Consider the following 278,740-nt stretch of genomic DNA (forward strand, 5'->3'; position numbering starts at 1 on the left):
TTATTTTAAATCAAAAACTTACACAACAACCCACAACCCCTTTCCCAAATTGCACAGACTTGGCCATTTCTCTGATTCAAATGCAAATTACCTAGAGCTCTCAAGCTTTAAAGTTCTGCACTTGCTGAAGCACCACAATGAAACTGAATGATAACAATTTGGTTTGCATGGCAAAGTCGTTTGCCAGTCACCTCTTCGCTGCTCGTTTCGACGTCTTGTGCAGCACGCTCGCTTTTGGTAATCTTTTTACCGCATTTTTGTGGCCCACATGGCTGCAGGCTGCAGCCGCAAACCGACATGCCAATTGTGGCCAAGACGGCGGGACTTTTGAACGGGCCAAAAAGATGATAAAAAGCGCAGCACCCGAATGCTCCTCAAACAAAAGGTAGGAAAACGGAGTGTTAACCCATTTGGCTGGCAGTTGTTGTTCTGCGGCTTGTTACATATTTTAGCAGTCCGTGCTTTACGCCGTTTTTACGAGTGTTTCTTCGTTTCACTTGATTGCCCCAATCATTTTCCTTCAACATGACTCTTTAAGCCTTTTCAGTTGGTGAAATGAAGTTAATAGACAAACAAAGAGTTTTTTTTTACTTAAAATAAGTCTTTAATGAACATATTTAATCTGAAAAAGTATTCTTTGGAACAAATTGTGTTTGTTTCTTTTAATACTGTAACACTTTATAATTAAATAAAATAGTACATATAGTTTTAATGCACTTAAAAAGTGCCGACTATACTGCTTACTCAAATTATTTGGTTTTTCCTTGATAAAAATATACATTAATTAATTTTTTCGTTCTGGAGAAGTTAAATAGTTCTTTGTGAAACCTTTGGGCTCTGTAATTTTAATTTGACTCCCTAAATCTTGACAGTGTATCGCTTTTATTTCGTTGCTCTTATTTAATTAGACTCCCACTTTAAGCAAATTCATAAACTTTCATGTAACTTCACGCTGCCAAGAACAATGGCAAACCCTTTGATCTCACCTGGCGACGACAGCCAGTAAAGAACGAAATTATCGTTTCTTTTTATGGTTAGGGTTATGAAATGTTTTCAGATGGAGGTATTCATAAATATTCGCACATATTCAAATTCAGGCTCACAGCCTGGCCAAGGCACCCTTCCTGGGTGTGTGTGTGTGTATGGGCTGGCATATAATGGTTTTATGCCTTTATGCCAGAAACCAATTTATTTGCCCATCCTCTTCCTGTTCCTGCTCCGCATCCTGATCCCCTGGCGTCTTTCGGTCGAGTGGCCCAGCCTTTAAAGTCAAACCATAAACAAGAGAATAATAGAATTTTAGGTAAAGGCAGCTAAAATTTGTCGACCAACGTGAGTCTAATGATGGGAAGGTTCTATTTTATTATTACCAAGATAAGCAAAGAACATATACAGATTTTATTGCTCAGAATGGAATTGAAAAACTTAAAAGTTTCCCAATTCATGGCTAGTTAAAAGCGTAGTTTTTGAGAATTTAGTTAAGATAAGAAGTTCTCTTTAGATTTAAATAGAAAACTAAAGATACTGCTCTAATTTGCTGCAACTGTAAATACACAGAATCAAAATAAACAAGAAAGGAAAGCTAACTTCGGGCGGAGCCGAAGTTGATATACCCTTGCAGAATACTCTATAATTATATTTTCCAAAATTATTCCTATGATGCATTCTTAATACTCATAAAAAATCCAAACTTCCTAACTTTAAAAACACCAAAGTTATGGCATTTCGAATCGTTCAGTTATATGGCAGCTATAGGATATAGTCGGCCGATCCTTATGAAATTTGGTAGGTCGGATTGATTGGCCAAATATAAAACCCATAGAAAATCCCAACTTTCTAACCTTACAAACACCAAAGTTATGGCATTTCCGATCAATCAGTTATATGGCAGCTATAGGATATAGTCGGCCGATCCTTATGAAATTTGGTAGGTTGGATTGATTGGCCAAATATAAAACCCATAGAAAATCCCAACTTTCTAACCTTACAAACACCAAAGTTATGGCATTTCCGATCAATCAGTTATATGGCAGCTATAGGATATAGTCGGCCGATCCTTATGAAATTTGGTAGGTTGGATTGATTGGCCAAATATAAAGCCCATAGAAAATCCCAACTTCCTAACTTTATAAACACGAAAGTTATGGCATTTCCGATCAATCAGTTATATGGCAGCTATAGGATATAGTCGGCCGATCCCGGCCGTTCCGACTTATATACTGCGTGCAAAGGAAAGAAGGCTGTGTGCAAAGTTTCAACTCGATAGCTTTAAAACTGAGAGACTAGTTTGCGTAGAAACAGACAGACGGACAGACGGACAGACGGACAGACGGACAGACGGACATGGCTATATCAACTCAGGAGGTGATCCTGATCAAGAATATATATACTTTATAGGGTCGGAGATGTCTCCTTCACTGCGTTGCACACTTTTGACCAAAATTATAATACCCTCTGCAAGGGTATAAAAAGTTTGTGCAATTTCCTATCCAAAGCAAGGTAAAATTAAGTTAAAAAGTTCTACTGTTTTCATTGTGACAATCTTTTAGTCTTAATACATTTTCGCCAAGATAGCTTAGAGGAAAAATATGGAAAATTGGATTGAATGAGAGTAAACTAAAGCGACTGCTGCAATTGGTTGCAACCGTAAATGCGTTTCTCCTTCGGTAATCGGAATGGAAATCAGATCCAGGTTAACCAGTCTGGAGTGGGCGACTAACGAACAAGTTTCGGATTTGGCTTGTGGACGGGACAGGGCCCAGTCCCATTAATCAAACACCTCAATCAGGAGTCTACCTGGCCGCAGTTTGGCAGTACTCAAAATTCAATTTCGCAACCACGACGGTGATGTAGATGCGGATGCGGACAGGATTTTGTGGCCGGAGGGGACGTTGATGACCTCATTAGCTTCGAGTTGCGATGACTTGGTGCGACCCTGACTTGGCCATTTTCCACTCACTTTCAGTTGCAGTCCTGCACTGCAAGCCACACACTTTAGCCTACTTAACGACTTTGTTAGCCATAAATTCCGCTGGCCAACAATAAGGATATTGGATGTCAACGTCGTCTTGTCTTGCTTGGTACATTTCCCACTGTAATTTCCAGCAAAATGAAACGGAATTTCCTCTCCATCTTCATCTCGTCTTCCCGCTTTTCGCTTTTCGCTCTGCATTCCTGCATTCTCCAATTTTCATATTTTCCTCTTATTCCATTTGAATTGTGTGCACGTATTTTATTCACTTCTGCTTGTTGTTTCGCTTTTTATGCAAAGGCCAAAGGAAAGCTGGTCAAAATGAGCAAAATTGTTGCTCAAATTAAGGATATAAAAATCCAATTGAAACGCAAGGACTACTGGGAAATAAAGTTTCGTATAATATATACAATACATCGACTTAAATCATTGCCATTTATTTATTTTTGCATTAATCTAACATAAACTTTGCCGCCCCTTCGTCACATATCGATTAAAGAAACAAAGGCCCAAATAAGGGCGGTCAAAGGAACCTCAATATCCAATATAAATCAAAACGTTTACAGCTTCCTGTAGGTCCTGTAGGTCCTGTGTCCCCAATCCCATCTGCCTTCACGCACATGTAAATAAACCCAAAAACAGGGGAACATTTTCAATGTTTGTTTATTTTTTTATGCCCTTGCATGCGCAGCGAAGGATTTGCAGCAAGTTCGGGTCAGGTCGTAGCTCAATATAAATGTATGTATGTAGTTTATCGCCAGGACGGAAGGAAGCAAGACCCACAGCGGGAAATAAATTCGGGCAGTAGCAGGAAATTATTTATTTTATATTTTTTATGTGCATTACTGCTTTTTTTCTGTATCATTTTATTTGATACATTTCTGTTGTTTTTATTTGTTGTTTGCTTGCCAAATATTTAATATGCATTTTAATCAAAATAAAAGAAGTGGCGGCAGAAGCTGGCCTCGTACAAAGAGGTGGCAATATTAAAATATATATACACAGAGGCCGAGTGAGAACCCAAATATAAATTATAATTTCCGCTGGAGGCCACAGGACACAACATATCCTTCTGGCAGCCACCACGGGCAGTGACATAAAAAAGAATCCCGACAACATCTGCGTGAAGTGCGTTCAATTATTCGACTTTTTTCCGTTGGTCGGTTGTATCCTTGTTGCTCCTTTTGGCCGCCAGCTCACAATCTCCATGGAAAAGATAAACTTTCATCAAGTCAGCGAAAGAAACAAGACAAACAACAACAAAGCAATTTGTTGAATTCTTTTTTTGTCCCAATTTTAAGGGAAATGTTATTGCCACTAAAGAAAAGTCGCCTGGACTTCGGACATCGTACTGCACTCCATTCCATATCCTTAAGCGATGTACAATTGTTACAAATGTTTTGCAGCCAGCAGGAAAAGCTTTCAATTTCCATGGAGTCTGAGTAAAGTTTTAAGTTTTCATTGCTTCCTTTGAGGTGTAATTTATTTGCATAGAAATCGGGTTTTATTTGTTTTTCAGCTTGAGTGGTTTTTCAGTGTTGATTCAATTAATTGTAAAATTTATTTGTTTTTAAAATATATTACTACAAAATATGTATAAATTTTGATAAATTAAAATTACTTTGTAAAGTTTTTAAAATCTTATAATCTTTCTTTATTTATAGGAATCAAATTAAAGCCTAATTAAATCAATTTGGGTTAATATGCTTGAACACATATGGTATTTCTTTAATTTGGCTCGCCCTTTTTTCTTAAGTCCCAAGCCAGAAATTACCCAACATTGTGTACCCCATTTGATGATTACTGTCCAACAGTCTGTAAGGGATACTTGAGCAAATATTGCTTACCGCACAACCTACATAAAAACATAATTTCAGCTTGGTCCTTTCCAAATACCGACTCTGACCTAAGCGAGCGGAAAACGGAAAATCAGGAAAAACGGAAAAGCGGAAGGGAACAGAAGCAGGGGAGCAAAGTGGAAAGTGCGCTTCAAATCAGCAAATGGAAATGTATCGAAAGGGAAAAATGGAATGGGCAAAATGGAAAGGGAAAAATATTCATGATAATGCCAAGGACACAGCTCCACGTCGGGAAATGCCATGGAAAACCCAGCGAAAAATTTAAGAAAATTCTTCACGACAGCCTTTTTGTGTCGTATATTGTGCGTTGTGTGTGTGTGCGTGGCCCAGAAGAAAAAGGATTAAATCAATGTTGTGGAACAAATTGTGTTTTGTGAGCGGCATGAAGGTAATGCAGCCGAGCCGTATTTGATATCCTCGTTTCTTCCACCGATTTTGCGCTACCGCCAACAAGGCAAACGCATAACGAGGGTATAGCATTTCCGATTCGAGCCCCCCCAAGTGGGTGTGGCCCCGCCCCCGACATGACCACACACGATGTCCCATTTGATTTTGATGGCGTGAAGCTCACACGAGCGTTAATAATCTGAACACACACGAAACTGGCACAGAAGGATCGCAAAGGAACGGGCGAGGACGACTCCTTCAAGGAAATTAACTTGTTAGACTTATGAAATCCTTAGGCGGTTTCTTTACGGATTTATTTAAAACAGATGATATAAATTAGAGTCTTTCTTAGATATATATTCAAAAGTTCAATGAGTTAATGAAACTAATATAAAATGATTTAAACCAAAAATTTAATGTTTTGCGATAAATACTTATTCAGAAAATGTATTCCTGTGAAATCCAAACATTCTTTTTTGTTTTGTCTCATTTATGGTTTATCAGAAATGTTTATTAATACAAATTAATATATCTAACAATTAAACTTATTTCTTTAAGCAGGTTTAAGTTTCTACATTTTTTTCTTAAATTCCCTTTAAAATCTTTATGTAAACAATAATAAAGAAAGCTTTTCTTACAAAACATTTTTGGCACATGTGACTGCAATAATACCTCCACGAAAATAAAATAAAAATTTTTAGCAGCTGGCAATACAATTTCCGCATTTTAGCTCAAATGGCGATAAACTTTAAATTTTAAAAGCATCAAGTGATAAGTACATATTTGGAAATAATTGTAAATAAACTTTTGAGGAAATTTAAAAATCGAAACACTTTCTAATCAATGTAAAAGCCTTTTCCAATTAAACACTGCTGTTGCGACACACAATCCACTCAGTCTATATTGCACTCAGGTAAAAGTAAATGTAGTCCCATCGCCCGCATCTAAGTGAGCAGCTCGTCCACCTGGAGAAGGGGGCGTGGCAGCTGTCCGACAACCCGGGCCAAATCCGCCACGGAACAGGCATACAGATAGCCCTTCTTCAGGTTACCCTTTGCGTTGCTTTTGTGCAGCCAGCTCAGCCATTGCACCAGCTCCTCGACGGGATCGCAAATGATATAGGACTCATGGATCTGGGCCAATGTGGCATGTGGATTGTTGACGCCCAGCAAAGCGATTCCGCGCGTTGGGTTCCCATCGTCGACGAGGACGCGATAGAAGAGCTGGGGAACGGTCACCAGCCCATTGTCATTGGCATCGGTGGTTAGGTAAAGGCTTTTGCTGCCAGCCACCTTCATCTCCCCATACGTGCCCGTATATACACTGGCCGAGATGCCAGAACTGGCCACATAGCGCCGGGTGGAGTCCTCCAGGACGGCCCACTGACCCCCATTGAAGCTCTGCCACTGGGGTGCCACATTCACGTAGTTAAAGCTGCTCCTCTGCTGGCTGGCATAGATCAGATCCGCCTTGGCCGCCAGATGTCCACGGGCCAGGAACAGGCCACTCTTCACGTCTATAAGGCCGGCGGGGGCCATCAGTTTCTCCTGGCTCTTGTGCGAATAAATCCTGGCCATGTCAAAGCCCGTAAAGTGGCCGGCGGCGCTGAACTTCAGGCGTTTCACGTTCCTCTGGAAGTGCACATTGGCCGGCGAGAGGTGATGGCGGGCGTAGTGGGTGCGCAGGTGACTTGGGTCGTGGCACAGCTCCATGGTGGCCACAAATCTGCCATCTCCGGTATCATAGCCCACGCGATACAAGAACGAGGTGACGTCCCCGTCCACGCAATGCCTGTCCAATCGCTCCACGGTGTAGGGAATGGAGCGACTGCAAACAAAGTCGCGGAATTTGATTTTCGACCCTGTCCACTCGAACGTTGTGTCCTGCACACACTTCACACGAATCGAACGGAGTTCGGGCTCCAAGGACTCTCCATTGGCGGGGGCAAAGGGATGGCTGCAGTGCATCTCGATGCTGGCGCCGCGAGGAATCTCCAGCTGTCCATCAGCATTGGGCAGCCAGTACAGGTCCGTGCCGGGGCGGAGGTAAAGGGGCTGCACTTGGTCCGGACGGGGAAGATCCTTTTGCATGTCCACTCGACAGGGAGCTCCTGAAAGTGGAAGTCAGTAATTAGGTGTGGCTGGGTTTCATTGGCACAGTTCTTGCCGTCATTATAAAACCATTTATTCTAACATACTTCTTCCGGAACTTGATTATCATTGAATATTGCTAACTTGACAACAAAAAATATTTCTAATTAGTTGTTATAAAGCAACTAGAATTGTTTTGAAAAATATAGATTCATAAAATAATAGTTAGAAAGAATATAAGAAACAATATTTAAATTGTAAGTTTATATGCTGAGTATACAAAATCTAACCACAACCTTAAAGCTTCAAATAGTTTGAAGGGCAGGAAAAAAAGTGTTAATCAAATGAAAATAAAAAATTTATATACATGTATGTATATAAAATGTTACTTTAAATAGGGGCTATAACATAAAAAAATATTTTTAAAAACCTTTTGTATTGAGTTTTATAGCAGATATATCTAACTTAACTTAAGAGTAAATTCCATAATGTTAACCAAATCTTATACTCAACACATATAAACAGGCAAAGTTATTGTTTTAGTGTTTTCTCTATCTAAAAATAGTTTGAAGTTTTGCTTTATTAAAACAGATGGTCTTTTTTTTAGATACTACATTTTACATTAAATGTATAAAACTCCCAACGTTTATAAGTTATCCAGCTTAGGGAAAGTGAAATCAGCTCTCGAGTCTCTTTGGAATAATGATTGTTATTACCTTGCATATCCACTTACCTCTCTGAAATGTAGCCCCATCGATTTGCAGCCCATCGAGATCTTTGATGATTTGACCCACATCTGGAATGGAGGCGATCGCTTCACGTGCCCGAATCTCTCTCAGAATCACGATCGCCAAAACCAGTCCGATAAACTTAATCATTGTGGGATCTCGACCGCCGAGGTTGATATCTAACCAAAAACTGAATAATTTGTTTGGCGAACAGGTGTTTTTATATTCTCAATTCGTTCTCTTGATTTACACTTCTCTCTCTTTCTCTTGGCAGCGTCAAGCTGTCTGCCTTCTCTTTCCATTCGGCAGACTGTTTGTTGACTTTTGATTTAACCTCTTACCGAGAATAATGCGCTGATAATATTATTGTCGCTGTTGTATAATTATATATTTATTTTATTTGTGTATAAGTGCTTCCGAATTCTTTGCGGAAAAATCCGTTCATGAATTCAGGTCTAGGTTGCTTTAAGTTCTTTGTTTTTCACCTTTCTTTGCGAGGTGTAAATACAAAGTAATTTGTTTTGAGGCTAAGATCACAATCAATAATTGTCATTGACATTTTGCTTACTCAATAATCACAGAATTGATCTTTTGTTGCATTAGCTATTCCGAACAAAAAAATCATCGCAGCAACAATTGAAAAATACCCCTTAGCCAGCACTTCACATTTCATTAAGCTAATTATATTAAAATACTTAAAACAATAGTTTTACTGGCTGGCCAGTTTATTTCAATTTCGGAATAAAACAAGAAAGGAAAGCTAACTTCGGGCGGAGCCGAAGTTGAAATACCCTTGCAGAATAATTTGGAAAATTTATTCTCCAAAATTATTCATATGATGCATTCTTAACACTCGTAAAAATCCCAACTTCCTAACTTTAAAAACACCAAAGTTAGGGCAATTTCAATTGTTCAGTTATATGACAGCTATAGAATATAGTCGGCTGATCCTTCTGAAATTTGGTATGTTAATTGGCCAAATATAAAACCCATAAAAAAACCCAAGTTTCTAACTTAACATACACCAAAGTTATGTTATTTCCGATCAATCAGTTATATGGCAGCTATAGGATATAGTCGGCCGATCCCGGCCGTTCCGACGTATATACTGCGTGCAAAGGAAAGAAGGGTGTGTGCAAAGTTTCAATTCGATATCTTTAAAACTGAGAGACTAGTTTGCGTAGAAACAGACAGACGGACGGACAGACGGACATGGCTATATCAACTCAGGAGGTGATCCTGATCAAGAATATATATACCTTATAGGGTCGGAGATGTCTCCTTCACTGCGCTGCACACTTTTGACCAACATTATAATACCCTCTGCAAGGGTATAAAAAGCCAAGTCATAAATACATGCAAATTATAAATAAAAGTAATGAATGGCTGTGTAAGGGATTCCTGTAATGAGGAAAACAACCTTCACGTTTGAGTTCTGTATTAAACTGACTTTATTTTTCTAAGTCTTCGCTTACGTAACTAACATGAAATTCTTATAATATACTTATCTATGGTCTACGCAGAGACCACATCTGTTTGCCTGAACGGGAGCCTTATCAACGGCTTTCTGCAAGGCGACCTTTTGTGCAGTGTAAGAACTATAATTATGGTCAGGCTCAAGTGGCTTGTACTTAAGATTACAATTGTTTCGGCACTGCACCCTTGAAGGTTTAAAGTTACAGATCGTTATAAACGGCTCTACATAGATATACATTTTGACAGAACCAGAGCTTATATTTATGAGAACTAGTATTCTTTTTGAACAGGCTGTCAACATAATATCTGAATAACTGTTCGCACAATTAAATTTGGTAAATGCCAATTGGTTTGTTTATTCAATTAAATGTACTCGCCCTATTTATCTACTATTTACACAAACACTGAAGTGTGTTCAACCACCACATTAGCCAATTGCATTTGAATGCCAGACGAATTTGGCCCTTAAATTGCAATTTGCAAGTGCTATAAAACAATCGCGGCCAGAACCTCTGCAAATTAGTTGAAAGGGAATTAACAAACGGTTCGGATCGGTTCCATTTTGGTTGGTCAGCGATGCACTCCCTCTTTTGGCTGTTGTCCTTGTGGACCTTGTGCCTGTTTTGGCCAAGGTTACAGGGCAAACTGATTCGCATACCCATACAGTTTCAGGCCTCTTTTGTGGCCAGTCGTCGTCAATATCGTGCCAGTAGATCGTCTCTCCTGGTCAAGTACAATGTGGCAGGTGGACAGGATATTACGTCAAGGACTAGTGGAGCCACAGAGACGCTGGACAATCGGTTAAATTTGGAGTACGCAGGACCCATTAGTATTGGAACCCCAGGTCAGCCCTTCAATATGCTCTTTGATACTGGATCGGCCAATCTGTGGGTGCCAAGTGCCGAGTGTTCTGCTAAGAATTTGGCCTGTCAGCACCATCATCGCTATAACTCCAGTGCCTCAAGCACTTATGTTCCGGATGGTCGACGATTTGCCATAGCCTACGGTACTGGAAGTTTGTCGGGGAGACTGGCCCAGGATACGGTTTCCATTGCCCAATTGGTGGTGCGAAATCAAACATTTGGCATTGCCACACATGAGCCGGGTTCCACCTTTGTGGATACCAATTTCGCCGGGATCGTTGGATTGGGCTTTCGAGCGATAGCTGAGCAGAGGATAAAGCCATTGTTCGAGAACATGTGTGAACAGCATTTGGTGGATGAATGTATGTTCTCGTTCTATCTGAAGCGGAATGGCAGTGAAAGAATGGGTGGTGAGCTACTATTTGGTGGTGTGGATAAAACCAAGTTCTCGGGATCCCTAACCTACGTACCCCTAACCTATGCGCGTTACTGGCAGTTCCAATTAGATGGCATAGAACTGGGCGGTACCATAATTAACAAGAATCGTCAGGCCATTGCCGATACAGGTACAGCTCTGTTGGCAGCTCCTCCCAGGGAATATCTGATAATTAACAGTCTGCTTGGCGGATTACCCACTTCAGATAAAGAACATCTGCTGAACTGTTCTGAGATCGATAAGCTGCCCGAAATAGTGTTCATCATTGGAGGTCAGCGGTTTGGATTGCAGCCCAGGGATTACGTAAGGACGGTCACCAATGACGATGGTTCGACAATTTGTCTGTCCGGTTTTACCTTGATAGAGGCAGAGTTTTGGATTCTGGGAGACGTATTCATCGGCCGATATTACACCGCCTTTGATGTGGGCCATACGCGGATTGGATTCGCCCCAGCAGCCTAAACAACATGTTTTGCTTAGTTACATGTCGAATAGCTAGAAAAACATTTGTTCTATTTAATGACAAACTTGAACATAAAACGTGGCCGGAGAGAAATCACGAGAGTTGGCAACAGAGAGAGATGGAAACCAGTTTTATGGAACTCACGAACTCACGTCCAGGTTCGACGAGCCCATCGAATTTATTATATCTATATTAACTAAGCTATTCCTTGGCACCTTTCTTGCCATGTGTCATTGTCAATCCAAATAAAATTGAGAAATCATCTGGGCGATGATCTTAAATTTATAACTTGCAAGCTTATATATTTTCATTTTTTTTTGGATAATTGGGTTTTTAAGTTTTTTTTATTCAATTTGCTTAGTTTTAACAAAGTATAATCTTTTAATTACTGGGTTCTCTGAAAGTATTGAAGTAAGAGTATTCTCCCCACTATCATTTAAATCTTCTATTATTTTCTATTATTTTAAATTTTCACACAAATAGGTTATGTGCCGATATTTGCCCCGCCGTCTACCAACCGACAGGTGGAATTTACAAGGGTGAGCGTCGAAGTTTTGGAAATAAATGTGAAAAACAGGCTCACTCTTGTATAGCAGGCGAGAGTAAGTATTATTCTAATTTAATTAACTGAATTTTAATTATCTCTAAATTATATTGCACAGCTTTTTTGTAAAACCACTCAAGCCAAGGAAATGAAATTAAAGCAAATGAAATTAAAATAAAACAAGAAAGAAAAGCTAATTTTGGGCGGAGCCGAAGTTGGTATACCCTTGCAGAATACTCTGTAAATTATATTTTCCAGAATTATTCATGTGATGCATTCTTAATACTCATAAAAAATCCCAACTTCGTAACTTTAAAAACACCAAAGTTATGGCATTTCCAATCGTTCAGTTATATGGCATCTATAGGATATAGTCGGCCGATCCTTATGAAATTTGGTATTATAAGTGGTTATAAGTGGTATCGGCCCCATTTGCTCCGTAATATTGATTGGGATTAACTCTGTTCCCGGAACTCGCTACAAAACCCATCGGGAGGATTACTAAAGGTTCCACAATAACGCTAGTCCCACCCATACCACCTCCCATGGGAATTCCCGGACCGGTACAGAATTAATATTTTTAAAACCGTATTTTAGCCAGCTAATGTGAGGTAAATTAAATAGTTATTGGCCGATGAGGGATTGGCTGATCTAGCTAGAGGATATCCATATTGACCGTATGCAAACCCTGGCCACCAAAGTACCTTCCTACATAAAAACATGCAGATATTGTAGTGATCGGGTCGACAAAGCAGAAATGTTTTAGCATATTAAAAAATGTCAAATAAGCGAGGAAAGAAAATAAAGATTTAGGTGTAAAATATGCAAAAAAGTGAAATAACATTTATTGATATATTAAGCGGAAAAAAAGTCAATTTAAGAATTTTTATTTTCTTTGTATATGTGTAATATTAAATTGCGAATATGTTTTTAATAAAACAATTTCTTGAAACTGTAGTACACTGTGTTGTGTTTCGTAATGTGTTCACTTTCCAATCAAAGCATCTAGGAGAAATTCCGATTTCGGTTACGGTTACGGTTTTGGTTTGAGTTGGGTTACAAGTCTATATGGCCATTACTTTTGTAATGTCTAGCCAGATCCTCTCCCTTGCTTTCGAAATTACATGTCCATTTATTGGCTTCTCTTCTACACTGATACTTAAATGAACGGGCAAGAGCATTTCCCGTTAGTTGACATTTCTCTTCACTTGGCACGAAATTATTGTTGAGTTGATTTTTTTCATGTATCAAATACACTGTGTAATAACTTGGATCGAGTGGGGCATTTGGATTGCGAACCCTAAAACGTCTGACTTGACCACAGACGCTCATGGCAATAACTTCCCTTTCCATTTGTGCCGTTTGCGAATCAGAGGCGATATTATTATCGTTAAAATAAGCAACGTGTTTCTGAACAAAAGAGTCATGCGGACAGTCTCCGATTTGTCCATACTGTTTTATCCTTCTTGGAGTTCCTTGATAGTTATTTTGTTTACAATCGTATTGAATAGTAAGTTGTAAGTTTCCTCTCGGGTTTAAATTCAAATAATTATATTGTTCTTCCACAAGTTTAAATCTGCATGTTTTTTCAAAATCACACGCCATCTTTGGCGCATACCACGCTTTTTCGTTCGTCATGCCGTTATTATAATATAAAATACCCTTTCTAACCACGATATGATACCCATCTCGACACTGTAATGTTGTCTCTGATGGGTAATTTTTTTTTGACGGGAAGTTAAGATTTACTAAGTTGATCGCATATGTCTATAAGTAAAAAAAATATGAAAAATTATAACAATAAAATATGAGAAAAAAATATGAAAAAGGGAGCTTTGCACTTGAACAGCTTATAAACTGTACATCACAAAGTTACTAAATAAAATTTACAATGATAAACTTAATTATTCGCACAGCAAGTATGTTGAACTTTAACTTTATTTTTCTTGGTCTTAAATGCTGATATTTAAATGAAAGAAAATATTTTTTGACAGAATTATTAATTTTTTTTAAGGTCATGTGACTTTATTAATTTATCTTTTATAAATAATTTATTAAAAATATAAAACCAAACAGTGTACCGAATTTCCTTGTTTTAATTAACTATTTTGTTAAAACTTTATCGATTTGGCCACTTTTTTTTATTTATCCCATTTGCCTCTATATTAAATATGGTACACTGATTTTTATAGCATTTTAGTTTTTTATCTTTAATACATTATTTATAAAAGATAAATTAATGCAGTCACTTGAATTTAAGAGAAAATGTATAATTCTATCTAAAAATAATTAGTTTCATTTAAATATCAGCATATTAGAAAAAGAAAAATAACCTTCATATTCAACAAACAACTTTTTACTGTATAAAAAAATAGGGACGTAATTTCAACTTACTACATTTATCAATGATGACAACACAAGGATTGTGCACAAAACTATTAAAGTAATTCCCTTCATCTTAGCTGTAGCGACGAAGAATAATAACTAATTTATGTTTGCTCTCAACAAGGCTTTTTATATGAAATTCATCGTCGAAATATGAAGCATGGCAGCGATAATGTTATCAAGCTGTACAAAATTGGAAATTTTGGATGATCTAATTAACATTTGATTTGTGTGATCTCATTAGTTGGAATCTCATGATAATAATTTCTAAGAATTTGAGCTGGACGCAGTACTACATCTGTATTCGAAGCTATGTTACTAGCCGGACTTGGATTTTTGACCTGTGGTGATGGAATTTGACTTTGATGTTTTAAAAGACAACTAATTGTGTGCCTTATCAAGTTGCCTGAAAAGTTGTATTTTAATACACTGATGACTCAGTTTAATTTATTTACTGGCAAAGTCTTACGATTTTTTAATCTGACATCTTATCAAATAAGACTCAATGTTACTTCGAAAAATGTCTTTTCCCTCTATTTTACAAAAAATTCGTAGAGCTATGTTAAATAAATTGAACACCGCATTTTCGAGCTGTATATAATATAAAATCAAGCAGATGCGATTTTCTTTGTTTTTGAATGGGGTTTCCAAAAATATTTGTTTTTAGTAAGACAAAATTGGAGAGAAACCACATTTGGAATGTAGGGGGCTTCGATTGACGAAAGATTGTGCTTATTTCGTAAGTACCTATTGTGACAGATTGTACTTATTTTGCCAAATTATCTAATTTCCTCAAACTTTACATAAAATGTATAGAACTCCGAACCATCCTAAGTTCTCCAGCTTAGTGAAAGTGAAATCAACTCTCAAATCTCTTCGAAATAATGATTGTAATTACCTATCTCATTGCTTCCACTCACCTCGCTCAAATGTAACACCATCGATTTGCAGTTTGACCCACATCTGGAAACGATAACCGTCACGTGCCCGAATCTCCCTCAGAATCACTATCGCCCGTTTGTTGATTTTTGATTTAAACTCTTAGCAAGAATTATCCGGTGATAATATTATTGTAGCTGTTGTATAATTATATATTTATTTTATTAGTGCATAAGTGCTTCCGAATTCTTTGTAGAGAACTCAGTAGATGATTTCAGGTCAAGGTTGCTTTAAGTTCTTTGTTTGTCACCTTTCTTTGCGAGGTGTAAATACAAAGTAATTTGTTTTGAGGCTAAGATCATAATCTACAATTGTCAATTATCACAGAATTGATCTTTTGTTGCATTAGCTATTCCGAACAAAAAATACATCACAAAAACAAATGAAAAAATACCCCTTTGCTATCACTTCACGTTTCATTAAGCTAATTTTATTAAACTAATTAAAACGATAGTTTTAGTGGCCATTTTATTTCAATTTCGGAATATAAAAATGCTTTTCCCATTTGACTTGTAATCGTTGTAGTTGTTTTTGTTGCCCGTATTATTATTGTAATTATTGTAGTTGTTATAATCGTAGTTGGGTCGCGCAGTGGTGTACGTATTGTATGGGTAATAGTTGTTATAAGTGGTATCAGCCCCATTTGCTCCTTAATATTGATTGGGATTAAATCCATTCCTGGATCCAGCTACAAAACCCATCGGGAGGATTACTAAAGGTTTCACAATAACGCTAGTCCCACCCATACCACCTCCCATGGGAATGGGCTGCAAACCCTGGCCACATAAAAACATGCAGATATTGTAGGGATCAGGTCGACAAAGCAGAAATTGTAACGAACCGCTACACTTATTAATACAAATCAGGCTAGATGTTGTCTCGGGATACCAGCGCACGCGAAAAAATATATCCGGCTCTGGCTCTTCGGCTATGGGTGTGATGGTCTTGCTGATACCTCGGAATGCCTTCCCTAATAATAACTAGATACTCGTGTGCATCACCAAACGGAAACCGGGTTAGAGAAACACACACATTAAATCATCACTTTATATTCCCTACTTTTCCATTTCGGCTGACTTCTCCTTTTCGCCTCCCTGGATGTTGTGGAGGTCCTGGTCTTGCCCACCCTACCAATGGTCGCTCATATCCTCAGCGCTTAACAGCCTGAGCGACCCCTTCAACAAGTGCTACTCTACATTACAAGACAACGCTAGCTGCGGCCACTTTTCAACTTAGCAAAACATTATAAAATTTTATTAACAGCTAGATATATAAACCATTTCTTAAATTAAACCGTAAAAAGACATGCATAAAATAAATAAATAAATATAAACAATAAATATATATATATATATATATGTTGATATAGGACAAATAATGGGTGTGTAAGGCAATTTAAAAAAAACTTGTTGGTTGATGCCAACATGGTTAACTGAAGCATGGGGATTATATCATTCGAGAAAAAAATCTTCATATTTTATTTAATTTGTTTCTAAATCAATTTTGACTTTAACTTTATTTTCACCATTGGAACGGAAGGATGCATCACGATATTCATAACCAACTTTTAGTTCAATCTGAATTCAATCTTATTTACTTTACTTTTTGTTTTGAGTGTAGCAATTTTTTTCTTAGCATTATAGATTTTAAGTTTTTTCTTTTGACTTTTCTTATGAGATTCTGTATACAGATTTTCTTTTTAAAAACTCACCACACACTCCACCGACGAAAGCGCTTTCCTCGTTGACGATGGCTAAATAAGGTTGAATAAAGGAAATACACTCACAGAGACATATATTGTTTTTTTTTTTAAATCAGAAATTAAAAACGCTGAATGTACAGCCCGTGAACACCTTCTGATGGCTTTAGCACTACCTTGGGATATGAACAGGAATTAATCCCCAAACCACACGTTCACCGAACAAAATAAAATCAAAAATTTTTCTCTCCTTTTGACGAACGAACACTTATTACATAACTTAAACCGAATTTTAAACCTAAACTACCCGCTTCTCCGTGACGAGTACTCCGATAAACCTTCAGACCGGGATTTGACCGAAACGGCGGTGATTTTCTTGGCCTAAATATGGTCTTTCTAACTCCCCGAGAATTACTTTTAAAAGCGCAGATCGTAGCCGCGACGTCGCATGCGCACCCCGAGCAAAGAGAAACTGATAATTTCGGTTCGATCGAACCTGAGTTTGGTTCGCCTCGATTAACTATCTCACTTTTCTGGCTCATGAAATTTGGTGCTGACACACCGGATAACGAGGATGATTAAAGATGGAAATATAAATAAACACTTAGTAGCGCCCTTCCTTGTGCGCTGTTGTTCCGAGTTTAATATCTGGCGTGGAGGTTGCTCGCTCGTTATGTGGACTGCGCGGGCGCCCGTTCGTCTCGATCGAACTCGCCTTTATTTTACTTTGCGGCCTTCGAACATCATCCAACGGTGGCCTATAAAACCCCCAAAAATAATCATACATCTGCCTATAAACTCACTTGTTTTTCTTCTCACCCTTTTTATTCGGCTCAAAGCCAAATTGTTTTATTCCTTCCCTTCGGCACTAAAGTGAGATCACTCACGTGTACTTTCGAATTTTAATTTAGTCACTGCGAATTCTCGACTTCACTCTGCTGCTGCCAAACGGAAAAGAACGAACACGCCGCCGGAAAAGTGGCGGTAACCCCAGGTCGAATTCAGGGTGAAAGCGGAGACAGTTGACACTTGCCACTGTTGCTCTCTCGCGGCTATCCTACCGATATCTACTAGTCTTATCAACTCTAGTGGCAACGCAATACCTTCTCTCCAACATCCAACAGATGGCGCTAGAAAAGTATCTTTTTTCCGAGCAAGCGCTACAAAATGTCTTAGCATCTTAAAACATGTCAAATAAACGAGGAAAGAAAAGAAAGATTTAGGTGTAAAATATGCAAAATAAGTGAATGTTAAACATTTATTGGTATATTAAGCGGAAAAAATGTCAATTTAAGAATTTTTATTTTCTTTGTATATGTGTAATATTGAATTGCGAATATATTTTAATAAGACAATTTCTTGAAACTGTAGTTCACTGTGTTGTGTTTCGTAATGTGTTCACTTTCCAATCAAAGCATCTAGGAGAAATTCCGGTTTTGGTTACGGTTACGGTTTTGGCTTAATAAATGGCCATTATTTTTGATATGTCTAGCCACATCCATTCCCTTGCCTTTGAAATCACATGTCCATTTATTGGCGCCTCTTGAACACTGATACTTAAATGAACGGGCAAGAGCATTTCCCGTTAGTTTACAGTCATTATTTCCACTTGGCTCGAAATTTTTGGTGAGTTGGTGTTTATCATGTATCAAAAACACTGTGGATTCATTTGGATCGATTGGGGTATTTGGATTAGCTTCCCTAAAACGTCTGACTTGAGCACAGACGCTCATGGCAATCACTTCCCTTTCCTTTTTTGCCGTTTCCGAATTAGAGACAATATCATCATTCCAAATATAACCAACGTGTTTCTGAACAAAAGAGTCGTGCGGACACTTTCCGATTTGTCCATACTGTGATATCCTTCTTGGATTTCCTTTAAAGTTTTTGGGTTTACAATCGTATTGAATTTGAAGTTCTAAGTTTTCTCCCTCCTTTAATTCCAAATATTTATATTGTTCTTCTACAAGCTCAAACGTGCATGTTTCTTCAAAATCACACGCCATCTTTGGCGGATACCACGCTTTTTCGTTCTTCTTGCCGTTATTATAAAATAAAATACCCTTTCTAACCACGATATAATTCCCGCTATCACACCGTAATGTTGTTTTTGATGGGAATCCTGCCCTTTCCGGAAAGTTAAGACTCACTTTCATGCTATATCCGAATGTCTATACAGGAAAAAAGATACAAAAATTTTTACAATAAAATATAAAAACATATGAAAACTAGAGAGCTTTGCACTTGAACAGCTTATAAACTGTACATCACAAAAATACTAGATAAATTTTACAATGATAAACTTAATTATTCGCACAGCAAACATGTTGAACTTTAACTTTATTTTTCTTGTTCTTATATGCTGATATTTAAAAGAAACAAAATATTTTTGATAGAAATATTGTGGAGTGCACCGAGTTTCCCTGTCAAAAATTATTGCACACTTCGGTTTTTATCCCATTATATAGAGGCATATTATATATGGTATATTGATTTTTATAGCTTTTTAGTTTTTCATTTTTAATAAATTATTTATAAAAGATAAATTAAGGCAGTCACTTGCATTTAAGAGAAAACGTATAATTCTATCTAAAAATAATTAGTTTCATTTGAATATCAGCATATTAGAAAAAGAAAAATAACCTTAAAGTTCAACAAAAAACTTTTTGCGGTATAAAAAAATAGGGACGTAATTTCAACTTACTACATTTATCAATGATGACAACACAAGGATTGAGCACAAAACTATTAAAGTAATTCCCTTCATCTTAGCTGTAGCGACGAAGAATAATAACTAATTTATGTTTGCTCTTAACAAGGCTTTTTATATGAAATTCATCGTCGAAATATGAAGCATGGCAGCGATAATGTTATCAAGCTGTACAAAATTGGAAATTTTGGATGATCTAATTAACATTTGATTTGTGTGATCTCATTAGTTGGAATCTCTTGATAATAATTTCTAAGAATTTGAGCTGGACGCAGTACTACATCTGTATTCGAAGCTATGTTACTAGCCGGATTTGGATTTTTGACCTATAGTGATGGAATTTGACTTTGATGTTTTAAAAGACAACTAATTGTGTGCCTTATCAAGTTGCCTGAAAAGTTGTATTTGAATACACTGATGACTCAGTTTAATTAATTTACTGGCAAAGTCTTACGACTTTTTAATCTGACATCTTATCAAATGAGACTCAATGTTACTTCGAAAAACATCGTTTCCCTCTATTTTACAAAAAAATAGAATCACCACAAGCGATCCAAAAAAATATTTAAAACAAGAAAGGAAAGCTAACTTCGGGCGGAGCCGAAGTTGATATACCCTTGCAGAATATTATGTACATTATATTCTCCAAAATTATTCACAAGATGCATTCTTAATACTCATAAAAAATCCCAACTTCCTAACTTTAAAAACACCAAAGTTATGGCATTTCCAATCGTTCAGTTATATGGCAGCTATAGGATATAGTCGGCCGATCCTTATGAAATTTAATAGGTCGGATTGATTGGCCAAAAATAAAACTCATAGAAAATCCCAGCTTCCTAACTTTACAAACACCAAAGTTATGGCATTTCCGATCAATCAGTTATAGGGCAGCTATAGGATATAGTCGGCCGATCCTTATGAAATTTGGTAGGTCGAATTGATTGGCCAAATATAACACCCATATAAAATCCCAACTTCCTAACTTTACAAACACCAAAGTTATGGCATTTCCGATCAATCAGTTATATGGCAGCTATAGGATATAGTCGGCCGATCCCGGCCGTTCCGACTTATATACTGCGTGCAAAGGAAAGAAGGGTGTGTGCAAAGTTTCAATTCGATAGCTTTAAAACTGAGAGACTAGTTTACGTAGAAACAGACAGACGGACAGACAGACGGACAGACGGACAGACAGACGGACAGACGGACAGACAGACGGACAGACGGACAGACGGACATGGCTATATCAACTCAGGAGGTGATGCTGATCAAGAATATATATACTTTATAGGGTCGGAGATGTCTCCTTCACTGCGTTGCACACTTTTGACCAAAATTATAATACCCTCTGCAAGGGTATAAAAACGGTTTTTGCAGTGTAAATCACTGAAATAAAATTCTTGTGATTATGTTTATTTGGAGTTCAGTGTGTGTGTGTGTAAGAGCTCTGTGTTTTTTGTTGTCGTAGAGCTATGATAAATAAATTGAGCACCGCATTTTCGAGCTGTATATAAAATCAAGCCGATGCGATTTGCTTCGTTTTTGAATGGGGTTTCCAAAAAAATATGTTTTTAGTAAGACAAAATTTGAGAGAAACCACATTTGGAATGTAGGGGGCTTCGATTGACGAAAGATTGCGCTTATTTTGTAAGTACCTATTGTGACAAATTGTACTTCTTCTGCCAAATTATCTATTTTCCTCAAACTTTACATAAAATGTATAGAACTCCGAACGCTCCTAAGTTCTCCAGCTTAGTGAAAGTGAAATCAACTCTCAAATCTCTTCGAAATAATGATTGTTATTACCTAGCTCTTTGCTTCCACTCACCTCGCTCAAATGTAACCCCATCGATTGGCAGTTTGACCCACATCTGGAAGCGATAACCGTCACGTGCCCGAATCTCCCTCAGAATCACTATCGCCTGTTTGTTGATTTTTGATTTAAACTCTTAGCAAGAATAATACGGTGATAATTCGTAATTGCGTCTTCACAGTGAACGGTCGTGTTTTTGTTTTGCGCTCCGAATTTTCATTTTTACACCCTTGCAGAGGGTATTATAATTTTGGTCAAAAGTGTGCAACGCAGTGAAGGAGACATCTCCGACCCTATAAAGTATATATATTCTTGATCAGGATCACCTCCTGAGTTGATATAGCCATGTCCGTCTGTCCGTCCGTCTGTCTGTTTCTACGCAAACTAGTCTCTCAGTTTTAAAGCTATCGAATTGAAACTTTGCACACACCCTTCTTTCCTTTGCACGCAGTATATAAGTCGGAACGGGCGGGATCGGCCGACTATATCCTATAGCTGCCATATAACTGATTGATCGGAAATGCCATAACTTTGATGTTTGTAAAGTTAGGAAGCTGGGATTTTCTATGGGTTTTATATTTGGCCAATCAATCTGACTAATTTGGAGAACATTGTGTACATAATATTCTGCAAGAGTATATAAACTTCGGCTTCGTCCGAAGTTAGCTTTCCTTTCTTGTTTTACTTTATTTATAAACAATCTCCCTCTAGTCTTGACAAAGTCGCGTGTCCTTATGTACGCAGATGACGTTAAGTTATGCCTGCAATATAACGAATTGCTAGCAATTCAGTCTTACAATCTGACCTAAATGCTTTTCAAACATGGTGTTGTGAAAATCTTTTGGATTTAAATAGCGCTAAGTGCAAAGTAATGACATTTTTTCGGGTGAACCCACAATATGCAACGTATACGCTGGGTTGTTGCGCGTTGTCTAGAATTACGCATGTTGATGACCTTGGCGTCCTTCTTGACCCAAAACTTAAGTTTTGTGAGCATATTACTTCTATGGTTAATAAAGCCAGGGGAGTACTTGGATTTATTAAAAGGTGGTCAAAGAAATTCGATGATCCTTATGTTACAAAGACTCTGTTCATTTCACTAGTCCGTCCAATCCTGGTGTACTGTTCAGCAGCTTGGAGTCCTCAGTATGGTGTACATATAGACCGGATAGAGTCTGTGCAAAAGAACGTTTTATTATTTGCTCTACGGGGCCTTAACTGGAATGCAAGCCTTATTTCATCATCCTCCTAATTAATCTACCATCCTTACTAAACCGTAGAACGATGATTGGCACAATTTTTATCTATAAACTTATTCACGGCGATGTGGAGAGTCCCGAGTTACTGGGTCGCATAAGCTTCTCCGTGAACTATGTTCCTCTTTTTTTAAATATTTGTAGATCTAACTTTGATATGCATGAACCGTTTAGAGTACTGTGTAACGACTATAATAGACTATACCATATTATTTCTACTACCGACTCTTTGCCAAGCCTAAAAGCATTAATTTTATCTTACTTAGCACAAAATTAGTATTAGTATTAGTCTCGTACGTATTTCTAATCCTTGTCCTTTTTAACTTCTCGCGATCTCGTTTTTTCGAGTGCATCAACGTCCGAATAAAAAATATTACTGTGGCTGCTGTATAAATATATTATTCTGTTATTTGTGTACAAGTGCTTCCGAATTCTTTGTGGAGAAATTAGTACATAATTTCATGTCAAGGTTGTTCTTTGTTTTTTTTTCTTTCTTTGCGAGCTATAAATACAAAGTAATTTGTTTTGAGGCTAAGATCATAATCAACAATTGTTAATAATCACAGAATAGATATTTTGTTGCATTAGCTGTCCCGAACAAACAAATTATCGCAAAACAATTGAAAAATACCCCTTAGCCAGCACTTCACGTTTCATTAAGCTAATTATATTAAAATACTTAAAACAATAGTTTTACTGGCCAGTTTATTTTAATTTCGGAATATAAAAATGGTTTAACCTTTTGAGTTGTAATCGTTGTAGTTGTTATTGTTGCCAGTATTATTGTAATTATTGTTGTTGTTATAATCTTAGTTACGTATACGTATTGTATGGGTTATAGTTGTTATAAATGGTATAAGCCCCATTTGCCCCTTTATATTGATTGGGATTAACTCCATTCCCGGATCTCGCTACAAAACCCATCGGGAGGATTACTAAAGGTTCCACAATAACGCTAGTCCCACCCATACCACCTCCTCCCATGGGAATTCCCGGACCGGTACAGAATTAATATTTTTAAAACCGTATTTTAGCCAGCTAATGTGAGGTAAATTAAATAGGGTCGATAAGGGATTGGCTGATCTAGCTAGAGGATATCCATATTGACCGTATGGGCTGCAAACCCTGGCCACCAAAGTACCTTCCTACATAAAAACATGCAGATATTGTAGGGATCGGGTCGACAAAGCAGAAATGTCTTAGCATCTTAAAACATGTCAAATAAGCAAGGAAAGAAAATAAAGATTTAGGTGTAAAATATGCAAAAAAGTGATTGCAAAACATTTATTGATATATTAAGCGGAAAAAAAGTCAATTTAATTTTTATTTTCTTTGTATATGTGTACTATTGAATTGCGAATGTGTTTTAAAAAAAAAAATTCCTTGAAACTGTAGTGCACTGTGTTGTGTGTTCACTTTCCAATCAAGGCATCTGGAAATTCCGGTTTCAGTTACGGTTACGGTTTTGGTTGGAGCCTTGGTTACTAGCCGAAATGGCTATTATCTTTGTCATGTTTTGCCACATCCTTTCCCTTGCCATTCAAAGTACATGTCCATTTATAGGCGTCTCTCGCGCAATCATATCTATATGAACGGGCAAGAGCATTTCCCGTTAGTTGACATTTGTTGTTTTCACGTGGACTCAGCTCGAAATTCCTGTTGAGTGGATTTTTTTCATGTATCAAAAACACTGTGCCAAGATATGGATCGATTGGTGCTCTTGGATTGCGTTCCCTAAAACGTCTGACTTGAGCACAGACGCTCATGGCAATCAATTCTCTTTCCGTTTTTGCCGTTTGCGAGTTAGAGACGAGATTATTATCGTTAAAATAAGCAACGTGTTTCTGAACAAAAGAGTCGTGCGGACACTCTCCGGTTCTTCCATAGTTTGTTATCCTTCTTGGATCTCCTTGAAAGTCATCTTGTTTACAATCGTATTGAATAGTAAGTTGTAAGTTTCCTGCCGGGACTGGATTCAAATAATTATATTGTTCTCGTACAAGATTAAAGTTGCATGTTTGTTCCAAATCACACGCCATCTTTGGCGGATACGATGCTTTTTCGATCTTCTTGCCATTATCATAAAACAAAATACCCTTTCTAACCACAATATGATACCCAGGTCTACACTTCAATGTTCCCTGTGATGGGTAATCGCGCATTGCCGGAAAGTAAACATTCACATTGTCGGCGATCGCATATGTCTATACAAAAAAAAAATGAAAAATTAGTAAAATAAAATATAAAAAAAATATGAAAACTAGAGAGTTTTGCACTTGAACAGCTTATAAACTGTACATCACAAAAAAACTAGAAACAAGAAAGGAAAGCAAACTTTGGGCGGAGCCGAAGTTGATATACCCTTGCAGAATACTCTGTAAATTATATTCTCCAAAATTATTCATATGATGCATTCTTAATACTCATAAAAAATCCCAACTTCCTAACTTTAAAAACACCAAAGTTATAGCATTTCCAATCGTTCAGTTATATGGCAGCTACAAGATATAGTCGGCCGATCCTTATGAACTTTGGTAGGTCGGATTGATTGGCCAAAAATAAAACCCATAGAAAATCCCAACTTCCTAACTTAACAAACACCAAAGTTATGGCATTTCAGATTAATCAGTTATATGAAATTTGTAGGTCGGATTGATTGACCAAATATAAAACCGATAGAAAATTCCAACTTCCTAACTTTACAAACACCAAAGTTATGGCATTTCCGATCAATCAGTTATATGGCAGCTATAGGATATAGTCGGCCGATCCCGGCCGTTCCGACATATATACTGCGTGCAAAGTTTCAACTCGATAGCTTTAAAACTGAGAGACTAGTTTGCGTAGAAACAGACAGACGGACAGACAGATCATGACAGATATGAATAATTTTGGAGAATATAATTTACAGAGTATTCTGCAAGGGTATATCAACTTTGGCTCCGCCCGAAGTTAGCTTTCCTTTCTTGTTCATTTTCTAATATGCTGATATTTAAACAAAACAAAATATTTTTAGATATTATCATTAATTATTCTGTTATATACAAGTGACTTCATAAATGTATCTTTTGTAAATAATTTATTTAAAACAATGGACCAAATTTCCCTGAACAAAATTATTGGCACAGTTCAATTTTAATTAACTATTTTGTTAAAACTTTAGCAATTTGTCCACTTTGTTTTCATATAAATATTAGAATATTAGAAAAAGAAAAATAACCTTAACATTCAACAAACAACTTTTTGCTGTATAAAAAAATTCAACTTACTACATTTATCAACACAAGGATTGAGCACAAAACTATTAAAGTATTTCCTTTCATCTTAGCTGTGGCGGCGAAGAATAAAAACTAATTTATGCTTGCTCAAAGCAAGTCTTTTTATATGAAATTCATCGTCAAAATATGCAGCATGGCAGCGATAATGTTATCAAGGTGTACAATTGAGGCCGCAAATGGGAAATTTTGGATGATCTTATAACATTGATAATAATGATTGATAATTTCTACGTGTATGCATTGTATTGGAAGCTTTGTTGCTAGCCGGATTTGGATTTTGAAGCTGTTGTGATGGAATTTGTAAATGGGCATTTCCACGATTTCTCGTTTGAAAAATATTACTCGAACGGTTCTTGCAAGTATTTTTTCACATTTTTGTTTATTGCTTAAAAACATCCGCTAAAATTGGTGATAATGAACATGCGCTAAAATCGGCTTTTTGTTGTTAAATACTCAAAAACAACATGCACTGAGATCAGTTTTCTTCTTATCACTCAATGCTCAATTAACCTAAAACAACATCCGCTAAATTTAATAGTCGTATGGTTTTCCCGTCAATAAATAATATTTTTTCGTCAGTGTAAATACAACGTTTAGGACAGCTGATTATTTCCTTTATCAATTTGCTGAACGAGAAAACGAAAAAAATAAAAATAAAACCATAATATATGAATGTTTCTTTATAAATGTTTGCTTTACATTGAGTATCCAAATTACAACCAACAATTGACTCAGCCTGAAGCATGTTATAAATAACACCAATGCCTTTTCCTTATAATTTAAAAAAATTAGAATCTCCACAAACAATGAAAAAAATGTAGATAAACGGTTTTTCCAGTGTAAATCACTGAAATTAAATTCTTTACACTTCATCTTTTTATCATTTTTGTTTGGAGTTTAGTGTGTATGTGTGTAAGAGCTCTGTGTATTTTGTTGTCGTAGAGCTATGATCTTTAAATACATAAATTGAACTAAAAAAGTCAAGCAGATACGATTTGCATTGTTTTTGAATGGGGTTTTCAAAATTCAAAACTTACTCATCATTTACAAAAAAGTTGGAGAGAAACGACATTGGAAATGTAGGAGGCTTCGATTGACGAAAGATTGCGCTTATTTTGTAAGTACCTATTGTGACAGATTGTACTTATTTTGCCAAATTATCTAATTTCCTCAAACTTTACATAAAATGTATAGAACTCCGAACCATCCTAAGTTCTCCAGCTTAGTGAAAGTGAAATCAACTCTCAAATCTTTTCGAAATAATGATTGTTATTACCTAGCTCTTTGCTTCCACTCACCTCGCTCAAATGTAACCCCATCGATTTGCAGTTTGACCCACATCTGGAGTGGCGATCACTTCAGGGGCTCGAATCTCTCTCAAAATCACTATTGCCCGTTTGTTGATTTTGATTTAAACTCTTAGCAAGAATTATCCGGTGATAATATTATTGTAGATGTTGTATAATTATATATTTATTTTATTAGTGCATAAGTGCTTCCGAATTCTTTGTGGAGAAATCAGTAGATGATTTCAGGTCAAGGTTGCTTTAAGTTCTTTGTTTGTCACCTTTCTTTGCGAGGTATAAATACAAAGTAATTTGTTTTGAGGCTAAGATTTACAATTGTCAATTATCACAGAATTGATCTTTTGTTGCATTAGCTATTCCAAATAAAAAATACATCGCAAAAACAAATGAAAAAATACCCCTTTGCTAGCACTTCACGTTTCATTAAGCTAATTATATTAAACTAATTAAAACGATAGTTTTAGTGGCCATTTTATTTCAATTTCGGAATATAAAAATGCTTTAACCGTTTGAGTTGTAATCGTTGTAATTGTTATTGTTGCCAGTATTATTATTGTAATTATTGTTGTTGTTATAATCGTAGTTGGGTCGCGCAGTGGTGTACGTATTGTATGGGTTATAGTTGTTATAAGTAGGATAAGCCCCATTTGCCCCGTAATATTGATTGGGATTAACTCCATTCCCGGATCCCGCTCCAAAACCCATCGGGAGGATTACTAAAGGTTCCACAATAACGCTAGTCCCACCCATACCACCTCCTCCCATGGGCATTCCCGGACCAGTCTGGGTCATCATTGGCATCATGGGCATGGGACCTTGGACAGGTCTTCCCATCGGCATTTGTTGCCCCATATACGGTGGATAAGAAGGGAGTCCAGGATATTGTGCATTCATGGGAACAGAAGCCGGAATGGGCATTGGTCCTGGCATTGGCATCGGTCCGGGCATTGGAGGCATGGGAATCTGTCGCACCGAACGATTGTGATATTGTGGAAGTGTTGTCTCAGAATCCTTTTCGAAATCTGGATTCATTTGTCTCAGAAAAACTGGGAAATTAACGAAACAAAAATCAGATAACATTTATTTTGGTTAATTTAATATTAATATATTATTTCGGAAAAGTGTTCATTGCATTGTAATAACAGATAAATTCTCAAGAGGATCCTCCCGAAAAGGGTAAATCAATATTGTAGTAATAAAAATTATAGCTGGGCAGATAGGGACTGTATAATGATGTGGGAGGGGGATTCCCAGTAGAACGATCATTATAGTTCATATAAGATGGATATGACATCCCTACTGAGAAGTAGAGTTGAGGATTGGTTTGCTTGGGTTGTCCTTGCATGGCATATTGTGGGTTGGCTTGATATTGGATTGCGTATTGTGGATTTGGCTGGGGCTGAATCACATATTGTGGGGCAGCTTGACGCGGCTGTTGCATTGGAATCGGACGTGGAAACGGTGTTGGTGGGTACCCAGGTGGCCTTTGACCTGGCATTCCCAAAGGCTGATAAGGCAGTTGTGGCGTTCGCCGAAAGCGGTACAGAGCTGGTGATCAAAAAGACAAACAATTTCCCAAAAAATTAAAAATGTCGAACATATTCGGATCAGTAAAAAACATTTACTTTGAAATTAATTGTCAATTGTTTTCTATAAATTTAAATGCATATATTTGTAGGAGACTAAAATCTTATAAAGTGAAGTAAGAGTAAACTTAGGAGATACTAAATTTAGTACAGAATTAATATTTTTTAATTTATATTTTAGCCAGCTAATGTGAGGTAAATTAAATAGTTATTGGTCGATGAGGGAGTGGCTGATCTAGCTAGAGGATATCCATATTGACCGTATGGACTTGAACGCACCCTGGGAATGCAATTGTAGTAGCAAGGTGGAGTGGGAGGAACTAATTGTGGCACATTGGCCGATCGTGCCTGCGGATAGGAAGGTAATCCCGGTGCAGAATTTTGAGTATAACCCGGATAATTGCAGGAATACGGATAAAGGGGACTGATGGCACAGGGTGAACTTTGACCCCGACTTGGCCAAGAATTCGGCTGTTGTGCCGGTTGTTGAGATCCATCCTGAACTATAACCAATACATTGGCCTGCCGTTGCCCTGCATGCGTCCCGAATTTATCTGGATTGCTGAAGTCGGTCAGCAGCTCAAAGTCAGTGTCCCTATGGGTCCGATTGCGATTCGTGCTGGTGCTTGGTATAATGATGTTACTACGGGTGTTGGCGATGGTCGGTGTGGTGTCGATGGAGAAATCGCTGGCCAGCTGATCTGAAACGGATCAGTTAAAAGAGCCAGATTTCGGTGTGAATGAACGGTGAAATCAGGTGGAAATATAATCTGTCACGAACCTGTTTGACATTCCGGATAAGTTCCACATTGTTCACCCTCACGTTGATCTAGATTGTCGCAGGGAAGTCTGGATATTATGCACTTTTGTCCCGATTGACAAGCTATATTCTCACAATTTAGGCCAAATTCTATAGAGGTAGTGATTTTGTTAAGAAAATATCCTTCAATTTGACACACTAACTTACTCCTATATCCCTGAGCAACGACTGATGTGGCTAGTATTAGATATATCCCGAAAATTCGCTCCATTTTTCAGCACGTTTATTGAATATTGTGAAATCAACTAAAGTTTAAACGAAAAAAACTCCCAAATTTATACCATTCCTAAAGTCATGCTTGAAAAGCTTTTATAATTGTTATTTGCCAAATAAAATCACCAAAATATAAACATTAATATGCTAGCTCTTTCTCACTTTAATAAAATACCATTAAATATGGCTAATTAAAAGTTATGGCTTATTTGTCACAGTTATTTAGAATACAATAAATTAATGAAATTAAATTTTACATTATTTGGAACAAATACTGGCTAACAGAGTAAAACTACGCCATTAAACGGTCTTTGAACTAAACGAAGTTCAAGTCATAAATAAACGAGTATTTATTTCTAGCCTTGATAGTTGATATTACTGATTATTTTAAGCTAAGGCAGATAGTCATCAACCCATTTTTAATCTGCAAGAATCGACGGTTCTCAAGCGATTACTCAACAAATATAAATCAAGAAATGCGTGTTGAGTTCTATCTCTTTATTTTTGTGCCTTTTGTTTACTCCCTGAAAAGTCCATTATAATCATTAACCATGCAGGCGTACACTTCATACGATTGCGGTGCGATAAGATAAACAAAAGAAACCACACAAGTAATACAATGTGACGGATAAGTAATGTGAAAGTCACTGCCATGGGGACTTCGATTCGCGCCAAGGGACTGCGATTTGGGCCACTGAAAACGGCATGGGAAAATCCACCGACTGTGGAAAACGTGCGGCACGTGAGCAAATAGCCCAATGGCAGGGTGAATAAATAGCTGTGTGCCGGCCATAAACGATAAGGCCAAGCATCTGATAACCGGACTTTTATCAATATGTCCAACATGCAATAAAACCCAAAAAGAACAAAAACGAAACGTGATTTCTTAGCTTTATGGCCAATAACAACTAAATTTAAACGTGCTTAAAGGCCATTTTTTTCGACCTTTCCTGACAGAAAAATAACTCTCCGATTAGGTAATATAATATTTTTTTATTGGTTTTAAATTAAGAAATTCGTTTGGTTTTACCTACAAAATCTAGTCTTGAATGCCTAGTACACCTTCAACTTGAAGGTCCTCCAATGGCAGGTCCTTAACCACAGAAATAAAGTCATCCACAGTGCAGGCATAGGAGTAGCCCTTCTTCAGATCCTCCTTAGTCCAACTGACCCAACTCAATTGGTCGCCAATATCCTTGCAGATGATGTACTCCCGTTCAATTTGCTCCAGATCGACATGTGGATTATTGACTCCAATCAGAACGATACCCTTTTTGCTTTCGCGATCAATAACCACGCGGAAGTACAATTTGGGCACTGGGATCAAACCATTATTGTTTTCATCAAAGTCCAGATAGAGCTCCTTTTCGATGCCATCCACATCGGGAAGGGTGGATACACCCCAGGTGCCCGTATAGCAATCCACTGTGATGTTTTCATCAGCCACGAACTTCCTCACACTATCCTCAACCCGTTCCCAATTGCCTCCGTTGAAGGTCTGCCACTGGGGACCCACATTCACAAAGAAGAACGAGGCCCGTTGAGGTGACCCAAAGACAAAGTCGGTTTTAGCGGAGAGATGTCCTCGAGCCAGGTACACATTTCCACTGATATTAAAGTAGGGCGAGGCATCCATGCCCAGGATCTTCGATACCGTGATATTCTGCTGGACCTGCGTATACAGCGTATTCACATCCTTGCCGCCGTAAAAGTCTCCGGGAATAAAGGTCGGTCGTGAAACAGATCGCTGATATTGGGCACTTCCCGGATGCAAAACATGATGCACATAGCGGGTGACCTCGGTCAGTTCATTGTGGCACACATCGTAGGTCTGCAGGAAGTCATCGGAGGAGGAGGAGGATGAGAGCTGGAATCCCACTTCCAGGAGATCGGTACCCCCGTTGCAAGGACGAGAGGTCCTACGAGCTGTGTAAGTTGGCCAGGACGTGCAAACAAAGTCCTGCAGCTGATACAAACTGCCCAGGGTCAGGAAACTCTGCTGTTGCCAGCAAGTGGAATTCAGGAAAGTGTAACCGGAGAATAATCCAGTGAAGGATTTGGTGCAATGGAACTCCAAGGACTCCCCATGTTTCAACTGCACATATCCTTCGTGATCCGGTTCCAAATATCTCGCTTGCCCTAGCTCACTTCTTATCACAAATAATGGAGCTGGATCCTTGAGATCTCCGTTTACTTGAAAGGTGCACAGCTCATTTTCCAAGACCTGACCACTCAAACCAAGTATTCCAGTAGTCTGTAGTTGATCCGTGGGCAGGTCCTTCACCACCTGCGTAAAACTTTCCACAGAGCAGGCATAGGAGTAACCCTTTTGCAGGTTTGTTTTGTCCCAGTCAATCCAATCCAACTGCGCACCCACATCCTCACAGATCACATAGTCCTGCAAAGTCTCCGCCAGAGTTATATGCGGATTGTTGACCACTATTAAAACAATACCCTTGCGACTTTCCACATCGATAGCTATGCGATAAAATAACTTGGGAACAGGCAGCTGTTTGGTTTCGGCATTCAGGTAGAGAGGTGTCTGAACACCTTGGGAGTTGGGTAGAGTTGAAATGTCATAGCTGCCAGCATGGACACTCACATTGAGGGCCTCATCTGCCACAAATTGCCGCAAACTGGTCTCCACGGCCAGCCAATTACCAATATTGCTGCTCCTCCACTGAGGAACTGCATTCACATAGAAGTGGGTTGCTCTCTGGGCGGAACTGTGGACAAAATCAAGACGAGCTGCCAACTGTCCTCGGGTTAAGTAGAGATCCTTTGTGCTGTCGAAATATTGACTGGCATCCAAGCCGAGAGCAGTATTAAATGCCTGCAGCTGATGCGATTGACCATACAGAACGTTGACATCTTCACCAGTGTAGAAGTCACCTCGGAGATAACCAGGTTGAGCAACTCCCCGCTGATAGGCCACATTAGCAGGCGTCAGTTCATAGCGAGCATATCTGGAGATCTGCTCCTGCTGATCATAGCAAAGTTCCACATGGGTAAGATAACCGGCGGCCACATCGAATCCAATCTGCACCTGATCCGTGCCACCCGGGCAGGTTAATCCCGTTCGCAAGGCCACATAGGTGGGCCAACTCTGGCAGACGAATTCTCGAATCTTGACCTGCTGTCCTTCAGCCTCGTACAACTGATCACCCACACAACGAGCCGTCAGTGCGGTATATTTATTGAAAGGCGATACCAGAGCTCCAGTACAATGCAGATCGATGGAGGATCCTTCTTCGACTGTGTAATTACCACTTTCATCGGGCACAAGCCAGCTGAGAGCTCCTTGTGGTGTCAGTAGTGGAGCAGGGTCCTTGAGATCACCATTTATACTAAACTTGCAGGGGCTTACGATGGGAGTGGGAGTGGTGACGGGGGGACTTGATGTCGTAGGGGACACTGAAGAAGATGAAGAGGGTTCTACAGTGGATGAGCTGGGTTCCACAGTGGTTGAACTAGGTGCCACAGTGGATGAGGTAGTAGTTGAACTTGGTTCCAAAGTGGTAGAAGAACTTGGTTCTACAGTGGATGTAACAGTAGAAGAACTTGGCTCTACAGTGGATGTAACAGTAGAGGAACTAGGCTCTACAGTGGATGTAACAGTAGAAGAACTTGGCTCTACAGTGGATGTAACAGTAGAAGAACTTGGTTCAACAGTGGGTGTGACAGTGGAAGAGCTCGGTTCTGGTGTGGTAGAGACTGTGGATGAAGGTGGTTCCGTGGTGGGTGAAGCAGTAGATGAGCTCGGTTCTTCCGTAGTAGAAGAAACTGTAGTCGAAGTCGGCTCCACAGTAGTTGTAGTCGATGTATCCGTTGTACTAGAAGGCTCAACAGTAGTCACATCATCTAGTCCAAGAACTCCACTTGTGTATAGATCTTCCAAAGGCAAGTCCTTGACCACTTCGATAAAGTCCTCCACGGTGCAAGCATACGAGTAACCTTCGTGGAGATCTTCCTTTTTCCAAGTCAGCCAGCTCAGCTGATGACCAATATCCTTGCACAGGATGTAGTCCTTCAGTATTTGCTCCAGAGTTAAATAAGGACTGTTAATGCCAATAATTACTATGCCTTCGCGACTCAGCCGATCGATGATCACGCGATAATACATCTTGGGGACGGGGATCAAACCATTGTTGTTCTCATCAAAGTCGAGGTAAAGCTCCCTTTCGACTCCATCCACATCGGGTAGTGTTGAAACACCCCAGGTTCCGGTATAACAATCAGTAGTAATATTGCGATCGGCCACAAACTTCCGAACACTTGTCTCCACTTTCTCCCAGTTGCCTCCATTGAAGGTCTGCCACTGAGGAGCCACATTGATGAACAGGAATGTGGAATGCTGGGCCGCACCAAAGATCTGATCGGTTTTGGCAATCATATGTCCTCGAGCCAGGATGCGATCATCACTATAGTTGAAATAGGGCGAGGCATCCAATCCAAGAATATTGCTGATGGTGATATTCTGCTGAACCTGGGTGTACTTGGTGTTCACATCTCTTCCTCCATAAAAGTCAAGTTCTATAAAGCTGGGTCTCGCCACTCCGTGCTGATAATCGTAGCTGGATGGGTAGAGCACATGATGAACATATCGCGTTGCTTCCGCCTCGGCGTCGTGACAAAGTTCGTAGGACTGCAGGAAACCGCCATCCTCCACTTCGAATCCCACCTGGACGAGATCTGTGCCTCCGTTACAATCCTTTCCCGTTCGAAGGGCAGTGAAGGTGGGCCAGCTGGTGCAAGAGAAGTTGGCAAACGGATAGATGAGATCATCGACCAGAAAGTATTTATTCTGCAGACACGTAGCCGTCACCTGCGACCGATTTGCAAATGGGGCCGCAAATCCCACTCCAGGGCAGAACATATCCAAAAGTTCGCCATTAACCAGACGCACTGTATCGGTGGGATCTGGTACAATAATTTCGTAGGAATTGTGTCGCGAAAACAGAGGAGCGGGGTCGTTGAGGTCACCGTTCACCTTAAATTCACAATCTCCGCGCACTATCACACCTTCATCGCCTTGGGCAAAGGATTCCGGCAGGATTCTCGGCAATCTACCGGATACTTTTCGCGCAGTGCTGGCGACCAGCAGCGCCAGGATCAAAATCGAGCAGCGATTGCTCCACATCGCGTAGTTTCAGTGCACGTAATGCCAAATTTCGGATAGGCGTAGTTCCTTCTTATATGGACAACTTATCGCTAAGATTACGTATTTTTTAAAAGCCGATTATAAATGAGGCCATAAATATCACAAAGTTAAGAACCGAACACAAGCACAATCAATGCCAAATTTACGATAAAGGCAACCACTTCTGAAAGCCACTTCAACTTCCAACCAGATCCCATCCAATATAATCTCTTTTCGTTAATTCAGACACGTAATTACGATTGTGAAAGACATGTATTTGATGAAGATACAAACAAAAGTTTTCTATTTCTATATTTAAAAATAATAGCTTATATTTTTGCCCATTGACAATTGCAGCGTAATGTTTACTCAGGAACTTTGCCATAAAATTGTTTGGCTATCATGCTATTAAAGTTGTTAATTCGGGGAAAAATAGTAAATTCTAAGCAATCTACATCCTTATCATTCGCCATTCATTAGACTATAAACCGTACGAATTACTCAGGCATAATAAGCCATAATCTATTTACCATAAAGTTAATTGCAAACAGTTTTCAATTGGATGTTGTATTTATATTATTATTGGCTCATAATTAATTTATTGAATTGGAATTAAATACCAAATCTCATAAAGGCGTTAAAAGTGATGGGACATTGAGTTTTAAGTGGGAAAACATTAAAAAGATACAAAAACTTAAAGTTTATTTGGGCACATTTTCAATTTTTCTTAGCTTAGTTTTTTAATTGATTGATAGGTAGCCCGGGTCACATATATTTCGAGTTAATTAACTTATTTAGCTAAAGCAACATTTGTTATTGAAAGTCAATATTTGTCGAAAGAGTCAGAGGCGAATGGAATAAAATGCACTCAATCAACATCAACGACAGGCCAAGACTGGCAACATTCATATTGACCAAATCAAATAAATGTTGGGTCACCGGATGGCCACTGCCGAGTGGTTAGACATACTATATCCATATATATACATGCTGACTATGGCCACTGACTAATTTGCAGCACTGTTCGTGCGTGTGAATTTCGGCAATTGAATGATGCTTCCTCTCGTCGCCGTTCCTTTGGATTTAGGATGTCTGTGCTGTGGAAACGAACAAAAAGCTGCATGTAAAACAAATCATTAGGTAATTGAATTTGGTTAGGAAAAATACAATTTATTCGCATTCGCAGCTGACAGCTGCTACGCACAGAAGGCCTGTCAATGAAATGCAATATATGTGTAGGCAAATGTCATGCGAATTGAATGGAAATGTTGCCATCAAATTATGTACAAGAGGAAAAATAAGCAAAGCAAATATGATATTAAATATTAGGCAGAGAAAAACATTGAGGGGCATTTTAGATTTTAGATTGAGTCCAAAGAGTTTAAAATTTATAATATCTGGAACACTACATTTTTTTGAAATTTGTTAAACTAATAATCTCTCCACAATTACTATATTTCTGAATTTGAGGGTTAATAAATTGTATGTAAATTTCTTACTTTCCTCAGCAGACTTTCTCTGAATATTTTATAATCCAAAAACCTTTAAAGCTGCGCACAAAATTATTGATGTTATTTATCAGACTTCATTCGGCATATGCACAACGACAATATCGTGTAATTGTCATAATTTCAAATATGCAAATTTGCAGGCCCTTTTTTCTGGTACGGACATGCCGACAAGAGACTCGCATTAATCAATTACAATGCTGGGCTAGGTGCTAGTTTGGCGCATGAACGTGACAATTCGGGCATAAATCCTGATTTTCAATAATTTATGGCAGCTAATGGAAAACACATGGCGTATGCGCAATGTTAGATGTGCTCACCTTGCAGCCAGCAAAATTGCAATTAAAGAGATGGCCGGCTGGTGGGTTGTGGGTGGTTGCGAGATACAAGCATCTGGCAATGTTAATTATAATTTTCCATTTACACTTCTTTTCAATTTCCCCTCGCTTAGGGTGCTCAGCTCAATTAAAAGTGCATTAAGCAACGCTCAGCCAGACACAAGGTTAAGGCAACCAGCCAAGCCAACAGATTGCTCTCCAAAGGATTTTTATTCGCCTGATTGCAGTTACTTAATGAAAGTGCATGATTCGACAGGGTCGCTGCAGTCAAGGCTGATTCCATTTAGAAGAAAGGTTTACTGCAAAGAGAGAAATTATTGATTTTAAAGAATATGCAGTATCAATAAAACAACCATGTATTTTTAAGTATGGACGAAAAATGATTATAGAACAGAGAAATACCTGCATCGGTAAGCACATTCTTTTTTGATGCATAGGACGAAACGGAGAAATGTTAAACATTTGGATTGGCTTGTCCAAAGAATAATCTTTTTTCGTTACAAAATTTGATATCCAATATTGTGAATGTTTTTTACCTCGCTGTTGGTGTTATTGTTTGATATGCATTAAAATCATTTTAATGATTTTTAATTCGTTTTAATCATTTATACTACATATTTTGGATTAGTACCTAAGTACTTAGTAAATGGACATAATATAATATTCAATCTAGCTAAAATACGGAACTAGGCACCAATTTCTCCTTCACAGTTTTAATCCACAAAAAACCGGCTCAACTCTTTAAAAGCAAGCTGTTGGTAAACTTGCAAACATACTTGTTATGTGCCACCTCAGTGTTTCTTTTTTCTCTTTATTTTCCTTTTCGAAACGAAAAAGTTTCTTGTATGGAATTTCGCAGAGCACGCATTCGCCGTGTGGCCCAAAGCCGATGCGGCATTGAATAAATGAAGACGAGTGCAGGCGACGGCAATGAAGCTGGTCAAAACGAACCTGCCACTGGCAATGGCGGATAGCGGATGGCGGATGGCGGATAGTGGATGGTGGATAGAGGATAGTGGATAGTGGACGTGGGATGGCACCACCAACAACAACAGAAACACAAACAACCAGGCGGCTCTCAAGTGCAGAACGCCAAACAAGCAACGCCAACTGCAAAAGACAGCGGCCAGCGAAAAAAGCGCAACCAAGGCATTTTTTAAGCATTTTTCAGTTTTTTTTTTTCCTCTCCCCTGTTTTTTTTGTTGTTGTGCTGGGCCATATTTAAATGGATATGGCTGCTGAGATTTTTTGTTCACTGCGGTTTTACTCTCCGCTGAACGCAAGGAAAGTTTCGCAGTTTTCCAGCCGTCCTTTAACCGAAACATTTTAATTTAAATGTTGAAACGTGACAATGGCGCCGAGCCTGAGACTGAGGATATGAGGTTGTCTCATATGTCGCGCTGTCAGTCAAATTTGAACATATACCCTATGAAAAGCAAGGAAGTAAAGTCCACAGGCTTTAAGTATCTGGGCGGCAAGATAGTTGTTGGCCTAAAAGTTATTTTATGCAAAATATGAGAGTTTTGCAGTAGCGAGTTTTTGCTTTCATATGCAAATTATTGAAGCTCTTGCCATAAATTATGTTTTACCAGAAGTATTTTGAATGCAATGCAAAATTGTCTGTATATATAAATTTAATAAATATCTACTTATTATGGCGCAGTAGTTAAATTTAGTTTTATTTTTTAATTTCAATAGAACATTTTAAGATTTAAGACTATTAAATTACAATTCTTTATTTGAAACTAATAATAAAACATATTTGAAAGAAACAAGAATATTGTATATAAACTAAAAATAAATTACTGGCAACTTAATTAATATGAAATTCCTAGGAAAAATTATGTAAAATAAATTTTCAACCTTTCTTTTAAGAAAACATTACAGGAAGTCCTTTAGCCAACCAGTTCACGCATTATTCGAGGCCCAAACTGATTTAATTAAACCGGCAGGCTGCAGGGTATTCAGATCACCAGGGCCCTTTGGACCATGTTTTCGACCCCCGTGGTCAGAACCCGCTGTTGTTGCTGTTGTGCCAGTGGATTACCAGGAATATCCAAAGGGGTCCTTGCCAGCGTTCAGTTGACAAACGCGAAGGGGGAAAAAAAAAACAGAAACGCTGTTAAATTATGCCTGCTCAAAAAGAGTTGAGTGACGAGGGGAATACGGCATGCAAAGGGGGGAACGGATCCATCCATATGGAGAGGGATGGGAAGGGCCTGTGGTTACCACAGCTCAAGTGCCAATTAATAAGTTTGCCTTTGGTATGAATGAATGGCAACCCTTCCGGGCGGCCCTCGTCAACTCGTCTGATTGCCGCTGAAGAGTTTCGGATTCGGATTCGGGTTCGGAACAAAAAGGGGTGGTGGTCAGTCCTGTGTGCATGAATTATTCAAAGAAAAGGATATTAAAAGCACACAGATCCGCGCAACTACATGCATGTACACATGCATTCGCGCCATATCCTTTTTATGGGCCCAACCCACTTGATGCTGAAGAGGATGGGCATGCCAGGATGCGCCTGAGTAATTGGAAGTTTTTACTGCTGCCTCGTTTGCTTCAATTTCGCGTTCTGACTCTGACTCGGCTTTTTTGTTCGCCGGGCATTCCTCGCCGTTGATGAAGCAAATTTTAATGAATAATGTGCGGACACACGCGTTGAGATAAAATATTTACGGCCGCTTCATCGGCACTTTAGACCGGGGACCCTCTAAAGGGAATATTTTTGGTGACTCAGTAGAGAAAACAACACAGGAGGAATTGCGAGAGTTAAATTTCATTTGTATTTAAATACAAATTCAGGGACGAATACCTCTTTACTGTAAATAGAAGTAAAAATTCAATTTGTTTAATACTTAATGATATTCCCCTATCATTATAACTCCCTTGTGAACAAAAACAAAAATAAAACACCAATGAATTCCAATTACAATCTATTTATTCTAGTGTAACATTAACTTCATTTTTATTTATATTAAATATATTTCACTTAAACCCCAGTTAATTTGTTTAAATATAATTTAAAGCTTTCCTAATACGTTAAGTTAAACGGTAAACAAATATTTAAGCATTAAGTATATTTAAGTTAATAAGTATAATTATTTTAAATTGCTATGTTATAAATAACCAAATTAAATCTATTCTATTTCCTTAAACATTTTCATGAACTGCTATTTCTAAAATACAAAACCTTTTTGAAGAACAACCATTTCATAAAACCTAAAATGAACTGTTTTGTGATAACAATAAAATATTCCATAAATATTTGAAATCGTGTTCCATTTAGTTTTTCAACAAACAATGCAGCCCTCATTACAACTTCAAATATTAACCATTGTATTTTTCTCGCTTATGCATTTAATTAAGAGTCCTTTCTTTATAATTCAATTTATTGAAAACCAGAGCTCGTTTCCATTCAGTTTTCTGCAGCACAGCCTCCTTTGTTTCCCTACGTTCGATAAGGATTCTTGAGAATTTTCTTTCCTCGTTTTCACATTTCAATTAGCATATCGGTGGGGAAGTGCACGTAGATATATAATGCCCCAAAAATAATAATAAATAAAAAGCCGAGGTCTCGCTGAGCGAAATGAGAACAAAGTACCATTAATATCAGAATTTTCTCGAGCGCATTGTTGCCATTGTTTTGTTGACTGTTGTCTGTTTTTCTTTCACTTCAGCTGAGCTTGTTTCACTTTCCGGCTCCGCCTGTGGGTCTCCTCTACAGGATTCAGTATTCAGCATTCTGGTTGCTGGTTACTGGTTACTCGGCTCTAGGTTCTGTTTCTGGACCAGATTCCCGCACTTCTGGCCGGGGCAACATTGTCTGTGTGTTGATTTTCAGTTGGCCATGTTCCACTGCACTTGCACTTGTTGTTCGCCGGCAAATTGTTGTTTCTGCTGCAGTTGCTATCTGCTTTTCCAGCTTCGCCCTCCAGCGTTTAATTCAATGTAAACGTGCTAAAGACCGTTCTGGCCTGGGAAACAACAAATGTTTAAATTGTACCAAACAAGAAGCCATAGTGTTGCAGCCTTTTGTTCGCTGAGTGGGAGTGAAAACCATGCAACAGTTACAGGCATCATCAGCTGCAATGTCATTATCATCATGTGTTTTCGCATGTATATTGCATGCATCACGGCTCGTCAAGATATCCGGTTTTCCCATCGATTCGAATAGTGGATGCTCTTTGAAACCGTTTGGCATAAAAATATTATTACAAAATTTAATTGAATGTCTTATAATGTCATATAAGAACATTATTTTAACATTTTCTTAACTATTAATTGTAGTGTTCAATGCATCTCCTTCAACATATTTTGCGAAGTCATACATTTTGCAGATTTCTATAACGGGAATCCTTTATTTAATAAATGAGTATTTAAAAATGAATTTTTTATAAAGGTAAGCTTAAACATGTTTTAACTCTTAAGTTTTTATATTTTATGCCTCATCAAAATATATAAGGTATTGTCCCATATTCTTCAGTTCTGCATACCCTTACAATTTTATCCGAAACCAATTTGTTCTTATTTATTTGTCTAACATTGTATCTAAATAATGTTAACTAAAATTTGTTTTCCCACTTATCCTGGACTTACCTTTTCAAGAGTTTCTTTTTGACTACTCCTCACAATTAGCTAAAATACAGCCTGGATTACCCTTGAACTTGTATCGCGTTAGTTATTCTTACCCATTAATTATTTATGAGTTTTTGTGGCTAACACATATGCCAAGGGCAACGATAAGAATTTTTCCCATAAATTATGTTGCTGCCAAAACACGAAAGGTCATTCAATGATAGGGGCCAAACTTTTGGTTAAATATCATGGTCGGATGGCTAAAAGTTTTAGGGTTGAGCGGCTCTTAGTTCAGTTCAGCCCAAAGGTACTTATAAATTTCTGATTAAATTGGGGATGCAGCTAATATGGAAGATACAAATTCAAACTTACTGATTTGTTGAACTAAACTTTAGTTTTAAAATTAATACAATATTATCCTTCTACTGTTATTGAACCAGTGAATATTTACGCTGATGGTTTTGCTATTTACTCCATGTCTAGTCTAAAGAATAATATATGCCAAGCCAGCAAACTCAAAGAGAACATTCTGTTGCGTTGAAAAAGTTTTGGCCAAGAACAACATCATTAAATCAATATTAAATGAGCAAAGTTTTAAATTTAAATTTCATCAACCTTGAAGTTAACTAAATGATCACAGCTCATATGCGGCGGGAAAGCGTAGGAGGGGACCTTTTTACAACTTGGCCAAAGTTCGGTGGCTGCCGGCTTTCCAACTAAATTAAGTTACCATGGCCCAAGTGTGTACTTGACAAAAAAGTTTGCCACTGCACTACATGCTTGTCCTGCGTAATTCAAGATATTAATTAAGGGTCAAGTCGTATGCAACAGAAAAACTTAAGGACAGAAAGTTTTTGGAATAAGCCTTCTAATGGGAGGGTCTTATAAAAAACTGTTAATCTGAAATTATGGTTTTAATAATGGCCACCAGATTTAATATAAGCAAATGTACAAATTACTGCCTCTAAAGGCGCCGAACTCTGTTTTGTTAATTTTGGTATTTATAATTAACAAAAAAAAATGTTGAAAACAAAATTAAAAAATGATTAACCTACTTATAATATTTCTTATAACATTTTTAGTACCAAATTTATTATTAAAAACATTTTGTGAAAAAATAGCTGAAGTAATCACAATTAAGAAATAATAATTCCGCAATCACAAGATACTCCTTCCATATTTTAAATGTTACATTTATTCTTGTATCAGCTTTAATAAATACAAGTGTTACACAAGAAAACCATGTTCATTCACAATGAACCCAGCTGGCACGCCGGATGACATTATTTTCACAACAGACTATCAATTACTTTAAGAAAATAATTAAAGGTCCGTGACATTTTTCCGATTTTCGCCAGCCTTACACATCTTGGGCGGGTTCAATAACAAGCCGGCGGCTCAATTACAGCCCAAACCAAAAGGCCAAAAAAAGGGCGTCCAGGCCAGGCCGTTGACGTTGGCTGAAAACAAGTAAGGCGGCAGCGGCAGTGGCAACTGATCAATTATTCAAACAGCATCGAACTGGGTCATGTCGAACAGCTTGAAGCTGGAGCAGCCACCCCAGAAAAGTGCCGAGGGACATGTCGGGGTCTCAAGGAATGAAATTCTGCTGATTGAATTGAATTTGGCCAAGGTCGGAATGATTTCGGGATTTCGTATTCCACTGTAATTAAATTTTCTCCTCCAAATCCTTGCCTGCAAATATTCGCACGGTCTTGGCCAAACAATTAAGAAGCCGAATTCAGTTCTGTCTGGGAGACTGAAACTGACTGGACAGGCGAATAAATGGAGCGGACTGCCTCGATGGCAAATTAAATAACGCGCCCAAAGTTTGTACAATTGATACGATTTTACGCAACACAGCGCCCGAGGGGACGAACCCCTCAAAAATAAAGCGTAAAGAAGGCAAATAGAAAATTCTCTAAAAAGAAGGAAAAAACTTTATGCCACGACACGATAACATTGAATGAAAATTGAAAGCGAGACCGGCAATGCCCACAAAAATATAAAGAAAAGCGAAATTGAACGCAGGAAAAAAGGCAAAAGCCGTGTACGAAAATATTCGGTAAACGTTGAAATTAAATGAACCGAAACTGCAAAAGAAAATAATCCGAAATAGACAAACCTGGGAAAAATCAGAGCTGAAATGAAATATACATGAATAGTCGTTGATGACCAGAGAAAATTGGTTAAATCGATTTTTGTCAAAGATACTGAATTAAATGCATGAAAAGTATTTATACTTCAATTAAATTTAACACTTAAAATTAACTTAAATACTAAAATTGATAGAAAAGCAAGAAAAAATTGTTTTTACAGCTAAACAATTTTATACTAAATATAAATTGCGGGAAAAATCGCAGCATTCTTTGGGTCGCAGTCAAAAAACGAAAGCCTACTACGGACAATAATGGCAAGCAAATAAAAAGACGGTGGACAAAAGGTGCCGGGAGGTGGGTACGCTGATGCGTTAAATTTAAACAAATAAACAGTCTGCTGCTGCCAAATAAAAATCGTTTGCAGGCATTGCCCAAATTGACAAACACCAAAACCTGGTCCGCACCAAATGTGTGTGCCCATGGAAGGTATGGCATACACACAAGTGAGTGTACATATCTTTATATATATATATAGAGCAGAACATAAAACGCGAAATGTGTGCTTCTGGGTCAAAGACACGGGCGGCTAAGCAAACAAACCAACTCACAGACAGATGTAATGGAACAGCCTAGACAAGGACTTGCATAATTTAAATGTGAATGTGCGGTTTTGTTAGCGCCTGGAGATGTGCCACACCCGCACCAATGCACTGAGAAAAAATATATAAATAAAATCTCTATAACTCTCTAATGTTGGTAACTAAATTATTATAATAGGTTTTGTAGCAATAGAACAAGTTAATTGCAATATTAGCCTCTTATAATTTTGTATTTTTATTACTATAAATCTTTTTGTAAATTATTTAATAGTTTTGGTTTCCTATGGGAAGTTTAAAAGATTATTTAAGAGTATATAAAATAATTATTACTATGAAAAAAAATAGCATTTGTTACTCTAGAATTAACCAATTAATGAAATTACTCCTTTTAACTTTTATAATTTTGTATTTTTATTACTATTAATCTTTTTTAAATTATTTAATAATTTTGGTTACTTATGGGAAGTTTTAAAGGTTATTTAAGAGTAAATAAAATAATTATTACTATGAAAAAAAATAATATTTGTTACTCTATAACTAACGAATTAAAGATTGTAACTTTATACTGATGAAATTGCTCCTTTTAACCGTATTAAAATTATAATTCTCTAGTTACATCTTTAAAATAAGTTTTTTCCACGCTTACAATTATATAATTTAATAATTTTTTTTAACTCTCTAGAAATTTCTCATCGCTTTCTTGATTTTTTTTCCCAATGTGGGCATCAACACTAGTTGGCGAAAGGAAACAGCCACTCAAACTGTTGTTGTGGGTACCAGCTGCTACGTAGATCCTTGTGCTTAGAGCTTAGCCGAATCTCTCTCTCTTTTTATCTTTCTCTGGCTGCGTGTTGATAATGAGCCATTCCGCTAGTGTGTGTGTGAGTGTGTGGGTAAGTGGGCGGATACTTATCACATATGTGTTCTGTGTGGGCCGTAAGAATTTATAGCCTACTTTATGGCTTACTAATGAACTTTCAACTCCACGCTTAGGACAACAGCTTTCCCGGGTATATAAGCATATTGGGGTAACCCACTAATGGATTTCATATACTCCTCCAGCGGACGACCTTGAATACTTTAAAGTATAGGGGTGAATCGATTGGGAAAACAATTTGTAGGCAGGCAGGAAAGACGTTTATCTATCGCAGCAAGCAGAGCACAATTCCAGGATGTTTTTTCTCCATTTTCCGTAACTTTTTCAGTTGTCCAGCCTCCATAAATCGCTCAAACATGGCAAGCAAAGTAAAACAAATTGAAAGGGGTGCGGGGCAGGGGGACACAAAAAAAAACCAGCAAACAAACAAAAAACGAGAGAAATGGAAATGAAAAGCTCACAAAATGGAGTCGTAAAGCAAATGGAGCGAGCACACACACACCGACGCCTGCTTCCGCTAGCCTTTGCATGCATATGCACGCATATTTATGATGCACCCGCCACGCCCACTAAAGGGCGGACACCCCATGGGAACCAGCAGATTTCATCGCACAAGTGAGTCGAACTAACTTGAATTTTATTTTTGTCAGCTCGACTTGTGCAATTTAGCTGTTCAAATCTTTAAGAAATACTTAATCATCATAATCGTAAATTCGAATTTAAATTATTGTCATATTTAGCTTAGAGTTTAGAATTTACTAATTAACCATAAATTCAAAGCCATAAATTAATTGGCTTTGGTCTACGATTTATACGTTTCAAGTTGGTCGGAATTCATAGAAGTTTTAGAGCTTTAGTGGCTTAAATTAACTTGATAAACGTTTAGAATTTAATGAAATTTTGGTTTGAATTCCCTAAGCAGTAGACAACTGGAATGATTGGTGGAATTTATGATATTTAATGGTGTAATTCATAATCAAAGCATCTATGGCAAAATATCACTCATACGACATGTTCACCAAATCATGAGGTACCTTAAGGTTATTCCCTATATATATGGAAAAAATATATTAAACGAAAGCCACAAATTATATTTTAATCATATGTATATACAAATTTATCAACCTTCCATTATATTCACATTAAAGTTGACAAGCAAAAGCTTAGGCTCGTGCACTGTCTAAAAGAAAATAATTACATTTAATTAACAAATATTAAAAAAGAAAACAGCAATGCAGCCGAGTCAAGAAATAAATTAATTGAAGCTTGTCAAAGTTGAAGAGCCCGGCGCAGATGAAATTGTCGACTCATTAAAAGGCAATTTCTCTCCATTAGACGGGGAACAAGGACGCACAGGACTAAATGGGCGGAGAAAGGAGGACTGAAAACATCAAGAATCGAGAATCGAAACGAAACGCAAGGCAAATAAGCCAAAGACAAACACTCATGGGTCCTGTTTCGCTTTGGTCTGCTACTGCTTTCTGCTCTTGGAGCAACAAAAATCAATAGAGGGCAAATTTTTATTTATAGTCCCTGAAACACCCCGTCTCCATTTTTAGTTTTTTTTTTTTTAGGTTTTGGCCCAAAGGCAAGTTCTGGCCAAGGGGCAAGCATTTGCCATTTCTGTTTGGGCTTGAGCTTGCCTCCGGTCGAGTTTTTCATTTGACTTGGCTTGCAGTTCAAAGGCTCGCCGATTGCTGCTCCTGATTCCGTTTCGAGGTCACCGAAACGCCACCGCCTTGTCCTGTCAAGTGCCACTTAGACTGGACATGTGTGTGCGAGTGTGCGAGTGTGTGTGTGTGTGTGTGTGTGCCTGTCAAAAGGTCCTTTCAATGGGGTATTTTCTCTATTTTTTTTAGCACGAGTGAGGCAAGAAAAATCGAGCATTAAGTCGATAACTGGGCGATTAGTTAAGTTTTTATGTCGGTAGGCTGAAAGTTTTGATGGCAGCAGTACCACCTCCTGTCAATATTCATTTATTACTTGTCGAAGTAAAGACACACAAAACAAAACTGGGGGCAGCAAAAAAAGCCAAGACAAACTTTGTTAACGAACTGTTGGTCAAAAGGAAAAATCTAAGTGGTTGGGGAATTCCGAAACAATGGGGGAATTTTCTTTCAAAAAATGAAAGAATTTCACAGCCTAAAAGATTTAAATAGGCCAAGGAAAAAGTGTTGGGAAATCAATCACTAAAACATCACAAGGGTTCACATTTCTCAACCAGCCTCAAATAAATGTAACAAAAACATAAAAGCTTAACTCCCTTGGCACTGAGCCGAATTTATACGCTTTACAAATCAAGCCAGCATGCGGCAATGAAAAATAAATAAATTTTCCTCCCTGGGCGGTCCCAAAAAGGCTGCGCACTATTCCACTCGGGATTGTCCATATTTGGTTTGGCCAACATGTAATACACTCAATTAGGCCAATTCCGTGCACCATATTTATGACCTCAAATATTTTTATGCCAGAAAAAATCGAGGGAAAGCTGACCGCCATAAACTAAAGGGAGACATTCTTGCAGCATTCGGAGGGCCATAAAAATCGAAGCTATATAAATGAGCCCGCAGAAGGGAAGTGGCATAAGAAAATACATATAACCATAGTCTCACAAATTCTGACTCCCGCTGCACTCGAGTGTCGTCCACTTGGACAAACTGATTAATTGCCTCTTGACGAGATGGAAGAAGAAGACCAGGACAATGAGGGGGAGGGGGCGGGGGGTGGATGCCCCCGAGTCCTGAGTCCCCTAATCTCGCTATTCCCACGGTCCAGTTGTTGTCGACCTTCCCTTTGGCCGCAGTTTCCTCCTTTCTTTTTTCCTATGCAAATTACAATTTTGTCGGCGGTCGCTTTCTGCTGGCAGCGACAAAAGTTGAAATAAATTTAATTATTTGTTGGACCCGCAATGCGGTAGCTTTCGCCCAGCACCATAGATTGGCATTCATTTTGTTGTCCCTTTTTTTCGGCTGATTCTCGGTGGCTGTTGAGACTTGGATAAGCTGAGCTTGAGCAGAAAATAATAATAAATTAAAAAAGAGACATTTATATAAGAGCATAATCTTCGTGTTTTTTTTAGGGATAAGTAGGTTGATATTCTAGGGTTCCATGTCAGTGGAGCAACAGAATCTCTTGAGCTAGAATACGAGGTTTTAAATAAAGCTTTTGCAAATTATTTAAATTAACACAAATACTTAAAGTGTGACAAATTTCTCATATTCATAGCAATATAGTTTTATTTAACTTGGATGTGATTTCTTTAAAATCTAATTTGTCGACCTAGTCCTCAAATCTCATAAAATTGTTTAATATTCTTAGCTTTGGAACTTACCTTTTATTTCAACTGTTATTTTTAGCAATTTAACTATTTTTACTCAATCTCTTAAAAAAGTGGTAGAATGCCTATAAATAGTATTAATTAATTGAAAATTTACTTTGTTGATTATCAGTGTTTCTAAATCGTAGTCCCCAAACTTGTGGGTAATCAAATTACGGAAACCCCTTAAACACCACAGTAAATTGGGTAATGGGAAATTTGATTTTTATTCAGCTCGTCCTTCGTCCTTGGAAAGCATTGTCATTGTGCGACGGCGGGCTTAATGTGATCTGCATAATGAGCAACTTGAACTGCATTTTCGCCGCAAAACTCATCGCTTTGAATGGCCAACTCATTTATATGGCTTAGGCAAATGCGAATGGCCGTCGTGACAAATGACATGCAATTTTCAGGCACAACAAAAATGCAATTAAAACGAGCAGTTAGCCAGAGGCCAAAGGATTCCCCAAAAAAAAAAAAGGGAGGAGCTTCAAAAGGACTTAAACAGTTTCGGGGTCTGAGCAAAAAGGTGGCCACAAAGCCATGTTCGAAACATGGTCAAAAAGGCGGGGGAACGGGAAACTGCGACAGCACCAACATGTGGCTGCAGTTTTTCTTCTATTCCTTATTTTTTTTTTCATTCGGCTTGGACAATGGCGTCGCCTGGATTTTCATGTCAGTCCAAAGCTGAGCCGCAAACAAAGCGCCGGTCTGGCAGGCGGACCAAGTGCGATAAATCCTCCAGAAACACAACACTCAAATACAGGGGAAGTGAAGTGGGCGAATGGATCCTGCCAGTATATATGTACATATTCTTAAAAACATTTATATATAAAGAGAATTCGCCTCTCCCATTTCGTGCAGTTTTTTGCCTGTGGTTAAATTGTTTAAAAAATCAATTTGCAGTGCCTATGATGGGAATTCGATTTTCTCTGACCGAAAATGCCTCAGGATCAATTGGATTTTCAGGGGAAAAAGTATTAAAGCGTTACCACACATGGCAAAGAACTTGTTAAAAATTCATTGGGAAATGTGCCAAATATATATATGAGCTTTCCCTTACATGGACATATTTTATTTACATTACAAATTTACTTGTTAACAGATTACTTGGAATCCAAACAAAAACAAATGTTTATGTATAATGGTTGTCTTTAATCGATTTTAGCTGTAGTTTAAATAATTAATTATAATCTACGAAAATATTTATACATGACCTAGTTCACACATTTTCACTGTAATTATTTCATTATAATTACAAAGATTGACATGAGCTGTCAAGGCGACAGTTAAAGATAATTAAACAAAATAAAAAATATATATATTCCATGTTCCATGTTCGCATTAGAAACATTTTCAAATTGAAATTAAAATTGGGGAAAAACATTTTTAAAAAATGTGTAAATCAGAACTGCTCAGGAATAGTAGTTTAAAATTACCATTAAAATAATTATAATAATGGCACGTGGAGCGAGCTTGTTATGTGTGCAGTGATTTAAATTAATTACACAACATATTATCAAATGCATATAAATGAAATCTGTTGCAGTCACATTAAGCAAATATATATGTAAATGCATATATAGTTATATTTCCCCGTTGATGGAAATTGATAGCCATAGACCACCGATAAAACCGCAAACAGAACCGCAAACAGGCCAAAAGACGAAAGGCCTGCAGCACCTAGAGGACTCATATCCAGGACCTCCTCCACCTCCCCTATTTCCCATCCCATCCCGACCAGCATTGTGGCCATTTGTCGGCGGATTGGCCTGCGCCCATGAACAATGCAAATTGAATTCCAATGACGAGCTATCAATGATGCGTGGCTGAAATTTGCAATTCGTGTTTTGTCGCTCGGCCGGAAACAATCACAGAGCCAAATACCAATCAAAACAGAAGAAGCATAAACTTTTGACGGACAACGACGATTACAACAGATATTTAAAACAGAAAAAATTGTTCCTTATGAAAAAGTTTCGAAACGGCAAGATACTGTTTTATTGATAAGAGTTTACCATTTTGTTGCTTTATTTTGCTTAAGCGTTACTTAATATTATTTTAATTAAACTTTTAATTGCCGAAATAGGATCCACTTTAATTAAAAAGTTTCCAAAATAAAAATATGAATTGAGTCTTTGAATTTATAATTTTTTTCTTGCAAACTCTAGACAGGAAAAATACACCTAAAACCTTTTTCTATTTAAACATTTCTTAAAGCAAAATATGCAAATAAACTTCAGGAGCTAGATTAACTTGAGACTCTCTTATTTCATTTTATAAAATTATCAAAAAATATTTTTAAATTCCTGTATGTTTTCATATTTTAAAAGAATAGGTAGCCCAAACTAAAGAATGCTTGAAAATCAATACATGTAGACCGATCCGAAAATTCTCATTTGCATAGGTAAATATTATATATTCTGCACGCCCAAAAAGGTCACAAATACTTGATGGTATATATAAATAGAAAGCAGAACTCATTAGCAAATATTTGGCCTACTCACAGCCTACTCACCCACCTGAAAAATGGAAAAAAAACACTTAACACTCGGCCGCAGGTGGATGGAGATGAGGCCTAAAGGACAGAAGACAGCAGCCGTAAAGCCGCAAAAACCTGAAAAGGTCGAAACGAAGTTTGGCAAATCGTTTATAAATCGCTTAGTTGGCAATGCCATTGGCAATGGCCAGGTGGCTGGCAAGTTGGCAAGTTGGCAAGAGGGCAAGTGGTGCGGTTGCCCGCAAAGCGAGGCACTGAAAGGGAATAAATGAAAGCGATTCCCAATCCATGGATAGCTCCGTTTCCGGTTGAAACTGCGGCAAAGGGTGAATAATTTCCCATATCCGCTGCATGCTGATCCCGTTTCCGGTTCTGCGCCGCTCACATCCTTCGAGCGTTGGGACAATGAGACAAAGTTGCTGCCCCTATTGGATTCAAACGCAGTAAACTTTCCACTCACGCATGTGTGTTTGTTTTGCATGGCACCGAATGGCCCGTAACCCTTAACCCCTGAACCCCTTTACCCCTTAACCCCCGGAAACCTACTTTTACCCACAAAGCATTTGCCAAAAAATTCAAACGGAACGGCGTGCCTGTAATTGCGGCCCATTGTCTATTCCAAATGACTGACTTTGAGGTAGGTCCAATGCAAACACGCCCCTGGACTTTCTCTTTGTCCTCGGTGAAATTTACGAAATTTCTTTAGCGCCCATCATTCAAATTGAAACTCGGAATCGGGATTGAATGGGAACAGTTTCAAGTAAGGCTTTCAATTTCCTTTCTCCATACTTGTTTGAGTTTGACGTGAGAGAGTTGCAACTTGTTCGAGTTGCAGGGGAGCTTTTTCTGTTAACAAAGTTGCCTTGGCGGTGGCACACATGTTTGATAAGGAGGTAAAACCGGTATTGTCCTTACAGGTTAGATGGTAAATTTCCCAATTTCGATCCAATTCTATTAGAAGCTCTCTTCAAATTTTATTTATTCAAAATTAATGTAGGCGGTTCAAGCGATCATTATACATATTATACATACATATAATAGTTGAGTTAAGCAGACTAATTTTTTTATTAAGTGGAAATTTAAAAAGATTCCGCCAGCAAGCAGTTTTAATTGCCCGATTCACCAATCAATTTTTCAATCCGTCTTAACTGAAATAGCACTCTTTATCGAACAGAACAATGTTGTAGACAAAACTAAACTTAAAGGCAAATTAAGCTTTTAATTAAATTTAAAAAAATTAAAATTCCAAACAAAATATAAATATTCCTTAATCTTACAATTTATTAGTTTTCAAATGAATAAATGTAAAATATTATTATTCCAACAAGACCAAACCAATTAGATTATAAGAGTTACAATTGTATTTAGAAAATAAACTCTTTTTCCTTTGTGTTTCAACACATTTCCTTAAAGTGTCAATGTAGTTTAAATTAATAAAAAATGTCCAATTTTTTTATTTCTTTAAAATATACCTTCAAGACCTTAGAGTTTGTGTTCGTGTTGCATTACCTTCGCATCGATCTGGTTTCCTTAACAAACAATTCTCCTTGATTAAATTTTAATAATAAATGTGGCCACCTCTTTAAAACAACATTACAGCCAATGACCCACATTTCGATGTTGCAATGGGGAAAATACTCGCCTGGCTTAAATCTAACAGATTCCGGCTAACAGCTGAAAGTTTTTAGCCGCTTTAAGAAGGGATGAATGATGGCAACACAACTTTTGTTGTCCGAGGACAATGTCTGGGGGGTTTTGGCAACAAAATAATGTAAACATTGCGTTGCTTTTGGGCGGGCCAACGCACAAAAGTAGGCTTCACTCTAACGCTTAACATGCTCGTTAAATGTCAAGCGGAAAGTTGCTGGAAAGTCAATGACCAGCCGAGGATTTCCCACACCCCCTTTATTTGCAAAAAAAAAAAAACAAAAAACAAAAATGTGAAAAAATGTAATAACAATAGCAAAAGTTTGTTTTTCGGAGTTGAATGAGCGCACTTAGTTAGCGCACGAAGGGTTTTCCATGGTGTTGAATACGAATTCCATTGCACTCTTCGCCAGTGAAAAGCCCTCCTCAGGATTTTTCCAACACGGACCCCCCGTCGTTTCGTGACATGTCCCAGGCCGTGGAAAAAAAAAAAAAGAAATGTGATAAATTTTCGCGTCCGCTGGGGAAAATGTGGAACACCAAACACAATCATTTTTGTGCGGCTTGTTATTCGCGGTGGGGAAATGCAATTACAATGCCTGATTTTATATTATTTACGATTCCCATGCGGACATTCATTATTTATTTGCTGTCAATCTGTCCATCAACACATTAACTAAACACACACACACGCATTCCCACCTGCGAAAATTCAAACAAAGGATAACAAAGTCATAGCCAAAAATACAATGGCCCACGGAATTGTGAGGGAAAAATTAAATTACATATTTAACCATTGCAATGCAAATTTTCCGACTAAATAATAGAAAGGGAAAGCGCGCAATATCCAGGTAGCATACCACCCATATTCCTGGCGCATCGTAAAATTGCCGAGATCCAAACCGCACTCAAAGAAATTATGCGAAAACAAAACTGCCGGGTTAGGGAAAAATCGCACAAGTGGGGAAAACAAAACAGAGCCCCACGAAAGGGAAAATGCGGGAAAAAAAGAGCAAAAGGGCACACACACACACCCACACACACACACCCACACACACACAATGTGGGGGAAATCATAAAAGAAAGGCGCGATGCCAGCGACGCGAATGAGCAAACAGCCTTAATAAAAATTTCATTTCCTTAATCAAATGCATTATCAAATTACAAAAACAAAAGCAACGTCCTCAGAGATACTGGGCGTGGCGGTATAAAAGAAAATTTCGCTCTGCGGTTGGGCTGAAGAAAGGATGAAAGTTCCACCTGCCCGATGACAACCGACAACGCATATCCTCGATTGGCCTCGCCATGTGGAAGCCTCAGCCCATTTAAGTCGAGCAGATAGCTCCAAAATGTGGAAGAGATATAGCCTGTGTGGCTCAGTAGACTCAGCAGAAATCTTAAAGGAAAATGCAAAGAGTGAAGTAAAATTACAGGGAAAACTTTAAAGCGATGCCCATTTCACCAGCGTTGAATTTTGGTTGTGCAAAAACAGTCCATTTTAACACTTGTAAGTTTTCCTGCTTCGCGAACACATCAATCTGAAATGTTTAAAAAGGTGAAAAAACTAAATTTATAATTTTAGAGAATCCCGATTGAAGTAATAATTTTCAGATCAGTATTTAAAATAAATACGGTTAAAGGACTGTTTTATTTTTGCCATAAATTCAGTTGAAATTTTAGATACTTTAAGTTAAAGTAAAGCCAGCTCAACAAAAATTCGTTTTAATTTACTAAGCTCTAAGTTTTTTTGCCTTGTCAAGACATAGACTTTAAATTTGTAATATTTATTTAATTTTGTTATTGCTCACACTAACTTAATGGGTTTTTTGTTTAAGGCATATATTCTATGAACTGTGCACTTCAGCTACCTTAGGCTTAATTTTGCGTGTTGCTCTTGGGTGCGTCTGATTCTAGTCCACCAGTCTTTTGCCACCCACTTAGTTGCCCAACCAAGGCTTTGAATTTATAAGTGCACTCCCCATAGTTCCGGCAATGTTCTCCTATTTTCCGCAATTTTTCATGAAGGTGGAAGGGGGAGGTTTCGTCTGGTGCTCGCTCGTTCAGCCAACCAATAAACACGACGCTTATTTCGTTATAAGCTAAAAAGTCAATGATTGCATTTGTATTCTGTTAGATTTCTGCATCGAAATTATGCCAACGTCTGGCCCTGTCCCTTCTGCAATTACCTCCCCATTTCCCTCTATTTGTGTACACTGAAAAATGTATATTCTCAAATAGTTTTTCTGTTGTGACATACTTAAGGATTGGACTTATAAAGTTTAAAGATAGATTTTCTTTAAATACTACATATAAGAGATTATATTTGAAACTTCCGCACATTTTCTTTCATGGTCTCAAAATTATTTAATATTTTTAGGCTTTATTAAATTGTTCCAATAAACATATGCAAAAATACATAATTTATATTAAAAACAATTTAAGTGCTAGCCCATTTTACTCAAAGCTAGCTTTTCGTTTTTGTCCGAAGTCACGCTTGTTTTTAAATACTTAATAGTTGTTAAATTAAATATTTTTTTATTAGAAAAAAATGTTTAAAATTATATGTAAAAAATTTGTTTCTGATCCTGCGGAAAACCTTTAATGATAATACTGCTAAATTATCACTTACTAATTTTAGTCCAAGTGTTTAGGAGGTCTGTTTAGCCTGTTGTTGCCGAATGGACGGCGGGTGTTGAGGGGTGGGTGGTGGGTGGATGTCCTGGGAGTAACTGTGGGAGTTGGGTGGTTGCAGTTCAGCCCGGCAGCTTGGCAACCTCGGCAAGTGCAAAGGCCTTTTGCGTGGCAAGGAAATTAGAAATGGAAATTATTATCGTAATTCGTAATGTTGCTGCTGCCATAGTTGTTGTTGTTGTCTGTTGCTGTTGCTGTTGCACTGTTGTTGTTGTCTGTTGCTGTTGCTGTTGCTGTTGCACTGTTGTTGTTGTCTGTTGCTGTTGCTGTCATGTAATTACACAGCACCCAACCCGAAGAGTCGAGGCGAGAACGTTGATTGTTGTTATTAGAAGTAGTTTGCTGCTGCTCTTCTGCTTGGCTCCACTCTTGTTTTTGTTGCCCCAACGAACCGTGGAGACTCCGTCCTTGTGCCGCCGGATCCAAGTCCCCCTTCCCTTGGCCTCCACTCGAAGGGAATTTATGTGGCGGAAGCCCCCCAAATGCTGAATGTGGTGCAAAATTCGACTTTAGTCAGGACTTTCAAGGGGGACTAAGTTGTCGTTAAAAGTCGGCAAACAGTTGTCTTTAACGGAAAGTTCTCAAGGGTAAACTAAGATCGTAATCACTGCAGTTTATTTACAATTTACTTTAAAGGTTGTAAGAATACTAATTAAACTATAACAAAGTAAATGTATTTGATTTAAAGTAATCACTTTGCAATCATGTTGCTTTAAATATTCAGTAGAAAAAGAGAAATTATAGATTTAATAATAGAAAGTTAGATACACATAATTTCTTATATTTTGAATTGCAGGATTTGCTGTTAACCTTTTAACCTTTTTAAGAATCACAAAATTTTAATATGTACGTTTTTTTTTAATACTAAGCTGTATTATTTTAAGTACTTTAATTAGTTGTTAGGCATATCTTAAAAAATGGACTCTCCAATATTAATGAGTTATTTTCAATCATAACTTTTGCCCTGCAATTTGGTTCATTGGCCTGGCACATAGGAAATACCATATTATTGAGGGTAACTCCCCTTTTTGTTATTGCTGCACAAAAGGTTAATAGTCGCCCGGGGACAATGACATTGCGTTGGAGGAGGAGCCAAAAAGCCACCAGAACGAGGCCTAAAAAGTTAGGCAAAGTGCGAACTGCCAGGCAATCGATAAAAGTACCTTCATATGCAATCGGGCGGGCCCAAAAACAGGGCCAAGTACTTCCGCTATCTACGCAAAGGAAAGGTTCTGGGTTTGCTGTTGCAGCTGAGTTTTCCTATCGCTTCCGCTTTGGTTTTCCCCTGCAACGCAAGTGTTGTCTGCCTTTTCCACCATTTGCTTAAGCCCCTTAAAAACGGAAACTAGAGGGAGAAATACAATAAATTTAATTGCCTACTTTGTTGTTGGACTTGATTCCGGGTTGTCCTCTCGTCTTAACCTGTTTTCCCTGCCAGTTTTCCGCTTGCGAAATGGAAAATGCCACCCATTGATTTTACAAACGGGCAACTGCCAAAAAGAACGAGGCGAAAGAATAAATAAATTTGCATTTGGCCGAAGCCAATCGCCCCGATTTCCCAAGCTTTATCTCTGGCTTTCATTTCCAGGCGGATTCCGTCTAATTGATTCAATTTGTATTCATTTTGGGCTCTCGGCAAATGCAGAATGTTCCCCAGGCGCTGAGTTTGTAATTAAAGAAAAACCAAATATTAATATTAAACAATTTACATTTATATAGCTACATTTTCAAAAGCCTGTTTAAAGCAAAAGCCTGGGTAAAGCAAAAAAAAAAACCACTTGATAAAAGGAAATTATTTTTAAACTGATTCCATGAACTATTTTGAGTCAATACCCGTTCGGTTTGACAACTTCTAATCTGGTTCTTGATAAGATAATTCGTTTGCTTTACCCTTTTAAACGGTTATTATAGTTTTAGGCAAAGGTTTGCAAAGTAGTCATTTCTGATAAGGAAAAGAAATACATTTCTAACCTCCATAAACAGGAAATGTTTTAATACTTATTTTAGAGTATATACAATTCGTCATCTCGAAGTTAGTCTTATTTCTTTTTAGTTAATCAATAAATAAACTCAAATATACAATTTAGTCTGCGTTCGTCCGCCAACTACTACGGCCATTGAATTTCCTGACATTATGAATACAAGCAGTAATTCAGATGACGAAACCACCTTTGAAGAGGTAACATAATCGTTAATATAAATGTAATATTTAATTCAATTAATTTTTGTACTCTTTTTAGGCCAATCATTGCGATTGTAATCAGCTCGGCAATAAAGTTGACACCCGAATTCTTGAACTTGAAAATAAATTGCGAAGGTCGGAAATCGATTTGATAATTGCTAACGAAAAGATCTTTATATTCGACGATAAAATAAAGGACAAAAATGACATAATAGAAGTTCTAAAAATGTCCAACTTGGAATACAAAGAAAAGATTGATACCCAAGCTAGAACAATTAAAAAGCTTGAAGAGGAATTGTCCCAAATAAAACAAGAAAAATTAGAACATGGTCAGGAAATTAAGAAACTTAAAAAACTTCTCAATGAATTCACTACTAATAAATCTACTTCTGCAAAGTTAAGATCAAAAATATTTTTTTTAAAAGAAAATGAAAAGAAGAATATGGAAGTTATTGTTTCTCTCAAGGCCGAGATAAAGGAAAATATGGAAAAGATACATTCTCTAACTGTTGACCTTATACAAAAAAACGAAGAAGAAAAAAGGAATAAGGATCAATTAGATTCCCTTAGGGCTCAAATAATCAATAAAGATGAAATAGAAGCCGAGAATAAAAACCTTATATCAACACTTAAAACTCAAGTAAAGGAGAAAGATGATCACACAGCACTTTTGGAGTTGGGATTGAACTTGGAAACTATTAAAAATAAGGAGAAGGATGATATATTAAATGACCAGGCAGCTACAATTTTGAAACTGAAATCCTATCAGGAAAAACCAGAAGAAAACTAACAACTTATAGCGTGCCTTAATGCAAGTACATATGTAAAGAGCATTGCATTTATAATTAAAAAAACTATTTGTGCATAGAATTAAAAAAATAATAATAAAAACTATATGTGATTAAATGACAATAAAAATATATAATATTAAGGGCATTCGGAATTTTTATTCTCCAAAAAGGTTTTTTTTAAGACCGTAAACAACTTATAAAAACGGGCAGATAACAAGTTCGGCAAAATAAATATTTTTTGCCTGCGTTTCTGTTAGTCAGTCCAAACTTTCGCTTTGATAGGTCGTGACAGTCGTGACAGAAAAAATGAACAAAGATTTCGGTTTCAGTGGAACCAAAAAGATAAATAACTTGAACTTTTATTGTTTAAATGAAATATTTCGTCAGATCGAAATTAACTGCGCTGCCAGTGATAGCAAGGATTATTTGTTAAAGTACATTGATCTTATCCACTTTACAACCAGCTGCGAGAGATTCACCAAAGTGTTCAAAGAATGGAGCCCCGATCTTTACCAGAAACTATGCATTCAAAATATCTTTTTAAATAGTTCTCCTAGGATAGAGATCGATTTCTCCAACCTACATGCCCATATGCAAAAACTTTCGGTTAAAGAAAAGAAAATATTCTGGACTGATTATCTCAATAACATCAAGGAGAATGAACAACTGGAATCCTTAAAACTTATTTATGAACCAACGCGTTACTACCGTGAACATTTAGACCTATTCGAAGACCTCATAAAAAGCCTCAAAAATAAGACAAAATTACGGGAGCTTATTGTTAAAGTAAAAGGTGAGCTAATATAAAAAGTGTTTTGGAGCTGTTGTATTTCTAATATGGTATGTAACCAGGATATAGATTTGAAAGTGTTCCGGAGATCAGGCATCTGGAAGTCCTCCAACTAGATGTCCCAATGGATGCCAATATCCTGCGCCAGTTCTGCGAATCAAATCCAAATTTACGCAAACTCAAGCTGGGCAGCAACCATTTATATGGCAGATTATCGGATATAGTGCCGTATTGCAACCAACTAGAGTACCTGAGTTTTCCGATGAAGCTGGGTGTAGATGCCGCTGAGTATGCGGCACTTGCCCAACTTCCAATACTCCAAGAACTAATACTTTTTGGCGAGCATCAGGAGGGATCGCTAGTGAAGCTTTTTCAAGGACTAGCAGAGAAGCAGATCGGAGCCATGGGCATCTACCAAAAAGGTATGCAGGAGATATCACTATTGAAGCAGGTCCGAAGGATATGCATCCCAGAAACGTATGTCAGCACCGATGAGGCCTTTGCCCTGGTCTCAAACCCCCTGTTGGTCTCACTCAAGTGCTGCTTGAGGGATGTGTCCATTTATCCGGACTTACCTTTAAACGGAAACCTCACTGATATCTGCCTTATAAAGGATCCAAGGATATATGATTACGAAATGGATCGCCTTAGAGTTACTTTGCGAGGAAATCGCATTTCAAACGAGGAGGCAGATGCATTCTATCAATCGTGGAAGTCCAAAGATTCAGAGCTAGAGTTGAAAGCTTTAAACCAAGATTATGGACATGTTCATCGTCTTCGCATCGAGGGTAAATATGAAACCACCACTTTGTCTTCTGTAATATCATCTCTATCCTTTCTGTACTTCATCGAGAAGATAGTTCTCTATAAGAACGATCCGATTTCCGAGGAAGAAATTGCCACGATGGCTGCCATACCGACGCTTACCACCATCCGCTGTTCCTTTCGGCAGATACAGAATATGATCGTCGTCAAATTGCGACAGCTCGAAAGTATAACTGAGGCAGCGAGACGAGTGGATCGCATCAGAACCGAATTTTTCGAGATTCGTTTGATCCATGGACACGAGTCAGTGACTCTAAGTCTGGACTTTTTCGAAAAGGCTTATGGATTTAATGCGAGAATCTTTGCACCACTAGCAAATGTGCGAAACATACAACGGCTTGTGATCAAGGGGATCTCCATAAACGGCTCATTAGTAGCGCTAATCAAAAGTTTTACCTCCTTGGAAATGCACATTCTGCAAGAATTGGAAGCTGAATTCCTCGATCCAGAAGAGCTGGCCGAGATGGTACAAATCCGTAGCCTAAGGATCCTAAAGTGCGGTTTCTTTTGTTCCAGGAATATTGATAAGCTGGCCGCGTTGAGTCAACTCGAGACGTTAATCCTCACCGTCCACCCACAAGGATCTCTGAGAAAGTTTTTTAAGATTCTTGCCTCCAAAGAGGTTCCAATGCTTAAAAGCCTCATTATTCAGAGGACAAAACTGGTTTCCAAAGAAATTGTCGAGCTTGCTGGCCTAAGATCCTTGGAGAGATTGCAGCTGGGCCTGCCAAAAGTACAAAATTGGTCGCAGTCCGTATCTGGAAAAACTGAAAATGACGGCATTAACTATTGTCAAAAGTGCCGTTTGCCCCCGAGTTCATCTAGTTATGTAGATCATCAAATCCATTTTCATACTCTGACTTCTGGGCAGTTTGTTTTTTTAACGGAATTGTATGATAGCTTAACCCCGGTCAACTTGGAACTATTGGGAAATCTGCCAAACCTACAAGAACTTAGTATTTACTTTGATTACAAAGCCCAAGCTGTGGAAAATCTGTTGAGGACTTTTGCATTGAAGTCCCCTCAAAAGCTGCAAAAACTTTCATTTTCATCGCAAGACTTTAGGTTGATTGGGATTTTAGAGGACTTGCAGTCGCTCGAGTGTGTTTTCTACCACATGAAAGACATTGAATGCATAGCACTTCTCGGAAATCTTACAGAGTTACAGATAAATAACCCCTTGGATATTTCTTTGTGGGAGCTCATCAAGGAACTCAAGATTTTACCGAATCTTCAGTGTTTGCTTTTTAATGATACAGATCTGGTATTTTTTGATCTTGTGGAACTAACGAACTTAAAAAGACTCAAGCGCTTAAGACTTGGCCTCGCCGTTAAAACGTTTGTCTTTATGCTGATCCAATTGAAAAATCTCGAAGTTTTGGAAATCACATCGACTCATTACGCGACGATAGATGAAAGCAACTTTATTTATTCATTTCTCGTGTCATGCCCAAATCTTAGATCGATATCTCTGTATCGATACTATGGCTTCATAACACAAGCGTATGTGAATGGCATAATAAACCATTGTAAGATTTTTAGAAATCCGAACAAGGACCCGTTATTCAAATTGCGTGGGATATGGAGTGATTTTACAAGTTTAAGTCAGGTGAGCTCTTTTTTCGGGGAACTCCCGAATTTTGTAATACCTAATCTATTCCTCATTTCAGTTGTGCAAATACAATGAAGAGTTTATGGAATTAGTGCGGGTTGATAACACTTATCAACATGGTGAAGAGTCCGATGAAGACTGTGATATTGCCACTTAAATAATGATTAAATAAAAACGAATAAATGACTAAGTAAACCAAAATATTTACTTTAACTTAAATGACAATATTCGTGAGTTTTGTTTGATGTTTTACATCAAAATTTTTATGGCAATGTATATCTAGCCGCGATGAAAGGTGTGCATACCGTCTGAAATCAAGTGTAGTGCTGGAATAGAACCAAACTTTCGAGGATTTTCTCCGACCTCGCCATCGTTTACTTATAATTTCCATTATACTTAATGTATTATATTGTTTAGTTACGATATATGATAAGGACTAAAGTACATTTACTATAATTTTACAATAAAATTAAAGCGGAAATTTAACAACGACTGTAATATCGTACCAATAAGCTTTTGTCAGTAAGTGACGTCATCATGCGAGATTTTTGAAAACAATGTAGAGCTGTTTTTCTTAAATATCTCGCAGAACATTTTATTCAAAAAATTGGCGCCATCTTTTGAATTTTTTAAAACCATACACGTTGCTATAATATTTCGTGTTTTATACAAGATTGGGAAATTTGTATGTAAAAGAATGTTAGTGAGAATTTTAAAAAAGATTGTCCCTTCTTGTTATTTTTCCATAATTTTACAAACAGGGAAAAATATTTTTTTAAAACCTGAAAAATTAATTATTGTACAGCCACAGGGAAATTTTAAATGACAAAACAATTTTTTATTAATTATAGTTAAGTCGGATGCCTTTAATTTGCCAGTTATTTGGTCCACATTGTGTGTAGTTTTAAGCTAAACGCTCTAACTGCCCCGTGGAAAAATCAATTTTATTAACGGTAATTGTCTATAGTTTTACGGTCTTATTCACACATTTTTAGAAAATTAAAAGGAACTTGAGTACAGTAAAATTCAAACGGAAATTTCACAAGGACACTCATATCGTACCAATGAGCTTTTGTCAGTAAAAAACGCCATCAGGGGAAATATAGTTACTTTTTAAAATATACGATAGGGTCTTCGCAGGTATATTTACTATATTCTTTGGGATTTATTTATGTTTATTTTTATTTACATTAAAATGTTACAGTAAAATTAAAGCGGACACGAATATCGTACGACTTAGCTTTTGTCAGTAAACAACGCCATCCCACGAGATTTAAAAAACATCGCAGACATGTTCTTAAAAATCTCGCAAGATGGCGCCAACTCCAAGAAAAAATATCATTCTTTAAGCAAACACTGAGGTCGGAAAACTGAGAAATCGGGGAAAAACCGCGGAAGCTCAGTTTGCCGGTCTGGTAATAGTAACAACAACAGCAATATAGGATTATCCTACGTGGGACAAATTTCACAAGCCAATCTTTTTGATTTAAGGTAAGATTTTCCTATTAATAAAACAAATACATTTTTTTAATGTATGTATATATTTTTATATTACCATTTATTAATGTTTGCATCAAATTTTTTTCCTATCGATACACATATTTCAATACCATTCTCCTTACAAATTTAGCCAAAGAAATAAATATAAAAGCAACAAAATAAGTTAAGGCCAGCCTTTGCACTTGATGGCTTACAATGCTTACAACACTTATGGTACCGGACATTCAGAAAACTCACATTCTTCTAGTTTATGCTACGATAACTTAACAAAACACTGTAATCTAAATTATTTGTTTACTTTTCCCATTGTTAATCTGCCTTTGAGTATAATATGCTTTTCAAGTTAACATTAGTTGCCTGCATCTGCAGTTATCCATTTCTCACTCTTACAAAAATAACCAGGCCTTTTTTCCAATCACCATTTCACACTTAATACATATTTACTTTAGGTCAACAGGTTTGCAATTTGAAATCCATAGCACTTGTTTGGAGTATATTCGGAGATTAATATGTAGGTACTCTAGAATATTTGAAATCAAACTGAAAGCACATATACCCTAGACACTCTATAGTAATAGATATATAGTATATAGTACATATAGGAGTAGTATTGCCTATAGTAAGAAGTTTTGCGCTTGCTAAAAACTGGAATCTTGGTTCACATTTTATATATTTTATCTTGAGCTTTAAGTATATATTTGGAAAATTTTACATTTTACCTTTCCTATAGCCATTACAGAAGCTCTACAAAATTGAATAAAAAAGGTATTTCAATGATCAAATTTGTTTGCTTTTCAATTGCTTCTTTTATAAAAAGTTGTCAAAAATTGAGGTATCTTAAAATTATTTTAAAGAATATTGCTACTGCTGCACTATTAATACAAATTCAATAGCGGGAATAAATCAGTTATGGTTTTTCGCTTTCTTTGATATTGATTTGAAATTGCTTAAAAAATAATAATTATACCTAAAATTTGAATAGCAATCTATACAATCAGTTTACACCGAGGCTTGAAACAAACTTAGAAAGAATGATTTTAATATAGATATGGCTGTGTAGAAATTTGAGTTGTCGTTTTTTTTTCCAAATCTTTTTAAAGGATAAAATCTTCCTTAGATATTATCGAGCAGTGCATCTGGCGTCTGAGGATCTGTGGTCATCTCGTCGCTGATATCGCCCACCGAACTGGTGACGGTGGACAGGATCGAGGAAATGGTGGCATTGATGACCTCGGCACTGCCGGCGGCCACCGTGCTGTAGAGCGCCAGAGCCGTGGTGGTGATCACGGTGGCCAGGGCCGGACTGGCGGTGCTGGTGGTGGAACTGGTGGAGGGCAATCCAAGGCTGGCCAGCGTGGTGTTGAGCAGGAGTGGGGCCAGCGTGGTGGCTCCCGTGGTTGGCGGACTCATCGTACTGGTGCTAGTCAGCGGCAGCGGATGCGGCAGGTGGCCATGTCCATGGCCGTGCCCGTGGAACTGCTCCAGCATCGAGGCGGGCACATAGGGATATGTGGGACAGGGATTCACCAGCTGCGGCCCCAGCATGCTCTCGAAAACGTATCCAATCAGGGAGCCCACCGTCAGGCCCACATTGTATGACAAGGTCATTATATTGCCAGTGACCTCCTTGAGCGTTCCCGGCACCTTTGCGGGGGCCAGCATCATGGGCAGGCTGCCCGCCAACCCATTGGTGATGCCCAGTGCGATGGTGAAGACAAAGGGTGCCGTCTCGCCGGAGATCACGGGTCGCTGGCGGGGCGCACAGCAGAGGAGCAGCAGCGGGACGAGGACGATCCGGAGGCCGGACAGCAGGATCAGCTGGCGACGCGACCAGGGATACGGACTGGCGGCCAGGATCTTGCCCACCACGTCCGACGTGTTGAAGCAGAACATCAGCAGCACCGGCATCCAGGAGCGGAGGGCGCATGACTGCACCTCCACCTCGATGCCCGGATACAGGGAGAGGGTCACGCAGTAGGCGAGGGCGATGCACACCATGTGCGGATAGATCACCTGGGCCACCCGCCACCGGGTCACGAATCCCTCGCGGATGTCGCCCAGCTTGCTCGGCCGGCAGCGTCGAGGGGTTATCACGTGCTCCACCTTAAAGAAAGGTTGTTTTGTGTTTTTGAGCAAAATAATATTTATTGTGTGCTGAGAAACACACACATAAGTATACATCACCTCAAAAATATAAATATAAAATAAAACATAATTAAAATAAAACTACGTATCCCACTATATACTTTTTGTTAGCTATTATCAATCAGTGCCGCAATATTAAATAATTCATAATTTGTTTGTCTCTTTGCCACTAAAGAAAAATAACCCATAAATAAATGCATTAACGCCAGTTAAGTATAACTAGGACTTAGATAATTAATGATAATGATAATGATTTGAAAACAGTATTGTAATTAGTAAACGAGTTTGTGTGAAACCCACCTTGAAAGCTACCGTCGTGGGCGTTGTGGGCTCCTGGGCGGGGGGCGTGGCAGGGAGCTCAGGCAGTTGGCCCAAGGACTCGATGCTGCTTTCGCCGGCTGTCGGATTGGACAGCTCGTAGACGGGATTGCTGAAACTCAGGGTATTTCCGGTGCCTGGAGGACCCACCGATGTGGTCGTGGTATGCGTGCCATCCATCGAGAGCACACCGTATCGAGTACTACTTGCAACTCCATCAATCTCCTGCTATATTCGAAAAAAGGCGGGAAAAATGCAATTCAATTTTTAATTTTTAAAATGCTTGGCCTGTTGTTTTTATACCCTTGCAGAGGGTATTATAATTTCAGTCAAAAGTTTGCAACGGGCATCGAGTGAAGGAGACATTTTCGACCCTATAAAGTTTTAAAGCTATCTGCTTGAAACTTTCCCAAAAGTTGTCTTTCTATTGCAGGTAGTATAAAAGTCGGAACGAGCCGAATCGGGTGACTATATCATTTAGTTCCCACAGAAATAATCGGAAAAAAAATTCAAAAAGTATAACATTGTTGTTTTTAATTTGTTTCATTTCTCTTTGGGATATTTTAATACTAATTACGGTTTTAATTAAATTAAAATCGGACTGTTATATCATATAGCTCCCATAGAAGATTTCGAAAAATAACTACACGGGTATATCAGGTCCGGCTTGCCGAAGTTTACTTCTTGTCTTGTTATACCCTTGCAAAGGGTATTATAATTTTGGTCAGAAGTTTGTAACGCAGTGAAGGACGCGTTTCCGACCCTATAAAGTATATATATTCTTGATCAGGATCAATAAGGGAGTCGATATAGCCAGGTCCGGCTGTACCGTTTGCGAGCTAAGTTTAAAAGCTAGCGATCTGAAACTTTGACAATCGTCCTAAAACATGTCTACGCAGATCAAGTTTGAAAATCGACCCGATCGGACGTCTTTATCCTACAGCTCCCCCCTTTCACCCTCCCCTTGAAACCTTACTACCCACTCGGGCGGAAAGTATGACGCCGTCCCTTATTTGTTCGCTGTATGGAATAGGCAATACAATGCTTTTTCGAACTTTTTCCACAACAATGGGGACAATGCAATTTTAAAAGAAACAAGAAAGCTTATAAAGAAACAAGAAAGATATTACAAATCGACTACATTTCGATTTCTATGCCTATAATACTAAAAACAATGAAGCTACATATGTCGATTTTGCGCTGCATTTTGCCATCGTTTCTATGACAGCTATATTATATTGTTGGCCGATTTTTATTTAATTAAAACCATAATTCCATTATATTTACATATTACCAAATCTCAAAAAACAAAACAAAACAACAGAGTTATAATTTTTTTGAATTGTTTTTTTCCGATTGTTCCTATGGGAGCTACTGTATATGTATATGTATATATATATGGACTGTATATTACATATCGGCTAATGTGAGCTCGGTAGCCGGATACGTTTACAGAGAGCAGAAAACGAAACAAACAAACTCATAACCAAATTATATAACTTCCATAGGAAAGATCGCAAAGTCCATCGGAAAAACAAGTTTTAGTTTTTATAGAAATTGAACATATGTATATGTAAGTAGTTAGTTGCTATAGTAACAATCGGAAAGTCGGCTTAACTTTTTATACCCTTGCAGAGGGTATTATAGTTTTAGTCAAAAGTGTGCAACGCAGCGAAGGAGACATCTCCGACCCTATAAAGTATATATATTCTTGATCAGGATCACCTCCTGAATTGATATACAGTATGTCAAGAAACACTTTACACACTGAAGATTGTCTTTATATTTTGACTTTGCATGCAAAAATAACCAAAGTGTGGCGCGAGGCACTTAGAGCACAAGAGAACCGCAACATTATTCCGACAGTTAAATTCGGAAAATTGTTGGTCATGATTTGGGGATGCATCAGCAGCAAAGGGGTCGGAGAAAATACTACGAATGCTGAGCAGTATCTTCGAATTTTAAAGACCCATTAAGGCCCAGTGCTGAAAAATTTGGCTTTATTTCCGACAATAAGCCTAACTTTAAGTTCTACCAGGATCACGATCCCAAGTATAAGGAGCTGAATGTGCGGAATTGGCTCCATTACAACTGCGGTAAGGCGATCCATACACCACCCCAGAGCCCCGACCTTAACCCTATTGAAAATTTGTGGGCTTTCCTGAAGAAAAAAGTGGCAAAAAGGCAGCCCAAAAATCGTCAAACGTTCAAAACGGCGGTAATAGAGGAGTGGCAAAAAATACCATTGGAATATGATATGCCAAAGTTAATCAATTCAATGAAAAAACGGATCCAGCTTGTTGCTAATGCTAAGGGGGGTCATACAAAATACTTACTCTTACTCTCTCTCTTTCTCTTAATATTTAGATTTAAATTACGATAATTAGTTTTGACAGTTTCTTGACAGTATGAAAAATGTGTATTCTCATGTTTAAGTTAATTATTATGTTCCTATGAATTGCTATGTTTTTGATTTTACACTCATTAATTAAATGGTCAAGACACGCCCACTTTCTTATGATAGTTTCTGTAAGTCTATAGTAACATAATCCAAAAAACTGCAGTGAAAAATCTCTTTTCGTTTACTCGTAATATTAAATGCCAGATAAAGTGGCCATTTACCCCATAGTGCATTGCCTGCTCCGATCAAAATAAAGATATTAAATAAAAATATACTTTCTTGTTCTTTTCGCTACTTTTTCAATTTTAGCAATTTCGGCAAAGACTGCAAGGGTATTAAAACTTCGACTTGCCGAGGTTAGCTTCCGTCCTCGTTTTAAATCATTTTTACACAGACAATTAGGAGACATTCATCTGCCAATGAGTTGAATGAATTCGGCTGCGAATTGCAATGAATGTGAATGAATGTGTGCGCCGCCGCTGTACTCAACTCATCGAACTCACACAAAGAGAGAGCGAATTGAATGCCGAAAGAACCGGGTAAAAATAGTGAGTGCGATGAATGACGCATTGTTTTCTTTTACGTGAGCTGTATTTACTATTGCGAAATTAAATAGGATAAGATAATACAATGTTTATTTTCATTTCATGTATGTATATTTCGCTTAAAAACTAATTATTAAATTTTCCTTATTAAATATTATTTATATTAGAATGTAGAAACATCATTTTATTTATGCTTTCTGGATTTTTCTGGTATCAGAAAAAGCTCTCTCTCTCTCGTAATAAGCGGCGCACAAATTGTATTCTGAGTATTCAGTCAATTCTTCTTTGCTGCATTCATTCATTTATTCCGTTTTGCACACACATTCATTTAATGCCATTTCAAAATTGCGCTCAAATGAGAATACAGTGCGATGCGAACTCGATCAGCTGAATGCGTTTAGTACTGAGAGAGTGCAGCCGTGCAGCTCTCTAATGTGTAAGTACTGATAGAAAAAAGTCATTTAGTAACGCTTTAGAAACTGTTTCGATTGGTCGTGGCTTGCGCTTGAAAATTACCATTATGGACAGAACAACCATATTTTCACTAAACTATTATTGTTTGTTCTTGATATTTGAAAATATAAAAACTAACTGCGAGACTGAAAGAAACTTAAAAAGAGAAAATATCATTGATATGTATCGGGATCTTATCAATTTCGTAATCAGCTGTGTTGAGTTCCAAATAGCTTTTCGAAATTGGAACAAGAAACTTTTTGACGATCTTATCGGTTATTATGTTGAGCTAAAAATAGCTTTTCGAAATGCGAACAAGAAACTTTTTGACGATCTTATCGATTATTTTCAATTAAGAGTCGCCGATGATGTATCAGTCCATTTTTCGGCAATATATAACTCATTGCAAAACGTTTCAAAAAAGGACAAGGATCACTTTTGGAATTACTTCACAACCGCGATTAAGGAAAACGTAAACATGCAATCACTCGAATTGTATTATAAATCGACAGAATACCATCCCGAACATTTGGATAGGTTACAGGCAATCATGCATTCCCTTAAAAATAAGACTTTGCACAAACTCGATGTAGATTTTGGTGAGTTGTTCTATAAAAAGGTTATGATTTATGTTAATCTAAGCACTTGGAGTTTTCAGGCTCTGATTATAGCTTCGAAAATTTTGGTACATTCGGTCACTTGAGAAGTCTCAAAGTTAATGCGCGCATGTGTGCCTATGATTTGGTACAGTTGTGTCGATCAAATCCGAATTTATGTGATATCACTTTCTACAGTACCGAATTATATGGAAGGTTTTCGGATATCGTGCCATACTGCAGTCAGCTAAAATGCCTGGAGTTATTGATGAAACCCGACGTCGATGCTACAGAGTATGCCACGTTGGCAAATTTACCCCAACTTGAAGAATTGTGGCTTGGTGGGATACATCAAGAAGGCACGCTGACTGAGTTGTTTAATGGCCTCAAACTAAAGGGCGTAAAAAAACTATGTATACCTAAAAGTATGCTCAGTAAACAAGAAACTCAGGCTCTAGCACAGATAAGGTCGATAATCGCCATTTGGAGCGCATTTAGTGATGACAACATTATTTGGAATTTAGCTCATATTCCAAATCTCGAATCCATTACAGTTTTTACTAGACCTGAGCAATACAACATAATGGTTCAATTTAAAAATGTGCTAAAGAAAGTAGTAGTTATCTTAATTACTCCATTCATGACATTGTATTTGATATCCCCTGGCCCTAAGCCAGGGAATCTTTTCCTGAATCTTGAAATCCGTCGATTTTTCTATGGTGAAGAACATAATGACGAAATTTCTAGTGACATCCTCAATTTTATAACTCCTCTTTCTCAACGAATAGAAGTCAATGAATTGCATACAATGGGTTTTAGTGGCTTTCTGCAAGCTCTGCTTCAGAGTTTAGCGAACCAGAAACTAAGAAATGTATACATACGTGAAAAAATAAGCATGGAAGAAGCTGATTCACTCGTTTCCATTCCGTCTTTAAATAATATAATTTGTTACCATAATTTGGAGGAGATAATTCTAATGAAATGTAAACAACTAGATGGAATTAAGAACACAGAAACCCGAGTGTATCGATTTAGAAATCCAGAGTGGTGGGCTCGTATAATCCATGGCAATTTTTTAACACTTATTGTGGACTTTTCAGAGTGCTCTTTCCGTTTTTTCTGTCCTCTAGCAAATTTTAAAAACTTAAAAAAACTAGTTATAAAGGGTTATTATATGTGTGATTCCTTAACACTACTATTCAAAAGATTTGAAGAAAATCGAAACCTAGAGGACTTGGAAATGGATATAATTGATACCACAGCTCTTCATGGGTTGGCACAAATCAGCAGCATAAAAGTGCTTAAGTGTGGTTTTTTTTGTTCCCGTGCTTATCGAACTCTGGCTAATTTAAATCAACTAGAGTCGCTAACTATATCTTTACAACCAAATGGATCTCTAAAAAGACTTTTTAACCTTCTTGCTGACGAAGAACAATATCGAAATTTACAGGCAGATATTTCCATTGATGAAGCTACCGCAAACAATTTGAAAACCTTGCAAACGATATCTAGATACTGGTATAGGCCAAGTCATCAATGTGAAGATATTTTACAAAATCTCACCGATTTGCGTCTTCATGGAATCTCCATGTGGGGTCTTCTCAAGGAACTAAAAGTTTTATCCAGTCTTCAAAGCTTGTTTTTGGATAACTCACATTTGGATTTTTTAGATATTGTTGAGTTGACTAAAATAAGTTGGCTGAAACATTTAAGACTCGGCCTTACCGATAAAAAATGCATCTTAATGCTGATCCAATTAAAAAATCTGGAAGTCTTGGAAATCACATCGACTCATCACGCAGCGGAAGATGAAAGCAACTTTATTCTTCCATTTCTCGAATCTTGCCAAAATCTTAGATCTATAACTCTTCATCGATACTATGACTTCTTAAGTAAGGATTATCTTAACGGAATCTTAACAGTTATAAAGCTCCTTAAAGACCCTGAGACTAATCCGCCATTTGAATTAGTTGGAATGTGGTGTGATTTCGAAAATCTAAATCAGGTAATTTAATGTGTAGAACTCAAGAAAAATGTCGTTAATTTAAAATTTTAGCTACACGGATATGATGACGCTTTCCTACTGCTGAGACGCATTAAACAAGAAGAATTTGAGTCTGATGAAGATGACATCGTGTTAAATGACGACTTTTGGGAAAAGTTCGAAATGGACCTAATCAATTACAATGACAATAGTTCGTACTCCGATGAAGAAAACAATTAAATTAATCTGACAAATTTTAATTTAAACGCTTTGATTAATTATTATGGACTCGGTCACTTTTTTTTATGTCCAAACATTTCGAAAGTTAGTAATCAACACTGCTAAAAGTGCCCCATCATTACAAACAGAAATATATATATGTAATTGTATATATAATATTTGCTTGCCCAAATCTTTGTTCCCCTTTCCGAATATAAAGCTTTTGCCTGCGTTGCTCGCTATCTTTATTTATAAGCTTTTAATTTGCTGCTTTTGTTCGCAGCAATCTTAGTATGTTGTATTCCGGTCGGCAAAAAAGAACTGCAACGCGGCTTTGACTAAACTTATAGATTCATCTGTAGAACGCCCCAAACATGGGTGATAAGAAAGCTTATAACGAAATTATTCATAAATAGGTAGATAACTGTGGATTTAAGTTAAAATTGAATCTAATACATTCCTTTGAAAAATTTTGTTTGTAATATTTAAATATTATGGAATTACGATTTTAATTAAATTAAAATCGGACACCAATAGCTTCATTGCTTTCAGTAATATAGGCATTGAAATCGAAATGTTGTCCATTTGTAATAACCGCAAGGGTATAAAAACTTCGGCTTGCCGAAGTTTGCCTTCTTTCTTGTTCATTATAATATAAAGGAAAATATTGTTTATATATTTAATGTGCATACTTAAGCAGAAATAACTGTCATATATTAACTGCACTGACGTCTAATAAAGAATTATATTATTATTTATTTTATATTATTTTATATTGTCAGTTACATCAAGAATGAGTTTTGTTCAAAGCGCCGCACAATTTCAAATATGAGTTCCATGCCAAAAATCTTTAAACTAAACACTTTTTGTTTGTTTGAGATATTCGAACGGATTAAAACGAACTGCGAAGCGTCCAAATGCTTACAAAACAGGTTTAGCCTTGTGAAATATTTGGATCTGATCAATTTTGTCATTTGCCACGAGAGTTTAACGGAAGCCTTTAAAGACTGGAATGCCGATCTATATGAACTTCTTGAGATCGATATTGCCTTTTTAAATAGATCCCCTTGGATAAAGATTGATTTCTCAAAAAGATATGACTCATTACAAAACGTTTCCAGAGCGGACAAAGAAATATTTTGGAAAAGCTTCGTGAATGCGATCGAAGAGAATGAAACGTTGAAATCGGTCAAATTTATTTATAAACCATTCCGATTTTACCCTGAACATTTGGATAGATTTGAGGCAGTCGTAAATTGCCTCAAAAATAAAACCACTTTACACGAGCTCATTGTTGATTTTGCAGGTGAGTTTTTTCCGGAAAATAATATTTATTTATGGAGTTACAAGGATGTGAGTTTACAGGCTATAGCTTTGAGTATGTGCCTCATCTAGTCCACCTGACAAGACTCGAACTGAATGTGCGAATGGATGCCGATGACTTGATCCAGTTGTGCCGTTCAAACCCGAACTTACGGCGGCTGAATTTTCACAAAACGGAGCTACGTGGCCGTTTATCTGATATTGTTCCATACTGCAACCAATTGAGCGATTTGTCTTTCACAATGAAGACCGAAATAGATGGTTCGGAATATTCCGCATTTGCCAACTTACCTCTACTCAGGAAACTGCGAATTAAAGGAAGCCATCAGGAGGGCACTCTGCTAAAGTTGTTAAATAATTTGAAACACAAGCGACTGCGAGAGATACACATTCCAAACATTTCGCTCAGTGAAGGGGAGTCAAAAGCTATATCCGAGATAAGCACATTAACCGTGATTATGACCTCTTTCAGTAATATTTCGAGCATTGCGGATTTGGCAAATCTCACAAAACTCCAGCATTTATCAGTGAAAACTCATCCTGAGCAATGCAATGCAATGGAGTATTTACTAAGGTTGATACCAAAAACTCGCATAGCTTTTATTACGCATAGCAGTAAATTGCTAATCACATTCTTGGAGAAAGGTGGCATACTAAGATTAAACTTTAGGAATGAAAATGATGAATATGCTGATGATATCAATGCAAATCTTATGTCTGCACTGTGCCGGTTACCTAATATCCTTCAATTGATCGTACTCGGAAATATTGGCACAAGGGCGTGGCAAGTCCTACTTCAGGGCTTAGCCTCTAAAAAACCTCAAACTCTTGGCAATATATTGTTTAGAAAAAATACCCCGATTACTTGTGAGGAAGCTGCTTCACTGGCATCCATTCGGTCCTTAATGTCCATAAATTGTGATTTTCACCATTTGGATCAGATAATCGATGTGAAAATTCAGCATCTAAATGGATTAATAGAGGCGGAAAATCGAGTGGATAGGATCAAAACTGATTTGTGCGATGTTCGTATGATCCACGGAAATAATGCTGTGACACTGATCCTCGACTTTATAGCGAAAGATATTAATGCCGACAATTTTTCCGCCCCTGGTCAATGTGAATAACTTGAAGAAAATTGTGGTTATTGGAAATCTTACAAACGGTTCCTTAACTACGCTCTTTGAAAGACTTGTCCCGGACAAAATGCGGAATCTAGAGGAATTGGATATCGCTATAGTTGAACCCGAAGAACTTCGAGTACTGACAAAAATCAGCAGCTTAAAATTTCTCACATGCGGCTTTTTCTGTTCACAAAATTGGGAACTTCTCGCGGAGTTAAAACAGCTTGAGTCACTTAATATTACTGTCCATCCAAAGGGATCTCTGACGAATCTCTTTAATATACTTGCTGACCAAAATATACTTCGAAGTCTCATTATCCAGAGAACAGAGCTTACCTCCGAAGAAGTTGTTGCGGTTTCAGGCACAAAATCTTTAAAGATTTTGCAACTAGGACGACCCTATGACAAAAATAAGTACGAGGTTTTAGGAGAAGTGTTAAGTTATCGCATTTGCCAAAAGTGTCGTTCACCTATTGGGTCACCTATTGAAATGGATCATATGAGGAAAGTCATTTTAAAAATTTGTTGTGTTACGAATGAGGCTGACATGGTTTCTTCAAGCTACTTCGACGTTGATCTATCTTCTCAACCGGACAATTTGGAACTCTTAGCCCATTTGCCACAGTTAACGGAATTGGGCATTCATTTTTTGTTTAAAGCCCGTTGCATAGAAGGCCTAATAAACGCCTTAGCTTTGCGATCTTATCAAACGTTGTGCAAGTTCTCATTGACTCTGAGTGCAATGTTCGTCGAAGACCAATTTGTGAAGAGTATTGCAAAGATTGCTCTACTCCAAAATCTGTCTGAATTACATATTGAAAACAACGAAGGATTCTCCTTGACGGAACTTTTCGATTTACTCAAAACTTCAGCGCAACTTCGTAGCTTAATTTTGGAAAAAACACATATAAACTTCGAGGAAACCTTGGCCATTGGCAACATTAAACGGCTACAAAAACTAGTAGTGGGATTTTCAAATGATGCTAGTTTTGAAGTTTTAGGCCAAATATCTGATCTGGAATATTTGGAAATTATTTCCGTTCACAATAAAATCGAACATAAAATGAGGCCAATTATTAAGTCATGCAAAAAGCTAAGATCGATTCTTCTTAATCATTTGTTGACCAATGAATTTACTAACTCAATTTTGGACATTACAAAATCGGAAAGAGATCCCAACATTCAACCTCCGCTGAAGCTATGTTGTCCAGGTGACAATTCACTTATTCCTGAACGGGTAAATATTTAATCACAAATATTAAAATATGGGGGATAAGAAGAATATGATTATTTTTAGTTGAATGGATGTGATGCAACCTTCTTGGATATTGAGCAGCCCCCTGAAGAAAGTTGGCGAAAAAGTGACGAATTGGAATTGCATGCCGTTCAAACACCATTGTCAGCATCTTGGTGGTAGATTTTTTTGTACAGTTATTCAGTCTTTTCTCTTTAAATTTATTTTATTTAGTAAAGCACTAACTATATATTTTCCAACAATTGATGAAAGACTGTCCCGAGATAAATTCCGCATTTCATTGGTTTCTAACACATCTTAGCAAGAATGGATAATTTTGTTGGTATGGGACTTGGTATCCCTTGGTATGGGACTCACCTCATCAGGCCGCAGGACAATCTTGGAGCAGGCCTCCACATGGAACCGCACAAACGGCGAGTTGATCGTGGCCACGTGCAGCAGGTAGCTGAAGAGTATGTAGAGCGTGGAGGTGAGAAAGAAGATGACCGTGGACACGCGATCGTTGTTGATCAGCAGTTTGGTAACCACACGATTGGAAGACACCAGGAATCCGGCAATGCTCTCGCCGGCCATCACCGCCTGGGTGTACTGCTTGGGCAGCATGGAGGCGAATCCGTAGAAACTGGACTGCTGAACAGTGCATCCGATGGCGGTCAATGCCACCGCCGACATATTCACCAGGTAGGCGGTATTCGAGGCAAACATGTGCCAGGCCACCTCGCAGACGGCGACAAAGATTAGTGTGGTGAAGGATATCATGTAGCCGAAGAGCACACGGGACTGGAACGGCGCCACCGACAGCACTATGTTGTTCATCAGGACGGTGCCGAAGGCCACGAAAATGTAAGTCATCGACATGTCCAGGGCCACCGGACGACCCGGAAAACGTGCCTGCCAATAGTCCGCCGCAATAATGAAACTGAAAAATATATATATTAATTATATTATATATTATTGTATATATTTAATTATTAATATTGCAGAATTTGCTAGTATATTTATATTAATTATTAATATAATGTGTTTTATAGGTTTATAATTATATTGTAGAATTTGCTACTATATTTTACAGTTACTTAATTAAATCTAAATCTAGTTAAATCTAAAAAGTCGCAAAATAGCTCATAAATGTCGTATTAAAATATAATGATAATGCATATTTTAACAGAGTGAATTAATTATTATTTAATACAAACAGATTTCTGGGTTTCACAATGTTCACCATTTTATTTGATTTTCTGTAGATCAAGCGGCTTTTGTAAAATTAAAAAACTAAAATGATTGTATAACAAATTTGAAACCAAAAAATATTCAATATATATCATAAAACATTTTGATACCCTTGTTTTTTTCCTATTTTGGTCCGCAAGTCAAGGAATACCTTCTCCGCTTCTTCTACTCACCTATTGTAGGGCAGAACAAAACCTATGCCCGCTGCCAGGAGAGCCAGGTAGACGGAGTGCCTCTGATCCTTGGGAGCGCGTGTATCGAACTCGGGACTATCCATGCTGCCGGGATGCCTCAGTCCGGAGCCAGCCGTGGAATTATTACTCCTCGAACGTCCTGAGCCTCGTCCATCCAAGGGCTCATAGGTGCTTTCCTGTCCACCCACATCCATGGTCTTCTACTGCTGTTTTCGTTGCGAATTCCGGTGGCAAATCCCTTTTTAATTGCTGCGATGGCTTTTGGACCTTGGCATTATTTTTCAGATTGTCCACCAAGTGGGCGTGAGGGCTCTGTTGTTTTGTCAGCGGGTCTTACATACAGGGTGCAGATTTCAGGGCAAGAGTTATACACAAATCGATAAAAAACAGACACAAGTGGCTGTCCTGGCAATTAGCCACTTGGGGGCATTTTTATAGCCACAAAACTCAGCTGAGTTGTCTGTGCTGTACAAATTTATTTCAGCTTTAGTATTATTCACTATCCACTGGAATTATTTAAACAGCTCTTCGAGAGACATCTGCTTGCCATCGTCTGCTTGTCTGAGTCGTGGCATTTTTCTCACCACGACCGCCACTGCGCATGTGGCGTATGATTGATTTTAGGAAACTGACCGAAATCAGCCTGTTGTTGTTTTGTCGGCTTAAAATGAAAGTCTTCTTCTTTTCTTGGAGCGTGACCGAATGTGAGGGTGTTATAAATCCAAACCATTGTTCTGAATGTTGCCATTTCTGGCTGATTTTTTTTTGTCTATATTCTGATTGTCTACATATTATTTATAATGGCTTATTTTCATAGAATCTTAAAGATAAATATCATTTGTAATGATGACTCAGAGCTAAAGATAAAAATTAAACAATAAACAGTTGATTATTAGATGTGACTCTTTATTAAACCTTTAAACCGATTTTATTTTTAGCGGTTAACATGCTGTAGAGTAACTGCCGTATAATAAACTTCTAAACATAATTTATATGAAACAAATCTAAAAGCTTTTTTAAATGGCGAATTGGTGATTTATAATTTAATGGTTGCGCTCCGTAACAAAAATTTTGTAGTAAAAAAAAACGTCCTTTTTCACAACAAGATCTTCTTGAGTCACTTATTATTTTCTTTTATCACCAATTCTTTTGCATTCAAAGCAAATCAACCTAGTCTAGACTTCAACGTTTTTTAACAAATTTTATTTACATTTTAATATTCTTGATACAAATTGATAAACAGATAAAGTACCCAAATATATTCTGATTTTTAACCAACATGAGTAAACCAATTGAAAAGGATCCTTTTGTCCCCATGTCCATTGAGGATATTATCAAAAAATGTCAAAGTTTTGATGTTTTGACTACGTTAGACATTACGGAAACGGATGTTGAGGGTCCATTGGCCAATATTGAGCCTTATTGTAAGTCACTTTCGGAGCTGAGAATCGAGATAAGACCGAATCATGATGTCACCGAGTACGAACCATTGGGCGGACTGCCCGAACTAATGCACTTCAATATGATTGGCCAACATGAGCCGGGTAGTTTGGCGCCATTTCTTAAGCAGTCAGCTAAAACAAATACCCTCTCGATTGTGGAGTTTGATAATGCTGAGCTTAATAAGGAGGAAGTGGTTGAATTGACCTCGATCAAATCGGTGCAGATAGTGAAATGCGGCTTCACTGATCAGCAGTCTATTGGCCTCCTGACCACAATGGCTAATCTTCACACCTTGATAATAACCACTGAGCTAAATATTGATATTATGATCCAAGTGGTTGCAATCTTCAAGAATGCCAAAAAAAGAATGCGCATCCAGTTGAAACAAGAGGATTCTGAGTTCCTACTGCAATGGCAGTCCCAACAATTAGTTATTTATGTCTTGGATGACGATCCCATCGATATGGCCATGCTGGCTCCAATATCAGATCTTCAGGATATAAAATACCTTACCATACGAGGACCCCATCTGAATGGCTCGCTGGCTGATCTTTTTTGGGGCTTCAACGCCTGTGAATCGACCAAATTGCAGGACTTGGTCATTAGCAATGGCACTTCCTTAACCAGCGCTGAATTCTCTGCCGTGGCCTCCATTAAATCCTTGAAAGTGCTGGAATGCGGATTGGCGGACTCACCTAATACCGAGCAGCTTTCAAATCTTACCGAACTACGAGAACTTTGCATTGATGCCAGGTCCGAGGAGGACTCTTTAGAGGGTCTTTTTAGAGCCTTGGCCTCCAAGAAGGAACCAACTCTGCAGTACTTTATTTTAACCGAGGGCATGCTGAATTACATGGAAGCCGAAGAGCTGGCTAAAATAAAATCTCTTAAATATCTGGCTTGCAAATTTGCAGATATTGAGAGCCTCAGGCAATTAGAACAGCTGAATAATTTGGAATTTGCCTACATTAATGTGAGGCAAAGGTACTTTCAAGCTTCCGAACAAGCGGAACATCTACTAAACTTCCTTGGATGCTGTCAAAAGGAGGTCCAGTTTGGCACTCGAGGGTGTTTTGTAACTTATAATGAACCCCAAGGTCTTCTCAATGTGGCCTTTAAAAAGAAGGAATGTGACGCCGCTTTGTGCTCTCAGTTGGGAATGTTGAGAAATATCAAAAGACTTCGGATAAGCGGTCGCCATACTATAGGTAATATAGATACCCTGCTCGAGGGCATACTCCTCCACAACGAATTGGATACGTTGGAGCTCAATAAGCTCGAAGGGAACGAGATACCCATAGTGGCCCAGATGAGTACTCTTTTGAAAATTACTTCTGGCATTCCCAATGCATTGAATATAAATCTCCTGGCACATTTGCCCCATCTGAAAGTGCTTACCGTCACAGTACATCACCCGGGATCGTTGGAAAACCTGTTCCATGACCTGGCTGTTCGGGAACTGCCCTCACAACTGGAGACTCTGGCGATCCTGGGGGTTTATCTGATGCCCGAAGAGGTTGCGGAACTGGCAAAAATAAGTTCCTTGCGACGCTTGAGGTGTGGCCTAGTAGACACCTTCGATGAATGGTCCTTAGCCGAGCTGAGCAATCACTCTTTGCTGGAGGAGTTAAACATTAGATCGTATCTAAGTGGTTCCCTGGTGGAGTTATTCAAGGCCCTTCAGCCAATGAACCATTTCCATCGCCTAGTGGTTCGGGGTTGCCGTTTGAGCAACAAGGAAATGAAAGCCATCAAAAGAATACGTTCACTAAGGTCACTTCACTGCGGTTTGTCGAATGCCAGGGATATAGGAATGCTGGCACGTTTGCCACTTCTAGAGGAGTTAGTAATCGAAGCGATCACCGAAATCTATCACAATGCATTGGCTTTGTTGGCCCAAAAGGAACCACAAACTCTCAAAAAGCTTAGCATCAAGAATAAATACTTGGGAGGAGACGATTTTAATAGCATGGTTTCGATGACCTGTCTGGAATCCCTCGACTGTATAGTATACAATGCTTTTGAAATCAAATGTTTGGCCCTCCTTAATCTAACCGAATTGATCCTGCACTGTCCACAAGACATTTCCATAAGACCACTGCTTACCGCGTTGGCTGCCAAAGATCCGCAGGTGTTCCACTCCTTTGAATTAAATAAAAAGTTTTTAAGAGAAAGTTCCACTAGACTGCTTGTCCAAATAAAATCTCTACGGATTCTGAATATGGGCTTCAGCGATTCGGCAAGCTTTGATCTGCTGAACCAACTTACTGAGCTGACAATTTTGAAAATCAAAAGTAAAACATACCATGTCAAGCAAATTTTGAAGTTATTTAAAAACTGCCTTAAACTGGAGGAGATCCATTTCCTAGAACGTAATGAAGAAGTAAACAGTTGGTTTATAAGCCAGTGCATGGATGTTCTAAAGACTGTTCGAAATCCCCAGGAACAGAAACCTTTAAAGATGTATTGTCACAGTCTAAGTTTTCTTTCCTTAGATCAGGTAATTACAAATACCATTTGCTATTTATTTAGTTATAATGATGAATCTTTTCAGGAACACAGCGTTGATTCATCATTTTTGATCATTGATATACAAAAACATACTCCTCTTGATTATTTCCATGACGAAATTTTCAAGGAACCTTCAGATGACAGTACTGATAGCGATGAGCCAAAAAATGATTTCCCCGGGTTCCTTGAAGGAAATAGCTCGGAGGTGCCTGAAGACACTGAACCCGACAGCACAGTAATGGATGTTTGTGAAGATTGATTACTTACTTACTTACTTATATAATACACATGTATTTATATATATAATAAAGGATAAAATATGTTTGTGGATCTCATGTAACAATCATTTGAGTTATGTAATATACTTCTATAAATAAAGACAATTTATCGAGCCAAACATAGGATAGTAAGCAACGTCAAATTTTGTGACGAGAACGTGAATATCTGAACAAAGAATTCGATTAACATTAATCCCGAATTATTAAGCACTTAAGAAAACAAAAATAGTTAACTTTCAGCTATAACATATTTTGTGTTTGAATAACCTCAACGGAATGAGTTGTAATTACTTTGTTAAATTGTTTTTTTTTCGATAGGGGAAAATGCTGCAGTCGTCATTAATGGTTTTTTTTCGATGCATCATCATAGCTGGGTGGCAAGTTCTAAAGATAATAAAATACACTGAGTAAGACATTTTTAAGATGAATTTCTTATACTTACATTGTAAGAAGGTGGTAAGTCACTGTTTCCTGATCCACTGGGTCTGCCTTGATTATAGGGTGTGTTGTAAGCACTTGCTGCAGCTTCTGCTTCTTTGGAATCTGTTGGAAAAGGAAAACCAACCAATTACAATTTCATTCAGCAATATTTCTTTTCAAATTATATTTATGCTATAATATGTTGACACCATTACGTTTCATCTCTTACAATTTGTGTTTATGGTATAATAGCAGGAACCAGGACAACACACATAGGTCTTTGGATTGGATAGAAATAATGGTGAGTGCTGCCAAATCTTGCTACTAAAGGTTCGCATATTGTGGGTGGTAAAGAAAAAGTTAAAGAAGAAACCATTAAACAAGTCACTAAACCAAACGCGGTAAACTAAACTACATTAAGACTCGGCTTTTGTTAGTATTTGCTTTCGGGCATAGGTAAAATCGAAACAATAAATCTTACTTGTCGGGATGGCTTTTTGAAGGACAGTAGTTTGCTATTTATTACACTGTAAAATAGGTCAAAAGAAAAATGTTTTCTTTTAGGACTTAAAATGAGTTTGTTTTGTTTTAGTAATTAATTAAATCGATTATGAGGTATTAGGTGGAAAATCTGATTAAAGGATTTAAATTAGGGAAGTAATAAAAGCATAAACTGATCAAAATTAAATAGTTAAATTGATTTTAAAATTTAAATTTTAGCAGTATGACTCACAATTTATTGCAATTTTTTCACACTAAATATAATATTAAAATTTAAAACAAATATTAAATACAGAGCGAACCGAAGATGTCTTGATTAAAGTGCTTTTCTTGAAACTGCTTGATTCGATTTGAAATCAAGTTCATAATTTATGGATTCTTCTTGATTAGTTCTTACATCGTTATGCTATTTCTTTAATGCCTCTTGATGAAATTTTCATGCTAACTTTCTTAAAACCTTTCATTAGTTTTCAGATCTTCATCGTAAACATATCAAGAAGATTTTGATTAATTTAGAGATGTTCATGCTGTTAATTTCATGGATTTTCATCTCCTTAAGCATTTGTTATTTTTTCTTCTGTAAAAGTTGAATCAATTTAATAAAGTGCATTATAGGAGGGGAATGTTAAATAAATGAATTGATTTACAACTACATGATAAATACTTTAAACTCACTTCCTGGCGGCAAGCTGAAACCCATAAAGCTGGCTCCGGATGCAGCGGCTCCTCCGGCTGCTCCTGCCGCCTGCTGTCCTGCAGGCGGTGGTCCACCTGGGTAGCCATTTGGATAGCCACTTGGTTGCTGAAGTCCCGGAGTGTTAAATCCACCGGGTACATTTCCGTATCCGCCATAGGGCTGCGGTCCATTGTACGTCTGGGCCGGGGCGGCATATGGTGGTCCAGGAGGACAATTTGGAGCACAGGAGGCGTACGGTGGCGGCTGGACATATCCACCGGCCCATCCTTGCGGACCGTAACCCGGCTGTTGTTGCTGCTGCTGCGGCGGCGGTGCTGAAAAACCATACCAATTGGGTTCAGTCGGCGGCGGGCCTTGCGGCTGTTGTGGTGCTGGCTGGTGCGCCGGTGGTGCTAAGATGAAAAAGAGAGGAGTGCCCCAGTGGGTTAAACGAAGCATGTGCGGAGCGTGAATTTCGTGGCTAAGCCAGGTTGCCAATTCGCAATGCAGTGCCAGAACAAAAGCCGAGTGTTGGTTGGGTGAAATGATCGCCTGATTAACTTACCAATCCCCGGATATGGCGGCGGATTGTCGCTCATAAAGACCGTATTCGGAGCCGGCCCGCTGAAGGCATCGTGCTGCGGCAGCCAGCCGTAGTAACCGGGTGGCGGCTGATACGCTGGCGGAGGTGCCTCATTCCAGGCTCCAGCTGGCTGGTAAGGCGGCGGATCATCGCCAGCCATTCCACCGCGATGGTAGTTGTTCATCGCCGTCTTTGCGGAGCGCAGTAGAGCCTGGCCATATCTATAAAACGTAATAAAAACAAAGAGTTTTGTAAGGTAAATTAAGAAAAGAAACGCTTCAAAAGGCAAAGCTAAGAATACTCATGAAAATCTATTATTTCTCTGTTCTCTACAGAATTCAGTTAAGCTCATTTAATCTTGTCATAACGAAACGTTAGGCACTTGCTGTTATTGACTAGCTTTAGATTATAGATTATACAAGTGACGATTATGTATTATACAATTGACGAAATGTGTCTGATAATGTAAAGGAATGAAAATTCACTTGAGTTATCCCAAATTTGTCTTACTCGATGGCACCGCCAGCCTTGAAATGAAGCTTAAACTTGACTTCTCCCACGTAGTTTCCGTTTGGCTGGGCACGAACCTTTCCCTTAATATAGTTGGCCCCGAAAACAGGCTGTTCGATCTCTACATCCGAAAGGGCCACAAAGGGAGCACTGAAGGACTGCATCGAATCCGCGGCCTTCTTGCTATTAAAGATCATCCGGTGGGAGGTGAGGTAAATCCTGCCCGCTTTCGAGCCCTTAAAAATGGGATTGTCCTGGCCGGAAAACTCCATGGACACGCTGTCGCTGTGAAGCAGTATGCTGTGGAAAGTGGGGAATAGGACATTAACTCTTCTTTTTATCTTATTCCTGGTCAATAGGCCGAAAACTCCCAATAAATCAGCAGCCACACGTCAGTGTTTACATTCATGACGTCAGGCGGCTCTTAAATTTGCAGTGGTAATTTGCGTACTTTTGCAGGATACTTACTACTCTCCAGCATGGATAAGCACGCCATTGTTGGCGTGGGCCGTATTAACCGACATGTCGTGTTTGTTTTCAAACTATATCCACAGAATTTAGCTCGATTTCACCAAACTACGTTTTGTTTTTCTCTAAAAAACTGACGACAGCTGATGATTCATAGAGAATAGTGTGGCAACGCTGCAAAGAGAACCACCTGCAATCGATATTTATCGAAGGGTGACCAGTTCGGCCAATTGCTCATCTCTAAAACGAATTATTTTTTTACCTACCTGTCGTACAATTACTGGGGCGATAAAATGCGTAAGTGATAAGATAGTGAGTTAAAAAAGCCTTTAAAATGTGTATCAAAACAAAAGGAAGTTAGAAAAAGTCGCGGGGAAGTTAGGACTTGGTGTATTCTTGAAATATTTGACTTTTATCAGCAAGGTACTTACGCCATTTTGGAGCCCTGCCACCCACCCCAGGAAAAAAAGGTGGGGGCTATCAAAAATTGGGGTCCTCAGCTGATTGGCTGTTTTGTTTTGGTACCGGCTTGGGGGTATTTCTGGTTGATTTAGGTTATAACAAATATACATATTTATTTTGCAGTACCGCTCTTTGGGACCATGCCGAATGGCGCCAGTTTGCCAAATCACCCGAATTTCCTCAACCAATTGGCGGCTGCAATTTCCACCGCGGCCTCGACGACATCGGTCGTGGGAAATCCCTCCTCGCCTCCCAAACAAAACTTAAATAAGATGACAAAAGCTCAGCAGCCACCGCAGGGAAGTGCTCCTATGGATCTAGAAAATGAGAACGAACACTCCACGGACGTGAGCTCCACGACGGCCCACAAGGAACCCAAATTGCAGGCCACATCCACATCGATTTCTCTGCAGGATTCAGCGCAACTATACCTGAACGGTTTGATGCACACGCCACCGGGTTATCTATATTTTCCTGCTGCCCAGGCGGGTGGTGCGCCTGGCCCTGGAAATACGCCTACGGCAGGAGGCACATCCGCACCAGTAGCTTCAGGAGCCAACTCCGCCAATGCCCAGATGTTAATGGATCCTACGACCATGATGGCAGCGGCCATGCAGCAGATGCAACAGATGCAGTACGCCGCGGCAGCAGCAGCGGGAATGACCGCAGAACCTGGAACGGGTCTAGAAGCAGCCCTCAGTGTGGGTAAGAAACCCAAAAACCAGATAACCCACTTAGATTTTTACTCTATCAATCTATTTCACTTACAAAGATGGCGTTGCACCGGCTGGCCTTAAAGAGGTGATCAAGACCAAAAACTGTATCCTGTTCCCGCCCAATCCGAATGCCCCACCACCAACCATACGAGAGCGACCGCCTGGGTGTCGTACTGTTTTCGTGGGCGGACTGCCGGAGAACATAACCGAGGAGGTGATTCGGGAGATCTTCGAGTCGTGCGGTGAAATCACCACCTTACGCATGTCCAAGAAAAACTTCTGTCACATACGCTACCGTCAGGAGGGAGCCATAGATAGAGCCATCTACTTATCCGGTTACAGGTTGCGTATATCGGCATTAAATGAACCTCCCAACTTTGGCCGGCTGCATGTGGACTATGCGCAGGCACGAGATGATCAATATGATTACGAATGCAGGCAGAGGCAGCATCAAAGGGAACAGCGTCATCGAGAGCGCATGTCGATGGACAGGATGCGATCGCAGTCCCCTCCACCGATACCACATTATACGGATCACGAAGCGACGGCCGTAGCGGAGCACCTGCGAACCAACGAGACCTTTGTAAAGGCCATCCAGACGATAACTGCCTGGCTGGAGCGGGGAGATTGCACCAAGAGGAATGCCAATGTCTTTTACTCCATGATCCAGAGTACTCATGCCCATGTGCGAAGACTACATGCTGACAAACTGCAACTGGAGGAAGATCTTAAGAAGGCCAGGGACAGCTACCGCAACCAAATGGGCACCATGTCCACGCAATGTAAGTCTTCCGGCCTTTTAAGCGGCAAATCAGCTTTATTAGCTCTAGTCTAGACGGGAATTTAGGTGCCGCTCCCACTTTAAACCCTATTTTTCTGTTTTCGTTGCGCCCGGGTTAGCCTTTTAGCGTCTGTATATCTAAACGATCTACCAGCGTATTACACACCCACACAAAACTACACTCAAACACACCATACACCCACCCAACACACTCTTTAGCAAACCTAGTCATCGAATTATTAAATGCCGAAACTCCACATAAGAACTTACCGTCTAAAATTTGCTCGCCAAAGGTCAAAGGAGCAAGCCCAAAGAATACAAGCAGGATCAGGTAAAGACCAGCCGAAAAGGACAAAGTAAAAGCCCGCCGCACAGCAAAAATCATTGGATGAGGCGATTCTATTGAGAAGGCATATATTTTTGTTATTCACTGAGATTCAAACTTTAACAAATACAATCGCCTTCGAATCAATAAATAAGTTTTAATAATTATTTGAACTAAAGGAAACTAATTTGCAACATACCTACCCCGATTACAATAATAACAACATTTTTGACTTATTTAAAGTTATAACCAATACAGTTGCATTCCCTGAATAATTTTTTACATTTTCAAACCGTCATTTTTTTTTTGTAAAATATAATCCTTAGCTTAGTTAATTACCGATTTCGTATGCACCACGTTGATCGCCCCATTCACTGATTCGTTCCACTGTGCGGCTGATTCTCACTCACTTTCACTGTGTCTCGACACCACCAAAAAAGTCTTAAGTCTTATTTGGCCAAAAGGTTTGTAAGCCGCAAGGCAGACAGCAAATTCAAGCAATCCATTGGTAAAGTAAAGGAAACTACTTCCGTTGTAGACCAAAAACTCTCAGACTCGGACAAACATAAAGATAGGTAATCACGCTGTTGTATTCTCTCTAGATTGTACCTAATATATCAACCTTAAATAACCGTAACTATTTTACATAAATAATTGCTATGCGAGGGTCTTTTCTGTAGTTTAATTATAATTTTCATTTCTCACTCATTTTATTCGCAAAAGAACAAGTCTAGTTTGACAAAGGTGAAGAGCAAAACTGAAATCCAATCCAAAAAAACAAAAAAAAATACCCTCTGTCCTCCCTTAATATTATTATATATTATTGCATTATTGTTCAGTCACTCAGATTGAAAAAGTGTTCAATGCCGCTAGTCACAAGAAGGTTTGGGACCATTTCACCAAAGCCCAAAGAAAAAACATCGATCAATGGAAGAAGTTAGCCACGGTACGTACTAAAATGTTCAAATAATCAAATACGAACAACTTCAAAGATGTGTATAAAAAACCAATTGTCATCTATTGTCCAATAATCTCGATTCACTATTGTATCCCCTTTTTCATGTTGTTGTTTCCGTTCTTGTTGTTGTAGCTCTTGTTATTATTGTTGTGGTGTTGCTGTAGTTATTTAACAATTTTACTAACAGGATTTTTTGTTATCAGTATCAGTCTGCATGTCGCCCATTTACCGGTCCTATATAATCATAATATACGATTCCATTGCTGACGCTTAAAGCTGCTAATTGCTCTTTATTAATTGTTAATTTTCCGTATTTGTCCCGTGCATTAATACTTAATTTAGTTGTTTGTATGTATCATTATCGAAATTCCCATATCAGTTGTGATGTCACTTAACAAAAAATTATAATATAGATATAATTTGCAAGCTTAAATAAAAATGTATTATTTAATGGACTATCATTATAGTGTTGTAGAACTATAAATACAATTAAGGTTATCAGAACGGAAACTGTTTAGATGTCAAGAAATTTTAAATTAAATTATTAAAAATATATTTTATAAATAATTTAATCTTCAGTTTAAACAGTTTCCTCTTCATAATCCCTCATAAGTCTATTTCTATCAGGTCTTCCACATTTATAGCTTTCGCTTTTGATCTATATTGCTTTTGTCTATCTTTTCTTGGCTTTGGTATTTCTTTTTCGTTCCTAAAATTTCTCTATCTTCAACTAAGCATTTGCATAACATTTCCGATAAGCTTTAAATACTTTGAACTAAACGTAAACTTTAACCGAGTGTCCACAAATTTCCAAGCTTCTATTGGAACTTTAAGATAATAACCAATTTTGGAGGTTTGATGGGCACTTAGTGAAATCGATTGGTTGTGGTATATAGCAAAAGAAAAAACTAAAAAACATTGCTGCTGAGAATCATAATTTGTGCAACAAAAGCAAATTAATTATTAATAGCAAAAGAAAATTAAACAAAACAAATTCTAAAACTTTTTGAAAATGTGGCGAGGTAAGTAAGCGGACCATAATAGTGTCATAAGACAGGAAACAAATTTGATGCATACTTTAAATACACAAATTTTATAGCTAGGTTATAATTATAATCTTGTAAGCAATGGAACTGAAACCAAAAGAAACCCTTCCAAGTGGTAGAAATGGAAAATTAATTAAAGTTCTTTTCGCATGCCATGCAGGAACTGCGAACTGTTCAGATCACCGACGATGATGAAATGGAAATCTCGGACGATGAGCGTGACTACGAAAGACGCGGACCCGGCGCCAAGCGAATTCGCTACGACAGTGAGGGATTAAAGGTAAGAAAATTATTGAAATAAGATTTTAAATCTTATAAATTTATAGTACAATGTTAAACCAAGTCATATTTTTCCAAATTTAACAGGACGAAAACGATTCACTGCGTTGCCAACTGGAGGCCATTCGTCATGAGATGACTCTGGAGCGCAGTGATTATGTCCAGCGTGAAAAGCAAATCAAGGTGCTCCAAGAAACCATACGCAACATGCAAACTCAGCTGCTGCAGACAAAGTTGCGCGAACAAAAGGACAGCAAGACCATTGAGCAGCTGGAGCGGAATCTGAAAGATGCCGGGGTTAAGCAGCTTCTACTGAAGACCAAGATCAAGGAAACAGTGGACAAGTTAAAGGACAAAGAGGCCAACAGTACTGGTGCCTCGAATGCTTCCAATACCTCTAATTTAGACTACAGCAGCGGAGATTCATGCAGCCAGGAGACCCCAGAGATTATCCGGCACCAACAACAACCGGAACTGGAAATAATTGATATCGATAAGGTGGACGATGATGTGCGCATCATAGAGCACCAAAGCGGTGTGGTGGAGATACACGAGATCGAAGACGATGAAAAGCAGGAGCCTGCAAAGGATTCTGCGGAAAGCAAAGCAAATGAGTCAATTATAGAAGACAGTTCAAAGTCAAATGATGAGGAGACTATAAATAAATCTACCACTGAGCCCACTCCGACATCGCCTGAGAAAGAGGTCAGTAAAAACTTAATTTTTATAAATTCCTAAGGCAAATATACTCTTTTAACAATCAAAAGTATTCCAAGTTCCATACTTAGAAATTTAAAATTCAATCTTATAGAGTATATATAGCAACCTTCTTTCATAAAGTGTTCAACCTTTTTCTTAAATATTGTTTAGGCTCCCTTCAACTCTTTAGCTCTTTCGGAGGCCAAGATAATTGCACTAGCCTCGGCCTATTTAGTGCTGCATCCCCACGGCGTGGACATCGCCAACATAGCCAGTTACTTAAGTGGAATACTGTGTAACTACGCCACTCCCAGTAACCATGATGATCTTGCCAATATACTCGAAAAGTACACAAATCTCTTTAAGCCAGATCAGGCCAAGTGGAAGTTCTGTGGCTTTAGCAAACCTACGGAATCTCATCCGGAGTCGCAGTGAGGTGGACAAAGCAGAATGTAGACTCGAATATGATGACAATTGAATGCTTTAATTATGTTACAACTATATCATAATGTGTAGCGAATAAGCGAGGAGAAAAGTGACATGTTAACCAAAGGAAAGACGCAAGTTTTTCGATGCAATCACAACTTAATGAGACCAGTTCCAGTTTTAAGGGCAAGTACTCGTAGTTAACTCTATCGGAAGAAAGACACCACAAACTAACTACCGTTTCAATTATTTAAACAACTCAACCTAAAAAATAGTTATACACGTAAGCTAAATGAATTCAATATATACAAAATATATATACATCAATATTTTAAATAAGCTAAGAGCCCGAGAGTCGCGCTATTAAACCGCAAATGTTGCTTATGTTGAACAAGAAGCAAAAGAAAGGAACCAAATAAATTTTATGCTAAACAATAATCGACAATCTTTGATTCGGAAAATGGGTGCGTTTAAATTTTAAAACTTAAATAATTAAAGGATTCTTTAAAGTAAAAAAACTTTTTTTAAATGATTTCCCATATTTATATTTCCTATTTTGAAATCATTCTTTAAGAATTTATTAAAATCTGTTATTATCTTGCCCCTTTTAAAAAATATGATGAAATCAGTTATTATCCTTGAGCTAACGCCGAAATATTACGTGAAAAGCTTACGTTGCTTGCGTAAGCCGCTATAAAGTGCGCAAAAAGAAGCTGCGCGTCCTTAGCCAAGGACATTGCCCAACAGCATCCTTTCTTCCCCTTTCCCTTAACGTCATCTCCCTCCCCGCCCACACCTTTGAACAAGTGTGACGTGATGAAATTCCACACTCCAGTTTTGAATTTCCCCAATTTTTGTGACGTTATCACATCGGATATTGTATATAAAGCGCCTTTGGAAATTAAGCATAAGCCGTAACCGCAACGTTAAAAGCACGCAGATATAAAACAGCGGCTACAACAACTGTGGAGGGGAATGAAAGAGAGAAAAGCACATGAGCGTAAATTTCCCAATGCAAAAGCAATGTACTATACTACACCGAAGAAAATCCAGATCAATTCTAAACCAATATGCTGGTCAAATTGATATTGATATTTTTAGGATTAGGTTTTTCGTAAATTCTGTTGAGCAGAGAAGCCGTTGTTAATAAATAATACTTCAAAAATGGGATGCTTTACCGATAACGGAGAAGATAACGGAAAATATAATTTTAATCTTTCTCCAATAATTAAACCCCACAGCTGTTCAATCCATTTAAAATTTTATGCCTTTGAAGTTATGTTATTTTGACAAAAAATTTAAATGCTTAAAAACTTTTTTAAATATTTCTACATTTTAAATTGAAATGCTAGATTCTAATCATAAGTTATACAATTTACAATTTTATAAGGAAATATTTCTCTGTGTGTAGCGATGTGTTCGACTGCTGCGACGTCGACGTCGACGAGGGAGGCCCGTCTATATCACCGCTATCAGTCGTTTTTGCGAATTCGAGGCGCGCGGTTCTGTTCCAAAAAGCCGCAGGAGGATTCCAACAGAATAAACCACTGATTTTTTCGTACATGTCCAAGTAACGGTGTTCATCCATCGTGTGTTTTTGTGCGTGCATGTGAACTGTAATTTTGTCCGCCGCTGTATATTTTAATATAATTACGTGCACTTTCTTTGTGCAAAATAAGTAACAGGAAAAAAGAGAGCCCTTTCCATTCCCGCTCTCTCAAAGGACAAATCAAGTTCACGAATTTTAGTGGGAAGCTGCGAAGGAAACAACAAAGCACGTGTATTTGTTTTTCGGCGGGTAAGTTTGAGTTTCACCCGGTCTTTTGGACGTAGTTTGAAAGCCACTGACATTTTAAAATAGCAAAATTAAACATAGGCAAAGTAATAAATTATGGGTTAGAGGGAAAAAAATATTTGAAAATAAATAAAGAAACACGAAACCTATTTGAGAACATTTTGTTTTCAACGACAATGTACATATGTATATATTAATGTGAAAACCGTGTGAGGAACGCCAATTTGTTGTGTTCAAAAGTTTCCACTTATTTGAAAATATTGAAATAAAATTCTTTAAAATCATTCGGAGCTTTACCTGAATTTTAGTTAATACTCTATTTTGTATTCCATTTTATTTAACATTTGGTTAACAAACTTAAAATCTTTGAAATTTGATAAAAAAAACAAATGGTTTAAATGTTGTTTAAATATATTTAAATCTAATAAATAATAAGAATAGAAACCAAATAATAGAAAACATCTAGATTAATTTTGTATAATATACAAAATACTGTACTTCCATTTCCGAATTTATTTATAAAGAATAAAGAGACGTTTGGCGCCATAAAAATCTTTTTACTTAAAACTAATATACGGCAAACTTGTCACGGGATATTGAAATCCATAGAATAAATAACACAGATAAGCCAGAGTACAAAAAATAATTCAGGAAACTTGTTGAACATTTGGGAATGTACATATGTATATTTTGACGTCAAAGTTTAAACCAAAAATGTTCTATTCAGCGTCATCCAGAAACATATATTTTGTTTGCACATAAATAACTGTATATTATGAATGAATAATTTTTGAATAACTAAAATAGACATTCATGCAAGTATTAGAGATGACATAAATTTACGAAAGCAAAAAGGGAGAGGTGGAAAATTTCTAAGCCGCTTTTCATGTCTGCTCTGTGTCAATGGGTTAGAATAAAATGGGTCCACTCAGTCAATCAGCGCCTACCCCTCTTTTAAAAAATGGGGAGCACTTAGAAGTCAGGGGTTAGAGTCCCCTACTCTTAACACTACCTTGTTGAATGTTGTGACAGTCAACAATGATTAATTAGGGACTGCACCATACGTTTCCGAACTGAACTATAGAGCCGACTGGAGAACATGTTATTGCATTTTTGATGGGGGAAGAGCTTTGTGCTGAGTTAAGCGTAAATTTAATGAGACACTGGAACGTGCCAAATGTCAGCATGGGCTATAAACAAATTCGATTCATAAAATACACGATCTACACACTTATTTATGACATGCCAAATTTGTTGGAGCTGGTTTCCCGAACATAAGTTTCCCAACCGCAAAGCACTTCCAGGTATCTTCCCAGCAATCTGAAAAAACCCCCGCCAAACCTTTCTGCTTTAGTTAAATCTAAAATTCGATTTTACATTCAAACGGGAAGCGGCATTCAAAATGGAAAAACTGTCACGTACTTTGTTGATTCGTGTGAAATGCACACAATTTTTTCTGCCCGAAAAATAAAACATTCTAATTTTATTTGACTTGAATTGTTCTAGATCAATTGATAAGCTGAAACAACGATAGAAGTTAGTGATTGCCTAGGTAAAAACTTCATTGCTGATAAGTTCATGCGTTTGATGGCATGGGCTTTACTCGCACTTTAAGTTGTAGACCCTGATCCAAAAAAAGTAGTTACTTCTTGATAGCATGGCTATTTATGAAAAGAATTGATATATGATACATTTTTTTAAAACTCGTAAGTTTTCAGACGTTTGTATATGCATATATTTGGAAGTAAATCAAGTTCAAATGTTCTTGGCAGTTTAGTTCAAAAACGTTTTGAATAATGAGGGGAAAGAAGAAAATATATGGAAATTATTAGTCAGACTTTGTTTACGCTACCCACTCTTTCCCCCGCTTTTCACTTATTCGGGACAAGACTCAGGTGGTTCATTGAAGTCAATTTATTTGCATTTTTTTACGAGCAACTTACTCATCCACTAAAAAACACTTTTTGCAAGTGCACAAAGCAAAACCAAATCCAATTAACTCGACCTGTTTCAAGGGCATATTAACTATTTATTACAAAACTAAACGGGGATTTCTTTTTGGTGAAATTGAGATACTATCCCAAAATGACAGGCTCAATTTGCATGTTGAAAACTGGCGGGAGATTTGAGATTTTCCCAGCCACAATCAACACAAGTCAGTAACGGGAAAAATTAACATCACGTGTCGCGACAGGTAATTGACAAGGGGGCGGAATGGGCGGTGGGTGGGCGGTTGTAATTCAATCGAAGCATTGTGACGTCAGGGAACTGGGGCGTTTCACCTGCGAAATGTAAACAAACTGCAGTGACCCACACATAGATACGAATGCGAGATACAGATACATTCCGGTGGCCTTGGCCATGTTGACTCATTTGTGTGATTGGCTTTTAATCAATGAAAGGTGTCGACAAATATTTGCATAACGAAAGTGAAATAAAAATGTTCTCTGTCAAGTTCAATACTGCTAATTTCGCATTTCTCCACATATATTCTTATCTCTTTAAATTTATATTTTTTCGGATTTAAATCAACGCACTAAAAGAAATTGGCTAAAAATAAAGCGTAAGAATCTTTTCGTGACGTCAAGTTGGGAAATCAAAGGCGCATAAAAAGTTGGCGACACCCACACATTGACTAGGAAAATTAGAAATATTTTTCTGCACCCAAACAAGAAGTCAAGTTCTCAGCAGAGAAGGAATGTTGGAGAATTTATTGCCATAAATATTTTTAGACTTCTAGCTGGTATATGTATTGATATATATGTGTATAATGTTTAATTCATAAAATAGGTATCTTTTACATATTTAAAACCAAGCCCCTTTATTATTAGAAATAAATTATGAATTTGTTATCTTAGCAAAGTTGAAAAGAGTTCAGCACTTTTTGTGAGTTTATAATTTTACAGCTTTGACACGTTTTTATCCGGGTTCGCGCAATGATCTCTGTTGTATGTGCATTACCGAAATTCCGTTCACGTATCAAAAATTAAAAACAAATTTTAATAAGAATGAAAAAGCCATATGCATTTATTGCAAACATTTGGGTAGAGTATTTTTAAGTTTATTGTATCAATGAACTCCTACTGTTTTAAGGAATTTCTGGTTTGTTTATGTTTTTAACAATTTTGGCGCTAATAACAGGTTAATAAAATTTCATGAAACATCACGTGTCAACACTCAAGTTCTTTATTTGGAATTTAATTTTTATTTTTTGTGGGCTTTATGCATTTGTTTAACTTTTGTAAAAATCTAGTTCCTATTTTTTCTATTGTTCCATCTAAGGAAGCTTAGGACTTTCCGCAAATTCTATGGGAATACTAATCAGATCTCAGCCAGACTCGGCTCGTCAACAAATAATTTTCACACCCCTCCACCTGAAACTTCTCCCCATAAAAAAACAATCAGTCAATCAGCTGCACTGACGTTGATGACTGCCTTTTAATTTACTATTTTGTATGAGTCTACTGAGTTACGCACCGACATATATCATATTACCTATAGTATTTGGCTCACAATTAAGCAAAACGGAAATGGATCATTAAATGCCAGATTAGCGGGTGCAAAAAATAAGTGCGAATGTGAAATGTTAATTTCCCGTTATAAATGTCATTTGAACTTTGAGTTAAATAAGGTGGTGTTACCTAACCTATTAAGAAGTTAACCCTAATTGGTATTGTGATATAAATGTGTACTGATGCAGTTCAATAAGTGTGAATTAAAGATAAAAAGTAACGAAACACTCGAAATTTCGAAACAACCTTAAATTGTATGAATCTACAATTTAAAGATATTTAGTAAGGAGACATTCATTTTTTCGATCATCCAAGATGTTATAAATTAGCATCGACTCGTTTATTTTTACTTCCTTCTGTTCTTATTCATTATTGACAATTGGCTTTTTTTTAAACAAACTTAAATAAATTCAATTCTCCCTTCACCGTATTTAACGGGTAAAGAAACGAAATTACATTCATTCCGAATTTATTTATAAATGTACATCTGTTTTCTTGGAGGCTTCATAACGGTTGGCTCATTATCGCTGCAGCAAAACTTGTTTTTTGCGTCGGTTAATATCAAAAGATTCTTTGTTCTTTTTCCTTCGGATTCTAATTAATTGAAGACAGGAAATGCGGAAATCGCTGATAAGTGATATTTATATAAGAAGTCTGTTATTTGGAGGAACGATTTAATTCGGCTTTAAAATTATCAGCTAGAGGTAAATATACTTCAAAACACAACTATTAGTTCTAACCTTGGCCTGAGGTTCAATGTGATTAGAGATTTTAAAAGGCGGAGGCTTGAAAATTTGTTTTGTGGAATAATTTGGCGAGCCTTCTGTGTGGTCTCAAATTCTTATCAACGTTTCTAAGTGCCATTTGTTTTAACATTTTGTTTGTCGTTCGATTCAAAAGTCTGTTATATGTCTCGTTGCTTATTTCTGTTATCAGGCAAGAAAACACATGACAAAATGTCAAAGTAAATTCTATCCACACGCGCGAAAGAAAAGATAGTAAATCACAGAAAACGTCTATAATTTTCAAGACATTTTCAGTGATTTTTCACTTTAGCCTAATTCAAAATGAGTAATGTGAAATTGCTGTCTAAAGAATGTAATAACATGGAATTAAGTGGGTGAGTGAAGGGCTGTCAAGTGGGGCAAATATTTTCCAGGCATAATCGAAAACATTTACTATGAAGGCTATCTTGTTTATCCATCGTTACAGTTGATAGTAGCTTGTGGATTGTACAATTATACAATTAATCAAGTAAACAAAAGATATTTCAACGGTACTTGCAATATCCTTCTCCGATAACTTGAACAGCAATATAATAAGAGTGATAAGAGTTCGTTGAATTGGCTTTGAATTTGGAAATTCAATACGATAATGACACAAATTAGGACACTCTATTCGAGTGCGTTGTAAATGACAAAGCTCAAGTGCAAACAGGTATGATAAGGGATCGTGAGTAAAGTGTGCTAATAATACATGGAAATCTAATAAAATACTTGTGCGACACATTAAATCTAATGAGGATCTGGGGACGCCTTATCATCTTTTCGAGTTAAGTATTAATCAAATGCAGCTACCGTAGAACCCCTTATCAACAGTGGCACTTGGAATTACAGAGACCTTGGGCTGGGAATTGCAATCGGTAGAGCTTTTAACATTTTCCAGCCACTAGGATCCCAGCAAAATGTGCTAACCCATCAGAAATAATGTGTACAATTATAAATTAATAATGTATATTTATTGAAATCGCCTGGGACCAGACACATCGTTCCACTTGAGCTGATAAACCCACTGAACCCCCGGCGAATGCACTCGCTTTCGCCTCAAATTCACGCCCCTTGCGTCGACAAATGATTGACCTTCCCGGCCTTTTTTGGGGCTCGTCCCCAAGATACAGCCTGCGTCAATGCGAGCCCACAATTCCCCCCTATAAATAACAATCAAATCAGCAACTGGACACCCGGATTATGTCAACAGCAGCTGAATAATAGGTATTCTGAGGAGATTATCGCACTTTTTTCCGTGCCTCATTACGCAAATCAATCGCAAAGACTTTGAACTTGTACCGGCCAAGAACATAGCTCATTGACCAGGCTGCGCAACTTCACGGTTGATCAACGCCCATCGACTTGGCATAGCCCTAGTTTAACAATACATAAGTCCATGGGGCCAATCCAATTCTTAAGCCACAAAGTAGCCTCACAGTTTTTGCCATTAAGTTGTGCTCTATAGATAGGCAATCGCTGTTCACAATTTGCCGAATGGAGGGAGGACGAAGTATTGTTGTTTTCAATAAAGTTCAAAGATTGATCGCGGGGGAATTTTGAAGTGGTAATCACAAAAATTGATAACGACGATCTTGAAGAATTTAATACAGTGAAAGTTGATAAGCTGTAACTTTTTAAAAAAAAGGTACTTGAGTTCATAAGCAATATGTGTGAACTTCTGTAGAAAATGTACTTTAAACTAAGATCTTTAAATACTTAAGATCAGTGATGTTAAACTTATCTACAATAAAGTTTTGGCATGTGCAAGTGATTTAATAAATTGTACTAAACTAAAGATCGTTCTATTCGAAAGTTCCCTTATTAAATGTGATCGGATCTTGAAATTTAAACATCAATTATAAAAATATTTTAAGAGTTCAAGTGTTCCCTACTGCTCTCTTAAGATATTTCTATAATAGGATATATTTCCTATTACTCACCTTAAAAGTTACGGAATCCATTTAACTGTCAAATCTGATCGTGCTAAGCTATATCTTTTGGTATGACTTTTCTTGCAATGTTTTTATTTCTTTATCTGAGCGCAAGCAGATCATAAAGATTTCTTTTAATCAAAGTAAAGTGCGCTCAATTGGCACTAATAAATTCCCAGCTAGGTAGACCGGCGATGCCCAGATATTTAAAATATTTTCGCTTTTTACTGAATTTAATAAGGAAATCTCTTGTTAAGGCTGCGCTGCGTGTGGTAATTGTGACGATGATAATAATGTGGGGGTGTGTTCGGCGCCAGTTCCCCATTCGAATTGGAAAATATTATGGGATCTCTGGTCTTCTGACATATTTATAGCTAAATATAGCTCTACAAGCTGTCAATCAAATATTTTTGTGACCGTATACTTATAGTGACCGATCAATAATGCACTCGGTCTGCGATTTGTGGCTGCACATAAATACTTCAAAACTTAACGTGAACCATATCTTTAATGGTGTGATATGGAAATCTATTGGTTCGATGGGGGTCGTAAAACGATTTGGCAGTCAAAATACATCAGCGGTGACATAAGTGCGATAAGGTCGGATGATAAGCCCAATTCCCGATATCGAAATACCCCCTATGGGAAGTGGATACAATATCGCCACGATGCAGCTTCATGTGTGTACGAATTTTCATGGTGATAAGGATAAGAGATAAAAGCACCCCCCACATGTCCACCTTCACGTTTCTTTTTGCTGTCTTCCTGATTGTCTGACTCACATAAACAATTTGATCGATGGTTATAGCCATTCAATACTTTTTTGGCAGTAAATTAGGAATGTTATTTGGGTGACTGATAAGGCTTTATACATTATTCAGATAAAATACACATTGACTCTTATATGGGTTAAGGCATTTGTAAGCTAACTAGAAAATCTAATAAATCAATTTAAAAATACCTACTGACTTGTAGGTCATTTTAAATTAAAAGAAATGTATTTTTAAGCATTATTATAAAAAAAATACTACAACAAAGGTGGGCTTTTCCTGAAGTGCAATGATGATCTTTTATAATATTCTTCTTCTGAACTTTATCAATTTTGTGAATCACTCAAACAACAAAATGAAAACTGAAAATGAAACAAGTGTTTCAACAATACTCTTTTCGATAAAGTATAAATATTTGTATTTTTATTTGCTAACGTTTTCTTCCATTGTTTGACACTCATTTTGCTACAGTTTTGTTTAACACATTTCAAATCCACAGTTTGAGAGTTATTGTTACAACTCGAAATGTAGGAACAAAGCTTTTTGTTAAGGAAAGCTTTTAATTAATACAAGTTTTGGTCCGTTAGGATATATTTTTAAAACTGAACATTCTTAAATAAAGTAATATACTTACTTAAGTATTGAGAATTTTAATTTCAATTTAAATTTAAAAACTATTCTTTAATAGTATATTTTGTTTTGCCAACACTTGAAAAATTACCGTTTTTATTAAAGAATTCGCAATTTTTGTTCGCAATCTGTGATTGTTAATTGTGAGAAAACAAAGAAAATAAATGAAACAATAAAATAAACAAGACTTTTTGAAATTGTACTATGTAAGCAAGGCATTGACCTAAAATTAAGATTTAAATTTACTGCAGCGAATCTTTTATTTTTTTTAAAACCCATAAAGTATAAATCATTTAAAAAAATGTCAACAGTTTCCTAGGAAATTGCATGCCCCAGTACACATTTATTTGACCGTGGATATGGCACCCACATTTGTGGCCCAAAATGTATCTAGATACTTTCACCTTGAGGTCGTCGTCGAGGACGAATTATTGATTTTGGGCCCTGCTTGTGGGTGCTCAAAAAGAATTTATCAAATTCGGAGCTATTTACATCATGTTGGCCCTGTCACAAGTTCAAATGTAGGTCGTGGATAAAAAAAACAATGCAATGGTTTGACTTGCGGGTGATTATGGTGGGTCAGCAGAAATATTTGGTGGCTGCACTTGAACCAACAACCAAATCGCGTGATTTTCGTGGGCCAACAGCAAGCAAAGCAACTGCAGAGAAAAATAAAATATTTACATTTATGCGCAGACAAACAGACATGAATGTTACATACGTACTTATTTATTTAGTTTTTTTGCATGCGAGAGGCTCGTTCTGCGCTATTGCTGATTGGTCGAGATTTGTGGGGCTTGGCTGCTCTGACGTCACACAGCGCACGCCCATTTAAAAAGCAACGTATCTATCAGATACATGATTGCGTGACGTAGTAGCTGCTGACGTAGTAGAACGTAGAACTCATATACCCAACTCAAATTCCAGGGCCTATGTCAACTTGGCCCAATGCTAATGAGCTTTCTCTTACATAATGCCGGTATTTTATCATTTTGTCGACTAATTTTACCCTTTTGGCCTTTCCCCATGTAATTAGTGTGTACACTTTATACACCGAGTATTGCGTGTTCTAGGTGTAGATACAGATACTTTCTGTAGTTGCAGTTCCTTTTCTGTATCTATATCTATGCAAACGCTTTCGCAGCAGGTGAGCCTGCTTTTGGGCGCTCTGCGAGCCTGTTCCAGACGTGGAGCGTGCCAAATGTTTGGTTGTATTTCAAGTCCCGCTAGTGCTGCGTTAACGACCCCCTCTGGCCGGTGGGGGGTTAATGGGAGCAGGGACAAGGCTAAGGGTGTTTGAAAAGCGTGTACACACAACGATAACAGGATTTCTTTAGAACAAGGTCATAGAAGAAACTTTTAAAGTACATACAGTGAAAACATAAATGCTGTAATCAAGCATTTTTATTTTTAAATACTTCCAAATAAGTAGTCTTTACATTTAAAATGAATTAACTATTTATTATGCTTTTAAACCTGTTCAACGGAAAAAATAAATATGTTACTTTAAATATTTCATGCAATTGTTTTTTAATACATATTTGTTATTTTAAAATATTTTTATCCCTGTATAAAAAGCTTTTTTTACGTCTGGATATTTCTTCAAATTACCCACGTGTATGAATAAATTATAAAATATGGCCTGTGAGGTATCAATATAAATACCTTTCACTTAAAAGTAATTTCACGTTCTTATTTATAAAGCATTTGTATGCACAAAATTTCCATACAAAATTCCCTCAGGCTCTTTCTCGTGTTGATATTAAATGCGTATACTCATTATCTGACCCATTTTTAGCTCGGAGCTGTGTCATGTTTGTAATTGAAAAGTCCCAATGCATGGAAATGCTCATTTCAATAAGCTATGAGCCACCGTAAGAGGCAATCCATTATGCTCAGTGGCAGTCGCATTTTTTAGCCGCACAACAAACGTGATCCATTGAACGTACTCGCAGCTAGGCAAATAGTGTTCCTCGCCTGGGCAAATGGAATTGAAAATGATAATGGAAATTCTACAAATCGAACAAGCAGCACAAAAATATCTATGAATATCTGTAGACACAAGAATACCCGATTCTGATGGTGCGTTTGTTCGGCTGCCTTATTTCTTTATAATCTTTCTGTGCATACGGAAGTGCAGTAAACAGAATGTGGCACGTGGGGAACTACATAGTATATTTTAATTTCCTTTGCAGTTCTACGATCTAATAAACAAATACATTGTATTGTTTAACCATTACACATTCGGTTTTAATAGGATACATTTATTAAGAACATTAAGTCGATTTACTAAAATGCCTGGTGCATTTTAAAATAATTTGTATTAAATTACTTTAAAATTAAATTTTAAAATAAATGAAATTATATTGCTTTTAGCTTTTCAAATCATGCAAAAAGGAAAACGTTTATATTTAACTATGAAAATATTCCAGTGATATGAACTTCGTTTATGTCAATTACTTTTTAGCATGATTTATTTTATTAACAAATGACTAACAAATTAATTTAATCTTCACGAGTAATTTATAAAAATAAATGTAGGTGCTTAAAGATTTTATTATCAATGTTGAATGCTTACTTAAATTATTCAACAATAAACAATTAAATAGTAAATAATATTTATAAATTGTATAATTATTTTAATATATATATTGAGAAATATACCACTTGAGCTATGGCTGGAAGTAGCTTCATATAAATAATCTTTACCAAAGTTCTCAATCGAAAAAAAATGATGAAATTGACATTAAAATATCCTTGAAGAGCTAAAATCTTCCATTGCGAAGGGCATTCAGTAAATTTGCAGATCAATTGCAGATGCATAAATTTGCGTTGCCTTGAATTAATGGAAAGGCAGAAGCAACAAGCCGAAACCCAGGAGATGGCCTCCATGTGCTGTGCAACGAAAGTTGCATCCCCATCCACATCCACGCCGGGTTGAATGCAATTTCAAGCAGAACGCAAGAAAACCCGACGATCCGAAATAAAAATCTGAGGAACGAAGTCGCCTGCAATTCCAGTTTGGATTTTGCCGCCAAGAGTCAATAGCCTCATATGGATATAGTCTTCACCCCGGGACCCATTCAATGCCCATAGTCGCTGGAGATGGAGAGCGGGACCAGTTTTCCGAGGCCCAACAGAGAGAGAGAGAGAGAATTCAAAAGAGAATTCGGGGAACTGGGAGAGCGGCGAATCCACATCCACATAGAGCCCGGCGGAGGCCTTTTTTATTGTTTGGCCCGCCATTTACTAGCCAACCTTCGTTGCGTGCGGTTTAAGATACAAAGATACTCCCCGCTAAGAAAGATACACGCGAGTGCCACCAAAAGTTGTGTGTGGAATCGAGCATATCATCACCGATACATATCCAAATAAAAATATATATCTTTTGAAAAATTCATACCATATCACTTAGTTGGTTGGCTAATTAGGAGTGCAAAGAAAAACCAAAAAGAAATTTTTTGGCCAGCAACATGTTTGAGTGTTGATGCGCATGCGCCTTAAAGAATATCTATGCTACGTGGGTGGCCGACGTGTTAAAGGACAAAATCGCAAGTTAAAGGACATTCGCCAGAAGTTGGCGTATTATTCAACAACTTTTTATCGCCAGCTAAAGTGTGCAAAGTGCAAAGTGAAAAAAGCAGTAGAAAGTAAACAGGAAATTATCGAAGAATATAGAAAACATATCCCCATCGTAACACTATAACCCTACCGAAGTTTACATAATCCCCTCGATATGTCCACCGCATCTTCAAGCAACTCCAGTGGCGAGGAGGCCACCAAAAAGCCCGGCTCCAACAATGAAGAGAGCTCCCACCTGCTGGAATCCGCCGAAAATGGTGCCAAATACGGCTCCAGACAAGCGGTCAAAATCGTCAAAGGCAGCGACAATGGACGGACCAGCTCCACCCCACATGTATGCAAAAAATACACAAATTTTCATAGATATGAACACTGAGAAAAAATTCCCAAATTGCTCCTATATTATTATTTAAGGTTAATATATTATAAAAATATTTTAAATCAAATCAAAGGAAATTATTTTTGTTGGATATTGAAATTTGTAATATATTTGCATATTTGTAATATTATTTATTGATTTGCATTTGCATCTAAAGATTCTCCCAATTTCTCTTTTTATATCAATTAAAATCCAATGTTATAATGATATATTTTGAAATTAGATTTAAAAAATCCGAAATTAACGACCAATTTATTTGTTATTTTTTCCTGTGCTTACTTAAGTTAATTTACGTTGGCCAGCTGGCTAGCCAAGTTAATGCAGCTTTTGATAATGACCTTGGTAAAAGCCATGGCGAAAGTCCAATTAACGCAGTGCGAAATAAGGAAAAACGAAACAGGAAATCAAATTCCAAAAAACTCGAAGTAAAGATACTCTATCTATAAAACGAATAAAATTATAGGGCTTCTTCAAAGTTAGAGCATTCAAAAACTGGGCAGTATTTCCAATTGGAAGCCAAAAACAAGCAAACAATCTCAACTGTTGGTAAAGTAAATGTGTAGCTGAAAGGCGAAAGATGTTGCCGCTAAAAAGATATGAGATATAAATAGTTTACCAGGCAATTATCAGACTGAAATGTGTATTTTTCACTCCAAAAGCTATCTCTATTAACCGAACACAAAAAGCAAAATGAGAGTAACAATTTAACATTTGTTTTTCTCTCTGCACGAGTTCAAATACCTTGTATACATCATTTCCGCTTAACATATTTTTAACGATAAGCAATTATAACACAATTATGCTTTGTGTTTTTAGTGGCCTTTATCTTGAATACAGTAGCTTATCCGAAAATATTTCCTACACTCATGAAGCTTAGTTCTCGTTGATGGATCGCAGAACTTATCAACCTCATAAATAACAAACCGATGTGGAAGCTTTCTATTTTTATTTGGTTTTTATGTTGGACAAGGTCACAAACGCCGAAACAAGACTATGAAATACAAATCATTATCTATTGGAAACTGATTTAACGAAACAAAAAAAAGATAAGTGAGCACTTAAAAAATAGGGGCGTACCTCAAATTCCCAGGAGAGAGAAATTATAATAACAATAAGCATGATACGGATTTTTTTTTTGAAAATTCCACATATAAATGATAATTTACCAGACAAATTCAATTGAAACTCATTTTACCGACTACACAAAATGAGTCAACAATTTTGTGGATGTTTATTTTAGTAAAAATAACGTTCGCATTAACTGTGGCACCCCTTCGAAATCATTAAAAATGCTGTACCTCTACGAACACTGAAATACTCCCAACAACAAATTTGTATGACCAACATTTAAAAACATTTTAAAATGCGACCCACAAAATTATGAAAAGTCGAACAGTTCGATAACATAGTATGGCACATTTTTCGAATATCAATGAGATACCTAAACGATTTGCCATAAAGTTTTTTTTATATGTCTGAAGCTATTAAGCTGTTTTCACTTTCGTTATGTATTATTTAAACCACCGAATTAAGACATCATTGAAAATTTAAATAATGCCTATTCAATGCTTTGAGTATGTTAGGAATTATTTAAAAGAGTCTTTTAAGCTCCAAGTTATCGAAAGGTGATCTCAATTTTCAGAAAGGGTGTAACAAATCACTCTAAATTTCCATTGTTCTCTAACTTCCAAAACTATAGTTCATTTTAAATACATATAATAATAACAATATACGTCTATATTTCATGCCATTTAAAGATAGTTTAATCTATTAGTATTCTAAGTTTCCATTATGATAATGAGATATTGTAAATTTTATAAATAACCACTCAGGAAAATACGTATACAAATTTTCCCATAATATAGAGTTATTCTTTAGAAAATGTAACAGGAATTTTTCGAATTGCCCCTATGCAAATGTTATTGCTAATAGCCCGGGATTATTGTACATAAATTAGCAAAGACAGCTCAATAGTTATGAAAAATTTGATTGGAATTGGCTTATGCTTTGCTTATAGTGAACCAGTTTAGTGGAATGCCACGGGACGTATGAAATTACCATGCTACTCATGTCGCGCACTGTTGCGCCTGGCACTGACATTGAAACGAACTTGGACCTAGCTCACGCAGTTTACATCTTTGCTGTGGCGGGGTTTTAGCACCCGAAAGTGGGGGACTCGGATTCCTAGAGCTGCCTTTAACTGGCAGTATTGCTAAATTTAGACACCGAACGACAGGCAGCCAATGGATTGACCACATCAGCCGCAGACGGAACTAAAACGAACCAAGGCACACAGAATCGAGTCAGATATCGATTTCAGACGTTTCAGACGCGATTTGACGCTTCGTTTACTCTCGACTGGCAATCTGGAGGTGTGTCCCATCGGCCCCAGTAAAATGACAGTTAATATGTGGGCGTACGCCCTGTTCCACATGGCCTTCTCCTCCTCCTTTTTCCAGCTGCAACTCTGGACTTGCATTTTCACGGAAGTGATTTGTTCTCTACTCCTTTGGTTGGCGTGGGTCGAGATTGGCAATGGCACTTTGAGTGGGCTTATCAAGTGGGCGGACGACACATGGGATAAAACAAGTAATAGGCGAAGAGAAAATGGCCATAAATTACCAATATGTCCCATGCGAAATGTCTTTTACGACGGTCTTTGCAGTTATAAAAGAAGTAATTACACATTCAATTACTATGGACATACTTATATTTAATATCTTACAAATACATACATATAAAATTATAAGTTAGATAGAAGGAAAGCTAATACCAGGACTGGCCCCCTTTTCGACATTAAAGCATAAATTGCAGAAAGATTTATTAGTAAATGCCAATGGGAATTTAAGAATTATTTTAAAGGCAAAATAATGAAAATAGATAAAATTGTAAAATGTTTTTCTTACAGAAATACCAGCCCTTTATACAGCAAAAGCAATAAGCACAAGCCTTCTTTTTTAATCGGCGAAAAAAGCTCAAATCTCGTACAAAACGTGCGATAAGCAAAGTAATTTTAGCTTGGTAATAATTAAACCTTGCGAAAATATTATTAAATTTAAAATATCTAATTATCAGTAAGAAGTTGCAAAACATAAGTATGTATACAACTACAACTAAGGACCACACAATTGTTCTAGCCTATCATAGGACTTCTTGTCAAAGGTCAAGTTAAATCAATATAGATACAAGCTCGCCATTCAAACAAAATCGGCACACCCCTTTTATTCGCAGGCAATAAAGCACCAATCGCATATCCTCATTTCTGTTTATAAACATGAAAATATCTTTGAAAAAGCTTTTGATACGTAAAGCTGCGATATAGCCGGCTGATTCTCTTACAGGTGGAATTTCGGCAATTTACTGATTAGGCATGCGATAACCATTGCTATTTACACCTAACGATTATATAGTAATTTATGGGCTTTTGAACGGAAGTCAATGAGTATGGCTAAGAGGGTGGTCGAATATAGTTAATTGGTGCTGCATGAGTGATTTTTGACGCCTTGAAGAGGAACGAAAATAGAAGGGGAATGGAATTTTGCTGAGAAATATCTAAAAGTGTAAAACCAAAGTGACTGGCCGAAATTCATGGCTTATTTTGATTTAATCAAGTTATATTTCATATTATCTTCTTGTAGTCTTAAATGATCTTATATTCTAATATATAGTGGTATTATACAGCCCTATCCTACTTGATGGAATCTCAAAAAAAAATATTTATGCTTAATTAGGTAATTTCCAATCACTTAATCTATACCTTATCTCAGACTCTTTCAGATTAAGTCCAAGAAGTTTCATTGATCAAGTGTTGGTCCTAAAAAGTTTCAAGTGGAAACACATGAACATAATAATAGTATTTTAAGGCTTTATATTATCAATTTACGCTTATAAGACTCTCCTCACTGTCTTAAGTTTAGTGCTCACGCGGCATCATAAACATCAAATATTTTCACCAATTCTACAGGGGTTTTTAGGGATTTGCCTGTCCCAAGCATAATGATCCGGACCACTAGGCGTATGAATGATATCGGGTAGCGAGTGTGCGTGAACTTGATTCGATTTGGGGCGACTTCTGTTTATGTGAACGGCATAATGAAATAATGAAGCACTTAAGCACAATCGGAAAGAGGAAAGCATACCCGGGGTCTATTTTTTTGGGGCCGGGAGACTGCAATAAATATGGGTGCACGGCCATTTAACGGAATACCCACTATCGGCCTGCCAATAAATGTCCTAATCACTGGGCGGGGGGTTCGGACCTTATCACAACCCCTGGCTTGATAATACTTGTAGGTAGCTAATAGCTGGCCCTCAGTCCAAGTCAGTTGGCCAGAGCAGAACGATCTAATTAACAGCGATCTCCGTAGAGTTGGGAAAGGTAAATTTCTCAAAGAAAGTCTAGAAATATTTATCGAAATTAGTTTAAATTTTAACAGAATAATAATTTCTATATGAGTTCTGTTTTAACTTCTTAAATATTATTTTCTTATTTCTAAAAAAATGAATTAAAAGGTTATTAAAAAGTACAGTGGACTTGAAAGACTTTAAAACAAACAGATTAAATAGCAATATAATTCAACAATTTTAATTTTTAAATATGAAAATGTAATAATTAGTGAGAAACTTACTTACCAAATCTAATTCACCTTTGCAGGAACACGAGAATCTACTCGGCAACATGGTGCACACGTCGACGTCGAACAATTCGCGGAAATTGCCGCAATATGTGGCCGCATTGGCAGCAGCTGGAGGCGCCTTCGCCTGCGGTACCCTCTTGGGTTGGACATCTCCGGCCCAAACGGAGATCGTGGATCGTGGCCAGGGATACGATTTCAGCGTCGATAAAAGCCAGTTCTCATGGGTGGGATCGGCGATGACGTTGGGTGCCGCCTGTGTGTGCATTCCCATTGGTTTCCTTATCAATCTGATTGGCCGCAAGTGGACCATGCTGTTCCTGGTTCTGCCCTTCATCCTTGGTTGGGCCATGCTCATCTGGGCGGCCAATGTTGGTATGCTGTATGCCTCTCGTTTTATCCTGGGTATCGCCGGTGGTGCTTTCTGTGTGACTGCTCCCATGTACACGGGTGAGATTGCCCAGAAGGAAATTCGCGGAACACTCGGCAGCTTCTTCCAGCTGATGATAACCATTGGTATCCTGTTCGTTTACGCCATCGGAGCCGGTCTGGATATTTTCTGGGTGAGCTGCATCTGCGGCATTCTACCCCTCGTTTTTGGCGCCATATTTTTCTTCATGCCGGAATCGCCTACCTATTTGGTAAGATTGCAAATTATTTAATTTAAAATAAAAATGCTTAAAAATATTCACTAAGTAAAGTTTATCAAGTTAGGTTTATAATATTTATCCATTTTTTTAAATTATAATCAATCCAAGCTAAGTTAAATTTCAAATAATACTATAAATACATACATATTTTAAGAAATTACCGCAATTCTTAAGAATGTTTAAAAAAAAATGTTGTTGTCTAGTATTAAAATGTTCATAATGCCTTAAAAAGTAGCATTAGTAGAAATAATCTGCCAGTCAATCAATAATTTATCTTGGGCAACCCCAAAATGGTATATCTAAAAGATATGAAAAGCACCACGAGTTTCCCATCAAAAGCAAACATTTCTTTTCAAGCGTCTAATTTGTAAATCCCTATCGACAGGTTGCCAAAGATCGGTCGGAGAACGCCATTAAGTCCATTCAATGGCTGCGTGGCAAGGAGTACGATTATGAGCCAGAACTTGCGGAACTGCGTGAAACCGATCGGGAAACCAAGGCAAACAAGGTCAATGTGTGGGCTGCTCTGAACCGACCCGTCACCCGCAAGGCTTTGGCCATCAGCATGGGTCTTATGTTTTTCCAGCAGGTGTGTGGCATCAACGCGGTTATTTTCTACTCGTCGAGGATCTTTGAGGTGAGTTTGGAATGGGTCTGTACTGAAAATGGATGGCTCCTCTATGAGTATATTCATTAACGAGATTTGAAAAAATGCAATATCGTAATATTTTAAATTAAATCAAAATAATTTTGAGAACGATTAAAAAAATCCAGACCAAAATAGTTATTTTAATTTAAAGAAAATTTATATATTAAAGGGATTTTAAATTGTGTTGCTTTTGCCATATGTACTTCCTCTATGTAATTAAGAATAAATTAATAATTCACCAATTTCGTCCATTTCAGGAAGCCAATACTGGCATTGGAGCCGAGTGGGCAACAATCATAATCGGAATCATGCAGGTGGTGGCCACTCTTGTTTCCACCATGGTGGTGGACAAGCTGGGTCGCCGCATTCTGCTACTGGCCTCTGGAACTTCCATGGCCCTGGCCACCACCGCTATCGGAGTGTACTTCTATCTTCAGGGTGTGGACAAGACAAAAGTGGTGAGTCTGGGCTGGCTCCCAGTGGCCAGTTTGTGCATCTTTATTGTCATGTTCTCGATGGGCTACGGACCGGTTCCATGGCTGATGATGGGCGAGCTGTTCGCCACCGACATTAAGGGATTCGCTGGATCGCTGGCCGGAACATCCAACTGGCTGCTCGCCTTTGTGGTGACCAAGACATTCGAGGACTTGAACCAAGCCATGGGAATCGGTGGAACCTTCTGGCTATTTGCCGGCCTCACGGTTGTGGGAGTTTTCTTCGTTTTCTTTGCCGTCCCGGAAACCAAGGGCAAGAGTCTCAACGAGATCCAGCTGGAACTGGCTGGCAATCGGTCGAATCCTTCAGCCGCTTCCGACAACAAAGCCGAGAAGTAATTGGGCCATTTTGTCCTGAGGAGCCCAAATCGGAAACCGGAAGCCCAAAAATGCACCGGAAATCACTGTTAACTTGCTGTTAATTTATGTTTGATTTAGGTTCGCATCCTGTTGCGTTTTCGATGTATGAATTTGTTTATAGAATTTAATATTCGCATAGATTTTCGGTTAGGCATAGCGAGAGATTCAGATTGTAAAGATAAAAAGAGGAAAATTGCAGCAAACTATAACTAAGAGCGAAGACTGAAGGTCAACTGCAGAAAAGCCGCAAGAAATGTAAAGCCACTGTTAACACAATGTTAACCGGCCTGCTTTTGCAGCCATAGAAAAGACAACAGCAATGTAAGAAAAAACATATATACCTATATATATATCCATATAATGTATGTATGCTTATTTAGTGTAATTCATTCAACCAACGAATTCTGTTTTACAAAATTTTAAGGCATATTTGCATTTGTTCGATATTTTAATGTGTTTGCAAGCATTTGTTCGATAATTCTTAATCTATTTGTACTATATGAATGTCTATGTATATGAACTATATATATATGTGTAGCTGTTTGGGTCTAAACTTCAAGAAGCATTCAGTCGATTCACTTAGCATCGTCCGTTTATGTTGTAAGCCACGCCTTTTTGCCAATTTATTTATTTACGCCAAGTTAGCGACAGGGGTTCATATTTTATTTAATAAAAATGAAATAAACATACACACTATTTTTAATAATTTTACATCCGATATTTGAATTATATTTTATAATCGCTGAAAGCTATAAAGAAAACCCCGTCTATCATTGTTAAACTTGCATATAGTATTTACGGAAAATAATATTACCGATAAAAGTAAAAAATATATCAATATATTTAATATGTTGTAAAAAAGCATTTTTAATTGTTTGGGATTTTAGCTGGCTTTTTGAGGATGATTATATGAATAATTTAAATGCCTTTTATTGGCAATTAACTTCTACTACCCATAAAACAAAATATATTTTAATATTACAAATTGAAATCTTTATTTGCAAAGCAAGTATTTTTCGTTATAAACTACGATAACTCCATATAAAATATATAATATATATATTTTTACAACAGCTAAATATAAATTATAATTCTCCTATGACGAGTCCTAAAACTAATCAGCTTATGGGTAAAACAATAAGTTATAATCTCAGATGTTGCTTGTTCAGAAGACTTTCAGATGCCAGAGTGAAGTCTCCGAGATATTCTTTAAAAGAATTTATCTCGATCAAAATTAAGTATTCGCAGCAGGCCATGTTCTGCGCCCATGGCCACCCAAGTGTGGGCGGGCGAATTCCAATTGCAACGAACGCAATTGAATCTGGTCAGCGCCAAAGTGTGTACATTTTGCGGTCGACGCTTTGCGTCCAGGTATGAGGACTTCTTTTTATGAGGCGCCGGGACCAGGGGATTAATTTGCACCCCATAGTCGCGGAGAAACTCATCCGCACTGATTGGATCCTTAGTCTTTGGAGTAGTGGCTCCTAGATGATGCAACTCAGTTGTGGATACGACCCTTCTGTTCACTAATGATTTCAGCAGAGCGGGCCCACAGTTGAGATCTCGCACATCCAGGAAAACCAGATCGCCGTTGTCCGTCACGAACACCATGTGATTCTGTTGGCAATTCGTGTGCATTTCTCGTGTCGTCGTCAGAGTTCCATCAAGGGTCCTATGCTCGAACTGTATTCCCGATGGACTAACTGCTATTGTGCGAGTAAAATCTGAAAAATAATATCTTTTTAGACTTTAATTCCTTCAAATAATAAAGAAAGGCTTACGTGAACTGCTTACGACGAGTGTTTCACAAATTGGAGACCAAGTCATATTAGCCATATATAGTGTGCAGATGGAGTCTTGTGTAAGTATAGCGGGTTTCGACCAATTGGCAATATCATAGACTATAAATTGACGTATGGAAGTGCCAACAGCAAGCCAACGTGGTCCGTTATTGTCATAATGTATATCCATAACTATAAAGAAAAAACAAATAAATATGAAATGCTTTTTAGGATAAGCCTTATTAGTTAAACTTACATTGGACATTTCGCTCGCCTATGTAAAAGTAATTCAGAGGCGCAAAATAGGTTTCATCATTCCGATTAAAACAATTAATGCTATCCGTATCACCAATGTCCCAAAATGCAATGTTACCACTGGCATAGCCAGTCGCTAGGAAATTGTGGTTCAAAGCCTGTAAATAAAAGGTTAATTTTTATTATTATTATTTATTTATAGTTTCCCAGTGCTACAAGCATATGCTATTTATGATTTTAAATGTAAAACTTACCTGAGACCAACAAATTTTAGTGCACTGATCCTGAACGGGTTTGTTAACATCCAAGCTAAGGGTTATCATAGATTGCAATTGAATGAGAACATTGTCGTCTGCAGTCCTATCCTCCGTCAGCTCCAAAGGCAAAGCATAAATGTGGACATCACTCAAAGAATTTCCCACAGCCAAAAGGCCCAAACGATTGGATGACTTATCGTAGCCACCGCTCGGTAAAAAGCAGAAACTGTGAACTGGTCCATTGGGTACACGAATTCCGTAATGAAGCTCAGGGCGTAGGCCCCACGATTTATCAGCAGGTTTGTCCGATACCACCGTACATTTCAGCAACAATAAAAGGGCTTCTTCATCCTTTAATTTTGTATGCCTTGCATAAGTTTTCATCTTTGGACGCAGGTAGCATAGTAAATATTGATCCGCAATTTTCGGGGGCAGGGGGACCCAGGCGAGTTGTTTAATAGGCCTGCCAAGGAAGCTCACATATTCTCCTGCCAAAGAAAGTACCATTGGTTAAATCTGAATTTAAGTATTTTCAGTTGTACATACCTTTTTTGCTAAAACCCTCAAATGGTCCCAACTGTTTCCAATCGTCTTCTTTGCTTACATTACCATAAGCATAGCGCATGGATGTCGTCTCCTTAGAGGGCAGCAAACCATTAGACTCCTCTGTGGAAACCTTCGAATATCTGGGCAACAGTCGACTGAACAAAGGATCAGCTTTATAATTGCTTTGCACGCTTTAAGAAATGTTGAATGTTAATATTGCTGGATTATTTGTGTTTCTTTGGTTCACTTACAATTCGTTCCATTTGTGGGTCGCCCTAGCCTCCAAGTGGTGATATCGTGAAAGTACTATAGTATACAAAAATGTATTAGTTTTGAATAAAACTGATATTTAGAGTTTTACTCACAAGGTTTCTGTTGACTCTCTCCCGTATTCACTGGCCGATTTATTTTCCTTTTCCTGTTTATATGTCCCCGTTCGTTTGTCTTTGTTCGTTTAGTTGTGGACAAATTATCAGCAAGGCTTCCCTCATCTTCGGTGCTTAAGGAGTCCTCATTGGAATCGACTCCTTCCGAATTATATTCCTCAGACGACTCATTGTCTTTTGCCATATCATAGTCAGAAGAATCGCCATCGAAGTCGTTTTTGGCGGTAGTCTCCTCTCCCGTCTTTTGTGAAGTCAGTTCCTGTCCTATTTTCTTTAATTTTGTTTCAGCCCTGGAAAAAAATGTTGTTTGTTAAATATGGAAACATTCTAATATGAAATTAAGTTTCCTGGTTTAAATTTGAACATAAGTCTTATTCAAAATTAATGACTTTTGGTATGCCTGTGAAATTCTCACGAACTTACTTGATTGTGGACTTCCTTTTGGCACGGCCAGCATTGCTGTATACCGTCTCAACAACATCTCCATCCGCAGGCTCTTGATCATCCTCATTCTGGAATACGTGGCGCTTTGGGCAGGTTCGTATGTGTCCCGGTAGTGAAAGTTTAGTATATAGTTTATTGCAGAAATCACAAGGAATTCGCTGTTTATTGCCACAACCCTCCAGGTGAAGCAACATGCCCAAGGGGGTTCCCAATTGGTGATTACAGAGGCGACATATTAGCTTTTCGCTGCTATTTTGGAGATGGTTCTTCATCATTGTCATCACCCAGGCACGCGTGATTTTCTGTGAATAGGATTCAAATTAGAGACTTATTTTATTGCATTTATATGTAAACCTACCTTGGGGGTGTCTCCAATAGGCCAACCCACTCCATAGTGCTCTCCCAGATGAGTTTGCCAATTTTTCTTATCGCTGCGTTTCATACACAAGCCACATTGCAGTGGACCCTCACCCTTGCCATTCTCTGTTAAATCCTCTTCGGAGTCCAACTGTTCCCGCTTTCGAATGAGCAGCAGGCGAAGATTGAATTCAACTATGCTTACTGTCTCCGAACCCTCATCAGTCTTTAGTTTTTTCGCCGACTCAATTTCCGTATCAACAGGAGCAGCTCGCTTTCTTCCCCTTTTCGCAGGCACTTTAGGCTCTTCATGTTTTGGTGAAATCATTTCACTGAAATTTGAGGTCCTCAACTTACGTGATTTTGGATCTGCTGGTACACTATTAGCATTACTTCCTCCGCCTTTTGTAGGCGCAGACTCAGAATCTTCTTTATCTTTGGGGGTATTAACTGAAGTGATAGGCGTGTCCGGTGTGACTGAACCAAAAGTCTTTCGTGTGACCCGAGTCTCCTCCACTGGCTGAGGTTCTTCTGATGGTGTCGAAGAAGGAGCTGTTACATTGGATTTAACAGAAATTCGAGATTGTCGTTTTCCTCTTTGCCTTTTAGGTATTATTGGTTCATTCATTTCCGCAAGATCTTCTTCAGGGTTTGGAGCCGGTTCGGGTTGAGTAACTGCTGAAATTGTTACTTTCGCTGTACTACTTCTAGATTGTCGTGTTTTCTTAGTTTTTACAGAAGTGGTTGATAGGTTTGCTTCCTCGGATGCTTTAACCTCTTCCAGTTTCTCTTGAAGATCTGTGTTCGAATTGCTTGAGTCAAGTATTTCTTGAGCTTTAACAACTGGTGGAACCAATAACATTGGTGTGGTACTCCGGGATTTTCGTTTTCGTTTGGGATTGACCGCTTGAGTTGCATCCACCGAAGCATTAAGTGTGTCTCTATCTTCTGTTGAGTCTTTATTTACAGCTGTTATGAGACGATCGGATGTTTTTTCAGGGCCAGAAACCGCGGGAGTTGCTGAAACGGATTTGATACTACTGTATCGGGACTGCCTTTTTTCTTTTGGCTTCATACAACTTTTATCATCATTGGATTCCCCTGGAACATTAAATAATTCATTTTCTGTATGTACAAAAGGTTTCTCTGAAGCTGTGAAAGGTTCCTCTTCATCCTTGGATCCATCAATGCCAGAAGTTTGGTCCGGTTTTGTTCCCACTTCATGTTGAATATCAGGTAATACTTTAATTTTTGGTGTAGTGCATCGCGACTTACGATTTCTTTTTGATTTTAAGGATGTATCTGGCTCCTCAACGGACTTCGACTCTTCCTGTTTTACATTTTCTTCTTCAGGAGGTTTAACCCTTTCCAAGTTTTCTTCCTCCTGATTTTTAGAAACTTTACTCTCCGATTTTAGTTGGGTATTTGCAACTACATCCGGTTGAGTTGCGGGGGTGACTTTAATTATTGGCGCCAAACTCCGAGATTTTCGTTTTCCTTTTGACTTCGCAGATGTTTTTTGATCTCCTTGCTGATCTTCTATTAAAATCGTATTTTCTCCTGTCGTTAATAGAATATTTTTATTCTCAGGATCTTTTACATCTTCTAGGATTTCTTTAGCCGCATTCTCTACGTTCTTAGACACTGTATTTTCTGACTCAACTGATTTGCGCTGAGTTGTTTTTGGTTTTCCTTTTTCATTTTCCACAGTTTTCTTTAAATCTGAATTTTCTGTACAATCCAGATGATGCAAATTTTCTGTTAACGCTGAAGGTACATTTGGTTTCTGGACCGCATCACCATCCTCCAGGACTCCCTTTAGTTCTCTATCATCCAAAGATCCTGACGTTATTGAACGACCTCTCGTCTGCCGTTTCGTCCTTATATTCGTTAAACAATCTTTACTTGTGGAAGGTTCATTTGTAGTATCCACTTCAAAGGGGGCATTTGATTTGGTTGACTTTCTTGTGCTTTTTCTTAATTTACTGTCACTAATTGTGGAATCCTGTTTGCCTATCACAGATTTTTTCTGATTTTCCTCCATAAAAGTCTGAGATTTTTGATCGTTATGCTTATCTGAAGCATTCGAAAGTGCCTCTACTAGATGCGTGTTACTAATACCGCCATCGATTTTGGGAGGATCCTCAGTTTTTGTTAAACGATCTACTTTAGATTTAACTGCTGTTTCTGTAGGATAATCCTGTTTCTCGTTTGTGCCTATGTCCTTTTTATCTTCAACTTGTTCACTTGCATTTACAAGTTTTTCCCAGTTAGTTGATTCCCTTACCGGATAAACTTCACACGCTCTGTCTTCATCGATGGATACGTTATCCCCAAAATCCATTGGACTGGTAGGGCCACGACTGCTGCTATCTGAATCGTCCGAAAAAGCTCCCACAACCTTAGGTTTGTTGGTAGTAAACTGGGTATCAATCTCACAATTCTTCTCTTGTGGCTGTCTTTCTGTACTTTGCTGCTCTTCCTCTGTCTCATCATAATCGGGAGTTGCGTCATCACTTATGTCCGTTTCGTTGAGCTTCATTTGTCTGACTCGCTTGCTTCTCACTGGAGTTTTAGAACTCTTCTCCTCTTTGTTATCGAAGCCCAGAAATATGGAACCATCATCATCACTAGTGCTGGATGTGGGAATGCGACCTCCCACATTTGCACTAACTGGATGGAGAAATTCAAAATGGTTAGACTTTTCTTTCTGAACTTTCTGACTAACTTTTGAGGATCTCTTGCTGAGGATCGGTCTTGTTTTTACAAGTTTCTTGCGGGTCATCGGTTTCGATGTTTCCTCTGATTTTGGCGTTGGCGATAACTTTTTGAATTGTGGGGTCACATTTTCGGCAGTCAAGTGCCCAATCAAATTCTGTACTCCTGTGATATCGGACGTCCTATTAACATTGGAATTTAATTCTATAGACTCCTTGCGAAATGGTATCTGGGCTTCTCCCTGAGCCGGTGGTACATCCTGAGAAAGGATATCTATGAGGGAGACATTACTACATGAAGGTGTGGGTTGTGAATCCTCCAAGGTCTCCTGCGCACTGTTCTTCTTACTGGGTTTATTTTTGGGCATTTTTGGTGGATGATATAGCTGGGTTAAATCACGTTCTGTGGTTGATTTCGTTGAAATCTGAAGTACTTCCTGGGGATTTATGCAAGTTTCCTCGACTCGAACTTCTTTACTGGACTTACTGACTTCTTCGCATTGCTTCTCATCTGTTGGCACCTTTGGATTGTTTTTAACACTAGATAAATTAAGATTTACTTTGTCTGAGGTTAGGCTATCAGAATTGTGTATTACCTCTATTCCTGTGACTCCGTATCGGTCCTCCAGCAAGCTGTGATCGATAGCCATCGCCTCATCATCGCCTTCCTCAAATTCTAGCCTAGTTTTCTTTGCCTCAAAAGTCTTTGGGATACTCGGCCTTTTAGAGCGTTGCACTAAGTTGATTTTTGCCCTCTTAGATCTGGTAGTTGTTCTTTTTGCGGGGGGATTAACCTCGTGTACAGGCTCTGTATCTGACACTGGCTTAATTTCTTCCAAAGGCACTTCAAATTCTTTTTGCGTACTAGGATTTTCAGCCAAAATTGTTGTGGTTACCTCTGGACTTCGAGCATCCCCTTTGGGTTCTTCGCTTGTACTTTCAAATGCCAAAGATTTCACTACACTTGGTTTGGTTGCAGCCTGAGCAGGTTGCTCCGGTAAGTTAACCTGTACTTTATTCTCCTCCAGAACCGAATCAGCCACCTCATCAATATCAGCCAATGACATATCCAATTTAGCCACGCTGCTTTGCAGTCTCACCGCACTTGGACTAATGCGAAGTACATTTGTACTATCGCTGTGTACATCCAAAGTGGCGTGCAGTATATTCATATTGTCCATTTGAACAATCTTCCCAATGGACAAATCCTCTTGGGGTTGTTGAGGCTCATCGACTGGCGACACACCCATATAACAACATTCGCCGCCTCCGAAAAGAGCGTTTAATCTTTGCTCTTCCGGCGAGAGATCCAAGAAGGCACTTTCATCTAGGGGATTTTCAGCCGCTAGTTGGGCTATGAAATCAACCGCAGTTTCAACTTTTTGTACTGCTGGAGATGCCAAATAACTTGATTCCGTGTTAGGCTTTACAGAAAATGCATTCAATTTTGAAGTTGTCGGAGCACCATGGGTCAAGACAGGTTGTATTGGCTCTGCAGATTCTTTTTTAGCAAACTCCTTGGTTTCGCAAGTTGAAGGAATACAGACTGGCAAGTCAAGAAAGCTTGTTTCTGTTGGTACTTCCTCATGGAACTCTTCCGGCTTAGACAAGTCAGCAGCATTGGATGCTGTTGTTACCTTTTCAGGCAAACTTATTTTCTCTGGAGTCAAAGGAATATATGCAGGTCTGCTGTTTTCTGCATCCTTTTCTTCAGTAAATCCCATTGCTTCTGCAGTGTGCACTGGCAGAAGAGAATTTGATTCTGTAGCCACGGCACTAGGTAACTGTGTCGAGGGAATATATACAGGGAAATCCAGTGGGTTTTGTTCTGTGTTTACTTCTTCTATATTTGAAGTTGTCGAAATATATTCTGAGTGTTTGGGAGGACTTGATTTTGTAGCAACAACTTTGCAATATTCCTTTGGCTCAGGAGCAGATTCCGGAGTAACAGGGTTATGTTCAGACAACTGAAGAGTATTTGTGGAATTGGGATCTAGTTGAGGCAACAGTTTTACATCAAGAGTTGATGGAATATAAACCGGAAATTCAAGAGGGCTTGCTTCTGCTGCCTTCTCTTTAGGATACTCTTTCGGCTCCTTCGATTCAGCCACAAACATCTGTTTCGGTTCCAGAGTCGAGGAATTATCTACAGGTAAGGGATTTGAAATTATACTTGAACCAGAACAAGCTGGCAATTCGTTGTCCTGTTGCATCGGATTATACACGTTATTTCCCTCGAGAGTTGCAGGAGTAAAAAGAGGCGGCTTATTTTGTTGAAGTATCGTGGTAATAGTGAATGGCCTTTCAGTGGTTGAAGTAAAGTCCTTTGAGGAAACTGGTTCCGGTGTTTGCGGGAGTTTAACCTGCTTCACCTGATGGCGAATCTCTTTGGCCATCTCGGCCAGCTTTTCCCGCGACACTTTGAACTTATTGGCATTCATAATTATCTTGCCTTTAATAATCTTGGATTGGATACTGGTTTGAACGGGGCTTTCTGAAGGTTTAACCTGTGACAATGTCGTGGACACCGGAGCATTTGGCAGTCGCAGCCCACTCAAATCAATCTTTTCGTTGGGTGCCAACACCTTGTTCTCCAGCACAATCAGTGGCGGAGAAGGGCTCTTGTGGAGTGTAATGGGGACAGCCGAAACTGATTGAGGTACAGGAACTTGTGGAGATGGCTGAAACGGATGATGTGGCAGCAGCTGGGTGGACGTCTGCGGTGGTTGCTGCACAGCAATCCTTTGTGGACTGTATGCCATTTGCTGTACAGATGATGACTTTGGATGATTCTGTTCAGGTATCTCCGGCTGCTTCATTAACGTCTTGTTACTCGATCCGCACAAGTCTCGGTGTTTGGGCAGTTGGTTCACAAGATTGAGCAGCAGTGGTGGCTGCTTTTGGCGAATAGTCAAGTCCGCCTTGGCAATGGGCAGGGAGAAGGCTGCAGGCGGAGCTGCACTCCGAGGAGCTGATCCCTGGGCAGAGGATGGCGACGTCGCCTTGGATGTTGTTGGCATCTGCTGAGGCTGGGAATTGATGTTAATGTTTTTGTTTAGTATCCTGTTTTTTAACAATGTCTTGACGTGCTTGGAACGATTGGCATTCGTCGTATTGTACACTGTCGGGATAGGTGTCGTCTGTATAGGCACCGACTTTTCTATAAATTCCGAGATCATAAAACGCTTTACCATGGGCTGCGGTGCTGCGAAGGAAAAGGATGGACAATATTACAATTACAACAATTAAAATGTAAAGGCATTTTAAAAATAATATTTTTTACCCCTAAAACAAGCTTTATGCTCATACATATGTATATAAGAATTTTTACATGGATTTCATTTTGCTAAATATTGCCTAAGACCATATAGCATAAGTTACAAATTTTGATAAATTTTAATATAAAAATTAGTTTAATAAAATAATTTAATTTATAATTTTAATAATAACAATTTGCTAAATAGATGAAAATTTTCTGACTATGAAAGTTAAATCCCAATTTTACTTATGAAAAGTAATATTATTTCTTAAAAGAAAAGATAAAACGTTTCCTGTCAAAAATGGAAATCATAGTTAAAGCAACAGTAAATTAAGCCAGATGGAGCATATAATAACAAAAACAAACACATACACACAAACACAGCAGTTGGACCATGCTGGGATTTGAACCCGGGCCAAAAAGCGAACTCCACTGCCTCGCATCGACATTTCGTCCCTAACCTCATTTGCAGCCCGCATTTACAGGTTGGACCATCGAAAGAATATAAATGATAGTGGCGAAAGTGACACTTGAAGCTACTTCATAGAGTGGAAATTCAAAAAAAAAATAGTCCACACATAAATGGACATTATAGTTTATTAACTCAGAGGATTTTGTTAAGTGTTAGGTAATAAGTTATACCCTACCTTTTACAACAAACTTTAAGCCTTCAAAAACTTTTATTAAATATTAAAATGCTTAAAATTTAAAACGTTAAAATACATAATTTCATAAAATGAATTCAAAAAGTAGGCAAAAGTCAAGCTTATTTGTACCTATAAAAATAAAAAACGATTCAAGTTTGATTTTTTAAAGTTAATTCTTGTACGCTTGTTATTTTTAATCTCACCCTGAAAACCAGTAGACAAAAACGGTATTCCGCAAATTTGTTTACGTTATTTTTGATGTTTAATTTAGGTCTTAAATTATGGCTTTTAATAACAATTTTAAATTAAAAAAAAATATTTATAATTGACATAACCGTTAAAAAACAGTTATATGTAAGCAATTTAGGTTTAAATTTAACAAGCGAAATATGAGATAACATTAATTAGCCAGATGTTTAAAATTGTGCATAAATCCCAATTTAAAACTAATGAAACCCAATTTTTTCCAGTCCCTTTGGTGTCGTTTATGTAAAAATGTTGTACTATATATGAAAATAAAATATTTGTAGGCGGTAATAAAAGTAAAAGTGAAGAAGCATTTCGCCATGGAACGAACTCGTGAATAATCGACCCGAAAGAACTCTTTTCTAAACAATCCGCCGTCGCCTCAAGCAGCTGCGCCACCGCATCGGTTTTCAACACTTAGTCCCAAACTCGTACACCCATTTAGATGAAATTATGAATACCTGGCAAAACACCCGGCTAATGGCTTTTGAGAAAAGCACAGAAATTCAAAAATAAAGATTAATTACCAGGCTGACGAAATTGTTGTTGTGGCTGCTGCAATGTGCACTCTGCTGTGTTCGACGTCGACTGCGCAGTGGCAGAGGGCGAAGGAATACTGGATGATGGGGTTTCTACCTTCTGGGCTCCCAATTTTTGATTTCTCAGGACCTCGGCTAGTTGCCTGTCCAGTCCCGCTTGCTTTAGCTTGTTGAAGTCCAGCTGAATCTTCTTAATTATCCGCTTGGGCGGAGGTGCGCTTTTGGTGGCTTCGGAAGGAGGGGCATTACTTGGATTACCGGGACTGGGTTCATTAGAGGTGCTGGCCACTGGCGCCGGTGGACCCATGATGACCTGCCTCCCGGTACCGTCCATTTCTGCTGTTTAAAGAATATTCTCTCAAGATCGCAACAGCTTTTCCATGAAAATGACGACAGAAATCACTATTCTTTTACACACTCGTATTGGTTGAACGCCTGTCGTTGGTTTGGTTTTTTTCATCCGGTCATAGCCAAGTCTTGATTATTGAATATATTGCGGTCTTCCTGGCTTTATATGCTTCACAAACACTATTTATACCTTATTTTAGACCCTTGTCTGAACTTTTTTCACTTTTAAAATATAAAAGAAGACCAAGCATGTGCAACTCAAATCTCTAGTGTGACCGCGTATCTTAATTGAAAAATACCATATTAAAAAATTTACTAAAACAGATTTGTATTTTTTAAATATATCATACAAGCAATATTCAAAATAAACTTATACAAATTCTACAAATTGGTACAAAAGGTTATACGGTGCCGAAAATTTCACAATAGTTCTGTTTGGCTGATTAATTCGGTTTTCGAACAGTCGCCTAAATGAGTTGTTGCGATCCAAAAACATAGAAACCTGATGTTGTTTTTCCACCCATAAAATGGATAATAACGCAAAATTAAATACAAAGTTTGTTGCAAATGCAATATAATCCATTTGAGAGATTTCCTCGTCGTCCAGCTCTTTGTCCGACTAGAAAAACTATTTTTATAGTTGTCCGATATTTATTTATAATTTTTTAAAAATGAATGGGCATTTGAGTTTTTAATAACATTTAACAACTGACGGTTAAAATAGCTGTCCTGGCCCAAAGTTCCTTCTGTAATAAATCTTTAAATATTTAAAAATACTGAATCCAACCGAATTTCAAGGCTTCACTAATCTTAATTGTGAGTTGTAGCACTAACCATATATGTTGTATGGTTAGTGGTTGTAGCGACTGTTTCTCGCAGCACATGTACTTCTTATGGAAGAAAAATTGGCTGTTGTGGCATTTCCTCGCTGTTGCCTTATTTTTGCCTTTGCAATTTTCGACATTAATGATTTTGTATTTTTATTGTACCATGCCCATTAACTATCGTATAGCTCTAAAAAACGACCACCACTAACTGCGCAGCCGTTGACAACCCTGTATGGTACACCTCCAACAACAATTTTCGGAAATTTTTTACCAACGCGAAAACGTTTTTTTTTCCAAACGAATTGAAAATCAATTAAAGTACAAGCTATGGACTTCCAGAACCGCGCCGGCGGCAAGACCGGCAGCGGAGGCGTGGCCTCCTGGTCGGAGACGAACCGCGACCGCAAAGAGCGTCTACGGCAACTGGCCCTGGAGACTATCGATCTAAACAAGGATCCGTACTTTATGAAAAACCATTTGGGGTCCTACGAGTGTAAATTATGCCTAACACTCCACAACAACGAGGGCAGCTACTTGGCCCACACGCAGGGCAAGAAGCACCAGGAAAATCTGGCCAGGAGAGCCGCCAAGGAGGCCAAGGAGGCACCATCATCGTTGCTGGCGCCAGAGAAGCCCCGCGTGGAACCGAAGAAGTTTGTGAAGATCGGACGACCCGGCTACCGGGTGACAAAGCAACGGGATCCCACCAACGGCCAACAGTCGCTGCTGTTCCAGATTGACTATCCGGAAATCACGGAAGCCATTGTACCGCGCCATCGCTTCATGTCCGCCTACGAGCAGAAGATCGAGCCGCCAGACCGCAAGTGGCAGTATCTTCTATTCGCCTCCGAGCCATATGAGACCATTGGATTTAAGGTTCCCTCGCGAGAAGTGGAGAAGAGCGAGGGCAAATTCTGGACGCACTGGAACCGTGACACAAAGCAGTTCTTCCTGCAATTCGCCTTCAAGTTCGAACCCAAGATCCTGCCGCCACCGCCGCCGAATCTTCATCGTTCGATGGGACCTCCCGGTGGATTCCCCATGCCGGGTCCGCCACGTCCAGCCATGCATCCCATGTTCAATGGCGTCCCTCCACCGCCTCCAATGTAAAAGAGCATCCTATCTAACCAGGGCGTCCGCTGAAATCTATGGAGATCTTACATTGTTTTGGTTGGTCCACCAAAAACGGAGGAACTACAGCAACAGCTCGGTATCCCTTTAAAGGAATATATTTTTAACTTAATAGAACTCGAGTGTTTTGTATATTTGATTTAAGGCTATTAACTAGCTTATCTAGATTAACGGAAGACTCCGGAATCCCTTCAAATAAAACACTTGACACTTTTCTACTTAATACAACTCGAGTGCTTTGTATTTTTTACCGACTTAAGAAATTGAAAAAATATTGCTGGTTTCTTTGTAACTGTACGTCTTACAAATCGATCGCGTTTAAGGTAATTATTTTAAATTATATCTGTTTGCTTAAACTAGGCAATGTACAATACACTTGGCTGGGTTTTCTTCTGTCAAATGATTTTAGATCTTTTCGCGCTTCTTAAAATTCCTCTTTGAAGCACATCGGTTGATAATGTCCGAGACATGTGGCTTGTGCTCGAAGATCTTCATTAACTGATTCTGCGCCTCGTTGATGCCATCGGTAATAATCTTGCTGCGCTGAATGTTGCCCTGTAAAATCATTTGGTTGTTAGTTTGGAATTAAGATAAGTTAACTTTATGTAACTTACCTTTAGCAGTTCAGTGACACGCTCCATTTCGCTGTGCTTTTCCTTGTCCTTTTCCAAATCTTGCAGCATTGTCTCCAGTTTCCCCAGACTGATAACCTCTGATTCATTCTGCGAAAGAACAGATTGTTGATTGATTGTTGTTTTTAAATTTGCATTCATATTTCTTACCAAGTCTTCCATTTGGGAGCGCAAATGATATATTTTCCATCCATTAATCTTGCCCTGGACATTTGGTTGATTGGCTAGATCAATAACTGTGGCCCGTCGCTCCTCCCTTGGCTTCACATCCGTATACCGATGGAAATGATTGTTGGCCAACTTGTGGGTGGGTTTATATGTCTGTAAGTCAATGGGAGTAAGAGAATAAAACCAAAATGGACTTCCTATTTAACTCACATTAAGCAAGGCACAATTGCGCGGACGACGTATCACAAAGTCAACCGGATTGGCGTTCTCCTTGTTGCCCGTCACAGCGGGTGCACTGTTCCGATGGTTGGCATCGGCCGGCGCACTATTTGGAGCTACTCCCGGTGTCGCCGCTGTTACCAGCAGACCTCCATTGTTGTGTTTTTGCATGTAGGATGCGCCAGCCGGCGGCGTAGGTTCTGCACTGGGTGGAGGTAGCGACAAGGAAGCTTGACTCTGCGTGGAGTGCTGACTGTCATTACTGGGGGATACAATTATAGATTATTCAATTGCCATAGACTATTTCAAATCCGTTCAACTCACGTTGATCGACGTGGCTTCTTCCTGGAGGAACAGTCGTAGCTAGAGCTGGAGCTATTGCCAGTTCCATTCACACGCGTTCCCGCCTGCTGTATCAATTGCGCGGATCCCATCAGATGAGGTGGCTGCTGCTGAGGCTGCTGTTGCTGGGGCGTCGGCGCTTGCACGTCCACGAAGGCACTGCTCCCACTGCGGGCTCCAAGTGAGGAATGGCCAATGCTCTGCTGCATCGACTGATGCGAAGAGTACAACTTTAAATTAACGAAAATTTGGTTAGCTATATTTCACGGTGCCTATTTTGGTACCCACCTCAGTAATAGGATTAAAATGTGTGGAATTATCGCGCCCACTGGCTCCTCCAGTTGCTGGCGGATCCCCAATCCTATCCTGTAATTGCTGATCCACACCAGGCGAGGAATTTGCCGACACTGTTGTTGAGCCATCCGACGAATCTGGCGAGTCTGCCCGGGCTGTTCTCGTTGAGGAGACAGTGCCAATTGTGGCAGCCACACTGGGCGCATTGCTTGCCACTCCATGGGCCACACGCTCCCGCTCTTTCTTGGCCAGCGCTTCTACAGTGAGTCCGGAGCTAACTGATGGAGGCACCGCCACCGATACTGGCTGGATATTGAAAGTTGTGCCCGGATTCGGGGTCATATTTGGACCACTGGTATTGCTAGCCATTGAGAGTAAGGTGGGTCCCAGATTCTTGGCCGCCCGGATGGGCGAACCTTCTGCATCCCGCTTGCGCATGAAGCTAGAAACTAGTGCTCCACTTCCTGCTGCCTGTTGCGGATTGCCCGCTCCCGTTGTCACCTTCACGGATGTATGCAGCGGAATAACCATGTGCTGCGGCGGCGCACTGTTTGGTCCTGCTGGTATAATCAGTTGTTGGTGGCCAATTGTTCGGGTAGCAGCTCCTCCGGCACCTGATGGCAATACAGTAAAAGTGGCCTGCGATCCGGTTCCGGCTGATCCCGCTCCAGTTGATGCATGACTGGCGAAGGGCAGCGAAGAAACCGACAAACTGCTACCGCCGGTGCTGCTTACCAATTGTGCCTGGGCCTGGGTGCTCTGCGTCACCGTTGTCGTCGTCAATGATAGAACGCCCGTGGAGGCGGACGCCGGCATGGATTCGTAATAAATCGTAGCAGCACTTCCCTTCTCATCAATCTGTAAGGATAGAACCACATTAATTAAAAAACAAAAAAATTATTCGCTAATTTTCCTTTAGATCAGTTTTACTTAAAAAAATAATTTATTATTTATTGTTAAAGATAGGAACACCAATTTCATAGTGTCCTGAAAACTTTAGATTTAACTTTATGTTGCATAAATTATAAAATTATTGCATAACACCATAAACCAAATTTTATTAAAAAAGCTGAAGTTATAATTTTAAAATTTTTAAACAAGAAAGCTAAGCGAATTATAAAGCAGGTCGTAGTGAAAACATACATACCTTCATCAATTGGCTCTGTGAAGCCACCACCGGATTCCATGCGCGTTGGAAGCCCGTCACGGTTGCTCCGCTAGTGCCGGATGCATCTCCTCCAGGCGCAGACGTGGCCGGTGTCATCATCATCTTTCCCAGAGTTATGCCGTGAGCATTCTTGATGGGCGTCAGAGTGCCCGTGAGGATGTTACCACCTGGACCCACCGCTCCTCCTCTTCCGCTGACAGTTAAGGGCAGGACAGTCGCTCCTCCAGCTGCCGAAGTGGCCCCTGCAACAGAACTGGGATTGACCACACTGGCCGAAACATTCGGCACTGGTACCGCCTGAATGCTGGCCACGCCCTGCGGCGTCATTGTGGGCGCTCCGGTTCCTCCCGCGGTCGACAACTTTCCAATGGGATTTAGTTGGGTAATGGTCAACGATGGTTGGACTTTGGCGGTCATGGTAACAGGTGGTCGAATGCCTGCAGAATGTAAAAAGGAAATAAAATATTAGTATTTAAGTGACCAAGCTCCAAAACTTTTCGAAACCCCAAGGAAAGCACAACAATCCAAATTGTTTTTTTTTTTTTAATTAAAGAACCATTAAAACATGGTAACTTGGTAGCGCTTTATCTAAAATATAGTATCTGCGTTAATGATGTCCTAATCTTCTAGTGGCATTCTCTTCTAATTTCAATAAAGCGCCTACAACCACAGCTTGCCGTCGACAATCTCCAGGGCCATCTTTTTTCGAAAGTAGTCTACGTTATCCTGTGTGAAGGTGAGTGGAGCATACCGCGTGAGGTACTCAGCGAACATGCAGCTGAAAACGCCGCAGTCACTGTTGTTCCCCTGACGCGGCAAACCTTTCACATTACTAATTCGAAAGTCGCGGGTGTCAAAAGATTGGTTGCGCTTATCCAGCGACTCATTCCACAGGTACTCCTCCAGTGCGTCCAGCACTTTTTGGTTGCCTTTACCCAACGAATCGTAGTACAGAATAGTTTTGTTACGCATATGGATGATGGCCATGCCCCAATGAACGTTGTTGTAATGCACAGGCACCGGGATGATGTCCTTGCTAAAAATATCTACCTTCCGTGTCCACCGCTTTACGCCCGCATGACCACTCTGCAGCAGGCGTGGCACAAAAAAGGTGTTCATGGCATACACACTGGGCAAGAAGAGACGCGACTTCTCCGAGCGCTCGGTCAATAGGTTCATGTAAAAATTAATTACCACATCGTTGAGCCACCTGCCATTAACTAGGATTTGGATTTCGCTGCGAGTGATGTTAATGTTGAACTTGTTCACAAGCACCTGCTGGGGATCACCCTCAGCTAAATTAGTCAAATACTTAAAGTCCTCATTGGTCATCGGAATAAGCCCGTTTTCTTCCTTTTCAACCGTGTTATTCGCAGTATAGGTAGTAGTAGGCTTGGGGATATCTTGGTCAATGCAGAATTTCTCGTACAAACCGCGTTCGAAGACAAGACGTCTCTTTTTAACCTTTTCAGCCTTCTGAATTGCTCGTTCCCGAAGTTTTTTGGAATCTACGTCCTTTTGCGCTGACCGCTGCCTGAAGTTTTCGACGTAGTCATCCTTCAAGAACATGCTGCTGGTAAACCGTCGACGTTGCAGGGCCATTTTGTGGACCGGTGAGGTATTCACTTGCTGCTTTACCTCGCCGTTATTCTGACCGCCCTTGGGGGTCTGCGCAGATTGATTAGGTTTGACTACGAGGTTGTTGCTGGTTAGTTTGCGGATGAAGATGACGTGTTGATGAATGGCCTGAATCATGACCTCCACTTGGGCAGATGATTCAGAAGGCGTGACGGGATTAACATTCGCAAGAGTCAGATTCTCAGTAGATTTGAGGTCCATGGAATCATCGATGGACGATAAATTGGTGCTGGAAAATATTTGAGGAGTCTTCCCTTGCTGCAAAACTGGATTTGTCTTAACCACGGGGCTTGTGTAGCACTGATTGCGGATGAGGTCAATGTATCGCTCTCGCTCCAACTGCTGCCGCTCGAGGACCAGCAGGCTATTGGCCACCTGGGTCTGTGATCCAGAAGATGTGCGGTGGCTGAGAAACGCGACACTTTTGCGGCTTATTTGCCGATTTTTGCCAACTTGCTCTGTCATTGTTTTGTAGTCCCTATCAGCCCCGTTTGAAAAAAGGCTGGAAAATGAGTTGTCCATCGCCGATCCTTGACTGGTTGACTATCTTCCTTTTTTCAGGTTTTCGGTCCTTTGATTAACTTTTCCTGCTTTCGAACAACGAAATCCGCACAGTCGCTTGTAGAATTCAAGTATGAACGAAGATATTGTCCGCAATTGATAAGAGCAAATGACTTTCAATGTAATGCACTTCTATCCAAGAAATGTAATTTTGATTCCAGTGTTGAAATGATATTTAGTTCACCGCTTCCTAGTTTTTAATTAATTAAATTGATTACTTCAAATTTTTTATCGATTATGAATAGTGTTGGAAAACTATTTTCAACACAGTTCTCATTCCTAGTTGTTTGTTTTTAATTAATTAAATTAAGAAGTCGATGATTAGAAACCGACTGAACATAATTTAAACACACTAATTTTATTTTGCAAATTCACTTTGTTTACTATGGTAAGACCATTGGCTCTTTTACGAAATGCAACAACTCTTTGAACAACTTTGACCACCTTTACAGAAAGGTGAATGTAACTCTCTTATTTTTGTTACTATTTATAATGTTTGTTTGTCCCTTTATAACTTTTCAGGTACACCTGCTCAATAGCTTTCACAATCATTACACTGGGAACGTAACTTACCCATCTTAGCCGCCGCAGTGGTGCTCATCAAGAAGGGTTGCAGCATTACATTCCCGGCCAGACGTGCAGCGGATCCGATGATCTGCTGAGTGGTTCCCGTCGCTGGCTGCTGCAGTTGGATGATCCGCGTGGTGGGCATATTGGTGGCCGTCAGAGCAGTTCCTCCTGCGCCGGGACCCCGCCCGGGCGCCACTGTTGCTCCACCGGAAACACTCACGGGTGTTGGCGAAGCCGTTACGCTGGTACCCAGCTGCGGGATGCTTGGAGCCCTAATGCTTATGCTCGTGGTGTTCAGCTTTGTGCCTGGAAAACTCTTTCCCAACGGAATGGGACGCACTTGTCGTGGTGTCACTGTAGTTCCTCCGGGTGTCGTGGTCGTCACTCCACCCGTGGGCGTGGCCACAGCAAAGCGAGGATTAAATTGCTGCCCAGGATTCTGACTCACGTTGGGCGTAGACACATTTGAGGAGTAAACTAATGTAGCCTGGTGCTGCCTTTGAGGCAATACAGTGGCCACATAAGCCTGAGGACCTCCGCCAGGACCCCCGGCTTGTTGTGGCGTCAGTGGCTGGCCTGCTGTAACGGATAGTGCTGTAAAGGATCACGATTAGAGTGTTGCTACAGAGTATAATCCATATAATAACTTACCTGTTGGCGCCTGCACTGGAGTAGTGGTCACCACACTGGCATTGGAAATGCCCGCAGATGTCGTTATAATCCTCTGGCGTGGCTGAGGAATAGCACGGATCAGTTGGACCTGTCCCGTGGAACTTTGCATCCAAGCAGCACTATTGCTGGACGAGATCACCGCCGATGGTGGTTGGGCGGAAAGTGCCACTCCACCTCTGCTCACCGAGGCAGTCGCTCCGCGAACAAATCCTCCGGTTGAGCTGAGAACTGTCGGTGCCGCGGGCGTCACGGTGGCCGAGGATGTAGCTCTCAGGGGCGTTACGAGCCGCTGGCCAACTCCCACACCAACGCCTCCCATCTGGGTGGCCGTCACACTGGCTCGCGGCAGATAGGTGGCCTGGGTTACGGGCCTGGTCACGGTGATCGATGCATTCGCCCCACTCCTTGCCGGAGCAGCTGGTATGGCCGTAATCTGTGTCCTGCCCGTGGCCGTTACATTCTCCAGCTGCTTGATCATGGGCATCACCACCCGGACTTGTGTGGACTGGCCACCTGCGCCAATGGCTCGTATGGAAGCCGCCGTAGTGGCTTGTCCTGCATTCAGAGCAATTGGTGTGCCCAGAGAAGTTTGCTGCACGGGATTGGCTGCTGCCACTTTGAAGGTGCCGCCGCTGAGGATCGGGGTGCCCGATATGGATATCCCACCGCTGCCGTCGGATTTCACGTGTGTAATCTTGGCGGCCACCGACGAGTGCGCTGCAGAGGATGGCAAATGGGATGGCAATGAGTACTTGTTTATGACGCCGCGCAGCTGCAGGGGCGGATGTGAGTGCGATACCAGGGATGCGGATGCGGATGCAGATGCGGATAATGATCCAGTGGCTGCCAATAATGATGATGATGATGGATATAAAGATGGCAGCAATGACAACGATGGCAGTGCATGGGGATGCAGTTGTTGGGGACGTATCTTAATGGTTTTCAGGGGGGCTGTGCGGGTAGGAGTGGCAGTGTGTGTTCTTCTGTGAGATTTCGGTTAAAAGTTCCACACGAAACACAAAGAATGGACGGACAGGTGAAACAATCGACATTGTTTTAATCGTTGGGACTTAAACTTAAAAATAAATTTGTTTTTAATGGTTTAGTTTTTATTTTAATGACCTAGTTTAAAACTCTGCAAGTTTAAATCTTAATTTAATTTAAATTCGGTCTTAAAATATAATTTTTTTTAATGGTACATATTTCTTTTTTTATTGTCAAACCTTTTCTTTGCAATTGGACAATTAACAAATTTAAGCTTCTCAGAAAAATAAATAATTGTAGGTATTTTGATAAAAATGTATAGGCTTACATCTACTTTTGACTAATTTAATTATTTTAAATAAGCAAAGAATTTTTTGTTTCTTTATATTTATATTCAAAGCCCAACGATTAAATCTTTTTTTTAGACGAGGAGAACAATAACTTTCTAGAAATGTTGGCAACCCTGCCACGAATGCACAGTAACAACAAAACAAACACATACACACAGAGTAGTACGAAGAGAAGAGAGCAGCAAAGCGAAAGTAAGGCGCAAAGAGGAATAGAAAACAAACAGTGCGCGTATGGGAGAGCAAAAGAGAGAGGTGCACAAATATTATGTATACAGACGCATACACGGACACATGGGGCTTGCACGTATATTATACGTATATAAATATAAATATTCCACTTGGATATCGGCGAACTTACCTGATGGCGCTGTAGCTGTACTTCCGCCCCCTGGAACTCCACCCGTGCCGCCTTCACTCGACGCACTCATTATTCCAGTTTATATTTGCGATAATCTGAAAAACACATAAGCTTGGAATCAGATTCCCACGTTTTATATGCTCTACAGTCTCTTTCTCTTCTTATCACTGTTCACTATGTATCCACAAATTCTCTGCACGCCTACAAAAACAAGCAAAGATCTGCGATACTTCCAAGTATTATTGCAGTAACTTGCCTTTTATGCTTATCAGAAACTCACGCACCGCTCTGCAAATAACGGATTACTATTTTCACCGCGCTTTCTATTAATCAGACTAATTTTCCAAATGTTTTTCTGCTCTTTCTTTGCTTAATAGCAGTCAGCGTTACCATATGCTGATAGTTAGTTATTCTCAACTATCGCTAAAAATATTAAACGATAGTTGGCTTAAAAATACTCAAAAGCTAAAGAAAATACCAAATAATGATTTTAGAGAAAAATACGTTATAATATACTGTTATTTATTTGTGTCAATAATATGAATTTTAATAAAGATTTTATAAACAACATTTTTAAATAAACAAGAAATATGCATTTCAAAAACTATCAGTAATAAATATTTACTTAATTTTGAAAAGTGAATTACTTGAGATTCAGATTTCTTCGTAAAATTATAAATTTTATTTGTTCTCTTGGTTTGTTTTGTACTTATACTTATCTTGAGCTATTTTGATTTAAATGAATAATTCTTAAACTGTTCTATTATTAATGTAATAAAAAAGGGTAATGATATAAACATTCTCCTATTTTATATTCCACTAAAAAATTTGGAAACTATGTTTAATCTATTAAAGTAGAAGAAGATTTTCTTAGTTTTTGGTATAGTATATAAATTATCTCATTCGATGGGTAATTTTTCATAAGATTTTTTAAATAACTTGTTTTGGATCCTGCTTCATCAAAACATAGACGATGCAATTTTTCAAAGGTAGTACAAACATAAGTACCTGCACCATATAATATTTTACATAAATCTTTTGGCTTGAAAACTTTTTTTTTAGCTAGGAAGTGTTTTAAATAATTTTCACTATTAAAGCAAGATTGATGAAAATTTCTTAAAATAGAAGATGCATTATTTCCAGTCATGGACAATATACCAGCCAAATCACTTGAACTAAAATTAGCATTATAAAAATTATCTAAAAATATGGTTCTTTTACCTCTGCTGTCATAACAAATATCATGAAAATCTTTTAAAGCCGAACAAGCGTTATCTTCTGCTCCGTGTAATATGTTACACAAATTACTCAGCGAAAAGCCTTCTATATCATGTAAGAAATGACTAAGATACTTCTTTGACTTTCCCAAAAAGCAAAATTCGTGCAGTCTTTCTAAGCCACCTGCTGTTCCACTCAATAAACTACATAAATCCACTGGCTTAAAACCTATATCATAGAAATCATGTAAAAGTTTTGACTTTTCTCCTTCTTCATTAAAACAAACACTATAGAAGGTTTTTAAAATGAAAGAAGCACGAATTCCTCCTCTACATAAAATGGAGGATAGGTTACTTGGCTTAAAGCCTATATTATAGAAATCATCTAATAGTTTGGTTCTTTTTCCATCCTCATTAAAGCAGGCGTTGTGGAATTCCTTAAAAGCATCTACGGCTTTAGCTCCCGATCCACTCAAAATACCGGATATATTATGCATAGTAAAATTCTCCTCTTCCTTTCTCTTTATTAAATGCTTTAAATGTCGGGTTTTCTTTCCTTTTTCATCGAAAAAAGCATTGTATAAATCCTTAAATGACTTTGGAGCGTTAATTCCTGATCCACTTAAAATGCTGGACATATTAGTAAGATTTACTCCTTCTTTTTCGAGGGTTTTTAGGTATTGTGTCTTCTTTCCGTCGTCGTCAAACCAAAGATCACATAACTCTTTAAAGGCTTTAGGAGCATTCAACCCCCCACCATGTAAGATACTTGAAACGTTTTCAATGTTAACTCCTTCATTTTCTAGAGCTTTTAGTTGTCGGGTTTTCTTTCCATTTTCATCAAACCAAATGCTATACAAGTTTTTGAAAGCTTTGGGAGCATTAGACCCTGATTTACTTAATATACTGGACATGTTTGATAGGGTTATTCCTTCAGTTCCCAAACATTTTAAATATTTAGCCTTCTTTCCATCTTCGTCAAACCACAAGTTAAATAAGTCTTTAAAGGCTTTCGCAGCATTAGAGCCAGATCCACTTAAAATACTAGATATATTGGCCAGATTTATTTCCTCCTTTTCTAATGTTTTCAAAAACTGTGTTCTGTTCGCTTGATCGTCGAACAACAATTCATACAACTCTTTGAAAGATTTTGCCGCATTAGAACCTGCTCCATGTAGAATATCGGATATGCTTGTAAGACTTATCCCTTCTATTTCTAAGGTTTTCAAACAGTGGGATTTGTTACCTTGTTCATCGAACCACAGGTCATATAAATCTGTAAAGGCCTTTGCCGCATTTGATCCTGCCCTGTGTAGTATACTGGATATATTTGGTAAACTAATTCCGTTTTCTTCAAGAGATCTTAAATGTCGAGTTTTACGGCCATTTTCATTGAACCACAGGTCATACAAGTCTTTAAAAGCCTTCGCTGCTTTTGATCCTGCTCCACCCAAAATACTAGATACATTTCTTAAATTTATCCCTTGCTTTTCCAGAGTCTTTAAATATTTCGTTTTATTGCCTTGCTCATCGAACCAGATGTCATACAAGTCTTTAAATGATTTCGCAGCATTTGCCTTTGCTTTGCTTAAAATACCGGATACATTAGATAGATTTATCCCTTCCTTTTCTAAAGTATTTAAGTATCGTGTTTTTTTTCCTTGATGGTCAAACCATAGATCATACAAGTCTTTAAAAGCTTTAACAGCATTTAAACCCGCACCATTCAAAATACTGGACATATTAGGCAGATTTATTCCTTCTTTTTCCAGAGTAGTTAAATATTGCGTTTTATTTCCGTGTTCGTCAAACCACAGGTCAAACAAGTCCTTGTAAGCTTTTGCAGAATTTGATCCTGCTTTACTTAGGATACCAGACATATTCGGTAAATTAATTCCTTCTTCTTCTAGAGCTTTTAAATATTGTGTTTTATTTCCTTGCTCGTCAAACCACAGATCAAATAAATCTTTGAACGATTTTGCAGAATTTGATCCTGATCCACTTAAGATGCTTGACATATTTGATAAATTTATGCCATGCTTTTCCAAAGTGGTTAAATATTGTGTTCTATTTCCATGTTTATCAAGCCACAGGTTATACAGATCTTTGAAGGCTTTGCTGGCATTATTATATGATTTATCCAAAATACTAGACATACTTGCTGTCTTTATTCCTTTTTCTTTCAGAACTTTCAGACATTTTTCCTCTATTAATAAATTTAGGAATTCATTAAATGCGGGTGTTCCTTGCTTACCAACTAAATTTTTAGCGAATTGCATTTCCTCGTTATTGTTAAAATTAGCTTCTATACATGGTCTTTTAGAGGCTGTGGTATCTGTATCCTTAGCGGAACGTCTCTTTTTGGCTGTTTTGGGAACATTTTCAGGAGTTTTCTTGCCTGAATTCCTTGAATTTTTTCTTTCAGAGGGATTAACATCATTATTGGCCTTACTTACATTGACGACAGGCGTTTTCGACGCTATATTTTCTTTATCTTTTTGTAAGGATTTCAAAGATTCTTTGGCTAAAATAAAAAAATCACCTTGTTTTCATAAATTAGAAGAATTTTCCTTTACATTACATACCCGATTTCCGGCCTTTTTTTGATACACCCATTATCAACAATTCAAAATCAGCTGATTGCACGTGTATCAACAAATGATCTACCATGAACAGCCGCGAATCGCGGTGGTGTAATGTTTTATCTGCCTTCTGCCTTTTATGCTAATTACCAGTGCTTCCTGAGCTCAACGAATAATCGTGAGCTTATTTTGCCGGGTATTCTTTTAATTAAATGGATTTCACTTTTTGTTTTGTTTTGCTGTTTATCGCTCAACAATTGTTAGTGTTACCATGTGCATTTGCTTACATTTTCTCGACTATCGGAAAAAATACAAAAAGCTTTTTGATTCGGAAAAATTATTTCTCAACGAATCCAAAAATATCAAAGGTTTATTATTGTTTCCCAGATACATTTTTTTAACAACAAAGAGTTTAATATCAGAGCTAAATAATTAATGAAAACAGAAAATAAAATATTTGAATTCTAAGTTCATGCTTTGAAACGCACTTTCGAAAGCGCAAGAATTTAGAATGCTATTATTTTGTTGATGGAACAACTTATGTTTAATATATTTTATAAGAAAAGTCTAAGTTTATATAAAGATATGTAAACACGTCAAGTAACGATTTTTGTTTAACCATTTTTATAAACAATCGGGACTCTAAAACGCAAGAACGCTAATCTTTTTTATGAAATAATTAAATTGTATTTGTTCTCAAATTTGTAACACAAATTTAATATTTCTAGCCATATGAAATAATTTGAATTTTTTTATTTATTTCAGAGAACTTAATTTTAAGATTTAGTATATTTCCCCAGCTGAGGCGGCGTATTGTCTCTTGCCACCTGCAGCCACACTAGCCAACCCCACCACCACCACCTCGCTTAGTTGTGTTTTCGTCTTGCCTTTTTCCACTAGTCTCTCTCGCGAAGTAGTTGGAAAATTGAGATTTGCAAAGTTTTCGCTGGGACCAAAAGGACAAATTTTCTTACAACCGAAAGGAAATCATACAGTGCGTGCTTGCGAGTGTGTGTGCCATCAATCCTGTCGTGTGTGTGCGTGTATGTATGCAAGTGTGGGACCCCAAATTAAAAGCAATACCACACTAAAAAAAACCGACACAATCACACACGGAAAAGAACAGTTTAATTCAATTACAAGTAAAATTAAAGTGAGTGCGCGATAATTGTCAACTGGCCAGGTGGACAGCAAAATAAACGGAGGTGTTACGTGAAAAACCAGAGATCGTCGAGGGCTAAAAAATCCTTTTAGTGGCTGGCTGAAAGGAAAGAAATTGATTTTCCATTTTCCACAATTGCAATTGGAAGCAGAGAAGGAAAGAACAAGTGTGTGTGTGTGAGAGCGAGGGGGTGTCCGAGTGAAAGAGAGAGCGGGCGACGGAGAGAGCAGCACTTCCAGGCGTCGCATCCTCCTCCTTGTTAAATTGTCGCATGCAATGAATATTGTCGGGGAATATGAATATAGCTCCAAGGATATGCTGGGCCACGGCGCCTTTGCCGTCGTCTACAAAGGACGTCATCGCAAGGTAAGAGGATGAATACTTAAAAACAGAAATATCTTCCAACCACAATTCCAACATGGGAATTGGATTGGAAGAGATATCAAACCTTAACAACAACAATTCCGTCATATGTTATTAACCTGTTTTTCCACCAACTGATTCGTTGTTATTGTTTTCATTTTAATGCGGGGCTTGGTCGCATTTGTAAATAATACAATAACAAGCTCCAAAGTTATTAACAATGCGCCATTGTCAAAGATAAACACGCAGAAAACACCTAAAGCCAAAAGCCTCTCGCCAAATGTCGAAAATCAGCTGATCACAGTGCAGCTAAATATTAAAAATAGTGCAAATTAGAAACCAAACACAAAAAGGTCTTAAAACGAAAACATTGCCTGCTATTACACATATATACATATGTATAGAAAAGTTCTTAAAGTTCACAAAGCAATTATTCAGGTAGGAAAAATTACAGTAAAAATGTATCTTAACGATATAGCAAGATTTTACCTGCATTTTTACTGTCAGTTTATGACTAGTTAGAAAAACTATTTCATAGGAAATCGTTTAGTGCTTTGCTTATTTACTCTGTCTTTAATGTTAATATGCTAATAAATCATAATAAAATAATTATAATTACATATAATAAAATATTTATTATAGTTAATGGTCTAGAAAAAACAACTATTCAAAGTAGATTGGGTCCAACAACAATTTAAAAAATAATTTTTATGTTCCGACCCACTGTACCAAACCGAAGTAAATTTCTTACAGAAATCACAGCCCTTTTGTTGAGACCCAAGCATGGCTCCCTTTTTTTTTTTTGTTTTCTTCCACATTTGCGTTTTGCTTATTTTGTTTATTTTCTATAACCCTCTCTATATTTCTAAGCAAAATTTCGGTGACACACGCACGTGCGATTTCTTTTGGCGATACAAATAAAATACGCAAACACCACTGCGTAGGATAAATACATATACAAACTGATTGCGTTAGAAGTGTGTTGAACTATTTCAGGGTCATTTAGAAATAATGAAATCTAAACAATTGTAAGGCGCGGTTTGGGCCGCAAAAATTTCCAATCAGATTACAAAGTAAGCAAGCTGAAAAATAACTAAACGTATTTAAATCGTCACTACCTTTTAATTGCCTATTACTTGTTTATGGACGATTTAATTGCAAAAAGAGCCTTTGGCTCATTATTTGCAAATAATCAGTTAAATCTGCTGTGAATATTTAATATTAAAAAATCTTATTTCCCATAAATCATGCATAACGCCATAATAGGCCTTTTAAATTCTCGCCAGTTTAACCAGTTAGCCAAATACTGCAGGTCAAACAACTTTTATCATATCTCTTTCAAAAAAAAAAATACTTGTTTATATAAAAATAGTTAAAATGAAAAAAAAGGTCGCAAATTGTTGGTCATTAATATGGAATGACTGTTTTTTGTTTAATTTTCAGTATAAAAAGCAAAACAAATCAAAACAGCAGAAAACACGCAAAGTGAAAAGCTCGAAGCGAAAAGTTTTTCGAAGCGGCAACAGCTGCCAGATATTGCATCAGCTGTTTTCTGTATCCATTAAAAACACGCACCTACACACAAAATGTGTGTTTATCTCCTTTAACACAATATATACTTGAATTCCCATATGAATATGCCGACCAATTTTATCTCATACATATCAGCGTAGTTGTCATTATTTTTCTTGTTAACCGATCTTGTTTTATTGGTTTTAGTGCAACAAAGCAAAGAAAAAATGCTCTTATCAACGCAGTTGTGTGTTTTGTTTTTCTAAATTGCTCAAGTTCGTCTCGTCAGTAAATGAAATCACATTATTAATTACAAATGCAGTGTGACAACAACTACAATAGCAGTTACAATAACAATGGCACAATCGGTTCACACGTAGACCAGACATTCGTCTCTTTTTAATGACGTAAGACCATCTCTTTCTGTCAATTTGGATGTGTCGTTAATGGCTTGCCTTTCTCCCTTTTACTAACGATCTGTTGATTACATTTCGACTTTTTTCCTTTATTTTCTGTTCGTTAATCATTTAATGAAATCCCAAAGTGATAAGTGAATAATTGGGTTTTATATTCAATCTTCTTTACTTCTGCAAATAGAATGAGCCTTTTAAGTAATGGTTGTAATATATGACTTCCTTCTTTTTTTTTTTGAATTTCAAAATATGTTTTTTTTTCTTTTTAAAGTTTTTGTGTATTTTAAAAATGTATCAGTGATTTATTTAATCAAATTATAAATTGTATCTTTTATTGTCAAGTTGTATTGGGGTTGGTTTTAAATAGATTTGATTCTTCGCTGATAACAAATGCAGTTTGTGCATTTAATACAATTCAATAAAGTTTGTGTATTTTAATACTGTTTCTATAAATTAAATCCCGAAAATTATTGTAAGGTTTTTCGAGTGACAAAACTCGATATGTATTTTATAATGTTTCCATCCACTTAGCGCACTTTGACGACAGTTGGAATTCGAGTTGATCTCAGTTCACTTCCCGCCTCTTTCCTTTTATGGTTATTTCCAGTAACTGGTTTTGTGGTCCGGCAGTTTTCGATTTCTTTTCATGACTTAACGTCGCTGTAATCACTTGGGTTACTTAAGCAGCTCGAAGGACAAAGCATCGCGGAGTGCCTGGTATTTTAGTCTCCACATATGTGCCTTTTGCCTGCACGTGTTCGGAAAACTTGCTAAAAATAGTCGAACATGTGCAGCGACTTAAGATACACACCCAAAGAATACTCGAACTTGCGGACAGAAAAGGAAATCCTCCGCAGAGGATCTAAATGCGATTCCAAAAATAGATGACAAACAGCTGCGGTACTAAGTACCGTCTGGTAGTCTTCCTTTGGCCATGAATGAATCTATCAATCTTTATCCGGTGAATACGCTGGCATGTGGAAATCCAGACGACACGTGTTCCATAATTTACCGAACGAACGCTCCGTTTTATCGCCCGCCAATTGTGTAAGCTCAACGGCGGAATCATGCAAAAATTACGTTCTAAGCGTGTAATGTTTATTGTATTTTCAGTGCCCTCCCCTTCTAACATTGCGCAATATGCATATTCATATATGTTTTGTTTGTCTATAGCTAAAATGCAATTGCAATTTTACATTTGACTTTGTCTCCGCATTTTTACTTTATTTGTTGCATGTGGCCTCGGAAAATGCGTCTTGACAATGTCTATAACTATAAAGTGATATAGAGAATCCTCTTATCGTCTAGATTTCAAAATACTATAGTGATGGGACCTTAAATTGTTTTATAATGAAGCTTCGGGCCGGCCCCCATTAATATGATTAGAAAAACGCTTACGACCTTTAAAAGAAAATACTGTAAATTGATTTTTTGAAATTGAATCGATTGGACTTCATGATAATTTTGTATTTATAAAATTCTCTTAATGTAATTTATCTGTTGGAAAATGTTTTAACCAAGTTTTATGGATTAAAAATCTATTTTGTTTGAATTCATTGTTTTTATATCAAAATAAAACAACGGAAGTCTAATGTTGGTCAATAAAAATGAAAAGAAACCCATTCTATTAAATCGAAAGCAGCTTGGCAATTCGTGATGGTGGGAACAACAGGCTAAACACGTGCGGACCAAAACAAATCGAAATTAACGCCCAAATTATTCAGCAAATGCCGCCAGACTTCTTCCAGCATATCATATGAATTAGCCTAGGTATTTCTCACGCAAACTAGTTTGTCTTGTTCAGCTCCAGATCGGTGGTATTCTATATAAATTAACCGGCTGACTTGTGATCCGATCGGGCGTAAATTATGCGGTATTGAAATAAAAGTTTTGCGTCGCAAAAACATTCGAGAATTTCCGCGATATGTTTGCAAAGTTTACGGCAGCGATTAGATACATTTTCACCCGCCAAACCAGTTGAAGTTGTTTGTATCCATCAGATACGTTGGCCTACGATGATGTGCTGCACTTTTTTCTTTTGCTTTTGTCTGTGGCTTCACTCCTTCTCGCATTTTCTGCGCAATTATTATCTTTTTTTTTCGCCAGCTATTTTTGGCCAAAAGAAATGTTTTTCTTTCTTGTTGTTAGTTGAAAGGCCATTGCACCTAAAATACGGCAAAATAACAAATTTGCTTCGCCTTATCGAGCCTACCAAGTTCATTGAACCTCATTTTGGGAGTGGGTTTGCTGAAATATCCAACCAAATGCTGCACCCCGTGGCCTGGAGACTTTGAAGAGTTGCAGCGATCCCAGAGATCGGAGGTCTCGTCTCTAATTTCCCATTTTCCTCACACCAGGTGTGGTGGGGCAACTTTCCCATTCGCTTTTGACACAGTTTTCGCTTGCGCTGAGATGATTGAGGTGATTGGGTCAAGAACTGTTCGGTTTCCGTTGCCCGATGTCCGCAATTGTTTAAATGGGTAATCTAATCTCAGGCGTTTTTATTTTCTTAGACTAGAAGGTAAACACAATATAATGCAGTGACGTAAAGAAACGAAAATAATATTGTTTAAATAAATTTCATTCAAGATTTTCTTATAATGAATTGCCTTTTAAAAATGTATATTTTTGGATGTTAAAAAAATATACTACAATTTAAACAGAATATTGTGCAGTGACGTGGGAACCGAATATAATAGGTGTTTCAATGAATTTTATTCTGGATTATTTTGTCACAAAATACATGAAATTGAAAATTCGTTTTAAGGGAAAGTTTCATATTGTTTCGGCCAATACTTTAATCATTACGTATCTAAAAATATGTTTATGTCAGTAACCTAATCTTTTCTCACTGACCTGGTTCAATTGCCTTTTGTAATCTTGTAAAGTCACAGGTCATACACAATTAAACAATGCTAAATGCTTGGCAACAGATGCAGTTGAACTCGCATTAAGATTGTCTCAAACAAACAAAAGTGCAGGAGTCTGTTATCGGTCAGAAGCTGCAAGAATTGCTTGATTTCTTGCAGTTTACTCAAAAGGAATAAATAAAAATGCAAATTGTATAAATACATCTGCGAATGCATATTAAACAAGAAAGGAAAGCTAACTTCGGGCGGAGCCGAAGTTGAAATACCCTTGCAGAATATTCTGCAAATTATATTCTCCAAAATTATTCATTTGATGCATTTTTAATACTCATAAAAAATCCCACCTTCCTAACTTTAAAATCACCAAAGTTATTTCATTTCCGATCAATCAGTTATATGGCAGCTATAGGATATAGTCGGCCGATCCTTATGAAATTTAATATGTCGAATTGATTGGGCAAAAATAAAACCCATAGAAAATCCCAACTTCCTAACTTTACAAACACCAAAGTTATGGCATTTCCGATCAATCAGTTATATGGCAGCTATAAGATATAGTCGGCCGATCCTTATGAAATTTGGTAGGTCGGATTGATTGGCCAAATATAAAACCCATAGAAAATTCCAACTTTCTAACTTTACAAACACCAAAGTTATGGCATTTCCGATCAATCAGTTATATGGCAGCTATAAGATATAGTCGGCCGATCCTTATGAAATTTGGTACGTCGGATTGATTGGCCAAATATAGAACCCACAGAAAGTCCCAACTTTCTAACTTTACAAACACCAAAGTTATGGCATTTCCGATCAATCAGTTATATGGCAGCTATAAGATATAGTCGGCCGATCCTTATGAAATTTGGTACGTCGGATTGATTGGCCAAATATAGAACCCACAGAAAGTCCCAACTTCCTAACTTAACAAACAGCAGAGTTATGGCATTTCCGATCAATCAGTTATATGGCAGCTATAGGATATAGTCGGCCGATCCCGGCCGTTCCGACTTATATACTGCGTGCAAAGGAAAGAAGGGTGTGTGCAAAGTTTCAACTCGATAGCTTTAAAACTGAGAGACTAGTTTGCGTAGAAACAGACAGACGGACAGACGGACAGACGGACAGACGGACAGACGGACATGGCTATATCAACTCAGGAGGTGATCCTGATCAAGAATATATATACTTTATAGGGTCGGAGATGTCTCCTTCACTGCGTTGCACACTTTTGACCAAAATTATAATACCCTCTGCAAGGGTATAAAGATTATGTGCTTGGAGGAAAAACATATCGATTATCATTTCCATTCAAACAACGCGTGAACGCCGGCTAAGGTGATACGATATTATAAGGGGAAACCTATAGAATGTCTGGTGATATCTGCACCCAGTAGTTGTAAGTTTGTAGGGTATGCTGGGTAAATCAATTTAAAAATTTTGGTTCTTTAGATAGTTGTTTAAGGTTAAGAAACTCTCAAACTCTTAAGGAAACTAGTTTGAGATTAATATTTGAATAATGTACCAAACTTTCATAAACAACTTAAACCCCTTTAGATATACAGTTTATGGCGTCATAATCTATTTAGATATTTTGCAAAGCGCGCTTTATACAATGATTTATGCTCTTGATAGGATAAATTCCAGTCTATACTACCCCACCACACTTTCCACTATCCGTGCTGTGCTTCCTTGTAGTAGGCAAACTTGTTTAAATTTACACTTTCGTCTTTTGCTGTGGGCTTTAGTCAGGGGTAGACGGCGGAAAGAGCAAACACAGACAAAGAGTCATTGTCACCTGCTAAGTTGAAAGCAAATAAGGTGACCACATCCAGGGGACTCAGAGGAGAGGCATTTAACGACGTAGGCCTTATCAGTGGGGCGATTCAACCGGTTAAGTCAAATCAGCCCAGCCCGTTAGCTGGTGTGCCTGCAAGTCCGGGCCAAGTTCGTCACTCGAGCGCTCGAGTAAACAATCTTATTCACCGCAATAATGGGCCTGCACCTCCTCATTTTGCCTGCCCGCCGGTTGAATGCGTTTTTGCGTATCTAATAATAACATTTAACCGAGCGAGACCCTCCAAAGTGTTGTGAGATCGTGGCATTTGCATTTTCGCATTTCCCTGTTTCAGTTCGCGCTAATTGAAGCAAGCCAAAGACATTCGCTTAAGGAGAATGTAAACATTTGGAAGGCAAATTTATGGCAGCAGCTGGATGCAAAGATTATGGGTTTTAGATAAAGTAACACCATGAGAATGCAGCGCTTTTCCACAAGGACGAGGTCAACAACACAAGATCCAGAAAAAACTCGAAATAGTGAATATAGTGGATTTAATGGTTTATAGTTTATAGTTCTTTTCGCTTCTTACAAAAGTTAGGTAAGGACTGTATACAAAAAATCATTGGGCCTTAATAAAATACTTTAGCAATCCATATATTCGTACCGAACGTTTATTTAGAATAGATTTGTAAACAAATTAAAACTAGCATTCCAACATATGTAAATGCGCCGCATTTTCTGGCCCCTTTTAAACTTTGTTACCAGACAAATTTATTGTTGTGAATGGGATGGAATTTAACGCATATGATGAATAATTTTAAACATTTCATAGACATATAGAAAATTTAAAATCAGGCTAAGAAGCCCGAGAATCAAACAAAAGTTAAGTGGTAAATTGGTTCAAAAGTAAATGACCTATAAAAATTGTTTTATTTTGTGAAATAAAATAAATATATTTATATCATTCACACCAACATTTCTTTGTGATCGAAACTGAAAACAAATTTAAAATGGAAAACGTTTTAGTATTGTGCAAATTAAATTCCCATGCGAATAAATTGAGTCATTGTGCTGACTTTGGCTTGTAATTGGGTTAGCCGTTCAATGACTGTGAAGTGAGTAACCCAAAATTAAATTCGTTTCCTCTGTTACAGAAACACATGCCAGTGGCCATTAAGTGCATCACGAAGAAGGGACAACTGAAGACGCAGAATCTGCTGGGAAAGGAGATCAAGATCCTGAAGGAGCTCACCGAACTTCACCATGAAAATGTGGTGGCTCTGCTGGACTGCAAGGAGTCCCAGGATTGCGTCAGCCTGGTTATGGAGGTGAGTTTGGCATAAAAACAACATAAATATAACCGCATAGCGAAGCGATAAATTCATAAATATTTAATGATTTTATGGCTAAAACGTGTGTGATTCAGTTCAGTTTTTGTGGGATGGGAATTGCAAAGCAAAGTGCACGTCGGCCAGCTCCACGTCATTCCCCTCCCCCCATATTCCCACCACCACCTTCTTTAACCTCCTTCTCTTGACCAAAATGCTACGCCATTAATTGCGGAAGTTGCGAAATGAATTCGTAAACAAAAATAAAGTGAGAATAGAATGGTAAAAGCGTTTTGCACCGAATGGCTGCTACTCACTAATTCACTTGATTGAAATGTTTATATTTTAACTGACAGCTCGGGGAATAAACTTAAAATGATTATAGGAAACTTATAGCCAGGTAAATTGGGCAGTAAAATATTTAAAGTTTTTAATTGGGGAATTATAGTCTCTAAATGGTAATTTTGGCTATGAAGATGTGAGGCGCTTTTTAAAATCTTCAATTCAATAAGTTCCAAGGGTTAACCTATGTGGCAGTATTTCTAACAGGAAATACGCTACCAATTTGTCTATATAATTTGGTTTTTCTTTTACTTTTTTTGTTGTTTTTCGTTTTTGTTAATACGCATTTTTTTAATTCACACCAATTCAGGAGCTCATTGTGGATACCTATGTGTTTAACCTCAAGTTTGTTCAACTTAATTCAGGTTACAGGTGTTTGCATGCTTTTAGCTTTCAGTGTTGTTTATATACCATCTATTATCTTGAAATTAGGTCAAATGCTTGTGGCACGAGTATTAGCTTCCTTTTTTGAGCATTTTTACTGATAAGATTGGATAGCTTTGTTTTTTTTATGAATACCCTTGAAGGAGGGTTAGTTGGGTTATTAAAGTAGATATATAGTTAATGCAGTGAAATTACAAACTTAAAGATATTTAGAAGTTTGATTTCATTCAAATAAATTATTTTGATATGCCAGAACCATATGTACAAAAGACTAGGTTACCTAAAAAAAAATGATGTGTTTTTAAAATAGTTCAAAAATAGATCGAAAGCCCAATCTTTAATTTTTGTTTTATTTTTTAGTTCGCTTACCAACGCTACATTGTTGTGGCCACATACAAGATTGCATGTCATCGGCATAGGTGGAGCAAAATCAAACTGATTGGGGGTAAAAAGCGATAGGAAGGGAGTGTTTCGTTTCATCTGATGTTTATTGTAGTAGTTGGTACGTAGTCGTTCGTCTGACTTTGGCCCCATTCGCCTTGTTTGCTCTGTATTCTAATTTGTTTGCCACCGGGGAGACGGAGAGGAGTCCGCTGTTCCCCAGAATATAATCAGTTCGTTTCTGTGTTGTTGATGAATATTTATTGGTTCTGCGGCCACGTGTTATGCCACCCCGCTTTTCCCACCATTACTGGCTACTTTGGTTGGTCTGATTTGTTTGTTTATCTTGCCAATATTTTATGATGTGTTTATTAGGGGCTTATTTTTGTTGTCTGAGGATAAGTATGTGATAGGAAGAGGTTGGGATAACAATTCAAGTTATCAAGTGTTGTGTTTCAGAGTGAAAAACGTCTTTACAAAATTAAAGGTTTTAATAGGCTGTACTTACCCACGATAGTATTCTACATTTTTCCATTTTCTAACATTAAAACACCTTTCTTCTTTTTTACTATTTACAATAATCATTTTTATTGTATTTTGGCAAATGTCTAATGCTAAGAACTAAAGTATATAGTGGATACATTAATTTAAGTGTTGCGATGGAAATTTCATTTGAAACTAAACCTAGAACAATGCCAGGAGTTTGTGTAAGGTCCCATTTACCGAGCTGCTTCCCTAAAGAAAAGAACGCTAAGCGACTAGGCTGTTTAACCTACTCCGATTAAACAATAAAATCTAACAGCGGATAGGGGTAATTTTGTTCCTGGTAGCTTTTGTGCGGCAAACAATGTTTAGAAACTACAATTAGGTGTCACGACAGTTGAAATCAGAGTCATAGTAGTTAACTAATTAGCCATATACATATTCACGACGTATACCTATTTATATTCTATAAAAATGCCGGCAAAATGGAATTATTTCTCAAAAATGGAGGAATAGGATTCTCTTTTCTTCTTTGTTTGTTTTGGTTTTTTGGGAAGTTTTCTTAGGCTAGCTTATTCAATGGTATCTCCTCAGTGGGATGGACCTGATCCTTTGGCTCTGGTTTGCTAGTGCGGCAGCATTTGGTTTTGATGCCACCAATATCCTTGCGGCAAATAAGGCCGATGACGATGCCAATCACGGCCAAAGTCATGATGCCTAGGGAGAAATATTCAAGAAGTTAGTAAGGCTTATAAATGTGTGGGTATAATTTTCATAACTTAAACGACCAATTCAATTTTCAATATATATTATGAATTGATAGCTGTTAAATTAAATTTTCACACATAATAGTAGTTGCGGAATTTTTTTTAACATATTTTGAATACTATCACTGGTAGTTTGAGTTATGAAACTTAGGCAGAGAAGTACTTACAGATGAGCAGCGTGTTGATAGTCTCCGGGGAGATCTCCACCTGGTTGGTCTTCGTCTCGCCGGGTGATTCCACGCTAACCCCACTGCTGTTGGTCACGGTACTCAGAATTCCCGCCTTAGCCAACTCCGTGCTGTTGTCCATTTTTCCACGATTGCGATTTGCTGTATGGGATTAAGATGTAAAACGCCACGTTAGCAAGATGAGATATAATATGATGGGATATTGTTTAAAGTTCTCACCAGTTCTTGGCGTTGCTGGCGTGGAAATAACTGGCTTTGGAGTACTGGTGGCCACGATGGGAAGACCGGGACCCTTCTTAATCGGGGTTTCCGTGGGCAGAATCAGACTCTCGTTGAAGGAGGTGCCCACCACGAATTCATAGCAACTGATGTCAAAGTGGAGGAAATTTATGGTGTCAATGGAGTCCAACAGTTTACACAGCTTCTCAATGTTCTTCTGCTCCAAGTCTGGCAGCTTTAGTTTAATTATTTTTGTTAGCGGCGTAAAAGCTTTCGTATTGATTTGCTGTTGAAAAGAAAATGCAAGAGAGGGACAACTATATATGTGGTATCGCAAACACAGCTGTTTTGGGGCTGCGCCAACTATCGATGGAACGATAGCGCTCCAAAAACGATAGTGCTATCGCATTTTTGGCGCTCAATTCTCACCTGTTTGAAATCGTTCATGTTCAAGCGGAGTGTTTCCAGGGCACTCATGTTCTCGAACGTCTGCTGCGGCAATTCCGTCCAACTGCAATTGGTGCAACTGAACTCCAACAAATTGGGCTGGTTCAAAAAGGATCCATCCAGGCGTTGGGTTATGGAATTGTTGCTCAAATCGAGTAGGGTTAGTTCCTTGGCCTCCGAAAATGTGTCGGGATCGATTTTGGTTAGCCGGTTGTTGGCCAAACGTAGGCGCTGCAAACGCTCTGCGCCTTGGAAGACCTAAAAAATAAAATCCAGGAAATTAATTAAAGTGTGTAAATCGTGGGTAACTTATGCGTTTTTGTTTACTTTATAATTTGAAAGATGTTAAAGTTTGTTTGTTGAAAGATTTTCAGTTTTAAAATGGCTTTTGGGTAATACAAATTTTTAGCACTGTCTACAATTCCATAAAATAACGTATTTAACAGCACTTTTTAACATTAGCTCAATTAATAGCTCACAAAAAAGAACATTAAAAGTTTTGTTTTTTTTTTTCCTCATAATAACGAATAGTTAATTCAACAATTATAGAGCAAGTTTAGGAATAGTTGTATGGCTCACCTCCTTGTCTATGTGGCTGATCAAATTGTGATTCAGATTGATGTCCACCGCTCGGGAAAGATTGGCGAAATCCTCTGGCCTCAGTTCAGCAATTACATTGTGGCTCAGATCGATGATGGCAGCCGTTTTGGGCATGTCCAGAGGCACGTGGGTTAAATGGGCATTCGCACACTGAACGTATTTAAAGTCCTCCAAGCAGAGGCAGCTGCGCGGGCAACTGGGCTCCAGGACATGGTTACTGCGTCGGGGTATATCTGTAAAACAATACACCCTCTTACTCTTTTGGTCTTATTATCAAACAACATTACTCACTAAATATTGGTCGAAATGTGGTGGTGGTCGATGTGGAGGATGATAGTGGCATCAGTCTATTTTCTGCTGTCTCCGGCGCTTCATCGCCTGTCGATATCCCGCTTACATCATCATCACTATAATCATCGTAGTTCTCGGAGAAATCGGCCCCTCGATTTGCCTCCTCACTGCCCGCTGGTGCAGCATTTGTGTGGCTAATGCTGGAAAATTGCATTTTAAATTAATACTAATTAGGGACCAGTGTAATCAAGCAATATCCTATTACTTCTCAATGTTTAAAGACTTTTAAATCATTTAATTTCAAACAATTTCTCATTATTTATGCTGAAAATCTCAAAGCAGTTAGATTCCAACCGCATTCGCAATTCTGCTAGAGCAATTACTTTACAAATTTGTAAAGTGGTTTTACCAAAAACCCAAAATTGTCAATATTTGGCTTTAGATTGTCAGTTCTAAGTAGATTGTGCTTACATCATTCACGTCTTGAAGGCGCACACACCTCGCTAATTTGTCCTGAAATCGCTCTTGACCTATTTTGTTATAGCCACGCCATAGTCACACACAGAAACGTTCGTTTTCCCCACTATCATTATACGCTTTTGTTTATGTTTGCTCCACGAAAGAGCATGAATGAGTATACGGACATCTGTGAGCAAACATACATATATGTACTTTTCTAGACAGTTGTGGGCAAAATAATAGCCCATATATTAATACAAATTAATTTAGTTTGTACTATTAAATTATTCAAAATCTACTAGTTGATGAAAGGATCATTTGTTTTATATTAGTTAGTTATATTTAGTTATTTCTATAAAAAAAAATGGGATTATGGTAAAGTATTTTTTTGTTGGTGTATAATTAAAAAAAAAATCAAACAAAAGCCATTTGAATGTATACATTTTTTTATACCGTATACTTTTTTTAAATGATCCTACATTTTTGAGACTTACTGTAGATATTTTAGTAAAAAACAAACAGCCGAAACCCGTTTACTTCATGGCAAAAAAGACAACTTGACCGGTTTTTTTCACGATTTCGTTTACTCTCACTTTTTTTATGTTTTGTTTTTGCTTTGACTTGAACCATCCCTCTTCATTTTTTGCGACTTGGCTCGCCTGATTCTAAATCGTTCGTTATCCTGCTTTAGGCGACTTCGGTTCTAGTGGATGTGTGAAAATAGGTAAGAATCGGGTGGTAGTGTAGTTCAAGTGAGTCTTAAAACTGCCTTATGGAATTCTCTTCAATTGCGTGACTTTTGAGTGAAGTTTCAATGATACTCGTCAGGCCATAAAAGTGCTTAATTTGACGGGGCAAACGACTTTTAAAACCGAATCTAGTTGTTTAAGGGTTTGGTTCCGCAAAGAGTTGATAAGAAATGCATTTATTGATATATTTCTACTGGATAATAAAGATATAAAATCAAACGTAACCGAATCGCCTTCAAGCTTCGCCTCACTTAAGTTAATGCCTATTGCGAAAGAAATTTAAACTGTATCTAAGCATGACGACCTACTCAACGTAATTCCCTTGACTACTTCAAGTCAAATGAGTAAAATTAGAAGCGGCGAGCTCAAAAGCACTCTATTTTGACATTTGATTTGGAGTGGCTGAAAAAGCAAGAAAAGGTTCAAAAATCAATAAGGAAAAGTTTTGAAGAACACTGGAGAAATATTCGTGATTTATTAAAACATTACTGATATTAAAGGGGAAAATTAAAATAAGGATATTTTTAAAATATTTTATTATAATTTAACAAACATGTTAATTTACAGAACTAAATTTTATTTTAAGTTTATTTTTCTTCCGTGTAGTCGACCAAAATAGGAAATGGCTAAAACAAATCTGAGTCATAAATTGATTTTACTACAAAAGAGGAAAAGCGAGACAGTTGTAAATTTCAGCGCTATTGTGAATGGTCCGCTATTCGTCAAGGAATTCCAACCGCTGACCAAACACATATGATAAGGAAAAACGGTATAAATTATCGGGCAACAGCGGATTGATATTATTTTTATCAGATTGTGTGATATGATTAGGTAGAGTGTATATTCATGCACCTAATATATAATAGGCAGCAATTAAGAGCTGTTGCCGTGGACTATCAATAAAAAAGTTGCTTTTTTTTTATAACCCCATGCGTGAGTATTCCATTCGGCATTGATATCTCAGTGGTGAGCGGGTCAAAGTCCCGTTATTCAGGTTCACCTGTCGTTACTTCGATTTGAGTGAATTAATCATTACGAATGTTGCTCAACGGAAACTTTGCCCCTTGTCTTTCGTTCGTTTCCTTTAATAAATAAATGTATTACTTTTCCGAACCCCATAAGAATTTCAAATTTTCTGTGTAAAACACATCGATATACATATGTAAACATTTATTGAAGTTTGATTTTTACCTTACGCTTAGTAAAAATATTAAGAGTAATCCAAACTTGTAATACACGTGCATTATTATTGTTTATTGTTATTTGTTTAGCTTTTGTTTTCACTGCGTTTTCAAAGCTAGCTGTTTATATTTGTGTTTATTTATGGGATTTCATTTCATTTTCTTAGTATTGCGAAAGTTTTTGATGTGAAAATTTGCCAGCTGAAAATAGATTCGATTAATTTTTCTGAGGTTTATTTTTGCTTTGTTTTGCCACTTTGCACTTTTAATGTTGTTCTGTTTTGGTTTTAATTAATATTTTCACGAGTTATTTATATTTGCATTTGCCGGTTTACTTTTGCAAAAACTCAAATTTTTTGCGAATTTTTCACTCCGCTCCCACAAACTGTTCCAATCGCTGTCGCCTCTCAACTGAGCAAAAAAATCGCCAGCAAATGCGATGGAAAGACTGAACAGGTGTGTGTGAGAGTCAAAGAGAGTGAAACCCCAAAACATTATCTCTCTCCCCTTTATCTCTTTTTTTTAATCTCTCCCATGTTTTGTTTAATGTTTAGCCGTTATTGGTAATCTTATCAGTTCTCGGTATTAATTTCTATGTACCTCACTCTCTCTATTTTTGTTTTGTTTTCAAGCAACTTTATGTCAATCAAAGTTTTAATTGTCGTATAAAAAATGTAAATTATAATATAGTTGAAAACTTAAAGATTAAATTAAATGTTAAAAGTAAAATGTAAAACTTTATTTTATAGATTTAAATTAAAAAGTGATAATAATTAAACTTTATTCATTTTTTATTAAAGAGTAATGTATATGTTGGTATACTGATATATATTATATAAACAAATATTATGTCATATTATATTGAGTAGAAAAGAAAGCTATGTATAATTAAATAAATAGTTTTAATCATAAATTGAACAATAATTTTTTTGTATCAATTATTCACTTTACTTTTGGTAAAAAGGATTGTGTCTATTCACAGTTTATTAACATAGTTACTATAAAATGTAAATGACTGAGCTGAATCATTCCGATTAAATTGGACGTGATTTCACTGATAAGTTTGTTTAAATATTTCATTGGGTAGCACTTGATTCACCTAGAACTAAATTAAACTCTTGTTTTAATTCCGTTCCATGCGTCTTTGTGTTGTGATTACTGTGTGTACAATTTATAGAAGCTTGCTTTTTATCGCCTAGCAATATGTTGACCTTTAGTCCATTGCGTTTACTTGAAATAACTCGCGTTGTTTTATATTTTTATATGTAGTAAGTTGGGGAACACAGATTTATTTTGGTAGCGATAGGGAATTTAGCTTTTGGGTTTCACTATCTGATTTATATATCTTTGTTTTTATTATAACATCTTTTTTGTGGGTTTTTACAGCGCGAAGCGACGTGCGATAGGTGCGAACGTCGTTTTGAAAATGAGCTTCGAATGAAACCGCAGAAGCGGAGAGCTCAAAAAGTCGAGGTCTAAAGAGTTTGTTCTCTTGGCTTTCAAAGCTCTCTTTATAATTATTTCTTGAAAAGCAAGAGAATCCAAAGTGTTTCTTTAATTACGCAAGTGCATTTTCCAATAAACCGCTGACTCATGCGCACTTGTTGCCGGGAAATAAATATAAATTTTAAATTCTGTCTGGTGCTTCATTTATTTTATCCGTTTAAAATTCCACAAAAAACCCTCCATATAGCGAGTGTTTCCCCATTTCGTTGGAACTTTTACTTTTATATTAATGTATTGCCATTGCCTGATGTCACTTTACATGTCAATGACTTTTTTAATGTTCTTTCTCTTCGCCTCTCTTCCGCGTCTTCACAAAAAGCGAGTGAAGTGAAATCTTTTGTCATTTCAATTTGGCTTTTTAATTGCCTAATGTTTCTGTTGTTGCTGTCATTGCTGGCTTTGTTTGCTCATTAAATTGTAAGTGGTGCATATATTTTCTCATGGAAAACAAAAAATCCATAAAACTGCCCGACACACACATTGCTCTGTGGGTTTTGACTGTTTGTGGAATACTATAGACATGTCTTTGATTGGCGCCTCAAGGTCAAAAATCGCAAATCCTTTTTGGCATGATGTTTTGTCCAAAATAACAGCATTTTGGAGAAACGGGTTCTCTTCATTTACATTTGGCCGAGGGTTGGTTACACAATTCCTTGTAGTTCCAGTTTCAGTTGTATTAAACCCTTTTCAGGATTCAAAATTTTTCTAAACGAAAAAAAACTTATTTTTAATTTTAATAGTTTTTTAATTAATTAATTTTTTTTTAATAAGTCAAAAACTCTCAGAATGTTATTTAATGAATACTTGGTTAGAATAGTTATGAAAAAAAATATAAATAGGCTAATGATAAAGTCTTGCATTTAATTTTAAATTGTTCCTTTAAAAATAATAAATTTGGATAAGTCAGAAAAAGGACATTCTATATATATATTTTTTTTTTTAATATACCCGCTGACTAGATAAGTTGTTTTAATGAGTCATTTTCAGAACTTCAAAGTTAATTTTTTAATTTCAAAGCAATATAAATAAAATCTTTTTCCGAGTGCCATACCCATTTCAATCCCCTTGTTTTCTCTATTGCCGAAATAAACCGGAACTGAAATTTTGTTATTTAACCGACAAAAGAAAAGCAGCTGGCTGATCCATAAACACATTTCCCTAATTCCAGTTCTTGATTAAGAAAATTGCCACAAATCATATTCGCTATGACCTTGCTGTTTTCTATGAATGTCTGTCGTTTGGACAAAAGACGCGCAGCTGAAAGGCGAAGACCGACTGATTCTCGGGGCTCTTGCATTTTCGCACTGATTGGACTTAATTCATTTGCATGGGTCGCATTTTACTGTATTTGGGGTCCGAGGAGATTTATGTGCGCACTGAACTCTTGACTTGTGCCTGAGGAGGAAGCTCTCTTAATTGAATTTTCCACTTAGCTCTACTCACTCTTTTTTTGTGACAATTTCTCTTTACAGTACTGCAATGGTGGCGACTTGGCGGATTATCTGAGTGTTAAGGGAACGCTGAGCGAGGATACCGTCAGACTCTTTCTCGTGCAACTAGGTATGATCGGATTGTCGAGATCCTAACCCTAACTTAAGTTTATGAATAAGAACCGCAACTTAACTCCTTATCAATCCCTCAATTGAATGATATTTTATACCATGCCTCTAAAATTCACAGACATTTTAAGACTTACCTCAATTTAATTTTCCCCTTATTGCAGCTGGTGCTATGAAAGCACTTTATACCAAAGGAATTGTGCATCGTGATCTCAAGCCACAAAACATTTTGCTATCGCACAATTATGGCAAAATATTGCCAGCTCCATCGAAAATAACCCTGAAAATTGGTAAGTTAAATAAATAAATAGTATAATAAAGCTTACAAAGCTTAATCTTCACCTTCACTCTTTTGAAATTTTTATACCCTTGCAGAGGGTATTATAATTTTGGTCAAAAGTGTGCAACGCAGTGAAGGAGACATCTCCGACCCTATAAAGTATATATATTCTTGATCAGGATCACCTCCTGAGTTGATATAGCCATGTCCGTCTGTCCGTCTGTCCGTCTGTCCGTCTGTCCGTCTGTCCGTCTGTCTGTCCGTCTGTCTGTCCGTCTGTCTGTCCGTCTGTCTGTTTCTACGCGAACTAGTCTCTCAGTTTTAAAGATATCGAATTGAAACTTTGCACACACCCTTCTTTCCTTTGCACGCAGTATATAAGTCGGAACGGCCGGGATCGGCCGACTATATCCTATAGCTGCCATATAACTGAACGATCGGAAATGCCTTAACTTTGGTGTTTGTAAAGTTAGGAAGTTGGGATTTTCTATGGGTTTTGAATTTGGCTAATCAATCCGACATGCCGAATTTCATAAGGATCGGCCGACTATATCCTATAGCTGCCATATAACTGATTGATCGGAAATGCCATAACTTTGGTGTTTGTAAAGTTAGAATGTTGGGATTTTCTATGGGTTTTATATTTGGCTAATCAATCCGACATGCTGAATTTCATAAGGATCGGCCGACTATATCCTATAGCTGCCATATAACTGATTGATCGGAAATGCCATAACTTTGGTGTTTGTAAAGTTAGGAAGTTGGCATTTTATATGGGTGTTATATTTGGCCAGCCAATCCGACCTACCAAATTTCATAAGGATCGGCCTACTATATCCTATAGCTGCCATATAACTGAACGATTGGAAATGCCATAACTTTGGTGTTTTTAAAGTTAGGAAGTTGGGATTTTTGATGAGTATTAAGAATGCATCATATGAATAATTTTGGAGAATATAATTTTCAGAGTATTCTGCAAGGGTATATCAACTTCGGCTCCGCCCGAAGTTAGCTTTCCTTTCTTGTTTTTTTGTTAAACTGGTCATTACTTAGTTTTTTTATATGATCATCTTTTAGCTAGAAATTTAAAGTACTTTCTTAACTTGAAAAGACTTAAACTCGTTTATCTTACAGCCGATTTTGGGTTTGCTCGTTTTCTGAACGAGGGCGCCATGGCAGCCACTCTGTGCGGCTCTCCCATGTATATGGTAAGTGTTTATTATACCCAAATCAAAAGAAATCAAAACTAATAATGTATATCGGGATTCTACAGGCTCCCGAGGTGATCATGTCGCTGCAGTACGACTCCAAGGCGGATCTCTGGTCGCTGGGAACGATTGTCTACCAATGTTTGACTGGCAAGGCGCCATTCTATGCACAAACGCCCAACGAACTAAAGTTCTACTACGAGCAGAATGCAGACCTGGCGCCAAAGTAAGATGTCTTTAAATATACCCAATCAACCAGAAGATGATACAAACCTGATTTCTTTAAAGAATTCCAAGTGGCGTGTCACCGGAGCTGAAGGATCTGCTGTTGTGCCTCCTGCGTCGCAACGCCAAGGACCGCATCTCGTACGAGAGCTTCTTTGTGCACCGCTTCCTTCAGGGCAAGAAGGCGGCCGCGTCGCCAGGTGAGCCAAGCCAAGCAGCCAACCTGCGGCGGCGAGTCTCTAAGAGTGGTGTTCTTGCAGTTGACATGCCACCGCTGGGCGGAACCCCGCCTGCCAAGGCCAAGAGTCCCTTGCAGCAGCAGCTGGAGCAGGAACTGCAGCTCTTCAAGCTGGCCGAGCAGCAGCAGAAGGAGCGCGAGGAGCTGGAGGCCCAGGAGGAGGAGAATACTGGTAGGTGTCCTTAAAGATCCTGCAAAGATATTTTGTTTACCAAGTATATATTAGTCACTTCTAAAAGGTTTTCCTTAATTATTTTAAACGACCAGGTTTAAGAAAACCTCACTAAACCTGAATACAGGTGATAATTCCTGAAGAAAATACACAAATTAGCACTTGGCCTTACCTAACAAATCGTTGTTAATTTTTAAACTAGCTAAAGAGGTTCAATTAAATGAAAAAGTGTGCCAAATTAAGAATTTTTAATGTTAATGACATAAATTGAAAAACATTAATTTAATATTAATCACACTAAATCCTTATCACTCAAAGGACAACTTAGATTCATGAAAACCTTAACTTAAATCAAATAGTTCTATAAAATTTATAAATTAATTATTATCATCATTATTCATTAAACTAAATGCTCATTCAATATTTTATTTTTTTAGTTTCCGTGGTGGCCAATCCGGCCATTTGTGCCACCATTACCAACGTGGGTGTGCTGTGCGATAGCGAGAACAACAGCGGATCGTGCAGTTCCCACGAGGACTCAGATGACTTTGTGTTGGTTCCCAAGAATCTTCCCGAGGATCAGCGCCAGGGATTGGCCCAGGCCCAGGCCCAGCCCGCTTCCGGTGGCCAGCGTCCACAGCCGCAACAGAATCAATCCAGTCCGCCGCGCCCCAGCAGTCTGCCCATCTCGGAACCCAAACCAGTGCCGGCACCAGCTCGTCGCCAGGTGGCTAACAATCCGGCCAGCTCTCCAGCCAGGCAGGGTTCCGGACCGCTGACGGTGGCCACTTTGGGAGGCCAGCAGATACCCCGATCGCAGCCCATTAGCGTGAAGCAACCGCGACCGGATCAGCGCAAGAGCAGTGTGAGCAGTGACATCAACTCGATCTCGCCGCCGGCGGTGCAGTTTGCGATTGGAACGCCGCCCACGCGGATGCGTTCTGCCTCGGGAGGATCTCTGTCGGAGACACCGCCGCCGCATGCACCGAGCACCTGGCAAGTATCGCCGGGACACTCGCAATCGCCATTGCGAAGGAGTGGCAACAGCTCCCCTGTTTTGCCGTCCGCAGCGCTTACAAAGCTACCCACTTTGGGCAGTCCCACTATGCTGGTGGCTCCAGGTTCCCTGGGATCGATTGGCTCGGCGGGCAGCGGATCGGAGAACAATAACCAGCATCATATGCTGGGACCGCGAGCCTTTACGCTGCCCGAACTGGGGGGCCACTGGTGGGCTACACAGTCTGCTGGACACAGGTGTCGGCGGTGGTGGGGAACATCATGCATTCCAGGCCCCAGAGCTTTCGGAGGAGACGCTGATGGATCGCGAGCACAACGAGACTCTGTCCAAGCTGAACTTTGTGCTGGCCCTCACCGACTGCATCCAGGAGGTGGCCGACTCGCGGTGTGCTCCGCTCTCCACGCTCATGGTGGCCGGCAGTCAGTCGGCGGCAGCAGCTGCGGCGGCGGATGCCCAGCAGATACCGCCACACGCTCCGGAGCACTGCAAGCGGGCAGAGCGCCTGGTGCTGCTCGTCCGAGGACTGCAGCTCCTCTCGTCCGGCATGAATCTGGCCTCCCAGCAGTTGCGCAATGGCCAGCTGAAGCCGTCGTCCAATGTGAAGAATGGTGAGTGGATGGGTTCCTTAAGCATAGCATGTCCTTCTACAATGTTTATTGGTTACTCCTAGCTTTGCTCACCATGAACGCCAAATACCGGAGCATGCTGTTCGAATCGAAGCGACTCAATGGCAGCGGTCTGTTGCAGAAAGCGAATGCATTTAATATTACGGCGGACAAGATTCTGTACGACTATGCTCTAGATATGGTAAGAAAAACTTTATTGAAGTTATTTTATAAACCAGATAATGAAATAATAGACTTTTTTTTAATACTTAGTTTATCGTGTTTTAAAGCCCATTAATTCCTAATTTTTGTTATAAAATTATAGTGTCAAGCGGCTGCTTTGGATGAACTATTAAAGAACACCAAGAATTGCTTTGAGCGCTACAACACCGCTCATATTCTGCTGCATTCATTGGTACAAAAGTGCAATCATCCGCAGGACAAAATGCTGCTGAACAAATGTAGGTTGCTAACAAATTTTAATAAATTATTTAATAATGGAAACTTACATTTCTCAATAGATCGCGATGCCGTTGAGAAGCGTTTGAGCATATTGCAGCAGCATGGCTACATATATGTAACCGATGAGAATGCTTAAGTATTCGGGGCAGAAAGAGCTTTATTCCAACCATGAAACACCGGCAATCTTCACAACATCAACAACATTTCCTTAAGTTATTCACCGTTTCGTTGGGAGTGCAAACATGTGATTGAAACAAAAACTACACTATCCATACATAGACATACCGACAAATAATTTAACCACCACCCACAAATCGTTTCTGGCGTTCTCAGACCCCAAAAAAACTGTCCAATGTAAATAGTTTGAGCTATGCAGATGTATGTAGTTTTTGTTTTTCTATATAATTTTCAGCCCTTGCGGCACCCATAATTGTTAAAGCTTATATTGAGTGCAGAAGCAACATGAATAAGGGCAGATAAGAGTCCATATAGTTGTAAGATAACAATAATATAATATATATATGTTTACATATATATATATACAACACGAAAGCTAACTAAGCAAACCACATTACATAACGTAAAGGGCAATATGCAAGCCAAACTCAGTTTAATTCTATGTTTTAAGAAAGAAGCTGCAGAACCCAGATCCATATATCATGTGCTAGAATTTTCCCCGTAGTTTTAATGCCTATTTTCTTATTTAACAATCTAATATTCCCTCTATTATAATATTACAAACATACCATACAATATTTATGGCTGCACTACACAAACATGTTTACAATGTGCTATGTTCATAGTTTTTAGTTAGGTCTTTTCTAAAACAACTTTAAAGAGGTATTTAATTTTATGACGAAGTTTATATTTTAAAGAAACTTTTTAAGTTTTTCTACAACCGAAGCCCACAAAACTTTCGAAAAAATCTATATATGTATATGGTATACAAAAGAGAGAAACACATAAGAGTGTATAAAAAGGAAAATAAAATATCGATTTGAACTAATAAAAAGTACTAAGGAAAATCGTATAAAATTGTGAGTTGGTTTTCGTGGGTAAAATATTAACGTTTATCATGCATTTCTTATACATTTTATGGTTCTCTTTATTACTTTAGACTTGTGTTAAAATGTAAAATAATGTTCAACGTATGATTTAGACATGGTGGAAACTATCCGTGGCGCATGCAGCTGATGTTTAAAGGACTTCGGTTATTACACTGATTGGCCCGATTTATGTCCACTCCGCCCGCCTCCCAATGTCCACTATAGGGGGAGTTGAATTGGGGCGGAGCAATCGGACCATATCCTGGTATAGTTGAACCCGACGGCATGGAGCAGTTGAAAGGTACAGGTGGAGGTGTTACCTGAATTCTCCGGATTCCTGAATCGGCTGGATTGTTCAAAACGTTAAATTGCACAGACATTCCGGCGGAATTTCGCCTGCTGCTTGCAGTCGATTTGTCCGGTTTCTCCTTTTCCTTCGGCTTTGGTTTTGGAGGAACTTTCTCCATCTGAGCTGGGCAGCTACTGCTGCAACAGCGACCGCACGGACTGCAGCAGTGATTGCAGCAATTACGACAGCCATTGCAGCAGTTCGCACAGTAGTAATAGCAGCCGTTGCAAGGACTATAGTACCAGGACCAAGGACACGTGTTGCAGCAGGCGGTGTTGCCGGAGTTTACGGGATACGAAACGCAAGGCGCTGGGTTGGCTCCGTTTTGTCTGTGGAAAAATAGGTATTGATATTTATACAACTTTAATTTTAAATATGCTTACGCAGGTATGTTGGCAGAGCAGCTGCAGCTGCGCATTTCTGGTTTCGGCGAGGATGGGGGACAAAGATTATTGCAACCACACGGGCAGCCAGAATCTTCAGGTTCGGGTTCTTCAGGAATTGGGGAAGCAGGTTCGACGGTGACTGACGTTTTAGGTGTTCCACTAGCTTCCACCTCATTAGTACTCTTCACACTCATCTTGGACTTGGACTTTAAACTCAATCTTGTATCCGCTTTCTTGTTCTTTTTCTTGGCCGCCGGCTTCACCTGGGTTTTGCGCTTTCCCTTCGGCATCAGGAGATGGCACCACTTCTGCAAATCACACGGAGGGCAGGAGTCGGTGACGCTGCAATGTATTTGGAATACATTACGTTAAGTATTTCAAGTTGGAAGGAAGAAAGATGTGTGTAAAATGGTGTAATGTGTGTGTTTCAGTAGAGTAGGTGCAGCTTAGTAACACTGACGTTAAACTCACCGGTTGAGAAGCTCAGAACATTCCTTGGGGCCTTTTGCCTTTTCCGAAGGTGGACAGTCCCCTTCTTCCGTGACATAGTAGGGATAATATTGATTGTTAGGATCAAAGCGCGTGCAATAACATTTCACGGGTTGATCATTAAGTGATTTCCCCGATTGTTTTAAACTTGACAGACCTTTCGAGTTTTTACTCTTTTCGGGTCTTTCTTTCGATACATTTCGTGGTCTCGCGGAATGTGATCGTTCATTATTTTGACGAGGCTGTGCGTTAGAGGAATCCAGTACAAAGGTTGCATTCAAGGGGCAATCTGCGACATTATAGGGATAGTACTGATTGGAAGGGTCGAAACCCATGCCCACACTTTGTTGGTTATACGGCATATTTGATTCGGGCTGCCAATGGTTGTTTAACGGAGCTCCCATCGATTGATTTCGTTTCCTATTATTACCTTCACGCTCTTGACTCGTAGATGGTTTAGTTTTGGGAAGTGCCCTAGGATCAAGATTTCTCTCTCCGACATTATTTGGATAACACTGATAGTTTGGCCCGATTTCCATGGCTTTGCTTTGCTGATTATTAACTGGGGCTTTCCTTAATTCGGGTGGCTTATCCGAACGACCTATCCTCGACTCATTCCGCTGTCTTGGGTGCTTTGAACTATTGGCACCTTGACGCTCTTGAACAGCGGATGATAAAGATTGGGGAACTTGCCTAGAATCAAGTGTTCCCTCATCGACATTATATGGATAATTCTGATTGTTAGGTGGAAAGTTCAATGGTTGACTTTGCTGGTTATAAAACGCTGTAGGTCCCATTGACTTACCACCTTGGGGACTCGCAGGGGAATTATTTGGAACAACTTGCCTTGGATCAATTGGTTGCCCCCCAACATTAAATGGATAATACTGACTGTTGGGTCCAAAACCCGTGCCTAAGCCTTGACAGAATTGGTTATAAGAAGGGCCTTGTCTCGTTTCAACTGGTTTTCCTGCGGGATTTTGCTGATTTTCGCAATTTATAATTTCTCCAGTACATGGATTAAACCTAGATAAATATTTAGAGGGTAGACCTGCCGCCGGAGGTCCTCTTGGATTGCGGGCATCTCCCTGACCTACTGCAGATGGCTGAGCCACTGGTAAAACAAAAGGTCCGGGGATTCCAAAATTCCCATATTGAGTGGGTGGCGGTACGCCAAATATCAAGGGATTTCCGTCCGGTCCGTAAGTTCCATAACATGGTATAATAGTAGGTTGTCCCGGCTGAAAACCAAATCCTGCACCTGGAACTCCGTTAAATCCGGGTCCGATAGCTCCATACCCTGATCCATCATCCTGTCCGAGCCTTTCAGCATTTTGCTCCACATCTAAATTCTTTCGCTTTTGAAAAGTTTGTCTTGGATGCTCACAATTTTCTGTACATTTATCCGCACACGGATCATCACATACATCCTCACATGCTGTGCAACTCTTTGATCGTTTCTTTTTCTTTGATGGCGTTTTCTGCTTTTGAAGAAAACTAGGTGGTACCATATCAGAGAACTTTTGAAACTCCCCAGGGAAAACGACTCGACAATTGCGCGAATCAATGGAACAAGATCGCACACAGCAATTGGGCCTAGGACAGCAACAACATCTGAAGAGAAAAGTAGTAATATATATATATAGACTACTCATTTTTTTATACTTACCCGCCGTGGCAGCTGATGCACCTTCTTAGGAGTCGACATGGATCGCACATTTTGAACGTTACTCCTCCTCCCGTTTAACGTTGTACCTTTATTCATGGCCAATTACGAAAAGTTCACAAGTAAACACTGATAGTCAAAACTTAAAAAAAAAGTAGTCTAAATAATTTTTGATGTCCCAAACTAAGACTATGCTGTTAAGGGCTTTAGGTGAAGACTTGGTTAAGCAACGTGTTAAGGTGCCACTAATATATAATCATTAGTTATCTGACGACTTAGGAATATTTTAGCTATTGAAAAGAGTGAATTAAATTTACTTCTTCAAATTCTCGCTTCTGTTGAAGTTGACGAATTTATTTACCACAAAGGCTATATTTTCACTTATTTGTATCGACTAATCGAAATTTGACAATACAAAATTTTATGTCATGCCAGAGAGCAAGTTTAAACGGAAGTATTGTATAATTGATTGAATATTCGAATTGCTTTTAAAGTGACAAAATGCCCAATGGCGAAGTCCGGACACCGAGGGCCAGTCCCTATTGGCGTAATGCAAGTCCAGCGAGAAGGACAACCACGAGTAGGGCGGACTTATCACCGGAGCAAGGTAACAACCAAATCGGGCAGCAGCTACTACGAACCCTGGTACAAAGTCTTCCCGCTGGTCCGGACTCCATGCGATCCCGCTCCTCCTGTCCACCCGTACATCATCGTCGCAGGCAGGCTAGTGGCTGCCGATCCCTGGGTATTCCGGAATCATTTGGTTCGCCGATCAAGACCAAGGCACCAAATAGATTGCAGGCGGGAATGCCGGTTAAACAAGTCTTGGGAAGAGATCAATCTGGCTCACAGACCAGTGAGCTTGGAAGGACTACACAGCAGAGTATGGTGGCATCGGTTTTGCGTCTATCCGAGTCCCCAACAGCAAAGGCCAAGGCACGAGATGAGGAGTTCGAAAAGACACCGGAGATGGTGACCGGAGCGGCCATCGCCAAAGCCAGAGAAGAGGAGTTCGACAGGATACCCTCCAAGATATCCAGGATAAGCCAAAAAGATGAAACACTGAAGAATTCTAAGTCGGAAACCGTGGAAAGTTCGAAGGGGAATCTAAAGAAGAATTCTAAGGACAACTCAAAGGAGAACTCAAAGGAAAATTCAAAGGAGATTTCTAAGGAGAATAGTAAGGAGAATAGTAAGGATTCTTTAAGCAAGAGTGGTGTAGAAATTGAAAAGCCGAGTAGCACTGAAGAACCAGAGGAAGCAAAGTCCACCGAGCAAAATGAGGTAACCAACCAGCCAGAACCAGAATCAGAAAAACCGAAACCTACGGAGGTTATCAGCGCTAAGAAATATCCTTGCTTTCGAGGAGAATATCCCACGCGACATCGACCTGGTTCGTATCAGTGGTTCCAGGCCGCAGTTCCCAATTGCGGAAACATCATAACCATCTGCGATGAGGAGCAGCAAGTTATGGGCGAGGCGGAAATTGTCACCGCCTGCGAGGTGACCGAGGCTCACTTCCTGAGCATCGATTGTCCAGATGATAATATGAACAATGCGGTTGCGAAGTGTAATAAGTCCACATGGGCCTCCCAGTTTCCTCCAGTTTCATATGGCTACCCTCAGCAGCAACAGAATGGAAATGGTTTTGGATCACCATTTAGGCAGCAACGCTCGTTTTGCTTTCAGCAGCAACCATGCTCGCAGCAGCAACCATGTTTTCAGCAACAACAATGCTCGCAGCAAAAGCTTTGCTTTCAACAGCAGCCTTATTCACAGCAGCAACCTTGTTCACAGGAGCAACCTTGCTTTCAGCAGCAGCCTTGCTACCAGCAACAACCTTGCCTTCAACAACAACCCTGCTTGCAGCAACAACAAAGAAATTATGGGCGAAGTCCATCCTTTCCCAATCCGCAAGTGAAGCCAAGAACATCTGTCAAGCGTCAGGAAAAGAATCGGCCTAGCAACTTGGCTGCTTACAATCCACAAAGGTCAGTGCGGAAACAGTCCATGCAACAACAGTCCGTGCAACAACAGTCCATGCAACAACAGTCCATACGACCACAGTCCATACAACCACAGTCCATGCAACAACCAATTCTTCCCCAAGAGCAACAGCAACAACAACCAGTGCAACAGCAACCCATTGAGGAGGACAACTATTGCCTGACCGAAATGCTGGCCGAGGAGCTTAAAAAACAGATGCTGGAGGCACAGGCCCAGATTGCCCAGGTGCAACTCCAGCTGAACAGTGCTTGTGGAGCCACCAGAGTGCGACAGATGCATGTGCTCACCCAGAATGCCGCCGACGATCCTGGTTGGGCGCCAGAAACTCAGTTCTTAGGTCCACCAGAGGATGGACTGGATGAGGATGATGCTTTTCCAGAGGAAATTAATGAAACCGGTGAAACGGATGCACAAAGTATCCAACGTTTTTCCACGCAGCCAGAGCCACTATATCCTCCCAGCTTTTCCTATCCAACCAGCAAGTCGTGGCCCATGCCCTCGGTGGCTCAGACATCCCAGGAAGACATTCCACTAGGCTTATATCCTGTGCCCGTACCAATGCCAAATCAAAATACCTACATTCAGACAGAAGCTCAGCAATTTCCTTGTCAACAGCAACAGCCGCCGTCTTTCATGCCCCAACAAATGAGTCCTTGTCAGCAGAGTCAACATATGGGTCTTTGTCAACAGAATCAACAAATGGCTCCTTGTCAGCAGAATCAAGAAATGGCTCCTTGTCAGCAGAGTGCACAAATGGGTCCTTGTCAGCAGAATCTACTAATATCTCCTTGTCAGCAGCAATATCAAGTATCTCCTTGTCAGCAGCAATATCAAGTATCTCCTTGCCAGCCGAGTCAACAAATGGCTCCTTGTCAGCAGCAATGTAGAGCACCTTCGTTCCCGCCACAAAATCCACCTCCTTGTCAGCAGAAACCACAACGATTATCCTTCCAGCAACAACAGCAGCAATCTGGCCAATCATCCCAGCTGAATAAGTGTCCTTTTGCCCCACAATGTTGTCCCAGTTGTTGTTGCCAGCGTTATGCCCAAATGCGATTCATGATGCCGCGATGTTGGCCTCGCTGAAAATTTGAACCCTCCAAAATTCGTAGCGTAACTTACCTTAAACCGTCAAAATTAATGTCCCTTTAAGGTAAGATATCCTACGATCGGAGGTCTCAAAAAGTATTTAATTGTGCAATTCTTCCGTTTAAAATTGAGGCCAATTGAAGAGTCCAAGACGAATAAAGTTTCAATTTTAATGCTTATAATTTGAGTTTTTTGTCAACTTTTAGAATTCGAAGATATAGATTTAAAATTCAAAATTTTCCCAGCTTTCAGGCATTTAACGAAGAGCTAAGAATCAAAGCTGCACGCCCCATTTCGTTCAAATTACAGATTTTTGTATTAACGATATCGTGGGAAGAAAATATATCTCTTCTGAAGTTATTTTAATCCAAGAATGTGTAATTTAAATCAAGTGTACGGCAGTCTGCAGAGATACCACTATCCATGCTGTCGCCAGAAAATGCATCCTTGCTTTTGTAAAAGGGATAAACCTTTGCTAAGTTATGGGAGTAAATCAAAGATAATGGTTGACACAGATAAGCAGCAGAATTCGAAGGAGTCTGAGCGAGAAGAATGCGGGCCATGTCCATTGAACTGTTTATTAAAGTGTCCACTTCCCCAGAAGACCACAAGGAATGGCAGCAAAAATAACTCTGAATGCCTGAAAACTTCTTCATTTGGAAAAGTTACTCCTCGAACATCTATTACAGGTTAAACATCAGCTCAAAAAAATAATATAATATAATATAATATTCATAGGTAAAAAGGCGTCTAAAGCGAGCCCAATACAAACCAGCCTGAACAAAAAATGTTATATTAGTAACTCTTTGACAAGTCAAGGAAATCAAAGATATAAGGTAGAGTGTTAAAAGTCTTATACACTTTATTTTATTTCATTTACTTTTTAGGGATCGTGTATATGTTCTACAACTGAGGAAAAAGAACTGTTGGCTGCCAAAAACTCAAAGTGCTGTGCCAGATCAACAATGATGTTATACCCAACCAAGGTAGCACAGAAGAATAGAACCCCTTCAGAAGCAAATAAAAAGAACCGAACAACTCCCAAGTCAACTCCAGAAATAGAGCAGAATCAGAAAGCTATTGTAAAGGTAAAGCCCAAGACAAAACGTAAAAAACCAAAAGGTAAGAAGATGCCTACAAGATCAACAGCAGGAGACGATGAAGATGATGGCATTTGGTAAGTTGTGAAGGCAGCCACAATTATTCTTTTAACCCAACTATGAACTCTATCAGGTTCGAGTGCAATTTACCTTTTCGAGTTAATATTCCATTTCCTATTAGTGTGAAAAATATGTTCCAGTCATATCCCGGAAAAAGCAATCCACAGATATTCAAAGCCCTTGTTCCGGCAGTAAAGTTTCAGCAGGATAAAACCATTGAAATGCCTTGGCCTGCTGAATTCTTAATGCATCGTTCACTTCCACCGCCAATTCCAGAATCTAATCTGTCGATATCCAAGCCGATATCATACACAAAGAAGAAGGGACTCAAACGAGGAAAGAAACCATGTCCTTGCGAGACATCCACTCAAACGATTGAAGAAGAATCGGATCCCGTACTTTGCTGCCTTGAACAAATCAGAAATCAACTTGCTACCAAATCTGCTGATGCAGAGGACAAGAACATTATTCGTTGTTTTGCAGAAAAGTCTACAAATGTGAGAAGTATTCTAAAGCCAAAAAATGAAACGGATGTGCAAATAATAAAGACATCTCCCTCAATTAAATCACTCCTAGATGAAAAAATCGAAACAGCAGAGCAACCGAAATTAGTTAATATATCATCAGCAAGTTCCCAGAAAAATTCATCAAAAAATACATTACTGCAACCTCTTCCAGAGACCATAATAATCAGAAAGAAGGAAAATAACCTATCTAAAATGCTGTCAAAATCGGGCCCAGAGTCATCTATACTAAGCATAGTATCCCAAAAAAAATCTCATGGAAAAAGTTTTGTTGGAAAAAACTCAAAATCTGACAAACCAATGCAGAATGGGGACTTACAGAAATCCAAAGATGCCGAGAAAGAAAAAGATTTAATAAATAATCCCGCATTAGTATCAATGATGTCAGGGTCGATATGCCAACCTCACTTTAAGTACGGATATTTTATGCCAAGATGGCAATATTCTAGGCGTCACCAATGCTATCAATCATGTTGGCAATATTACCATATGCAAAATCGAATGTCTAATGATACAGCCGTTGATATTACATCCAGATCTGGAAGTTCTGTTCAAGTAACAAAATTAAAATCAGAAATTGGTAGCCAAATAGGAACCAATTCAAGAAGTAATCAAGAACCAATTTCACTTCCCTGTAACGAATATCCTCAATGCGACAGTGATAATCCAAATACTTCCACTATGGCAAGTAGTAACTGCGACTATATGGAGAGATCCTTGAAAAGCACAAAAAGTTCTTATAAGGCATCAGATAAATCAGTTTTACCTATTAATCCTAGTGATAGGATGTATAACCCTGAAGAATCTCCTCGGTCATCCAAGTCTCAATGTTCAAAGGAATTATCTCAAAAAATACAACAAAATATAAGCAGTAGCGAAACCAAGAAATTATCTATAAAAATATATCGTAAGAGTTCTGAAAATATAAGCTCTAGTATTCTAAAACATGGTTCGAAATCAGTTAAATCATCTAAAGCGAACGATCTTATTGGTATAAAAACAAGGAATAAAGAAACAAGTAGAGGTCGAATTAGAAATAAACAAATTGAACAACACAGTAATCGTATAACCTCTGGTGGGACAGTTATTTCAAAAGGATTAACTAATTTTAAAAGAGGATGTAAAATTAATAAAATGTCCGAGGAAACCCAGCTTAATTCGTCAAGAGCTTTAAAATCAGAACAAAATAGCTGTGAAATTTATGAAAGAGAACGTGATAACAGTAAAAACTCGGAACAGTTAGTTTGTGAGAGAAACTCTGAACAGAAAAAATTACATGGAAACGAAAAACTGAACATGAGTAATAATTCAATTAAACAGCATATTAAACAGGGTAGTTCGTCAGATTCATTTAAAACAGACCAAGCGATCACTGATATTAATGAAAGTTCGAGTGGCAGTAGCAGCAGTAAAAATTCAGATAAAACCAAATCCTTAGAAAGCTATTCAAGCAATGGAGAGAATATTTCTTATGGCCAGATAAGTGAAAATGGTAAAGATCAATTAGAAATAATTTGTGCTATTTGTGATATGATTAAAAATAGTATTGCTGACCAAGAAACAAAAAATGGGCCACATCCTCAGAATTCTCCTACAGATCAAGTGATATATTTCAATAAGCCACGCTCACAATCAGCCCCTAATCAAAGGAAAAATATAAGCGGAATTGAATCAAACCTTTGTCAGCTCCCAGAAATTCCAGAATTTGTATATAGAAAACAAAATTGCACAGAAAGTCCCAAATGTTCCGAAAACGTACTTGTTCTACAGGACGAAACTTGCGAGAGCGAATCAGAGGAAGGGCACTATAACTACGTAAGCCACTACAGAATGGAAAAGGGAGGTCAAGATACTTCAATGACGAGCTGTCGTGGATGCCAAACCCCGGATTATAGTATAAATGCCGAATGCTGTCGTGGATGCCAAACCCCGGATTATAGTATAAATGCCGATATCGTAAATCAACTAAGGGTGGAAGACGAATACTGCAATCCTGTTCAAAGACAAAAATTACCCTTTACACCAAGTAAGAATCAGCGGCCAGATGATTTAAAGATTTCACAGCAGGATCAAATAAGGTAATATGTATTTTTTATGCGAGGAAATAATTTATAAGATAATTCTAATATCTAATTTAAAATTCATCATCCCAGACAAAATCCACCACCGGCTGTGATTCCGATTCGCACGAATGATGGGGATAAATGGTAAGAAATAACTTCTACTTAAATACTTTTCTCGGCTATTTTACTTTTCAGGAGAGAGCTAAAGGCAAAATTAACTTTACTTATGCCCAATCAATTACAAATGGCACCAAAAACATGTCGGGTTCATTCACAGAATGCGTTACCATGCCAAGATGTTCATGGTCAACCCGGAATAGCACATCAAAAAGAATTTGTAAATGATAAACTTGTTTTTTCGAGTTCCCAATTGTTAAGTACTAACAGCCGAGATACCAATTTAGCTCGGAAGGTAAGTTGTGCTCACCAGTTTATTGACCAATTCATGTAGTTAAGTTTTTATCGCAATTATTGATAGAATTCGAAACGTACCAAGAATACAAAAATGCGCAAAGTGATTTGGAAGATTCCAAAGGCCAAAATGTCTCAAAGCCAAGGTAATGATTGTGTCATAGTTTTCCGAAGATCTGTTAGACCAAACACGACATCGAAAATCAGTGATCGAACATTTGAACAGAATAATTCTTGTAGCCAGTCTCATGAAAAATATGATCAAAATTCTAGACAGCATTCTTTTGTCACAAAATTTAGTGTTGGAGAAGGGAAAAAGAATCCTCGGTATGTAAAACAATCCAATTATCCAGGATCTAATACATCACTGGAAAGTAATGGTAGATCTAAGTTCCAAGGAAAACCATCTTACATGGTACATCAAGGGTTTCAAAAAGTTCAAAAGGCTTCAGGATTTCAACCTCAAGGCAAACCAGATACATATCATGGAGAAAGAAGTAAAAATCCCAGAAACGAAGAGTCCCATACTATGTATGGCCAATTCGATTTTAGATATAATCCAAACAACAAAGATAGTCATCTGAAATGGAAAAGAGTTCGAAGTCCGGCTATTTCTCAGGCAGGTGGTTATACCCCAACCCAACCAAATGAATTCCAAAACGTAGTTCCCTTGGGTGATTCTAGTGCTAAAAAAACTATTGCACGCTCAAATGAAACGATGAGATCAACAGACGTGGAAACACTGGAAACGGTGACCCTAATGCAACCTCGAAAGCTCAGCAATACTGAAAGTGCCAGGATCAACGACAACGATTTGGGAATCGGGAAAACCTTTCTTATGGCAACAAGAACACCCTGTAACAGGGAAAACCTGCTCCAAGCCTGCGGAAGACCTCCCTGTACCTTCTGTCCCCATCAATATACAGGGATTCCCCCAGGTTTGCAGCAAGGATTTATGGTATCACAGCCCCCATATCACCCGAAAAACTTTATAGATCCACGGGATCAATGGACAACATCTTCAGCTTCCTCACAAGTTATGCAAGCCCCGCTTCAGCAGCCTCCAATTCAAATGATGGATCCTCATCAGACAACAAATTGTCTACATCGCCAGTTTCAGGAGCCTGTTTACCCTTTTAATCCTCACAATTCTTTCTACTGCCCTCAATCATTGAAAGAGAATATAAATATGCTTCCGGAGGGATTCTATGATCAGACCGTTAACAAGTACAAAATAACTCGCATGGATTCGAACTTCCAACCGCCATCCATGAGGTCGGAATATCTTTACGCATTGCAGGCGCAACAGCAATCTTTTCTCAGACATCCAGGATCCCCACTTAGCAATCAACTTCCACAGCAGCTGGTAATGGGGTCTGTTCCAGACCCAAATCGTTCTTTAATTCAAGACCAGCTACAAAATCAGCATACCATGTTCTACCCACAGCAAAATGTAAAATTGGATGACAATCATCAATCGGAATACCATATTTAATCACAAAATTAAAATAAACGAATACTTTTTGAAATATTTCTAGTAAACTGTATTTAATTAGTATTCGGATAGCAAAGTAGCTAAAATCTTGAAAAAGGCTATTCGATTTTCGATTATCTTATCTAAACACTAAGAAATGATAGTTAAATGATGGAATGCCATATCTTGTTGAATAGTCCTCAGCTGCAAGAAAGATTAATTTTTGGTAGTCGGTCTTATTTTTGCTTAATTACAACAAAATAATAGGGTTTTTCAAAAATTAAACAAAGAAAATAAGCTTTCAAATTTTTGGCGCCAAAAGTAGTGATGTGATATAAACTACCGCAAAATCAAAATCATCGATTGTTAAAAGCCCATGCACGATATTATTAATTCTGTTCTATCGATACTGTCGTGGCATGATTGACCAGCTCTATAAAGTTGTATCGATAAACGAAAACAACATTTGTTTATATGACTAATTTTAACTTACACTTAAACATATGTGAATATACACGCACACGAAGTTCCGAATGGATATGAATGTACTCAATACGAAAACAATGGGCAACATTGTTGATAAGATAAGATAACTCCCGTTCTCAATGTCTTTGCTGCTCTAATGCACATATATCGCGGTGCGAATGATTCGAATTTGTTCAGTAAACTACGCTAAGAATTGTCAGTAAACAATGGCAACTCACGCAGAGAAGGAATTCTACCATTTGGTACGTACACCTGAGGATCTAAAATCTTTACCAGTTTATACACACACAAATTGGATACTTTGAAATGCGGGTGTTGTCATATGTGCATAGTGTAAATAAGCAGAGGAATGTGCTTATACATTTGCAAATTTGTATACACATGAATACAGACATTCGCGCCTTTAAATTTGCATTACCATTTTAATTTAAACCAGAAGTCAGCCTTGAACCAGATTGTACAGATAAGCTCCAAATATCACTTCATTTCGCACGATTTGCAACATCATAGAAACACTACACATGCTAATTCCAAGTTTCTCCTTTGCTCGCGGTGACCCAGAAAACTAGAAAATGCAGTGAATGCTATGTGAACCACTTCAACTTTTGTTAATAATTGAATCTGCAGACAAAGACCTCTCAAATTTTGTGATTACCGACTTTAAATTCGTTATAATAACATGCGATAGGAATAGCTTTTCATTAGTATTAACAAGATAAGATGTGAAACCAGACTCTTTTTTAATCTTTATAATGAATAAATTAAGATTACAGATTATTAAACAAACCATATTGCCTATCATCATATTTTCCATGGATCAGAAATCCCATTAAATAGCCAACAAACTTTAATTCCTCGCGCAAAAGTCGAACTATAATGACTCACTTTTTTTTTAGCAGAAAATTCCAATTAAAATATTTAAGTTATCTGGTGCCAAAACCGACCATATCTTCTGAGTCAGTCATTTCCTCTCATTTCATTGAATGAAAGAAAATCAGCACGTTTTAAAGATAATTCTCACAAGACCTAATGAGCTTTTTTATCAGCAATAAAATGAATATTTTATTCTTTTGAGTCAATTCAATAATTAATTACTATATCTTAAATTGTCATTTTAGAACGTCAGCGTATCTAAAGCTTTAAATGGCCTGGAAGCGCCACTTAAAACCAAACATGCCCGCTCCATTATTATTATGATCCACAAGGCCAAGGAGGCCAAAACATTCTGGATGATCATCTCCAGGCAACCTTTGATGCAGAACAGATTTACCGCTTGGAAGTTTTCGCATCTCCTACACAAGGTCCTGCGAGAGGCCCATGAAAGTTCTATAAGGCACTCGCAGAGCCACAAGAAAATGATTCTGGAGGTGGGGAAAATGTGGGGCCTCCTCCAAGACGATATCGGATGCTGTATACAGGCGTATAGTAAGCTCCTGGCCACCAAATTAGATTTCCACAACAAAAATAGAATGTTTCCCGGAACACTGAACATTTCTTTTACTGAACTCTTCATTGCTGTCGACCGGGATTTAAATTACTGGTAAGACGGGCTTTGGAAATGTACTATTTTTAAATTATTTACATAAGATTTATAATTCCAGCTTTCAGTTGTGTGTGGAAATTTTCGACTACTTGGAGGATATAATTGCCCTGCAATTGACAATCTTTTCTTCTATGGAAAAATATAGAATGTCGTCGATGACGCCACAAGGGCAATGTCGACTAGCGCCAATAGTTTGTCTTATCCAGGATTCAAATTCTCTTTATGATTTAAGCGTTCGGCTTATGTTTAAACTACACGATGGCGTACCGTATGATGTTGTTTCCGGTCACAGAGATCGGTTTCATGGTTTGTTTCTAAAGTTGAAGAGTTTTTATAACAACGTTCGACCGCTTCAGTATTTCAAGGATTTAATAACAGTCCCGGAATTGCCGGACTCAAGCCCAAACTTTAAATCCCAAAACGATTTTACGAGCTATGTTCCACCAGTAGTCCATGTTCCGCAGGAGCCCGATCCGGTTGTTGAGGACCTAGTGGATACTAACAATCACGAATCAGAAGCCTTTAGTCAGGCCCAACAGCAATTAAGTATGTTGGAGGGCATAATAAGTGAGAAAGAGGCTGGCATTGAGGAACTGTCATTCAAATTGGTTGCCCTACAAAAAAATTTCGATGAACTGCAACAGAGTTATAGACACGACGTTCAGGAGCTCCAACAAAACAATACTGTCTTATCAAATGATCTGGTACTGGCGAGAGAAATGTGCGCCACCTTCCGTATGCAAAACGACGATCTTGAGATGCAAATTAACCAAAACCCAGTCCTTCTGCGTAAGTTAAATGTCATATATCATATATAGCCAATCAAAATATTTTCTTTTTTCAGAAAAAGCTATGGAGGAAGAAGAAAAGCATAAATTATCCTCGGAAAAGTTCAATAAGCTTAAAACCCTTTACACTAAAATTCGTGATGAGCACATTCAATTATTAAGAGAGGTAAAAGATAAGTTTATGAATAAAGTTTTCTAATTTTAATATCCATTTTTTTCAGCAAAGTGATTGTAATAAATCCTTAAATAAAGAGAAACAAGTTAACTCACAGCTTTTGTTAGAAACAAAAGAACTTACCAACGAGATTTCCAAAATCAAAGGAAACGTTGAGGAAAAAGAGAAAGTTAATTTAACTCTGCAAAAACAAATAGAAGAGCACAAGGAGAAATTATCTCAGCTTGAAGCATTAAAAACCGAAATAAAGGAGAAATTCGACGACGTTGTTCGACAAAAAGAAATTCAAGAACTAGATATTACTTCAACCTCTGAAAACTTGCGGTTAAATTGCTTACAAATCGATGACCTTAATGTAACTCTCAATGAAACTAAGGAAAAACTGTCAAACGCGGAAAGCCAAATAAACGAAAAGTGCAGAGAAATCGAAAATATACTGAAGACTTTTGAAGCAGAAAAATCCGTGCTTTTAACTAAGATTGAGCAACAAAATGTAGAAAATAAAAACAATACTGATGCTCAGAACGCCCAATTGCAGCAAACGATAAATAACTTGGAGCAGAAGGATAAAGATTTTAATGACACGAAGAATAAGCTATCCTCCGCCGAAAGCCAAATTAGTATAAAGACTGTAGAAATTGAAAACAATTTGAAAGCTTTCGAAGCGGAAAAGGCATTGCTCTTAACTAAAATCGAACAGTTAAATGTGGAACATAAAAACAACAGCGATGCCCAAAACGCTCAATTGCAGCAAACCATCAATAATTTGCAGCAAAATGAGTCAGCTCTACAGAAATCGCAGGAAATTGTAAATCAACTAAGGCAGGACAATATTTCAGTAAGTCAACTTAACGAGGACTTGCAAAGCAAACTCACGATTACCGAGGATAAACTATCCCAAGCAACGCAGCAAATTGATTCTGTAACAAGTTCATACCAAACTTGTAATTCAGATTTAAGCGAACTCAGAATATTGGTAATCAGAACCGTGAAGGAAATCTGCAACTCAAAATTAAGCGGATCAGAACAACAACCTTTGGATGCGGTGCCAAACATAATAAGTGAAATGGAAACCCTTCTAAATAAATTTAGCAACTCTTCCACAACAAACTTTGTTGCTTCAAAAGAAGGCATGCAAGATGTTATGTATCTGGGTTATGTATTTATAAAATTATACGATCAGTGCGATGTTATTTACAAGACAACCACTGCAATCGAAATGGGTCAAGGTAAGTTTATGAAAATATTAAAAACAAAAACTACTATAAAATAATATTTAAATTTTATTTCTAGAAATATTCACGAAAACATCTTTAATATGTTCAGATGTCTGCCAATTGTTCCAATATATATTAAATAATGAAACGAGAGACCACGAAAGGCAAACAATCACATCTAACATCCAATTAAAGCTAACAGATGTGCGAAAACTAATTGAGAAAATAAAGGCCACCTTCGACCAGAAAATAGATTTGGACAAGCTTCTTGAAATAGAGCTTCGCGAAATGGATGCAGCAATTGATGACGCGGCGTCTAAAATCACAGATTTACTTGCTAAGGCTCGAGAAAAGGACAACCAAACCAATTTGGAGGTGAACGGAAAAATTGTGGACGCGTGTACCACGTTAATGGAATGTGTCAAAGCTTTAATCCAAAAGTCTCGTCTTCTACAACACGAGATTGTTGCGTCCCAAAAAGGTAGCTACAAATTATGAAAACCAAAAAAATGTGACTAATAATTTTTTATTATTTCAGGAAATGCAACTGCCAACGACTTCTATAGGCGAAATAGCCAGTGGTCGGATGGTTTAATATCCGCTTCGAAAAGTGTGGCAAAGGCAGCTAATTATCTGGTGGAAGCAGCAAACAAAGCGATTGAAAGTGAGTCTGGTAAAAACTTTGAACTCATAGTGGCGGCCCAAGAAATAGCCGCTTGCACAACTCAAATGGTTATAGCGAGCAAAGTCAAGGCTGAACGGAATAGTCAAAAGTTATCGGACCTAACAAAGGCCTCGCGAAGCGTAACACAGGCAACTGGAACTCTTGTTGCCACCGTTAAGGATTGCAATTCTCAACTGGAACAGCAGAGTGAATTAGAACTTTCGAAGCTAACGCCATCACAAATTAAGACGATGGAAATGGAAATCCATGTAAAAGTACTCGAAACCGAACAAGCTCTCCAAATGCAGCGACTAAAACTCTCATCGTTTCGGAAAGAGCATTACAAAAATGCCGATTATTAAATATTATATTTATAAATGTTACTAACTTTAGAAACATTATTTTTTTATTATTGCACGTCATGACAAATAATATATTTACACAATTTTACACTACAGTCATTTCATCTGCTTCAATGCTTCCGTAAAATTATTTGAGTGATGATTCCATTTTGATCGCCTTTGGATCTTTGGTTTTTATTGAACCAGTTTTTTTGGAAATGACCTTTTACCCTGCATTCATAAGTTTATTGGTTTATATATTCTTTAATGTATGCTTTGCTTACTACTTTGAAAATAATAAAACACTTATTGCCAAAGAAAATCAAATTTAAACTTTGTTGTCAAAAGGTGTATGTTTATTATCACGAACCGACTTATTGCATTTTATAAAATGGTATGTTCACGTTCATCAAAGACACTTTTAGCGTAGTTTATCTAAAAGAAACAAATATGGAATATATGTGATAATCATTTCAAAATTTATAAAAGTAAATAAAGTTATATGCAAAACTACATTTTTAAAATTTAAATATAAACAATTCAATTTTTTTATAGAATCCACTTACGCATCTTGATGCAGCCTCAGCACATTCCTCAGATCGACACCGTATCCTCGGTCTGGTAATTTTCGGGAGGTTTGTTGATATTTCAATCCAGTGACTCGCTGTCGCCCTACTACTCGTAGAAGGCGTTGTGCCTACATGCGTTACCACAGGATGGCACGAAAGTATCTCACTAACATGACTCTCAAACATAATGGTTGGGTTGCCGTCGATAAATGAAAATATTCTTACATATTCGGTGGAAACTAACAAGCGCACTCTCTCTTGTTTATCTCGCCACAGATTTGCTTCGTAGGAAATGATCTTTTCCGAAAAATTTTTATGATTGATGAGGTATAGATATTGTTGTCCTTTGCTTTGAATATTGGAATATAATGGTAAAAGACCGCCAGGAGCACCGGTCACACATCTGGGAAGTCTCTTCCTGTAAAGAGGATTTCTGTGTGTAGCACGGCTGGTTTCCCGAACCGCACTTGCTGTTTCTGAGGCCAAGTCCAGCACTCCAATTATGGGTTTCGTAACAGTGCCCACCAAACCTTTTCCCAGGCCACTAAGGAAGCCAGGAACGCCATCCGATTGGGCACCATCATAGGTGTGTCTAACTATACTTGTTACTCCTCCCAGCAGTCCAAATCCGAGACCTTTTAGACCCGCTGCAAGGTGACCACCGGACGTTTTGGACTGGAGTTCCAGAATTCTTTGCCTAGTCTCATTATCGTGATCATCCAGCACAACTTTTCCCAGGCTGTCGGATAACGTTTCTGTCAGCTTTGCCGTCGAATTCGATATGCCATGCGTAACATTTTTCACCAGACTCTTGACAGAGCCCTCAAAAATCAGTCCAGATACTCCTTCAGAAAGGTCGTTTGCGAATCCCATTGGATTTCCAAGAAAATCGACGCTGCCCAAAATGGCAGCCGCATGCCATTTGACTTGAATGATGTAGTGCTTTTTCATTTCCTTCAGATACACGTCCATTGTCTCAAAGTGGAATTTATCAGAATACCTGTCAAGCTCAATCACGGCATCCTCGAATTTAATTAAAGTGAGTCCAAGTGCTTTTTTCGTTTCGTGTAATTCCACCGGTAACTTAGAAGAAGTAAACGCTGAAAGTCGAACCTGTAGGAAAACATTGCGTTATTATGAGATCATTTCATTTCATTTTTAAGATAGCAAATTTACCTGTGTTGCGCCAATACTCAACTCCTCAAAATAGTATCTCTTCATATCCTGCAGAATGGGCTTCTCCTCAAAGTTGTCGAATTGGTATTGTACACTTAAATTCTGGCGGTTGATTTTGCCATATCCCAGAAATGAGGCAACTTTTAGTATAAGCTTCTCCTCAAGATTTGCAGTTAAAGGTTTTAAATCCAGTGTTAAGTACTTAAAAATGATTGCGTTCTTGTTTGGACAAGGCAACATCTTCAATTTGAGAACAACTGCATTTTTGCGTTGATCTTGGTCACTCGAAGTTTGCGTGTTTAATGCAATTGAACTTGCCGCATCCAACAATTGATTATCGATTTGAATATACGAAATGTTTAGATCTAAAGAATTCTCCAACGCACTTTGCACTATATCACAATGTATGTGATCGAGGCTTATAAACATTATTTCCTCACAAGGCTTTCGGGTTATTATGGAAATACCGATTCCCTTAACGAGCTCAATTTTTATCTGAAAGAAAAGATAAAAGATAAAATTTTTTTTTCAAAGGCTTCAAATAGTTGCATATGCTTTCTTACCAGATACTCATGCGCAAATGATACTTTTCCCTTATCCGTAATTTGCCTATTATTTAGAGAAGCATGCATCCATAACAAATCTGGTGTAAGGAATACTGCATTTTGTTTAACTTTAATATCACATATTTCGATTGTGGAAATGGGTCCATCCATTCTCGTTGAAAGCTCCAGTTGACCCGATCCAGGCCTTAATTTTTGCGCCACAATATGCTGTCCAATCGGTATGGATTGCTTATTCGATTTATTTTCAATCCGCCCAACAACTGCTTCATAGTTGGGTTTCAGACCGCTTTCTCCGAATCGGGACTGAAATAAAAATAAAAATTGTAATAAAAAAGCATTAAATACGTGTTAAAAGTATCACTCACCTGAACGCACATATTCGCATGACACATTAATCGGCCATTTTCGAATCTCCATTTCTGAGTGGTGGACCTTTGCTTATTGGGTGTTCGAACCACCAAACTTGTAAACTCCATGGGATTTGGAGCTTTTTCTAAGTCCAGTACAAGTCGCACTGCATTCGCATCATTTGTTTGAATCGGTGGAGTGGAACCCTCATGCTCTAATTGACCATTTGAGTTCATGAGCCACAACTGGGATCGATCGCCCGAATTCTTTTCCATTATCACTACTCTTCTACCACGTACGCCCAAAACCAAATGTCTGTGCGGGCTATCCTCACCACTCGATCGCTCAAAAGTTCCATGAAAAGCGATGTAAATAAAGTTGGTGTACGTCAATGTTTTTTTTATGTTATCCTTGTTGTTGATCGGAAACTCAATCATATTTCCTCCAGGAGCCTCCATCAGCAAAGACTGAACTCCCGAGGGATCATCCATAACATAAGACAGGGAGGATTGCGGTCGAACTGGCGTAATCCAAACCGGCTTTGATCGAATCTGTGAGAAATTAATGACAACTTCCGAACAATTATCAATTCGAATCGGTGGTGGTAGAGTTCGGGCGTCCGTAAATAAGAGTATAAATGTTGCATTTTTAGAGATGATCTCCAATCGAAGGAAAAACATATCGCCCCATTCATTTCGCACATTGATATACAAACTTTTCACCTCATTTATGGGAATGCCCTTCGACCAACAGCAGCACTCTATCTCCGGAATTCGGACGCATATGAACTGCTCTTGATCCCAGTTGGGCCAATGAAAAGCAAAATTGCAATCAATTGGAGCTGAAATTATTTTACGCGGATCGGGACGGTCCTGAAATAATAATAAAACGTTTTAGCTTAACATTGACTTAAATGTGTATACTGTAACTCACATAATTGACAATATCGCAAAGTTGCATAAACTCCAGTTTGTAGCCACTTTGATTGTGCAGATGGAATCTGGATGATAAGGTTACGAAGGTCGTGCAAGCGTATAAGCCCCTTCCCCTTCTAACGCCTATACCAATTGCATAGCTTCCCATTGTGTTCACTGCTCGTAATTCCCTGTGTGTTAAATCTTTATGCGTGCTAAAACTTTTGCACCACTGAAAATACATAATAAAATATTAAAACTTAATCATTTGAAATTATAGTTGAACATACCAAATTATTAGAGCCATAGGCGTTGCCCAATCGTAACTCAAGAGCCGGGGATCCTTCCTGATCGGAGAATGAAAACATTAGAGGTGCCACTTGTCGCGCCGTTTCATGCTCCTCAAATTGCCCTGCCGCAGTATTACTGGCTCCCTCTTGTCTATAAATCAGAGGAAGACCCGTTTTGTTGATGATCCAAACAGGTGCACTTATATAAATTTCCATTCCCTTGCCTTTAAAAGATTGAATGGATACGCGAAGGTGTAATTCCCGCTTTTGGATGTCAAACAATTTCAATTTCGGCTCAACAACACCCGTATGGCTCACGGGAATTTTGAGTTGTCCAGAAAGTTGAAAGTTATCCAGAGTGATACTTAAATTGAGGGGTTGATAGATGTTAACGTTGTAAATATTTGTACTCTCCGATGAGTTAATTCTTCCGCTGGCCTGGTCATGAATCTTGAACATCAGGTCACAGCAGAGCATATTGTTTATCTTCAATGGCGGCAATAAAGTGATTTTGTGACCCGGTAAATTCTGTTCCTTGGGGTGATGAATTTCCCTGCTAACGTTTGCTAAAGTGTACACCATACTCTTGGTATTGTCATAACCAAGGAGAAGTTGTTTGGAATCTTCTTTGCCTAAATATTTCCACACAATTTCCTCATTACTAAAACCAGTGTCTTCGTAAGCCTCGTTGTCACTTGTATTGTGCGCTACATGCAATGATGCATCAATAAATTTCAGTGGCAAAGATAGTTCCTCGTTGGGCTTAATTACACTGATTGCGCTCAGTCCGTCACTATGAGTGCTTTTCAAAGACATTTTCAGGAATACATTGCGATCCAACTTGTTTATAACCCCCAAAGAGGACTTTACCTTTATCAGCTTCTGAGCGGAGCCAATCAAAGATATATCGAAGACTATCCTGCTTTTCGTGGAGAACTGCGAATCTAACTTTGTGGTACGGAAAAACATTCCAACTTTGTCTACTGAAATTGGTCCAATCAATGTCCAGCCATGAATTTGTACAAAAATCTGGTGCAAATTCAATTGGTGAGAGTGTATGTGCCGAAGTTTACTTTTCTGGGTGAAATCAAATGTTTTAGTTTCGTTGGGCTGAACAGTATACCAGTTCTTTATCAATTCAAATTGGTGTAAATCCGAACATGTTAAATCTCCAAGAGGAGCATAAATTGACTTAAACAGGAGAGGTGTTCCGCTGAGATTCTGCAGAGCAAAGGGAATAAACGGAGAACGTTGCCTAAAGTTCTTGGCTCCATTGTCGTTGAAATCGATTGTCCAGTTCTTCAGGACCATATTAAACAGTTCAATAAATGTGGAGGTTACATTTAAATTGAGCATCTGCTGGCTGGAAATCCCAATCTCAAATCGCCTTTTGTTATCCAAGTGTCCCTTCGTGTACTTCCATTCTAAATTGGACTTCCATGTCTCCGCCACAGGTTCCCATCCACTGAGACGTCGATTATAATAGTTTACCGAAGCTTCCGTGTCAATATGACCCGAGCTAAAGTGCCGAATGTTGCTCTCCTTGGCATTGGAATCCTGGGTTTTGAAAGTGTAGTTCAGCAGGAACTTCGAGAGGGAAATCTCCAGCAACGGCACATCGGCATCCATACAATCATCAATTATGAACACCGAAATGAGGCTAGCGTCCACCACAGCGGTTTTCATTTCCAGAGCGGGGTTTCGATAGGAGTTCTGTTTTTGCTGGGACAGCCAAAGTGCAGCATCGTTGATTTTCCAGTTGTTTACCTGCATGGCATATAGGCAGTCGGAAAGCTCAAAACCCATCGCAACGAGGGGAGCCACCTTCTCCAGATCGGAATCAGCCTTTGTTATAACATTCTTCGATCGTGATGCTTGCGTGGGCAATAGTCGAGCCATTCTCGAAAATAATTTAACATCCACATAGGACAGTCGAATATTTAAATGTTTCTGTATGAGAATGTTCAGGCAATTGCTCCGCAAGTCTATTATCAAAGTGAAAGGATCAATTATAGATAAAGCGCTTTCCTCTTCGGCATCTAAGGTGCAGGAAAATATTTCCAAGTGGTTAATGTCCAAGGATAGAGGCACAATATTACTATTTGGCTTATAACAGATTACAGTTGTACTTTTCAAAATTATTGCATTAGAGTCGAGCCGACTGCATTCTTCTGCTAATATAATTTCTGAATCCGTAATATTCACAACGTATTCGGTGGAAATACTATTATCGACCTGGGTCTTTTGAGGGAACTGGCTATTTACAACAGGTCCTGGTGAGTCTTCTTGTAAGTATGATTTCAGTTGGTCCAAAAAACTGAGAAGCGCAAACACCCTCATGTTATTGAGCATTATTGTGTACTTGCTAAAGCTGGCTTTCTTTCTGCAATGGATTTCAACCTGTACAGAATTTTCGACTCTCACCTCCTTTTTCGATGGTGCCAAAATATTTTTAAACATATTTTCATTGCTCTTGACGGTTTCATTCCTTTCATCAACAATCAGTATATTGCTCGATATTAAATCTATATCTTGTGAACCGTCGCTGAACAGGTCGATTTCCAGAGTGGACTTTACAAAGTGAATACAGGCCAAAGGCTCTATTACTGCACTTTGGGAAGTATTTAAAGCCAGGAGTAGTGAAACATCTTCTAGTAAAATTCTTATTGAAATCAGAATAGAAACAGCTTTGGAAACTTCATTTTTCGGTAATAAATTAATTGTTGATAGTCTTTCAATGGAGGTGCAACTATTATTATGGTAATTCATGTAAATGTCATCTGTTTGTTCTCCAATATTGTTGTTTAGAAAACTTCGAATTAACTTGTATTGTTGAATATTGATCATGCCATTCAATTTAGAAAAAGTTCCTTGAACACTAATGTCTGGACAGACACGATGAATATCTGCCGAAAGATTTCTCTCCAATTGCAGGTGAAGGAAACACGATTCATTGAAGAATGGCTGACCTAATCTTTGGAAGTTGATATCAGCGATTATAATTCGATCCTTCTCCTGATCGACTTTTGCTTTCATTGAGGTCCTTTCGCCGGAGAATAAATTTATATTGACCAAGTCGATTCGCATTACATCCAGAATTTCACTCTCACTTGGTGTGTCACTCCTTTTGCTTATTATATTATCGTCGCTGGCAAAATGGAAACTATTTCTCAAAGTAAACTGCCCAAGGTAAGCGATTATAACTTCATTTCTGTTATAGGAAGCAGGAAGTACAATAACTGGAGAGTCCGCTTGGATGACTAGCTTCATTTTTGATGGACGCATATTCTGTTCATTCCCATGACTTTGTTTCTTTAATTTTCTTATTACAGGCTGTACAAAAATAAAATGGGATTAAAAAGTAAAGAACACATAAAGATTTTTGGCTCTTACCGTTTGCAATTGCAGCAGATCTTTAACAAAAACATGTAACTCAGTGGAAAATCGTTTGGTGTGAATGTAATGCACTGCAGACATATTAATTCGCAAGGTAGAGTCTGTGTCCAACGTCTTCAATGCTTCCAAATCGACCAGTTTTCTAAGAAAATAATACATTTTGTTAAAAAATATAGAGCTAGCATTAATAAATTTAGTTCTGATTAAAACTTACTTCTTGTATACAAAGTTCAAGGCTTCTGTACCACTCGTAAGAAACTTTTGCTTATAAAAGTTTCCATATTTTGTCAGATCATAAACAGACACCGATCCCAAGCAGCCTTCAACAATTTTGGAAAAGGAGTCCTGAAGAATCATGAAAACAGCATTTGACACATTCACTCTGGATAAAAGTGACTCATTCCGAATCAATGTAAAGTTAAAACTTCTTATTGACACCTTCAGTTTACTACAAAATTCGTCAGTGCCTAAAATAAATAATATTAAAGACATTCACTTTTATTTACAAGGGAAAACTTACTTTTTTCTACTAGTTTCTTCTCTTCTGTGATCTTTTTATCGGAGTTATCAGCCGAAACAAGGCCAAAAAAGTCAAAAATGGTATACCAGCGTTCCACGCAAATAGCCAAATTTAAGCAATTAAATTGAATAGAACTCGATTGTTCAATTTTACTGTTCTCAGCAGATCGTCCTGTATTTGATTTGTAAATAACTAAAGTTTGGCTTTCTTTCTTTCGCCTCAACTCGTTTTTATTGCAACTTGTAAACTTTTTGTCTCCGGTGAATTTTTTGACCTGCATGTAGGGCATGGATCTAGATCTGTTTTTCAGTGCATTACAATAACTTGGTAAGTCAGGACACGACGATGATGTTAATTCATTCTTCTTAATATTTTTTTCAATATCTATCGAAGTTACCATATTCCTAAACGGTGATGTCAGGTCTGACTTTAAGTCTTCCATTAACACAGATTTTAACACCACTTCCACATCTTTTTCAAATCCTTTAGCAATATGTTTTACATTAAAGTCTTTAAATGTTAAATTTATCAAATCGTCGTGGTATTCATTCTGCAGGTTTATTTGAAATACAGGCACTGAAAAATGTATAATCGTGCTGATCATGGGTTCATCATCAATACTTAAAGTCGGTTCACTATCCCCGTTTTCATCAACCTCTTCCGGGTCATTTAAAACTCCATTTGAGAAATTTGTTGCATACCGGATGCATTCTAATAGTAACTCATATTGCTTTCGGTTAAGAGATACTTTTAGAGCTTCAATCATACTTCCTTTTATCTGCGAGTTTAGGATTAAAATTTGCATAGTTTAGAAATAAATACATTATAAATATTAAATAAATAATTACAACTTACTGAGAAACTATTCAGTGTTTTTTCTTGACCATTATCTGAGCTATATCCAGCAAAAATATGTAACGTTATCGCTGTGTCATGCAGAATAGGAATTGCATCCTTATTTTTAGCAGGATGAACATTAAAACTGTATTCGCGTTCATCGATGTTCAGAGAGTATACATATGTATTTTTAATTTCGATTGTATAGGATTCACTAAAGTCATCTGAATCGCTTTTAAGTGCGTTTGAACAACTAATTTTTCCCAAATTCGCAATCAACACATTTGTACTCGTGTTGGAAATTGGCAGAATGATTATAGGACTGCTAATTATAATATCAAGCCTAAAAAATATTAATAATTAGTTGAAATAGGATTTATTAAATTTTAAATAATGGTATAGTTTACCAATTCTCATGAGTATTTCGCTGTGTGTAAACTGGTCCAATTTGCTCAGCTGCTCTAATCTGCTGCACAAATTCCTTAGCCATATCTGTAGCTTTGTTACCAATGGAGGTAGCAAACTCTCTAAAAACAAATGAGAGTTTTACAAAAAATATTGATACCTTAAAGTATTAACTTACCGCAAGCTCCGCTTAAAATACGTAATGCAAGCATTTACATCCCGCAAAAATCTGGGACAGTGAGTATAAGAGGCCGAAGCCATTCGCATTTGGAAGGTGCAAGTAGTTTTATCACTCCAATGACTTTGAAAACTTATTGCATCACTTTCATCGCTTTTCTCTTCGTTATAATTATTTGAGTATATTTCGTTTGAAAGCTGACTAAGAACAGTTTGTTTATTTGAGTCGGAAGCTCTCAAGATTTGATCTCGTCCAACAGAAAGAATCCGTGGATGGCAAAAAGCTTCTGAAGTAATGTCGATAACCTGTATTCCGCCAAGAGATCCGAAAATTGATAGATCCGATTGAAAGGACGCATTGATTTTGGCTTCCGTTAGAGTTACAGTTCCAACTTTTCGACCAACATTGAATTTGTCTCTCCTGATGGTGTATAGCAATAGAATATTTAATCGGAAAAAATCAAAATATATTTCGTTGTGATTTTTATGATCAACTTGATCACCCAATTCTATTGATTCTTCAATCGTTTCTATTGTAGATTGAGGGCTGTTACTTTGGAATATATTTTGTGCCAAAAGAGTCCTTTTTGCGAAGTTTAGAATTTCAAGAATAGTATCTTGGTTAGCTAAAATATATGTGAGGCTAAAAAAAAATGTTGATAAAAGCTTCATTATAAATACCAATTATGTCCAAGCTGTTGAATGTGATGTTGGTAGTGTGAAGTTGCATTGAATTGTTTTCATTGGGTGGAACAATTTTAATGTCAACCGTAATTAGCGCTGTTGAGTCTTCATCGTCAATGTATTCTGTTTGTTTATCGCCTAAAAAATACATTTTGAAAAACTTTAATATTCACTATTTAGACTAAAATGTTGAGTAAGTAAAGTTGTTAGGCAAATACTTATTAGCAAACAGGATTGGTTAATTTGCAGATAGGTCGCATTATAAATATTGAATAAAAACAAGGATCCTCTTTTTGAATTGTACATACCCATCTTAATATTTTGAACTGCTTTTGTAATCATGTGTGGACTAGTAGCCCTATCAAAAAAATTTGGTGATCCAGGCGAAGTTGGCGAAACAATTGCACTATGTTTAAGACTGCCAGATAAACTATCCATTCTATAAAACGCATAAATAATTTTTAAAATAGTTTTCATTATTATACATTTAAAATGAAGATTTACAATGCACAATTAATCATGCATACAGACAAAATAATTAAATACGCATCAGTCTTTCCAAAAAATCATAAGGATATAACTTTAATGTGGTCTTTTTAAGCTAAGCAGCGAAAAGAAAAGCAATTTAACAAGCTTTTGTACAGCACTTTATGAATTTACATACCCGACATGTCGATGACTAGCCACCAATAACTCAAAGTCAGGACCAAAAGACTGAATGGCATCTACTAAGAGCAATCCGTGAACCGACATGGAAATGTTCATCTCATTTGATTCTTTCGTTAATCCAGCTCTTGCCCCGATGATTTGAAGCTCAGCAATGCTTCTTTCTGTCGACTGCATTTCTATTACTAGTTGGTCCATTACAAACTCAATAACGACGCGACTCTTATCGTCCTCTGCCAAGTTCTTAATTCTTTCACTGGCGTAAAGTGTGTTGCCTCCTCTATAAATATTTTCCATTTCCTTCGAAGCCTTTATAATGGGTTTCATAATGTTACAGCAATTATTAATAAGCTCCTCGTTTCCATGGATTAATATCGTTGGACAGGTGCCAAAAAGCATAAATGAAGGATAGTCCGGATCAACAGTGAATATATTCCTTTGCTCAAGAGTGAGATTTATATTAAATTTGTCAATCAAGTGGAAATTTGAGGATGTTTTAAGGCAAGCTTGCCACCTTTCTTCGTATTTGCACACCAGGACTTGAAGATTTGTGAAATTAATCAGGTATTTGTCATATATCTTGTTATGTAGAACATACTCCAAATGAACATTTTTGTTTAAAAAGCTTTCCGTTTTTGGATTTTCAAGAAGTGTCGGAGATTCAGATCCACTTTTCTCTGATGCCGGTGGTGTAGAACATGGAGTCAAATAGGTTTCATCGTCATCGCTTGCATTTTCTGTTACAGCCGATTCTATCACAGGCATAACTCTTTTGACCTCCATTTTACGCATTTCCAGTTTTCCAAAGTCGAGCAAGACCATAAGCGAATTGCTAACTTTGTAGTTTTCCAAGAAAATAATACGAGGCGCGAAGATTTCGATTTCGAACATCCAAATCTTTCGGTTTACCTAAAAATATAGAAACATTAAGCCATTGAGCGGCGCTTTATAAAGTTTTACTCACCTCATTGCCACTAAACATTTGATTCCAGTTTTTCATAAAGTCGGTTTTCTTCTCGATCCTATCCCGCGGTGAGTATTTTTTCGGATTTGAATCCGCTAGGAAATCTAAAAGCCACTGAATGGCATCCTCATTATAAATAAGATCTAAGCTTTTTGATTTAATATTGAGCTGAAATCGTAAATTATTACAATTTTCATATTGTAATTGGAACAAAGTTTCTTCCTGAAGTCCATTTTTTACTATTTGATTTGGTATAGCTGTATTTCCTGTTTGTGGCTTTATTAAATAATTGTGCATCGATTCATTACTGGTTTTATCTATTAAATATACTTCTTGCAATGATATGCCCACAGTGTAAGAAGTTAACTGAGGGCTTAACTGTAGGTAAGCCGCAAAGTTATTGAACTGCATTTCCATTGATTTCATTCTGCCATCATTTAATTTATCTTCGGTCTGCAGGATTATCAAACCTTTGAGCAGATTAATTGAAAAATGCCCGAAAACAGCATCGCTTTTTAATTCCGAAGAATTCTGAATTGAGTTTTCCAACGCAACGAGAATGTCATCTTCCAAATGTTTTAGTGACTCATCCTGTTCACTATTTGGAGTACTTGGACTGTTTGCATACCAACCCATCCAGTTTGGAAACCAATGAAAGAGCATAGTTTTTCCTTGCTCGTTCTGCGATTCAAAGGCAAATCCTTTCGTAAAAACTTTTTCAAAGCATATTCTTCTCATTATTGTTAAATCCGAAATCTTTCTGTCGCTCTCGATGTAAGTCTTGAACTCCTTATCTGCATTGGACAGGTTTTCATTTGGATTTAAAATGATCGTTTTGTAGAGTAGCATGTAACGAAGATTTTCTTTGAGAATAGACCACTTTTCTTCATTTGGCTTAAAGTCAAAACCATGACAAACGTTTGCATATTTCCACCATGATCTTGGATTGCTTTCTACGCTGCAATTGGGCCGCTTTAACCTGTATTGTCGAACTTCTTTAACTTGACGAATTTCTGAGAGCTTATCTAACATCTGAAGCCGCTGGACCTGGAAAATATTAAATCAATTAGGATCAATATCTCAATTTTATGTTAAGGTTCGAATTTTTAATCTTTTAGAGAAAACGTTCGCTTTAAAATGTGAATTTAATATCAAACGACCAATCTTTACACAGTCTGTTACTTGTTACTTAGTAAGAATAAAATGTTAATAATAATAATCGGATAATATTATAAAATATATTTTCGGTAATGGAAAATTTACCATTTGGCTTATCTAATTGGTGTGTACAACAAAGGATTGGCTATACATGGAGTGCAGCAATATACTCGATAATAATATTGTTTACTATGCAGTCTCCTACTGTTGTAAAATATAATTACGTCAAGGCTTAAGTTTGATAATTGCTCAAACACTTAAAAAGTACTAATTAGGCATGAACTTTGGACTGAGGTAAAACTATAACCCGTCAATGAATATAAGTGGTTTGGGCTAAAAACCAACTTACCTTGGATATGTCTATGACGACCTCTGGAACCAGGAGCTCGCAGGAAACTCTGGGCTTGTCTTTGGTACGTATCACTTGTTGGCACTTATCGCGTTTCCACCTTGCTGTCGCGCAAATGGGTTTGATGATAAAGTTGTGGGGTCTCAACTCGCAGGTTGAGTGCATTTTTTCGAGGATCTCCTGGTTGGTGTACGACTGACATTTGATGTCCTCGTGCAACAGATCCCAGTAAACAGAGAGCTCTTTGAGCTCCACCAGCTTATAGTTCATTTCATTGTTATTCATTTTGTATGACCCATTGGTCCAATCACAGTCGCAGCTTTGGGCGGTGAGGGATCCGATCTTTATGCCCGTGCATATCCTGCTCTTTCCGGTGTCCACAATGTCCTCGAATCGAAAGTGCACATCGGATATCTTGAGTTCGATGTTGTCAACAATGTTGGTGGCCATGTTGGTGCCATATTTAAGCCAATTATTATAGGACGAAAAGTAGTATGATTCCATTTGCTTTCCCTTTTCGGACCGCCAGCCCGCTTCAGCGGTGTCCAAAACGGCAAGCTTGTACTCCAAATCCTGCAATTTTTCCTTCTCGTAGTCCCAGTTCTCCAGGTTCTTTGGGCAGATGATGCAGAATAGTCCCTCGATGGAGATGCACCATGGTGAGGTCCGGAACTGGCGGACAGGGATCTGGAGTTTGATTTTCCGTATAGTGCCGGCGGTGACTTCGACCGGCAAATTGAAAGACCGCAGGGCATCTTTGCGAATGGGTATATTCTCAAGCTCAACTTCGCCTGAAAGAAAAGATATTGTAGGTCTATATGATGCGGAATAAAGATAAACAATTATATCACATTACCCGATAGCAGAGCCACAGACAATTGGGCGGAATTTAAGTTCTCCAGATATTTGCCAAGATACGTATTCAACACCCACGTTATGAGGTCTCGTAACATTCTTGTTTATTTACCGCATACGCTAATCCTATTTAATATTTGTTTTTAATATCTCTCCTCAGAATCACAGCTATAAACATATGATTGGGAACTATCTACACCGCATAAATATTGCCGAATCACCAGTGGAACGCGGAATTTGGAACACTTCGGGGCAATCGGAAAGGGACTGGGTAAACAGGTGGTTTACAAAATTAAAGAATTATTAAATAATATATATTTTAAATATAGCCCACTCTCCAATCTCGTGTTTATTGTGTAATTTATTAAAGTCAAAAGCAAAAATGTATTATGTTTAGTGGTTGATTTATCGGTGTTTTGCGATATACGTCAAGTACCATCACTAATTATTGTCAAAAACAAAAATTAATTTGGTTTGCAGATAGTCTGTTTATTTTTCAAAAATGACCGATCCGAACGTACCAAGGGGAGCAATAAGTTATCAGGTAATTAATTGAGTTACGTTTTCATGTAAAACACAATTTAAACTTTATTTTCATTAGAATGTGCTGAAATATTCGGTACAACACCACGACCAAACTGGACAGCCAAAATTGGATGAAGCACCAGATGTTGAGGTTTGTAAACATTTCGAGTTTGGAGTTTTGAAATATAATTTAGAAATTATCAAAGGCTTCTATTGCTTAAACAATGCTCCCAATTTGCTCAGAATAACAATTATTTGTTTTAAAATATATAATCGTGACTTAATCAATGAGTCAATCGAATCACCTAGAACTTTTGTGGCCATGTGGTTCTCCCAGGTGGAATTTTATTATGTGAGGGTATCTTGAACCGATTTAAGTTATTTAAGTTTTTAAAATATAGCCTTTAAGATTAAAATCATCTCATCATAAAGTAGTAAGCTTTGTTTCAAATTTTTTTAAAGAAGAAAAGCAATCTTAAATACTTAAAATTTATAAAAAGAGAACTATATACATCAGTCGAATGTAAAAAATGTAAAATAGCCTTAAAAACTGAATTTTATATCATTTGCAAGACTCTTATGTTAACTCTTCCAAATAATTTGTTAATAAAAAAAGGTTCTAACATTCCTAATGCTCCTTTAGAGACATGAATTCTTGGCAAATGCCCTAAATGCCATGACAACAGATGCATCAGCAGCACTAAAAGCAGCTTTGGTCATACTCAATAGTGATGAAGCCAGCACAGAGGATCAAATCGAAAGTCTAGAGGCCATAAGGACATACATTGACGATATCGATAATGCCATCTCCCTGGTAAAGCTCGGTGGAACCGCGACTCTACTTCGCTATATAAAGGATTCAGATAGTGAAGTACGAATTTCGGCACTCAATACAGTTGCTGAAGTGGCACAAAATAATATCTTTTGTCAAAACGCCCTCATAAACGATAAGTTTTTACCTGTACTTACAAAGAACTTGAGCAATGCCAATCAAGACATCGTGCGGAGTTCAATTTATGCGATATCATCGCTAATACGAAACTTTCAGCCGGGATATAATGAGTTTAAACGAATAAAGGGTATCAGAGCTTTGATACCCTGTCTAAAATCAACAAACTCGAATGTCTACATAAAGACCGCATTTCTTATAGCATCTTTAACGTCGGGGGACAAGTCGGTCAGAGGTACATATATAGAAGTGATTTTGATAATCCACATAAACTTAAACTTTTCATTTTTTCAGATGATTTTGTCAAGGCGGAGGTATTTCCTGTGCTAGTGGAAAATCTAAAACCCATTGAAGAATATGATGTGAAGCAAGAAACCACTTTGTTTGCGCTATCTTCTCTTTCATTGGAATCAGATTTAAAACTGTCCACAGAGAAGCGCAATGACATCTTGTCTTCTCTACAACTTTTTATTTCGAAAAACAAACAGACGGAAAATTGCGAAGTAAGATTGTAATAAATCTTTTGCTTTTTATCAAATTTCATACCTACTTTATTTACAGGAAATGGTTAACTATGCAAGAATTATTGTGGACAACTTAAATGCACGTTAAGCCTTAAAAGAAATAAATTTTGCACGTAAATAGGATGATAAATAAAAAATGTGGACAAATCAAATTGTTTTGAGTGTGGTGTTTAAAAGTATCACTAATTTACAAATCATTATGGGAAACACATTCTTGTGTTTCAAATTTTGTAACAATTTATTAATTTCAATTTGTCAGTTATGTTGGCAATGTGTCAAAATCATCTCCAACCGAAACAATCGGAACGTGTTCCAAATTTACTTCAATCGGGTTGTCGCAAAGCCTATTTCGTTTCGCGAATATATTCCAATCCATAACCTGAACGGCGTGCAGACTTTCTGCCTCGTTATGATGCCGCAGCACCATGGATTCCTAGGTAAAAAGAGACAAATTAATAATCGCATCAAAAATAAATTTCAAAAGTAAACCTACCTTGATTTTCTCCCACTTATCATCGACATCTTGCAACCAGCTGAGTAGCAATCGTCCATTAAATCGGCACCGCGCACTCTTTTCCTTTTCGTCCTGCTCTGGTGTAATCATGTTGTAGACCTCATCGTCCTTTAAGTATGTACAAACGGAATAGGGCGCGGGTTGTCCAGATATACTTCTGGCAGCCTTCGAGTGGACTCGTATTATCTCCTGTTCAACGTTCATGCATAGTTTTTCCCGCTCAACGGTGTGTGCTTGTATCAAATCTTGCCTCGCCTTCTCCTGATCCTGATAGAACTTCTCCATGGCTTGCGGCACAGTACGGGGAATATCAGGAGCTGAAGTTTCCGCATTGCGACTTAATAAGTACGATTTTTTTGTCAACAGATACTCGTTGTACCCTTGGGGAGGTCTTGGCTTCACCGGATACAAGCTCTTCCACTTTTTCTCAATCTGACGACGGATGCTCAAAAACATCTGGAAGCCATTGGTGAAGGGGTGGTCATGGGGGTGAGATTCTTCGGAATTCACACCGGAATCGGCGGCGTTTGAGTTCTTTGAACTATCATCGGTATTCTTGGGCCGTATCTTCCGCTTCCGCGGATGGAGATCCGCGTTCGAGGGATTTATCTCCTTGGACGAGGAAGTTGAAGACGTTGAGGGGCTCGGAACATTGGTGATTGTCTCCTGGTCAAACTGGTGGCCTTGCGGTATTGGACTAGAAGTCATGTTGCCGTAAGATAGCTTTACGTCCGCAGGATCGTTGGCATGATTGGATGACGCCGGCGATGGAGAACTGCTCTGCATTTGCGGGGAGGAGTTGTTGGAACTGCGTTCCACACTAGTGACCCCAGTTCGATGAGAGCTCCTAAGGACCCTCAGATTCTTTTCATCATTGAAAAGCTTTATGTTCTTGTCGTCCAGGACTGTGGAGCAAATGCTATTGCTTTTCTGGGGACTCTCGTGCGGGCTAATTGATTGATTGGTTATGACGGTGTCGATGGAATCGCTATTGGAGCTAACCACATAGGGCAGGGCTGCATTCCGAGAGGCAGTCACCTTGCCGGTTCTCAGCACATTGCCCTCAGTGTCGATGGAGCAGTTCTGTTGCGGGATCACAATCTTTAGTGGCGGCACTTTAAGTCCTCCGTTGTAAAGACTGTCGTTGCTCTTGTAATCATCGCTGCACTCGGTCTCGTTTTCAATGTCCACATTTTTGCTGATCTCCACTTGCTCCTTGTCGGCATTTGAGGCGCTGCTTTTGTTACCAGACGGTGAACCCTTCGTCGCTGCTAGTTTTGAGCCTTTTTCGACCCTTGAGGAGAGCTTTAGGGAAGCCCCCTTCAAGTCCTTGCTATGCTCTGAGTCCTTGCGCTTCTTTTTCTTCACGTCCTCACCAGATTCTTCGTAATCCTCCTCTATGTCTGAGTAACAACGCTTGGCAGCCGAAGTTCCCTGATGAATTGAATCGCTGTTTTTACCATCGTTGCTGCTTTCCTCCGCTGAAGATTTGTCTTTAGTGTCCAGGACCTCTTGCTTCTCGTTCAGGCTGCTCTCATCGTTTTCTGTGTCTCCTTTCTTGCATTCATTCTTCTTTAAATTGGTGCGGGATGAATCTGGAAGAACGAGAATCTTATACAATACATTTGACAGCTGATTGATTCAGTTTTTAATATATTAAAGTAAAATATTGTAAATATATATATATAAAATATAGTTATAAAATGGAAAACTAATACTTAAATATTTATTTAGATAAAATTTGCAAGTCAACTTTAATTAAATCTGGAAATTCTTTTGTCTTTTGGATTTTTGTACTTTATTATTTTTAATTTATTTATTTATTTTTATTAATTTATTAATTTATTAATTCAATTAATTTATTAGTTGATACAAAATATTCAAACCCGTTTTTCGGATACTTTTACTTTACTTTATTTTGGTGTTACTTGCGTAGAGAATCAGATACATGTATGTATGTAGAAAGGTATGTAGTACTACTTTGTACATATGTATCAAGCGAAGTACCCACGGATATTTTGCAATCGCAACTAGTCTAGACATTTAAAAATCAAACAATGCAAACTAAGCTATTAACAAGCCATTAATCTTACAGAAAACAATGTTTTTATATATTGTTGTATATTTACCTGTCGAGGAGGTAGCTGTCATTTGGATAAGTAAAGCCATTTGTTGCCTCTCCGACATCGGCGTATTTGAGTTCGATCTGGGTTGGGTAGCTCCTGTATTAAATCCTATCCCCTTCGGTCTTGGGGGTGGCATACTCTTTTGTTCAGTTTTATACGGTAAAAATTAAAATATAGAACAAAAACGGAGACTTGAAAAGTCTTACAAAAATTTAATACAAAAAGAATAGTGCGACCGTATCTCGAATGCAAAAATATACCGGCTTGCTAATATGTTATTATCGTTAAATAAACGAAGTTGTTACAAATTCGACAAATATAACAGAATTATATTATTTTAATAAATTTCCTTTAAACATACCTGCTGCAACAATGATGTTAGTTTTTTTGTTGTTCACGACCATTTTATTCGTGCTTGTAAATTTATTAAGGATAACGATTTTCATATAGCAAATTGTTTGGGAACTTGTGTTTTGTGCAATGGTAATCATGCATTTTGCTCTTTATTTTAATATGTATAATAATATTATATATAATTAATTGAATTATTTGATTAATTTTTGGAGTTATTTATTTATTTTGTGTTTCGATTCCACTTCGTTCAGTCCTTGGCAGAGTAACCGCTCCGCAAACATCTTAAAATACTGAATAGAGTCAAAGATATCTCAACACCTCAGCTACGGTCACACTCGGTTTTATTTTAGAAGTGTTGCAGTGTAAGTTATTTTTATAAAAAACTTTGTTAAATTATAATATTTTAAGAATTTAATAAAGTAATACGTCTAGTAAGGAGACAGAATAGTAAAGGACACTCCAAACAAACTTACATAAGAAGTTGCAACTTGAGATTAAAAGCAATATTCTATTGACGCACACATAAAGACATGTACTTGTCATATGTGTGTATGTTGCAAGTAAATATAAAACCACTTGAAGAAAAGTTTGTGCTGGAAAATATGATCCATTTTACATAAATAAAAAGTGCTTTATTTGCATCTCGTGCGGCGAAAATAAACACAGATCGTAAGCGAGTTCAACACTGAATTCATTAAAATGCCATATAAATATGACGAGTATGGCAGCGAATGTCTAATGCACTGAAAAGTTATGTTTATGTGTTAATGGATTTAATGTACATAGAGTGACTCACTTTCTTAACACACTGGGGTAAAGTGTTGTAAAATTATTTGTATTTCTGTTACGCACTGTTTACTTAAGCTTTTCCGGCTCTGATAAAGAATCAAGTAATTCCGTCATGATCAATACACAATCTCTTTTTACGCAATCTAGATTTCCAATTCGAAAGGCGTATGACGAAAGATAATGGAAAGACTATAAAATAATAACAATATCTAGAGGCAGACTATTTTTGTGATCATATGTTTGGCAAGTCTATTAGGGTATTAATAGCTTCGATCTCTAAAGATAATAATTCCCCACTGTTGATGTAAGCAATTTTGTTTTGCATTCGTTTTTATTTATTGCATGACACCAAAGTAATTAACTTTCGCCCATAATCATACGTATAATAAACGATTCAATTTGCCGTTAATACTTTTTAAGGAGTTGACATGTTTACATAAATTGTACCGGCTATGTTGGTAAATAATAATGAAAAAAGTCTAACAAGAACACATTCGATATAAATCGAATACATTTTCACCCTTATTTCCAATTTAAAAATCCATCAAAACAAGTTTGATTTGGTCAGAAAATAAATTCGAATTGGTTAAAACAATTTATACTATGCATTTTATGTTATTCAGGAGATCTACTCCTTTACCATTCATATGTTTCTTCATAGTTATCGCTAACACGAATATAATAAAGCAGGCATATTCGATTTTCAACCCTCTTTTTCAACGAACATGCGCACTTCCAATTTTCTTTTTCATTGTATTGATTAACGCAGCTTGAATCATTTTATATACGGTTAAAATGATTGTCTCCAAAGCTATAAAATCATACAGACTGTAAAACACATTTAATACACATAATTTAAAGCTTTTAATTTAATGATCATTCATATAAGTTCACTTTAAGATTGGGAAAGTTCAACAACAGTTTTATAATCCGGTTTTTGTGTATGTTTTGCAGACAGAAAATCGAGAAAATCGGCAAAATGACGCAAATGTCGCAGGACGAAATAATAACCAATACGAAAACAGTCCTCCAAGGCCTCGAAGCCTTGCGAGTGGAGCATGTTTCGATCATGAACGGAATTGCAGAAGTCCAGAAGGACAACGAAAAGTCGGACATGCTGCGGAAGAACATAGAGAACATTGAACTGGGCCTAAGCGAGGCCCAGGTGATGATGGCCCTGACATCCCATCTGCAGAACATCGAGGCCGAGAAGCAGAAGCTCAAGACACAGGTGCGCCGCCTTCATCAGGAGAACGCCTGGCTCCGCGATGAGCTGGCCAACACGCAGCAAAAGTTCCAGGCATCCGAGCAGCTCGTCGCCCAGCTGGAGGAGGAGAAGAAGCACCTGGAGTTCATGGCCTCCGTAAAGAAGTACGACGAAAATCAGGAGCAGGATGACACATGCGAGAAGTCCCGCACCGATCCAGTGGTGGAGCTATTTCCCGATGAGGAAAACGATGACAGAAACAACATGTCGCCCACTCCGCCCAGCCAGTTCGCCAACCAGACTTCCGGCTACGAAATTCCAGCACGTCTACGAACTCTGCACAACCTGGTCATCCAGTATGCATCGCAGGGCAGGTACGTCAAACAATAAAAAAATAAATAAAATAATATTCATATTAACTAATGACTTGCAAGTTTATCTTTCTAATATCTACAACTCTTCTGTTATATTTTCAGGTACGAAGTAGCCGTTCCCCTCTGCAAACAAGCTTTGGAAGATCTCGAAAAGACCAGTGGACACGACCATCCGGATGTAGCAACAATGCTGAATATTCTGGCTCTCGTCTATCGTGACCAGGTACGTCTTTGCTTAAATTAACCTAATTTATACGTTTGTTAATTAAAAAAACTTAATGCCATTCAGAACAAGTATAAGGAGGCCGCCAATTTACTGAACGACGCTCTGTCGATTCGGGGAAAGACTCTGGGCGAGAACCATCCAGCCGTGGCGGCCACGTTAAACAATTTGGCCGTCCTCTATGGCAAACGTGGCAAGTACAAAGATGCCGAGCCCCTTTGCAAGCGTGCCTTGGAGATCCGCGAGAAGGTCCTGGGAAAGGATCATCCCGATGTTGCTAAGCAACTCAACAATCTCGCCTTGCTCTGCCAGAATCAGGGTAAATACGATGAGGTTGAGAAGTACTACCAGCGAGCTCTCGACATTTACGAATCAAAACTGGGACCCGATGACCCCAATGTGGCCAAGACAAAGAATAATCTGGCTGGCTGCTATCTAAAGCAAGGAAGATATACCGAGGCTGAGATCCTCTATAAGCAGGTCTTGACGCGAGCCCACGAACGTGAGTTTGGAGCTATCGACAGTAAAAACAAGCCCATTTGGCAGGTAATATTTTCTAATACTATTTAGCTAAGTGAAGACTACAAAGTTGCCTCGATTTTCAGGTGGCCGAAGAGCGTGAGGAGCACAAATTTGATAACAGGGAGAACACTCCATATGGCGAGTACGGTGGATGGCACAAGGCTGCTAAAGTGGATTCCCCCACGGTCACAACCACTCTAAAAAATCTGGGAGCACTTTATCGGCGGCAAGGCATGTTCGAAGCTGCCGAAACCCTCGAAGACTGTGCAATGCGGAGTAAAAAAGAAGCCTACGATCTAGCAAAACAAACGAAGGTCTCACAACTGCTAACATCAAACGAAAAGCGACGATCAAAGGCAATTAAAGAGGATATGGATTTCTCCGAGGAGGTAAGATTAAGAGTCATGAGAGCTAACTGCAGATTGTAAACTAACTATTAATCGTTACAGAAAAATGCGAAACCATGAAATATTATTTGTTCATCGCCCACAACGGAATCTTTATGTTTATGATTGAAAGTTAACAACAAACACACACTTTATTTATTCATTCCTTAATATACATAAGCTCTCAAGCATACATTAGCAAATAAACAACGTTTTATACCTTGTTATTTCGTCAAAAAATATGTACCGCTTTTAATAATAAACCAAATATATTTAAAGTAATCGTGTTTATTCTATTTGGAGCCGTTAGAAGCTTACAAAAACTATTAAAACTGGGACCCTTTTACAATTAAAAAATTTTAAAAATACCATGGAATCAACTTAACATTTATTTTTTAGTAACAAACGGTATAATAAGTTTGCTAGTCGCTATCATTGTCATTTAAAATTGAGGAAACAATTCCAGCGAACTGCTCAGCTCTATCTAGAAATTGTTCTCGAGTTAGGCTTGTATCATTACGTAAGCTTTGCGCAGTGATGAGTAAATTTTCAAAGTCTTTTAACTGACTATCCAATTCGTCCGAGCTAATTTCTTCTTTGTGTTCTGAAAGTAAAATGGAACCTTTAAATATTGTTTAATTAGTGAACATATTTTAACGTACCAGAACCAAATTTAACATTGGACCAAACAACATTTTTTAAACCTTCCACAACTTCTTCGTAATCCTTTTCCGGTTCATCAGAATCACTTTCGACGTTACTCTTTAACGTTATAATGTCAAAGAAGAAATTTGTACGTTCTTTTATTTCGCCGAAAGAAAGTCCACTTTCTTCTCCTGAATTGGGAGACGTTAAAAGAAAGCCTAACTGGATCTGTTCATTTTTTGCCAACGTTTTGGGAATAGTGTCGATAAAGGAAGTCTGCAAGTAAACACTTTAAATGTATTTCTTAGTATTATACTCTTATATATTAAATACTTGCATCTGTTGAGTCAAAGTAAATGATTAAAGCCTCAGAAGACTTCAGAACTTTCTCAGGAACACTTTCCAATTTGCCAGAAAAGGGAATTAAATTTATTGAAGTGTTATAGTACTTTGTTTTGATAATGCATCTATAGCAATTCAGTGAACATTCCGTAGAAGTTGATTCTTTTGGTTGATCCAATTCTGAGAAAATGTCTGTAACAAAATAATGGTTATTCAACAATGAGGTAATATTAATATTTAAGAAAGTTTCAGTTGAAAATAAGAAGTTTTTCTTTATCTGGTGACCTTTATTGCCCCAAAACTTTGCCTTTAAAGTCCGTCCCCATTTGTTAGGTTTTAAAGCAATTCAATGAGTAAATTTAATTAGCAAGCTTGGGCGAACTTAACTTTAACCGTATTACTCACGAATTTGTAAATTAATTTTTAAAAGCAAATAAACAAAACCTTAACAACGTGAGAATTTTGTAAAACCAACATAACTGAATATTAATGAACGCTCGTGACTTATTAGGTAAACTTCTCATACTTTCGACGATTTCCATGGGAGTGGTTGCCCCATACGATAAAACTAAAACGGCTGGATCCATTTTTTTATAATTCCCTTATTTATTTTAGTCAACGAAAACAAAAGCTAAAGACCAGTGTGACCAAATCTTAACAACAGGAAGTTCCGACTGGGGAGCAAATAAAAAAGCTTAGATTTCTTTAAGACAATTTTTTTTTACCGGGTTGTTAATTTTTATTTTTATTTTACTGATTTCTTTTTAAGTTTTTATTGAGTTGATACTTGATTTCCAGCTTTAATCCCACATAATTCTTAATATTTTTGGTACAAACCCATCAATAAAAATGTTAACCCTTTTTTGTCTATGGCAACATATTCTTTATTATGTTTAAATGTTTTAGCTTATTATTACTGAATATTTTTGTCATATTTTTTTAGCAACTGCTGATAGGTTATATCACATTTCAGGCCCTCGCCAGTGTCATTTTCATAGATCTTCTTTGCCCGGTCGAAAGCCTCTATAATGCAGGATCTGAAAATAAATAAAAAAAATTTACCAATAACTAACAACACAGGTCCAAAAGTATATGCTCACCTAAAAAGTTTTTGGTGGAGTACATAGGCGCTTACATGACCAGCATCCAAATATCGTACCTCTGCTCCCGGCCAAATGTCCTCGAGGCTGGAACATCCCTCCCGCGGGACATAGGCATCAGCCTTCGCACACACCGCAATTATCAGTGAGGTGTCGAAGGGCACCGAGAAATTCTTCAGATGGGTGCACTCATCCATCATGCCACGCATAAATTGCAATGCCTCCCTTTCCCACCAATTCGTCTTGGTTATATCTATTTTATCCGATTTGTTTTGCGCAGAAAGGGGCAGAATGAATTTCATAAGGTTCGTCAACGCTGAGCTTGACTCCTTTGGAGGTTCATCTGTTGCGATCGCAACCTTTTCACTGAGCGTGTTCTTAATATCTATTGTTAGATTCTCAGAGTCCATTTTTGTGTTCTTCAAAGACTTGGATAAAAATATGGAACTATCTTCTTGAGAGCAGCTCCCCTGCGTTTCATATTTGTCACCACACGTATTGCTGTTTCCGTGTTGTTGAATCTTTCTCGTATCACTTATGTCTTCTTTTAGTTCGTGCAGGGATTGGTTGAAGTTTTGAATAAAACTTTGTCCTGCCGAAAAAGCATCATCTATCACAGTGACCATTTTGGCTAGGCGTTCTCTATACTGTCCATCAGAGAAATACTGCGTTTCCAACATATCCCAATTGATGGATTGACTCATAACACCCTGAAAAAAACATAAAATAAAACAAAATTTGATTGACTTGGTTTTTTATATTATAACCATACTTACGGTGGTGAAAACAGCCGAAGCGGTGGACCAGGATAGGCATGGCACAAGAACCAAGGGCTTTGGCCAATTCGTAGCAGCTAATGATGCCATCTGAAAACAATAAAGGGTTAAAAAAATGTCTCTAAACGTTTCCAGAAATATTAATTACATGTCCACCCATGGATAATCCAGTAACGCCAAGAGGACCGAATCCATTTCGTTCACACCAGTGGAAAAGAACAAGGCATTCAAGAATGAGACACCCACCCATCACGAAGATATCAGACACATTATGTAGATTAGATCGCCTAATTAAAATTAAAAAATATTATTATATAAATAATGTAATAAAGCAAACGACTTACGTTTGGTCATTTGGTTTTCTTAACCCATAAAATGGATTTTCAAGTATTATGGATCCTATATTGGCGTCTTTCAGAAGGGGTTTCGCTATAAAATTTCTTCGACGCCAAAAGAACTGCAAAAGTATAAACGATTAGTAAGTAAAAGTAAAATTTATATGTTGAAAATCTAACATTCTTGAAATGATTGTTGAAAATGGTCCCAACAAAATTATTTTGATTTACTGAGGAATTGAACAGGGATAAATCAAATATAATAAGACCATGAACCGAAATAATGGGCAAACAGTTAAAGTATGGTTAAAAAGTAGGGTTAAATGAAAACCACATAAATATAACTAAGGCTTCAAATAAAATTCCCTTAGAAATATTAAATCTAATGTGAGAAAACTGAAAAGGTGGATTTTTTGTCAAACCCACTTTTGCCAAAATGTTGGGTAGGCCGATCGCCTGGCGTCCGGCCTCTATCGAAAGTAAACAGACATTATTTTGAGATTTGAACCACGGATGTATCAGTTGTACTCACATGATCACCAGTTCCAGCCAAATGAATGCATACCGGCTTGTGCTTTTCATTTTTCCACTTGTTCGGGATCAACAATTGAAAATGTGCCTGCTGTGATTCTTTTGGAACAACTCCGGGTAAGTGTAACTCAAGGGGGGTTTTAAATTTTCCTTCTATCAGTGTGCTTTCTGCAGAAATTTCTTTTTTCGTAATCTCCACCGGATAATCACGAGGTACAAGCTTGAAACACGATTCCCTATTGGAAATTATTTTGCGGAACTGAAATACTCTAAAAAAAATATCATAAAGCAAAGGCAATTATCGAAAGTATATTTTATACTTATTTTAGTTGATGGACTCTAATGGTGAAAATAATGAAATAATGCTGCACACACAATCCAAAAAAATGAACTGGAACTAATATATTAATAGGCAATTCTAGGAAAAAAATTGATTGAACTTCAGGAATCTTTTCCAATTATTTATTGCATTTTTAATTATAGCGTTTAATTAGGGATAGGATGTAAATTACTATAAAATCCTTCATGAAGTTTTTCATTTGGTTTTTTTTTCCCACTAACCTGTGTGTGAGAATAAAAAATTGCTGTCATATCCAGTGTCCACTGGCAAAAGGGAACTGGAAAGTAAATTAACAATTTCATCGTAAAACTACAAAAGAAACAATACACTACCCATTCATATAATATTAAAACGACTTTAAGAAATAAACCATTTATTATTTGATGATTACCAAATAAAAAAGATATCTTTCTGAATGAAATAACAATAAATGTTAACCTGAAGTTCAATTAATTACCGAATTATATTCCAGATAGAAATTAGTTATGGTAAACGCTCATGCTATTAATTTTTATTGACCTATATTTAAGATTATGAAGATGGTGATTGCCCTGCTCTAGTTATGATAAGTTATGGTAAATGCTCATGCTATTAATTGTTATTGACCTATAATTATATTTATCCTACTTATAATTTAAAAAGGTAAATCTTGATGTGTTAAGTTAGTAAGTGGAACAGTATTAAGTGATCGCTTTGTGGGATGATCGCTTTAACTGGATGAAATCGTAGGAGACTGGTTGCAGAAAATCTTCAAAATTTGTTTTAACTTAAACTACAACTAATGCCAAATCTTTTGAACTTGTAGATTCTTTTTAAATAATTAAATGCACTCAATTAAATAACCTAAACCACATCAACATTTTAATAGTATTACGTAAATTAACTGTATGGAGGAGCACCAAGTTTTCATGATTCTTTAATGATAATAAAAACTTACCTGCGCAAGTTTTCAGGCTTTCCCCAGCCCTTTTCAAAGAACCTCGTTATCAGCATTCGCCGATACAGGCTATCTAGTTTACTGGGCATATTTCGGAAATTCTTGTTTTGCCTAAATAAAAATAAACAATTCGTCCGATAGCGATGGTAAAGCCATATATAGCACTATCGATAATTTCTGAGAGTATAAACATCCATGGTGATAGCACTTTTAAATTTAGACAATTCTTTTTGATTATTTTTTTTTTGCAATGATTACCAATCTGATTAAAAAAAAAAAATAATTAAAATTGGTTTTGATTTGAATGTCACGATAGTGTCACCATTTTTAATTGATTTGGGACGATGGAATGTGAACGGTGGGGTATTCAAATCTCTTCTTGTAATTAGTTAATTAAAAAAAATGTATTTTAAGTTGACTTACCCGACCAATTAGTTCAAAACTATATTGTACAACGTTTCTTCTCCAATTACATAAAATTAGGAGAGAACAACTATTAATAAAGGCTTGGGAAGGATGTAAAGGAAGGATCTTATTTTGGGTCATATAAAAAGAAAAATTACTCTTGGGATTGTTTACTATCCGTTACTTTAAAAATAAAAATTATGCTTTTAAAAGTACGATCCAGCCCGCCCATAAAATCCGACTACTATTAAGAGTTCAATTCGCTCAATATCATAAAAAAGTACAATTCTTATTCTCAGTTTTTATTACATTGTATCTTATAAAATATGTTACTTAATTTCCTTTGGTAGTTTTATCAATACGATACGTATACACTACATTTATATTTGTATGTATATTATGTTTCAGGCAAACCTAATTCGTTAAAAAAATTACATTTGCCCTTGTAAATACTTTATTAAAAGATTTTATAAATATACAAATAATTTATCATAGCACATTATGCATTGATGTTCGAACACGTGCATTATGTACCCGTATATACATAACTAACTTAATCCAATGTTGACTCGGCTATGTGATGTAAGTCTGAATAATTAATTATTGCGCGATGTAGGAACTCGTATTGTGCCTAAAAGGGTAAATAAATGATTAAGGGTTTAAGAAAATATATTAACTAATTAATAACTTACGTATGAGTTGATAAGTCCCGTTCGCTGAGATCGTAATTTCCTTGTTGTGGCACAGATATCGACGCATTTTTCCAATCTAAGATGCTGGACTAAAATGCACATTGCGACGAAAATAGAACTTCGATCAGTTCCCAGGCTAAAAAATAATTTGTATTAATAATTAATATATAAAACAATTTCCATTTAAATACCTGCAGTGAACTGTGAGTGGAGATCGACAACCAGAATTTTTGTTGTTTTTATAATGGTTGTATGCTTGATCTACAAGTTCTATAATGCCCCGACAGACTTCAGGAACTTCTCCGTCCACGGTTGGCCAACCATTGTACTGAAACTGTGTGACTTTCAGCGTATCATCAATTTTGCAATTCGTTACGTAAAATTCGCGGCGAGTATAATATGGACAACTTTCGCTGTGCACATATTTTACAAGTATGTGGTCATATTGAACTTCATCATCCGCCCAATATCTCGGGCATTTTCTGGCACCATCTCCGATCTGCAAAATTAATGAAATATTTAGTTGCGACCAGAATACCAGTGGCGAAATTCAAGCAATACTTACTTCAGATATCATTACCAGAGTGGTAACACTCTGTTCTGAGATCATCCTCCAGAAATCACCAATGGTGTTCTCCAGTGGATCTTGGGCAATAATAAAGGTTTCACTATTATCATAGCCCTCTATGAATGATGCGTTAATATAGGTCGAGTTATCCCGCATTGGGAGTGGAGTCAGTATTACCTAGAATTCAATTCACATTAACAATAATTTACTTAAAGTAAATCACAATTACTCACTCTATTACGATCGTAGGGAATAATCTCTTGACTTCGGTTTTTCATATTGTTTTCCTCGTTTTCACCAACACAACACGATTTACTTATCTCATCCGCTGTGACCAGCAATTTCTGAATTAAATAATTATAAAGATAACGTCGGTAAGAGGAAATATCATTGTACAAACCTCGAATTCCATTTCCAATTTGCATTTACCCTCATTGGGCTTGCGTTTAAGGGATTCAATAGCAGACGTCATTGTATCAATGCAAATATCAGTGTTTCCAAATATTCCAGTATCTAATAAAGCCCGATAAAGGAAGATGTATTGTTTCTATAAAAGAAAATATTTGGTTAGCTTGGGCTCAGAGATAGGTGCTCAATCTTCACTCACCAATGATTGAACTAAAAAATTTCGTTGGTGCCTTAAATCACAAACTGTATTGTAAATTGACACCGAGTCTTCTTCCTCCAGTTGTTGGATCAGGGAATCTAAAGCCACAAGGGTTCCGGTTCTGCCAACACCAGCACTACAGTGCACTAAAATTGGACCCCTTTGCAGGGAGTAGACGGTATTGATTTGACGTATGAATTTGATGATGCCATGGGGATGCTCCGGTGCCGTAAAGTCCTTCCACGTTAAATAGTGGTATTGTGTGATTTGTCTACGGTCCTCCTCCTCGCCCACATTGGCTTTGTTCTTAGAAACGTTCAGTGTTCGTTCAATATAATCTCCAGTCTTTCGTTCTTGTGCAAATTTCACTAAAATATCTCCAAACTGCTTTGTATCAAATACTTTTTCTGGCCAATATTTAGCGCACTTGGCCTTGTTATATTCCTCCAAATTAGTAAGCATCACAATTATTTCCAAATGTTGTTCCCAAATCATTCGCCAAAAATCGTCGATGGTACTTTCCATTGGACCCTGCGCACAAATAAACTTTTTCCTTTCTTTGTATCCAATCACGAAGTTAGCATTAATATAATCCGCAGTCTGTAGTCCATTTAGAGCAGCTAACTTTACGCGCGTTTGATCGTAAGCTTTAATATCGGGGTACCTATTTTTGCAGGCGTTTTCTTTTAAGTCACTATTTTTAGTTGTTCGATCGCTAAAACGATTGGGCAGCATCTCATATTCCCGAAGAAATCCATAATCGGTATCCTTATGGCGGTTTTTATAGGCGTTTTCTAAATCTAATCTGTGAATGGGACCCGCATCAAATCCTTTGTGATTTCCAGACGTAATAAAGTGACTGTGGTTGTGACTTCGGCGACCGAACAAAGCCCTGCTTAATAAAAAGTTTAATATTAATCGAAACATTGAAAAACAGATTAAATAGTTACCTTAAAGAATCTCTTAAGGTTAAAGTATCTTCTCCTTGCAATTCGTTTTTCGTTTTTTTGTGGTGGAAAACCCACAGCACAATAAGAACGAGTATAACACCAAAAAGTACTGCTCCCGCTTTAACCCCAATATTAAGGTAGTAGTCCATATTATTTAAGGATTGAATAGGTTCCGCTTCTGTAGCCGGAGTAATTACATCAAAATATTTGCTATATGCCATTAACACATTATTTCTATCCCGTACTGTGAGAAATTAAAATATAAGTTCATTTACTTTGGGAAGTTCAATAACAATTTACCTATAACCTCTAGGAATCCAGTGTAATTTGAGTTGATATCTATCTCACCATCGTAAACATCTCGACTAGAATCATGGAGTGGCACATTTGGGTTGACGGAGCTTAGAATTGGATTCTCATCGCTTGTCACCGCACTTCTTTTATCTCTCAACTTACTTTCTAAGATTTTACGAGCGTGCTCTGTTAAATTTGCTCTTTTTATCAAACTATCTTTTTCAGAGAAATGCGGTACTTCAGATTCTGAATCTGCAAAAACGAAACAAGATTAGGAAATAGATTTTTGAATCAATTTAAGGTGTATTACTTGATAATGAACTTAATGGAGGTCTCTGGTCGACTTCAAGCTTTCTCAAAAATGGGGTACCCTCCAAGCACTTGCGGCAAATCTCGTCATTGTCTTTGATTATATCATTGTTTTCACTGAATCTCTGTTCATCGCCCAAAAATATTTCGGGCTTAAAGTACTTGCTACTAATCATTTCTGCAATATATGCAATACTTCTAGTGACATTGTCGCTGTGAACTTCCTGATATGTGGCGATATTCAGCTTATCCGGATCCGGCAATTCCTTGTCATTGTTTTTTATAACTAGGTATAATCTATAGCAGCATATGGGACCGTTTCGTTCGCTGATCTTGGGTAGGTATAATTTTAGGATGTTCTTGGAGCCAAGGTTAACTTTTGTCCACATAGAGCGGCCAATAGTATCTGGTGTGGAGACAGGCATTACACAACTGCCAGCGGCCGGTTCGCCATTCTTTTTGGGACGTGTTATAGCGGAAACAGTCACGGTATAGTTTGTATTTGGACTAACATTTTCGTACAGACTTTTATGATGGGGCTCGTCGATTCTTCTAATCTTGGGTCCCCACATCTCTCTGTCTACTGTGCTCATGGGATTGCCCAGCAAATGAATTAAATACGACATAACTTTGCCATTTGGAGATTTGGGAACATCCCAATTAATTGAGATTGAGTTGCCCCTCGTAACGTTGTCATGATGACACTTGATGGTCAAGTTGGTGGGTTTCGTTGCTACGCCGTCCATAGTGGTGCCATTCACATTCTTCGACCATGGTCCGCAGGTCTTCGTTAAATCACTGCATGCCCTTACCCTAAATTCGTAGTCTGTAGCGGTTTTTAGTTTATCAAACATGTATGGCAAGTTCCTTGAATTCTGCTGGTAAATAGCCTCTTCAATCACTTTGGGTACCTCGCCTGATTCCGAGACAATCAGTTCGTAGTATTGGATGTAATCAATTAGGTCCGGCGGCGGGGGATTCCAACCGATAGTTATAGTGGATGCAGTGCTGCCTGTGGTCTCGACTTCCGGTATAAATATGGGATCAAAACTGAGCGTGGTGATTCCCTGGGCAAACTGGGTTGGCTGGCCATCGCCAATCGAGTTCTTTCCCATAATTCTTAAAAAATATGTCGTGTTCACTTTAAAATGATCCAAAATATATGATGTATGGCTGCCGTTAATAATGTCCTTATAGTAAGTAAAAGTCGGTGTTCCTGCCTCCTGTAGGGTGATGAAGAATTTCTGAACCGGATCGTTGCCATCGTTGACGGTCCAGTTTAGGTAAATTTTGGTAGCACCTACAGCCTTGGCAAAATCAATGCTAACTTGTGGCACTTCCATTACGAAAAGGTTCACCTCCTTCGATGTAATCTCAAGCGCGTTGTCGTCGAAGACGGTGCATTTGTAGGTTCCATTCTCTTTCTTATACACCTCTGTAAATTCCAAGGTAAAGTTTAAGTGCGTGTCATTCAGCTTTGCGATGGATGAAAAGGTGTCCAAGAACTCAAAGTGGCTGCCGTCTTTAAGCCACTTGAGATTCTTATTCGTCGTCTCATTTTGCGGAAACATCTCAATCAAACAATGCAACACAACATTTTGTCCGATTTTTCGCTTTATCTTGTCGGGGGTACTTTGCAAGACCTTGGATGGAAGGTATGGTTTAACATGGAATTCAGTCGAATGGTTTTGGCCAGTTTGGGATACACAGGTGTAGTTTCCCGAGTCCTTTAAATTAACGTTAATAAGCGTCAGGACATTTTTATACTTGATGAAATCTTGACTTTCGATGGTTTCACTAACATCGTCGTTGGATTTCAAAATATCAGTTCTGATTTTAAATCTGAAAAACAAATATGGTTTAATCATAAATAGTTGCAAAATAAGGTTAATTTTGTTTGAGTTCAATTAATTTACCTTGTATTGTTTTTATCAATAGTTCGATTTCCGATTTTCCATACTACTGCCTCATTTTCAGATGTGCATTCTAAGGAAACGTTTTTTCTTACTTCTGCCCATTCTGCAAAAAAAAGAAATTTTGTAATTTTAGTAACAGACTAATAATAAAGAAATATGTTAGAGAAAACAAACCATTATAGAACTTATTGAATAAATAATTTGATTTTCCAAGAATACTCTTAAATTTCACTGTTTTTTTTTATTGTATTTAATAGTGTAAAAGGTATTCATTTTCTATTAATTTCAATATTGTATAAACACAATTTTGGATTAAAGACGTTTAACATATCAAATAAGCTTTATATGTAGTTTTATAAATGTAAGCCGGTTTATTTCACAAGTTGAGAAAATTAAAACTTTAAAGAAGTTTCCTTTTGTTTGTAGGCGACCTTTGATTTAAACATACAATAAAGAAGTTTACTTGATAAAAAAAAACTAGTGTTCTTGTAAACTATTTAAATTACATTTTTAGAAATAACTCCAACATTACACCGGAATTTAAAAGGGTGCTTTTTGGTGGGCGATGGTGGAGGGAAAAAGCCAGACAAAAAAATAAAACTCCACCCATAACGTTCCCGACAGTAATAGTAATGTAATGTAATTCCGGAATCAACACGTATTTCACGGCACAAATATTACAAATATATATCAGATAAACGGAAATGCAAGTACATCGTCGAGATGTATGTGCGCATAGACACAGCTACGTCCGTATGTATGTGCATCGGGAAGTGTGTACATATGCTCGACTACTTTGTTTAGCCCCCAATTGAAATCTCACCCCATCGCCGTAATCTTTGGGCGTTACCGACATAGTTATAGAGCTACTGCATCTGAAAACCTATCAACCGATAAGTTATACGACCGTCAATTGATAAAAACCAGTCCCAAACATATCTAAAAAACATTCATTCACATTTGCAAAAACAAAAAATAACACTGCAATTTGTTGACACCCACAAAACAGTCTTGATGTGCGTATGTATGTAGCATTTATGCTATTCGCCTTAAGTTGGTCCTAAAATCTAGTTTTATGTTCAGGACTTATTACCTTGTTTCACAGATCCCTGCACACATATCACACAAAGCAGGATATATGAAAGGATTATATTTAAAAGCATCGACATGCGTCGGTAGAGTAACGCCATGGCTTGCTAATTTCTCACTCTGAGCCGGATAAATACATATGTAAAAAATTATATTCGATGTCTGAGTTCCGTAAAAAAGTTCTATTATATTATTTTAATAACGTGACGATCAAAAAGCACCGAAAAAACTGTTTTTAAAAACCACTTAATAAACGGCTACCGCGAATAATTAATCGTTATTTTCTTAATACTGGATTGTTTTTTTTTGCGATATGCGGCGTTATCGATAAGCCAGTAGAATATGTACCCTTGCTCTTGTATTTGACCAATTTGGTACAATAGAATAGGAACGGAATTTTATTTTATTTCATAACTATAATAAAATTGCCGATTGTTTAAATTAAAGCTTTTTTTATTGTAACGTCCTGAAATATTTTTTTAATACTTGCTGTTCAATGTAAAATTATTATTTCAAATTCATATATAATAAACATAAAATATTACGGACCGATTCTACGGCTGTTAAATGCTTATCTAACGAATAGAAATAGCACTACTTTCAGTAATATTTTTTTTTACAAATTACAGTTGTTTTAAATATTTTTTAGATAGAGAGAATTTTTCTAATTCTGAATTAATTTTAAGGTTATCTGTTTCAATTCCTTTTGTATTCGATATATCTTTCTGAAACAAATTGCGTTGCTATCTTAACACACGATACAACACTTAACCACAACCACCAAAATCCAAGTAAACTAGCCGGCATTGTTTGTGCGCTTTTTGTTTTGCAGAAAATCATTTAGAATCAAATAAAAACATGAAATTAGTAAGGTAGGCTATATTTCATTTACCTATTGCATTGATGATTCTCTTGGAAAACCTCTGTTTATGAGTTTCATTCAGTTTTGGTATGTGCAAAATGTACACATGTACGCATGTAGAAGCGAAGCCGCCAGTTGTTGTATTTGTACACAATATTTGCTGAAAGAATGAATTTAATATGAACAAATTTGTAATCTGTGACCAAACTGATCATTAATATGTTTAATTTTCTTTGAAATTAATGATCGATCCGCGAGGAGCAGACATTAGGAATTATTCAATAATCTTTAATTACTCATAAATAAAGATTATTTTGACTAGAGCTTAACTCTATAAAAATTTAGTGGATGTAACTTCATCTAGCGAAAATTGGCTTGAACCGCTGCCCAATCAGATACTTTTCTAAGTTTATTTATTAAGTCATTTTAAATATTGAATAGTTTTAATTAAAGTTTCTCATACACAGAGGTTAAGCTAACTTGTTATTCAAGTCGTCTGAAATAGAATCGTTTAATATCTTGTCTTATTAACATTTTAGATTCCTGATGAAGTTAAGTCATGAGACTGTAACTATCGAACTGAAGAACGGCACCCAGATCCATGGCACTATTACTGGTGTGGATGTGGCCATGAACACTCACCTAAAAAGCGTTCGGATGACTATCAAGAACCGGGACCCCGTCCACCTGGAGACCCTCAGCATTCGCGGCAACAACATCAGATACTTCATACTGCCGGACAGCCTGCCGCTGGAGACGCTCCTTATAGACGACACCCCCAAGTCGAAGACAAAAAAGAAGGACAGCGGCCGTGTGGGAAATCGCGGCAGAGGCAGAGGCGCCCGCGGACGAGGTGGCCCAAGGGGTCGCGGAAGGGGCCGAGCTTCGGGCCGACGTTAATTTTTGTATCAGCTACACTTAATAAACAATATTCGATAAATATAGAATATAAATATTCTTTGGATAAATCTATGTACGAACAATTGAAAATGTTGTTCACCTTCAAGTAAAGAAACTCTTTTCGAATACCTTGTTAAAATTCAATTTTTTAAGTACATATTGTGAAAGTTTGTGTACACTAACGATAAATAGGGTATACCAAAACTTAAACTGTCGATGAAAAATATTTTAAATCTTAAAATTAACTATGAATGTAAAATCCAAGGGGATTCGGAAAATCATTTGGAAGTTTTGGTGATATTACCAAAGAAAAAGTTATATTTTACAGTTCGTTGCGAGCTAAACCAATTAATCTAATAACCTTAAATCGGATGACGATTGTCATCCTCTGAAAAAGGATTCGCCCAAATACTTTACTGCTTTAACTCCTTTTTTTAATCAACCCGATTTAACTAAAACTTATCAGGTATAAAAAGGGATAATTGAGTATGCTCTAAACACATTGTTTTGGATGTTAAATAAAATAATGAATTTAATAAAAATCTCATTGGCCAAATAATATCAAATTGCTAAACATTTTGCTTTTTAACTTGAGCATATTATTTATTATTTTATTTTCTTAAATTATAAATTTTAATGAAAGTATGACGTTTTGAATTTTCAGGGGTGGGTGGAACCGGTTCTGATTTTTTATCGAAAATCGAAAGTGCGGAATCTAATCCGATTTTCTATCGGAACAAAGGTGTGTGTATCTGCTAAATTTTTAGCGCTTCCTATTATCGGTTTTTAAACTTTAACACTACTACATAAAACAATTTCTATATAACCATTTAATTATTTTCTCCGCTCTGTCAAAATGACCAATTATAATTGTTAATAATATTAATAATAATTTGAGCATGCCTTTCTTACCGGCAATTGTCTTTTTACTTTATTTGTTTCTTTTACAGTATACAATGAAAAATTTTAAATATTTTTTGACTTACGCAAAATATTCAAGTTTGTTGAAGTGAAGTTGATTCAGAAAAGTCAGTCTATTTTTATTATATTTCCGGTAGTACTCACCCAGAAACCGGATGGGAGAAAATAGATAATTAAAAGCTTAAACTTGAGAATTTTATTAATATTTTGAGGTATTTTTTTTATTTTAATAATGAATCGAAAATTCATTAATAACTATTTTCTGTACTTTTTCGATTTATTTTAAGTTTATATAATTGACGTTGATTATCAATAATCTTGAACAATTTATTACAACTTTTTAATCACAATTTATGGGGGGATAATACCAATACTTTTACATCTTTTATTGGGTAAGTAAATAAATATTGCATGATTACTTGTATTACAAGCAGTAAATTATTACCCATTTATTGCTACATTTCTTAAGGCAGCTTAAGAGTAGATAGATAATCTTAAATTTGCTTGATGTATGCAGTTATGAAATCAAGTAAATCCAATTAAATTCATTTTATAAAATGCATTCATCCCTTAAAAGGGTTGAAAACAGTTTGTTCTACAGTAACACCCTCCCCAAATAAGGGGTATTTAAATATAGGGAAATTTCATTTACAATTTTTGTCTTGTTTTGTAAAAGGTGAAAGTATATAAACAAGTAATTGATATTGAATACTTTGTAATTTTTAAAAATAACAAAATATAATATTTCATGGTATCCATTTTTTCACAACAACATCTATTCTGTCTTTTGGTCTGGAATACAAAATCGACGAACTTTTTTCAGCTCTACTTGGCTTTGTATAACAAAAGACTTCATTGTAAAAATAATATTTATTAATTTAGTTAATAAATCTCTGGTCATAGAGCGGCTGATTATGAATGCCAAGGGAAATGCCATTTTAGCAGGCTGACACAAAACGAAATGCGTAACCATAAGCCAAATAAAAAATTTTGGAGGCAATCAATCCAGAATAACCAGTCAGATTTATCATTCTTGCCAAAAAAATTATACATTAAAAAACCAATTTCAAAATAATTTTAAGTGATATGTGCTTCGACGTGTGGGCGAAATATTTGTAGACCCGATTTATCTAAATAACTGGTCAGGAAAGTAATTTGAAAGAGTCGCTAAATAAAATTTGGAAAAAGTGCATTGCATGTGCACGAAAAAATGGAGTTATCTTTTGTGACCCAAATTATTAGAATGAATAATGAAGTTACCTATAGTATTAAAGTAAAATACAAATCAGTATCTCAAATTAGTCCGCTGTAAAATATATTAATGGATATTTCAAAAGTCTTGGGAGTTACATTTAACTATGTTATGTAGTATGATAAGCCAACATTGTGGCAGTTAAATAATGATGCTTCGGGATGAAACAAAGCCGAATCGTAATTTAGTGTCTGTATTTCCCCATGTGAAAGTTTGTATCGCCTCCTTGTCTTTTTTACTGCGTAAACCCGAGGTCCTTAGACTAAATGAGCCAGGCCAAACAGGTTCAGCGCGAATTCATTGATGAGCAAAACATGTTTCTTCAGAAGGAACCATCAATATCAATCGAAAATGCATGCCGCGGCCTGATCAAAATAAATTATAAAACAAAAAGGGCCGCGGTTCGTATAGGGTTTGCCATAAAATGAATCGCAAAATTAACAAGATAAGCATCTTCGTAAGATAGGAGAAATAAAATCCACTGGGTACAACCAAATTAAATTTGACATAATGTCAGACAAACAAATGTTTGCACTTAAGGACACAGTGCCTTTGTTAAGTATCTTCCCCATGCAAGTCCAATGTGAAGTGGGATGCGTTATAATATTTGTCTAGACATAAATACAAACATAGAGTTCCGATTTGAGTGTCCAATATGCAAGCTGAAAAAATACATAACTGCGATATAAAATTGTATTTATTTAGAATATTTAAAGATATTCGGACAGTTCTCGAGGTAGTTGTCCTTTCATCTACACTATGTTTAAATTCAAATATTCACGTTTTATTGTTTATTTATGTCATTTAATGGACTTGTGTTTTCGTTTAAGCTGGAAATACTTAGAGATTATTTAACAACTGCCATTATGAAAGAAATATAATTTTCCTTTTAAAATTCTTGGTTATAAATATTTTATCTAACTCCCTTGTTTAGGATTCTAACGATTTTATTTCCTCTCATTTTGATTAAAAAATGTTACTTCTTAATGTGAATCGGTAAATTTGCAAATCACTGGATTCCACCCAATCAATGAAATTGTTTTTGTAAGAATCATAATCTCCCACTTTTCAGCAACGAAAACTGCTTTCTAAAATATAATCAGAGTTCTATATAGTTTTTTAACTACCAGAGTTGCAAATAAAGAACATTTTGTTTAGTTCTGTGTATCCTTAAATACATTAATCTTATTAAAATATATATTTTTCTATTTTCACCAAAGATAACATTCCAATTAAAGCATGATCTGGGATTATTTGGTATACCTAAAATGTTATAAGTTTCTCTAAAGGTCTTTTTCGATTCTATATCCACGAAGTTCCCACTGTGTGATGATTCCCCCCATTTCCAAAATGATTCCCTGTGCTGACGGTGTTATTTTAAGTTGGTGTCATAACTCAATCGCAGGATAATTCGCAGCAGGGTATATCCATAGCGCATAGAATCGGAGCGCACCCACCGATTCGCCATAAGTCTTTGCTGTGGCACACGAACTGAGAAGTGAGTAGAATCGAAACCGGCTTTATTAAGGTAAACAAGGACCAACGCTCGCTGTTTATGTTTGTCTTTGCCTCACTGTCAGTGCAGTGAGTACTGACTTTGACACGTTTTCTGACTTAATTTTAGTTTATTGCTTTTTATGTGAGCGTTGTGGGATTGCTATATACTGTGTGCACTGCGTATCTAGCAGGACGTCAACCGTCGGCCAAACCAAGTGACACGTGTTGCGGATGAGGACCATCCGCCGAAATGCACAGCGTCTAAATGCTGTATAACTTTTGTAGTCCTCGGTTGACTTTTCCGGGTGGCCATTTCTGTGCCGGCCTAGATCTTCATACGTAAAATTGAGTCAGCCTCCGTCCGAATATCGGAGGGGTGTTCCAGAGGGGGTGCAAACTCCCCCGTGAGCTCTACACTTTGTTTACCATTCTCACGCATGTGACTTCCAAATGACGGATTGAAGTAGGCAAATATTTGTGGAAGAGCCCTGGTTGCCGGTGCCCTTATTAGATAACCATGATTACAGCCAGTTCGCGCACGCGTTCGTTCGACTATTGCCCATTGCTCGGCGATAATGTTAATTATTTCTGTAATATATTCATGGATTTGTTTTTAACTCGAACAGAGACATTTCAACGCAGCACGTGGCGCGTTTTAACATTGCGATAAGGTGGAATACAAATAAAAACGATACTAAGTTGATAACTTCACCAAAGGTGCTTTCTTGTTAAACCAACCCTTCGTGGGGGTGATAGCTCAATAAGGTGTCTTTTATTAAATCATGAAGTGGACACATTTGTATTTAATTGTTGAAGTTTGGTTTTCCGTTTCCTTTTAATTATAATCTTATTTTTATTTCATTTTAAGATTATAGCCCTTGGTAAGGCTAGTAGGCTAAGATCAGTTTTTTGTAGGCTTATAATGTTAATTATAAGCTTATTCTAGGCTTAAATATTATACAAATGTATATATTTCATTTTTAAACATTTTGTTTTTTAAAAAAGCCGAGTTTCTGGTTTATATAAACAGAGAATTCTTAAAATAATTCTTGAAATTCACACTAATGCTTAAAATGTAAGTGAATATAAAAGAAAAAATTACCTCAATCAGTTTCCATTATTAAATATTTTTCTCCATTTTTAGCATTCCTTAATAAACAGGGAATTATGTTAATGATTCTTAAAATTCACATTAATGCTTAAAATGTAAGTGAATATGAACAAAAAGTACTTCAATCAGTTTCCATTATAAGATTCTTCTCCATTCTTAGCATTATATTATAAACAGGGAATTATGTTAATGATTCTTAAAATTCATACTAATGTTTAAAATGTAAGTAAATATGACCAAAAAAATTACCTCAATCAGTTTCCATTAATTATATTCTTCTCCATTTTTAGAGTTTCAAAGTAGACTTATATTTTACACATCAAATGTACAAGCATAAAATGCACATGTAAATACGAGGGCAAATACAGTGCGGACGAGGACTCTCTAGAGCTTGTGGCAACAGACAGGTTTCATTAAATTAATTAGCGTTCCTTTCGCAAATACTGCCAGCTGCAGGAAAACTCACTCATTCACTCACTCACTGGCCATCCCGAGTTTTGAATACGGAACGTTGCGACACGGTAGCCACTTGATTTCACGGCCCTCTCAGACGGAAAATTATGTTTTCAGTTAAAACTCAAGACTTATGTAAACACTCGTCCAAGCTCGGGTTGAACGCTATTTCAGCTTAATGAATATTTGTGCCCGTGACTGCCAGCAAATAAACATATACAGCTAGTTTATCAGATGCTGTAAATTTCTCTTTGTTCCTAAATATGTAGGGATATAGGAAAAAAAAGTTGTACTATTGATTAATGTTACATTATATATGATTTATCATAAAAATGTAATCATGTTGTCTTGAGAGGTTCCATATATTTTAGTAGTCTGTTGATAGAATTTAATATAGTATTAATGGACAAATTCAGATGGATTGTTAATTTAAATAAAATATTTTATGATTTGTTTGCATACTTTGATAGATTTTTATGTAGTATTAATGGGCTAGTCAAAAATGCATCATGGAAAATCAAAACTTAAAACGGATTGTTAATTTAAATAAGTTATTTTTTTGTTGCATAACTTTAAGTAACTGTAATTGAATGTAATTTATCATACATACGGTTGCCAGAAAAAAGCTTATGCTAAAAGATTTTGTTCTTGCCTTAATAAAATATTCAACTTGTGATTCTGCATCTTTCAGATACGAAAGTATCTTTTTAACGACACGAACAGAGGATGTTTAATGTGTGTTTACAAAAGGCAACCCATAAAAGGAAGCATCTATTGTGTGGAACAGCCATTGGGCAGATACTTATCTGGCAATATATTAAGACAGAGTTCGTCGTCAGCCATCCATTTGGTACGCATCCGGTTGGTGACACTTACCCTTCGTTACCGTAATTAATTTCACTTTCAAGCCCCCGGTTCGCTTGTAAATATCTCGCCCAGACGAATTGCGACACGTGTATCAGAAGCCGGATTTAAACACGCAGCTATCCCAGATCCCATATTCTATAGGTATATGTAGAATCCCACCCCTGAGGAAATCTCTCGGGCGGTTCCATACTGCGAGTTAATTCGTTCGATGTGGTTATGAATTAGGCACAACTCATCATTTGCAGCATCGACGGACGTTCGACGGGGAGGGTCGGTTGGCCTGAGGAAATAGCAACCAGACACACGATGATTGTGTTAACACCCCACCGCCACTGCCACCCACATCCACACCCACTGAATCTGCCACAACCTTGGATAGTAGCCCCGGGCCAGAATGGTAACAATATGGCAACCGGCACGTGTTTTAGGGCTCTCCAGCAGGGCTATTCATAACTGGCACCTCGAACCCTTTTAACGCATCCGAGAACTGCGAACTCTGGGGGATGGGAACAATAATATTTGATTTTGAGTTCGTATACCTTTCAAAGCTGCCCATTCAGAATACTAAGTAGTAACCTTTTTCATATATTGCCATAAATAATAATACATTTGGTTAGAATATCGATAGAAATAAGTTAATCGGGATTTTAAGTGCAAAAAGATTATTTCAAAACTATTAAGGGGTGCTTTTTAAAATCTTTTTATTTTGCATTAATATTAAAATCACCCCAAATCAAAATTTAATTTAAAGAAATTAAATTTGATCATAACAGTTTAATTCCCAACAATAATATTGGAATGTGTTAAAAGACACAATTTCTTAATTAAATTTAACAATTTAGTTTAAATTATGATTAAACTATAATTATAATTATTAATTAAAAATCTACCATATAATTTATATGATCTTAAAAAAAGGAAAATGTGATTCGGTCAAAAAGAATTCTGACTGATCTGACTCAGTTGTTCTGACTCTTACCAAAATATTTACCATCTTCAACTTTATAAATAGTTATTAATTTTGTATAACTTTTATAAATTCAAATTGACAATCTTGCAAGATATAAAACCGAATGATTGTTGTGATATCAAGTGTTTAACTGGAAACCCAAAAACTCGTCAGTTTCCTTTCATATTTCGGCTCTGCGTGAAAAATGTTTTAATAAGGCAAACAAAAGACCGCAACATAAACATAATAATTATTTATTGTTTCTGCAATTGTAATAGGCTGTGCTGGGTCCGAATGAATCCAAATCCGCCAGCGATTCAGTATCGTGCAGAGCAGGGAAACCGAAGCCCGAGTTCCGATGGCACAGCGGGCGCTAGTTGACTCTTGGTTCTGGATACTGGATTGTGGATTCTGGGGTCTGGATTCTGGGTGCTGGGTGCTCATCCTCATCCTCATCCTCATCCTCATCCCCATCGGAGATCTGGTCCGCAAACATAACACAATGCTCTTTGCTCTCGACTTGCTTATTTGTGAACTTGTTTATTTGCGGTGATCGGGCGGGCTAATCTACAGCGAATGCTGCCAGTTTGTCGTTGTCTTATTTCCCTGTCATTGCGGCTATCGACTTGGCTTGGTTTGGTTTGGTTTGGCATTGGTTCGGGATTGTTTCGCAAGAACAAGTCCAAACATCCAAACAACCAAACATCCAAACAATGGCCCTGACAAGAGGGTTGCTCGCATCTCGAATCTCGGTTTTCGATTTTCGTTTTTAGCTTCTCGCCTGGGGCATTAGTTCGCATCCTTGGCCAGCGGACTCCGACCCCCTGGGCAGTGGAAACCCAGCCACATCCTCCTCTTTTCTGACTTGCTGAGATACATGCTTCCTACAGATACATTCGAGAGCTTTTTTTGACGAAGTACTAAATTGATGACTCTTATTGCCGATCATACACTAGCAGAAACATAAGTTAAGGGGAGCTGAACACTATCAAAAACGCATATGTTAATATGCCTTCATGATTTTTTCCCGTCATGAATAAGTTTTATGGATATTTATTCAAAAAAAAAAATAAAATAATGTTTCTTAAAGACCTATTCTATTAATATATTGATATCAATTAATCTGCAGGTTGAGCAAAGATTTTGTTGAGATAAAGATAATCATATGAAAGTAATATTATTTAGTAAGTATTTTAAAATCGGCTCACAACTAGTATTCTTTTTTTATCTTTTGCAATTTAGTAAATAGCAGCTGAAATAAACGTGTTGTTTTAATATACCTATAGGTAATTTTTTATACATTTTTATTTAGTTTCTTTATATTCTTACAAGCGAGCAAACATTGTCCTATTAGATTGAAAGTTTTTGTTTTTTTTCAATTTTGCATACATAAAAAATAATCCTCTTCACAACTGAATTAACTTTGAAATGCTTTACTTTTCTTCAAGTGCACTCTGCCTGCTGATACTGATGAGCAATGCATTCACGCGTTTTGAACAAAGTGCGAAATACTTCCTTTTCTGCTGAGGAAAGTGAAAAGGAATTGTGGAATAAATAAATAAATTGCAATATGGGCATCGACAATCGGCCAGAACTCCATTCTCCGCGTGACAGTTTACATTCGCTTACAGACGAGGCACTGATGTGAATGGAAAGTGATTTCTAAAGAGCACTTATGGTGCATGCGTGCAAGCATGAAATGCAATAACGCTGGTAAAAGTCAATATTTTGGGTTCACGACCACCAGGATAGATACAGATCCTTCAGAGACAACTGCCACATATGTTTCCTGAATGACCCGAAGAATTATTGCCAACTCATTTTCGACGGCTCTTTTTTTATCATTACTGTTTGTGGCAAACAAACAGCCTTCGAAATAATGTGAAAGATGTAACAAATACTTTTGTCCCAATTTTACTTTCTCTGGGTGTCCGGGTAAAATCACTTCAAGTGTCACGTATCGATGTAAGTAGGTAGTCTGGGACAATATAAGAAAAAATGTTCCATTTTTAAAATCTGGGAAAGTGCCAATTGTATTGTGCACTTTACATTGCACAGAAAGGCTTTTTAATTCTAACAGAACAATAACTTTCTTGACTTTATATAGATAACTCTGGGGGTGAACATAATCAGTTTTTTTAAGCCTTATATAGAATCTTAAATAAGCCTTAAATGTAATCTATGTATTGTTTAAAAACTTTTTTTTTTAAGAAAATGTGTAATGGAATATAGTACTTAAACTAAATAAATATTTAGAATTTATGAAGTTATATATTAGTGAATTACCTTTACTCTGTTAAAGGTAATCCTACTTCAATACCTTAAATGCATTCATGCAATAATATGATAACAAGTCTATTCTCCTTACTAAGTAATAAAAATAAAAAAAATTAAAATAAACAAGAGAGAACGCTATAGTCGGGTGCCCCGACTATCAGATACCCGTTACTCAGGTAAAGGGAGTGTGAGGGAGATGGAGATAGAAACTTTGATCACGCATAACTTTTTAACGAATGGTCCGATTTGAAAAATTTCTTCTACATTTCGATAGGTATTGATAAACACAATAAAACTGCATTTTTACTTTTCCGAAATATTCAAATTTTTAAAATCGTATATAAGCGATTGTGGGCGTTAAAGGGGGCGTGGCACCTTTTTGAAACAAACTTGCGCTGCGTAGGAACTCCTAGAATCTGCATGCAAAATGCCAATCTTCTAGCTTTTATAGTTTCCGAGATCTCAGCGTTCATACGGACAGACAGACGGACAGACGGACAGACGGACATGGCTAGATCGACTCGGCTAGTGATCCTGAACAAGAATATATATACTTTATAGGGTCGGAAACGCTTCCTTCTACCTGTTACATACTTTTGCACGAATACAATATACCCTTTTACTCTACGAGTAACGGGTATAAAAATGTTTAAAAATTTGCTTTTAAAAAATATACACTTATTTTTTTATTTTTAACAAATAATTATATGTTTTTATGGGTATGAACTTTTGTAAAATGTTTTCATTCTATTATTATATTCATATATTTTCCGAAGAGAACGATGAAATCCTAAAATCTAGACTTAATAGTATGAACTTTTGTAATATCTTCAGACTACTATTAACTGATTTGCAGTGAATGGTTATAAAGTACGCACTATACGCAAGTCTTGACTTACCTTCTGGCACTTGGACGCGGCCTTCAAGTCAGCGCCTAAGCCAACAAACAAATAAGAAATATGCAAATTCTGGTGTATGCCACAATGGACCAACCGTTTAAGTAATTGGATCTCCATTTGGCTCTGTTTACATTTTCGGCACCAGCATCGCCACTTTGCCGGGAACACAAAGGAGTCGGATCGAAATCCCGTACTCCGCTCACTTCGGCATGTCCTGCGACACCGCAATTGAACATTTGGCTGCCACATTAAGTGTCCGCACAGTTTCCACCCTCGAGGAAACTGGCAAACTGGCTGGGAAAACTGCAGGAAAAGACTGTGGAAATGGAAACTGCGGATGTGTGGGCGTTGCTTTGCAATCCAATTTTCGGATTTGATTTCATTTATATTTACTGAAGGATTAGAGGAGGCGAAGAGAGCTTCAAAAAGGCCAACTAGACAATTTCATTTGTCGTCGTGTGCTTTAAAGGGGATTTTCTTCTCGCCTGAAATTGATGATGCTTTCTCATTACATTTACATTATATTACGCATTTTGGTAGCCCCCCCTCCCCCTTATTCCACTGGCACTCTAAATATACACAAATGTTCGCTTATGCTCCTCTGGTCTTCCGTTGAAAATGCGAACATGTGGTTCTGACAAATACACGTCTTTCCTCACTTAGATCGGGCTTATTTTACAAGTGTTTCTACTTTATTCCCAACTTCATACTTTCGTGAACTATGCCGAACCGAAGGGATATAGTCGGGAAGTTTGGATAGACCTCGGGGACTTGGGAGTGATGCGTGTCACCTGCGGAATCAGTATCCTAATGTTAACATGTCCGTCAAATGTTAATTGCTACATAAAGGTTTGTCAGACTTGATTGCTTGATGCGGAAATGGGTGTAGAACAACTTATACAGCTGCTGTAAAACTTAGCTTGAAATGTTAAAATTTTCTACAATACAATTTTTAAATAAATGTAAGGAAATATATATAAATATTTTGAATATATGGATGGGTGGCTCACTAAAAATTCGTTGATAATGTAAGCTAATATATAAACTTGCCCTTAGATTTATTTTTATTTAATTAACAATAGAAAATCAGTATAGAAATTAATTTAATAAAAAAGGTGAAACAGATTTATTTAATATATGGGTAAATAAAATAATAAAATTCTGAAATCATTGATCCCGAAATTTATATATATTTAAAATGATAAAATATATAAAAATGATATCCAATTTAAATAAATAACAATAGAATGGACATATATAATTTAATTTAATTGAAAATAACTACCAAATTAAATAACCTTTGTGTGTTGCAAATGGATCTGTCATAAAGTGGCAAAAATATGTTTTTGCAGTTCTCAATAAATCGATAAAATTGAGACCCTTACAAAACCATTGTCCATTTTATGGCAGAATATAAGTAACAATAAGAAAAACACTTCGCCAAAGAAAAGGGAACACTCACTTATTGTGGCGATGGTTTTCCTTGAGAGCTCAGGATTTACACATGAGGCGGTACACACACGTCCATATGCGAACGGATATATGAGTCTGAGTGGTTGTTGGGATTTTACACAACAATGATCCTTTTACTTCTCATTGAATTCCGTGAAGCATGGAAAATTTTAAACAGGATTGACTTTTTATTCGGACGTGTGTGTGTCTGTGTGTGTGTGTGTGCGGATTTTTGATGTGCTTATTAGTCTACGGTGGTGATATCCTTACGGCTTGCTGAAGATTAGGTCAATCACACCTTTTTCAGGCGTCATGTAGACGGTCAAAGAGGATTTGGAGTGACATATTGGGCAGAATAAATAACCGGAACTTGAGCCTGCTTTATGGCCACCACAACGAACATTTGATAATGTACGGTATTTCACATTGCTTTTAATGTAATGTTTGTAATCAAAAGGAAAGCCCTTCGACACTTTAATTCAGCCATTTGATACGCCTAAATATGTACTACATAGTATAAATAAAGTGAATCGCCACTCCCGGATTTATCTGGCAATTGTTGGTGAAACCAATGGATTTCCGGCAAAGCAGGGAGAAAGTATTAAAAATGCAAATCATGGCGGGTGAAACAAGCGACCTTAGAACCGCCAACTGAGCCCATCTCCATTATCCTTACTTTCCCGGATCCGCATAGAAAAAGGGGGAGGTATATATAGGCGGGTGCCCATTTCCCAATTAAATGTCCCCGGGTTTTCGCGATTTCTTCGCCGACTGTCTATCCCATTCGGTCCTCGTTTGGCGGCGGCCATTTGGAGTTTCTCGAGTTAATGCGATAAATTTGCATATTTTGATTGTGTTGCGGTCAACAATGGGTTGCTCTGTGAATTAATGGGATTTTACAAGCTTATGCAAAATCCGACAAATATTTTACAATTTTAATTAAATTATGCCGGCTTCTTCGCGGCGTTTAATCCAACCGACAGTGAGTCTGGAAAGTGTCAACAGTGCCTAGGAGGGCATTAAAACATTGATTCGGCCGCCCACGTAAAATGCGCTTCTGGCCACGCCCCCGCATTATTGGAAAAACCACATCAAGGCCGGCGAAAATTCAATTTCCATATGGAAATTGCAACTGGATCGCGATCCCCGCTCCCCCACCGAACGCTTTAATGAGCCTTCAGCCGTCCGGCGAAATTGTGAGTATTATGAACCCAAATACCCCGCGGCCATGTGTGCATGTGCATCCAGTAATGCCAAGCTGGCGATTTTCCAGATAGTTGCATCTACTTTATTGGCAGCTGTTCTGGCGGAGAAAGTTCTGTTGGAGTGTTGGAGCCTCACAAAAAATTTGTACTTTTATGATCCCAGCCCAAGTCAACTCCTCGATAAAGGTAAAAATGTCTAGGCAAATATATGTTATTACTAATTCGTAAATAATTTATTATGTTAAAAATGCAAAATTAAATGAAATTTTGAAAGTTTTTAAGCATGTAACATCATTTTGCGTTGCAATTTTAAATGCTGTGTCGAATTGTTAGCATTTGGGATACACAGAGAAACTAGGCTGAAAAACAAGGTATAAACAAATTAAAAAGTAAAATGCTTCATACTAAGTGTTTTTACAGCTTAATGCAGTAAATTTCTGGATAATGTTTTCAAAAATCTGGAATATTTAAAACTTAAAAAGAAAAACGCTTCATAAAATATTATTGTTTACATATTACCCCGGTTTTGCACCCAATACTTAGAACTTCAGAGTTAAATTTTCATTGTGCAGTAATTATTTTGAATAATGGAGTTAGAAATCTTAAATCGAAAATATTTCTTAACTGGATAGTTATTTTCAAAATCTTTGATTTGAGTTCTTAAACTGCATTGCAGTTGTCTCATAAATTGCAGGTTCTCTAACCACATTCTGTTATTATTTTTAAGTCCCTGGCATCACTGATGCGCATCCGCAGGCTCCACCCACCGCACACCGCCCCGCACCACATTTTCCGCACACCTGTCGGTGGTGCAGGACTCCAACGATGGGCTGGGAGTATTTGCGGCAACGTCAACACATGTTTTGTATTATCCCCGGGGCCGTGGACTCCGCCAGTCGCAAATGTGCCCACACCCACCTTTTTTTCTGGATGCCCAGAGGCATCCGAGGATGTAACATCATTGGGTTGCGGTCATAACAATGCGACTGTGAATGTGTCACAGGGCGCCGAATTTGGTTACCGTCTGGTGGAGACTCTGCTGGTGGAGTCTCCATGCCGCAGATGAAACTTCCGGCCAACTACAGAAGTTAGTTGGCCGGCAAAAAGGGATTATCTGACGTCACGTGTCCCCGGCCTAATCGAACCGCACAAATGTACTAATTAGCTAGGAAAACGTATTTTCCAGCATAAACATACAATTTGCAAAAACAGCAACCGGCTGAAGGGCATGGCTTGCATAATAAGCTACACATTTCGGTCGGAATAGCACGTGGCGACTGAATTTGAACACGTTTTCGGCGCAAGTACCCAAATTATTTTGGAATAATATTTGGCCTACTATTTGTAATGGATGTTTGTATTTTTATTCTTTTACATAACGTTAATTTGCCGCCATGTTTGCTCTTTTATTGTGTGAACCACTTTCTTTCTTTAGGGTCAGCTTCAAAATTAGGACAGAATGTTAACATGTTAAACATTTGTATTTTTGAAAATATAATTTATGATTAAGAATCCTCATAGTTTAATTTCATTGGTTAATACTTAATGTATTATACTAATTTAAAGACGAAAAACCAATGTCAAGGGAATTTAAGGTATTATTGAAAAGTGGTTGTTACATCATAAAAATGATAACAAAACAATTTTTATATAATTTTTAGAAATTTAACAATTATTTAGAAGTATGCAAATTTAAAATCGGATTTATGTAAGAAAAGTTATTGGTTTAGAAGTGCAGTTTTCGGACACTTTTCTGCAAAGTCAATTTTTGAACATTTGAAAAGGGAAAACGCAGATTTTTTAGAGAATCAAACCACTATCATTTAAAAGCATGCAATTTTTTCAGAAACAACTCTAATCTTTTGCAAATAGGTAGTTACTTTTGCATTTTTTACGTGTTAATGCAAATTTAAACAAGAAAACAGAATATATGATGGATGAGGCAAAAAGCGGAATCAACCCCTTAAAATGTCAGATGCGCAGAACACCCAAAAAAGTGTTATGTCACCTTTTTGCAGGGTAGAAAGATAAAGAATGTTATTAATACGCAGAATCGCAGTAAGTCGTACTTTATATACTTCGTTATTATAGTTTTCTTTATTAATAATCTTACCTATTGGTTAGCCACAAAGTGAAGTAAATTAGTTCTTGAAATTGTATACTAAAGGGATAATAATCTGCAAAAATATAGTCAAATTTTGTTTTTATTTCTGTTTTTTACCAGGTATCCCTTAGTCGAGTAGGTTTTATTTTCGTATGTTTTTGTGGGGATACACGTAAACATATTGTGTGTTAGAATGAAGCCGTTCGTACGTCAGCTTATGCGAGTTGCCAATTCATGCGTGTGCATTGAGAGGCATGCTTGGGTAATCAGTCAAATTATAATTTTGATTATCCCCGGCAACGTCGAAAGGTCACGAAGTCCCTGTCCAACCGAGCATAATCAGTCCTGTCCCGACAACTACAGGACCCACTGAACAATGGCTTTGTAAAACCACAATGACAAGAAGTGGGCGATCGAACTTTGAGTGTCTCGACTATAAAATTCCTTGTACACGATTTGATTCCTCTTTTTCCCGGCCATTCTTCGTACAATTAAAAAGGATCATTAACTTTAAGTTAATGCCCACAAATCAAGTAACACCTAAACATAAATGAAGAGTAAAAGCTTGTCCATTACCAAGTCCACCCCAAATGTTTGTAACCAAACTGTTAGGAATCTAATAAAGAAAAATATTTCACACCAGGTTATTTTACTTTGCGTAATAAAGACAACCGAATATCATCGCCTGGTTTTCTAAGGAATTACATTACTTATAAGCCAACATCTTGACAATTAATTAAGTCTTGGGATTAACGAACGCATGTCATAAATAATGATGAATCCAGGCATTCGTTAATATAAATGTAATGAAGCTGTTCCTCCAAGGGTTACTTAGTTCATTTCGACCGGGGGAAAAGCGAAGGTTTCGGAAGAAGAAAAATGCTGACAGTAAATATTTTGACTCCAAATGCGTTTTCCCTGCCCGGGAAGGCAAACAGAATAAGACAAACAGACTCGTTTTCATTCGGACTCCTTCTTCATTCGATTCGAGTTTCATCCCTCAGACGGTCCTAATGATACCACTTCGAATAACATCATGGCCAGATTAGGGGTTTCCGTTCCCAAAGCGAATGCGAGTAGACAATGCTCGAAATTAAATGACAGCGAAAAGGTCATCCCATTCAATCGAATCTGGCCGGACAGCTTGGTATTTATTTATTATGATAGTGCGAATAGAGGAGCGAACTGATGGCCAAGCTGATGGAGATGTGGCACTGAAGCGGGAAATGGGTTCAATACGATGCCAATCTTGGAGTTGGACAATATGCCAAAGTGATAAATGGTCCGGGCATTGTGTGTGTGTGTGTGTGTGTGGGTACTGGATACCCACAGTTGGCAAGGACACCACAGTATCCTGCTGGCTGCCTTCTGCTCGGCCCATTGTCGCAGAGGATATTGTGGCGATTTGGACAGGAAAACCAGAATTTAGTGCTGGACCACAGTGCTGGTCGCCAATCAGGGCAGGATGTGCTCCTCAGCCGGCCACGGGTGGTCCATCACGGCCAGTTCCTGGCGACAAATGACAAATGTATTTATTTTCCTCTTCTCGGGTTATAAGAACATGAATTAAAAACTCCATACCGTGTCACGGACTGTCTGGACACATTTCATTATGTTTGTTTTGGGCATTTATGAACCAGGGTTTGTGTGCTAAAACAAATGGCAGGCCACAAGGATTGTCCGTGAAATTTTATTAGCCACTAATAAAGAACACAACTTTGGTGGTCAAGCCATAGCTAAATGGTAATGATTTTATTAACACAGCTTTGAAGGTTAAGGGTAATTATTTTGATTGATGGGACATGGGAAATATGTGCATTTGTAAGCTAGAGTAAATCAAAATTTTTGGTTTAAGTTTCCATATTCCCAAACACTATATGTTTCCATAAAATTAACGGAGTACCATATAAAATATTTGGTATTTGTTTTAGGCTTAAAATAAATAGATTTAAAATAAATATTTCACTATTTTATGTGGCATTTATCAAGTTATTACTCACCAAAACAACCAGAAACCCACAGATTAGACCATGAAATTCAATTAGCCACTAATAAGGGACCCACATTAGTGGTCAAGTTGATGACCAACCATGAGAGATGAATATATTTCTCTTCTACGCCTCACAAATTTCAAAACGGGTAACGACTTTATTAACGCCACATTAATGTCCATGAAAAGTGAAAATTTAGAAGGTGATTGAAGGGACTTGGAAATTATGACCTAACCCTTTTTTTGGGGGATGGTTATTATTCAGACGTATTAACATTGTACTTTTAAAAATGTATTCGACGCCTGTTGCCAGAGAATGAGTGCTATAAATTTAGAACAGCCGGCGACATTTTAAAACGAATTTCAAAGTTTTATTGCACAAAACGCGACGAGTGCTTGTGACGTGGGTGGGCCATTTAACCCTTAAAATATATTTCTCTGACACATTATTAAAACATAAAGAGCGTCAATAATCATTACAGTTTTAAGCCATTTATTTCTGGGCCTCCAGTTGCGGGCCGGTTCGTTTGTCGACATTGTTCGTTGGCTGTTTCAGTCGCCGTTTTCTGTTTTCTGTTTTTGTCGACAACACGACAATGTTTGGATGTTTGGCTGTTTGGATGTTTGGAGCGCTTTTGAGGGGCGTGTTCCGTAGATTTCCCTGACGCAAGCAGCGGATGGCGGTTGTCTGAACATTTTACACAATGTAGCAGATTGTTTCGCTTCGACATTTCCCCGAAAGCGTGGCTACAACGATTCAAACAATCCTTTACACATTTGCACAAGTGTATGCGTTTAGTATGCTTTACACTGAAAGAAAACCAATAAGGAAAAAGAGGAATATTCCTTTAATTCGATTAACAATTTTTATTTTAATTCTGCAATTATATACTTTTGTGTGGTAAATGGTCTTTTACAAAAATCGTTTGTAGATATAATTATATTATTAACCAATATAATTATTTATGATTCAGTTCTGTATAAAACTAACAACATTTATAAGAATAATAATTATGTGTTAGCAATGAAGATAAACGAACTTTTAAGAGGCTGAAAAATGTTCCTATTCAAAAAGGGGTTTAATTTAGGATTATCGTAATGAAGTGTATATAATTTATAAAAAACTTTCAATATCGTAAATACGAATAATTACGTAAATTACATTCAAATTTTTATAAAATTTGTATAAAATTTGTATATACAATAGAAAGCGATATTTGTAGTTGCTAATGTAATTTTTCTCCGTGCACGCCTATGTGTGTTGCCGGTTCGTTTTGAAATCATAGAGGCAGCATAACTCTGGGGTTAAGAAGCTGCCACCACCCATCCACTGTTTTCGTAATCAATGTAGAACAGTGTTAAAACTTTACAGCTCGCCGGAGAAAGGGGAATAAAATTGATTGTGACAGCAGCACGTGCTACAAATGGCTACGGCCCAGCATAATCAAAGTAATCATAAGTGCCTTCGCACTTTCTCGAGAACTTGAGAACTCCAGTCCATACATATACATAGTACGGCGATGGGGTTGTGTGAATGTGAACCCATTCCACACAGTGCGCATTATTGATCATCATCCCGTGTATTTCACTTTCGAATTCTGGGCATGTTCTCCCGCGTTTACCGCACTTTAACACCTCTAACCTCATCACAAATTCAATTCTTGGGGCGTAATTCCCTTGCAGGAAGCAATAATATTACTGCTGTAAGACGTCCATATTTTATTCCACCTGATAGCATTAATATTCGGCCAAATTGAGGTATTCCGAAACAGTATAAAATGTATAAATAATTTGAGAGGGGAGAGTCCGCGAGGCGCGTTTTGCAAAAATGCTTGGGAAAAATGTGTTCCGAGAAAATGTACCGGAATTCGGTGTAAAGCAGCAGAAAGCCAAAAGCCGCTGGTCAGCAACTCTCGGATTACGGCGACAGCGACGGCGAACGGGACCGGGGCCAGACTGGAAACCAGACACGTCCTAGCTCATCCAGGTGAGCGGTACGGGGTACGGGGCCGGGCGGTACAGGTGAGCGGTACGGGGCAAAGCGGTAAGCGACGACAACAGCGGTGTTGACATTACGCTATCAATTTTGAGGACTCAGCGAAAACGTTGCCGCATGTTATTTTTTTTTCTTTTTTGACAGGCTGTGATTTGTGTTTCTTTCACCGGTCAAAGTATTTTCTGACCGTGCTTAAGTTGTTTACACAATCATCTACATATATTTTTTTAAATTTTATGATTAAAATTAAAATTTTATTTAGCAGTATAATTTTGAGATTTTATATATGAGAATCATTCATTATAAAGTATCGTAAATATAGTTAATGGTAAGAACCAGTAACTACAAGCTGGTATACCAAAATATTTTTCTAAAAATGTTTTACTTATTATATTTTCTCAATAAGCTGAACATATTTTCTTTCCGTTCAACATATTACAATTTTTTCTAATCAAAGAAGTGATTACTTCTTGTCTATTTCTTGGATGTTAATAAATATGAATTTATGTTGGCAAAAAAATAAACATAGTTAAACGAGCAGATACCATTAGAATTAAATAGGATCATTTTTCTTTATCAAAGAGACAAACCAAGATTTTCAAGGCAAGATAGGGATACTTAATGGTCTGTATTTTTTTTCTCAACAAGCATTAACAAGCCAATTCTGTCAGATGCTCATATTTATACCAATTCATTTAGAGGAACCCGTTTATAATTTAAAACAATGGAATTCATATACATTTGTACAAGTTGTACTTTGGTGGAAGACAATAAATATTCTCATACGTTCGACTTTGGATGTTTCTACTCGTGTTTTATTGTTCATATTTTGTTTGTTTTTTTTTTTTTTTGCGTTCTGTCCCGCCAGCGACATCGTTATTATGAGCATGAGGAGGCTTAAGAGGACCAGACCGAAAGTAACATAAATTAATAAATCTTAAGTGAATGGGCACAGAGTATCGGGAAATGTGGAGCGCGGACCGTCAAAAATTACTCCCGGACAGGCAGTGATGGGCAATCGCAGTGGACAACAGTCGGGATCGGGATGTTTGCTCTTTGGACAGGACAGGCGGTAATCTAGTTCTTTGACAAGGGACATGGGCACAGGTCCAGTCCAAACATCCCGACTTCCAACCCGATCCCGATCCGCAGACTCAGACTCAAACTCTGACCAAGGATTCCACGCTCGAAAGCGATCAATTAGTGCGCCTGACTTGACATCATTTCAAATGTAAAGCACGTACCGCCTGTGTGTTCCCGACAGTCCGACGTTCATATTTTCTGGGACTCCTTGGTCGTTCAAGTCGCAGGGAATATGAATTCATCATAATTCGCAATCGTAAAAACAACTGGTTTTTCTGCCGATCAACATTTTTGGCCTTCATAAATATAAAGTCATCAAATATATGACAGTTTTATGTTCATTTCGATGCGGTAAATGTTTTGGCGACAAAAGACATGATTCCGAAATTATTAATGGTTATATATGTATGTGTTTTACCGATGGACCAAAACGAAAAACTCCTCTGTTGCCGATTAACGAGATATTTATAAAGCCAAAAAACGACTGTGTGCGCATAATAATAATTAAAAAGCTTGAATTTCAGGCAATTGAGATGTGGTACTCCCGCCCTGAAATGATGGGCGGATTGAGTTACAAAATATTTGATTATCTCTTTGTGGAAACAGCTATCAGCTAGCGTTGCAGCCTGCAATATAGTGCCTGATCTTGTTTAAACATTTTAATTATACGCCTAATTTATGTGGAATAAATTAGTGGTCTGGGGGCTGGGGCTCTCCTGTTCACAACTTCCAAGTTCCAACTGCCAAGTTCCTACATCCAACTGTGCCTCGACACAGGTCTTTAACACAGGGACGCTCTGTTTTTACGGCCGAGTCATCGTCATCTAATGGGCGCCCCTTGTGTTCGAGTGCGCTCAATAATTTTCCCCAATTCCAGCTGTCAGTCGAGGTGTCAAATCGCAGCTACTCATGCTGTGCTGTGCTGCTCGCCAGTTCGCTCGTCCCGCCCCTCGGGTAATTTAAATTAAGCATCTGACGCACACCTCTGCGGATCCCCGATTCCGAGGTTCCCTTGGATAACCCCGAATGGCCCCCGTTTGCCCACAAAAAAGAAAAACTCCGATCCGACAACGACAATGCGATGATATGGGTATGCATCCACTTAGCGAGGCCAGAGGATAGAGGATGCCTTCTGTGATACTGATTAAGATCATCCACATCAACAGAACCATCGTGTTCATGTGGCGCGATCACGCTGACAACAGCTCAAATCCCCATGAGGAACTTGTAGCCGCATGTACCACTTATTTGAGCGTAAAACAATTTGCTATCCCAACTATCGCGTCCATGTGCTCCAAAGTGTTCATCCGAACATGGCCTAATCAAATGTGCTGGCCACAAAAGGTGTCTTTCAATTAATTTTAAATATAAAGAAGTCAGCCAGAGATTGTTATTTAGCACTGCAAGAGTTACAAAATGTATACTTAGAGTTTACAGAAAACTAAATTAGCTTAACAAGATATTTTGATTACCATTAATGCAGGCCTTTTACAGATCCACAGTGACTATACCAAATATTTGGTTGTTGATTTCTGAAGGCTTGCTAAATTTAATGAAACTTAACTTTTAAATATTTTTATAAGAATAAAAAAAAGAATTTTGACAAAAACAAACTTTAGTCTTAAGGTTACCTTTATGTTATAATGTTTATAAAGAGGGTAAAAATATTTAAAAAGAAATGCCTAACAATTACTTTGAAAAATGCCTAACAATTACTTTGCAGCAATTGAGAAACTTTGCAATTAGAAAAGCTATTACAAAGAAATCTTGAAGAGAACTATAGTACAAAGTGTGAAGTTAACCAGGAAATAGTGGGCTTTAAAGGGTCACGATGCTGTCCCAGCATAGGATTCAAATTTAATTGGAATGAAACGATTCCGATGGTGGTGCTCGATAATTTACAACTTTTCAATTTGAACATTCGGTCGAGCATTATACACAACAATGATTGGTTGCCGCTTAATTTTTCGCATTGGCCGGAGGAGCAGCTCCAGGCACAACTGAAGACAAGCTGACGCAATCACGACATGCAATAAGGAACATCCGAATTGTCGTATCTGCGACAGCGATCTCGGTTGCCATTGAAATGTGGCAGTCGTTGAATGAACCTGGACTCCTTGCACTGCACCACTGCACCACTCTGGTACGAGAACGAGTACGAGCAGGAGTACCATCAGCACCACCATCACAGCCCGAACCACCAGGCACTCCAGCACTCCACCCACATGCGAGTAAACAAGAGCTCATGTTGTTCAGACGATCAGGCGATCAACTCCTTGCAACTCCTCACCTCCCCCGAGTTAGTCACCGAATCCCGGTTACACTTCTCCCGCGGAGGCGGTACTGTGGGAGCTGTTTGTCAATTTCCTGACAAAATGCAGTTTTGCCCTTCCCATGCAGTGGAAAAAATTAAAGTTTCAAGGGTTTAAATTACAAAAAACACTGCAAACTTGAATTTGTCAAATATTCCACATAAGGGAACTAGAAGAAAATTTACTTAAGTTTCATATAATTAAAAAAAAAATGTAAGACACTGAAAAATATTCCGATGTAAAAAGTAAAACATTATCGCAGTAATAATAAGGGGTTCAACACCCTTAATTATTTAAAATTCCCCAATTTGATTTAGGGAAATAATAAAAATATTATTTCGAACACAATAAAATGTTCTGTCTAGAATTTGGTTAGTGAAACATTTCGATTTATTTTTTCTAAACTACTTAAAAATAACACTTTATTTAAGCACAATAATTACGAATTTTAAAAGTGTTTATACTATTAATACTATCTAACCTTTTATATACTCTTTTACATTAATTTGGACTTACTTAATATAAATCTTAATGAACTTCTTTTAATCTCAAACTTTTTAAAACCGAAATTATTCTCAGTGTGACATACATATTTTTTGGGCATTTCGCCATGCTCACCCCTCATTCCAATGATATTCCAGTCTCCTATATTCCTGTATTTGTGAATATAGAACACACTGCAGCTACAGATGTGTAAATGTATCTGAGGTAAATAAGAGCTGGCTTGCATATGTCAGGAAACGCTTTGATCTCTTAATTTTCTGCAAAAATACTGTTTAAATCAAAGAAGGCCGCTGAAGTGTTGGGATATGGCCACGTGTCATAATATTTGTGACAGCATTAACGAAATAATTGTTGAAAGAGTGCAATATAATTACCATACCGCAAAGGTGACATACTCATTCCCCCTTCGTGTAAAACAAATGGTATTTCCTGATAAAAACTACTTTGTAGTTATGCGCCAACACATAAATAAATCATCTCAACAGTTCAGGCTAATTGTTTTTCCGACCTAAAATTAGTTATTCGTACAATTTGGTTGGCTAATTTATTTATCACTCTCTTTTTTTTCGGTCCAAAACATACACACTTCCACGTTTGATTGAGAGATGTTGGCAAATTTAATTTCGAAAAACAATGAACCGTCTTTGGTTGAGAGACCTGGACATGTTTTTGAGTCGCAGTTCCACATGGTTAAATACGGAAATGTGGGTTTTACTTCTTCGCGAAAGCTGCACATCACCTATCGACTGGAAAAAGTCTGGAAAGACCGTCTGCTGCACTCTGTTTTAGTCCCATCATTGTTTTAGTTTCCAGTGTGATCGTTGTCTGCATAATAACATGTTATTATCATTTTATTTGTTTGCCAGCTCAGGTCTTTCTGGGATCAAGACGAGAATCTGCAGTCAGATATTATGGTACTACCAAAAAGGTAAAAAGGCAATGTGCTAAATGCTCGAAACACATGTTCTTATGTTAAGTGTGTCTGCTGAAATTAGCATAATTGTGGATTCAGGTTTGGAAAATATCATCGTTTCAGGTGAGACATGACAGACACCTATAATTTTATTCAACTTCTGCAAATAATATTTATGAACTGCATTTTCATTACCCAAACATTATCATTACTTTTGGGTACTATACTACTTGTGTGGAATATTTACTTATTTTAATAAGCGCAGCATTCCTTCTCCGTAGCATCTTAATTTTCTTGACCAGTGTAAGTTTAAACAAATTTAGGTAAACAATAGAAAACACGCTTAAGCTGGCAAAGAATAAAGGCCGTGACTTTTCGAATGTCGACAGTTTCTCAATATACGCTACCCATTGATCTTTACTTTGAGAATGCTGTAAACCGATTAAAGATGCGGGGTCCAAATGGAGACACAACCAATAACATTGGAATTTCCCTAAGCTGGCTGAGAATAAACAATTTGTTGAGAAGAAAGTTTGTTTTTTTGTGATGGAAATTATGCTCACCGCTCTACAATAATTAAATCATTTCGCCTTTAAAACTATAAGAAGATACACGATTGATTTAAGCTGACAACCAAAATCCGTTCCAATTTCCAATGACGATTGAGTCTTAACGGCGCTGACAATATGGATTTGATATTCCTGAGTAAGGCTTTTGTTCGATGCCACAATGCAGCAACAAAGCGCTGTACGCGTGAATTAATAATCTACTCCATAAAAACAGATGTCAGCTTAAAATTCGGGGAGCGCTTTTGTGTGCTACTGGTTTTTTCCTATTCAATAGCCCAGATTAGGCTACTCGTATTGAGTCGGATCTATAAAAACGGCCTTCACGGCAGCCCAAAGCAATTCGACTGCAAGCCAAACAGGAATGCAGTGTTCATAAACGGACTTGGTTCATATTTGTTTAACAACTAAATTAATGTGTCTTGAATGCTTTTCGAGCAGGTCGTTTGTTAAAGCATTGCATGCCAAAATATTTCAATTTTCTTAGCTTTTGAGTTGGAGAAGTAGGTAATAATAGTAAAAAAACGATTTAATTAAAAAGAAATAATTATTTGGTCATATATTTTTATTGGTAAGCTGTAACATGTTTTCCCACTTATGTTTCAAGTCTTGATATTGTCGTTGTCAATTAATTTAAGGAGTCAACCAAACTATCTATCTTTATATATGTGAATGTTTTGTTTGTTTACCTACAATACATCCATTGGATATGATTCCAAAATCTAAGTATACTTCATACTTTAATCCTCTTTTTGCTGATATCAAAAGGATACCAAATCTCTTAAAGGTGAATCCCACTTAACCACGGGTGAGCGAAAGCAAATCGAGCTTGGATAGTCGATAATGGAAGACCATAAATAACTTGTAAGGTTTATTAACCCCTGGCTCACTCCAGTCACTCCACTGGCATATACCGCCTTTTGTTACCTCCATTCATAAGTTTTCTGCTCACTTTGCTCTTGTTCTGTTTATGTCGGCGAATGCGTTTCCGGTCAGCGACACAGGAAAACACGTTTATAGCAAAATATTGTTCTTGTTTTTGGCTTTATCGTACACCATCGAAAGCCCTTAAATCACCACATGAGACTGCCTATGATTAACCAATAAAAATAAGACTGTATTATACTTATGCGAAAGGAAATGAAACGAACCGTCGGTTCTCATTTGTGTTCCAATTTATTAACACCTCTTTGTTTTTGTTTTTTATATTCTTCGATTAATTGTTCTAGCTGTTGTTTGCACTTTTTAATTCTATTTTTTTGTTTGCGCTTTAACGTATTTTCTTTCACTTATGAACATTGCTGTGATTGGTGGCAAATACAAACCTCATCAAAAGTATTTTTTAATGGAAACTTCAAATTTTTGTTTAGCTTGGTTTATTTTCATTTCAGATTTATTTGATAGTGAAAAAAGAAAGTGAAAAGTACTGGTAAGCTGCTCCATTAAATTTAGTCTAGACATCTTTATTCAGAGTTTTTGTTTTTTTAGTAACAAAAAAACACAAACATCACTTTTATATAATTTATAATATTTTACTTTTTCAACTATGTCCAGATATTTAGTTATTTTTCATATTTAAGGTATTTATAACTTATATAACTCCAGTGATATGAACTATATTTAATACCTGAAAAGATTGCCCAGAAGAAATGTTCCCAAACAAATAAATAAATGCCCATTTATTTTATTTATACCAATAATTGTGGCTTTTGTTTAATGTGTCTCATTATCATTCTTTTATTATAAGTATATACAGTTTTACTAATTTACACTACGCTTAGGGCGCTACAATTACGCGAGCTTACATACTTACAACTTGTGCATAAAGTACAGCAATACATGGATCTCTAGTTTAGGAAATAATTACACACGTAGAAAATTATGGTACATACGAAGTAAAATAAATTAAATTTATAAACGACAGGAACAAATTGGTAACTTAAGACGATAAAAACAATAACAGCTAAATCAATGATTGCTCGTGTACATTTGGCTTGGGTTTGGGCTCATTCGGTTGGGAAGGTTGGGAAATGGGGATACAATGGGGTTTCTTTTCAGCAGACTTGGGTTGATATGTTTTGGGGTCCCTCCACAGGGCCATTTAAAAGGTCCGCTGGCTATGAACTCAAATCGAAGGAAAGTAAAAACACGATATAATGGAAGTCTACAGAGTAATACAGAAGTGGACCTAGCTGCCAGGAATTGTGCTTCTATAATTTAGTGGGTGTTACGGATCTGCCATCATCTCGGTTATGTTTAGTGGTCGGGTATGTATGTATTCATTGATGTCGCCCTGCTATATATCTTCCAATTTACATCCTATAAGCTCTGATTGCATAAGTTGTATGTAATTAAATTAACGTATCTTCAAATGGTTTTTGGATTATCTTCTCCACAAAATTGCACAACGTCTGGGGCAGCGGTTGGGTGTGTTTTTTTTTGTATTTAGTTTCTTTTGTTTTGTTTCGAATTTCATTAGTTGTCACATTCATTTTGTTGGGGGCCCATGCCAAAAGGAACCGCTGCATTTCAGCTGGTTTTTTTTATGTTTTCTGCTTGCTATTTGGTATAAGCGGCGTTAATCAAAATACCGAATAATCACATTGTAAATTATTGTCCGAAAGTGTAATTATACCTTTCAAGCCCGGGCCTCGCAATCGTAATCGGAAGCGGAATCGGAGCCGAAACTATAAGTGACTACGGCCGCAGGAGCGTGAGCTTCTGCTGCTCCCGGAAGGCGATCAGCGAGCGGAAGGCGGAGATGGGCGAGGCAACTGGGGCCGCCGGATCCGGAGAGGATGCCGATGGATGTCATGGCTTTGCACTCAGCGAGGTCACATTCACGCCGGGCGATATCTTTCCGGAGTGCGAGCTGGAGGACGAGGCGGTGGAGTTGCTGGATATTGGTCCCATCATGTGCTGCGCCGCCGATTGTCCACTGCTCGTGGGTATATGGACCACGTCGCAGCCCATGGACGAGGACGAACTGGAGGCGGAGGGCGAGGCCACGGGCGGTGGGGCCACCTGCTGTGGGCCACCCGATCCTCCCGAGGTCGTCAGGCTGAGCGGTGCAAAGTGGGGTCCATTGGCTGCTCCCGAAACCGCCGCCTTCCACAGCAGCGGATTCATTCCGAGCGGTCCATTGTGGGCCGCCAAACTGGCTCCGAAACTGCGCTGATGCTCGAGGAACTCCTGCGTGGGAGCACTCAAGTGCGCCGCAGCTGGTCCATAGAATCCTCGGTACAAATCCGGGCGGACGTAGGGTGAATAGTTGGGAATCCTGGCCGCCAGGGGCGATAGAATCTTTCCCGGTGAGGGCTGCTGGCCAGGATGTCCGTAGAAGCCGGGATGTGCAGGCGGTAGGTCGACGAGATTGTCCTTGGGCCCGGAGCTCGAGTCCTTGCTGTCCTTGGAGGCCATGTCGGCCAGCGACCAGATCCTCGGCTTTGCCGTGCCCCCCCACCGCTGTCTGCAGCGAGTTCTGCTGCGCCTGTTGGTGCTGCTGCAGCAGCTGCTGCTGGTGGTGGTGGTAGGCGGCTATGTCTGGAGGCGATCCCGCCGGCGGCCGGAAGTGGTGGTGCAGGGCGGCGGGGTGGAAGAGGGGGTGGGCGCCTGGCGGCATGCTGCCGGGGCGGTCGTACAGGTCCGGTGAGCCATTCGGCGATCCTGGTCGCGACTCGGACCACTCGCTGTTGTTGCTCTCGCCCGGGCGGTCGGCCATCATGTCGGCCAGGCGACCGGAGCGGTCCTTGTCGTCCGTGGAGCCCACGCCGGAGTCCTTGGCATCTGCAAGGAGTCAAAAAAGAGGTGGCGAAAATTAGAATAAAATCAAGAAAAGATAATACTACATATATTACTTTTTAAGCAATATCTGAGTGCCACGAATATAAGATTCCCGCTAACCAAAGCCCTTTTATATAATTTGTTGCCTACTTAAAAGGGCTTTTTATCAAAAAATATTCTTTATGATACATTTAAATATTTCTTTGGATATTTTTCTCAATATTTTTGAACAAACTTATTTCATTTTATGTAAAACATTTGTACAAACCAGTAAATTTAGAATCTATTTTTTTATTAATCACTTAATATAGATCATTGCCTAAGTTTTTTTTAGAAATCTTAAGGTGTGAGTCAACGGCTTGAATAAAAATGAATAGAAAAAGTTTGTCAAAATAATATATTACGGTGCCAGAGTACCAAAAGTAAATATAAGCTCAATCTTTAATTTTTTTGTTTCTCCGCAAATAAGTTTCAAGTTTAAGGGGACAATTTCCGACTATTTTTTCAGAGCATTTTTTTTTAGTGATTAATTATGAAATAGTGTTAATATGTTACATCTCTTACCTAGCAGATCATTATCCTCCGTGTTCTTATCGTCGTCATCGTCGATATTAGCGTCATCGTCGTCGACGCGATTCCTGGGCTCCCAGGTCATCTTGTTCTCCTTTTTCAGTCTTCTTCTCGCGTTGGCGAACCACGTGGACACCTGCGTCAGCGTCATCTTGGTGATAATGGCCAGCATTATTTTCTCGCCCTTGGTGGGGTACGGGTTCTTCTTGTGCTCGTTGAGCCAGGCCTTCAATGTGGAGGTGGTCTCGCGGGTGGCGTTCTTCCTCCTGGCCCCGTTCAAATCCATGCCGTAGCTGCAAGAAATAAGCGAAGAAAAGGCCAAATTAGACGGGGCTTGCAAGTCTGGTGCGGACATCATTTGTGCGATAAGAAAACGGCCAACGACCATTCCCCGAATTGCCAGCAGGTGATTAAGGTCAGAATGGAATGCAGACCCAGCTGTTGCCAGGTCGTTTGGAGTTCTTTAAATATGCGCCGGGCCCAAACAATTGTTGCAATTTGTTAAACTGCCCAACAACCATGCGACGGTGGGCGGGCGGCTTTGTTCTGCGTTAAATTTGTTCATCATAAACGCATTTGCATGGGCCCAGAACATTTATGCCCGTGCAGTTTGCGGTCTGACACATTGCTCCCCATCCCACTGTGCCATCGATGGTCGATGGTCGAATGTCGCCGCATGCCTCCTCGAACGACAACTGTCCTTTATCGCTTTTTGTGGGCAGTTAACATGAACGTTTTTAGTATATTGGTATATATACATTGCGACGGGGGGTATATATATGCCGGAATGCTTTACTACACTGGGAGATACACTTTGTTTTCATATGTAGGCAATAACTTTCTTTAGAGTGGATTTTTTTTGGTAGCTCAAATGTGTTTTTTAAATAAAACTATCAAATATGAATTTAATTTTTTAAAGTTTTCTGCTACATATTTTCTTTCAGCCCTCTATAATTCCCAACTTGATTTTTAGAGTTTAAAAAACGAAATAATATTATAGCTAATATAATATATAAAAAAAGCCAAATGGAAATGCATAATGGGAAAACATGGATTTTACAATTTTTTATATGGATTATTGAAATGGGCAAATAATTTAATTGGGGTACAAAATAAGTACAAATGAAATGAGGATACCAAATGGGCTACTTCCTTTTAGAATTTTTGTTACCCTAAAAGGGATAATAACATTTTTGATTTTAGGACCTAGCATTGTTTTTTCGCAGTGTTCGGAATGCAAAACAGCTACGGGGGAGAGACAGAGCCATCGCATCGCATCGCATACATGTGTAGCTGTCTCATTTGTAGTTTTCAGACAGCTGCCCGATCCGATCCCATCCCATCCGAACCGAAGCGAACGGCGAGAAGAGCGGATGACAACGATGTCAACTGGATGCTATATAGGAACGACTCTGCTGCGTTCGCTGCATTAATTAATTTAAGTTTGAATGCAAAGTGTCGCCGAGTGCGAAACACCTGCGCAGACAGGCACTCTGCCTTTGATCACCTGACAGCTGAATACATTTTTTTAATTTTCCTATCAGCGCTGTAAATGATTGGTGACGACAACAACGACGCCCCCATGGGTAATGCTGCTGTGGGCAAAAAATTAAAGGTGGGGCCCCATCGTATTCCTCCTGAATTTTGAATCGAATTCGCCAACAGCCAGCACGTCACGGCGAAATAACTCAAAATTGATTTATGGCGAATATGGCTGGTCGATAGACAACACAACAACACAACAACGCAACAACGCATCGATATCAACAGTAGCTGCATGAGTCAACTATCAAATTTTGTTATGAGTGTCAATTACAGGGGAAACAATGGGCCCAACGTTGTACCTGTCCGAAACGTGAGGTGACGTGACGGGATGTTGTCGATTGTTTAGCCGGCAATTGTGTTTGGAAATTTATGTCACTTTGACCACTGCAGTGTTTGTGGTTTTTTGGTTTGGGATTGGGCTTGGGTTTTGGAGGTGCGCTTCACTGCGATCGGCGGAAGCAGCCCGCCGACGTGCAAACGATCAATTACAAGCGAATAAATTGCCGGCGGGCTGCGGGGGAAATTGGAAATTCGAATGCCACTGCGCCTGCGTGCCAATATGCCGGACTTTTACTATTCGAACGCACTTTTCCGAGCCGGCATTTAAATGCACCTGCACGCACCTGCAGCACCTCAATCCCAAACCCAATACCAATCCCAATCCCACTCACGTTCCGATCGACGCCTTTCAGCGGACCACCATCGGGGTTTATCGATTGGGAATGGGTATAGGAATGGGATTGGGAATGGGAATGAGCTGGTAATGGCCATGGGGAAGTATCTGTCGGATTCAGACACTCGTACTTTCTGCCAAACTATGACTAATCCTTACCTGTTGAACGGATAGCCGGCGAAGGCCGCATCGTAGGGGTGATACATCGAGGGATATGGCCAGGGCGATGCTCCGGCCACCAGGTTCTCCTTCAGATCGATCCCAGCCTGAAATAAACACACAGATAACACAAATTTTTGTTAGTTGTTTTGTCATTTTAATTTTAGACTAATTTCCAGACGTATTTCTGAATTTAGATTGACCCCGAGAGCAATGGGCCAGACCTTGAACCAAAATTATTAAAAATCATGTTAAACAAATCATTAAGACATCTTCGGGTCTATTTTTTTGATTCTATGGATGCCTTATCAACAAAACAGAGAAAAAAAATGATTGCTCATTTATTTTGAATCTATTAAACATTTATGGAAGAAACGGGCGTTAGCTGCTTTAAAAGTGCTCAACATTTTTGTTGACCTTAAAGGTTCTTAAAAAAAATTAATAAGATTTAAATTACACTTGAAAAACTGTAATAAAATTTCCGTATTAGGTTAAAATAGTTTCCTATCAGAAGTATTGTAAAGGTAAATAATGTAATAGCTAAAATATTACTGACAGAAAAAACATAAAAAATTCTCGATCGATAAATATCTAAATTAATCTAACATATCACGGCCAAGGTAAATGAATGTATAAACTGGCACTATGGTTTTTTTTACATACGAAAAATGTCACTAACATAATTCGTGTTATTCTATAAACTGAGTAATTTATTAGACCACAAGTTAGCCCCACTGTGGAGCATTTGTAGTGATAAGCCGGCCACAATCTGACCAGCATCAGGCGAGCATGTGGGCATGTCGTGACTCTGGCAGTGACTTTAGGAGCAAATAGCTCGCGTCTGCACTGCGTTCGGAGTTGCCAGAGATTGCCTCCTTAATCGCAGAGCTAGTACATGCACATTTCGCCATTAGGCAGTTGATAGGAATCACAGAAAACATTTAGGAACACAGACTTTGGCACTGATAGGCGTGGGACAGGCGTGTAATATAGAGCGCTGATTAAGTTTAACACGACAATTATCTGCGCGTCTTGTCTCAACTCGCTGCGACATTTGCCAGCTGTTAAGGCGATAATGACGGAGCGACAGAGGCAGCTGCTGATTCCACTAAAATCACCATAGCCTATAGTATTATATATACCCGATTTCGGGGGCATATTCGTCAGTAAAAAAAAACCCCAGCCGCAGTTATGACAAGCAAGTTGCAAATAGTCGCCAGCCGAAAAACAGCGGGGGTACGAAAACAAGATGCGAAATCAATGAGAACCAGCCCGATACAGATCTACATGGCACCGCAGGACGAGTGCAGGATACTCTCGGATGCAGGTCCCAAAATCTATTGTCTCGGTGTCGCGACGAGCGTCTGGCCAGATTGCTGCCAAAGCGGAAATATTTTTATGTCGCCAACACGAAAATGTTGCTGTTGCGCTGATGTTGCCGTTGCTGTTGCTGTTGCAACATCGCTATCGCCGACCATCGACTTGGAGTAGGAGTAGGAGTGAGAGTAGTCTTTCCCCGGGGTCTCTGTATCGGTCTGGCCAAAAGGTTCCTTCTGCCCCGGTAAGAGACTCGTTTGCGCAGCATGTGGTGAGTGCGAGTACAGCGGCGATAGACTGATAAACAGCAAAAGCAACAGCCACAGATCTCGAGGGCCAGGTTAACTCCAGGGCCAAGGCCCTTTGACAGGTCCGGCACTCGAAAAAAATAATGATAATCATATTTCGCATGTTAGGATCTTGAATTCCCTTTCAGATTTCTATGGAACAACGTTCTCCAAGCTCAGCAATAGGCTTTTCAAATTAAAAAAACGTATCTGTCGATCAAGCAAACGTTTCTCTTTTTCTCTAATAACTTTAAATATTTTCTTTTCCTTTCCATTTAGGTTATGATATTGCTAAAACACTTGAGAATGAATTAACATATTTCTTTTTTAAATTCAGAAACACAGCTTATGCCATAAAAAGATTACTTTATGTGTGTGAAAGAAACAAATATTTTGTAAGCTAAAAAAAGAACCAAGAATACTTTTCTTCAATAAATTTAAACATATGTTTAATGCGATCAGAAATTGTACATTAATTCATTGAAGGCAAGAAGTTGCTCTGAATTTTTTAAACCAGTTTATATAACGTTCAATTTTTTTTAACAAAACATGAAGATTTTTCTTTGCATCCGATTTCAGAGTTGAGGATTATTATTTTCTGAGTGGAGAAGAAGACGGTGACTCCTTGCCATTGCAGAAGTCAGTTAGCCGAACATGGACAGCGTTTTGGGACAGACTATATTAAATTACAACAGGCTGCTCCTATTTCTCAATGGAAGCTCCCAACCCAGAGCTCGACCGAAACCGGTTTACGTTTTACAACCTTTACAATAATCACGCCCGGCTATCACAGGAATTGGGCAAAAGTCGGGGCTGAGGATGGGATAGGATCCCGACTCCGACTCCGACTCCGACTCAAAATCCGAATCTGTGTCGTGCGTGTTTGGCAGCGAGTGCGTGTAGGCCATGATGTCGATGCGGGCAAAGCGCATATAATAAATTGTTGCCGGCTACCAGGAAAGTATCTCCACGGAGCAACAGTAGCTGGTAGCTATTGCAGCTCGATTCTCTGGTGGAAAACGCACCCGTGCCGGGATTTGCGCTGGCGGTGGTTAATATTAACAACATTCGACATGTTTGCGTCTGCGTTTATTATTACCAATACTGCGATGCGGCAGCACTGGCAGCAGGAGCAGCAACAGTTGCAGCAGCAACATCTGCAGCAGCAACATCCACAGCAGCCACCGCACAGATACAACTCGTTTTCGAGTTAAATATTGCATTACCACTGGCGACGACAACTGCAATTGTAAAAGCGTTGTAGCGCAGATCGCATATTGCCGATTGCTTGTTCTTCCGCAACAATGTTTATGCATTTGCAAAATGTTTGTAGTTTTATCACTAGAGCTTGTTCCTACGGTTTGTGAATTGTGTACTTGGGCATTAAATGTCCCCCAATGTGACCACCATCAGCGAATCGGGAAAGATTTTTACATTAGCCCATCGATTTCTACCAAATTGGGTTTGGTTTTAAATGGTAGCAAAGGTTAGTTGATAGATCAATATTTAAAACCTTTTAAATTTTAAAGAAACTTTACAGAAGAATACATTTAATACGAATATGTAAGCATAAGCTTTCTTAGCATCTCAAACCTAAAGTGCCTTAAGCTTTTCAACTTTAAAGAACTAGTTTAAGCCCTAAAATAAGTAGTATTTCCATGATGTTCAAATTAAAGTTAAGTTTTATTTCCCAAAATAAATCTTTGTAAATGGTTAGGCATATAAAAAATTCTCCTAGAAATATTATACGCCACAAATACCCTCAATAACCCCTTATAATTAGTCTGTTAACATTTCCCATTAATCATCTCTGCACAGGCAAAGCTAATATTTGGTAAGAAAATTGTAAGCCAAAGTCTGAATTTGAGTTGAACAAGCTCGAGAAACTTTTCCCCACCCACCGGACGAACATGAATGAGTGACCACTGTTGGCCGCAAGACCTCAAGTGGTTAGATGTCTGATCCGCTGGATCTTAACAACCGGAGTGCGTCGTTTCACGCATCGGGAAGTGCGGTTTGCCGGCTCCCAGTTCCCAGTTCTCAATTCTCAGGTCCCAGATCCCTCGGAATCCCCTTCACCCATCTCCTGTCTGCGGGCAAATTAAATAATTCAAATTAAAATGGGACTTTGTCTTCATTACCAAGGAAATTCTGCGACTGTGTTCCCTTCACGCCAAACGTCAATGGGCAGTGCCTGGGGATTATATGGCTGGGGTTTTTGGGGAAAAGGGGAGGTGAGGGGCCTCCGGCTCCTGTGGTCTGTCGCCCTGATGCGCCACGATTTGAGCGATGCGCGTAATGACGGGTCGAGTTAATTAATTGCTGCTTCGATTTAAAAATAAACGCACGTTTGCCCGCCGCATTCCCGCCTGTACAGCGAAGAATGAATGGAATCGGAATTGGAATCGGATTCGTATTCCGAATTGGAGTCGGAATCGAAATTGAAATTGAAATTGACGACAGCGCTGAGTTTGAGTCGCGCCAAAGAATGCGTTCTGTCCTAGGAGAGCTAATCTACACTGATAACATTTCAAATTGATAAAACTGTTCAATTTCCGTTTGAGAATTAAACCAATAATTTTTGTAGTATCAAAAAGAATTTGTATGATTTATATTAGACAATTATTATATTATTTTAAGATTAGTGAAATTGTGAAATTTGCCATAAAAGCTTTTTCCCATAAAATTTGAAATACGGAAGTAAAAAATCATTTTGAAACTAAAAAATAGTTATTATATATGGGCATAGATTTGGTTGGCCATTCCTTGTGTTTTAAATGAAAATGTTACTTTAAAATCCAAATTTTTTTCTGTGCACCTTTTGGTTTCTTCCCCTTTTAAAACTGGAGCTCCCAACTCCCGATGACACTTTTTTTTCACAACTCGCTTATAAAGTTGTTCCACTGAGGTTGCTGTTGTTGGTGTTGATGTTGCTGGTCGTGTTGCCTGTTTGTTTGTACGTTGTTCGAATGCGTTGCCATGACTGCTAATTTGTTTGTTGTAGGCAGGGCGGCCATTCAGGCCTTCACACACACACAGCCCTACACACAAATACCAAGGCACAGTGCTTCCTTTTCCTTTGCCACCCATATAAAAGTGCAAAATTTACTGTTAACGAACATTTTCAACTTTGCCAAAAAGCCAAACAACAACGGCAGCAACACAAAAACTTTCCACAACACTTACGGCAACAACAATGAGATTGGTGCGAGCAGTAAATGTATTTAGTACTTTGGCACACAACCTACTTCCCTACCCATAAGTACCCCACCCCCACCCCCGAACCCCAACCCCAAAACACCCACTCACCCGTCACCTTGCCATTAGAAAAGCAACCCCCAAAAAACAACACGACAACACTTCGACATTTTCAAAAGTTGACAAATCAGTGCATGTAGCCAAGGTTCCAAGGAGCAGCAGGATGTTCCAGGATCGGGAGTTCGTGGTCGGGAGGCTGTACGAGTGGCCATATCTCGGGGTTGTTTTCTCTATGATGCCAGAGTGTGATATCTGGAGTGGGATTGCCCTTACGGTTCGTTCGGTTCCAGTGCGAAAGAGAGTGGTCCGATTTGTAGTTGCTTTCTGCTACATTTTGTAGCAAACTTGCCGGGGGCAAAAGTTTTTGTGACTCCCACAGGATATGAGCGTATACCGCACATTTGAGCCAGCCATACAGTCAGCCTTTTGTTGGGTGGAAAACCCAGTGCGACTATGTTGTCGAGTGTGAAATTTCATGCTTGCATTGTTGTCGTTGATGATGTTGCGGCACTTAAACTGGGGAAAAGTCAATATACCATTTTGGCTACTTGCCCAGCGTCAAGTGTCTAAAAACACCCATCCGCCCTGTTTTCAGTATGGCTTGTGTGTTCGCATTCGGGTCGAAGGCTCCAGGCTCCCCTTTTTGCGTAGGGAAAGTTTAAGTGGAACTCGGAGGACCCTCATTAGACTTTGAAAGTTACTTAGCTTAAAATTTACCAAAAAAAAATGTTGTCCTTAGCCTTAACTTAATTAGTTCTTTTGGTTCAAATGAAGTATGATTTTCTGTGACTATTAGATCCAGTTTAGATTTAAGGAAATAATAAATGAATAAATAATAAATTCTGAAAATTATAATTTTAAGGCTCTAAGACTTTTTTTGATATATTTTTTAAATCACGAACTAGTATATTTAAATATTTTATTGTAGTGCTTGAAAAAATTAGAATTTTCCTCACAAATTAAAACAGAAAATATTGAAAAAATCAATTTATCAAACATTTATCGAACTAAAAAAAATACAGAGAATACAAATACAAAGAACTATTTTCGGAATACGTTTAATACTCTCTCTATTATCCTGAAATGTTTCAAATCAATTAGATTGATACATTTCGAATTTCCCTTGACGCAGAGAGAATTCCAAAATATATTCCCCGCAACAGGAACCCAACAAAAGACCCATTTTAAATTAAGGCCGACATTCGGCAATTAACAAAATTAATTTCTCCGAGTGTCAGTGAACAGCGAGTGCAGGATGCAACATATGCGCCGGGGTCGCAGTCAATTTCGGACTTAAGGATAAACAGATAAACGGATGAATGGATCGCACTGGGACGAACGGAGGGCGGACAGGCTGACAGGCTGTCACTTGCGTGTTGACAAATTTATTAATAAGGTACGAGGCGGCAGCGGCCGTCGACGCCCCCCAAAAAAACACAAGATGGAAAACTGGGAAAACCGGGAAAACCGGGAGAGCGGAAAAGGGACGCAAGGCAAAACACCGGGCGCGGCCTGGGCTCAGCCTATTTGTTAGCGGGCGGCGCTCTTCAAATGTATCTTGTGCCATTTGAAATGACAGCGATGCCGCCGCGGTGCACCGTCTCATCCACTGGAGTCGTCATCGTCATCGTCATCCACCTTCAAACCGGAGTCACATACTCGGAGTCGGAGTCGGAGACGGAGTTTTTGGGAGCGGGATATATATTCCCGCGCTGCGGCAAACTGACAGCCGCTTGACAGCTCGTGTCAAAGTAATGAATCCACCGCATTGAGCAGACACTTTTACAACTAGGCTGTATCTACATGTATATCTATACGGCCGTGGATGTGGATAGCGACACAAAGAGAAATCGCTCCAGTTTAGCGCCGGCGGCTGAAGTGACTAATTACGACCCCGGATGATTTATTTAGCAGATGCCACGACCCGACCTGTTTTGTCTTTTAAACGCTGCCATCAATACTGAGCCGTGTAAATCCTCCGTGATCTCAAGTGCCCCGGCCACATGACACTTCAATCACATCGTACTAAATTGCCGTGTCAGCGGGCGGATGGAATATATGTATATATATAGTGCTCCGATCGATCTGATCGATGCCTTTCGTTGCGACTTTCATAATTTGTTTGGGCACAATGGCTAAATTTATACAGCTACTGAGTGCAGACCGGTTCTCTAATTTTATCACATTATCCCCCTACCTCGAAGTAAACCAGTTCAAATGCTAATTTCGTTTTGAATATTTTATTACGCGAAACACCAATGGTGGACAGCAAGATTGCACTTAAATCACTTGACTGCGATAATATTTAATCACACATTAGCGTTCGTTCACAGAGATCAGCACATATTGTTTTCACCCACCGACTGTGTTTAGTGACAACAACTATGCAGAGTTAGCCCTTTCCCGATTTTCATTCCACTTCATCTCCATCTCCATCTCCAGTAGTGGCATTCTAAATACTCAACGGGCCATTCATTAAACTCTCAGTTTCAATTTCACAGTCGTCAGCTCTTTTCTTTTCGAGTTCTGCTTCTGTTTCTTTTGCCCCGAGTGCCGTCGCCGTCAGCTTTTAAGACTTTTTTCTTTTTGGCTTGTAAGCAAATAAATTTATGTGTTCACTTTTGAATGCGACATTTTATCGGATCATATTTAATGGGCGCTGTTAGGGAGTCCAGAGAAGGAGGCCTCCACAAAGGAGAACCGAAATTGCCCACCGATTCGAAGACAAATTTGAACATTTAATTTGAAGTAAATACCTGTGTCAGTTTAAATGGCATTTTATGTTTGATTTTGGGAATTAAATAAAACAGAACTTGAAATTTAAACGGAGGATTTTGTACTAAATTTGTCAACATTTTAAAAATAGTTCAAAAAAAAAAATTCAAGAAGGAATGTATCAAATGTCATAAATTAATTACAGTTTATCTAAAACATTTTTGTATCTACGAGTTCTTTGAATACTTTAATACACTTTAAATGAACAACTATTTTTCTCAGCCACAAACATTTTTAAACCGAATTCAACAACAATTTCAACAAGTAAGGAATGTACATAATGCACATTAATCAATGACTCTGGTTTTCCCCCATTCAATTACGCTCCTTTTAACAGTTTTACAGACAATTAAAAATAGGATACACATTGAATTACAGCTTTCCCATTCCGCCTAACTTTCCTCAAAACATTTTGTGAGACATTGTATTTAGTTCGATTGACTGGTAAATGCAGTTTCTCCAAAACCACCTAAATTTTCGCCAGAATCGAACACATGCCAGAGTGGAATACACAAACCCAAACCCAAACCTAAACCAAACCAATGGGTGTCCAGTCCTTGGGCTCCGCATGTGGTCCCCGAGAACATTGTGTCCAAATAGAATTGTTGGCAAACAAAGGCAAATTACATGATGCTATTAGAAGCAATGCGAGGCGAACAAAGGGCCGACGGCGAAGCGCCGGACATGTGGTGACCAAACCAAGACATGCCACAGTCCATTGTCCATAAATTCGGACAGTGCAGCAGTTCGTAGGGATTCCGATCCGATCCGATCCCCCGAACGACTTGCAGATCGAGTTAAGCCAACAATATTTCGCAACTCTGCGGTCTCGCCTGCACAATGTGACTTGAAATATCACTGGGGCGAACGAAAGGTCAGGCGTAGGCTTAGGCCCTAAGTACTGGGGACCTGTGGACCTGTGGCCCCCACGCCTGACAAATCGCTCCAAGCGAGGCTCCGCTGTAGGCCAGCACAAGTTCGGAAGCATAGACGGCACAGGGACACGGTACACGATCAAATGACGACGCGACTTCAACTTCAACTTCGATGGTGGTCTCCCGCTCCTCGACTCGACAAATTCACAAATTTATTGCGCCATTGTTCGGGGCATATGACTTATGAACAGGCTTTATTATGCACAGAAAACAAAATAGTTATAAAACCAAAAATACATTTTGGTTAGGTATAAACAAAATTATATCACTGAACTTTGAATGGCCAGAAATATATCCAATTTAAGATGGCACAAATTGAACAATTCATTTCAGGCTTTAACTTTTATTTTATGCTAAACATGCATTTTAAATCATTATAATATTTATGTTTTAGACAAACTCTTTTATTAATGTGAACTATTTTTTAATCAATTATTGGCTTTGCATTGCTTATCCGTTATTGAAATTTAAGAAATATTGTTTTATGGAAAGCTTTTTAAAAACCATAATCGCAATTTTAAAAGATGTATATTGTTTCTAATTTCCTAAATATTTAGAACACCTCTATCTCTAAGATCACTTATATTTATCACTGCGAAAGTTAATCGATATTGAACTATTACATTTTGGTTCATGGTTTTCCCTGAGTGTAAGTCTATAGGTCTCCCCAATTTCAAATATTTGTCCACGACTGAGTTCACTTACCGGATTGGCGTAGAACGGCGGCTGATCCGCGGCGATGCCGGAGAGGTAGGCGGACATGCCCTCCGGATAGACGCCGAGCGGGACTCCTCCGGCGGCGGCTAGTCGCTGGTAGTTGAGCATGTCGTACTGGCAGGAGCAGATCGTCTGGCCGCTCACCGGATCCGTGTAGATGGTGCGACCCGTATCACAGCAGCGGTTGGGCGGGTTGCCCGCTCCGGGCGCCGGTGCTCCACCGGGGGCGGAGGAGTGCGGCCCGGGGGGCGGGGCGCCCACGAGGGAGAGGGCGGGCATGCCGGCGGACGGGCCGCACGGCGAGGTGGAGCGGGCGCCCGGCGGCACCGTCGAGGTCACCATGCCACTGTGGCCTGGCCCGGCGATTCCGGGTGCACTTAGCGGCTGGGCGGCGGTACAGGCGAGCGTGGGCAGCGTCGACGGCGGACTCTGCGGAGCGTTGGTTGGAGGCGTGTTGGGCGACGAGGTGGCAAGGTGAGTTGAAACGGCATTCTGCAATAGAACGAAAAGCAATAATAGTTAATCATTTATTCGAGGTTTTAGAAATACCCCTATAATATAAAATTTTGTTTTTATCACCTAAATTCTTTTCTCTCTTTCACTTTATGATGATTTGAGGTTGATGATCATTTTTGCAAATAGAAAAAGGTTGGAACAAGATATGGTTGATATTAAAAACTATAGTTAGTTGTAATATATTTAATTTATTGTCCAAAAAACTTTGTAAAGGTAAAGTCATGTGAAGTAGTACCCAATCAAAAAAAAAAAAGAAAATCAATTAAATTAGTTTTAAAATTTATAAAGAATGTTAAAAAATTAATTTAAGACTTTGCTGTACATTATTTAATGTTATAATAAAAGATTCATTCAATAAGGAAATAACAACAAGAGGAAATGCATAAAATCAAATAAATGTGCACTCTTTCCCAAGCAATAGGCCATATTCGAATAAAATTAAACAAGCACTAATCCCAAAACGAGACTAATTTAAATCGATAATTCACCAAAAAGTTTCCCATCCCCGATATGTATTTCATAAATTTGATTATACGACTTTGATCTTCTCCAATCCATTTCTCAAGTTTATGGCGGCCCATTAAAGCGCTGCTTCTTGCGATGGATAAAAAGCCCCAATAGACGGTCTACTGTACCCAGCTACCAGCTGGCACTAAAACTTAATTAAAAACGTTGCCCCTTATCAGCGCGATAAGCGCGTCTCTCCAGTGGGTTGTGGGCTGTCCACGGGCCCTTCAGAACCTCGGAGCCCCAGAACAGGGATCCCGAACCGCTGTCTCAGTCAATAAAACGAAACTCTTCCCCCACCTCCGCTTTCCCGATCCCGATTCCGATCCCATACCAATACCCAAACCCAAACCCCTTTCCCCGGGACGATCTTCAAAGTGGGGCCGCCATTACCAACAAATCATGTTTTCGATTGACAACATTGATTTAAATTACACAGCCGATTGCTGCCAACGACGACAGCGGCAACAGCAATAGCAACAACTGCATCGACAACCAGCAACATCGACAACCAGCAACGTTAACGGCAACGTCCTAAGAGCAATTTGATTGTAAGTTGTCCAATGACTGCCTGGATCGGGACGCTATATAGTATAGTGTGTGTCTGTGTGTGCACATAAGCCTATCGCGCACTTTTGTCAACACTTTTAGTCAACTGCAACAACAGCAACAGCAGTGCAACAGCAACAACACTGGACAAGAGCAACGTACACATTCGCACATGCGACAACGGGGGAACAAACAAGTTTCAGGTTTGTTTATCGCTGCCTCTTTGGTTAACTTCTCCACTTCTTGGGGCCGCTCTTCCCGTTTAACATTTTACAAATGATCCGAGGCGTAAGATACGATTTTATCGCAGGCCGGCGGTCACAGAGCTGCATGTTGTATCGGTCGTGATTGATACCGCCGCAATGTGTTGCTGTTGGGATACGGTGTTGCTGTTGCTGTTGGTGTTGGTGTTGCTGTTGCGTCTCGTGCTTTCATCAAGTGACAACTCAAGTGGCCCTATGCGATTAAAAATTAATTCCCGGTGTTTGCTGGATGGATGGATGGATCCACTATACGCTTCCTTATCAGCTGGCTCTTTGAATCAGCCGCCGATGATTATCGACTATCTAGCTGCAGGCAATGTATTTGGACTTCAATATTAAGCAGAAGTGGTCATATACTGGGGGACTAAACTTATATTCGGGTAGCCATTATTGAATGGGTATAGAATAACAACCATTCATGTCACTCTGGGCATGTTTGTTTAAACAGCATTTAATATTTTCCTGATATTCTGTTTCGGCTTTAGTGTTGCGCCACAAGTTGCCTCTTGCACTCAGCGATCGAGTGTGTATATAAATATATGCTCAAGTGTCGAGTTTAAGTGATTACATTTGGGCAAGATGGCAATATTAACTGGGCATATTTGCCAGAGGATTGGATTACCAAACAGGCCAAAAGAAAGGGGATTATTATGGCCAGAGGGGAGGAAGTAAGTCTGAAATCTTATTGGCTTTCCACACACCTTCAACTGTGACTAAGGAAAGTACGAAGTGACCTTGCCAGCTTGGTTAACAACCAAAGACATAGATAAAAGAAATTTTTCGAATTGGCAGCCAGTTTTTCGTGTGTTCAGCTAATGTAGCACACTTGTGGTCCTGACATTTTCAAACGGATTTGGCAGACATCGATCTGAACATTTTTATCTGTTTTATTTTTAAAACCATGTCTTCCGTTTGCCAAATCAAAATGTTAGGGCATTACGAACACAGCAAAATCCCACTGCTTGTACACTTATACATGTGTTCGGTTGATTTACTTCTGGTGATCCTAGGATGGATTTCGCGATCAACAAACGGGTTTGCGCAAATGCAATCAAATTGTCACTATTCAAATGTCAAAGTCAGCCATTAACAGGCCATCTTACAAGTAATAAAATTGAAAACAAATTGAAGTACGCACCATTACTAAACAGATACCGGTTTCATTACTGTGCACTGTCATTTAATATTAATTTTTGCTTTTAACTAAAACTATAAAGCAAATCTTAAAGTTACGATGCACCGATCGATGGACTCGCGCGCACTGAACCGAAGTATGTATAATCCGAAAGTGATCTGTGATTGATCCGAACTAGTTTGTTTGTTTTTTGAGTGGTGATTTTGAGTTAAATCCGGCTTGGGAGTATAGTTTTTTTAAGTCGTATGTTTTTTATGTATTTTCTTTCACTTATTTGCACTTGCCGACGGCGAAAAGGAGCTGGCCAACTGACGCGACAGCCAACGGCCAACAGCAGGCGCTACTGGGGGCACCGTAAATCCGGTTAAATCCGACGGGGGTTACGGATCGAATCGAATCGGATCGGAGATTGGAGGAGCTATCCGGAGGATGCGAGGTCGAGCAAACGAAGCACGAATGAATCTGAGACGGTGTGGTATCTGAATCCGATTCCCAATTCTGAATCCAGCTCGCAGAACGACGGCGAGCGGCGGGCAGAGAGCACAGCAGTATTATTATTTTCACACAGCCACTGCGGCGGACACGAACGATACGAACAATCTGCGTAACAGTCAAAAGTAGACTAACATGAGTTTCTTGAGCAACTACAAAGTGTACGACAAATGGGAATTACACGACAACCGACAATCGAAAAACAGCGCAGGCAACAGCAACAACAACAGCAGCGAGTCGTCCACGCACCACCACATAGATACTTTCACCCGTTTCCACTGTATTTGTGAGCGAGAGAGAGCGTAAAACTGGTTTCTCCCCTTATTTTTACTTCCTTTTCTCTGGTATTAGTGCGTTCTCTTTGCTCTTTTTGAGAGTAGTGAAGTATCTGTGTGTGTTCGAAGTAGAGATGTGTGCGTGCGAAAAGTATCTGTGAGGTGGAAAAAGTAGCAAACGAGGCGGCACGACGACGAACACGAACGGCAACAACGGCAATAATGATTATCATTATAAGTGGGCTGGCCGCTCTGGCTGTGTGTGGCATTGGGGGATTGGAATCGGAATCGGTGGCTATAGCTCCCTCCCTCCCCCCTCTCCCCCGTCGCAACCTTCACAGCCACTGCAAGAGCAAGGGAGACAGAGCGAACCGGTTGGTTAGACCAGAGGGGGCAAAAAAGTATCTACCGCCTGCTTGTGACCATAAATAAAGTATCTGCCAGCTGCGGCCGGCGAGAGCGGGATGGCTATAGCCGCTGCGGCGCTGCCCACGAATCGCATCCAACGGCAGCGACAGCAGCAATATCGCAAGTTGCTCGCGTTGGCTGTCGAGTTGCTGGTGTGCAAGCGAGATGGCACGCCAGCGGCAGCAGCAGCAGCAGCAACACCGAGCGGCAGAACATGAAAAAATTAACTTAACAACTAGAAAAATGGCTGTTATTGCGTGTTGTTGTAAATGCCGATGTATGTATTTGTAGGCGGTTGTTGTTGCTGCTGTTGTTGCTGATGTTGTTGCTGCTCTTGTTGCTGCTGCTGTTGTTGCTGCTGTTGCTGCTGCTGTTGCAACGCTGCTACTTGCTGCTGTTGCTGCTGCCGCCGCAGTTGCTGCTGCTGCTGCTGCTGCCGTGGGTGTTGCTACGTGTAGTTGTTGCCATAAACAACACAACAACACGAACGTCGCGACGTATGAAAGCAAAGTGTTTACGCTCGCTTCTCGCTTTTCGCCGCTGATGAAAAAAGAAAAGCCTGATGAACATGAACGAGACTCGTGAAGAGGTTGGGCCAACGCGATGGGTAATGTTTTATCATCCGCCTCTGCCGCAGTCGCAGTTGGCAGTACCCCCACCCCCCTAAAGCCCCACTCCCCAAAGAGACCCTCCGGCCCACCCCGCCCCCCTCTTGACCGCTTTGGCTCTTTGGCTGGATTGGTGGCATCTTTCGCGCTGCTCCAACAAAAACGCCACCGCAGCTGCCGTCGCTGCTGCTTTTGCTGCTACAACATACGCTCTTACATTTTATTATGTAGGTATTTGTTTTTTGTTTTTGCCTCTTGCCGTGGCGTTTCTTTAACTTTTTCTAATTAATTGAAACGCCACTCGAGAGAAGTGACGGCAGCTGTTAGAGCGGGATGGCGTTTATGTGCTACATATGTATTCAACGTGTGTACTTGGAGTACATTCGAAAGCTACTTTGTCGTTCCTGGCAATCGGTGGTTATCCCCCGCTGCCACACCCCCATTTTCCTTGCCGCCCACCTGAGCTCGGTGTCGCACACGCAGTAAACAAATTCTTACAACATTTAAATGAAGTCACCGAAGCTTTATCCTTTTCCATTGCTCCGACATTAACGATTAGTTTTTCGATAGTCATTTATTAAGGGGTTCGCTGTCCACGGGGACGACGGTCCGTAAGTTTTCATGAAAATTAATGGATTGACAATGCCAAAATAAAAGTTTAACCAACCACCGTATTAAGGTCACTCACATGAGGTTAAGGTTATTTTCTTGAAAAGGAATGCCTTTTATTTTTTTCCATGAACGAAAATATATAATTTTGTACTCTTTTTTTAAAATTTTTTAAATCTTTTGATCATGAAACATAGAATGATAATAAAAATAGTTAACAACTATTAAAATATCATTTTTATCAATTTTATTTAAAAAAAAAAAATTATCGAATTAATAATAAAAAAAATAAAAAAAATACAATTGTCCAAATAATAATATTAATAACAATGATCGCCAAAAAAATATTGATATTTTAATAAAAGTGTTTATTTTTTGTAATATGGTTAGAAAATAAAATATAGTCGAATATAACTAATCCAAATTCATTTTAAATTTAACCCTTTTCTCTTTACTTGGGATCACTTACATTATTCTTATGACGAAAAAGAAAATGGTGTTTCTTGGTTAACCCACTTTAAGTGACTTTTACGATCCGTATCTGTATCTGGCATCAGTATCTTCTTTTTAATTCAGAGCGACATTAATTGGCTTGCGAGCAACAAATTCAGATCACGTTAACCCATTGGCGCGCCTACAAAATTGCCGTCGCCTTCTGTGCAGAAACACGGCAGCAACAACTGCAACAACACTGGCAACCGCAGCACCAACTTGTCCCATGGGCGGGGAAAAAAGGGGGCGAAACCGGGGGGAAGAGGGGGTTTCGGCCAGCCAGAAGCAACCTTTTTCGAGGCGGGCTTACTGGCGCTAAGAGAGCCCAGAAAGAGTGAGACAGAGTACACGGAAAAGTTGCCCCAAATGGCCGCAAGCAAAAGCGGGAGGGCAAGATGATGCCAAAGCCAACTCCCCAAAAAAAAAAAACCCCCCTCCATCTCCCACCACCAAGCCAACATAGTCGTTAGTCGCAGTCGATCCAAATCCAGAAACAACGCCAGTCTTTGTTTAACGATTTTTATATTTCGAACACGAGATATATTTGTATCCTTTGTACTTCGCTTGTTGCCACAGAGTACGAGTATCTGTGTGTTGGCCATGTAGTCGTATTGTATCTGTATATTGATGGCTTCGCCTCGCTTCGTTGAGCTTCGTATCTGGGGGATACGTAGCCGGCCCCCTCTTCGTTTGCCCCCGAATGTATCTCTTCTTGTTTGCAGATAGCTCGTGGAGCTCAGGAGCACCAGACGAGACCAGGCCAATGATGATTGTGAGCTGAGCCCAGCGCCAAGTGAAGTCAAGCCAAGCACACACCATTTTTCGTATCTATGTATCTTTGTATCTTCGTATCTGCAAGCGCGTGTTGCGGTGCGGAGTGCGTACCCGAGTACGCGTCTACAAACGTCGACATGAATTTTAATCTAATAGATACAAATGAAAAGGTGTTTGTGTGCTCCGCTCCGGTGTAATCACTTTGACTCGCCGGGCTTTTGGGCGTATAGTTGCGGTCGGGCCTTCGCTTTTGCCTCCGCCCGAGGAGTATAGTTCAAGTATTGATTCGTTGGGGATTTTATTGCCCCCCCAATTCCCTTTCCTTTTCCTAACTTTCCCGGAGGACTTATCTCGGGAGTTCCCTTGAGCCTGCGGTTATGCCTGTGCGTCTGCTGGATTTCGCCTCTTTATACAATGTTTTTGATTGATTTTCTTCAAGGAGGTTTATTGAAGAGCAGCGAAAACTTGTAATAAGTACCGAAATTGGGGATTCTTATTGAAAGAAAGTAGTCAGATTGGGGGAAAAGGGACAACAGACACTTGCTTTGCAATTTAATAGTACATTTAAAAGCTTTGGTTAGTTTTAATGGGACAACTCAATAAGTTGTTAGGAAAATATTTTTAACTACAAAGTTTGATTTATCCTGAATATTGAAATGATTGATATAATGGCCATATCAAGTGCTTAAAATAAAAGTTAAAAAAAGTGATAGTCAATCGATTTTTAAGAAGATAAAATATTTTTAAAGATTTTGTTTTAGCTGGGAAGCTTATTAATTAAGTTTAGCTACAATGATCGGAGAATTACTGTGTTGTGAGGACTTAGCCAATAGCTACAATAAACACATAAGAAAATGTTGTTTATCGTTAATGTTTTCTTAAAATAAATGTATTAAGAGACGTGTGTTGAAAAAACGGTGACAGAGTCATTTTTTATCAAGTTAATTTTGTAAAATTACATATTTAAGAAAATAACAAAATAAGTTTTGAATTTATTTAACATTAAAGCTTTAAAACTGACAATAGTGAATTTTCAGATGGGGGCAAGTCTCACATAAAAAACGTAAAATGTTCCCTCACGTTTAAAATAATTAAAATTTCAAGAAATTTGATTTATATTTGAGGGTGACGAAGTAGATTTCTGAGTTCTGGGGGAGGAGCAACGGGAATGCGGCTGCTGTCTTGACGATTACACGGCTGCAATCCGAGAAGTTGCTAATGGCAAGTGGGCCAAGATGCAGCCAACCAGCTAACCGACCAACCAGCCATTAATGAACGACCAGCAGAGGAGCAGAAGACAAAGGAGTGCTCTTCTCTATCTGGGCATCCGAATCGAGGGGGTCTGCAGAGGGCAGATGGGGGCACCTCCTGCCTGTGTATCTGTATCTGTGGGGAGGTGCATCTGCAGTCGTACCTGTATGCACCCCGGGACAGGGTTTAATGCTCGGAGTGTAGCAAACAAACCAGATAGATACTGAAGCTCTATGTACGCCATACGGCATACGGCATACAGCATTCAGCATACAGCCATCATCGACATGCGATGAACATGGAACAAGTTGTACACAGATAATCATAAATAAACGAGGCAGCAGCGACGAAAAAGTCCGAAAGGTACGAGAACCGAAGACACGACAGAGAGAGGACGAGATACAGCTACAGCTTCAGGGAAAAAGATACTTCGGGGGGTGGTGTTGGTGGTGGCTCTACGATTTTTTCTTATTTTGTTTTTTTTGTTTTTGTGCTGGGGAAAGGAAACCAGGAGCAGAGCGAGCGAGCACGAGCGCCGGAGCTAGCGCCAGGTTCGGGGTTCGATTGGCACATCCACAGATACATCCGAGGCCGTAGCTACAGCCACATCCCTGCTTCGCAATCGTAGAAACACAGGCAGCCAGATAAAAAGATACTTTTGCACGGCGACACTCGCTCTGCGCTGCTAAGCCAGAACGAGAAGGACTATTTGCCACTTGGGAATTGTGCTCGTTGAAATCAATTTCGCCCAACCTAATTAGAAAGAGCGCTCATCAAAAATAATAAGGGTTAAGCTTAGCAGAATGACCAATTAGATCAAAGTTTTAGATTTTTTTTTCGGGGGCCGCAAAACGTAATTAAATTTAAAAGGGGTCCCACAAAAAACTTTTTCCCATCCCCCCTCCCCCCCACCAAAAAAAAAACCCATTTTCTTTACTTTTATTTTGTTATTTTTGGATGGGCTGTGGTTGGATGTACATGTAATAAATTTAATCATAAACCGAAATAAGCGCGTTTAACCACGCTATCTTTTTATTCGTTCATGGGCGCGTGCAGGAAAAAGTTTCGGGAGGTTTGGAGAAAGTGTTTCATTGCGGGGAGTGGAGGGGGTGGAGGGTTGGTTAGACCCATGGATACAGAAATATCTATACCCCAGAGGGGCACAGCGAGCGAAAGAGACCGAGAACAAAATGTAACTGATGTTTCTGTGTTTTTTCGGCCGTCCGTTGCCACCTCCCGAAAAAATGGCCAACACCCCGCTCTTGCTCCCTCTTGGCCAGATTTCAATGTTGCTACTTCATTTTTATCGCGTTAAGAGAATATTGGACATGTGTGGCCCACCGGACCACCTCCCCTGCTTTTCGGCCATAAAACATTCTACATAGATTGTTACCTTTGGCAAACTTTTCCTCCTGGCGGTTTTATCGTTTTTTGTTAGGCTTAAGTGTTTATCTTGGCTCTTTTCATTCGACTTTTTCGCTCGTATCTAACAGTTGTTCGTGTTGTTGCACTCGCTTCAACATGCACAGGGCGTGGCTTACGGTCAGCGAAAACGGAATGGAATGGCAGGGAATAGGAGGGGCAGGGGGGAGGGGCAGGGGCAGGGGCAGGGAATGGCAGGGAAAACGGAAAAATAAAACCGCTCCTAGGGGAAGGCAGCAGGCTATATACTCGCTCGAAGGGGGTTGCACACGTACCGCCGCTTTTTCAGCTTTTTCCGCTTCACATTCCGCCATGCAGGAGTTGCCAGGACCTCCGAGGAATAGGAATCGCAGAGGGATGGCGGGTATGGTTAGTAGTTTGTATCCGAGGGACGCGGCATCTCGAGGATGCGGAATTGTGAGGGGCCATGTCCTGCTGCATTGTCATCGCTTGCCGTGCAGTTGTCGGCTCCTCAAAAACAGTCGGACATTACGCAACACGGCAAATTGGTAGCACGTCTACGTAGTACTTTGTATCTGTAAAAACATTATGTATTTCATTCGGAAGGGATAAGCGTATGACAACTATTTTCTGTTGCGTCAGCATAATATCAAGGTAAAAGTAAACAAGTTTGTAAACTTTATTTATTTGTATTTGTTTGCAAGTTTTACAAACTTACTGGTTTTTACATTTGTAAATTCAATATATTAGATATGTAGAACATTTTATGTAAAACATTATTAATGTAATTAAAACATATTATTGCTTTAATCAATACTTTTTCAATAAAATAATTAATTTTTGAATTCAATTTAACAGTAATAAAGGAACTCTGAAAAAAGCTAAAAATTTAAAGATGCTTTTGTATTGAGGTGATAATTTTCTTAAAACAAATTCCATGGTATTCTGCTATTAATAAATTATGTACGTACATTTATTTTAAAATTAGTTGATTTGACCCTTTAGTAAAAGTTATAAAGCCCATTATTAAGAGTTATTAGTTTTGTGTTCTAGTTTATAGAGGTATTGTAAAGAAATTCACTCCGAATGTTATAATTTCTTTATTTGGGAAACGAATCTAACGACAAACTTTAAATTACATAATTTCTTTGAAAGATGGTCAACATAAAGAAAAGTGTTTATACCTTGAAACTCTTAACGATTCTTGTCTTTATTCTTTTCTAAACAGATTGCTTTGATCGCTGCGAGATATGAAACGCTCTTTTCTTCATATTACTTTAATTTCTTATCATTTGGATACTTCAATTAACCGACGCAACAATTGCGCCAGATTGTCAATATCGTCTCTCATAAACCAATAAAAAGGAATAGCTTAATGGTATCTGTCCAAGTCCCGCACTCGCCTGGCGATAAAGTGGAAGATTTACTTTTTAATAGACTGCCGGCGGAGAGCTCTTCTCATCGCCAATTGACAGCGGCAAAGATTTTAATTTCACATGTTGACTGCGGACTTTGTTTATTTTATGAACTTTATTAACGCTCTCGCACGTTAACGGCTTCACGCCGACCAGGGGGTTGTGGATTGTCGAGAAGTACCACGAGGGGAGGGGGAGTGGGGGGGTGGAGCTACAGCCCAGCCCAGTCTAATATTAATAACAAGCTTGAACCTAATTCCTTATGATAAATGATATAAGTCAACAACCCTCGACTTGCCCGCGATGCTCCCCCATTTTCGCTTCTGTTACCACAATCGCAGTCGTTTTCCCGCTTCTGCAGACTGGAGGATAAATTCAGGGGGGGGAAGGGGGAGAGGGGGCGGAGAAGAGCCGGAGGAACTCGGGCAGACAAGGAGAATTTCATTTACACGCGGCGGGATAATGTTCTGATGATGGCATGTTTTTTTGCATACAAAGTATGCAAACGCAAAGAAGCGGAAAATATTTATGAAATTGCCGCAGAACTGGCAAGCGAATGTCGTAAAAAGTTGGAAAATTAGATTTTTTCTGTGTTATACACAGACCGACGACGAGGGCTTTCCACCCCCAAAAAAGCGGGCAGATAACAACAATGCCCCGAAGATGGGGAGTCTGGGTTTCCGAGGGATATTTATACTACGTTAAATATTTGCCAACACTCAACTGAAGCATAACAACTCAACTTGAGCCGAGGATTCGCCTTCGCCGTTGACTGCTGAGTGGACGTTCTGGAGTTTATTATTGGGTGGTCCACGGAACTCATCGTTTAATGTCCAAGTTTTAAAGCCCATTTCACTTAACACTTCTCGTACACGATGACTTCTGACGATTTGGTTAGGCCGTAATCTTAAGGGCATTCTGTAGCCAGGTGTTTGGGCCTATCTGCAATGCAAAATAATGTGGGATATTATTATCGTTCACATCACAATCGCCACAGTCATCGCCAACACGGACCCACCAAACGCTGCGTTTCATAATCGGATTAACTGCGGTGGGTATGGTAGCGGCGTACAATATTCCCTGAATTTATGTAGACCCATAAATCGTCGTAGGGTTTTTGATTGGGCTGTGCGCGAAATGGAAATACCATAGAAGAAAAGCACTCGCGAGCCCATCTAATGTGCATTTCATACGGAAAAGTAAATTACAGTGTCGAACTCTGTGATGCACAATGGACTTTCTACTTCTCAAGTATACTTTATTCCGAATTTGGTTGAGTGAGTTATGTGTCAGAAAAGACGAGGGTTTTTTTTCAGATAGCTTAATAATTATTTGGATGCCCATTTAAATTAACAGTGATATATCACATGGTGTTGTCAAGCTCTTAGGTTAAATAAAAATGAAATACAACTTCTTTTTTATACATTGACAATTTAATAGTTACTGAGATTCAATAAAATCTACTTCGAACAACCTATTAATACCTTTGAAAAATTTACAATGTGATTTGTATTTTTAAAAAAATACTCAACATTTTGAATTTCAAGAATATTGGCTATAATTTTGATAAAGTTTATTGTGGGATTTGTTAAATCGTACAAGTCTTTATATATATCTTACTTAATATGACCTTAAGGTATTCTTAATTTAAAATTCACAAATTGAGTTAAAAAGTTATATCTTCTATAGACACAGTAAAAGTTTGTTATCAATCAATCACCGAAATGTTAAGTATCATGAGCTCTAATTATTTGCTCTTAAAAACAACCAAAAGCAATGATGTTATTTGGATATTTTATTGGTTCAATATTATAAAAATCACGTACAAAACTTGTGTTAATAATTGTGATTGGTAAATGTTGTATTAGGAAAGTGGTAAAGTTTGATTTCAAATGAGTAAACAGTGTTCTCCAAATACCGAAAAAAAGGTCAACCTGACAAACACCTACATTAAATGAAGTTTTAATGAAACCGAGGGGCAGTCATTACCCTCCCAGATCTGATTGGTGAAGGCTTTGCTCGGGGAATTACTCTGCCGATGGCCATTCTCATGAGGCGTTACTTTTGTTTGGCCTGGCAAACAGACTTTTATCACCTCGGCTATTTGCCTTCACTTATCGCGCTATATGTACGGTGTGTTGCCGCAGAGTACACACTGTACTTTGGATGTCGTGTTAATGTGCGTAAGTGTGAATCGCCGCATTGGTGGGCTTCGCTGCCCCGAGTAAATATTCGTGTATTTAAACCAACGCCTCGGCGACAATGGCATCTGCCGGATTGTCTTGCCTTCAAGTGCGCAAAGCCCTTCGAAATGCAAAGAGCCAGACCAAAAAACCATCCCACAAAAGCAGCCTCTGTATCAGATGCTCATGTTTGGAGATCCCATACCACCACCGCCACTCTTCGCACATTCACATTCGGCCTCGCACTTAGCTATTTAACGTGTTTTCATAATTGATTGCTAAACTGTTTTGTTTAGACCTTTGCATATATTTTTATGCAAATAATTACGGGCGAGCAGATAATGGGTTGCTGTGGCCTTTGCCTTTGGTTCTCTGTGTATCCCAGCTCCATTTCGGTGGTGGTTGCTCTGTTTTTGGTGTGGATTCGGGATTCTGTATTCTGTATTCGGTATTCGGGATTGGGACCTGGATGCATGCTCGCTTTGTTTGCGAACATTTGGTTTTGTCATTAAAATATTTTTGGTTTTGTTCAGATTTCGCCGCAGTTTTTATCACAATGTACGCTGCTGTTCTATTTGCTTCCTTTTTTGCCATGCAAGCACATATATTTTATTTTATTCTCCTTCGCCTTTTTTTGTCAGCCAACTTTTTGGCGCTTTCCTATTTTAATTTCAGGCAGCGCTGAGTTTAATTATGCTGCGGCCAGAATATTTTTGTCTCGTCTCACTTTTTGTTTAATGATTAACAATAACGCAGTCTTTCAGAGACAACCAGCCTGTCAGGATACACAGGATGCGGTACATCTGCATGTGTGCATATTTATATTAAAAAACTTTCTAACAATGAGCTATTATCTATGCTTATTACATATTATGCTGCGACTGCTGCTGCTCCCAGAAAAGAATTTTCAATTGGCAAAAGGGAAGAGGAAGTTGGTTTGGAAAAGATTTTCCTGGCAGACAATATATTTTACTTCAATTAAATTAGCTGCTTAAAGGTGTATATAAAATGGGTATTAATTTCTTATAGAAAGCGTCTTTAACGTGTCTAAAAATCAAATAGATGCAGTCCCCTTTTGTCTGGAAAAACAAACAGAAATTTTGATTTGTCAGGTGTTGAAAAGGTTAGAGAAATCCCGCGGACAAGTGAGAAGGACAAAGTGCATTCTGTTTTCCAGCCGAACAAGTCTCCCGAAAGGAAAGCCGCTTACAATAATTAAAAAGTTGCAAATTTAAGTATTAACTCGGCGAATGCGCAAATATGGCCAAACGTAAGCGGATTTCGCATTAACTGCAGACAATCGGCAAAACAAACTGTCCGGCGGAGGTCCATCACCTAGGTGCTGTGGATTCGGGTGCGGATTCGCATTCGAAATCACATCCTCATTCCCCGGCAGATGGAAATTAGAATGGGCCTGGCTGGCTGGCTGGCAAAAGAGACATCACTGGCAACATTGCAGTTATTAAACGGATGAAAACAAACAATGTCGGACAAAGGAAGTGACGGTGACAGGCGACGGCAAATAATGGACGACTCAACGGGGACACAAAGGGCGAGGATTTGGCGGAAAAATGGGAAAAACTCGGATATTGTCCGAGAGCCGAGGTGAAAACCCATGAAATGAGCAAAATTTTTAATCTTGTGCGATCGCTGTGAACAACGTGGGCTGACACTTTGACTGTCCCCGATAATCACGGCATTAAGGAATTATTCCGAGCTGCAGGTTTTGATCAATCTTTATAATCCAGCTGGGAAAACTGTTGGGAAAGTATTTAAATAAAGATGTATGTCATTTTAAATCAATGGTGTTTTATAGGACTACATTAACGAAAGTTAATATTGTAAATATGTTGCCAAATTGGCTTATGCTTTTTAAATATTTTATTTACATAAAAAAGTACATTTACTTACAGGCTATATTAAATTTATTTGTATTTAGTTATTTAGTGTTACATCGATATAATACCATTTTATATATGTATGCCTTATATTTTCTTAAAATAAAAATTATTAACAACATTTTTTTATTAACATACTGTTGTTTCATTAAAATACATTAGTGATCTGGTATCGGGTTTATTTACGCCCTAATGCCTGTGCCCCTTTTTTTTTGTACAGACGTTGTCAGTTGTGTAGACGGCGCGAAAAGGACAATCTCACAGCTCTTTATCCTTCCTGTCGTCTGCGCCGGCAACATGTGTCTCTGCTATAGTTGAATTATGTCCTTAATAGGATTAAAGTATTTGGCAGTTGTTTTGACCTTTTTATCGCCGGCTGCCGATACAGGAATTCCGCCTAACTCACGATTTGCCTTTTATCCCTCCACTCGCCTCTGTGCATTTCTTTGATTTTTTCGGTGGATTCATCTCTCCGTTGTATTTGTGCCTCCTTTAATCTAATTAGTGCGAAAAAATTGAACAGCACTGTTAACTAACGTCGACAATGAAAACGCCTATCCTGCGGCAGTCGACTCGTTGACGTGACGAAGCCAATCGCATTTCCCAATCCGGAACGCATTACCGAGCTCAAAATCGGAGCAAACTGAAAAGATTGCTGCAGATTCGTTTGCCCTGTGCAACTGCCACAGGATATACAGGATATAAGGATACTTGGTGATGTTCGCATCCATTTTGCAGGAAGAGTAGCCCAAGGCAAATCGTTCATACAAACACTATTGGGTTTATTAATGATTGTGGCAAAAAAAAAATTGCTTAGAGCTTGATCTAGGATAAATTGGTTAAATAGTCAATCATCGTATGAGCTTTGGATTTTCAGATGAGGTTTTATTTACGTTTTTCACAGATTTCAAAAAGTTTTGATATACTCATAAAGCGATAGCGGGTTTGTAGTTATTTGTAAATGGTAATTTAAAATAAGAATATTTTCAAATTTTTTGTTTCTATTCAATAATATTTATAACAAATATTTGTTTTTTCCTTCATCATTTGCAACTTATTATAGAACAAAGTTACTGTGACAAATCCGTTGCCATTGTAGCAGTTTCGTGTTACATTATATTCTACTTAGGATAAACTCGAGTTATGGATGGGTAGAAATGGATTGTATGCTGCAACTCCCTATGTACCCAGCCAGATCTCGTTAATGACATCGAATATTTAGTAAGTACATAAATTGAGTTACATACAAATTGGCTTGGGCGGAACAACCACCACCGAAGCCACCACCCCCCCGACATATCTTCCCACCCCGATGGCGGTTTCCAATTCAAAAGTATTCCCGCTCTATAAATTCCCGCTCCCCGCGGCGCAACCATAATGATCGGAAGGGTGGGGTGTATTTAGGGTACAGCCCAATAAATACTGCGGAGGGTTGGCAGACCCGAATTTGTTGTGAATGTTGCTGCAAATACTCGTATCTGGCTGCTAAAGCGCAGCAACAATTTGAGGATTCCAGTGAAATAATGGCCGACCATTATGCCCAACGCCGATCCCTCGTTCCGCTTGTCTTATTTACCCTGACATTCATTTATTGCAATATTACGTATTCGGATTAAAAATGCCAAGGACCTAGTTATAATTTGATTTCAGGAATTTTATGCCGCTCGTTAACTCTGGAAATGTTTAAACTTGTTTTAAAAATGTTAAAGATTTTTGCTTATGGTTTTACGATACAAGCAGACAATTGAGAAGACCATATAATAAATATTAAATAAAGGCCAAGCTAATTAGTATTTTAAATAGCCATTCAAGCCAAGCAATAACAAAATATAATGTTTTGTCCAAAAATTCAGAGAAAACCTTATCTTAGTCAATAGTCTTGGAAATAAAGGTCCAAATATGAAAAATTATCACTCGTTGAACTCGTATTGGCATTCATTTCTGAAAATGTTTATTTTTTGTACATATTTGTAAAAAATCTATAATGAAAAATACCAAAATTAAAACATTTTGTTTTTGATACCAGCCGAAATTTGTGAGTGAAAATTAGTGAAAATCTGACAAAAATAAAGATTTTTAGCTTTGAATGCCAATTTACTAGTTAAACGAGGTATGACCCCACTTTATATTTTTACCATTATTTTCAAGGTTGTTGATCAAAATAAGATTTTCCAAAACTGTGTGGCTGTGCACAAGTACGGTATCAGGTTGGATGGCTCTGGGGTAAATTCGTACCACAACTTAAAGTAATATCAATTGAAAAGATTTAAGTGAATTTTATAATAAAATTCCTCTGCGTAATTTCCCATAATTTTGTGATTTTCAATTAGCAGTAAGAGCGGATTTCTTCATGTAGAAGGTTCGGGCCAAAGATCCAGACTCGACTCCAGACTGCCACAATTGCAGAAGCCCTCGCAGGTGCTGTTCATTTTCCGCGCTGGACTCCGGACTCCGGAGGACAGTTGGCATGTCTTTTGTGGGGCTGACGCAGAACACGAGTTCACCTCACCCGCAGTTCAGAACAAGTTGCGTGTCGTAAATTTGCGTCTGCCTTTGCAGGTTTGCATTCGGAGGCACTGGTACTGGCACTTCAGACTGAAAGCCGAACTCCTTGCGACTACTTGGTAGCCACTATTGAACAGGTGCGAAGCATATTTCCCGTCGACAGCTTCGACGATGCCTTGGCCAAAACCCCAACTTCCCAACTTCCCAAACCGAATTCGAATTCGAGGCGAATGTTGTGTTCTCGCTGTTGAAACAAAAGCAATTATTTTGTTTGATTTATTTCATCATTGCGTGTTCCGGGCTCCCCGTTCCGTTCCATTTGGTGTGGGTGTGCGTGAATTCAGGTAGGAGTCGAGGTGTAATTGCAACTTAGGCCGTTCCTTTTGGCCCCTGCGATGCGCGATAAGTGCGACCTAGACACTCAAATTATAGCTCGGTGTCTTCAGTCTCGCCATTCCTTGGCAATCGCTTTGACATAAACGGGTTTCTCACCCGAAATAATTCATTTCACTGCGAATCCCCATGCACTTGTTTTTACAGTGAGGAAAAAGTTGCATCTGAAGTCAGTAAAATGTATTAGACCTTAAAATATTATAGGAATACCTCGAACTTTGATATTTGAACAGATTCTCCTCATGCCATATTTTGTATTATCAATTATTGTGTTTTAGTGCATATCTTTTTTTAAACGTTTAATTCCTTTCTACAATTACTTGTGCTTATAATAAAGAAATCTATCAATCTTCATTTGTACAATTTTTTTGCTTACACTGGGATAAACTTGCTTAATTAAAAATAATTCCAATGCTGACTTCGAAATCAATACATACTATATATCGAATATACTACTCTTGCAGAATCTGGAGTCCAAACCTTATTGATTGCCCTAACCAATATAGGAATTAAGAACCTATTTTTCTCTGTGCATGTGTGTGGGGGTTCGGCTGGGGAAATGTAACGCGGTTATCCGTTCCATTTATACCAACCAAACTTTGTTATTACAATGAAAAAACCAGGCAGGTACATAAATTGCCGATGTTATCTGCTGACAATTGGGGCGGTTGGCTCCGCTGTCTCTAGTTACTGTTTTTTATTTCGTATCTGACGCAACTGCAAATGAACATATGCGTTACCTATGTCAGTACGTGACTGATCCGAATCCTTAATGTGCGACGAGTGCTTTTGCAGGGAAACAAAGTTATGGTGGCCATATTCAAATACCATATTAAATAATATCTAATACCAGCAGACTCCAATATCGGAATGTTGTTGCGTAAATTTATTAGTATTTTCTGCTTTTTGTTTGCTTGGGGAAACGATTACGATTATTTGCTGACCGCGATGCGGCGGTAATTGTGTATTCATTATCGCTCCTGATAATGACACGCGCTGCTATCTCTGCTCTCATTGCCATACATTAAAATTATAGATTACTTTCGCGGATGCAAGCAAAAAGTGAGCTGATAGTAAATTCAATAGAGCCATTTCCCTGGAAAGATATTTCCGATTGCCAGTTCAATTAGTGGATGGTGGAAAATAATGTGTTTATTTGAACAACTTTCATAACCGAAAACACAATCTCATTAGCGTTTTTATATTAAGTATGCATTTTTTCTAGCATAAAACAGTATAAATGGGTTTACGAAAATTAAAAAGATATTGGTGAAATGTCTTTTTTATATAGGAAATATAAGATAAGGAAGTACTTTAGTTTTTCTTTTATAGCTAAATAAACATATGTATTAAAAAATGCTAAATTTGTATACAAAACAGAAGTCATCCTTATTAATCTTATACTTTAGTTTCTTTTTTTGAGTAAAGCTAAATTACGATATTTGATACCTTTTGTTTCACAAAACAACGGAACATAATACCCAACATATATGTCATTCTTATTAATAGGTGTTACCTTTCTTGTTATTATTGTGTTTATTTTATTAAATAATAAAATACCTATCCAACCCTATTTCCCATGTATTAAACAGCAATGTTTACCTACGAAGATTTGACTGTTTTAATAAGCATCCCCACCTGTCCAAAACAGTTGCCCATTTACACCATTCACGCATTTATAATGGATTTATAAAAAAAAACCATAATGCTACTGGGGAAACACCTGTCCCTGACTAATAAAGTGGGAAAGGATTAAATATTAAACTGCCTAACAGAGACATAAAAGGCATTCCTTGGCCCGTCTGACTGTGGTCCCATCTTGGATTTCAGGGAGCCCGCGAACGGCGGCTGTGGAAATTATGAGGCGCGGCGGGTGGTTTATCTGTATCGGCGAGATACAGATACCCGAGGGCGTCAATAGCCAGACTTGGCAGACAGCCAGCGGCAGACAGCCACCGCCGCAGCTCTTAAATGGCTTCCAAATTAATTATTTACGCATTTGAATTGAGGCATTCAGTTAAGAACTGATTTCGAAATGGCTGGCGCGAGCAGCGGGTTGCCGCGTGCCGAATTACGATCCGGGACGGGACCAAGTTTTCCAGCCGCCCCGGGTGCCCAGCCTTAATTTACCAATCAAAAACTCGTAATTAACCTAATAAGCCGGGGCGAGAGCGGCGCGTTAAGTCGCGTGCCCCACGATCCGGGAATGTTTTTTTTTTTTATTTTATTTGTATTTTTCAGGGCCCCGGACCCTCGTCGCTGGATAAGAGGCTCGTCATATTTGGATTTACTGACGCAGCTCGCTTCTGAACAAATTATGGCGTTTACTGCTCCCGACTAAATTGAAAACGAAGCCATAAGCGCATGCGGGCAGTGCAAACATGGAGGTTTGAAGCCTGTACTTTTTGTTAACTACCCACACTTAGAAATAAATATTTCAGATTTTAGAAATTTGAGATACACATTTTACCCTTGAGGGAATACAAAATTGTCTACTATTTTTACCGACTGAAAGCTTTATATATTTTTAAAAAATATGTATTCAGTGTCAAACAAATTCTAAAACATAATTTTGACAGAAACCTGAACCTCTGAAAAGGTATTCTGTACAAAAATTTACAAGTTCTTTGTTAAATATATTTTAAACCATAAAACAAAATAATATTTTTAAAATACATATTTCTGAAATATTATTTAAAGAGCTACTTTTATTTTTTTTTTCCCAAGTGCATACAGCTGCTGTTTGTATCTGTCAACCGTAAAATTAGCACATACGGTTATATAACCATATATGAACATCCAGACACTTTTGGGTTTGTTAAGTGATGGTTATGCGCCGGTCCGAGGTGCTTCCGGTTGCCATTTGATTCCTCCGCTGGGCTGTACCCATTTAAGAGCCTGTTACATTGGCATTTTCGTGCCTACTACGTCAATAAATTTAAGCGCTAGGCACAAACACAGATTTTTCACACAATAACCACTGTGGCAACCACTAAATCCCTGGCAAAACAGTCGTTTAACAAACATCGCATTAGCAGGATGGGCTAACCCGAAGCCGCTCTGTGCAAATATTTGTTTAGGACTCGTTGCGGTTTTGCGCATGCGCAGCGACCAAATGATGACCCGAGGTCGTGTGCGGCCCGAAGGTTAAAGTTAAAGCAAGGACCAAATGTGGTGGTGGTCAGGTTGACCAGATGTCGGACCGCACAAGGTTGGACAATTGCGCATGCGGCATTACCGCAGTTAACCACAAATATCCAATAACTTAACATGTTAAGTAATCTTAAAGGACAATAAATACAGACTGTAGGGCTATTAAAGATGGAAATTCCATGGATGCGTAGTTGTTTACACATATTATAGAGTTTATTCACGTACAAAAACAATTGTGGTTACTTCTGGAACACAATATTTATATATACTGCAAGATATTTGCCTTAGAAACATTTACTAAGAGTTTGGATATGAATTTAAGGCAACAACTTAAGGATATAGTTTCCATAAACTTAAGGTATAGCAATGCAATTGTTAATTAGCAAAAAAAATATAACATTTTTTCAAAACCGTGTGTAAAAATTAAAAAGCATGTGAGCTTAAACAATTTTTTATTTCTAGAATTAAATGCTCCAAAAATATATAAGCTGCAGAAACCTTAATACTTTGGTAAACAGGACTATATTCGCAATTTATTTATTTATCCCTCTGTCATACTTTGATTATTTGGGAATCATTCGGAATATATTAGTGCCCAGCTATCACAGATCTCGCCAATACATTCAACATTAAGAGCCGGAAAAAATATATGGCCCTGGCAAGACAATAAAATAATAATTCGAAGACCGGAAAAGTCCGTGACATCATAAATTATCAATAATCACACTTTGTTTTGACAGGATGACGACTGTCGGAACTGAGCCGCATTGTTGTCCTTCGCCGTATTGACACTGGCGAACACACACACACACGCAGCCGCACACACACGAACTTCAAAAATAAATAACTGCACAACAAGGACTAACAGGGAGGTAGAGTCGTCTATTCAGCTCACATTGTCAACAGCCATGATGCGGCTGATGCGCTCCCGAACCCAAAACCCATCTCCAACCCCATTCCCAATCGCAGCCTTCTGGTCCTGCGAGGAGAGCTCGGTAAATAAGGACAAATAAATGGCAGGATGCGAGTGATACGGCATCCAGCACTGCATTTCCTCCTGCGATGGATATTGCATATGTTTCGACCACCGGGCCCGATGCATTTTCCCCTGCCAAACACATTAGCAGTGACAGCGAATTTCCATCGCTTCTAAGCTAGATGCGAGTGCTCGTACATACGAGTCCATTACTTCTCAAAGCCTTCTGGCCCCGGTCGATATTGCCCACTACCCATATGTCCTGGTTACATCAATCTTCTTCCTATTCATTTAAAGTTATATTTTTAGAAAAATGTTCTGCCAAAGAACCTGACATCATTTTCCAGCAAAGCCTAGTACTAACCTGAAATAAATAACCTTCGAAACGAAAATCTTCATAGACAAATGGCAGAAAAACACTTTTATGAGATACATTTTGTGTATTAATATATTTCCTCGGTTATTTTATTCTGGTAATCTGAAAATACTTTTTATAATAAACGACGGAAGCTTAAAATTAAAAAACTATTTCAAAATTGTAAGCAAATTGGGCAATTCTATTATGCAGGTTCTTATTAAAATATTTTAATAAATATAAAATAGAAAACAAAATATATCGATTTCTGTTTACTACCACGAATCTACGTATCTAAATTTTTTATGACACTTAGGGTAAAAAGCTGAATTTCATTAACAACAAAATATATATACCGAATTGTTTTACAAAAAGAGTTCAACTTTAAAAGCTTCACACTTTCGACCTAAAAATATATTCAGTTTCAAATTTTTCACCGCTAAACAAAGGCCGGCTAAATACTTCTTGTTATAAGCAAATTATGCATATTCGTTTGGAATGGAATCTTGTAAGGGGCAAATGCTACCACAAAGCCAACGAGTGGGTTGAAATACAAATTTGAATAGCTATCAGCTAAAGATAAAGGGGGGCAGTTACTAGCCATTAGACACACCACTAAATAAGCGAACATGCACACGTTTGCGCTCCGTTTCGAATCTACATTATTAATAATAATGATAAAACGCGAATAAAACGTATATGGCGAGCCATTTGTTTCAGCCTTTCGCCGACCAATCGAGCAATCGACCCGGCAGCAACATCAACATCAACAGCAGCAACAGCAACAGCAACGGCGACAACTTGGGCTATGAATTTGGAGACCGACACAAAATCCGATACCGAAATGACAACGAAACACAGATACAACAATGCCAACAATCACGGGAGAGTAGCAACAAAAAGCTTTTTAGTCAGCGATAACACTTATGTATGTTTGTATTGTACACGTATTATTAAATGTCATGTTTTGTTAACGGCCGAAACCGAAACCAAAACCAAAACCAAAACCGAAGCCGTTCCCAAAATTGTCAGCATCAACCTACACAAACGCTGTGGCAACAAAAGGCAACGACAGCGACAACGAATGTTGTTCATATCAGTGTTATAGCCTGGGGGTCTTGCCTTCTTGCCTTAATGTATTTTATAGCGATCTGAAAAGGGGGACAAAATAAATAGGCGTAAATTAAGCATTTTCGGCTGCCACTGGTTTTTTGGGCATAACACATGTATATTATTCATAACCGAACAAATTTAAATGTGGCAAATGGTTGGGCGAAAATGCAAATGATTTGAGAGTTTCGATATGTGGATTATAATTGCTGGCAGCCCCTGAGGCCCTGAATCTCTGGGCCACGAACAAAACACTTTAAGTGGGGGTGAAGTTGTAATTGAACTACTGGAAACGGCTCCTAACTTTCCAAAGAAAACATCGTTAGAGTTAGAGCCAAATCTTGAAAGCAGCACCAGTTCATCTGTTCGGATGAATGACAATGACTGAACTGGGGCGCTGAAAGTGACTTGCCATTAAACATGAAACTCTTGCAACGTCAGTTCTCATAATTGTGTTGAGAGTCAGAGACGTTGTTGTTGACTCTTAATGTTGTTTTCTTTGCATGCTGATTAGTTGGGCTCGGGGAATGCCCCGATCCCTCCCGCCAGCACCTCTTGCTCCTCCCGAGTCCCCCAGATAGCAGAATGTATATCGTTATGGCCGCAGATATGAATGTGTAAGGAAACCTCCGTCGAACTCCTCCTCCTCCTCCTTCTTACCAAACTCGTATCAGCTCACAAGTCAGCGAGTGTTTTGATTAATGATGATACATGAAATTAATTTCAATTCCTACTCAGCGCGATTGTTTGCGTTTGAAATGAATGCCGCTTCCCCCTCGCATGTTCGGTTTCCAATTCTTATTCAAAAAAACTGTACGAGTACTAGTCTTTTTGTTAATACCTCTTTTCACTGCATCTGCAGCCGAATCGAACCATATCCCGATACCGATACCGATTCAGATTCAGATTCCGATTCCAGCTCCAGAATCGAAGAAGTCGTGCCCGGTGTCATTAGCGCTGCATCATCCTCCTTCGGAGCACTTAAAGCTGTTGAATAAATCTCGTCAGAATGGCTTTGTTGTGCTTACATTAGCCTCCGTAATGAGCTGATTTGGATTCGAGAATTCTACTTTGCACTCCATACAGATACAGGCAGATAGAGGCCTATGGGTCGATGATCAAAAACTCGCAGTCATCAATATTGTTCTACAATGTACACCGGAGATGGCACTTCACAGATGACTCTTTTATCCATTCATGTTGGTTTCACTGAGTCACCGATCAAGGTTATTACAGAGATTCCAACCTGGCCATCTTAAGATCATTATAGAATGTATAAATAAGGCGGACATTTGCATGTTGACCTCTTCACATATTTAATACAAAAAATATATATTGACAGATACACAAATTATGTGATTAAGATGTATGTCTATACATATTGTCATATTAAATAACTCTTTAATATTTGTATTCACAATAAATTAAACTCAAAGTTCCATTTTATTAATATTCATGTTCCAATATGAGAGATTTTAAAGTTTTTTTCCATTACCTATTAAAATCGTATCAAATCTGTGAGTCACATCAATTGTATAAATATTAAGTTCACATTAAAAACTATATATAAATGAATTGAAGTGGGAATAACTAAAATAACATCCAAATCCTTTTCCCCTATCTAAACTATCAATTGTTATTGAATGAACAAAGGTTTTATGGGACCGCCGCCATTACGTAAACGGTGAAATAAATTATGCAAAATAATGGGTGAGGTTCTTCTGAATCCCCCAATAAACTGCAGCCACCTTGCCAGGTGCATTAAACTAAGGCAAGCCCCCGAGAAGGAAACTGAATCTCCCGTTTTCCACATAAACAGGACCGTCGCATTCCACTAATGAGAGACCGAGGCCCGGACTTAACGACACACGCATGGGTGTACGAATGGCTAGATGTCGGGTATTAACATACGCATGTCCGTGAGTATATAACACAAATTTAAAATGTTAACGTTTCTACAAGCTAACATTGAAAATCGTTTAGCGGCAATTACCATCAAATGTCCGCGGCTCTTTGAAGTGCACCGATGTTTGGACGCCAGTAATCCCAACTCGGCCTAAACATTTCAGGCATTCCTTTTGCCAGTGCCGCGGATCAGCGGTTCTGGCTGCAACTGCAACTGCAACTCAGCTGCGGCTCTGTATCATGAGTGCATGCACAGGAAGAAAATTATTAAAGAAATATGCAATAAAGAATCACATATAGAAATCAAATTTATATTTAATAATTTGGCATATTTTTGAAAATAATTATGCAAAAAACAGATTTGATCTTTCTCATGAAGGCTTATTTAAGATATTTATACCCTTGCAGAGGGTATTATAATTTCAGTCAAAAGTTTGCAACGCAGTGAAGGATACATTTCCGACCCTATAAAGTATATATATTCTTGATCAGCATCACCAGGAGATTCGATCTAGCCATGTCCGTCTGTCCGTCCGTCCGTCTGTCCGTCTGTCCGTCCGTCTGTCTGTCCGTCCGTCCGTCCGTCCGTTTATACGCAAACTAGTCCCTCAGTTTTAAAGCTATCTGCTTGAAACTTTCCCAAAACTTGTCTTTCTATTGCAGGTAGTATATATATAGCTGCCATATAATTGAACGATCGGAAAAGCCATAACTTTGGTGTTTTTAAAGTTAGGAAGTTGAGATTTTCTATGGGTTTTTGGTATGGTATTTTTGGCTAATCAATCCGACCTACCGAATTTCATAAGGATCGGACGACTATATCCTATAGCCGCCATAAAACTGATTGATC

The 278,740-nt window shown here is 38.3% G+C and overlaps 35 protein-coding genes and 1 long non-coding RNA gene across 68 annotated transcripts; 16 read left to right on the forward strand and 20 right to left on the reverse strand.

The window, feature by feature from the left end:
- Nucleotides 1-5,506: 5,506 nt before the first annotated feature.
- Nucleotides 5,507-8,380, reverse strand: LOC108042348. The gene is made up of 2 exons (XM_017120575.2): nt 8,041-8,380; nt 5,507-7,327 (listed from the first exon to the last, which is right to left on the reverse strand). Exons 1-2 carry the CDS (start codon nt 8,183-8,185, stop codon nt 6,162-6,164), a joined length of 1,311 nt encoding a protein of 436 aa, XP_016976064.2. The 5' UTR covers nt 8,186-8,380; the 3' UTR covers nt 5,507-6,161.
- Nucleotides 8,381-9,929: 1,549 nt separating this feature from the next.
- On the forward strand, nt 9,930-11,573 carry LOC108042357 (lysosomal aspartic protease-like). 2 transcript variants are annotated; one of them, XM_044458024.1, is made up of 2 exons: nt 9,930-10,940; nt 11,016-11,573. In XM_044458024.1, exons 1-2 carry the CDS (start codon nt 10,088-10,090, stop codon nt 11,270-11,272), a joined length of 1,110 nt encoding a protein of 369 aa, XP_044313959.1. In that variant the 5' UTR covers nt 9,930-10,087; the 3' UTR covers nt 11,273-11,573. The 2 variants fall into 2 exon arrangements, with proteins under 2 accessions (XP_044313959.1, XP_016976077.1); XM_017120588.2 differs by having other exon boundaries at nt 9,999-11,573.
- Nucleotides 11,574-12,633: 1,060 nt separating this feature from the next.
- Nucleotides 12,634-14,298, reverse strand: LOC108042366. The gene is made up of 2 exons (XR_006417490.1): nt 14,212-14,298; nt 12,634-13,584 (listed from the first exon to the last, which is right to left on the reverse strand). It is a non-coding gene; the product is annotated as an uncharacterized LOC108042366 (long non-coding RNA).
- Nucleotides 14,299-18,066: 3,768 nt separating this feature from the next.
- On the reverse strand, nt 18,067-19,623 carry LOC108047575. Its single transcript, XM_017127818.2, has 2 exons — nt 19,545-19,623; nt 18,067-19,011 (listed from the first exon to the last, which is right to left on the reverse strand). The coding sequence occupies exons 1-2, from the start codon at nt 19,605-19,607 to the stop codon at nt 18,259-18,261; spliced, it is 816 nt and encodes a 271-aa protein (XP_016983307.2). The 5' UTR covers nt 19,608-19,623; the 3' UTR covers nt 18,067-18,258.
- A 4,259-nt stretch (nt 19,624-23,882) lies between these two features.
- On the reverse strand, nt 23,883-25,960 carry LOC108039415. Its single transcript, XM_017116429.2, has 2 exons — nt 25,892-25,960; nt 23,883-24,826 (listed from the first exon to the last, which is right to left on the reverse strand). The coding sequence occupies exons 1-2, from the start codon at nt 25,943-25,945 to the stop codon at nt 24,107-24,109; spliced, it is 774 nt and encodes a 257-aa protein (XP_016971918.2). The 5' UTR covers nt 25,946-25,960; the 3' UTR covers nt 23,883-24,106.
- Nucleotides 25,961-27,708: 1,748 nt separating this feature from the next.
- Nucleotides 27,709-29,915, reverse strand: LOC108039417 (meiotic activator RIM4). 3 transcript variants are annotated; one of them, XM_044457984.1, is made up of 3 exons: nt 29,761-29,915; nt 29,575-29,703; nt 27,709-28,253 (listed from the first exon to the last, which is right to left on the reverse strand). In XM_044457984.1, the coding sequence occupies exons 1-3, from the start codon at nt 29,822-29,824 to the stop codon at nt 27,709-27,711; spliced, it is 738 nt and encodes a 245-aa protein (XP_044313919.1). In that variant the 5' UTR covers nt 29,825-29,915. The 3 variants fall into 3 exon arrangements, with proteins under 3 accessions (XP_044313919.1, XP_016971920.2, XP_016971919.1); XM_017116431.2 differs by lacking the exon at nt 27,709-28,253 and adding an exon at nt 28,361-28,755; XM_017116430.2 differs by lacking the exon at nt 27,709-28,253 and adding an exon at nt 28,865-29,494.
- Nucleotides 29,916-30,799: 884 nt separating this feature from the next.
- Nucleotides 30,800-34,973, reverse strand: LOC108039418. Its single transcript, XM_017116432.2, has one exon. It carries the CDS (start codon nt 34,964-34,966, stop codon nt 30,866-30,868), a length of 4,101 nt encoding a protein of 1,366 aa, XP_016971921.2. The 5' UTR covers nt 34,967-34,973; the 3' UTR covers nt 30,800-30,865.
- A 22,245-nt stretch (nt 34,974-57,218) lies between these two features.
- On the forward strand, nt 57,219-58,270 carry LOC108042693 (synaptonemal complex protein ZIP1). Its single transcript, XM_017121090.2, is given in 3 exon segments — nt 57,219-57,295; nt 57,357-58,113; nt 58,260-58,270. Coding segments are annotated over 3 exon segments (813 nt in total). The 5' UTR covers nt 57,219-57,250.
- A 125-nt stretch (nt 58,271-58,395) lies between these two features.
- LOC108042692 lies at nt 58,396-61,473 on the forward strand. The gene is made up of 3 exons (XM_017121089.2): nt 58,396-58,882; nt 58,942-61,313; nt 61,375-61,473. Exons 1-3 carry the CDS (start codon nt 58,396-58,398, stop codon nt 61,471-61,473), a joined length of 2,958 nt encoding a protein of 985 aa, XP_016976578.2.
- A 1,408-nt stretch (nt 61,474-62,881) lies between these two features.
- On the reverse strand, nt 62,882-77,191 carry LOC108042691 (equilibrative nucleoside transporter 4). Of its 2 annotated transcripts, none has more exons than XM_044457795.1 (4): nt 76,583-77,191; nt 75,537-76,098; nt 65,262-65,504; nt 62,882-64,919 (listed from the first exon to the last, which is right to left on the reverse strand). In XM_044457795.1, the coding sequence occupies exons 1-4, from the start codon at nt 76,795-76,797 to the stop codon at nt 63,930-63,932; spliced, it is 2,010 nt and encodes a 669-aa protein (XP_044313730.1). In that variant the 5' UTR covers nt 76,798-77,191; the 3' UTR covers nt 62,882-63,929. The 2 variants fall into 2 exon arrangements, with proteins under 2 accessions (XP_044313730.1, XP_044313729.1); XM_044457794.1 differs by having other exon boundaries at nt 65,262-65,507; nt 76,583-77,188.
- Nucleotides 68,714-72,235, forward strand: LOC108053529. 2 transcript variants are annotated; one of them, XM_017136222.2, is made up of 3 exons: nt 68,714-69,277; nt 69,337-71,279; nt 71,331-72,235. In XM_017136222.2, the coding sequence occupies exons 1-3, from the start codon at nt 68,746-68,748 to the stop codon at nt 71,496-71,498; spliced, it is 2,643 nt and encodes an 880-aa protein (XP_016991711.2). In that variant the 5' UTR covers nt 68,714-68,745; the 3' UTR covers nt 71,499-72,235. The 2 variants fall into 2 exon arrangements, with proteins under 2 accessions (XP_016991711.2, XP_016991712.2); XM_017136223.2 differs by having other exon boundaries at nt 68,714-71,279.
- On the forward strand, nt 73,255-75,476 carry LOC108053530. Its single transcript, XM_017136224.2, has 2 exons — nt 73,255-75,161; nt 75,222-75,476. Exons 1-2 carry the CDS (start codon nt 73,890-73,892, stop codon nt 75,339-75,341), a joined length of 1,392 nt encoding a protein of 463 aa, XP_016991713.1. The 5' UTR covers nt 73,255-73,889; the 3' UTR covers nt 75,342-75,476.
- A 609-nt stretch (nt 77,192-77,800) lies between the features above and the next one.
- On the forward strand, nt 77,801-80,823 carry LOC108053525. Its single transcript, XM_017136212.2, has 2 exons — nt 77,801-80,546; nt 80,601-80,823. Exons 1-2 carry the CDS (start codon nt 77,883-77,885, stop codon nt 80,814-80,816), a joined length of 2,880 nt encoding a protein of 959 aa, XP_016991701.2. The 5' UTR covers nt 77,801-77,882; the 3' UTR covers nt 80,817-80,823.
- A 52-nt stretch (nt 80,824-80,875) lies between these two features.
- On the reverse strand, nt 80,876-84,147 carry LOC108053528 (WW domain-binding protein 2). 6 transcript variants are annotated; one of them, XR_001769700.2, is made up of 8 exons: nt 83,994-84,146; nt 83,526-83,825; nt 82,998-83,236; nt 82,432-82,845; nt 81,737-81,782; nt 81,485-81,579; nt 81,278-81,378; nt 81,113-81,219 (listed from the first exon to the last, which is right to left on the reverse strand). XR_001769700.2 is itself a non-coding variant. In XM_017136217.2 (6 exons), exons 1-6 carry the CDS (start codon nt 84,047-84,049, stop codon nt 81,175-81,177), a joined length of 1,077 nt encoding a protein of 358 aa, XP_016991706.1. In that variant the 5' UTR covers nt 84,050-84,145; the 3' UTR covers nt 80,876-81,174. The 6 variants fall into 6 exon arrangements, 3 of the variants coding, with proteins under 3 accessions (XP_016991706.1, XP_016991705.1, XP_016991707.1); XR_006417471.1 differs by lacking the exon at nt 81,485-81,579; XM_017136217.2 differs by lacking the exons at nt 81,485-81,579; nt 81,737-81,782 and having other exon boundaries at nt 80,876-81,219; nt 82,432-82,767; nt 83,994-84,145.
- A 55-nt stretch (nt 84,148-84,202) lies between these two features.
- LOC108053526 (ecto-NOX disulfide-thiol exchanger 2) lies at nt 84,203-90,123 on the forward strand. Of its 3 annotated transcripts, XM_017136213.1 has the most exons (7): nt 84,204-84,290; nt 84,579-85,160; nt 85,228-85,953; nt 87,117-87,223; nt 88,442-88,561; nt 88,648-89,265; nt 89,431-90,123. In XM_017136213.1, exons 1-7 carry the CDS (start codon nt 84,287-84,289, stop codon nt 89,692-89,694), a joined length of 2,421 nt encoding a protein of 806 aa, XP_016991702.1. In that variant the 5' UTR covers nt 84,204-84,286; the 3' UTR covers nt 89,695-90,123. The 3 variants fall into 3 exon arrangements, with proteins under 3 accessions (XP_016991704.1, XP_016991703.1, XP_016991702.1); XM_017136215.1 differs by lacking the exons at nt 87,117-87,223; nt 88,648-89,265; nt 89,431-90,123 and having other exon boundaries at nt 84,203-84,290; nt 88,442-88,533; XM_017136214.2 differs by lacking the exons at nt 88,442-88,561; nt 88,648-89,265; nt 89,431-90,123 and having other exon boundaries at nt 84,203-84,290; nt 86,246-87,227.
- Nucleotides 90,124-91,153: 1,030 nt separating this feature from the next.
- LOC108053532 (facilitated trehalose transporter Tret1-2 homolog) lies at nt 91,154-110,534 on the forward strand. Of its 3 annotated transcripts, none has more exons than XM_044457652.1 (4): nt 91,154-91,483; nt 107,706-108,326; nt 108,721-108,972; nt 109,242-110,534. In XM_044457652.1, the coding sequence occupies exons 2-4, from the start codon at nt 107,730-107,732 to the stop codon at nt 109,815-109,817; spliced, it is 1,425 nt and encodes a 474-aa protein (XP_044313587.1). In that variant the 5' UTR covers nt 91,154-91,483; nt 107,706-107,729; the 3' UTR covers nt 109,818-110,534. The 3 variants fall into 3 exon arrangements, with proteins under 3 accessions (XP_044313587.1, XP_044313586.1, XP_044313588.1); XM_044457651.1 differs by lacking the exon at nt 91,154-91,483 and adding an exon at nt 102,342-103,006; XM_044457653.1 differs by lacking the exon at nt 91,154-91,483 and adding an exon at nt 107,329-107,429.
- Nucleotides 110,535-110,944: 410 nt separating this feature from the next.
- LOC108041006 lies at nt 110,945-121,872 on the reverse strand. 2 transcript variants are annotated; one of them, XM_017118760.2, is made up of 11 exons: nt 121,261-121,872; nt 117,178-119,786; nt 113,866-117,102; nt 113,487-113,809; nt 113,043-113,353; nt 112,929-112,983; nt 112,678-112,868; nt 112,129-112,619; nt 111,876-112,032; nt 111,620-111,811; nt 110,945-111,562 (listed from the first exon to the last, which is right to left on the reverse strand). In XM_017118760.2, the coding sequence occupies exons 1-11, from the start codon at nt 121,604-121,606 to the stop codon at nt 111,048-111,050; spliced, it is 8,427 nt and encodes a 2,808-aa protein (XP_016974249.2). In that variant the 5' UTR covers nt 121,607-121,872; the 3' UTR covers nt 110,945-111,047. The 2 variants fall into 2 exon arrangements, with proteins under 2 accessions (XP_016974249.2, XP_016974247.2); XM_017118758.2 differs by having other exon boundaries at nt 113,866-119,786.
- A 787-nt stretch (nt 121,873-122,659) lies between these two features.
- On the forward strand, nt 122,660-123,806 carry LOC108041005 (splicing factor 3A subunit 2). The gene has a single exon (XM_017118757.1). The coding sequence runs from the start codon at nt 122,775-122,777 to the stop codon at nt 123,555-123,557; it is 783 nt and encodes a 260-aa protein (XP_016974246.1). The 5' UTR covers nt 122,660-122,774; the 3' UTR covers nt 123,558-123,806.
- Nucleotides 123,790-131,930, reverse strand: LOC108041003 (mucin-19). Of its 4 annotated transcripts, none has more exons than XM_017118755.1 (11): nt 131,791-131,930; nt 131,535-131,629; nt 129,822-130,559; nt 129,174-129,764; nt 126,381-126,838; nt 125,228-126,091; nt 124,922-125,169; nt 124,589-124,859; nt 124,361-124,531; nt 124,193-124,300; nt 123,790-124,133 (listed from the first exon to the last, which is right to left on the reverse strand). In XM_017118755.1, the coding sequence occupies exons 2-11, from the start codon at nt 131,602-131,604 to the stop codon at nt 123,984-123,986; spliced, it is 3,669 nt and encodes a 1,222-aa protein (XP_016974244.1). In that variant the 5' UTR covers nt 131,605-131,629; nt 131,791-131,930; the 3' UTR covers nt 123,790-123,983. The 4 variants fall into 4 exon arrangements, with proteins under 4 accessions (XP_016974244.1, XP_016974243.1, XP_016974241.1 ...); XM_017118754.1 differs by having other exon boundaries at nt 129,822-130,685; XM_017118752.1 differs by having other exon boundaries at nt 129,822-130,793.
- LOC108041004 (sentrin-specific protease 1) lies at nt 126,846-129,148 on the reverse strand. The gene has a single exon (XM_017118756.2). The coding sequence runs from the start codon at nt 128,559-128,561 to the stop codon at nt 127,062-127,064; it is 1,500 nt and encodes a 499-aa protein (XP_016974245.1). The 5' UTR covers nt 128,562-129,148; the 3' UTR covers nt 126,846-127,061.
- Nucleotides 131,931-132,244: 314 nt separating the features above from the next.
- Nucleotides 132,245-135,587, reverse strand: LOC108041002. Its single transcript, XM_017118751.1, has 2 exons — nt 135,337-135,587; nt 132,245-135,275 (listed from the first exon to the last, which is right to left on the reverse strand). The coding sequence occupies exons 1-2, from the start codon at nt 135,419-135,421 to the stop codon at nt 132,376-132,378; spliced, it is 2,985 nt and encodes a 994-aa protein (XP_016974240.1). The 5' UTR covers nt 135,422-135,587; the 3' UTR covers nt 132,245-132,375.
- Nucleotides 135,588-136,171: 584 nt separating this feature from the next.
- Nucleotides 136,172-159,537, forward strand: LOC108045593 (serine/threonine-protein kinase unc-51). Its single transcript, XM_044457557.1, is given in 13 exon segments — nt 136,172-136,861; nt 144,585-144,758; nt 154,228-154,315; nt 154,479-154,604; nt 155,729-155,802; nt 155,868-156,028; nt 156,091-156,227; nt 156,288-156,437; nt 156,875-157,653; nt 157,655-158,063; nt 158,126-158,262; nt 158,386-158,521; nt 158,582-159,537. Coding segments are annotated over 13 exon segments (2,538 nt in total). The 5' UTR covers nt 136,172-136,771; the 3' UTR covers nt 158,659-159,537.
- LOC108039579 (keratocan) lies at nt 146,427-152,657 on the reverse strand. 9 transcript variants are annotated; one of them, XM_044457561.1, is made up of 8 exons: nt 152,481-152,657; nt 151,260-151,450; nt 148,861-149,060; nt 148,549-148,802; nt 147,952-148,227; nt 147,523-147,808; nt 147,283-147,444; nt 146,427-147,065 (listed from the first exon to the last, which is right to left on the reverse strand). In XM_044457561.1, the coding sequence occupies exons 2-8, from the start codon at nt 151,310-151,312 to the stop codon at nt 146,911-146,913; spliced, it is 1,386 nt and encodes a 461-aa protein (XP_044313496.1). In that variant the 5' UTR covers nt 151,313-151,450; nt 152,481-152,657; the 3' UTR covers nt 146,427-146,910. The 9 variants fall into 9 exon arrangements, with proteins under 9 accessions (XP_044313496.1, XP_044313494.1, XP_044313493.1 ...); XM_044457559.1 differs by having other exon boundaries at nt 152,461-152,657; XM_044457558.1 differs by having other exon boundaries at nt 152,418-152,657.
- A 65-nt stretch (nt 159,538-159,602) lies between the features above and the next one.
- On the reverse strand, nt 159,603-162,636 carry LOC108045601. The gene is made up of 4 exons (XM_017124969.2): nt 162,462-162,636; nt 160,775-162,406; nt 160,301-160,645; nt 159,603-160,246 (listed from the first exon to the last, which is right to left on the reverse strand). Exons 1-4 carry the CDS (start codon nt 162,509-162,511, stop codon nt 159,694-159,696), a joined length of 2,580 nt encoding a protein of 859 aa, XP_016980458.2. The 5' UTR covers nt 162,512-162,636; the 3' UTR covers nt 159,603-159,693.
- Nucleotides 162,637-162,889: 253 nt separating this feature from the next.
- Nucleotides 162,890-165,733, forward strand: LOC108045597 (RNA polymerase II degradation factor 1). The gene has a single exon (XM_017124966.2). The coding sequence runs from the start codon at nt 162,960-162,962 to the stop codon at nt 165,549-165,551; it is 2,592 nt and encodes an 863-aa protein (XP_016980455.2). The 5' UTR covers nt 162,890-162,959; the 3' UTR covers nt 165,552-165,733.
- A 15-nt stretch (nt 165,734-165,748) lies between these two features.
- On the forward strand, nt 165,749-171,241 carry LOC108045595. 2 transcript variants are annotated; one of them, XM_017124964.2, is made up of 8 exons: nt 165,749-166,243; nt 166,293-166,390; nt 166,442-166,731; nt 166,788-169,316; nt 169,392-169,445; nt 169,497-169,713; nt 169,780-170,039; nt 170,097-171,241. In XM_017124964.2, the coding sequence occupies exons 1-8, from the start codon at nt 165,928-165,930 to the stop codon at nt 171,205-171,207; spliced, it is 4,875 nt and encodes a 1,624-aa protein (XP_016980453.1). In that variant the 5' UTR covers nt 165,749-165,927; the 3' UTR covers nt 171,208-171,241. The 2 variants fall into 2 exon arrangements, with proteins under 2 accessions (XP_016980453.1, XP_016980452.1); XM_017124963.2 differs by having other exon boundaries at nt 165,751-166,243; nt 169,780-171,241.
- Nucleotides 171,242-171,616: 375 nt separating this feature from the next.
- Nucleotides 171,617-176,421, forward strand: LOC108045596 (huntington interacting protein related 1). Its single transcript, XM_017124965.2, has 7 exons — nt 171,617-171,914; nt 172,791-173,212; nt 173,274-174,004; nt 174,060-174,169; nt 174,225-175,407; nt 175,472-175,876; nt 175,934-176,421. Exons 1-7 carry the CDS (start codon nt 171,879-171,881, stop codon nt 176,419-176,421), a joined length of 3,375 nt encoding a protein of 1,124 aa, XP_016980454.1. The 5' UTR covers nt 171,617-171,878.
- Nucleotides 176,422-176,734: 313 nt separating this feature from the next.
- LOC108045594 (vacuolar protein sorting-associated protein 13D) lies at nt 176,735-190,484 on the reverse strand. The gene is made up of 19 exons (XM_017124962.2): nt 190,276-190,484; nt 189,420-190,210; nt 187,913-188,959; nt 186,947-187,857; nt 186,591-186,721; nt 186,280-186,420; nt 185,600-186,224; nt 185,424-185,543; nt 185,035-185,359; nt 184,180-184,957; nt 183,874-184,126; nt 183,657-183,801; nt 180,264-183,596; nt 179,993-180,205; nt 179,077-179,931; nt 178,709-179,014; nt 178,146-178,640; nt 176,967-178,082; nt 176,735-176,835 (listed from the first exon to the last, which is right to left on the reverse strand). The coding sequence occupies exons 1-19, from the start codon at nt 190,370-190,372 to the stop codon at nt 176,785-176,787; spliced, it is 11,733 nt and encodes a 3,910-aa protein (XP_016980451.1). The 5' UTR covers nt 190,373-190,484; the 3' UTR covers nt 176,735-176,784.
- A 199-nt stretch (nt 190,485-190,683) lies between these two features.
- Nucleotides 190,684-192,424, forward strand: LOC108045599 (hsp70 nucleotide exchange factor FES1). Its single transcript, XM_017124968.2, has 5 exons — nt 190,684-190,818; nt 190,876-190,950; nt 191,443-191,983; nt 192,043-192,251; nt 192,310-192,424. Exons 1-5 carry the CDS (start codon nt 190,777-190,779, stop codon nt 192,358-192,360), a joined length of 918 nt encoding a protein of 305 aa, XP_016980457.2. The 5' UTR covers nt 190,684-190,776; the 3' UTR covers nt 192,361-192,424.
- Nucleotides 192,425-192,466: 42 nt separating this feature from the next.
- LOC108045598 (ankyrin repeat domain-containing protein 11) lies at nt 192,467-195,370 on the reverse strand. Of its 2 annotated transcripts, XM_044457840.1 has the most exons (4): nt 195,274-195,370; nt 194,916-195,051; nt 192,766-194,381; nt 192,467-192,705 (listed from the first exon to the last, which is right to left on the reverse strand). In XM_044457840.1, the coding sequence occupies exons 2-4, from the start codon at nt 195,046-195,048 to the stop codon at nt 192,532-192,534; spliced, it is 1,923 nt and encodes a 640-aa protein (XP_044313775.1). In that variant the 5' UTR covers nt 195,049-195,051; nt 195,274-195,370; the 3' UTR covers nt 192,467-192,531. The 2 variants fall into 2 exon arrangements, with proteins under 2 accessions (XP_044313775.1, XP_016980456.2); XM_017124967.2 differs by lacking the exon at nt 195,274-195,370 and having other exon boundaries at nt 194,916-195,167.
- Nucleotides 195,371-195,554: 184 nt separating this feature from the next.
- On the forward strand, nt 195,555-199,049 carry LOC108043495 (kinesin light chain). 3 transcript variants are annotated; one of them, XM_044457841.1, is made up of 6 exons: nt 195,555-195,628; nt 197,010-197,636; nt 197,739-197,859; nt 197,926-198,405; nt 198,465-198,770; nt 198,831-199,049. In XM_044457841.1, exons 2-6 carry the CDS (start codon nt 197,035-197,037, stop codon nt 198,846-198,848), a joined length of 1,527 nt encoding a protein of 508 aa, XP_044313776.1. In that variant the 5' UTR covers nt 195,555-195,628; nt 197,010-197,034; the 3' UTR covers nt 198,849-199,049. The 3 variants fall into 3 exon arrangements, with proteins under 3 accessions (XP_044313776.1, XP_016977731.1, XP_016977729.1); XM_017122242.2 differs by lacking the exon at nt 195,555-195,628 and adding an exon at nt 195,842-195,935; XM_017122240.2 differs by lacking the exon at nt 195,555-195,628 and adding an exon at nt 196,794-196,885.
- An 84-nt stretch (nt 199,050-199,133) lies between these two features.
- LOC108041009 lies at nt 199,134-200,405 on the reverse strand. Its single transcript, XM_044457842.1, has 4 exons — nt 200,281-200,405; nt 199,750-199,946; nt 199,430-199,688; nt 199,134-199,371 (listed from the first exon to the last, which is right to left on the reverse strand). The coding sequence occupies exons 1-4, from the start codon at nt 200,339-200,341 to the stop codon at nt 199,190-199,192; spliced, it is 699 nt and encodes a 232-aa protein (XP_044313777.1). The 5' UTR covers nt 200,342-200,405; the 3' UTR covers nt 199,134-199,189.
- A 208-nt stretch (nt 200,406-200,613) lies between these two features.
- On the reverse strand, nt 200,614-204,016 carry LOC108043494 (protein ABHD18). Of its 2 annotated transcripts, XM_044457793.1 has the most exons (7): nt 203,774-204,016; nt 202,498-202,765; nt 201,975-202,087; nt 201,779-201,917; nt 201,631-201,720; nt 200,855-201,564; nt 200,614-200,791 (listed from the first exon to the last, which is right to left on the reverse strand). In XM_044457793.1, exons 1-7 carry the CDS (start codon nt 203,860-203,862, stop codon nt 200,668-200,670), a joined length of 1,533 nt encoding a protein of 510 aa, XP_044313728.1. In that variant the 5' UTR covers nt 203,863-204,016; the 3' UTR covers nt 200,614-200,667. The 2 variants fall into 2 exon arrangements, with proteins under 2 accessions (XP_044313728.1, XP_016974258.1); XM_017118769.1 differs by lacking the exon at nt 202,498-202,765 and having other exon boundaries at nt 203,774-203,881.
- A 432-nt stretch (nt 204,017-204,448) lies between these two features.
- LOC108041012 (tyrosine-protein phosphatase 69D) lies at nt 204,449-210,905 on the reverse strand. Of its 2 annotated transcripts, none has more exons than XM_044457913.1 (12): nt 210,608-210,905; nt 209,515-209,617; nt 207,600-209,440; nt 207,296-207,541; nt 206,996-207,239; nt 206,046-206,937; nt 205,839-205,985; nt 205,672-205,782; nt 205,436-205,615; nt 205,062-205,369; nt 204,871-205,006; nt 204,449-204,809 (listed from the first exon to the last, which is right to left on the reverse strand). In XM_044457913.1, the coding sequence occupies exons 1-12, from the start codon at nt 210,702-210,704 to the stop codon at nt 204,732-204,734; spliced, it is 4,383 nt and encodes a 1,460-aa protein (XP_044313848.1). In that variant the 5' UTR covers nt 210,705-210,905; the 3' UTR covers nt 204,449-204,731. The 2 variants fall into 2 exon arrangements, with proteins under 2 accessions (XP_044313848.1, XP_044313847.1); XM_044457912.1 differs by having other exon boundaries at nt 206,046-206,940.
- Nucleotides 210,906-211,363: 458 nt separating this feature from the next.
- LOC108041011 (probable small nuclear ribonucleoprotein Sm D1) lies at nt 211,364-212,504 on the forward strand. Its single transcript, XM_017118764.1, has 2 exons — nt 211,364-211,475; nt 212,005-212,504. The coding sequence occupies exons 1-2, from the start codon at nt 211,462-211,464 to the stop codon at nt 212,363-212,365; spliced, it is 375 nt and encodes a 124-aa protein (XP_016974253.1). The 5' UTR covers nt 211,364-211,461; the 3' UTR covers nt 212,366-212,504.
- A 26,909-nt stretch (nt 212,505-239,413) lies between these two features.
- On the reverse strand, nt 239,414-256,084 carry LOC108053250 (homeobox protein caupolican). Its single transcript, XM_017135852.2, is given in 6 exon segments — nt 239,414-240,175; nt 240,177-240,502; nt 241,064-241,362; nt 243,447-243,553; nt 252,724-253,227; nt 255,709-256,084. Coding segments are annotated over 6 exon segments (2,040 nt in total). The 5' UTR covers nt 255,751-256,084.
- Nucleotides 256,085-278,740: the final 22,656 nt, after the last annotated feature.

Source organism: Drosophila rhopaloa, unplaced genomic scaffold (genome assembly GCF_018152115.1).
Source record: "Drosophila rhopaloa isolate 14029-0021.01 unplaced genomic scaffold, ASM1815211v1 contig_163, whole genome shotgun sequence".
Lineage (NCBI taxonomy): Eukaryota > Metazoa > Arthropoda > Insecta > Diptera > Drosophilidae > Drosophila > Drosophila rhopaloa.

Bases quoted from the DNA above. Each gene is read 5' to 3' on its own strand.
- LOC108039417 (XM_044457984.1), bottom strand. From the start codon at position 29,824: ATGGAGCGAATTTTCGGGATATATCTAATACTAGCCACATCAGTCGTT. The intron at 29,704-29,760 runs GTAAGTTAGTGT...CTACCTCTATAG, and splicing joins CGTTGCTCAGGGATATAGGA to AATTTGGCCTAAATTGTGAG. The intron at 28,254-29,574 runs GTTCGTGACAGA...TTAATTTCCCAG, and splicing joins TTATCCGGAATGTCAAACAG to TTTTTCTGAGACAAATGAAT.
- LOC108053532 (XM_044457651.1), top strand. From the start codon at position 102,827: ATGTCCACCGCATCTTCAAGCAACTCCAGTGGCGAGGAGGCCACCAAA. The intron at 108,327-108,720 runs GTAAGATTGCAA...CCCTATCGACAG, and splicing joins CGGAATCGCCTACCTATTTG to GTTGCCAAAGATCGGTCGGA. The intron at 108,973-109,241 runs GTGAGTTTGGAA...CGTCCATTTCAG, and splicing joins ACTCGTCGAGGATCTTTGAG to GAAGCCAATACTGGCATTGG.
- LOC108045594 (XM_017124962.2), bottom strand. From the start codon at position 190,372: ATGTTACGAGACCTCATAACGTGGGTGTTGAATACGTATCTTGGCAAA. The intron at 184,958-185,034 runs GTAAGTTGTAAT...CTAAACTCGCAG, and splicing joins AAACACTGAATAGTTTCTCA to ATAAAAGGAAGTATGATTGA. The intron at 184,127-184,179 runs GTAAGTTTTCCC...TATTTATTTTAG, and splicing joins GAAGAAACTAGTAGAAAAAA to GCACTGACGAATTTTGTAGT.
- LOC108047575 (XM_017127818.2), bottom strand. From the start codon at position 19,607: ATGAAGGGAATTACTTTAATAGTTTTGTGCTCAATCCTTGTGTTGTCA. The intron at 19,012-19,544 runs GTAAGTTGAAAT...TTTCCTGTATAG, and splicing joins TGTCATCATTGATAAATGTA to ACATTCGGATATAGCATGAA.
- LOC108041005 (XM_017118757.1), top strand. From the start codon at position 122,775: ATGGACTTCCAGAACCGCGCCGGCGGCAAGACCGGCAGCGGAGGCGTG.
- LOC108041012 (XM_044457912.1), bottom strand. From the start codon at position 210,704: ATGGCGTTACTCTACCGACGCATGTCGATGCTTTTAAATATAATCCTT. The intron at 206,941-206,995 runs GTAACTATTTAA...CTTTTTATTAAG, and splicing joins ACCTTAAGAGATTCTTTAAG to CAGGGCTTTGTTCGGTCGCC. The intron at 205,370-205,435 runs GTAAGTATTGCT...TTAATTTTGCAG, and splicing joins CTCTGGTAATGATATCTGAA to ATCGGAGATGGTGCCAGAAA.
- LOC108042691 (XM_044457794.1), bottom strand. From the start codon at position 76,797: ATGGATGTGGGTGGACAGGAAAGCACCTATGAGCCCTTGGATGGACGA. The intron at 65,508-75,536 runs GTGAGTCCCATA...TTTCGAATATAG, and splicing joins TTGTCCTGCGGCCTGATGAG to CAGGAGATTGATGGAGTTGC. The intron at 64,920-65,261 runs GTGGGTTTCACA...CCTTTCTTTAAG, and splicing joins CCACGACGGTAGCTTTCAAG to GTGGAGCACGTGATAACCCC.
- LOC108042357 (XM_017120588.2), top strand. From the start codon at position 10,088: ATGCACTCCCTCTTTTGGCTGTTGTCCTTGTGGACCTTGTGCCTGTTT.
- LOC108045601 (XM_017124969.2), bottom strand. From the start codon at position 162,511: ATGTGCGATCCATGTCGACTCCTAAGAAGGTGCATCAGCTGCCACGGC. The intron at 162,407-162,461 runs GTAAGTATAAAA...TTTTCTCTTCAG, and splicing joins TGCATCAGCTGCCACGGCGG to ATGTTGTTGCTGTCCTAGGC. The intron at 160,646-160,774 runs GTGAGTTTAACG...AATACATTGCAG, and splicing joins TGTTCTGAGCTTCTCAACCG to CGTCACCGACTCCTGCCCTC.
- LOC108042348 (XM_017120575.2), bottom strand. From the start codon at position 8,185: ATGATTAAGTTTATCGGACTGGTTTTGGCGATCGTGATTCTGAGAGAG. The intron at 7,328-8,040 runs GTAAGTGGATAT...TTCCACTTTCAG, and splicing joins TGGGGCTACATTTCAGAGAG to GAGCTCCCTGTCGAGTGGAC.
- LOC108053529 (XM_017136222.2), top strand. From the start codon at position 68,746: ATGGACAGAACAACCATATTTTCACTAAACTATTATTGTTTGTTCTTG. The intron at 69,278-69,336 runs GTGAGTTGTTCT...TGGAGTTTTCAG, and splicing joins CAAACTCGATGTAGATTTTG to GCTCTGATTATAGCTTCGAA. The intron at 71,280-71,330 runs GTAATTTAATGT...TTAAAATTTTAG, and splicing joins ATTTCGAAAATCTAAATCAG to CTACACGGATATGATGACGC.
- LOC108043495 (XM_017122240.2), top strand. From the start codon at position 196,851: ATGATTGTCTCCAAAGCTATAAAATCATACAGACT. The intron at 196,886-197,009 runs GTAAAACACATT...TATGTTTTGCAG, and splicing joins GCTATAAAATCATACAGACT to ACAGAAAATCGAGAAAATCG. The intron at 197,860-197,925 runs GTACGTCTTTGC...AATGCCATTCAG, and splicing joins CTCTCGTCTATCGTGACCAG to AACAAGTATAAGGAGGCCGC.
- LOC108045597 (XM_017124966.2), top strand. From the start codon at position 162,960: ATGCCCAATGGCGAAGTCCGGACACCGAGGGCCAGTCCCTATTGGCGT.
- LOC108043494 (XM_044457793.1), bottom strand. From the start codon at position 203,862: ATGCCCAGTAAACTAGATAGCCTGTATCGGCGAATGCTGATAACGAGG. The intron at 202,088-202,497 runs GTGAGTACAACT...ATACTTTTGCAG, and splicing joins TGGCTGGAACTGGTGATCAT to TTCTTTTGGCGTCGAAGAAA. The intron at 200,792-200,854 runs GTGAGCATATAC...ATTTATTTTCAG, and splicing joins CTCCACCAAAAACTTTTTAG to ATCCTGCATTATAGAGGCTT.
- LOC108045599 (XM_017124968.2), top strand. From the start codon at position 190,777: ATGACCGATCCGAACGTACCAAGGGGAGCAATAAGTTATCAG. The intron at 191,984-192,042 runs GTACATATATAG...TCATTTTTTCAG, and splicing joins GGGGGACAAGTCGGTCAGAG to ATGATTTTGTCAAGGCGGAG. The intron at 192,252-192,309 runs GTAAGATTGTAA...CTTTATTTACAG, and splicing joins AACAGACGGAAAATTGCGAA to GAAATGGTTAACTATGCAAG.
- LOC108053528 (XM_017136216.2), bottom strand. From the start codon at position 84,049: ATGTCGGTTAATACGGCCCACGCCAACAATGGCGTGCTTATCCATGCT. The intron at 82,846-82,997 runs GTAAGTTAATCA...TTTTCATCTTAG, and splicing joins GCCGCCATATCCGGGGATTG to CACCACCGGCGCACCAGCCA. The intron at 81,220-81,277 runs GTAAGTATAAGA...TATTATCTTTAG, and splicing joins ACTTACCACCTTCTTACAAT to AACTTGCCACCCAGCTATGA.
- LOC108039418 (XM_017116432.2), bottom strand. From the start codon at position 34,966: ATGTGGAGCAATCGCTGCTCGATTTTGATCCTGGCGCTGCTGGTCGCC.
- LOC108042692 (XM_017121089.2), top strand. From the start codon at position 58,396: ATGAACAAAGATTTCGGTTTCAGTGGAACCAAAAAGATAAATAACTTG. The intron at 58,883-58,941 runs GTGAGCTAATAT...GTATGTAACCAG, and splicing joins GCTTATTGTTAAAGTAAAAG to GATATAGATTTGAAAGTGTT. The intron at 61,314-61,374 runs GTGAGCTCTTTT...TCCTCATTTCAG, and splicing joins ATTTTACAAGTTTAAGTCAG to TTGTGCAAATACAATGAAGA.
- LOC108041002 (XM_017118751.1), bottom strand. From the start codon at position 135,421: ATGGTAGATCATTTGTTGATACACGTGCAATCAGCTGATTTTGAATTG. The intron at 135,276-135,336 runs GTATGTAATGTA...TTTTTATTTTAG, and splicing joins AAAAAAAGGCCGGAAATCGG to CCAAAGAATCTTTGAAATCC.
- LOC108041009 (XM_044457842.1), bottom strand. From the start codon at position 200,341: ATGGATCCAGCCGTTTTAGTTTTATCGTATGGGGCAACCACTCCCATG. The intron at 199,947-200,280 runs GTATGAGAAGTT...ATTTTGTTACAG, and splicing joins TCCCATGGAAATCGTCGAAA to ACATTTTCTCAGAATTGGAT. The intron at 199,372-199,429 runs GTACGTTAAAAT...TTTTACTTTCAG, and splicing joins CAATGTTAAATTTGGTTCTG to AACACAAAGAAGAAATTAGC.
- LOC108053530 (XM_017136224.2), top strand. From the start codon at position 73,890: ATGCCGACAATTTTTCCGCCCCTGGTCAATGTGAATAACTTGAAGAAA. The intron at 75,162-75,221 runs GTAAATATTTAA...GATTATTTTTAG, and splicing joins ATTCACTTATTCCTGAACGG to TTGAATGGATGTGATGCAAC.
- LOC108045596 (XM_017124965.2), top strand. From the start codon at position 171,879: ATGGCAACTCACGCAGAGAAGGAATTCTACCATTTG. The intron at 174,005-174,059 runs GTAAGTTAAATG...TTCTTTTTTCAG, and splicing joins CCAAAACCCAGTCCTTCTGC to AAAAAGCTATGGAGGAAGAA. The intron at 175,877-175,933 runs GTAGCTACAAAT...TTATTATTTCAG, and splicing joins GATTGTTGCGTCCCAAAAAG to GAAATGCAACTGCCAACGAC.
- LOC108041004 (XM_017118756.2), bottom strand. From the start codon at position 128,561: ATGGACAACTCATTTTCCAGCCTTTTTTCAAACGGGGCTGATAGGGAC.
- LOC108045595 (XM_017124963.2), top strand. From the start codon at position 165,928: ATGTGTAATTTAAATCAAGTGTACGGCAGTCTGCAGAGATACCACTAT. The intron at 166,391-166,441 runs GTAGAGTGTTAA...TTTACTTTTTAG, and splicing joins AAGGAAATCAAAGATATAAG to GGATCGTGTATATGTTCTAC. The intron at 169,317-169,391 runs GTAATATGTATT...TCATCATCCCAG, and splicing joins TCACAGCAGGATCAAATAAG to ACAAAATCCACCACCGGCTG.
- LOC108039415 (XM_017116429.2), bottom strand. From the start codon at position 25,945: ATGAAAGGAAATACTTTAATAGTTTTGTGCTCAATCCTTGTGTTGATA. The intron at 24,827-25,891 runs GTAAGTTGAATT...TTTTTTGTATAG, and splicing joins TCCTTGTGTTGATAAATGTA to ACATATGCGATCGCCGACAA.
- LOC108053525 (XM_017136212.2), top strand. From the start codon at position 77,883: ATGAGTAAACCAATTGAAAAGGATCCTTTTGTCCCCATGTCCATTGAG. The intron at 80,547-80,600 runs GTAATTACAAAT...GAATCTTTTCAG, and splicing joins GTTTTCTTTCCTTAGATCAG to GAACACAGCGTTGATTCATC.
- LOC108053526 (XM_017136213.1), top strand. The intron at 85,954-87,116 runs GTAAGTCTTCCG...ATTATTGTTCAG, and splicing joins GGGCACCATGTCCACGCAAT to TCACTCAGATTGAAAAAGTG. The intron at 89,266-89,430 runs GTCAGTAAAAAC...AATATTGTTTAG, and splicing joins CGACATCGCCTGAGAAAGAG to GCTCCCTTCAACTCTTTAGC.
- LOC108039579 (XM_044457561.1), bottom strand. From the start codon at position 151,312: ATGCACGTGTATTACAAGTTTGGATTACTCTTAATATTTTTACTAAGC. The intron at 149,061-151,259 runs GTAAAAATCAAA...GCAATTTTCCAG, and splicing joins ATATTTTTACTAAGCGTAAG to CATTAGCCACACAAATGCTG. The intron at 147,809-147,951 runs GTGAGAATTGAG...TCTTTTCAACAG, and splicing joins ACATGAACGATTTCAAACAG to CAAATCAATACGAAAGCTTT.
- LOC108041003 (XM_017118752.1), bottom strand. From the start codon at position 131,604: ATGAGTGCGTCGAGTGAAGGCGGCACGGGTGGAGTTCCAGGGGGCGGA. The intron at 130,794-131,534 runs GTAAGTTCGCCG...CTACCCGCACAG, and splicing joins TACAGCTACAGCGCCATCAG to CCCCCCTGAAAACCATTAAG. The intron at 124,532-124,588 runs GTGAGTTAAATA...ATTGACTTACAG, and splicing joins GCAATTGTGCCTTGCTTAAT to ACATATAAACCCACCCACAA.
- LOC108041006 (XM_017118758.2), bottom strand. From the start codon at position 121,606: ATGGACGGTACCGGGAGGCAGGTCATCATGGGTCCACCGGCGCCAGTG. The intron at 112,984-113,042 runs GTGAGTAAAACT...TGTATACTATAG, and splicing joins AGAGAGTCAACAGAAACCTT to TACTTTCACGATATCACCAC. The intron at 112,869-112,928 runs GTAAGTGAACCA...CATTTCTTAAAG, and splicing joins ACCCACAAATGGAACGAATT to CGTGCAAAGCAATTATAAAG.
- LOC108045598 (XM_044457840.1), bottom strand. From the start codon at position 195,048: ATGCCACCCCCAAGACCGAAGGGGATAGGATTTAATACAGGAGCTACC. The intron at 194,382-194,915 runs GTAAATATACAA...TCGTTCTTCCAG, and splicing joins GACAGCTACCTCCTCGACAG to ATTCATCCCGCACCAATTTA. The intron at 192,706-192,765 runs GTAGGTTTACTT...CTTTTTACCTAG, and splicing joins ATAAGTGGGAGAAAATCAAG to GAATCCATGGTGCTGCGGCA.